This window comes from Carassius auratus, chromosome 50, assembly GCF_003368295.1.
Source record: "Carassius auratus strain Wakin chromosome 50, ASM336829v1, whole genome shotgun sequence".
Taxonomy (NCBI): domain Eukaryota; kingdom Metazoa; phylum Chordata; class Actinopteri; order Cypriniformes; family Cyprinidae; genus Carassius; species Carassius auratus.
In genome coordinates, this window is record NC_039292.1 from 17,435,365 (window position 1) to 17,723,722 (window position 288,358).

The 288,358-nt window shown below is 38.7% G+C and overlaps 9 protein-coding genes across 17 annotated transcripts in view; 6 read left to right on the forward strand and 3 right to left on the reverse strand.

Annotated features, from left to right (window-relative positions):
- Window positions 1–11,547: 11,547 nt before the first annotated feature.
- LOC113067202 (transcription factor PU.1-like) lies at window positions 11,548–19,441 on the forward strand. 3 transcript variants are annotated; one of them, XM_026239511.1, is made up of 6 exons: window positions 11,548–11,867; window positions 12,095–12,185; window positions 12,342–12,514; window positions 16,958–17,047; window positions 17,222–17,375; window positions 18,309–19,441. In XM_026239511.1, exons 1-6 carry the CDS (start codon window positions 11,829–11,831, stop codon window positions 18,623–18,625), a joined length of 864 nt encoding a protein of 287 aa, XP_026095296.1. In that variant the 5' UTR covers window positions 11,548–11,828; the 3' UTR covers window positions 18,626–19,441. The 3 variants fall into 3 exon arrangements, with proteins under 3 accessions (XP_026095296.1, XP_026095297.1, XP_026095298.1); XM_026239512.1 differs by having other exon boundaries at window positions 16,958–17,026; XM_026239513.1 differs by lacking the exon at window positions 16,958–17,047.
- Window positions 19,442–21,229: 1,788 nt separating this feature from the next.
- On the reverse strand, window positions 21,230–36,887 carry clpxb (caseinolytic mitochondrial matrix peptidase chaperone subunit Xb). Of its 3 annotated transcripts, none has more exons than XM_026239514.1 (15): window positions 36,670–36,887; window positions 36,347–36,415; window positions 35,531–35,685; window positions 35,340–35,460; window positions 34,048–34,199; window positions 33,718–33,877; window positions 31,652–31,693; window positions 30,684–30,860; window positions 29,936–30,100; window positions 26,138–26,226; window positions 24,962–25,126; window positions 24,229–24,531; window positions 23,807–23,899; window positions 22,927–23,033; window positions 21,230–21,942 (listed from the first exon to the last, which is right to left on the reverse strand). In XM_026239514.1, exons 2-15 carry the CDS (start codon window positions 36,399–36,401, stop codon window positions 21,855–21,857), a joined length of 1,872 nt encoding a protein of 623 aa, XP_026095299.1. In that variant the 5' UTR covers window positions 36,402–36,415; window positions 36,670–36,887; the 3' UTR covers window positions 21,230–21,854. The 3 variants fall into 3 exon arrangements, with proteins under 3 accessions (XP_026095299.1, XP_026095301.1, XP_026095300.1); XM_026239516.1 differs by having other exon boundaries at window positions 36,665–36,887; XM_026239515.1 differs by having other exon boundaries at window positions 36,661–36,887.
- Window positions 36,888–37,459: 572 nt separating this feature from the next.
- On the reverse strand, window positions 37,460–76,213 carry lrrk2 (leucine-rich repeat kinase 2). 2 transcript variants are annotated; one of them, XM_026239517.1, is made up of 51 exons: window positions 75,914–76,213; window positions 75,671–75,750; window positions 74,575–74,672; window positions 70,893–70,981; window positions 70,370–70,507; window positions 70,008–70,142; window positions 69,780–69,911; window positions 69,559–69,678; window positions 68,555–68,694; window positions 68,375–68,448; window positions 67,344–67,450; window positions 67,024–67,153; window positions 66,818–66,942; window positions 66,529–66,656; window positions 64,299–64,443; window positions 64,015–64,154; window positions 63,803–63,931; window positions 63,558–63,728; window positions 61,874–62,138; window positions 61,522–61,704; window positions 61,302–61,408; window positions 61,156–61,216; window positions 60,843–61,051; window positions 57,776–58,026; window positions 57,481–57,629; window positions 55,785–55,878; window positions 55,179–55,365; window positions 54,911–55,092; window positions 54,542–54,765; window positions 54,329–54,456; window positions 53,650–53,865; window positions 53,154–53,355; window positions 52,794–52,882; window positions 52,526–52,713; window positions 52,296–52,450; window positions 51,939–52,085; window positions 50,592–50,783; window positions 50,345–50,491; window positions 49,670–49,782; window positions 49,371–49,561; window positions 49,096–49,256; window positions 48,587–48,757; window positions 46,533–46,633; window positions 46,228–46,440; window positions 45,866–46,059; window positions 45,710–45,782; window positions 42,759–42,949; window positions 40,782–40,934; window positions 40,374–40,597; window positions 39,083–39,160; window positions 37,460–38,688 (listed from the first exon to the last, which is right to left on the reverse strand). In XM_026239517.1, the coding sequence occupies exons 1-51, from the start codon at window positions 76,047–76,049 to the stop codon at window positions 38,561–38,563; spliced, it is 7,584 nt and encodes a 2,527-aa protein (XP_026095302.1). In that variant the 5' UTR covers window positions 76,050–76,213; the 3' UTR covers window positions 37,460–38,560. The 2 variants fall into 2 exon arrangements, 1 of the variants encoding a protein (XP_026095302.1); XR_003279286.1 differs by lacking the exons at window positions 37,460–38,688; window positions 39,083–39,160 and having other exon boundaries at window positions 40,528–40,659; window positions 40,691–40,934.
- A 50-nt stretch (window positions 76,214–76,263) lies between these two features.
- On the forward strand, window positions 76,264–88,176 carry LOC113067205 (proton myo-inositol cotransporter-like). Of its 2 annotated transcripts, XR_003279287.1 has the most exons (12): window positions 76,264–76,431; window positions 77,366–77,854; window positions 77,933–78,092; window positions 78,517–78,722; window positions 78,973–79,081; window positions 81,397–81,560; window positions 81,652–81,772; window positions 82,355–82,480; window positions 84,251–84,369; window positions 84,459–84,611; window positions 86,122–87,464; window positions 87,670–88,176. XR_003279287.1 is itself a non-coding variant. In XM_026239518.1 (11 exons), exons 2-11 carry the CDS (start codon window positions 77,392–77,394, stop codon window positions 86,334–86,336), a joined length of 1,836 nt encoding a protein of 611 aa, XP_026095303.1. In that variant the 5' UTR covers window positions 76,264–76,431; window positions 77,366–77,391; the 3' UTR covers window positions 86,337–88,176. The 2 variants fall into 2 exon arrangements, 1 of the variants encoding a protein (XP_026095303.1); XM_026239518.1 differs by having other exon boundaries at window positions 86,122–88,176.
- Window positions 88,177–91,526: 3,350 nt separating this feature from the next.
- Window positions 91,527–156,263, forward strand: LOC113067206 (kinesin-like protein KIF21A). 2 transcript variants are annotated; one of them, XM_026239520.1, is made up of 35 exons: window positions 91,527–91,831; window positions 105,906–106,128; window positions 106,618–106,800; window positions 108,376–108,525; window positions 108,647–108,781; window positions 108,904–109,083; window positions 109,199–109,314; window positions 110,348–110,543; window positions 111,944–112,133; window positions 112,212–112,275; window positions 112,437–112,646; window positions 113,628–113,690; window positions 119,975–120,059; window positions 120,149–120,263; window positions 120,892–121,080; window positions 121,808–122,007; window positions 122,322–122,429; window positions 122,511–122,579; window positions 123,850–123,986; window positions 124,070–124,214; window positions 125,328–125,522; window positions 131,531–131,632; window positions 131,774–131,939; window positions 133,721–133,741; window positions 134,317–134,374; window positions 134,470–134,524; window positions 134,771–134,982; window positions 136,573–136,704; window positions 137,977–138,113; window positions 142,105–142,279; window positions 142,869–143,033; window positions 149,070–149,187; window positions 150,196–150,366; window positions 152,185–152,384; window positions 154,446–156,263. In XM_026239520.1, the coding sequence occupies exons 1-35, from the start codon at window positions 91,788–91,790 to the stop codon at window positions 154,534–154,536; spliced, it is 4,800 nt and encodes a 1,599-aa protein (XP_026095305.1). In that variant the 5' UTR covers window positions 91,527–91,787; the 3' UTR covers window positions 154,537–156,263. The 2 variants fall into 2 exon arrangements, with proteins under 2 accessions (XP_026095305.1, XP_026095306.1); XM_026239521.1 differs by having other exon boundaries at window positions 152,188–152,384.
- Window positions 156,264–181,239: 24,976 nt separating this feature from the next.
- On the forward strand, window positions 181,240–230,833 carry LOC113067207 (copine-8-like). The gene is made up of 20 exons (XM_026239522.1): window positions 181,240–181,438; window positions 187,158–187,198; window positions 192,077–192,123; window positions 192,219–192,322; window positions 203,658–203,697; window positions 204,531–204,607; window positions 206,588–206,651; window positions 207,445–207,548; window positions 207,850–207,954; window positions 209,153–209,194; window positions 209,281–209,356; window positions 210,382–210,435; window positions 210,806–210,867; window positions 216,088–216,134; window positions 216,776–216,957; window positions 223,048–223,175; window positions 223,685–223,787; window positions 225,656–225,713; window positions 226,711–226,784; window positions 229,402–230,833. Exons 1-20 carry the CDS (start codon window positions 181,332–181,334, stop codon window positions 229,597–229,599), a joined length of 1,713 nt encoding a protein of 570 aa, XP_026095307.1. The 5' UTR covers window positions 181,240–181,331; the 3' UTR covers window positions 229,600–230,833.
- Window positions 230,834–233,479: 2,646 nt separating this feature from the next.
- LOC113067208 (NACHT, LRR and PYD domains-containing protein 12-like) lies at window positions 233,480–256,458 on the reverse strand. The gene is made up of 20 exons (XM_026239524.1): window positions 256,282–256,458; window positions 252,982–253,073; window positions 252,754–252,861; window positions 245,632–245,739; window positions 245,421–245,537; window positions 244,274–244,351; window positions 244,118–244,189; window positions 242,680–242,787; window positions 242,469–242,585; window positions 242,003–242,101; window positions 241,848–241,919; window positions 240,124–240,161; window positions 238,242–240,033; window positions 237,951–238,124; window positions 237,170–237,343; window positions 236,680–236,853; window positions 236,340–236,513; window positions 236,064–236,237; window positions 235,757–235,930; window positions 233,480–235,249 (listed from the first exon to the last, which is right to left on the reverse strand). The coding sequence occupies exons 2-20, from the start codon at window positions 253,023–253,025 to the stop codon at window positions 235,123–235,125; spliced, it is 3,924 nt and encodes a 1,307-aa protein (XP_026095309.1). The 5' UTR covers window positions 253,026–253,073; window positions 256,282–256,458; the 3' UTR covers window positions 233,480–235,122.
- A 1,186-nt stretch (window positions 256,459–257,644) lies between these two features.
- On the forward strand, window positions 257,645–270,261 carry LOC113067209 (protein LSM14 homolog A-like). 2 transcript variants are annotated; one of them, XM_026239525.1, is made up of 10 exons: window positions 257,645–257,919; window positions 258,703–258,866; window positions 260,068–260,212; window positions 262,022–262,201; window positions 263,230–263,310; window positions 263,986–264,165; window positions 266,507–266,669; window positions 267,760–267,798; window positions 267,888–268,119; window positions 268,230–270,261. In XM_026239525.1, the coding sequence occupies exons 1-10, from the start codon at window positions 257,799–257,801 to the stop codon at window positions 268,251–268,253; spliced, it is 1,329 nt and encodes a 442-aa protein (XP_026095310.1). In that variant the 5' UTR covers window positions 257,645–257,798; the 3' UTR covers window positions 268,254–270,261. The 2 variants fall into 2 exon arrangements, with proteins under 2 accessions (XP_026095310.1, XP_026095311.1); XM_026239526.1 differs by lacking the exon at window positions 263,230–263,310.
- Window positions 270,262–274,586: 4,325 nt separating this feature from the next.
- The window catches only part of LOC113067210 (glucose-6-phosphate isomerase-like), an 18,497-nt gene continuing 4,725 nt past the window's right edge, over window positions 274,587–288,358 (forward strand). Inside the window, exons 1-6 of the mRNA XM_026239527.1 lie at window positions 274,587–274,838; window positions 276,418–276,508; window positions 286,549–286,617; window positions 286,861–286,980; window positions 287,227–287,310; window positions 287,559–287,705. Of these exons, the coding sequence (XP_026095312.1) occupies window positions 274,720–274,838; window positions 276,418–276,508; window positions 286,549–286,617; window positions 286,861–286,980; window positions 287,227–287,310; window positions 287,559–287,705 (630 nt within the window). The 5' untranslated portion in view covers window positions 274,587–274,719. The remainder of the gene's footprint in view (window positions 274,839–276,417; window positions 276,509–286,548; window positions 286,618–286,860; window positions 286,981–287,226; window positions 287,311–287,558; window positions 287,706–288,358) is intronic.

The following is a 288,358-nucleotide window of genomic DNA, read 5'->3' on the forward strand; positions in this document are numbered from 1 at the left end:
TATGTCCAGCTAAAGACAGATTCAAAAAACTGTTAGGGCAGAGCATATCCACAAACTCATTGAAAATAACCAAAACAATCCAAGGTTTTTATTTAGCACAGTGGCTAGATTAACAAATAACCAGACGCCACCACTGATCTATAATACAGAACCACCCAATCTAAATAAGCCCTCACAGTAATGACTTAAAAATAGATGACATCAGAAATACAATAACAAATTTAGATTCTACAGTGTCCAGTACTTCATTCATTGCACCCAAAGATAAACTGCAGTGCTTTACAAATATAGGACAGGAAGAGTTAAATAAACTTCCACTGAATCTAAACCAACAACATGTTTATTAGATCCTGTAGCCACTAAATTTCGGCGAGAGTTGTTAACTGAAACAGAAGAACCTCTTCTCAATATTATTAACTCATTGTTATTGTTAGATCACATCCCAAAACATTGGAGCTGGCTGTTATTAACCCTCTTATTAAGTAACCACAACTAGATCCTAATGAACTGGCAAATTACAGACCCATTTCAATTATTTTGATTATGTCTAAAATTTTTGAAAAGTTATGTCTGCTCAGTTGTGCTCCTTCTTGTGTAAAAAAGGGGAAAAAAAGATCTATATGAAGAATTATATGGAGACCCCACCATAGCACAGAATCTGCATTTCTTAAAATTACAAATGAGTCATCTTCATTTTCACCAGTATGGAGTGCCACAAGGATCTGTCCTAGGTCCTTTTCTATTTTCAATATACATGTTGCCCCTTGGTAATATTATTAGAAAATACAGGATAAGTTTCCACTGTTATGCTGATCATACCCTATATAGACTCTATATCTTAACAAGACCAGATGAATCTTTTAAATTATCTAAGCTAAAGGAGAGTAGTAAAAATGTCAAACATTGGAAGGCCAATCATTTTCTCCTATCAAATTTGGGTAAGGCAGAGATATTACCTATTGGACCAAAAAGCTGTGCACAGAATCTCTTGGATTACAATTTGCAACTAGACGGATGTACTGTTACTTCTTCTACAGTCAAAAATCTAGCTGTTATATTAGACAGCAACATGCCTTTTGAAAATCATATTTCTCATGTTACAACAGCATTCTTCTATCTTAGAAACATTGCCCAGATACGAAACATGTTATCTGTCACTGATGCAGAAAAGCTTGGCATCCCGTGGTAACTAGGAATTACACAAGCTTCAGTCTGGATCCAGCCCTTACAAAGACCTGAGATGACCAAACACCTGAGAAGAAATGATGCAAACCCCTCAAAGGACCTCAGATTATGCCAACCCTGAAACAACATAAACTACCAAATTTAACTACAAGTTTGATTGCAACATACAATAATTGCTGTTAATAGTGTTCATCGTTTATTTAATTACATCATTATTACGTTACGTCACTTAATTTTACCATACAATTATCCCATATGTACATCAATTTGACATAGTCATCACTGACAAGCTACTACTAAATAAATTGCAGATACTTATTTTTCTGTAATGACAGTTCAAAGTAGTTCATCATTGAATTCAGTGATGTCATCTCTGTTTAGTTAAAATTTTGTCTGTGCATTTATTTGCAATCAAATCAGCGATATCGCTGTAGATGAAGTGTACCCAACTAAGCAAGCCAGAGGCGACAGCGGCAAGGAACCGAAACTCCATTGATGACAGAATGGAGAAAAAAAATCTTGGGAGAGACCAGGCTTAGATGGGGGGCCAATTCTCCTCTGACCAGACGAAACCAGCAGTTCAATTCTAGGCTGCAGCAAAGTCAGATTTTGCAGAAGAATCATCTGTTTCCTGTGGTCTTGTCCTGGTGGTCCTCTGAGACAAGGTCTTTACAGGGGATCTGTATCTGGGGACTGGATATGGTGGCTACGGTGACCTCGGAATAAGAGAGAAACAGACTAATATTAGCGTAGATGCCACTCTTCTAATGATGTAGCAAGTACATCGGGTGTTATGGGAAGTGTTTCTGGTTCTGGTTTATCTAATTGATGCAGCCCAAAAATCCTTTAACAGATTTAGATATTAAAAGAATATTAGTATGTTATGTGTAAGCCAGGTTAAAGAGATGGGTCTTAATCTAAATTTAAACTGCAAGAGTGTGTCTGCCTCCCGAACAATGTTATTTAGGTTATTTCAGAGTTTAGGTGCCAAATAGGAAAATGATCTGCCGCCTGCAGTTGATTTTGATATTCTAGGTATTATGAGTTTTGAGAATGCAGAGGACATGGAGGATTATAATGTAACAGGAGCTCATTCAAATACTGAGGTGCTAAACCATCCAGGGCTTTATAAATAATAAGCAATATTTTAAAATCTATACGATGTTTGATAGGGAGCCAGTGCAGTGTTGACAGGGCCAGGCTTATATGGTCATACTTCCTGGTTCTAGTAAGAACTCTTGCTGCTGCATTTTGGACTAGCTGTAGTTTGTTTACTAAGCGTGCAGAACAACCACCCAATAAAGCATTACAATAATCTAACCTTGATGTCATAAATGCATGGATTAACATCTCTCCATTTGACAATGAGAGCATAGGCCATAATTTAGATATATTTTTTTAGATGGACAAATGCAGTTTTACAAATGGTAGAAACATGGCTTTCTAAGGAAAGATTGCGATCAAATAGCACACCTAGGATTTTAACTGATGACGAAGAATTGACAGATCAGCCATCAAGTCTTAGACAATGTTCTAGGTTATTACATGCAGAGTTTTTAAGTCCTATAACTAACACCTCTGTTTTTTTTTTTTCCAGAATTTAGCATAAGGAATTACTCGTCATCCAGTTTTTTATATCGACTATTCCTTTTAATTAGTTTTTCAAATTGGTGTGTTTCACCGGGCCGCGAAGAAATATAGAGCTGAGTATCATCAGTATACAAGTGAAAGTTAACACCATGTTTCCTGATGATATCTCCCAAGGGAAACATATAAAGCGTGAAGAGTAGCGGCCCTAGTACTGAGCCTTGAGGTACTCCATACTGAACTTGTGATCGATATGATACATCTTCATTCACTGCTACGAACTGATGGCGGTCATATAAGTACGATTTAAACCATGCTAATGCACTTCCACTGATGCCAACAAAGTGTTCAAGTCTATGCAAAAGAATGTTGTGGTCAATTGTGTCAAACGCAGCACTAAGATCCAATAGAACTAATAGAGAGATACAACCACGATCAGATGATAAGAGCAGGTCATTTGTAACTCTAAGGAGAGCAGTCTCAGTACTATGATACAGTCTAAATCCTGACTGGAAAAATGGAAATCCTCACAGATACCATTTTTCGCTAAGAAGGAATATAATTGTGAGGATACTAGCTTTTCTAGTATCTTGGACAGAAAATGTAGATTCAAGATTGGTCTATAATTGACTAGTTCTTTGGGTCAAGTTGTGTTTTTTTGATGAGAGAATTAATAACATCCAGTTTAAAGGTTTTGGGGACATATCCTAATGAAAATGAGGAATTAATAATAGTCAGAAGAGGATCTATGACTTCTGGAAGCACCTCTTTTAGAAGCCGTAGATGGTACAGGGTCTAGCATACATGTTGTTCGTTTAGATGATTTAACAATTTATACAATTCTTCCTCTCCTATAGTAGAGAATGAGTGGAACTGTTTCTTAGGGGGTCTATAATGCACTGTCTGATGTGATAACGTAGCTGACGGCTGAATGGTTAAAATTTTATCTCTAAATGTATCAATTTTAGAAGTAAAGTAGTTCATAAAGTCATTACTGCTGTGATGTTGGGAAATGTCAACACTTGTTGGGGCTTTATTTTTCGTTAATTTAGCCACTGTATTGAATAAATACATGGGGTTGTGTTTATTTTCTTCTAAAAGAGAAGAAAAGTAATCGGATCTAGCAGCATGTGCTTCAGCACACTGTGAACTGCTGCTGTTTCTAAACAGCTCCACTTTCCAGTAATACCCCTTACAGTTGACTGTGGAATATCTAATCGCAAGTGGAATCCGTTCACAGTACTACGGCTGAATACTCTGAACTCTTCAGAACAATCCATTCTTCACAAATGTTTGTAATTTCAGACTGACTGGCTATGTGGTTGATTTTATACACCTGTGGAAATGGATCCAATTGAAACACCTGAATTCATAATGTCCTTAAACAGTTTGTCCATATATTGTATGACCTGAAATAATTATTCTGACAGTCACCCATTAGTGCAGTTTTATACATTATGAATTTACCTATAAATCTAAAACTGAAGTTGTTTATTTATTTATTTGTATCATTATTATTATTTTTAGTAGCAATATTAGTAATCGTAGTGGTAGTAGTAGATTTGTGGTCACTTTCATGTAGGTTCAGCATGGTTACATTGCCCTGGTATACATGAAAGAGTAATTTAACCAGCTTGTGACATGCTCAAGATACTCTTTATTGCCAGATGATGGTGGTAGAACATTAGTACTGCTCTCCTTGGCATGTTCAACACTTGTAAACTCCATACTGGATCACTACAGTTGAGCCATGATCCTTTAGCTCTTAGCTTTGATGACTATCAGAAGTTCTTCATCCTCTGAAGGTTGTCACTAGGGAAATGAAAATAATGGGTCTTCAACAGTTATTTTTAGCATCTTTTTTCAAAAAAAAAAAAAAAAAAGACCTATTTATCTCTGTTTGGAGTTCCTACGTTTCTACGTGGTTATTTAGAGAAAGTGTATATTGGTTTGTGGGTTCTTTAAAGCAATTTAATTAAATCATTTTACATATATTTTTAGCTCATGACACAATAAAAATTATTTTAAAACTGCTTTACAAAGAATGATGCATTACAGTCCCCAGCAAGCAAGACAAAGACAACAAATACATAAAAACTCCCCAGGATAAGGTGAGATACAGTAAGGTACGATAGGAAGCCACTTTGGGAGAAACCGACATCCAGTTTGGGAATTCCACCTCACCTGACTGGCATGTTTCAACAAATTTATTCAAACATAAAGGACTGATAATGAGAAACATCCTCTTTTGGTGGCAGATACTGGTTAAGATATGACACTGATTGTGATACATGCAGATGAGGAGGTGCTGTGGAGTTTAAAAAGGGCAAGGTCAGAGCTAATGAACCTCAAAATTGGTCTTCTAAAGGTATGGTTTTTCGAGAAGCTGAAGAAGTTATATAAGTGTTCGGTAACACTTTAGAATAAGGTTCCATTAGTTAATGTTAGTTAATGTATTAATTAACATGAACAAGCAATGAATAATACATTTATTACTGTATTTATTCATCTTCGTTAATGTTACTTAATGAAAATAAAGTTATTCATTGTTAGTTCATGGTAATTCACAGTGCATTAACTAATGTTAACAAGCACAACTTTTGATTTAAATAATGCATTAGTAAATGTTGAAATTAACATGAACTAAGACTTATAAATGCTGTAGAAGGATTGTTCTTGCTTAGTTCATGTTAACGAAAGTAGTTAACTAACATTAACTAATGGAACCTTATTCCAAAGTGTTACCAAGTGTTCTCTTTTATATTGATAGACCAGACCATTAGCAGTTTTTATATGTAAGAAAATGAGAAAGCGCTATGTAACAGTACATGTAACCAATGGAAAGGAGATTGGAATGTACCTGACAGTACATTGTAATAATCAGCTCTAGTTATGAATACATGGACAACTTAAACAGCATCATAATAGGAAGACAATGTTCTGAACTAACTGTAACATCTGAGTTAGAAACTCTTAAACATTAGATGTCATTTTCACAAAAAATTATCTGGACAAAGTTTTGTTTTGATCCTGGAAATTACTTACTATTTGTGTTAAATCTCCTTAATGCAATCCACCAATTAAAAAACTTTGAAATGTGACTTTATCTGGAGAAAATCTGCAAAGTAATTACATTCTGTCTAATAATAACACCAAAGCGAAGCATACAAAGAGAACAACAAAGGGCCCAAGACTGAGCCTTGTTGCATACCATACCTGTGGTAAAGGGATCATATGATGTCATTTAAATTTTACCTTTCTCTTTGGAGTGTTACAAGCTCTTGGTGCATAAATAAGATCTGTAAATTTGCAAAGACTAAAGTCTCAAATACAAAACGATATTCTTTATAAAAGTTAAGAGTCAACCACACATACCTAAAACATCTCATTTAACACGCCCCCACATGTCTACATCACGATGTTGGAAGATTTGCATAACGCCGCCCATGCAAAGAAAGAAGGCTTAACTTTTATTCTCGCTGTTGCAGCCACCATTTTGTGGAGACGTTGTGTGTTTCCCTGTGAAAGCGAAACTACTTTGTTTGGCCCATCCAAAAGAGAACACAAGTAGAAATCAGTGGTTAAGCTGTATTTATAACACTGTTCTGGAACAGTTCAACCTGAATATTCAGATGTGTGCAGCGCATTTTATGGAGAATGACAACTGTTTCATGGGAGAGTAGCCTACAATACAGTGTCTCTTTCTATAAAGTGGGGCAATTCCAACTTTGCAAGGACAGTCTGGCGCTTCTGACTCACAGCCTGTAAGTACATTTTAATATTTAAAGAATTTGCCACTGACGATTCAAAATCTAGTTTTGAGCAATAAAGAGTATCGCTTTTTGTTTGTTATTTTTCCGATCACAAATGTAGGCATGATTTTATGTTTACACAGTGTGATATGAAACACAATGCATAAAAAAGATTATAATCAGTAATTATGTCCCCACATGATGGAACATTACCTTGTTTATTATTATTTATTATTTTTGTCTCGGCGCTCCTACCGGGTCACGCATCAAAGTATGTTAAGGGGCATAACATTTCTGTCACACACTTGAGGAATTCGACCAATCATAATGCACTGAATAGCTGGCCAGTCAGAGCACACCTTGCTTTTTTTTTTTTTTTAAATGATGAGCTTTGTAAAAATCAATGGTATAGAGGAGCAGCAATAATTTACCTTATGTGGAAAATATATAGATATTTATTTAACCTTGAACCACATAACACACATTGCTTTACACAGAATACACAAAATAATGTTCTTTTTAGCAATGTCATATGACCATTTTAATCAGACAGCTCATTTTCACAATAAAATCATGTGGTTGACCAGTACATTATTTTTTTTTTTCTGTAGAACTAGGAAATAAAAAAGATCTATGTGGAACTTAACAATGTTCTCCTATAACATCATGCTGAAAAAAAAAAAATATTCCATATGAAACTAATTTTTTTTAATGTTATTTCACAAGGCAACATTTTCATTTTTACTGTATAATTACTAAGAATCTTGCTGGATTTCCAGTATGAACAGTGTTAATGTATGTTTGTGAAAGAACTGAAGATGAGAGAAAGTGAGAAAAACCTGTTCAAATGTGTGGCTAGTCAGAGTGCAGTGTGGTTATGATGGCTGCAGTGGCTGAAACCTACAGGAAGTTTGTTCACAGAGATAATAACCAAGTCATCCAGCTGTCATCTCATTTTTGTTACGGTCATTCCGCTTGATTCTCTCATCATGCCCTGTATGTATGTGTATGTGTATTAGATGTATGGTATATTTGTTACCTTAAATGCTGTGCTTTTATATTTGAGATAGCAATTTTTAAGGTACTTAAGTTAGAAATTAGGCTTGAAAATAAAGATTTGATTTATTTTTTATCTATGAATGTTGACTGTCAACTTCAAGACATCAAATTTAACATCACAACAAAAGATGTGCAATATTATTAACATTTAGGACATGTTTGAATTCAGCATACAGTCCTAATTTGTGTAATTTTGTAATTGTCTATGGGAAAAATATAATAAAATAAATAAATAAATGCATAAATGAATAAACATCAAAATTAAATATATGAAATCAAATCAAATATAAAAACTTCTCCAGAATACAGGTTTAGAATAAAGATGATTACAAAATTACCTTAAATAATTTAATTAATGATTTTTATATAGTTTTTATTTTTACTACAACTGATTCTATATCAGATTATGTCAAAACTATGATTTTAGTTACAGTCAAAAAGCAAGACCTCTGATGTGGCACAGGTCAAAATCACAATTTTAACAGGGTTTGAACAGCACCACACAATGGGTTACCTACAAAAGGCACACAAAAGGCTGTCATTTTCTAAAAATCCTAATTTGATATATTTTTCATGTATCTATATCGATAAACATATCAGTGCTATCAGAATGACAAGTCCTTGCATCATTCACTGAAAAAACAAGTACAATATACTTAAATATATGTGTGCAAAAACTTGCAAAAGAAAAATTATGTCAAATTTAAGTAAGGAATTCAGTAAAATCTAAGTTTTGTAAAATGAATTATTTTTGAGTAATTTTGATTTCTGAAAATGCAAGAACAAGGAAACAAACAGTCAGAAAGACGAGGAGTAAAGATGCATGGTGAAAGGTTAGGAAGGCAAAACAGAGGAAGAGGCAGAAGAGTCCAAAGACATAAGGGCATTTCTGAGAAAATGAGGGCCACTATTGTGGAATAAAGAGACCACTTCACTGCCTAGAGAACACTAGAGAGATCAGTTCAAAACGTTGCTATAAAAACCTCTGTTTTATTCCGAAACAGCATTGTTAGGATTCATTTTTAATCTTTAAGCTTTAAGAAAAGTTTACTTTAATAACACTACTGCAAAGAGATCTTCAGTAGATGAGAAGTTCAAATACCAAATAACTGAATATAAACACACCATACAGTATACTGTCATTTACTGTAGAGTAGAAAATAAATAAAATAACTCATCATACTCTGCCAAACTGCATTACAGTGTTGGTAATGACCTTATTTTATATTACTTTCTCTACTTCCTAAAAAATACAGTACATGTAAAAGTACTTGGCTACAAATCAATTGAACAGTTATGACCGGGTGTGCACATCACAGAGGACCTCTCCTGGACTGAAAACACAGCAGCACTGGCCAAGAAAGCACAGCAGTGTATCTACTTCCTCCTCAAACTGAGAAGAGCCAGAGCCCCGGCCCCATCATGTACACCTTCTACAGAGGCACCATCGAGAGCATCCTGTCGAGCTGCATCACTGTGTGGTATGGGGCCTGCAACGCGTCCTGCTGAAAGACTCTGCAACGCATAGAGAGAGCAGCTGAGAAGATCATTGGTGTCTCTCTCCCCTCCCTCCAAGACATGTAACCCGTCTCACCCGTAAAGCCCTCTGCATCACAGGTGATCCCACCCACCCATCACACAGCTTCTTCAGCCTGCTGCCATCAGGGAGGAGACTGCGGAGTCTCCAGGCCAGGACCAGCAGACTGAAGGACAGCTTCACCCCCCCCCCCCCCCCCAGCTTTATCCCCATGCACCACTGAACTCTGAACTTTTTTTTTTTACATTACCTTATTTGCATATTTGTATAGTTGTATTTTATATTTTATATGTTCTACTGTTAGTGTTACTGTATGCACAAAGGGTCTGAGAGACACTTATATGGAAGAATTTACAATGAAGCAGACTTGACCTGACTTGAGTTTGTGGGTCTACAACATGTGCTACAGTTACAGTACTGTTTTCCAGTATTAACTGCTCACAAGGTGCATCTCTGAACTATTTAAGAGGACCCCTTCATTGGTCAAATTCAAGATTTACCTGTGCAATTCATCAATTCAGGACACATTTACAAAAAAAGTCTGTATGGAATGTATGCATGCATGACAGGTTATGACAACTATTTCAGCCATTTTGCATTTAATGACTTATGCAGCTAACTAATGCATAGATGTTTTGGGGGTAATTCAACAGAGAAGCAGGAAAATATATTTTGAGCAACATGTCATAAGCAATTGATAATGTAGGAAACTGCATAAGTGTACCAAAGCATTGGAAATGTGTTCAGAAGAATGAGAAATTGCTTTTATGATTTGCACAGCTGACTAGATGATGTGGAGGGTGAATTTATTTATTTATTTATTTTTTATTTTTTTGAGAATCACATTTGTGATCTGAGAAGTGTGCCAAAGGGAGTGAATAAGAAAAGTGTTTTGTGAGTGATTACTGTTAACAATATAACAAAACATCTCAATTTCTCAACTGTTCTCAAGCTTAATGATGGTGCTGCTCTAGACCAAGACAGTTAGAGAGCTCCTCAAGGACTGTTGTGCAACAGAGACAGTGACTGTGTGTGTGTGTGTGTGAGAGAGAGAGAGAGAGAGAGTGCGTGTGTGTGCAGATGTAACGGACTTCCTGTGGTGCCTGAAAATACCCTGCAATGCACTATTGGGAAAACATGAGAACACACAGACTCTAAAAACGCTCGGGTTCCCGCTCAGGAGTCACAATGCACTGGTCAGCTTGTTAAAAACAGTCCTGTCAAAACAGCATTATATATAATTCATCTTGAAATCAGAATCAACCATTCGAGAGGACAAACATTAAATCATCTGATTTCTTCTTCCAAGCTCATTTATTATAGAGTTTGAATCTCCATAAGGGTTTTTTTTTTAATCCAAAAATAAAAGACTTTCAGAGTACTCAACTCCAGAAAAGAGATGACATTACACAAGTGTCCATAAAAGTCTTTCACATTCACATTTTGGGGAAGTGAATGTGAAAACTCCAAACTTCCCCATTTACTTTGTGTGTGTGTGTGTGTGTTTGCATGTTCATGGAGTGTTTTCAATAAGCCTGACATGTATTTAAAGTATTCTATTCAAAATAGAGGACAGTTAATTTGACAAATTGTAACAAAGAAATGGCAAGTAATTCATTGTAATAAACATGAAATATTAAAGTAGCATGACTGAAATAGTATTTTCTTGCAGAATGTACTCCAAAAGCATTTGTCTTATTTAAAGTTCTAGATGTTTTTTTTTTTTGTTGTTTTTTTTTTTGGTAAGTGTAGAAAGATATTTTTCCACTTTGAAAACAATGCCGGAAACACACCTAATGTCAGTCGAGTTTTGCATATGAATATCCAAGCAAACACAGAATAATGCATTTGTCTATGCTGCAATAGTAGTTGCTTCCTCAAACCCTGCGATAACAGTGTGAAGCTTTGATTAAAACGGGAACAAAGCTCTCTCAGAACTTCACTTTGGGTGAACGCTGAAGTTTATGATTCTCAGACAATAGCGCATGTAAAAATTTCCCTTTGATTGACTGACTCAAGGCCACAACACAAAGCCTATTTACTCAACAACTCAGAAACACAGTTACAAAAATATAAGTGTTTTTCTTTAGCTTTCCTCATAGTGTTATAATTATGAATGTACTGTATTACACAAAAGAACAACGGTGCATTAACTAGAAACCATGAATAAGATCTTGAAGTGATGAAAATAGTAAAAAATTCTAGAACAGAAAGTTTTATGTACTTTTATGTACAGTAGGTAGGCCTGGAGTTTGCACACAACTTATTAAATAATCTCTCTGAAATCAGTCAAATGTATCATCTGACAAACTTTACTAAAGAATTATTAAAACATTAAAGAGATGGTGGAGATACACATCCGATAAAGCCAACCCATCTACTGGATAACGATTGGCCGAAATCCCTTAACAGTGTCATAAATGAAAAATCACGAGTCGTCGCCACATTTGACCTATCAGAGGCCAGATGCTTCAGTGAAGTCAGCATTATCACTTATGGGCAATACAGGAAATTTCGTCTTTCTCACATCAGAACGGTGAAGCTGAAGGCAGAAGAGTTTTAAAACAAGATTTGCCCATTTGAAAAGTGATACCACAGTACAGCACTCTTGTGAAGTAATTTCCACGTTATGCAATATTCTGTAAACAGGTGGGAAACTGTGAGATAGACGCCACAGAAGAAGATACAGTATATGAGTGAAGGGCTTCATGTTGCATTACAGAATGGATGGCTGTGTAATTTCACCTGTAAGTATATGAGAGATTGCATTCTGTTTCAAAAATGTTTCACTTTTCAAGTCAAAACTAGAATTATTTTTATTTGTCTTTCTTTTTTTTTTTTCTTTTTTTTTTTTTTTTGGTTAAAGTGCAATTTAGTTGACCTGTTTATATAAATAGGTAAAAAGCAAAAATGTGTGTGTGGGGGAAGTGGGGGTTTGAAATATTTTTTGATGTATTGATTTATTTATTTTCAGTTGTCAGAAGAATTAATTCCGTATGATCCAGACACTCGGCCAATATATGACTTCTACCCGTATCTCAGTACTGACCCTCAGACTCATCCTGGTAAGTTATGCATAATATATATATATATATATATAATTTCTAGAACACATATAGTCACATATATAGATATTTATTTAAGCTCTCAATTTGTCCAACAACCAGTTTTTAATTCAACTTCAAACTCAATTTGTTCTCCCTTGCTGTTTGTCATGCAAGAAAGTGGCTGGGACTACACAGGCATTCATGGCCATCACGGTGAATTTGAGCCGCCTCAAGGAAACCATTTCACAGAGCTGCATCCCAGCACATACCGCTATGGAGACGTGGAGTCCTTCCATCCATCCGTAGATTCAGGGATGGGAACACTTTTACCTGTTGTTCCTCCACAGGTTAGTTTATCTATCTACTGCATTTACTGATTAGCTATGGCCTTTCAATAGAAGCATAAAATTCAGTAAACTATTATATTCAGTAAAATAAGAAAGATATTAGGATCTAGGGTTAGATAAAAGGTCTGCAGGACTAGTCTAACAGCGTACTGTAATCAGAGAAAAGGTCTGAAAGAACGAAATGATAAAGAAAAAGAAAGAGAGATGGGCAGGATGTGAGTGGAGGAGACAGACTGATTGCTCAACACTGTCTTTTCCTGACTAAAGGCTGTTGCTGCTGCTGCACAATATATGCACACTCTTACACAAGATATGTGAGCGAGAGACCATCACAGTCATGAAGCAGCTCGTACCACAAATTAACTAACCCCAAATGTTTGAATGATAGTGTATCAGGGTTTCCCTAAATAAATCAATCAATAAATACAGCAGCGCAACTGTTTTCGACATTGCTAATTATAGATAAAATTTCTTATATACATTTTTATTGAGCAGCAAAAGACTGGAGTAATGATGCTGAAAAGTCAGCTTTGATCACAGCAATCAATTACATTTCAAAATACAGTCACACACACAAAATAAAGGCATTATAAAATTAGGCTTACTTATCCATAAAATTTAGCTTCCATTCTTCCTAAACCACTTAAGCACAAACCCCACCACCATACATTTATGAAGGTTTAATTGGTCATGTAAATGCTAACCTCTAACCGTAACCTAAAGCCTAACATTTTATCTACGCCAGGTGTGACAATTGTTGCGCTGTGCCACAATAACTAAAGGCTTCCTACACTGAAAATGTCAAATAAGTTCTAAATCCATTCTTACTGCTGTCGAAAATATCTATATATATGTCCATGCACTACTGAGATAAAATTGATCTTCAGTTTACTGTCAGTGTCAAATTGCATTAATTTTAGGCAGTATAACTAATTATAATGGGTTTGCTTTGATTTTCTCATGTTTGATTTATCTATGATTCTTTGGAATCCATGAAGTCTGAAATTTCCCACTGCTTCACTGAGTTGACCAATGAGATTGACTGTGAGCTGATGTTTGCGCTTAACTTGTTTGCAAAATACACCAAAATAGAAAAATAAAAGTTATTCAGTAAAAAGATTATCTTTTCTGCAGTACTGCTCAAATCTCCTTTGCACTCATGTTTGATTCAAATATGCCTCTTAAGATGTGTTGTGCCAGATTTGGTTTCAAAAATCATTGGTACTCTCTTGTCTGATTTCTGTATTGCCTTTCATCTAAATGGTGGTTGCTCATTCAGAACATCAATCCAGTTCCTTCCTCATGATAACTGATGACATCAGTGAAGGAATCAAAGCTGACCACAGGGTCTGTACAGAGGACTTGTCTGGTTCTTGTGCTGACGGTTGTTGAGGTGATGAAGTCTTTGAAGAGATATGTCTACAGATATGGCTACATTTACATCAGAATAAGAATGAAACAGGCTAATATTAGCGTAGATGCCATTCTTCTTACGATGTAAAAAGTATATTGGGTGTTATGCGAAGTGTTCCCAGTTCCGGTTGAAGTTAATGCAGCCTAACAATTCTTTCAAGTATTTGAATTTTAGAAATGTGTGCTGTGTACTGTATGTGCCAGGTTAAAGAGATTGGTCTTTAATCTAGACTTAAATTGACTTTGTTAAAATGAAAGTTTGGGTGCAAGACAGGAAAATGATCTGCTGCCCGCAGTTGATTTTGATATTCTAGGTATTATCAAATGGCCAGAGTTTTGAGATTGCAGAGGGAGTGAAGGACTATAATGTAAAAAGAGCTCACTCAAGTATTAAGGAGCTAAACTGTTCATGGCTTTTTAAGTAATTAGCAAGATTTAAACCTGTGTAATGTTGTCAGAACTGGGCTAATATAGAAATGTAGAGCTTAGTATCATTGACATAAAAGTGAAAACTAAAACCATGTTACCTGATTATATCTTCCAAGGGAAACATGTAGAGGGTAAAAAACAAAGGTCCTAGTACTGAGCCTTGTGGTACTCCTAACCTTGTGATCGATATGATACCTCATTATTCACTGCTATAAATTGCTGATGGTCAGATAAGCACAATATAAACCATACCAATGCAATTCCACTAATGCAAAATAATTTTCTAGTCCATTCAAAATAATGTTGTGGTCGATATTGTCAAATGCAGTGCTAAGATCCAGCAGCACTAATAGGAAGAGGAGCACCATTAAATTGGGATTTTTGCTCACTTAATTCCAGAAATATATTTTTAACCAATCACCTGAGCTGTTACACTATGTGTAATTGGCCATAGTAAAATGGTGTCCGGACTTAGGAATAGGAATACATATCACACAAGGGATTACATGCATTTATCTCTTTAAATTCGGCATGAAACAGAAGTAGTTTTTGTCTTTTTTTTCTACTTTGACATCTATCCGAATGAAACGGCATCTGAAATAAGAGGGTGGGACTTGATTTCGTCCTTTGGGAAATGATTAGATTGTTGGATGTTGGGGTGTTGCTAATAAAATGGAGGCAGAACAGAATGCCAGTTTGCAGTTAGTTGTGAGGGGATTTTTCTCCACTGGATTCACCAGTGACACCCTAGCATGAAGACATTTTTTATTTATTGAAGATGGTGATGACGAGGATGATCAATGGCAAAAAACCTACCTAACAGCGCTCACAAGAGAGATAGAGAGACTGCCTGAATGACCGAGCATGTCCTCAATTGTCCTCAAAAAAAAAAAATAGTTTTTGATATCCTAAGAGTAATGTTTTGGATATATCCAAATATCCTTTAAATTTTTAGGCGTAGTGTACACCCCCATGGCTTGCACCATCACTGCTCAATGCATTGATCACCCAGCCCCCCACCAGCAGCATTTACCCCTCATGTCACTAGCTCCGCCCTTGCACCAAAGCTCGTGACCGGAAGAGAAGATGTGTCGTTTTGAGGGGGAGGGGAGGTTAACGTTTTTGATTAAAGATTACTAGGGCACATGAATGTATATATATATATATATATATATATATATATATATATATATATATATATATATATATATATATATATATATATATATATATATATATATAATGAAGTGCACGGATAAATTATTTATAATATACACTAAACTACAGTATTCCATGCAAAAATAAGAATTTTCCATTGTGTTTCCATGGTGACTTTAAATACATTTAAAATAAGTTAATAAATAAAATAACTTAATATAAACTTTCATTTTAGATGTAATATAAATATAATTAAATAGTAAACAGGCATAATAAAAAGATTACTAATGCACTAAATGTTTTTGTGTGATGGGATTCTGCCAATAGAAATGAAACTTTGTGGTTCTCTGGTATGATTTGGAAGCAAACATGATGTGCACTTGATTGGTAAATCTGGGAGCATGGCATTGTGTGTCTCTTTCTGTTGACAGTTGAGTTTTTGTACTTCCTCTTTCAATGTAAAGTAATTTTGTGGTTTCCAAATATTTGATACTTATACAAGATCATGCAAAACCAGCATTTTTTATTATTTTTTTTGCATGAAAATAAGTGTGGGGGAATGTCCGACTGATACACTAATCACAAAACATTGCCTGATCATTTGCATTTGTTTGATATTTTTCTTTATATTTTGCATTATCCAATATCCAATGAAATTACAATGTAAACAAGACATAACATTTTTTAACCATTACACGCTTTAGCAAACAAATGCCAAATTCTCAAAAATCACGAAATCTTATTTGTACATTTTCTATGACCTGCTCATGGCCAGTGAAGATTAGGTTTAGAAAAGATCACACTTTTGATGAAAAAAAATGTCATGTTTTGGCAAACTGATTGTGAATTCTTATGAAATTGTACAATTAAATTTATTTAAATTTTTTTATGACTTGCTCACGCCCCACTGAGGATTTTGTTTCGGGGTGCAGGTTCATACTTTTTAAATTAAAAAGTTTGTTTTCATGCATATTGCCACTTGGTGGGAAATTTGTGGGAAATTCTACGACCTCATTCGTATGTTTTTGGATGATCTGCTCAGGTTAAGAGGTGCAGTTTCCCAATTTTTTTTTTATTACAAATCATATATTTTTTTGTCTGTTTTGGAAAATTGGTGACAAATTCATACAAATTTGTACAATATCATTTGCAGGCTCATTAATTACTAAAAATCACATTTTCGTATGTTTTGGGAAACTGGAGATGAATTTGTTTGAATTTGTACCATCTCATTGGTAAATTTTGAGTTTGTATGAGTTTATTTGTACATTTTTGTATGACCTGCGCACATCTCACAGAAGGTTAGGCTTAAGGGTGGTTTAGGCTGTGGATGCAGGTTGGGTGGCATGGTGCCTCAGTGGGTACCACTGCTGCCTCAAAGCAAGAAGGTCCCCAGTTTGACTCCTTTCTCTGTAGAGTTTGCATGTTCTCTCTCCTTCTCAGGTGGTTTCGTCAGGGTGCGCAAGTGGATTGGATGCAGTTAATTACCACAGATGTGTCCCAGCTCTGAGAGTTAGTGCACCCTCAGTACTGGTGAATTTATACAAAATTACGACTTCATAAGAAAAAATGTAAAAAATTAAAACTTGTACCGAGTTGGTTGATAGCATTCATTGCTTTGATTATATGTGTCCCTGTGTCAGGGTTAGCATAAGGAGCCACAGAAGCGTTAAGGCAAGTCTGATGATTGTTGGTCTATCTCTACAGTATACTTATGTACCCCATACAATGTACCAGCGGTCCCCTGTCCCCCACTGCAGTACTGATGATGAGGACCCCGGGGGACGCAGTCCACCCTTTGAGGTGTCCGAGGGTGAGGAGGACAATGACAAACACCCAGGCATCTCCAGCACTCTATCAGGTGAGCTACAAACAAAAATGTGTCTTAAAGGGTAAGTTCACCCAAAAATTTTAATTAGACTGTGTTTTATTCACCTTCGAAGCATCCTATGTGCATACGACTTTCTTCTTTCAGACAAGTCCAGTCAGAGTTATATATATATATATATATAAATACTGGCTATTCCAAGCTCTATTGTTGTAGTCAGTGACTGTTGCAGTTGAACAGTCTAAAAGGCAAAAAAAAAAAAAAAAATCCATATTTTCAAACACTCCAGCGGATGACACAGCACATCTGCACATGCCTCTGAGATATGCTATTCTCACGAGTTCGTTTATAAGAGCAAATGGAAAACCAGTCATATTGAAATCCTCTGACATTTTTCTTTCCAAATCCTCGGTTTGTACTTCTGATTCATGACTGGCGTTTTGTTTTGTTCTCTCTCTACATTCGTCACTAATCACGCAACACCGATGTCCTTACATAATCCACTGCAATGACATCCACTTATGACAGATAAGGAAGTTATTACGTTTTGAAACATGGATTTTTTCTTACAAAAACACAAAGATTCGCTACAGGAGGCTTTTATTCACCTCGGAGCCATCATGTGTGGCATGCTTTATTTCGGATGTGCGCGCTTTATTTGACGACTTTTGGACTGTTCAACTGCGACATCCGCTGACTGCAATGACAGAGCTTGGAATGGCCAGGACAATTTTTTATAAAACTCCGGCTGGATTCATCTGAAAGAAGAAAGTCATATATACACCTAGGACGCCTCGAGAGTGAGTAAAACACAAGTTCATTTTCATGTCTGTTGAGCACCATCAAAATGAAGTGTTACTCAGATCTTAAATCATACTCAAGCCACAATAAAAAGTTTGTTTTGTTATATTTGGTATCAAAAGTGGCGAGCCTTCCAGACTTTAAACTGAATGTAAACTTCTACAGGAAACAAACGGAAAGTGCGCCTCTATCAGTTCCTCCTGGACCTCCTGCAGGACGGAGACATGCGGGACTGCATCTGGTGGGTGGACCGAGAGCGAGGCATCTTTCAGTTCTCCTCCAAACACAAGGAGATACTCGCCGGCCGCTGGGGCCAGCAGAAGGGCAACCGCAAGAGAATGACCTACCAGAAGATGGCCAGGGCCCTGCGCAACTACGGCAAGACCGGCGAGGTCAAAAAGGTGAAGAAGAAGCTGACGTACCAGTTCAGCGGCGAGGTGCTGAGGAGGACGACTACGGAGAGGAGGCAGTATCATCACTGAAACCCTGGACACAAAACATCTCGTTCAGATCCAGTGTCTCTTACCTACAATATTAATAATAATAATAATAATATTCTCAGATTCTCTCCTGCCATTGTTCTCCAGCAAAACATGTAATCTCAGGGATATGTTATATGTAAAGGTAAATCAGAGATATATAATATTTGAATAGCTGACAAATGGATATGGACAATAGACATTTTTAAGGTTAAAGTTAATGTATTTTTAAAAGAGTACATGCTTCCAGGTTTCAATGCTGTCACTATTTTCCTAAATTGTGTTGATTTCATTATTGTTACATTTCAATTGGCCAGTGGTGTGACAAATGCATTTTGAAAGGTATAATATTTCATGTGGTCTCTTAGTTAATATGCTTATGAAAACTGCATCTGCAATAATAATAGCATTGTAACAATCCAATTCTAATAATAATGTTACACTTCAGGACGTTTAAATGTATTCGGCTATTTTGACACATTTTGACTTCCATATGCTTCATCCACACAAATAAGCAAAGCTTTAACTTATTTTATGCTTAAAGATCTGTCATTATATTATGCAGAGTCATCACACCGCTGAATTAATGAACCTGGAAGTCCTCCTTTAAAATAGCTTATTTACTTCCTGTTGGGTTCAACAAAGATCCTTAAGAGATCCAAGACTGTTAAAAAGTGATTTTGTGAGTCACAACATATAAATCACAAAGAGCATTTGTGAAGAAAAACAAATTTATATCTACCTTGTTCATTTGGACATTTCTGGATTTCAGTTTGTGATATAAACAGCCAAAGATTAAAACACAATTTAAACAGATAATTTCATGGCTTGTATTTTTTTTTTTTTTTTAGCATGGATGCATGAAAGTGACAGTAAAGACAGGAAACGTTTGAGCTTTAGTCCAATGACAATCATTCAAGAAGTTCTATATGAATAGAATTATAGCCATTCTTTTGGTAGTTGTTAGAAAAAAGGTGGGAAAGATTTGGGACATACTTGTCCCATGCTGTACTAGTCTAATTTATATAAAGTATGTAATTAATATATAAATTGACAAATAATGCTACCAGATTTGTTTTCTGGTAACATTATTTTTCAATTTACATATTAATTACATACAGTACAGACCAAAAGTTTGGAAACATTACTACTTTTAATGTTTTTGAAAGAAGTTTCTTCTCATCAAGCCTGCATTTATTTGATAAGAAATACAGAAAAAAACAGTAATATTGTTAAATATTTTTACAACTTAAAATAATAGTTTGGATTTGAATATACTTTTAAAAAATAATTTATTCCTGTGATGCACAGCTGAATTTTCAGCATCATTCCTCCAGCCTTCAGTGTCACATGTAACATCAGTCGATCACATGATCATTTAGAAATCATTCTAATATTCTGATTTATTATGAGTGTTGGAAACAGTTCTGCTGTCTAATATATTTGATCAATAAAAGGGTAAAAAGAACTGCATTTATTCAAAACAAAAAATTCTAATATATTTTATTTACTATCATTTTTTATCAATTTAACACATCCTTGCTGAATAAAAGTATTGATTTTATTAAAAAAAAAAAAAAGAAAAGAAAATTACTGAACCCAAATTACTGACCAGTAGTGTATATTGTTATTACAAAATATTTATATTTTAAAAACATAGCTTCTTCTTTTTTTTTCTTTTTATTCATCAAAGTATCCTAAAAAAGTATCACATGTTCTGAACAAATATTAAGCAGCAGAACGGTTTCCAGCTTTGATAATGAATCATCATATTAGAATGATTTCTAAAGGATCATGTGATAATGATCCTAAAAATTCAGCTTTGCATCACAGAAATAAATGATAAAGTATAATAAATTTAAAAACAATTATTTTAAATTGTAATAATATATCATTTTTTCTGTATTTTTGATCAAATAAATGCAGGCTTGATGAGCAGAAGAAACTTCTTTCAAAAACATTAAAAATAGTAATGTTTCCAAACTTTTGGTCTGTACTGCATGGGACAAGTATGCAAACTGGTTAATAACAACTATAATTCACATCTAGTTTTTACCACATTGCAAGTTTTTACCGTTTTTGTTTATGCAAGTCAGATTTCCTACTCAGGCTTATTGTAATAATTTGCCATTTTGATAGGTCTATGAAGTTAATGGTGATCCTAATATATTTCTCCTTTGAACTATACTTTCAATTACTTTATAAATAGAATAGTTTGTCAGACCATGATATAAACTGGCAATCCATAAAGTTACATTTCTAGAAATTACAATAATGTCTAATCTATGGATATTGCTCTATGCTGCCACCCAGAGGACCATCATACATGAACATGCCCCACATACAAAAACAAATGATTCACAGAACTTGATTTCACTGCTCTTTAGGGCTTTTCCAAAGTCATTTTCATCAGTACTCAGTTTCTGTTTTGAACAGGGAAAGAAATTGTGGGCAGGAAAATAAAAAAGAGGGCAAAAGAGAAATCTGTAAATGATAGTGCCGTCGTCTGATTTGTGTGTGTAGAGTTAAACAGAAACAGAAATGGGATTTGAGAACAAGGACACAGCTACTAAAGCAACAGGAAGTAAAAATCATAGCACTAGCAAATGTATGCAACTTTTGTCCGATTTATTATTATCATATTGTTTTTGTTCAGTTCTTAAGTTAACAGCCGTCTCAAAACAGTAAATCCTAAAAATTACATGTACATAACAGGCTTATGCTGTAGAATTGAACGTCATGATTAAAACAGAGGCATAAGAAAATATTCCACATGTGTGAAATCAGTGCGGAAACAGGACATATGTCACAGGTGTATCATGTACCAGAAATACTAAAATTCATCATTTTGAAATTTCACATAATCTGTATACTTCTCTTAAAATGTTCACACACCGACAAAAAGCAATAAATCACCCACTAACTTCTTAATGAGTATAGAACAATTATCTTTAGACAGATAGAAGTATCATCAATTGCCAGAGATTGACAATAAGATGGACCTCCACTATGTTAGTGTATGTTTTTTTAAATAACACTTTTCATATCTCTCTATTTATGGTTATTAATTGCACCATATTTAATGTAATACATAATCCAAATGTTGTTCATTGTGCTGGTATTTAAGAATCCACAAACACTGCTCTTTGTTTAGGTCCAGCTGGAAGGGCTTCATGGTGATGGCATTTTTCGGTCTCGAGCAATAATGATGTGATGTGCAACAGCTTCCCGTTCAGTTATTGGCGGCATCAGCATGTCTGGGCCAGTTGTCTTCCTCGGAGGCACAGTCAAACTCTTCCTCTGTTTCTTTGGGAGGAGCTCTGGATCACAAACACACACACAAATTAAAAGTTTATTTTGCACATTCTTATTGGGGGTCTTGGCTCAAAAAACTGACTATGGAGCCACTAAGAACTAAAAGGAAGCAAAAAGTCAAAGGAGTCGCCAAATTACAATATCACTCATTACAGGTGGATTTACTGAAATGGCTGATAAAAAAAAAAAAAAAGAGATCTGAAGATCTGAAAGGTTTGGATAATCACACTTCAAATTAGGGCTGCACGATATTGGGAAAAAATGACATTGCGATAGTTTATTTTTCTGCGATATATATTGCGATATGAAATCTAATCTAATTTTTTCTTACAAACAAAAATGGGGTGAGCACACTTACATTCTCAATTTAAATTATTTAAACATCGACACCGTCATTTCAATTGATTAATATGCGTGAAGGAGAGAGAGCAAGACAGCGCTCGTGTTGTTTGAAGATTGTGAGCATGCGGACGGGGCTCGCTCTGTCTCTCTCTCTCTCTGTCTCTCTCTCTCTGTCTCTCTCTCTCTCTCTCTCTCTCTCTCTCTCTCTCGCGCGCGCTCTCTCTCTCTCTCTCTCTCTCTCTCGCGCGCGCTCTCTCTCTCTCTCTCTCTCTCTCTCTCGCGCGCGCTCTCTCTCTCTCTTTCTCTCACTCTCTCGCGCGCGCGCTCTCTCTCTCTCTCTCACTCTTGCGCGCTCTCTCTCTCTCTCTCTCACTCTCGCGCGCGCTCTCTCTCTCTCTCTCTCTCTCTCACTCTCATTCTCGCGCGCTCTCCGCGAAACACATTCGTCAAGGGAGCAGCTGGCCCGTACAGTTAATGAATAACGAATCAACTAGGACAGCCTACATCACACATCCTGCGATGTGACTATCGTGGATTTGTACTTCGCGATATCGATGCTTAAACGACACATAGTGCAGCCCTACTTCAAATCACACTTCATGTAAAAAAAAAAAAAAAAAAAAAAAAAAAACTGTAAAAACTCGTACCTAATGTAACGTGGTCCACATTTGCCCTGTATCACCTCCTTAGTCAGTTCCACAGCAATGATGTCAGATTGAGGCACCTCAAACATGGGCTCCAGCAAGAGCTTCTCCTGAAAGACCAGAGAAGACACACACATCAGAGATGCGCTAGAAGCATTTACAGCAGAGATGTCCGGTGCTGCTCCTGGAGTGACACTATTTTGGAGTGTTTAACTCCAACCCCATTTAAACAACACCTGAAGCAGCTTCTCAAGGCCTTTAGGATGAACCTACAGACAGGGGTGTTGTGGTAAAACCGCAGCTAAACTCCATAGGACTTCCGATTTATTCCTCCCATATCGCACATATTGTATATGACCCCAAAACAGGAAAAAGTGCATGGATTTTGATATGTGGAAATAAATCTTATTTCAATCGGATACATGCATTTGCGTCTGCCGTATGAGGGCAGATCGGATATTCTCGATGGATGCTTTTCCAGGTCAGTACCAGCAGTTTTGCCAAGTCTGTGGCTTTCCTGCAGGATTGGGATTATTTTACACTGTAGCCATGGGTTGTTTTTTAGTGCACAGGTTAAAGTGATCTCTCCCCCTCACTATTTACACAGAAGGGGATTCCTCACCGCACAAGAAACCAGTGAAAAAAAAAAAAAAACATGATTTGGCTAGTTTAGATTAGCAATTGGGCTGGTTTTGTCACTGGTAGGTTACTTTTTAAAGAAGATTTATGCCGGTCGTCAGAAACAAATTGGATATAGTCAAATCAAAATTGGGCTTCAAGAACTGCAGTGTAAATGTGTCATTACAGAATTGATTTCTAAAAGAATAAGACGACAAGGGCAGAGAGGCAGATGTTGAATGAGGTTTTGATTCTTGTTATTTACCATGATGGAGCGGAGACCCCTGGCTCCTGTCTTCCGTTCCAGAGCAAAACGGGCAATTGCTCGTAATGCATCTGGGGTTACATTCAGCTCACACTGAAACAAAAAAATAAAACAAAAAACAGAAGATGATTAACTAGACTTACTACTGCCCTAGCAAGAACCACTAAGGAGCATGAAATATGGGTTACCATGATGTTGGTTGGTGTACTTCAGGGGTGTCTGATCCTGCTCATGGAAGGCTAATGTCCTCCAGAGTTTAGCTCCAATGCTTACTAAACACACCTGAACCAGGTAATAAAGGTCTTCAGACTCAAACTTTCAGAAAAGTGTGTTGGAGCAGTTTGGAGCAAACTCTGCAGGATATTGGCCATCCAGGAGCAGGACTGGACACCCCTGGTGTACATGCAGCATGATATACATACTTTATCCATACTGAAGAGGGCCTGATACTGAGGGACCACTGCATTACGAGGTTCTGTAAGGATCTGCACCAACATCTCCTCATCCAGACTGTGCAGTGGCACCACCACAGGCAGACGGCCCACAAACTCTGGGATCATGCCGAACTCGATGAGGTCCCGTGCTTCAACGTTCCGCAGGAGCCGGTCCTTTTCCTCAATCTCTGCCATTGCGTCCACTTCATTTCCTGAGCTGTTGGCCAGATCTGCAGCTGCTGCAGCTCTACGCCCTTTGCCCAGGTTAGAAGGAGAGCCAAATCCAAGATACTGCAGGGGACATCAAGAAAGTGTAGCATACTGATAGTCAGATAATTGATGAAGAACCAGTAAATAGTTACCCTGTAGAAAAAGCCTACTGTTGTGGCCTAATGGTTAGAGATTCAGACTCATAGTCCAAAGGTAGTGAGTTAGAGTCTCGGACCAGCAGGGATTGTATGTGTGGGGAGTGAATGTACAACGCTCTCTCCCCCCTTCAATACCACGACTGAGGTGCCCTTGAGCAAGGCACCGAATCCCAAACTGCTCCCTGGGCGCCCCAGCATAAATTTCTGCCCACTGCTCCGGGTGTGTTCACAGTGTGTGTGTGTTCACTGCTGTGTATACTTTGGATGGGTAAAATGCAGAGCTTGAACTCCACTGATGGGTTACCATACTTGGCTGTGTGTCATGGCACTTTTTTTTTTTTTTTTTAAATCACCTTTTCGTTTTTCCTACGGCTGACGATCCTGTCCAGCCCATTGAAAGCACCTGATGCCACAAACAAAATGTTGGTTGTATCCACTTGCACTGTCTCGCCTCTCAACTTTCTGCTGTTCTTCTCTGGAACATTAACAATTGTTCCCTCAAGCAATTTCAGCAAACCCTGCAGAGAAAAACAGAAACATCAACATTCAAAGAAACTACACAATGCAAAAAGGTTCAATTTTGCTGGAGCTTTCTGTTCTGCAGTGAATTGCCACATTATTCTGTTTATCCTACTACTCTTTGCTGATTTGTTTCCTACTTCACAGGTTGATCCTTCAAGATTATCTTAGAAGTGAGGAATACATAAAATCACAACAGCTAGCCACTGGGGTACCTCAAGGTTCAGTTCTTGGTCTGCTTCTCTTTTTGATATAAGCAATACAGCTGGCACCATTAAGAACTGTTTTTCCACCTATTAAGTTTAACCTTTCTATAACAAATCAACACAATATCATTATTCAGCTGGTCATGACAGTAACAACACCAGCTAGGTCAGCTTGATTCCCAGCTGACAGACACAGACTGATTACTAGACTACCTGGTCATGCAGATTAGTACTCTTTAGCATCAAGCTTAGACCCTTCCTGTCTTTCATTCCTGCTGCATATGTGCTTGTCATCTCAAATGCAGATTGCTGTAATGCACTGTTGGTTCACCATCTGGCATGTGAACCTCAACATGATTCAGAACGCTACGGTACATCTGGTCTTCAATGAACCCACAAACTTCTGTGTGCTATTAGTTGCCCATGATGTCTGGAACTGTCAGGTCTGGATTCCGTGTGTAGCAGCCTTTATTACAGATCCTTTTTTTTTTTTTTTGCTAATGTTCATATTAAAAAATGATGATTTACAATGTTTTCTAACCACATACAATATAACAACTTTCCAGAGACCAGTTATTTGTCTGTCCACAGGTCAGTTCATGTAGTCCAGGATTTGTTTGCTGGACAATCTCTTTCTTTCTTTCTTTCTTTCTTTCTTTCTTAAATTATTACCTACATACCTACCTATCTAATAAAGTATTATTACTGTATGTATTAGTATTTGAAAACCACCTTTCTTATATTTTTTATTTGTAATCATAGAGCTTTGGCAAAGATAAATGTGGCTGAAATATAATCACAGACCTGCTGAACTCCTTCGCCCCCGACATCTCTCAGCTGATGAATTCCAGGCACACTGCCAATTTTATCCACCTCATCGAGGAACACTATGCCTGCAAGAGAATGACAAATGAATGATAAATCACAGAGCTCCAAATAGATAGGGTTAATATTTTAAAATAGTAAGTTTACTTAGAAAGAGGAATCAAAATATTTCAGTGAAATGTTCAAAGGTCAAGCATGGAGGCGGTTCTGTTCCTCGTAAAGAAAGATTATAACATTGCTTTATTTATTATTATGTTTATTTATTTTTTTATTGAACAAAATATAAATTAACAGCAACAACTTGACTGTATATATGCTGTATACGCACATACAAGAAAAGAAAAAAGACAGAAAAAAAAATACTTTTTATAAATGTATTGATGAGGTATTTTTACATGAACAGAGGTAAGTTATATCCATAGTTTCATAAACTGTGATTAGTTAAATGTCCTTCTGTTATTGTGGGAAAGATGCTGACAAGATGTGCCAATCAGGTCCACCAACAAAACTAAAACGGCCTCCAGACCCAGAGAGCTTATACATTACAGAAATTATAGGAATTAATACATAATGATTTCGGAATTGTTTTTGTAACCGAGGGAAGAATGAAAGAGGCCAAATTGTTCTTTAATATCTTCTTATCAATACTACGACCACTACTACCTCCGCCACCAATAACAATAAAAATAGTAATAATAGCAATAATAATGGTAATAATGTACTAATGGTAATAAAGTATATAAAAAAGAAATGAAACAAATTATAGGATATAGGAAAACGTATCGGTAACATATGTAACCTTGGTTCCCTGAATAGGGAAGGAGATGCTGCGACAGCGGTCGCTATGATTGATTGCAAATAAATGCACAGACACTATTTAAACTGAACAGAGATGACATCACTGAATTCAATGATGAACTGCCTTTGTCTTTTTGCATTATTGACACACTGTTTTCCTAATGAATGTTGTTCAGTTGCTTTGATGCAATGTATTTTGTTTAAAGCGCTATATAAATAAAGGTAACTTGACTATGGGAAAACCTTCGGTATGAGTTTCTATAAATAACGCGAAGAGTAATGGAGATATGATCCCTCGCTGAAGCTGGAATGGTAACTATATTATGCTGTTTATTATAACAGATGCTAATGGAGTTTTATATAATGTTTTAATCCAATGTATAGAGGAATCTCCAAACCCAATTTTCTTTTTAAGTGTTGTGTAAAGACATTACCAACTGACTTGATCAAAAGCTTTTTCTGCGTCCAGTTATATCATATACGATTATTCATTTTTTTCTTGTTTGGTTAACATATATTCATTATATTGAATAATGATCTGGTATTGTTTGATGACTGTCGTACTTTAATGAAACCTGTTCAGTACGGTTGGATGAGGGATGAAATGACTGATTCAAGACGAGTGACCAAAGCTTTACTTATTATTTTAAAATATGTATTAATAAGAGATAATGGGCAATAACTAGTGCATAATGTTGGGTCTTTATTGGGTTTGAGTATAATTTTAATTAGTGCTATGTTCATTTGAGCTGGAATAGAAGAAGCTTTTTTCATTTCAGTTGTAATTTGCTTAAATAATGGAGATACAGTCGACTAAAAGTGTTTCTATAATTCTGGAGGGTATCCATCTAAACCTGGGGCTTTAAAGTCGAGGGTCTGTTTATACTCCATTTCTGATACAGACTCATCTAATGATCTCTTTGGGTCGATGTTAAATTGTTAATGGTGCTGTATGTAGAATTGACACCAAGTGGTTGAACTAGGTATTGCAGTCCAAATTCGAAATATTGGAGAGTGTTTTTTTTTTCTCTGTGACCCCTCCTTCTCAGACTTGATACCCACTTAGGTTGCCAGACTGACGACACCAAGAGGAACGAGCACAGGAGACGATCAATGAAATGAAATGCACTGTTTTCCTCCAACTGGCAACCCGGGGTGCTGAAATACAATTGGATAAACTGGCGGTGGGCAGGTTTCACAAACCAAAACAACTTCAGACAATCTGGTCCTGAACGCACATTTTCAAAAGAAAATAACTGATTGTAGCATTGTTTTCCAGATAAGCAAGTATGTTAACACGTTTCTTAAATATATGCGTACATATTATGGTATATTTATGCTTTAATTGAGTCAAAAACTTGTACAGGACCTTTAAGGAATGAATTAGTGTCTTTGATTTTCGGATCTTTGTCATTACTGTAGAAATACTTATGGAAATGGGGAGTAAATGGGGAATTGGGGAATTAGGGAGTTGTTTGTTAAGAAATAATCCAGAGGAATTATGAAATTATGAAATATGATTTATGACATTGCTTATTAAATGAAAATGCTACATATAACGTGGTATTGTTTTAGTGAGCAGTAGGGTGGTTGCTTCAGAGGAATGCAGAACATAAATGTACAAAGTTACAGAATCTGTTCATCAGTCTGACCATGTTCAGCTCCATCAAACCACTGGTTACTAGGGATGGGTATCGTTAGATTTTAACGGTATTACTACTCTTACCGATACTGCTTAACGGTCCGGTACTTTAACTGTATTCTTATCGGTACTTTGTGTTGTGTTAGGCAGTCGAAAACTTTGCATTTCACTGCCTGCACATAATGCACTTACATGCAAAAATGTTGTTGCACTTATGACAACCAGTGTTGTCTGCATCAACTCTAGTGAAGTATAACCACACTTTGGAACGTGTTGCTCTCTCCGCCATCGTCACTCTTTGTATTAAGCAGGAGTTTTGGTACTAAAAGGGGCCGTTCACATATCACATCTAAAAACGCGTGGAATATGCTAGGCACGCCGCTTTCTGTTTTTTTTTTTTTTTCAATTCCTTCGGGCACTTGCGCTCCTGAGGAGTCTGCCGTTGCTAAGCAACCATGACCTCCTCTCTCCATGGAGACACGGAAATTTTAGCAATAGATAAATGGATTTACAGCACTAAAAACTGCTTGCAGTAGCACTGCTACTAAATTAATTAAAAAAAATCTCCATACAGCTATCAGCTGTTCCTTCATCTGAGCTTTCAACGTTGTTACGGAAAAGCTGAGGAAGTTACATGACCTGCGCTGCGATTGCGGCATTAAGAAAAAAAGCGCGTCGCTTCCATTATGAGCGCGCATATCGTGCGCCTACATTTGAAATAACGAACTTGAGTGATATGTGAACGGCCCCTTATGCGTGTGTGTGCGCCGCTCTCGTTCTTGTTGTGTGTATGTGTGTGTGTGTGTGTGTGTGTGTGTGTGTGTGACACACAGACAGCCTCCGTGGCGCACACAAGAGATCTCTTAGATCTCACAGACAAACGTCTGAATATGATCACACATTACAAATGTTTGGTAAGACAAAATGTGCACGATAACATTATTAAGCAAATCTCTTCGCCATCGTCACTCTTTATTATTAAGCGGGAGTTTTCATACTGTTATGCGTGTGTGTGCGCCGTGCTCGTTGTGGTGTGTGTGACTGAAAGACAGCCTCCGTGGCGCACATGATAGATCTCGCAGACCTCACAGACAAACGTCTTAATATGATCGCACATTAGAAATGTTTGGTGAGATAAGATGTTTTTCCCCTCCAGTACCGAAAGCAGAACCGATAGCGTCAGATCTTACCGATACTACGGTCTTTCATAATTTAGCCCCGGGGCCAGTTTAATACGGGGTTTTGGTACCATCCCTACTGGTTACTACAGTCAAATGTGTGGGTTTTTTTTCTTTCCAAGATGAAATACATGAAATTGTGAAGACTGAGAGTCTGACCTTGCTGTGCTTTCTCGACTGAATAGTTGGCGTCCTGCAGAAGTTTGGCAATAACAGATTCAATGTCCTCGCCTACATATCCCGCCTGGGTCAGGGTGGTACAGTCGCAGATGGCGAAGGGCACATCCAAGCATTTAGCCAGAGTCTGGGCCAGCAGGGTTTTACCTAGGAATGTCAACAATATCATGTCAAAATATTTCAAAATACAATGTTTCAAAATACATCAAATATGAACATTTCCTTCAGTTGACCAAACGTCACACAGATGTTTTATATTGAACATTTAACACTAGTTTAGCGGTTTTCTCTCATAAAGATTATAGTACGATCACCTACTTGCGATTCTGTCTTTAATCCTAATGCTAAAATATCCTAAAAAGATAAATCACACAAATAAATCCCCGGATCATACTTCATAATATCTAAATCAAAACATTTATCCTCAAAAGCACAAATTGTTTGTTAAATTGACATGAAAATACTGAAGAAAACATAAGAAAACAATAAAAATAGGCTCCATTTTCATGAAAAATAATAATAATAATTTATGTTTAAAAAAAAGGGGTGTTTTTCATGACCCAAAAATATAGATTGGATACATATTTATCAAAAGCCATTCATGTTTAGGCAGCTGGGAATTTAATTTGAATGGCAGATCCTCATCTCTTTTGGGATGCCAGCAAAAATACACCAAATATTATTCAAACTGGCCACCAGTTAAAGAGTTGTGTGGAAAACCTGTACTAACCTGATCCAGTAGGTCCCAGCAACACAATGTTGCTCTTTTCCAGCTTAATATCAGTGTGGGCGGAGTCAAGCACGTCCCTGCCCCTTTTGTCTTGAGGAGCTTGCTGAGTGGTCTGCTGCTGGACCGACGCACCCAGAGCGTTGCCACTGGGACTGATGCCAGCGATCTGAAGCAGCTCTGAGGAAAAAAAGCCAATCCACTTCTCAACCAGTGCACATGACTCCACACCAATTTTGCAGTCAACGCTGATTTTACCCAGAATGCCTGTGAGCTAAATCTCTAAAAATATGAAATAACCTTCCTCTCCTTTCAGTCAAGTGTGGAGTGTGCTATTTGTTTTTAGAGGAAAAGTTCTGGAACTTTCAGTGAGTGAAAAATAAATAAATAAATAAAAACAGAATTGTGGATGTTCTACAAAATATCTAAATTCATTTTAGGAAGGAATTAAAATAATTATTAATTCTGGGTGAACTATTCCTTTAGTAAAGTTTCTAATCTCAAAGCCATTTCTCATAAATTCACAGCTAAATTACTTGCTTGCTCATATCTTTCTTTCATATCTCAGGATCTAAGTTGAGCTAGTGGTCACTATTACACAACCAGAATGATGTCATCAGAACGGCCCAGTTTCCAAGCCCTGTCCAGCGTGAGCCAGACCCGCAGGTCTCCTGCTGGCCCACGTCCACACTATTAATAAGAACCGAAAGCACAGAAGCCCCAGTGTGAAATCTGCAGGGCCACAGACCATGACAGCCGTAACTAGGTCATTGTGACACTTTATCCAACTTTGTGGAGGTCAGCGACGATCCCAGCTGTGCCCCGACACAAGCACAGAGGATTGATGTGTGTACACATAAACATGAGTCGTGTTGTGTCCGTAAATGTCACTGTTTGTACAACAAATCCAACATATGTGGCCATATAGTTCTACTGTGTGTGAAAGTGAAGTAAACAAAACAGTCACTTACTTGTAAACCTGTATTCATCTTCACGTCTTCTGATCTCTAACTCTACGGAGAAAAGGACAGTTAGTTTAGCACGACATCTAGCGCCACAAAACGAGTTGTGTAACAGTGACAGCAGGGGGAAGTTCAGATCTTTACGCTGACTCTAGCTTTAAGAGCCTAAAATACACTACCGGAAAAAAACTGAACAGTGAGCTGAAGAACAGGGAAGGTACGGACTGAATTACAGCCTTTATCAGTAATAAACTACCATTCAAACATTTAGGGTCAATACATCAGCATGTCAGCCCGATTTCTGAAGATCACTGAAGACTGGAGGAATGATGCTGAAGATTCAGCTGCGCATCACTGGAATGAACTACATTTTTATTAAAGGGGGGGTGAAATGCTATTTCATGCATACTGAGTTTTTGACACTGTTAAAGAGTTGGATTCCCATGCTAAACATGGACAAAGTTTCAAAAATTAAGTTGTACGTTTGAAGGAGTATTTCTGTTCCAAAAATACTCCTTCCGGTTTGTCACAAGTTTCGGAAAGTTTTTTTCGAGTATGGCTCTGTGTGACGTTAGATGGAGCTGAACTTCTGCCGGAAGAGCGTGCGCTCCCGTACAGCAGATCACTGAGAGCACAACAGACTTCACTGATCAGAGCGAGAGCGTCGCCAAATGTCACAAAAGAAGTGTGTTTTTGGTTGCCAGGGCAAGACAACCCTGCACAGATTACCAAAAAACACACAGCATTAAGGGACCAGTGGATGGAGTTTATTTTTACAGAGCATCAACGGAGTTGTGCAAGTGTTTGTGTTTGTTCCCTGCATTTCGAAGATGCTTGTTTTACAAACAAGGCCCAGTTTGACGCTGGATTTGCACATCGTTTATTTCTTAAGGATAATGCAGTCCCAACGAAAAAGGGTCACGATCGTGTGTTGGAACCACAGGCGGTGAGTAAAACTGCTTCAAATATCTCTGTGTTATTAACTTAGCTATCGGCGCGTAAGCACATCAAGTAAACAACATGCAATGTTGTCATCAAACTGCACTTTCCACATGTACAGCTTAAAAAAAATATATATATACACAGTTTCAGTACATACCACATAGAGACGTCGTTGCTGATGCTGCTCTTGTTAAATTTCAGCCTCTGGATCTGATTCTGGATCATAAATAAACGGCTGAATCTGACTGTAAGCCATGGTTTGTTTTGGATGATGGTTTTTCCCTCACGGTAATGTCACAGTTTCCACATGCTCTCAACACAAAAGCCTACTGGCTCTCGTGATTCTTTAGCTCTGCCCACACGTCACGCCTCTATGCGCTCGTGTTTTTCCGGGAAAAATCGGTACAGACTATCTTTCTCTTATGAATATAATAAAACTAAAGACTTTTTGGAGTTATGAAGGATGCAGTACTACTCTATAGGTACTCAAGATTAACAGGATATTGAGTGAAAACCAGCATTTCACCCCCCCCCCCCTTTTAAATATTAAACAGAAAACCAATAATAAATAATATTTCTAACCAATTTAACATTTAACAGACTCTTGAGTTGATTGATTGCAGCAGCCAGTTTGAAACAATTCGAGAAATCATCAACTTAAATAGAAAAGTTTAAATCATAAATAATGTGTCTAAAGATATAGTGTTCTTTGAAAGCTAGTGGCCAAATGAAATGTCTGTTAAAATCCTTGCAACACTGACTATGAAAAATCTGTGCGGATATATTTATTATGATTTTTGTTGCCGATCCAAAATGAATGAATTCATTATCCTGTATTTACGATATGTTGTGCTAATTCACTGAATAACAAGGTGGAAAACATTTCAACAAAACCTACAGAGCTTTAGAAGCAGTATTTATTTTTCATGCATGCATCATTTTTAGCCATTTCAGATCATATAAATATTGAGATTTACTGAATGCTGTTGAAAGACTAAAATTAGTGGTAACATTTTACTGTAAGATTCGTAAACACTAGCTACCAAAGGCATTGAACAACATTTCTTATAGCTCTTAACAGCATTCAGGTATTTCTTTAATGAATAAATGTCAGATTATGATATTTAACAAACCTCTGGGAGAGAGGGAGCTCTGTTTGTCTGTTTCCGCTTGCTGTCGGCCTGCAGCCGGGAGGTTGTTGTAGATCCGTTTGTAATGATTATAGACGGCCACGGCCAACACTTTCTTGGCGTATGACTGGCCGACAACATATTTGTCGAGGTAGGCATAAATCTAAAGAGGTTGAGACAACAGAAGCCCATGTGAGAGACGTTTACTGCATTTCTAAGAACGGACGTCACTGGGTTAGCTTTGACTAGCTTACTTTCAAAATGTGGATCTAATTACACAAAGATGAACTGAAGTTAAGGTAATAACATCTGGACGGTGTGATGGAGTCGAACCTTTTTCGGAGGTGGAGGGGGTTTCTGAGCGACTGCAGATTTACCATGCTCCGAGCTCTCTGCTTCCTTGTTCAAACTCTTCTTGGAGTCGGTCTCAGACAGAACCACGAAGAAATGATGGCACTTTTCACATTTCACAAACCGCGTGGAGGCTGTGTGGAGCAAATACAAGGCAGTGGAATAAAGTTCTTAGCATTTGTAAATCTTGGGACGTGAACATTTCTTTCTAATATTGTTTGAGGAGTTATTATAGCTCATATATCATACTGATTCTCCGTTATGCACAGACTCTATTGGAAGAGAGCTGAACTGGATGATGACATCACAGGCTTTAGCTGAAAGATGTCTCTATTTTCCTGTTTGACACTGTAAAGCTGCTTTGACACAATCAGTATTGTATAAAGCGCTATATGAATAAAGGTGACTTGACCTGAAATTAGTTTTGCTTTAGGGCCTAGAACGTACTTTTGTTTTGACGCAAAATATTGTACACATTTTTTTACAAAATGTCCAGGTCAGTGGCATGACATTCATTCTTTGTCCGACCTATTATTTATAAAAATATACATTGTATTTATTAATTGCATTTTTAATGACTTGAATACAGCTAATTTCTGAATTAAAATTAATTTTTATATTTTTAATTATGTTTTTTTTATATTTTATCTTTTTTGTGAAAAAAAAAAACTTCAGGGTTGTCATTTAAAATGACAATTTTAACAAAACTTCTGAATAATTAATGACATTTGTAAAAAAAAAAAAAAAAAAAAGAAAAAAAAGAAATAAAAAAAATCTAACTAAATAAAAAATAAATACAATTTAATTTGAAAAAATTCTTGAAAAAAATAATGTATGGGGAATGTTCTTACTTTTTACATTAAAAATTGCAAAAAAAATTGCAAAAAAAAAAAAAAAACTATTAAAAATAGCATAGACATTTTTAAAAACCATATTGAATCAACATGAATACAAACAAAACAAACACACACAAATCCAGACACACACACACACACATATATATATATATATATATATATATATATATATATATATATATATATATATATATATATATATATATATATATATATATATATGTGTGTTTTCTTTTTTTTTAAGAATTTGGCAAATGTGCTTTAAATTGGATTTTTTATTTAATTTAAAATCTTTTGCCTTTTTTTTAATGGCACGATTGACAATTCTGTAAATGTTATTAATTTATGTATGTAGTTCTTTTTAAAACCTAAGATAATGAACATTCAATACTGGTCGGTGGAAAGAGTGATACTTACACACTAAAGTCTCCACGTGTGTGCAGGGATCTCCACATTTGGGACATCTCAGTTGACTGCCACCTTTCCCTGACCCTCCACTGCCTGACGCCCGCTTCCCACCCGCCTCACCTACACCCTTCTGCAAGACACCATCAGTAACCATCAATATCTCACATTACACAAACACTGACAAAAAGACTGAAATGTACCTTTCCGCCATCGCCGTCTCGGGGTGTGCTGTCTTTAGAGGCGAAACACACCGCAGTGTGTGAGAAGGATCTCACGCGCACAAACGGAGGTAGATGAACTTCTTCACACGCTGGTCTCGTGTGGCTGAAGAGCTGAACACGTGAAGAGGAGAAACCTGCCAGCAATAAAAATACATCTGATGGACTCGCATTTCATCCGGAAGCGAGGTTTAGAGATAAAAACATCTTAATGATGGATCTGTTTCTTACAAATGATGCAGGTTTCACTTAACGAGACATTAACTGATGGACTGTGATGTTTTTATCAGTTTGGACTCTCATTCTGACGGCACCCATCCACTGCAGAGCATCCATTGATTAGACAGTGACGCAATATTACATTTCTCTAAATATTTTCAGATGAAGTAATAAACTCATCTACATCTTGGATGGCCTGAGGTTGAGTACATTTTCAGCTCATTTTCAGCTCATTTTTGGGTGAAGTATTCCTTTAAGTATAAATTATTTCTCTTTTAATAGCATGTTTAAGTGCACTTAGCTATTGTTTTAAACACCAGGGTACTGTATGCAAACTAATTATTTTTTGGAAAACAAATAATAACATTATTTGGAAATGTTAACTATGAAGAAACGTCCTCAGACCACTGAAGATTTTTATCTTTCCTGGTTGACCATGACATACATTACACAAACAGGTTTTAGAAACAAGGAGATAAACTGTTATCTGGTCTGCTGATGAGAGCAGTGTTGAATGTGACGTTACTGTAACAGTTCTTCAGGGTTTTAACGGTCTTTGAGAGTTAATGGGTCACTCACCTTTATGAACTGACTTTATAATCACCCTCACCGCAGGTCTGCACGAACAAGACATATTTAAAACCAAATCTGATGGGGAAAATAATAAAAGGCCAAAGTAAATACACACACATATAGTAGTGCATACTGCCTCTACAAATAAATAAAGTTGGAAAGTGCTGTCACATATAATTAGTAACTGTCAGACATGATCTTAACCGAAAATAAAAAGCATGAATACAAGCATTAATTTGTTTTTGTTACGGTCTATGGTATTAATGTAATGCAGTAGCGCTCAGCTACACATGCGCTCCTGTGAATGATGGCAGACATACTTAACTTACTGAAACTGTGTCCGAGTTTCCTCTGAAGCAGTTGTTTTCTTCCAGTAAGCACATCTAACAGCGGGATCCGAGCGGAATAAAAGCTTGAAGCGATTTCATACCAGTGTCAGTTGCTCTCAGAAATGATGTTATACAAAGTTTAACGTTGATCAGTGTGATATAACCTCTGCTGTCACGAAGTGTGTCAGCGTGACGTACATGGCCAGATAGAGCTGTTTGTGTCACATGACACTGAAGGGGCGGGGCCATCGAGCGGCGAACTTTATTAGCTGTTCGTGATTGGTTCTTTGCTATCAGCGCAGAGAAAAGTAACAGGTGCAACGTGTGCGCGCAGTTAACGTTACCAGTAATTCACAACACCTACAGCAAATAACAAAACTGACCAATGCATTAGAAAAACAAGTGCAGTGAGGAGTTAAAGAAAGAGAGCTTTAGACCAGGGGGTTGAGCACGTGACTCTTTTTCTGGAGCTGTTCTGTTTTGTCAGGAAAAGATCACCGCGCCGCACGTTTTCTGCTGTTTTAATGTATTCAAAGTATTTCTCGATTTCTAGACTAATCATAATTAAATATTATTACAATTATTTGCTACGGGGTTATTTTTTTATCATTTATATTAATATTTAATAGAGATATCAATATTATCATTTCATACATATTATACGTATATTTATATTATTTATTTATTTATTTATTTTTGTCAGATTCCTAATACGTTTTAAAAACTAATAATAAGCAGAAAATATTTCTTACAATAATGGAAAATTAATTATGAAAAAATAAAGTTGTAATACAAAATGACAAAACATATTTTATTAAAAACATGCTTGCCATACAACATACACATATAAATCATCAATAATCACTGCACTCCCACAACTCAGAAACACAAACAAACAACAGCAAAAGGTCACATCTGTAACAAAAAATATTATCATACTATCTTTATATATGGCTTGTTGTCCAGTTATATTTTGTTGTTCTTGGTTTTACGAGGTTATAAACTTAACTACAGTTACTGAACTAAAAAAAAAAAGAAATAAAGGTTTTTAATCAGTGACTTATTGTTGTCATTAAAGATCTCTTGATTGTAATTCATAAAACGTCAGAGAATGTGTGTAGTGTAACTTCAATATCTTATTGTTTAAAATTTAGCAATGGATTACTCATAATGTAATTTCCATACAATTAACACATATTTCATAGACTTCATTATCAATTATGGATTTTGAAATATTTGCATTTGTCAGTCTGATTACTAGCACTAATGTGGGATTCCTTCAAAAAGTGCAAGAAGATTTCATAATCTTCAGTTGTTTTTACGACAGTGATGCTAGTTACCGTTAGCAGTTTGTCCATTGAGCTCCCGTGATGCTAACAGTAGCAGTAACTATGTTATTCTAGTGAAAACTAAACATAAAACATTTGCATAAACGGTTTTAGATATATTTTTGATAAATGATGGCTTTCTCCTATATTCGCATGGCTTCATATCATGAATAAATACTATAAAATAATAAAGCTAACGCAAGTGTTTGCAATTTTGGTTGTCTACCTTACATCAGTTTCTGTATAATCCAGACACATCAATGCAGAGCTACATACTGTATGAGATGTCACAAAAATAAATGTTTCCCTTGACTACATAAGATAACTTTTCACACTAACTGCATTTTCACATGGGTCCCTTTTCAAAACAGTAAAGGTTCGCTTGCATTAACTGTTGCTCAGCAAAATCATCGTTTCAGTCAAAAACATCTGGAATTTGTGTGAATTGACCGTGTGGACCAACAGAAACATGCTTAATTTGAGAGTGAGTTCTGTGTGAGCGGAGCCTCGTTCTAAACAGTAATGTTACATGACAGGAAGTGATGCGCACACAGAGAGGCTGATCAGTTGTGGAGTGTTTCTCTCATTTTGCTGGTGATCTTGTCTCGTAGTTCACAGTGTCTGATCAGATCTCGGCTCTCCAGAGGAAGTGAGCTGCTCCACACCGTCAGCACTGAATCCTCAGCTGGGACTATCACAAACACATGCAGAAGCAAATGTTGCTTCGTTGTTTTGAGATAAAATGATCTTCATGCAATGAATGAGCTGTATGATTCTAAAGGTCAGAGGAAGAGCGTCTTTTCCACACAATTTGATACTAAAATTACAAGTGGACTTGAACAACTGAACTAAATTAATTCATCAGATAATTAGAATAATGAAAATGAAATAATGTTTCAAACTAAAACAAATAATAGTTGTTATAACTTCAATCTTCAAATTCAATCTATATTTACATTTAATCATTTAGCAGACGATTTCATCCAAAGCGACTTTCAAATGAGAGCAATAGAAGCAATCAGACCAACAAGAGAACAACAAGTGCCATGACAAGTCTCAGTTATATGTATCTGTCATGTTCTTACCTTGTGTTTTGATTTGGTCTTGTGCCATTCGTTGCCGTCTACCCAATACTAGAATAACATTCTTTCGGTTTAGTGTGTCTGCAAAAGAATATTAAGCAATTATATTTAAATATTTAATAATATTTAAATATTTAATAATAAAAAAAAAATAATCAATCAATATTTCTTTATGGAATGAGTTAAAACAACTGTAACACAACGTAGTACAAACAAAACTCACAAAACTTTTATATATCCCTTGTGAAAAAGAAGTCCACTTTTGCATACTTATATATATATATATATACACGTTAATTGCAATTTTATGAAAATGTATTATTGCGTCAATTTATGTCAAATGTATAGTGCCCGTTTCCGAAATTCAATTTAAAAAAATTGTTTCACAATTTAGACTTTTGTTCTCAGAATTGTCAGATTTTGAGACATAAGTTGCAATTCTGAGAGAGAAAAAAAAAATTACAATTTCGGATTTAAACTTGCAATTCTGGGAAAAATTCAGACTTGTGAGAATATATCTCGCAGTTCTGACTTTATTTCTCAGAATTGTGACTTTATGTCTCACGATTATAACTTGCAATTATGAGTTTATTTCTCACAATTCTGAGAAACAAGTAAGAATTGCGAAATTGTAGACTTGCAAGGAATTGTGAGGAAAAAAAGAAAAAACTGCACTTTAGAATGTTTTTAGTCAGTAGGACTTGTTTTTTTAAAATATGGCAATCTATCAAAAATATAGTATATTAAAAAAAAATGTAATATTGAACACACTGCAGTTCTAATTATAATCAATTATTTTATATGTGCATATTTGTATGTTAGTCAACACATCAAAATAAGTGTACGTCTGCAAAGCATAAACAGAGGATTATTAAAACATAATTATTTAATGTACTGGTAAAAAGTAACATTTTTCATTTGACAAGAGTGTTAAGAAACATAGCCATGAACGTGTATAGTCATGACATAGTCTTTTTTTTTTAAAAAGATGTTAAATTATTACACCAGTCTCAAGTCCCACGGAGAAGCTCCAGAAGGATAAAAGGAGGAATGTCGACAGTGTTGGATGAGAAAGGAGCACATCCGGATTTTATTTTGTGATTTGGTTCTGGTTGTGTGCAAGGGGCTGTCGGGCTCTTTTGTGTTTATTTTATTAATAAAGTTGTATTTACATGTTTGCTGGTTCCCGCCTCCTTCCTCCGGTGACTATGAACTGTGTTACAAGCTATTTACCAAGATCCGATCACATTTTTGTGTAATTAGATTAAAGAGGGACAGGAAACAGGAAGTGTACCTAACAGCACCGAGGCCATGCAGCATAAGGAGTGGCAGTGAGGGCTGATGGTCTGAAGTAGCTGACAGCTGGAGACTTCCACCAACAGGATGTGTCCTGCTTTGGTCCCGATCCACAGAGTACCACTGTGCTGGACCAACAGAGCTTTAACAATCGCCGAAGATGGCACCATTTGTCTAGACTGGTCCTCACTATGTGCTCTGGGCTTTTTGGCGGTACTTAATCTGTTGTGGACACATAAATCGAAACGGGTTAGGAAGTTAGGGTCAACATGTGGTCAACCATTTTGGACACTACTTGTATGTAGTGTTGACAACTTGTGATCAGACAATCTGAAATGGATGTTAATAACAGGTGTAAATAGAGTCAAAGTGTTTGAGTGTGTCGTTTATGTGTGTAACACTTCACCCAAGTATCTGTGCGCAGTCAATGAGGTTCACCATCCTCTCAGTCTTCTTATCCCAGACCTCCACAGTGTGGCCGCCCCTTTTACTTACATACACATGTTTGTCCACCGCTAACCGTGATATACAAAGATCACTGCTGATTCGATCCTGTTGCCTAAACAAACAAATAAACATGCATAAAGGGGTCATATGATATGATTTAAAAATGTCCTTTCTTTTTGAAGTGTTGACACAGTGTTTCTTTGTGAAAGTGAACTACTTTGTTTGGCCTTCCAAAAGAGGACACGACTAGAAATCAGTGGTTAAGTTGTATTTACAACTGTTCCAGAACAGTTAGACCCAAATATTCAGATGTGTGCAATGCATTTTATGGAGGACTGTTTCCTGATTGTGTAAAAGAAAGTATAAGTCATTATAATAAGTAATTATGTCCCCACTGGATGCAACAAATGCTTCTTCTGTAATTTTATTGGTTTTATCTCATTGTGCCAGGAGTTGGCATCGCAGTATGGTGAGGGGCGTAACATTTCCATCACACGCTTGAGGCGTTCGGCCAATCACAATGCACTGGAGAGCAGCCAATCACAGCACACCCCACTTTTCAGAACGACGAGCTTCATACGATGTACAGTATGTTGAAATAATGTTTTTTTTTTTCTTCCTTAAACCACATGAACGAATTTCATTACACCAAATACACAAAATAAAGTTCTGTCTAGCAACATTATAAGACCCCTGTAAGAACTGAACGTTACCGATAAATTATTTGTAAAAGGCTGTTTAACAGACCACATTTTTTAAGCAAACCACATTTTTTATGTAACTTCTAAGCAAATCCAAAATTATTAATCCTAATCTTCTAAATAAAGAAGTGTTCTAGTGTTCCTGTAGCTCAGCTGGTAGAGCGTTGCGTTAGCAAGCAAGCTAGCGCAAGGTTGCGGGGTTCGATTCCCCGGGAACACATGATAGGTAAAAATACATTTTTTACACTATACATTTATTTTATAATTTATGTTTAGTTATTTTAGTGCCAAGTGCACCCCTTTCTAATTGTCAATTATAGCTACAATATTTCAGATAGACACATTTCTAGCATATACATAAAATCAAGCATATCACCCATTCAATGCCAAATGGGTGCCATGGCCCTAAGGGCTCTGAGAATAGGGGCTAATTCTTACATGTTTTACCATAAAACTGTTGGGAGGGCCAACATCCTGTTAACACCCTTTGTTTTGTTGAAATGAAACAAGCCCATATTGGTCAGGTTTTTTTAGTGTCCACATACCTTTGGCAATGTAGTATTCGGTATACATCAGGGTCAGATATTAACTTTTGCATTAAGGTGCAATATTTCAATTGATTGCCACTTTTTAATAATCACTCTATTACATAAGCATTTTTTTAAATCACTCTGTTAAATATATATATGTACTGTCTTCAACAGAAATGTATGCTGGTTTAATACTGCAAAAATAATGTAAAAACAAATTGCGAGCAGATCTAAATGTAATTCTGCATTCAACACTTTTCATTCATTTTCACATTTCATTTTAAATGCAAAAGTGTAATAGTGCTAACATGTGTGTTAAGCATTCTAGCGTCAAGGCTGAGAGGACTTCTGAGAGTCAGCCTGACAAATGCACAATATAAGCTCAGGTCTGAAAGACAGGTAGAGCTGATTTTCATCTGCCCAGATAAGAAAAGCCATGTCATTTGAGATTGTGTTACTGAGAACACAGAACCCTGATGCACCCCCAGTGTATTTAATTATGCATGGGCATTTTATTTTTACCCCCATCTTGAATTTGTCAAGATAAGACCCATGTTAATTTTATGATCCTGTATAGAGTATATTTATCTTTAATAGAAAAATTAAGTTAAAAATTAAGCTGTTTTCCACAAGAATACCTTAACCTAATGGTCATTTGTTTTACACTGACAGATGCTTTTCGTTAGCAGGGTTAGCGTTACTCACGGGAACAGCTGTTTGGGTCTGGTGTCTATGCTCCTGAAGATGTCATATTCCACTGTGAGCGAGATCACCCTGCTGCAACAGGCCGCCCACAGACCTCTGCGGTCCTGAGGGTGACTGGACGGACCGAGACACATCACAGGAGTGTTCACATCACCAACCTGCAGTATTTTCACTGGACCACCATTCTTCACCTACCGTCATAAAACAGTAACTATGTCAGGCGTATGACATAGCTTTCAGCATGCTAGAACTAAGGGTGGGCAAGATTTTGTTATATTTATGAAAAATGTCTCTTATGATCACCTAGGCTGTATTTATTTGATAAAAAATACTGTTATATGGTTATATTATGAAATAACATAAAAAAAAAACTAGTTTAATATATGTTCAATATAAATGTATTTCTGTGTTGGAAAAGCTGAGCATTACTTCAGTGCCATATCATACTTTGGAAATCATTTTAATATGCTTATATGGTGCTCAAGAAACATTTCAATGTTGAAAACAGTTGTAATGCTTTTATATATATATATATATAATACATATATATAATATATAATACATAATCCGCCACCTGGCCGTGAAATACAAACAGAGTATGACCTGCCCACAATCACTTCTGCTATTAGTGTGCTTATGGTGATCATGTTGAGAAGACGCTGTGTTCAAGGTTACCATAGAAATACAATTCAAACCTTTTGTTGTGTGCATGTCATATTGCCAAGGACTGCTTCTCTAATCTTGGCTTTAAACTTAGTCAGCTTCTAATCTTAACTGGACTAACAAGCTCTCTGAACCATAACCTGTATGTATTGTACGATTGATACGTTGTGTACATTTTCAATTGAGTGCTCAAAAAAGTTTTTTTTGCTAATATGTGATGTATACCTAATACAGCTTTAGGTTTCCAGGTAAAGCATATTACTGTCTTAAGGGGACACAATAAGCTGACTAGATGAACTAGCGGCAACGAAAGCCGATGGTGTTGTCACCGACAGCAAACACGTGTGAGGAGAGGAACATGCTGTTCATTTCAGCAGCTATTAACAGTATATATTCGTCATTCAAAAGGAGAAACCAAAACAAAGGTATACGAGATAAACAAAGATATACGAAATGTAAACAAAGCATCGCTTGCTTAACATTTTGAATATCAGTAACGTTTATAACTTTAATTATTTTAAGCGGCTCATGTTGTTTTGAAAACATTTGCATAATAGATTGATTACTTGATGCTTGTTTTCATCACGTTTGCTTTAATTCTCTTCACTGACTTGTTCGCTAAACTGAACATCCAATCAGAGCTCTCACTCTCGCCGACGGCCCTGACACGATTTAACATGTTGAATCAGGAAAACTGCCGCCAATGTGAGTCTGTCAAGAGCTGACGAGTGGAACACACCAAACAAACTAGCCCGACTGTCAGCCCAATGGTGGCAAGCGGCCGATCGACCGCCCGGGCTTTACTGAAGTAGTTCTGATGATTTGCTGTGAACCTACTATTTTCTAAGAATGTGTCGATTAATTAAGACTGACTTTGTTCTAATTACTTCGTTTAATAATAAAGAATGTAGTGTATCACACATAGTAAAATTGCTGTTTATTGTGCTGCAGCGGCAGTTATAGGGTTAATGTGGGAGAGACGAGCGAGTTAGTTAAGGATGCTGCGCCTGTTATAAAGTGGTTCTCGAGAACGATTCAGTCTTTTGTTGGTTATATGGCTCGGCTCGGTGTTCATCTTCAGTTCTCTCTTCACTCAGAGGGAGTGTCAGCCACATTAAAAAAGTTAACAGCTTAAGTCATTTGTGGATTAATGTATATTGGGGACACGAGCAGTTTAAAACGATTCAGTTCGATTTGGTGAACTGGTTAAAAAAGATCCGGTTACATCGAATGATTTGTTCATGAACTGGATATCACAAACTGCTGTGTTTTGAACTATCTCACAACAGACACGGAAGAGAAGACAATGCTGAATAAAGTCATAGTTTTTGCTATTTTTGGACCAAAATACATTTTTGATGCTTCAAAATATTCTAACTGATCCTCTGATGTCACATGGACTGCTTTGACGATGTTTTTCTTACCTTTCTGGACATGGACAGTATACTGTACACACAGCTTCAGTGGAGGGACTGAGAGCTCTCGGACTAAATCTAAAATATCTTAAACTCTGTTCTGAAGATAAAAGGAGGTCTCACAGGTTTGGGACGACATGAGGGTGAGTTATTAATGACATAATTTAGATTTTTGGGTGAACTATCCCTTTAAGGTCCTATAATTAACACCTCTGTTTTTTTCAGAATTTAGCAGTAAGAAATTACTCGTCATCCAATTTTTTATATCGACTATGCATTCCATTTGTTTTTCAAATTGGTATGTTTCGCCAGGTCGCGAATAAATATATACTTGAGTATCATCAGCATAACAGTGAAAGCTAACACCATGTTTCCTGATGATATCTCCCAAGGGTAACATATAAAGCGTGAAGAGTAGCGGCCCTAGTACTGAGCCTTGAGGTACTCCATACTGCACTTGTGATCGATATGATATCTCTTCATTCACTACTACGAATTGATGGCGGTCATGTAGGTACCATGCTAATTACTTCCATTAACGCCAACAAAGTGTTCAAGTCTATGCATAGAATGTTGTGGTCAATAGTGTTGAGCAATAAAATCCAATAGCACTAATAGTGAGATTCAACCAAATCAGATGTTAAGAGCAGGTCATTTGTAATTCTAAGGAGAGCAGTCTCAGTACTATGATACAGTCTAAATCCTGACTGGAAATTCTCACATATACCATTTTACCACTTTTACATAGTAGTTAAAGCTTTGAACGGTGGTGTATACAATCAATTATAGTGCTTAACAATTATAGTTCAGAATTCATTGTCAATAAGAAAAAAAAAAACATAAACCGATAAATAATCATTAAAAAAGCTATACCTTCAAGACTGAATCTTCATAAATGACCAGTGATCCATCTGCTGTCCCGACCAAAAGGTAATTCTTTAAGTATCTGAAAGATTTAAACATCATCCTCTCATCTAAAGAGATTTTTACTTTTTAAAACTTTTTATTCAGAAATTTAGATCTAATCACCTGTGATGAAGGTCAGTGTGAAAGTAGAGTGATGTCACGGAGTCCTTCACACTCTTCAGACAGTGCAGAACCTCTGCGTTTATAGTGTCCATGATAAAGAGTGAACCTGACTGTGTCCCAGCAACTAACCAGTCACTGCATGACCCTGGAGCTCTGATGATCACCATGCAGAGGATAGGACTGCTGTCAATCTCCTAAAATAGAGCAGTGGTTTAAATTAACAGCAGTCAATTAGTTAATTCTTCAAGGATTGTGGGTGTGTTTGACATTTAACTGAAAACTATTATATTAAATGAGGATCATATAATCATGATGAAATACCATTTAACAAGAAAACGGTGTGTATACAGTAAAATTCATACCTGGCTCAAGCTTCCCCCTGTCTCCAGTTGCAGTGATGTCACACAGCCTAATTTCTGGCTGCAACTGCCACCTCCAATCCACACACGGATATTTTTACCTCCGTCTGCACCTCCATCGGCACTGGAGACAGTGAAACACTCACCCGGCAAACTCATCACAGTCAGCTCTCGCATCAGACAAAGCATCTCTACAGAATTCAGACGAACAAAGACCTAAAACATACACAAACATATTTATTTACTCAAATGTCTTCACAGAAGTTCAGAAGTGATTCTTTCTTACAATCAGTTGTAATCAGTCTAACCTGAGCAGATGTAGGCCTGTCCTGTGGGTTTTCTCTCAAACAGTCCTTCATCAAAGACTCAAACCCTGGCCATGGAGAACATCCATAATTTTTAACTGGATCTATACAATGGAGAGAGTCATAAATACTATTATACATAAAACATTTAATAAAATTAAATGGAATAAAATATCAATAATATATATTAATTATTATTTTTTAAATCTTATATTTAAATTGACATTAGTAATTAATATAATAATATAATATAATAATTAACAATATATATATTAGTGCTGGGCAACGTTTTAAAAAAACAATTTGCGATTAATCTCATTATTGTCTGCGATTAATCACAAGTAATCGTATTGTTATGCACAAAACTAAAAATGCATTCAAATGTAGTGTATTGTGCACTTTTTTCATTCAAAAAAAACAAACAATTTTTTTTCTAAAATTGCGAATCATCCTACCTAACATTAAAGTTTTAAAAAATACTTTTACATTGCTATAATTTCACATTAAATTTTCAAATTAATGTACAAAGAACAAAGACAGTATATTTTTTATTTTTGTATAATGGCATCATTTTATGACTGTATGAGCAAGTATGATACTACTACTACTGATGTCTCTATGAAATTGTGTTTTTTTCCGCATATTTAACCATTGACTATAGCCATTCAACATTACAGTATAACTGAGAGCTAGCAATCTGAACCTTTATTAGACTACTTAAAATAACTTCAAATTTATGTGGACTTAAAACAATCTTCATATAAACCCATTATAATAAATGCCATATTTAGCGACATATGCCCTTCAGCAAGTAGGAAATATACAAAAATGCAATAAAGTTATCGAACACTAAATTATAAATTAAATATAGATAAATCCTTAAAGCTATAAAAGTTTTTTTTTTTTTTATTGATTTACTTTTTTTTCTTTTGTTGTTTGATTAACAGACATCATAGCAGTTGGTTATTAGGCGTTTTGGCTCCTATTTCCTTTAATTACATTTCTTTACTAATTCTGACCCACCTCAGCTCTTAAAGTCTCTTATAATGAGCTGACAGGTTGAATTGGTTGTGTTAGATGAGGGAGACAGTGCTGCTTCTCCAGGAGTAGTTTTGAAAACCAATGCATTTCAGAGACGTCCTTAAATGTAACTCATATATAACAAATACTTACATGCACGCTCAATATTAAGCCAACTTTAATTGCCTTTTTGTTAACTTCATGACTTAAAGGGATAGCTCATCCAAAAATGCAAATTACATCATGTGACATCAGAGGGGGTCAGTTTGAATTTGTTGAAGCATTGAAAATACATTTTAGTCCAAAAAAAAAAAAAAAAAATGCTGAATAAAGTCGTTATTTTTGGACCAAAATGTATTTTCGATGCTTCAACAAAGTCTAACTGACCCTCTGATGTCACATGGACTACTTTGATGATGTTTCTCTTACCTTTCTGGACATGGACAGTATACCGCACACACAGCTTCAATGGAGGGACTGAGAGCTCTCGGACTAAATCTAAAATATCTTAAACTGTGTTCCAAAGATAAAGGAGGTCTTACGGGTTTGGAACGACATGAGGGAGAGTCATTAATGACATGATTAAAATTTTTGGATGAACTAACCCTTTAACTGATGAGATGACCACAACATTGCATGTTCATTGTTTATTTCGTGCTTTAATATGAAATGATACAGGCTACAGTGCGCGCCGCCAGATTTGTAAGTGCAACCGAATGAGCACTCAGTATGTGTGCAGTTGCTTTTTCCTTACTCGTTCGACGCACGCTTGGTGCTAAGGTGTGTGAGTAATGCGTGTCTGAAAAGTCTCATATTCTATGTGGTCATAAAAACATTCTGTGTCTGAATAAATGCAATTCTAATCATGCAATAAAAAGAGACAGAAGCAGCAGTAGTGATTTGGGTGGCCAAACCTAGCTCCGCCCTGCATTAATTGCATTTTTCAATGCGTTAAACAGAAAAAAGAATCGGCTGAATTAACAAGCTAATTTTGACAGCACTAATAAACATCAAGATAAACAAAAGAAGCATGTTACCTGGTAGTTTTCCCTGCACAGCCACCTCATCAAACTCACTAGGAAACTTCATTCCATCGGATATCCTCTCACCGTAAGTCAAAAGGTCATACAGCAGCAGACCAAACGAATATACATCTGCCTGGACGTTATAGATGACATTACCTCGGGCGACCTCCGGGGCTCTAAAACCTTTGTGAGGGAGACACAATATTAGAATATATAAAGTAAACATCCTCTGTTTCAAAGAGGATTATGGGAAAGTTAGAGGTACCCGGTAGGGGTGAACGATAAATATCGGCCAAAAAAATGTGCATCTTGTCCTTAAAGCCAGTCCTCTAGTCAGCGGTAAATTCCATCACAACCTTGTTTTCATATAGAGCAGCGGTTACTACACAGAGCCGTTGTTAACTGACAATTATCAATGTGAAATCACACACGTGATGGAATTTACCACTGATTAGAGAACCGGCTTTACTGACAAGATGCGCATTAATTATTGGCCGATATTTATCGTGCACCCCTAGTACCTGGTGTTCCTTCTGAGCTGCGGACACCCATACTGCAACAGTACTGCGCTATGCCATAGTCTGTGATTTTAGCAATGACCTCAGCATCCGTCTTCAGGTTAAACAACAGAACATTGTGCGGCTTCAGATCTCGGTAGATAATCATAGAAGAGTGCAAATATCTGTTTGAATAAAAAAAGAAGTAGAGTAAATGCTGTCCTAAAGCTTAAACTTGTATTGAACCCAGAATGTTTCTTGAAATGTGATTTCTTTAACGCTTTAACTAGCGTACCCACCTGAGACCATCTGCCACATGCAGTGCTATCCTGTGCTGTAGTTTGCGGCTGAGGCGGCTGTTTTCATACTCAAAAAGTGAGTCTAGAGAGCCACATGGGGCGAGTTCCATCACAAGAATGTGCGGGTTACATCCAGCAGCCAAAAGCCCCACCAGACTGGGGTGATGCAGTCTGCCAAGAACGACCAGTTCCTGGAAACAAAGAATTAAAAAGGCAAATACACCAATCATGTACTAATGCTGGTACTTGGACATGTCCTCATCTTTTGTCTGGGGATCTTTTTCTATAGCATAACTCACCTGTCGTAGCAGCCGATGAACATAAAGTGTAGATGCATGTTTATTGAAAATCTTCACAGCAACTTCCTCATTCTTGTACACAGCTTTATATACAGAGCCAAAGCCTCCATCTCCTTCATTAAAAAATACTGTTAGTTTATACTTGCATTACTTTGCTGACAATCACAGTTTCTATAAAAGTCCTTCTGTTAGTCAAATCAAGTAACCATTCTTTCTTAATAAAGGTTGTGTCAAAGCTACCATTTGCATTATCTTGCATTAGCAACAAGTTTCCACAAGCTTTCATGGTTGTGGTTTTCAAATGTCAATAGTTTAAAACCCCTAATAAGAGATTTTTTTCTTAAATTGATCAAAAAAATGTGTGGCCAGGGCCCAGGTAAATGGTGAAAAAAGTTAAAATGGTGATAATCATGATTATTCATTGTGATTATATATACATTTTTTAGCAAAATAATCATGATTAACCAGACCTAAGTACCAGTGTGAAGTTCATAAATTTTTATGTGGTTTCAATTCAGCTATAAGCAGTTCTACAAAAGGCAGCCATGTTGTTTGTTATTAGCCTTGAGTCAGTGTTGATTCAATGAAGTTCAATAACAGTGTAAACTTTAACACATTAGACATATGTTTTTCATTCTCTGCCTTAGAGAGGTAATCATTTATTAATGTACTAACCCAACATATAGTCCATTGAGAGCTCCATCTCCAGTTGCTCTGGATCCAATATGGTGCTGGACGCCTGATCACACAGTACCAGGTCTGGAGAGATCTGAGATATGGGCAGAGTACAGCTGGGGTCTTCTGGGTTCACCAGCAAACCATCTTACAGACAAGCAACCAGTCAGTACAGTACAGGTTTTGCACCATTTTTATACACCAGGTTATCAAGAAAGGAGTTGTGTTTCTGAATGCGAACGGAGACCTGCATTGATTTTGGAGAGAAGATCTTCCAGCAGCATCTTTTGGCAGTTTTGTCCATCATTGAAGCTGTACACAGCCCATTTCTTAAGCAGTGTCTCTCCGGTGCCATGGACATCAGTGACGAGGAGGCCTGGAAACCATTCTTCCAACAGAGAGTCAATGTGATCCACCACCTGCCCAAACAACACACGACCTACAGTACACACAGGACAGTCATCACTGACACTATCACAATCATCACCATCACAATCATCCTTACTATCACTGAATCAAATGAATATTCATTGCACAAGCTGCTCAAATCCACACTGATAATGAACGTTGTCAATTAACAATGGCTCTGTGTAGTAACTGCTGATCTATGTGAAATCACGCACGTGATGGAATTTACCACTGATTAGAGAACAGGCTTTACTGACAAGATTCACATTAATTATTGGCCGATATTTATTATGCACCCTAATCTCTTTTGAATGCAATTCAAATGTGTCAGTCGTTGCCGTGGTAACACAAGTTTTTACCATAGGTGTTTACATATGATCTGAGATGTAATAACCACAGCGTTATGGAGGATGATCAGAAATTTCTCTAGATTTGTGTTTACATTGCACAAAATAGCATGCCTAGAAAGCCACGGAGAAACTAGCAGACATTCAAAAGACAAGTGACAGATCCTGAGTGGCGATGTCACACACACATACTCTACCAGCACGGTTGTCAGAACCGTGCGGCCCGATAGTGGAAAAGCGGCTCAATTGTCCGCAGTTTATTTACTGTTGTTAATAACAACATTACCTGCGTTTACATGGACACTTTTTGCTTCCATCGGAATTAATTCATTCTGATTGACGAATCCGAGCGTAGTGTTTACATGAACACTGAATAAAGTGATCGGGTTGATATGTGCGTTTACACATCACAAGCTTCTGATCGGATTTACTCCATTTTACCATTTACCATTTTACATGCACACACTGCCTGAATATACAGAGTTTACCGTTACTGTTGCATACTGTTTTAAAAAGATATTTATCTACTTCGGGTCCTAATTAGGCGACGTCCATTATACAAATCAAAAATTTGTTTTTACGGTTTTTTTCTTTTTCAGTCACAACACTGCAACACAGAAAGGCTTTTGTCCCACCCTTAAGTTTCACATAAAACTAGACAGGGGGACTTTGATTGGTCACTTTTCACATCAGTCAAATCACCGTTTCTGAATTACGGCAGTTTGTGTGGGGAATATCATATTAAATCGCCATCATCATGACCAGTATGCCATTATCAACATCACACCATCAACATTCCCACATTACCATCACATTTTCACCCCAACAATCATCATCACCTTTCAGAGAGCAGGGGACAGTGATCTTGATCAAGCTAGCTGGGTTGTCTTCTAGAGACAATGCCTCCACCAGACAGTAAGCTTCAGCAGACCAGCTCAGATATATGCCCTTCCTCCAGTAGATCCTGTTTGGTCTCAATGCTTTTTCTGCAGAGTACGAACACAATCGAAACAATCTCAATTCTTATTCATTTGGCAGCACAAGCAACTTACAGTACATTCAAGCAATACTTTTATAATACTTAATATTAGAATGTTTGTACTTTGGGAATCAAACCAATGTTCATGCCATGGCAAGTACAATGTTTAACTAGTGACAAGATTTTTTTTTGACTTCCAGTGTTTGTGTTATGTTACCTTTGCCGTAGAGCAGGAATGCAGACACTTCCAACAGATGGCTGATCTGTCTGGACCAGTAGCCCATGGGGAAGTATGGCATCTCATAAAGCCGAACTATCACCTCTGAATTCTCACAGTGAGGGAGCTCAATCACCGGCTTTTGATCTGATAGGCTGTGGACATGGCGAACATTAAAAAATTACCACCATAAAACACTCTCTATCAATAAAAAAATGGTCCTATACTACCTGCTAGGTATAAGTAACTGGTCATCTCCAAAGGGAAGAGCTATTTGAAACTTTTCCAATAGTTTGAAGTACTGAGTCAGATGATTTTTTGGGAAACAGCGACCTTTGTTTAGAAACTTTTCTACAGTAGTTCGCTGCACCACTCCTGTGGTGCTGCCCCACTGACCAGTGCTCCTTAGAGTGAGCGTCTGTCAATCACCACAACAGATGAAACATTACTGTTATGAATTAATCATAGGGAGGAGCAAGGTGTGTATGTGTGTTTTACCTGTGATATGATGTTAGATAGCCATTGTGGGTCAATGAAGTACAAATCCTTTAGCTGAAGCACTGGATCATCAAAATGCAGCAGGACACCTAGAAACAAACACAGACAGAAGGTCTGTTTATAAGGTTAAAACAATAACTCCAATATGTAAAAAGGAAACTGAAAACTAGCAAAAATTTATAAACAGTTATGTATGGGGAAAACTTTCCTTCACAGAACAACACATTGAAATCTGACACTCATATATAAAAACAATTATCTTAAAGGATCAAGCAAGTGCCTAAAACAGAAGAAATCAAATATTGGACATAAACAGCAAGAATACATCTGAAAGAGATTCAGGAGTGAAGCAACTCTCACCAGCCTCACTGAGGAAGTTAATGGCATGTGGTAATTCTCCCTCCTCTAGCTGCAGCTGTGATTCCTGTATAATCTCCAGTAGTCTGTTGTGACTGAGCACTGGGAAATCAGTGGGTACATGTGACCTCTCCTGTAAAACTCTCCTCTCCAACTCCACATAGCAGTCTGGAATCAGCTGCCCCATTACCGGCTGACCCTGGATCTGTCAATGCCAATGCCACAGACAAGTCATTAAATAAATATAATGCGATTAAAACCAATTTGAAAGACATCATCATACTTGTGAAAAAGAATTACACTTCAAAATACTTTAATTATGTAAATAACAATCAGTATAAACACAAACAATTATTATAATAATATTTTTGCAATTTCTTTTTTATTAATTTTATAAATTTGTATTAATATTTGCAAATACCCCGCTCACTGTAGCTCTCCAATCAAATCTCAAATTAAATCATCTTGGCAAGTTTGACATCTGCACAAAAAAAATCACCTTGAACTCAATGAGCTCTCTATACAAGGCTTTGCGCAACCTGCTGATGGACTCCGACTCCTCGCAGGCACATAGTATGTGGTTCTCTTTGATCACTGGAAAGCCCGGTTGAGACAGCTCCTCTCGCAGCTTCCGAACACACTCCTGTAGGTGGTGTTCTTCACACACATCTGCATGAGTTCCAACCACAATCACAGGGGACTGTCCAGCTATGGCCTTAGAAAAACAGACATGCATGTTTCTGAAACATTTCAGTTAAAAATAGATTCATTTGCAACATTTCAAAAAGTTAGGGTTAGGGTTAGTCCAACTTTCTACTTATACAAACAGTTTACTCACATAGTTATATATATATATTATACAGCAAATCTCAACTGCATGATTCATTGTATTATCAAAATGAATTCTATATTATCGTCCAGCTCTAAAATCTTCTAAATGTGACTTTAAAGGCATGACAATATCAAGATATTGTTAACATTAACATGATGATTTACTGTAAAGCTGCTTTAAAAACATATGTTGCGAAACATGCTTTACAAAATACATTTGACTTGATGTGACTTACATTTTAGATTATGTTGCAGTTAAAAAAAATTAAAAGTTGTACTGCAACAAGTGAAAAGTGTGTTGTAAATGCATTCTGTGCTTGCTGGAAGGAGCTAAATGTTAAACTTACTTTAATGTTAAAGAGCCAGGGTTTGATGGCGTCTATCTCACTGGGTCCTTTACTCGGGTCATACAGCACTAGATAGAGTGCCCTGGAGCTCATAAAGTGAGGGTGAAATCCACTGCACTCTTCACCACCTACACAACAGAAAGAGAAAAACCTGTATTTCCTACTGACATTTTTCCATTTTTGGTATGTTGCTAGTATCGTGCAGATGCTTACCTGAGAACTCCCAAACATTCAGGAGCATTTTCTTCTTGTCTTTGTTTCTGATGGCCCAGTCTCTAACGCTGATGCCGATGGTGTGCTGATCAGATCGCCAATGAGAATGTTTGAGCTTCATCAGCTGATGAATCAAAGAACTTTTCCCGCTACATGGGCTGCCGACCACAATGAGTTTCATGCGGTAATATGGTACAGCTTTCTTCAGGCGCTGCTGCAAGAATCTGTAAGAACAACAGCATTCCCATTCAGACTTGAACTTGAAGTTTTTTGCAAATGTGATATTAAAAGGTTCCTCCCTTTTTTAATATTCAATAACTGTTCTCAAAACTTTTGATTATAGAAAAACACATGCAGACAGATTTTGACCTGATGATGTCTTTGGTTTTGTTCCCTATGTGCTTGAGGTCCATCTGGAGCTGCAGACCATCTAGAGGTAGATCCCATAAATGAACCAGCTTTCCCATCTCATCAGGGAAAGAGCGCAAACCTTCATTCTGACTGACATCAAGAGATGTCAGGCCCTCCAACATACCGATCTGAGGAGGGATCTGAAGAACAAAAGAATAAAACCCAAACTTCTTAACATTTTCTAGCAAATACACCCTTTCAGGCATGAGTGTGATATGAATCATACCTCAGTGAGTTTGTTAGAGCTCAAATGAAGTTTTTCCAGTCTGGCCCACTTGTACACCGGGCCGCTCAGGTCGAGCACAGAGATGTGATTATGACTGAACATCAGCTCTCTTAGGTTTACACTGACCCACAAAGCCGGTCCCGGCAAAACACTAATACTGTTATTTCTCATGTCCAATGAACGCAAACTAACCAGACAAAGAGACGGGTGAGGGAGAGGGTTAAAACCGGTTTGTGTATGCAAAGGAACAATCTGGGTTCAAAGCAAGTTTAGCTTTATTAACAGCATCTTTGAAATTATATTAATTATACAATTATTAAGATTTTAGGACGTACATGACAGCATGTACAGTAAAAAGTCACGGTTGCAGTTAATACAGCGTGTATTTTAATGTGTATTCCGGTGGAATGACTTGCCACACAGACTTTCACTGCAAGTGCATTACTGCAGACACAATTCTTGTACAAACTTATGGATGAATTCAAATGATTTTCAAAAGCAGATGCTGTTGATAAAGTTCTATTGAAATATGTTAATTTGAGACACACACACACACACACACACACACACACACACACACACACACACACACACACAAAAACTTACTTTGGCAAGTTGCTGATTATTTCAGGAACACTTGTGAAATTGTTTTGTGATAGTTTAACAGTGGTTATTTTTGAGGGAAGGTGTGACAATGAACCTGCATGAAAACAAGAATGTTAATAACAACAGAAATAATTGTATTTTTTAGAATTATCCATCCTAGCTTTCAAAAAACTATTTAACCTAAATCTTTAATTAGAGAGAAAATAAGTAGTGGAGAACTTGATATTATCCCGTGTAAGCTAAATGAATGGTGAAAAGAAGGCACCCAATACCATTTTGTGACAGCTTCCATTCATGTTGTAACTCTTATGTGTGTTATATCAACTGTCACTGCTTGACGCTGTCTTTTCATTGTCTTTTTTCCCTATTGCATAATTGAGTAATCATCATAAATTCTATATCATTTGAGAGCTTGAAACCTCAAAATTCATCCTTAGAAATCTATTTTGAAATCAGACATTGCGGTCGAAATGGTACTTTAAAATCTTTTAGTGATCCTCTCCCCCTAAGTAGGCGGTACCAAGTGTCATTCCAAAGATTCCATATTTGATGATAGAAGTAATATAGACAGAGAAATTTTGATATTTGTGACAGAAAATAAATAAATATATAAAATTCAGTGGAGTATGGTTGGCACCCGGTGGCTCTATGTGGTATAACGCCCTAAATAAACTCTCACAGGAACCTCAATTTTTCTTGATATCAAGTCCAAAATTGGAACGTAACTTATGCATTTAGACTTAAAGCTTTCATTTTTTATCTATTTTTATGGAAGTCTATTTCTGCTACTAAATAAAAAAATAAAACAAGGTAATTACGACTTTTTATCCCACACAATTCTGAAATTTTCTTCTCAAGATTTTCAAGTTCATATTGCAAGTGCAATTGCAAGTTTTTTGATACAAATATTGTGATATAAACTTGCAATTGCATAATATAAACTCACAACTGAGAGTTATAAAGTTAATACTGGGTGTTATAAAGTCAGAATTACAAGATATGAACTCACAATTCTGAGAAAAAAAAGTCATAATTACCTTTTTTATTTTTTATTCAGTGGCAAAAATGGGCTTCCATAAATTTGAGAGTAAAACTTGTTATGAAACAATATTAATTTTATATTTTATAATTTGATACTTTCATATTTTTAAATATGCATTAATTTGCTGATTGTCTTCTTTAAAAAGAGTCCAACCTCTGTATTCAAAAGTGTTTTAAGTTTAAATTTAAGTTTGGATAGCACACTGTCACATCTTTGTTCAGAAATGGGGGTGAGAGTTTAATGTTAACTGCCATTAATTCACTGTATTGTAAAGATTTTAGAAAGGCTGTATTATTTACAATAGTAGCTTAAAATATTGCTTTTCTAAAAACAAAAACTATAAAAAAAACATTTTACTAGTTGAAAAAAGCTAAAATAATAATAATAATAATAAGAAGAATAATACAGTATGTAGACATATCAAAAATAAAAACACCTAAACAAATGATTGAAACTACAACTAAAAAGGAAACTGAAAATATAAAAATAAAAAGTGAATTCAAAATATTAGTAAACACTGAAACAGCACATAAATAATAATAAAATAATACTTGGAGTTGTTTCAAGTCTTATAATGAAATTAAATGAATGAATATTTTGATGAAAGATCACAAACAAAGATATTTTTAAGAGCGTAAAGAGGAGGAAACTTACTGATTTGGTTAACTGAAGCGATGAAAGTTTCCAACTTGAGACATTCAGTGAGGAAGTTTTCTGAAATGATTTTTACTTGATTCTTACTGATGTCTAAAACTTTCAATTCAGCCAGGCTGAGTGGGAGAGACAGTGCTGATATCTGATTGCTGGAAAAGAATTGTCAATAGTTTACTCTCCATTTGTGAATGCAACCTTTTTTCAACTTGCGTATATCCAATAAGAAAACGTAAAAATAAATGTGAGATATTACAGTACACCAGCACTTTAGAAATACTATTATCTCATGACCTACCCCTCCAATAAGAGCTCCTCCAGTCTGTCCATGGTCTGCCCCAGCTGGAAGGGGAAGACGGTGATCTGGTTGAAGGAAAGGTTGAGCTGGCGTAAGGCTGGACTGCACACAGTTGGGTCCAGCAGCAGAAGAGGACCAATGCAGTTGCGAGAAACATTGAGCGTGCTCAGTGCAGGTAAACCCAGAAGCTCCACAGGAAGTGACTGCAGGAGGTTACCTTGAAGATCTAGACGCTTAAGACTTCTTAAATGCTACGGGAAAAAAAAACTGTATTGAGTATGGTTAATAAATAATCACCAGATTACATGATGATCAATATCAACGATCAATAACACAAAACGACAAACAAAACACAAATTAAAGATATAATTTGATAACTAGATTACTAGCTATCAGTGATGCGCGGGTTGATCCAAAATGAGCGGGTGCCTGCAGTCACCCGTGGTTACGAGTCTTCCAAAAATATTTTTAATGATATTCGGGTCGCGGTCGGTCGGGTCCTTTGAAATAAAGATGCCAATTAAACCTTTGTAATTTATATAGTACTATACACGATTTTTAAATATATAGGCCTGCATTTTATTGGCTGAATTACTGGCGCGAATAGAGTGACAACCTGTCCCACTTTACGTTGTACAGCAATTTTATCCTTTGTCCCGCCTCACACAAATTGAGCATCTGTTCTGCTTTTTCTTTCGACCCTGCCTAAAAAATACACGGATACGTCCATAGGCGTACTGTTAACTTATGTCCAATAGTTCAGAGGAGAGAAATAAAAGCGTTAGTCGATAGGCTAGAGTCGTACATCAATCAAAATGTTGACACGCGCACTGTTCGGTCAGGTTAATGGCCACGAAAAATAGAAGATGCACTTTTAAAAGTGAATGGACCGCAGCATACCCTTGATTAAGACCTGTAGATGGCGAAGCAGAGAGAGCTTTTTTTCTGTGGGACATGGTGGAGAATACGACGTGAAGCGACATGGTGCATCTGAGTACTACAGAAAAAAGGCACATCAAGAAACATGCAAATCAGTGCAATCGTTTTTCAATAAACCAAATGACCCACAGGCTGACAAAGTTTGGGCAGCAGAAGTGACGAGCATTTATCATGCCGTCCATGACTGCCGTAACAAGTTTGCCCCAGTCATTTTTCCAGAAAGCTGTAGAAACTTTGGGTGATATTTTGGGTCAGGTAGTGTCTTAATCTTTTAGTCGGTGGGTTTAAAAAGAAATATAGGCAATATTTTACAGAAAGCTTGAAATGTCTACTTTTAAACGAAAATATTCAAACCAAAATAAATAGGCTACTCTCTGATTATGTAATCCATATGAAATGTGCATTTCTCTCTGCCGTTCATGGTGAGTCCGCATCGTTTATTACTAAACAATTAAATGTCTCCTTGCTAATTTAGACACATGCATAATCATTACTTTAACCGGTTCTTGTGGCAAGCTTTATGTGTGCAGTCATAACGCTTATTATCCTGTAGGCTAAAGCCTATTTAAGTAATTATATTAATATAAAGGGGCGACGCATTTACTACTTTTCAAAAATGCGGGTCAGGAAGCGGGTCGGGTACAATATTTTATTTTATTTTTTTGCGGTCCGAGTAGCGGGCGGGTTAGTTGAAAACATCGGTCGGGTGCGGGTTGTTTATACATTGACCCGCGCATCACTGCTAGCTATATTTACTAGATACTATATAAGAGATAGATTATACAGTTAATTAAACAAAGTATTTATTTAGCACAAAAATACTAAACATTTTTTAAATGTTCATGTGTTCTGCACTTTAAAGGATTAAAAAAAACAATTTCAGATATTGTTAATGATATCAAAGGCCACCTTAATGATGTTTCTGAACACACTTAAGTTGCATTTCCTAATTAAGTTTTACTGCACATTTTAATTAATGTTTTGATCATCTTTTGTTGTGATTTAAAGAAGCACACTGGTTTTTGAACAAACTGAACTCATACTCTTTTAACAATATGTTATTTGATTACATTTGAGGTTAATACATTTTAAATGTACTTCATACTCTAAATTGCAACTTAAAATGTGGGATTACAAATATTGAAAAAATGACATACAGTCCTCAATGGACATACAAGTTTCAATGGAATTCACACTATAGCATACTGTATATTTCAGTTTACTATAAATCCTTGGTATAACATTTGGCAATACACTAACCATTTTATAAAGACAAAAGAATTGAAATAACATTAAAAGATGTACATAAGTCCCTACTTAAATGGGTCAAAAATGTATTTAATCTAAATTTAGACCAGTGTTGGGGGTAACAGATTACAGTAACTACATTACTTTTTTGGGTAACAAAGTAAAGTAACGCATTACTCTAATAATATTGGTAACTACACTTTTTGGATGCACCACTTGTTTTTTTGTTTTTTTTTATATATATATATATATATATATATATATATATATATATATATATATATATATATATATATATATATATATATACATATGCTAGCATAAGTGCCTAGTCATATACGTAGCCTTTCAAAGCATTCTCCATTTAATATTTTGTGTGAAGGCTGGCAGTCGACATACGCGCTCTAGAAAGCTTCATCTTTGTCCAGTATCTGCACCGCTTTTCTCCAGAAGTAATGACCGATATAAATGTCATTGTACTCTTTTAAATTAAAGTTGCAGCTCTCTTATAACCTCCTCACACAAGCGCTTTTCAATGTTCCGTCAATTTAGTTTAGTTCTCTCCTGTGAAACAACGACCCGGGCCATCTGTGCGCACTGTTATAAAAATTGGATGTTGCACATATAGTAGGCATGTACTATTCTGGTCACAAAATACACGTGTACACATGGACTGTATGCTGACCATCGAGTACACATAAAAACCAATGTATACTTTGGCCATAAGTGTACTTCTTTTTCACTGGGAACTAAACCTAATTTAATTTGTTCTAATTCAGTTCAAAATACAAGAACTGATAAAAACTACAATGTTTAAATAAACATTGTGACTGCACATCGAATGCGGTTTCATGTTTATAACAAAAATGTTTCCACACACCTGACAGAGAACACAGGGAAACTCTGATAGACTGTTGCTGCTCAAATCAAGCCGAAGAAGGCTTTCAATCTGGTGTTTGAGAGCGCTTGCACCAATCAGACAGGACAGATTGCCCAGCTCATTCCCTGAGAGGTCCAGCAGACGGATGGGCTCTTTGTCTACGGCCAGAGGAAAAGCACCAGTAGCGGAGTTTTCCATGAAACCCTGCCCTGTACATTTAAAATAAAAACAGACAATTTTAACAATTGAACTAGTTTCAGGACTAGTTGCCATGTTAGACATGTCATGTCAGTTGTCAGTTTTAAATGTGTACCTCTAGTGTTGTGAGAGTGCTTATTTAGAGGGACGCTTGGATCCGTCTCACCGTGGCATCCCTGCAGAAAGACATTCAAATGGTTAAAATCATTGTTAAAATCCAAGCACACAGACCACCAAAAGTGTGCATGTTTGATCTGGCACCTCTGAATTGGCACGTCCACGCCAGCTGGGATGTCTCCAAGCAGGTTTCCTGCCCACTTCTGGAGAATCGTTGAAAAGCAACAATCCTTGTGAAGGCCCGTCACTCCCTACCAATGGAGGACATTCATTTTCAACATAAAAAAAAAGTTTGAAAAAAAGCAACAAAAAATTACCCACATGCAATGAAATGACTAATTTATTTATGTGAGAACCATCTTACCGTCAATCTCCATGTCATCAAACAATGAGACCAGACTTTCATCTAAGGAAATGTGTGATTCGTCACTTTCCTCATCTGTGAAATATTCTGATGCGCTGGCATCACTCCGTAATCTACCAACTCCCACAAACCCTTTATTCCTCTGGAATGACAAGATCTGTCCGGCTAAACGCTGACCTTTACCTTAAAGATACAAGGACAAGATTCACCAACAACAGTCAGGCTAATTTAAGTTATGTAGAATTAAATTCCCTACACATTACTTAGAGAAAACAAAGCCAGACTGAAGTAAACGTGGTCCAGGCCCCAGAACATGTACATGACAGCTGTCAGATCATGTGAACAGACTCACTGTTCTTCTTGTTGACAGGAGACTGAGGTTTGCGCTCCGAGAGCAGAGCGCTAAGCCACAACGCTTTCATTTGTCCGAGGCGGAAGCTCCCGAGGCACAGGGCATTGTTGGCGTGGTCCAGCCCCAGACGGCCGAGCAAGAGGGTGACGGCAGGGTCATCACCCCTCCTGACACACACGCTCAGAGCTCCACGTAACTGCTGCTCATGAACTCCTGCAGAAACCAGCAGCTCCAGCAGTGCCAGAGGAGCCCCTCGATCACAAACCTGCTCAAACACAGCAACAGGTTCTTTACAGAGAGGAAGGACAAGCCAGTTATAAATTAGGATATGAATACAAGAAGGCATACATATCTAGAATGGCTAAGCAAATCTAATGGGCTAATTTTCATTTTGGGGTGAACTATTCCTTTAAGAGTTAAAGGGATAGTTCACCAAAAACTGAAAATTGGGCCATTAATTACTCACCCTCATGTCGTTACAATATCCTCAAAACACAACTGAAGATATTTAAAATTAAATGCGAGCGGTTTCTGTCCCTCCATTGACAGCTTAACAGTCCGAGTTACTCCAGTGGTTCAACTGTCATTTTCTAAAGCGACCAAAAAACTAAAATAATGACATTTTATTCATTGGAGTAACATGGACTACTTTCATGATGTTTTCACTACCTTTCTGTGCTTTCGAAGTGAAAGTTGCTCAAGCTGTCAATGGAGGGATAGAAACCTCTCGGATTTAATTGAAAATATGTTCAACTGTATTCAGAGGATGAACGAAAGTCTTGTAATGTAATTATTTGCATGAGTAGAGTACATACAAAGTCAATGGAAAGACGCGAATGGAGGCTAAATTCGTGCCAGGCGACGATTATGATGCGAAATGAGTGATGCGTTTGCAGTGAACACACGATACTTGATTCTCTCACGTCTTCTGCTCAAGTTACAAAATGTCAACTCGAGCGGTAAATTCGCCTGATGCATTCTCGCACAAGCCAATCAGCGAAGAGCTTATTGACATGTCCGGTTGTATCAGAAAATGGAGGAGAGTATTATTGTAGCCATCGAGTTGTGTGTGGCTCTGTATGGTGCTGTGAACCCAGACATGTCTGCATTTGGCTTTCTGGCATTTTTGGGACTTCCACAACAGGTACCATGGTTGATTACTCGCGCGATGTTATTTCACATCACTCGAAGCGAGCAATCATAGTGGAAAAAACTATGATAGTTGCTTTGAACCTGTTTTCTTGGAAGTCCCAAATGTGTTGAAAAGCTAAACGCCTCCAGCGCTGATTGCCTTAACCTATACGTGAAAATGCATCATTCAAATTTTACAAGTTTGAGGCGAATATAGGCAAGGCAAGTTTATTTATATAGCACATTTCGTACACAATGGTAATTCAAAGTGCTTTACATAAAAGAAAGTAAAATAATCATGATTTAATTATATAGTATTTGTTTGTGGCAAATGTGTTGTGCATTTCACGTTATCCACCGCAAATTCTCATATATTCGCATCTTTGAATTGACTCTGTATGTACTTTGTATCTACTTGCGCAAATAATTAAATTCGCATTTGGTGTGAACACACCATTGGAGGCTTGGAACAACATGGGGTGAGTTAATTAATGACAGAATTTTCATCTTGGCTGAACTGTCCCTTTAAGAAATTGAGGTTTATGTTTCACACCTGATATATAAGTGAATCGCTCTTTGTTTTCTTGTTGATGTCAGCACCCAGCTGGATGAGACATTCTGCCATGTCCACATCACCGTCCTCACACGCTCTGTCCAGCAGCGTGTACAGGATCTCACTGTCCGCCACCATCTTAGACAGGCACAGGCAACTCATTCCCTGCAGCTGAAGCAGAACAAAGTCTAGGGTTAATCAGGGGTTCTCGACTTGTTTAAGAACTGTTGGTTTAATTTTCTTACTGGATCTCGGCGCTGGTCTGTTGTACTTTCCCGCAGGATCTGGAAGATTTCTTTCTCGAAGGCTTCCTTCTGCAGCCACGCTGCGGCACTCGAGCAGGTATCCAACAACTTCCACACCGCCCGAAGACCCTAACGACAAGAACAAACTGTTCGAGAAAACCTCAAAAACAACAAACCTTTTGAATTTGTTACTATTAACTGTTTTGAGCTACCTTTAGAAGCATGACAGTGTCCTCTTTGTGTTGCCGTACAGAGCTGACCAAAACTGAGGCCAGTACAGGCACCACCATACGAGAGAGCTTCTTCTTAGAGATGAGGTGAAACAGAAGACTAAGGCCCCAGTAGTGAACTTCTACAAAGTGTGAGGATTTTCAGTTAATATACAGCCGGGGGATGCTTACATACTCAACAGAGTGTTGCAGGGATGACATGCTGACACAGCACATGTCGCCACTCAACAGTCTGACTGGGATTAGGAGCAGAGGCACGGACTCACCGCGCTCCTGTGGAAACATCTGCAGCGTATGAAGAACCGTATCTATCGCTCCCTGCTGGCACATGAGGTCAACGGCTCCAGAACAGTCAGTTAGCGCCGAGAGCACACCGAGTCCACACTCCTGAATCTCCTCACTACTGATAAACTAAACACACATAGCAAATTAAACACCCACTACACTTACAGTACTTCCAAAAAAAAGTAAAAAAAAAAAAAAAAATAGCAGTATTGGGAAAAGTCCACGAGTCGGGACTCAAACTGGGGAAGTCTGAGGTGCAACAGAGCTATATGTGGACACGCTCCCACGAGGCACTCGATACTTACATTTTAAAATAAAAAAAAACACCTGATTAAAGTCCAATTCTATCCTTTAAAAAAAGTTAAAGTCCCAGTTAAAGTTAAAGTCTATAGACGACATGTCAAGCAAATTGTTGACTTCCATTGAAAATTAGCAAAAACAACAAACCATTGTTTTACAGTAATGAAATTGCTTTGGAAGTCATTGAGGAGGAGAGGCATTTGAGAGGGTGCAAAAGGAGAAGTGAAGGTATATTAAAGATATATATTAAATGAACAGTTCAACTCAAATAATAAAAATCCTGTCATCAGTTGTGGGACTCGTCCTCATGTTGCTTCAAACCCATTCGAGATTTCCATTCACTTCATTCGTCAATAGAAATTAAGATGTTTAATTTTCTGTCTCTTCATTTAAAGCCTAATCCATCAAACCTTTCATGCTTCAAAAAGCGTTTAAAGACACTATAAAAGTAGTCCATAAACAGCAGTTTAGGCGTGAAAGCATAGATGAACTTCTGTTTCCCGTATCTGATGTGTTCTGTGTGTCCATCACTGTTTATGTTTATTAAAGCCTAAATTAAATCTGAAAAGGCTTCAGAAGCCTCGGATTAAATTGCTTAATTCATATGGACAACTTTCACAATGCCTTTGAAAGCACTGACGTTTTGGAAGAAATGGACAGAAATCTCTCAGGTTAAACATACCATAATTTGTGTTTTGAGGATGATTACAAAAAGGTGTTCAATAACATGACTAAATGATGACGGAATTTTCTTTTTTGACGTAATATCACTTTAATCTTTATCCTTTTTCAGTTGTAAAAATCACAATTTTGTGGCGATACGCTAGTTTTCTCTCCATATCAAGCAAAGATTCTTGAAGACACTTCAGCTTTATTACGCATTTTGGTTATGCTTTCCTTTAGCATTAAAGGGGGGGTGAAATGCTCGTTTTCACTCAATATCCTGTTAATCTTGAGTACCTATAGAGTAGTACTGCATCCTTCATAACTCCAAAAAGTCTTTAGTTTTATTATATTCATAAGAGAAAGATAGTCTGTACCGATTTTTCCCGGAAAAACACGACCGACTGGAGGCGTGACGTGTGGGCGGAGCTAAAGAATCACGAGCGCGAGTAGCGTTGAGAAGCTGTGACAGCTGTGAAGGCTGAAACTGAACGAGAGCAGCAGCAGCAAGGACTCGATCCGAGCGGGGCTCGAACCCGGGTCTCCGATGGGAGGGGACGCACTAACAAGGAGGCAGAGATATTTGAAGCAGTTTTACTCACCGCCTGTGGTTCCAACACACAATCGTGACCCTTTTTCGTTGGGATTGCATCATCCTTAAGAAATAAACGATACGCAAATCCGTCGTCAAACTGGGCCTTGTTTGTAAAACAAGCATTTTAGAAATGCAAGGAACAAACACAAACACTTGCACAACTCCGTTGATGCTCTGTAAAAATAAACTCCATCCACCGGTCCCTTAATGCTGTGTGTGTTTTTTTTTTTTGGTAATCTGTGCAGGGTTGTCTTGCCCTGGCAACCAAAAACACACTCCTTTTGTGACATTTGGCGACGCTCTCGCTCTGATCAGTGAAGTCTGTTGTGCTCTCAGTGCTCTGCTATACGGGAGCGCGCGCTCTTCCGGCAGAAGTGCCTCAGGACCCATATAAGGAAATTCCGCTCCATCTAACGTCACACAGAGCCATACTCAAAAAAAACTTTCCGAAACTTGTGACAAACCGGAAGGAGTATTTTTGGAACAGAAATACTCCTTCAAACGTACAACTTAATTTTTGAAACTTTGTCCATGTTTAGCATGGGAATCCAACTCTTTAACAGTGTAAAAAACTCAGTATGCATGAAATAGCATTTCACCCCCCCTTTAACGTCCATGCTGAATTAACCCAGCTGTTCTACCCGTACACGTACCCTATTAAGTGCCTGTAGATAGACAGTGTGAGCTCCCTCTAGTACACACTGGTTCTTCAGCACTCGCAGGGACACGTCCACCGTGTCAGGGTCCGCCACCGAGGTGCCATGCTCTCTTAAACTCCTGTCTGCACACACAAGAACACATTATAGATGGAGGCACTGTGGTTCACCAGAAAACCTGTATTGTCATCATAGTCATGAGGGCGAGTAAATATGTCATTTTTTAACTATTCCGTTAATGAAATAAAAACACAACTCTTGCAGATTCAGCAGACTGATTTCTTACCTGGACTGAGGAGAACTAAACTGGCTCTGAGACCCTCCAGCTGAACCTCAGGAATGAAGTTATGTGTCCTGAGAGCAGTCAGGATCTGACCGAGCATCAGGGTCCCGTCATCTAGACTGGCCCGCCTGGAGTAACATAAAATCAGGATTCCAGCTGTATGTTTTTGTCTGTCATACATCACATATGTGGACGTCGTGTGTGCTTACGCTCCCTGGAAGAGTGTGTGAAGCAGTTTGCAGGCTCTTTCACACACGGCGCTGGAGTCTGCGTGTTTCTGCATCAGATGCACAATGTTGACATGAATGCCATGTGACAGCAGCAGAGCCCTTATCCGACCTGAAGTACAAAAACACATCGAGCCATTTTTGATCTCTACTGAGTACAGATTTTAAAAAACATACTTTTTATGTTTACTCTACACCCACACATCTCTGTAAAAGATGCAGTCAATTTTTCTTTTTTGTGTAACTCATCTCATCTCGTTGCATGTATCTAAGACTGAAGAGAAGTGAACTGCTGAGCTTACTGTGGCGCTGTATTAGTGTGAGTAGTGTACAGGAAGCAGCTTGGAAAACCTCCACACTGGATGAATGCAAAAGCATGGCGGCCATGATGAGAGAATGAAGGGGAGGTCTGTGGGACGGAAACAAACCAAATCTACATAGTTCAGACATAACAGCCTAAGCTCATTAACATAAGACCGACTACCTTTAAACATCATCACATATTCAGTATTCAGCAACATCTATTCAGTATTCAGTTACACGAAGACAAGACAGGATTGTGGCTTAAGTTAAACAAGAACACACACAAATTTAAGCCTCTGCCCTTGTGTAAATACGAATGGTAAATAACACTCACGATGAAGTTTATTGTAGAAACCAGGGATGAAATTTCAGAAAAGCCAAGGTGTGACTAAAAACAGCCACTGCACTTCAAAATATCTATAAATCACGCTTAAAATTATAAAGCTCACAGCATGAAGTAGAAGTAGGAGTTTCTAACAGTCAGGTCAACAAATTATTGTACCCTAAAGAGATCATTCATGTGAAATACTACACATTTGTAATCATTTACTCACTCTCATGTTGTTCAAAAAACAATTTGATTCATTCCATTGAGCTTTCTCATTCATATTTACACACAATCAAATCTGCCACTCACGCAAGAATAAGATTTGTGCACTTCAGTAAAGGAGACGGTTTTCAGTAAATAATGACTTCAGTTTGGCCTAAACCAAGCTTTCATGACATCAGAAAACTTAAAATATAGGGCAAAAGCTGTACTGATCACTTTTATAATGCTCTTTTTTTTTACAGCCACTGTTCACCATCCACTTTCATTGTATGTAAAAAGAGCAGCATGAACATTCCTCAAAACGTCTCTTTTTTTTCTTTTTTCTGAATAGATCTCACTGATAATAACAGTTTTAAGGGGACAGCCAATCAAAACTAAGCACATTTATTTCAATAATATTGGTCTCCATCTCTAATTATAAGAGGACTTTCGGACAAAATATGCTACAGTAGATTGCTCAGAATATGAAGCAACGCTAACCTTCCTTCCAGTTCCACATGGTTGAAGGAGTTGTAATGAAGCAGCAAGCTGTTTAAAGCCCAACATACAGTTTCCTGATTGGACCAAGAGAGAGAAAAAGTTACATATTCACTATAGTAAAAGCAAAAGAATGAGATAAGATCATTTCTGTAGTGCAGGTTTCAACGTGTGCTGTGTCACCTGCACTGCAGGATTGTCAGCATGTCTCTCTAAAGCAGTATAACAGGCCTCTCTCCAGATAAGCATTTCCTCTCCTTGGGTGGCTTCTTTCCGTTTTGCCTCGTCCTCCTCCAGCCCTACATTCTGTACAATACACTCGGCTGAGTGACAAAAAACAACAAAACATTAACACAGAGCCCAGCCCATGACACGCAGGCAGAAAATAAATCAAATAAAAAAACATGACATACAGTGGAGGCAACCAATCAGGTTCATTTTTTTTTTTTTTGGTTTCCTTTTGATCAATCAAATGCATCCATTCCTTCCTAAATAAAATTATTATTTTTTCTTCATTTTCAGTCTTACCCCAAACCTTTGAATGATAGTGTACCACAAAAAAAATATTATTTCTTAATAATCAGAAAAAAAAAATCAGCATACTAGAATGATTTCTGAAGATCATGTGACACTGAAGACTGGAGAAATTATGCTGAATTTACGATCAAACTGAATGTTTGATCACTGGAATAAAAACTGTTGAAATAAAACACTGTTATTTTTAATTGTAATAATATTTCACAATATTACAGTTTTTTTTTATCAAATGAATGCAGCCTTTGGGAACACAAGCGACGTCTTTCAAATTATTATTTTTTTCACTCTATCTTTAATTACCTCATGTTTACTCTAAAGAATGAGCACTTTTGCCGAGCCACTTTGCCAACATCAGCAGAAGGCCTTTTTGAGTTTTGTTTGTGGCATAATAAAAATAAAACAATTATGTAAATGAGAGCGTCAAATTGGACATACACTGGTCACTTAAAACGTCCAGGTAACACTGACAGTCATGTCCAAAAAATTCAAAATGTATGTCTGGCAAATAACAATCATGAAAATGAAAATAAATCATAAAAAAGCACCCTATTGGTCCACCTTATATATGGGCTCTAAGGGATCCAGTGGAGAGCCAGGTTCTAAACATATATAGTCCTATCATGTTCATTTTCATGTTCCTATTGACTCACCGAGTGCGCTCAGGCAGGAAAGGCCAGTGGTCTGCACTGTGGCATTCTTAGGATAAGAGACACATGCTTTCACCACCACCTTATGGACACCATTCAGCACCAGTATGTTATAGTAACTCTCTGTTAAATGGCAAACAAACATAACATAACTCAAAAATAAACCACTTTCTAAAAGTTATGAGAAAAGCATAATGTCATCATGACCTTTGACCTGGGCCCACCTGAAGTAAATTTCCGTAACAGACGGCACCCAACCTCCTGTATGGGCTCCGAGTCGAGCCACATGTCCATAGCCTGACACACTAGACTGTAGCATTTAACGGGTTTGGACATCAGAATCTCAATATTGCTGGCTAGACTCAAGAAAGAGAAGCTAATTTAATGCTGTTTGTAATAATATGGTTTAATAGTATCATTTAACATATTTTGTAATTCCAAGTGTGTTATACCTGGAGCAGACAGTGGTATGAGGACCCTTAGAGCTTGCAGAACCACATTGTCACTGTCCATGAACAGCCTAAGCGCGTCCAAAACCACCTCATGGTCCTTGTTCTCAATGAACTCCACCAGGTGAGCATCAGAAACTGACAATCAACCAGGTTAATTAGACAGAAATTAACAATGTCCTTATGACATTGAGAAGTAAATTCTGCCGTCCAACAGTAATATATATTTTTTCTAATTTCTTCAGGTTAAGCCAAACTAGTGGACAAACTGTGAAGTGTGTCCATGTTTTCCTCACCGTGGAAATTATAGGGACCTTTATTACTTTTGTACATGCTCAAAATGATTTGTAACAAATCAGTGTTACCAGTTTGCAGCAGTAGTTGTAAAGCAGCACATCCCTGTAGATGAACCTCTTCTTTGTCAGGAAATGACCTCATGGCGTCCAGAACCAAGTCAAAAACGTCCACCTCTACCTCGTCCAGAATCTGCATCAGAATCGCATCTGATCCACAAACACCAAACATTATTTTCACTTCAGAAAAACTGCAAAATGCTCCTCAAGTGTAATTACAAAAGCCATATCTAACCATCATAATGATTATGTTTGTGTAAGGGGAATGTGGACTATTCATAACAAGAACTCCATGTATCAGATGTTTTCTCGATCTCCATATTTGTATAATGTACTTTCATTTCTTACTTGATTGTGTCATTTGTAGTACTTATTGCAATGAGTAGTTTATAGTTTGGTTTAAATTTTTATGAAATAAGTTTTTTTTTTTTTTTTCTAAAGAAGTTAAATGAATTAGAACAAATTTTTCGGACCCAATGCACCATAATGGTTGTTTAGTCAGTACATATAAACATTATGTAAAATCAAGTCTTACCTGATTTCAGTAGGAGAGCCAGAGCTCTCAGGCCCACCATCATCATTTTGGAATCTTTACGATACACTGAAAGCACTTTTAAGATCTGCCTATGAACAAACATGTAAAACTTGCATAAACCTTCTGAACATGGACAAACAGAAATATCTCAGACAACATAAGGTTTACCATTGCCACTGCTACTGCGGAAATGTATACAGGTGCTGGTTATATACTTAGTATATCATCAAAAAGTTAATTTATTTCACTAATTCCATTCAAAAAGTGAAACTTGTAAATTATATTCATTCATTATACACAGACTGATATATTTCAAATGTTTATTTCTTTTAATCTTGATGATTATAACTGACAACTAAGGAAAATCCCAGATTTTCTTGACTTCCCAAGGAGGGCAAGACACAAAAGGTCACTGCAAAAGAGGCTGGCTGTTCACAGAGCTCTGTGTCCAAGCACATTAATAGAGAAGTGAAGGGGAAGGAAAAGATGCAGTAGAAAAAAAAGTGTACAAGCAATAGGGATAACTGCACCCTGGAGAGGATTGTGAAACAAAACCCATTCAAAGATTTGGGGGAGATTCACAGAGAGTGGACCGCAGCTGGAGTCAGTGCTTCAAGAACCACTACACACAGACGTATGCAAGACATGGGTTTCAGCTTCGCATTCCTTGTGTCAAGCCACTCTTGAACAACAGACGGCGTCAAAAAGGACTGGACTGCTGCTGAGTGGTCCAAAGTTATGTGCACTGATGAAAGTAAATTTTGCATTTCCTTTGGAAATCAGGGTCCCAGAGTCTGGAGGAAGAGAGGAGAGGCACACAATCCACGTTGCTTGAGGTCCAGTGTAAAGTTTCCACAGTCAGTGATGGTTTGGGGTGCCATGTCATCTGCTGGTGTTGGTCCACTGTGTTTTCTGAGGTCAAAGGTCAACACAGCCGTATACCAGGAAGTTTTAGAGGACAACAGGACTTGGCACCTGCACACAGTGCCAGTACCTGGTTTAAGGACCATGGTATCCCTGTTCTTAATTGGCCACCAAACTCATCTGACCTTAACCCCACAGAAAATGTATGGGGTATTGAAAAGAGGAAGATGCGCTATGCCAGACCCAAGAATACAGACGATCTGAAGTAGGGGTGCTCCGATCACGATCGGCCGATCGTTAATGCGCATCTCGTCAGTAAAGCCAGTTCTCTAATCAGCGGTTAATTCCATCAGGTGCCTGATTTCACATAGAGCAGCTGTTACTACACAGAGCCATTGTTAACTGAGAAGATGCGCCAAAAAACGTGGGATTTGAACGAAGTGGATTTGCGCATCTTCTCTATTAACAACGGCTCTGTGTAGTAACAGCTGCTCTATGTGAAATCACGCACCTGATGGAATTATCCGATGTTTAGAGAACCGGCTTTACTGACCAATGCTCATTAACGATCGGCTGATCGTGATCGGAGCACCTCTAATCTGAAGGCCACTATCAGAGCAACCTGGGCTCTCATAACACCTGAGCAGTGCCACAGACTGATCTCCTCCATGCCACGCCGCATTGCTGCAGTAATTCAAGCAAAAAAAGCTGCAACTAAGTATTGAGTGCTGTACATGCTCATAGTTTTCATGTTCATATTTTTCAGTTGGCCAAGATTTCTAAAAATCCTTTCTTTGAATTGGTAAAACCAGAAAGAGGACCTCTTGTAATTTAATACTATGGTATGCCACAGGGTTCGGTCCTGAGCCCTTGTACTTGTACAGTTTCCTTGTAAGATCAGCTCTACATTCTTCCTTCTCATAAATATTTAAGTTACATAACATGTTTTCAAGCAGAGCATTAGGTTCACACATTCATTCAAATTTGAGACTTGATTTATTACAATATACTTTTGGCTGGATGCCCCAATGCATTCATAAATACAATGCACTGCAACTTCATCAAAATGCAGCAGCTAAAGTTCTAACCAGATCTACAAACATCGTATGACCTTGTCAGTCCCATGCTGTAATCATCACCACACTTGTTCACACTCCTGTTCAATTATTAATTATTTCTACTAAACTATTTGGGGCTCACAACACAGCTAAATCCAGTTGAAGATGAAATATATTTTCTTAAAGAGGTCATATGATGCGATTTCAAGTTTTCATTTCTCTTTGAAGTGTAACAAGCTGTTCATGAATACATAAGATCCCTAAAGTTGCAAAGACTAAAGTCTCAAACCCAAAGAGATATTATTTATGAAAGTTAAGATTCGTCCAAGCCCTCCTAAACCACTTCTTTTTAAACATGCCCCCACATCTATGTCACTGAGTGGGATTTGCATAACACCACCCAAATGGCATTGCATTGAAAGAAGGCGCAACTTTTATTCTCTCTGTAGTATGTTGCTGTCGCTGCCACCGTGTTATGAAGATGCTGTGTGTTTTGTTATGAAAGTGAAACTACTTTGTTTGGACTTCCAAAAGAGGACACAACTAGAAATCAGTAGTTAAGTTGTATTTACAACGCTGTTCCAGGACAGTTGAACCCAAATATACAGATGTGTGCAACACGTTTTACGGAGGACGAGGACTGTTTCCTGGGAGAGTAGTCCACAATGCCGGTGCTCTGACAAATAATGCTGAATCACAGTCTTTAAGTATGTTTTCATGTGTAAAGATTTTGCCACTGATAATTCAAATGTGAGTTTTGACCAGTGTAGAATAGCACTTGTTTTTTTGTAATTTCTCCGATCATAAAAGCAGACATGATTGAATCGCAGCCCGATACGCAACGCATAAAAAGGCAGTATAAGTTATTATAATCAGTAATTATGTTCCCACTGGATGCAACAACTGCGTTGTTTATAATTGGTTTTATTGTTTTTGTCTCTTCGCCTCAAGGCACAGCATCACAGTATGGTAAGAGGTGTAACATTTACGTCACAAGCTGGAGGTATTCAGCCAATCAAAATGCACTGGATAGCTGGCCAATCAGCATACTCCTCACTTTTCAGAATGATAAGCTTTGTAAAAATCTACACGTTTCAGAAAGCAGGGCATTGAGGGGAAACAATACTGTACATTATGTGGAAAATAATGTGGTTTTTTTTACCTTAAACCACATAAACACATTTAATTACAGCAAATACACAAAATAATGTTCTTTTATATGTGTTTTTATTTTTCATTCCAAAGTTTAAGAGCACCTGTTAAACTCAGATCCACATTTTCCACCTTACCTGCCATCATCTTTTACTATCGGCATTTGACGTGGATTTCTATAATATTTATAATAATAATAGTATATATTATTTATATACAATATAATGTATAATGATAAAACCTAAAAAATACAATCCAAAATACTGTGCAGCAAAATTACATGTGCTCAAGTGTGTGTGTAGGAATACTTTGTAAAAAATTGTTCACTTTTTTTGTTTTATTTGTTTAATATGTGACTGCCCAGAATTCCATACCACCCAATGTTTCTTCTTATATACTTTTACACCTAGAGAGTTTTTCTAAAGCACTCATTCTTTAGTATAATGTGAAAAGTGCTATAGAAATAAACTGATATGCATCAATCATCCAAGTCAAACACTTTTAATCTTAACCAGTAAATATACTATATAATAAACAATAGTACAATGCACTATACTATATAAACAGGAGCCCATTCAGGCTCATAAAAAGAACTCAATGAGACTTACTTGTGCACCTCAGTAAACTCATATTCATCAGGGTTGGCCAGACTGTCCAGAGTGTCGGGACAGATCTCCATCAGACGACAGAGCAGAGACCAGCCTACCTGTGATGAGAACAGGATATCACACTTCACTATAGCCTAAATCACTTTTCTGAGTCAATAAAACACTTCAATTCAATTTACAGGAGAAAAGATTTTACAAGAAACAGTACAAATTTAAACGGTTATTATTATTATTATTGAATATAAAATATAGTTTCATACCATTTTAATATACATATTCTTTTTAATATATATTTTTAATCAAAAAAATTTGTAAATAATTTTTAACAAATAATTATCATTCATTTAAAAGATGATTTTTAATATTTGAACATGCACTCTTAAAATGAAACAATGGCAACTATTAAGATCCTTTAACAGCCAAAGAAACTTTCTTCAAAGAAATAGTTTCTTCTCACTAATAATAATAATAATAATAATAATAATAATAAAAGGGTTCTTTTTAAAAAGTGTTCATTTAAAGTTGTTTAAATTAAATTAAATTAATGTATTTAGCAGACGCTTTTATCCAAAGTGACTTACAGTGCATTCAGGCTATCAATTTTTACATATCATGTGTTCCCGGGGAATCGAACCCCAAACCTTGCGCTTGTTTGCTTGCTAGCACAGTGCTCTACCAGTTGAGCTACAGGAACACTAAAAACAGAAATAAAAACTGTTTTTTTGGCACTGTAATGAGTGTGTTCAAGGACAAACGGGATTTTCATTGAATTATGACTTAAACTCAAAATGTCTGAAAACTTGGAAAAAACATGAACTCACAAACTGTGCAAATGAGGAGCAAATTAACTACCTTCTTGTTATTTCAAAGGTGCTTTTTTATCATTTTGAGATTGACAGTCTCAGTCTATGTTCACTTCAATTATATAGCAACAAGCAGCATGAAAATTATTCGAAATATCCCCCTTTTCCAAAGTCATATGGTTCGGGACAACACAAGAGGGAGGGCACTCAAATGGTGACAGGATGTTGGATTTTTGGATGAACTATTAAGCATTTGCCAGGAAATTTGTGCAGGCAATATAAAAGATGACTACCTGCTGAACTTTGTTGTTAAAATGCGATGATAATACCAGAATCAGAGGCATATGGACGTTTTGATCAGCAAACAGCTCAACTGCAGGACAAAAGAAGAACACAGGTCTAAAAATATCTGAGCAGATGTCCCACTGGATAAAGCACACAGAGGGGGGTTAACGTCTGTATAGCTGTCAATCAAAATATTAAGACATGCATCAGAAATATCAACATATTTTCAGTGGTCATGACTCATTATTTACCACAGTGCTCCGTATGGGACAGGAACAGCAGGTCTTGCATAATCTGGACCATGGTGCCCAACTGCTTCCCCTCTTGAAGGTTCAACCTCACCAGCAGCTTCTTGAGCCTGATCCCCAGCTCCTCTTTATCAGCCATGCTCTTCTATTATCTGGCATCAAACACACGTTTAAAGCAGCTTCTGATACTCACTGACCATGTGGACACAATGTTGCTGCTGTAGGTCATCATCTGTTTCACAGCGCGCGAGCTCTTCTGCCATATTTATGCAAAGCAGAACATGAGTTATGATAGAGTAAAGACTGATATGACTGGGCTGTAGTTCCCGATTTCACTCTCGGCGGTGAAAAGAAGAAATCTCGGTCATGCACGAGGCTGAAGATCGGCGCTGCGTTATGAATCATATGACTGCAACAATTCACAAACTTCCTGTTTGAGCACAACAGAGTGAAAGCAAGAAGAGAAGGGAGGACGTCTGAGTCCTAGACGAAGCAAAGGCACAGAGGAAAGCGTCTTGCTGGTAGGTTACAAGAGGAGAACGAAAATATATCTATTTGAAGCTACTCACGTGCAAATGTATGCGAGACAGGATTGTTGTTCATTTTTAAAACGCGTTAGCTATTGCTAACTGTAGATGTCTGTGGACATAGAGGAAGTTGTGCATTTTCATGTTTTATGAAACAATGTTGAAAGAATATGAATATAAAAATAAAATAAGTTTTCAGAAGCATTCATCTAAACGTACAATATTTTTCGCGACACTTTTTAATTTCGATGTATTTTGTTGTAGCTATAATGCATGCGTACGAAGTGAGATATCGCTGCGTTAACAGTCGATGAAACATTTTACACCGTACAACACACAAAATGAGGCGATTTCGCTAGCTTGAGGCATAGAGCCTCTTTTATATTTGGGATTTGTGATGTAGACCCGAAAAGTGTAATTCATTTCGGAAAATCGGTTCGTTTGAATGGCTTCTGATTCACTGATTCACTGAACTCAGTAAACAGACATCCGCCGTGTGGCACTTAAACGAGTGTCTGTATGTTACAATACACTTAAATCCACCACTATATCTTAAATGCTTTGTATAAATAATGACAAACGAGTGATACACAAACAAAATTGCCAATAGGCTCAGCTGAGTCATTAGATAGAACCGATTCAAAAGAACAATTCGCTCGCGAATCACTTCTTGTAGAATGTGTTGTTAAATTAACCTAAGTTAGTGTTTGTATGATATGTTCCACTAAATCAGATTTATTTTTCTGTACAGTGTATGTGTTATATCAAATCACTATATGTTGAAAGATTTAGCATATAACCTCCAGTATTTGATTTGCAGATGGTTTGAAGTGTGTGCAATGCCAACATAGTCAAGCTGGGTTGGGTTACGTGGCTTTTGTTAATGTTGATCATGTGATGATCACAAGGTGTTTCCTTTGTGATTTAGGAGACAATGTGCACAAGCTGTGGAGAATGGAAGAGCTGATAGGAGACCGGAGAGTTGAGGACGAGAGGAGCTTGATAAAGACGCCATCTGATGTCCAGGCCAGTGCCAGAGAACATGACTCGTCCACGTCCACGCGTCAGACCCGCTCTGTCCAGCGCGGCTCGCCATGTTTCGTCTACACCCTGGCGTTCTTCTCGGCTCTGGGTGGGTTCCTGTTTGGCTATGACACAGGAGTGGTGTCTGGAGCCATGCTGCTGCTCAAGAGGGAGATGAACCTCAGCTCTTTATGGCAGGAGCTGCTGGTGTCCATCACTGTTGGCGCCGCAGCCGTTTCCTCTCTGGCTGGTGGGTATCTCAACGGGCTTTACGGCCGGAGAATCTGTATACTGCTCGCTAGCTTTATCTTCTCTGCTGGAGGAATCATCCTGAGCGTCGCACCCAACAAAGAGGTTCTTCTGTGTGGGAGGCTCACGGTTGGGCTCGGGATAGGTAACTCATATACGGTGTGTGTAAAACTGTTTGAATTCAGTTTGTGTGCCTTATCGGTTTTTATGTCTTGTGTATAAGGGATTGCATCTATGACCGTGCCGGTCTACATCGCTGAGGTTTCACCTTCTGAACTCCGAGGTCAGCTGGTCACCATTAACACCCTGTTTATCACCGGTGGGCAGTTCATAGCTAGCGTGGTGGACGGGGTCTTTAGCTACCTCCCCCATGATGGCTGGAGGTGAGGACAGTTTTACCTGCATAAAAACTGTTTCAATCTTCTTTTTCAAAATTTTATTTTATCGACTGGTATATTTTTGCTGCAACCCAATAAGTAAAATAATTTATTACAAATAAATTAATAATTCAATAATTTATTTTTAAATAAAATATATGCAAATAATATTTAATAGTCGATACTAATACAAAATATATAAAAAAATGAATCCAGTGGCTCATGCCACTCATGGCTCATGTACTTGCATACTTATAACTTATATCTAAATATAAAGCAAAACATTTATATAAAACTACAAATCAAAAAAAAATAGACATATTCAGACATTCTGCAGGAAAGGCGGAGAATGTGAATGTGAGATAAAAATGAGGTACAGGTGTGGTTCATAAGGAGCTGGTTTTTGAATCATTTTTGTGTCGGTGTATAGGTATATGTTGGGCTTGTCAGTTGTTCCTGCTGCGCTGCAGTTCCTGGGGTTCCTCTTCCTCCCGGAGAGTCCTCGCTGGCTCCTGCAGAAAGGAGATACCCAGAATGCTCGGCTGGTGCTCAGTCGGATCCGTGGCGGTGTAAATGTGGATGAGGAGTATGAGAGCATTCGGAGCAGCATTGAGGAGGAGAAGATTGATGCTGGTGGTGAGATCATGCAGACGTCACAACACACACACACACACAGTGCTGAGTTCAGGGTTTCCACCATCACGGAAAACAAAAAAATTTACCTGAAGTTAGACTTAGGCTTTAATGTCTTTTTGTAAGGAAATTTATCAGTAGTGAACCAGAATCATATATACAAGTTATATTAAAAACACTAATGAAGTAATCGAAAATGAGTTTGTCAAAAATGTGTCCACTCTTTGTGTAATTTTGATTGATGGATGTCCAGAGGGTCCAGTGTTGTGGCGTATCCTGACGTTCGCTCCAGCACGGCGTGCTCTGATCGTGGGTTGTGGCCTACAGATGTTCCAGCAGCTCTCAGGAATCAATACAGTCATGTAGGTCTAAAGAAAACATGTGACTTTATCAGCACTTTATCCATATCACTCAAACTAACAATAATAACTGTAACGATAAGCAGGGTTGTAAGTTCTCCGATTTCCGGCGTGCAGTGTTTGGCTGCGGAAAAAAATAAATAAAATCCTAAATAAAAAAAAAAGGAAATCTTGTTCATTATCACTTTCGAGTCCATGAATTAGTCTACCGATGGTATGAGAAGAGGAGCTTTCACTCTCAACCAAACTAAAATTACTAGCCAATCAGAATGTTTTGCTTTTATAAATATGAGACGGGCATCATAGTATACTTAGAGTAATCATGTCATCTCCATAAGAACCATATGATTGCCAGAACAAATTAACTTAATAATAATAATAATTAGTAACTTAATTTGCCAGCGAAGACTGTATGTGTAAAAGGGGCAACACTCTTCCTTTGTATATGCTGTGAATTTGAATTAACGTTCGTCTAGATTTCATCTAGATTTATCTCACTAGATTTGTAACATAAATCATGTATAAAACTTTGCCAACATAGGAGAATTCATCAACCTATGTCTGAATATGGCATGTATTGTACATCACGATTTCAAAATAAAAGCCTTTTGCCTGTGGCCAAATATTAAGATTTAAAGGATTCAAACATTGTTTAATCAGGCTGTAAAGTTAAACATCACCTGGCTGTTGGCACCTTCTGCAGGTATTTGTTTTAATGCATAATAATACATAATTTTTTTTTTTTTTTAACCAATTATTATTGCCTCATTGTTAGTTTATATATAAATAGTCATACTAAAGCCTGGTTTTCACTTAGCTTACTAAAAAATGTCAGATTACTCAATTGTCCAAATAATCTGTAGATTACTTGATTACCTAAATAATCATTAGATACAGTCCTAGATTAGTTAAAATATTTTTTAATACAACTGCTTTTTACTTTTTGTAATTAAAAGACAGATATTTTGTAATTGAAAATTTCTTACAAATAGTATTCAAATATTGCCTTGTTCTACTGAACCAAGTATCTGTATTTTGTCTCATCTCATTAGCTAAGTGTATTGTTACACAGTGTCGATAAACAGTGATATAGCTCATAATTTTCCAAGTGTATGATGCAGCTTTCAGGGCAACCATCTATTTATGGAAAAGAAAATCAGTTTGAATAAAGAAAGGGATAACTTTGCCATAGTATCCTTTCAAATGTTAAAGTTGCCACAGTCACTGCATGCTTTGCATGTGCTGCCCCCGGAAAAAAGTTCAGGCTCAGGGTTTTTTTTTTGCTTTTACTCCTGGATAAGTATATTAGCGTTCACAACACCACAAAAACAACGTTCTGTTCATTATTAAGTGTGTGCTGTCATTTTGTTGTTTGCCATTTTTAATACTCAATCCCTTTAAAGTCAGGTGGACTCTAATTGGCTGTCAATATTTTTTATCATTCATCAGTTAGAAAAATAGCTCTCAAAGTGATTCCAAATCTAGCTTGCATCTGTGGCGTTATTGTTATTGCTGTGATGTGGACTTTGCTGTTCTCATAACATTAGAATGATAACTGCAACTTCTTAGTTATTGTTTAAGATGCACCAATGTATCAGCCATCAGTATTTATCAGATGTTTTTTTATTTATTTATTTAATTTAATGCCATCCGCAATAAACTAGCTAAAATACCTTACTGCATGTACTTTAGAACTTTGCTAATGTAAAGCATCATCAAAATAAAATGTTTTAATGATAAAAGTTAAATAAGTGGGCAAGTGACATATACAGTATATCGGTATCTTAAGTGTACAACTGTTGTTTGTTAAAGATGTGCATCCCCGTGCATCCCCGGTTGACGTTGTTGTTTTTGTGATCTTTATCGTACTTGCTGTGATTTTAAGACTACAGTTTATTTCAGAATTAAATTGCAACATTTTTATTTTACAATTCTGACTTTATTCTCGCAATTTAAAAAAAATAAAAAATAAAAATAAGTCCGAATTGTGAGAGAAAAGTCACAATTACCTTGACTTTTTATTCCGTGGTGGAAACAAAAACAGAATTGTGAGATGTAAACTTATTCTTACAATTCTGACTTTTTTTTTTTTTAATCAGAGTTTTCAGAAATGTAACCCTTTTCTCAAAGTATGTGAAACAACAAACAACAGTGTAATCTTTCGAAATGAGTGTGTATACTATCTACATTATAATACATAGTCCACACTGTGGAAACGGCATCATTAATGTGGTAGCATTCAGTTTTGAACATTACCTTGGACTCACAAGGGTAATGTCTATTTGAAGGGAATAAAATGATCTCTCTGAACACTGCAGGTACTACAGCGCCACCATCCTGCAGATGTCTGGAGTACAGGACGATCAGATGGCCATCTGGCTGGCTTCTGCCACAGCCTTCACCAACTTCCTGTTTACTCTATTAGGCGTGTGGCTTGTGGATAGGGTGGGCCGCAGGAAGCTGACTCTGGGCAGCATACTAGGTGATGATTCGGACACAGCCATGAACACAGGTGCTCACTAACAGACTGAAGTATGTAGTGCTGTAATGGCCGTGTGCTGTGAATCACTCAGGTACTGCTGCAAGTCTGATGGTGCTCGCTGCGGGTTTCCTGCTTACGGCTCAGGCCTCTCCACCCGTGACCTTTCACCCCAATGACCCCTCCCTCCACAACTCCACCTGCATTACATATGGGTGAGTTTTGCCTTTTAGTAGTCTAGATTGACCTATGTATTTTTACCAGAATAAGGACTATGCAGATAAGAAAAAATAAAATAAAAATACTATACAATATATTTGAAGATAACTTCAGAATATTAGAGTATATGCAAATATAAAAGTAGTTAGAGTGTGTAAGAGACTCAATATCATCTAAAATATGCTGCTGAGCTCTTCTGGCTTTTTTTGTTTCTGTGGAAACAGCAAGGGATTATGGGAAGTGTAGTTATTTAGCAGGAGTTACACTATTAATCAGTAACTCACACTTACTTGTGGTTCTTACCGAAGCTTAAAGAGATGAAAATGTTATGAAGTTATACAGTAGTTTTAGGGTATTGGTGTGAACTATCTCTTTAACAATCTCTGAGCTGTGATTTTAAAAGGTTTGTTCATAACTGTTTACTTAAATGAATCTCTCTGTGGAAAAATGAATGGGATTATGTACTTCAGGAGTCTGACAGTCGCGCTCCATAAACTCTAGATCTTGACTGAGCTACTCGATGTATATAAATCTAGTGCACAAGTGTGACTGAGTTTGTTTCTGTCTCTACGCTGAAGGTTCTGTGAATCCTGCATGTTGAATCCAGATTGTGGTTTCTGTTATGGGAAGAATGGCACAGTGGTGATTGAGTCGTCATGTTTGCCTGTGGATGTGGCCAACACTGGGGCGGCTGCAGCGGGCAGGTAATACACCTATAGATATCTCTGCTCTTGTGAAAAGAAGTGCACTTAATTGTATTGAATGTGCATTTGTAGTATACTTCAAATTTTTTACTTGCACGTAGGGCTGCACGATAATGATTAAATCCTAATTGTCGATTCTTCACTTGAAATTGTGATTATTAATTGCAATTATCAAATTTTACACTCAATGATGTTTATACCAATGGTTGAAGCAACTGCATTCCATATTTTTATAGAAAAATGAACAAGTTGAAAACTTTTATTGCTTCTCTAAAGCATTAAGCTTCAAATGTTAAAGGGGGGGTGAAATACTCGTTTCACTCAAAAATATCCTGTTAATCTTGAGTACCTATAGAGTAATACTGCATCCTTCATAACTCCAAAAAGTCTTTAGTTTTATTATATTCATAAGAGAAAGATAGTCTGTACCGATTTTTCCCGGAAAACACGACCGGCTGGAGGCGTGACGTGTGGGCGGAGCTAAAGAATCACGAGCACCAGTAGGCTTTTGTGTTGAGAGCGTTTGGAAGCTGTGACATTATCGTGAGGAAAAAAACAACCAAAACAAACCATGGCTAACAGTCAGATTCAGCGTATATTTATGATCCAGAATCAGATCCAGAGGCTGAAACTGAACGAGAGCAGCAGCAGCAACGACTCGCTCCGAGTGGGGCTCAAACCCGGGTCTCTGGCATGGGAGGGGACGCACTAACAAGGAGGCAGAGATATTTGAAGCAGTTTTACTCACCTCATGCGGTTCCAACACACGATCGTGACCCTTTTTCGTTGGGACTGCATTATCCTTAAGAATTAAACAATACGCAAATCCGGCGTCAAACTGGGCCTTGTTTGTTAAACAAGCATCTTCGAAATGCAGGGAACAAACACAAACACTTGCACAACTCCGTTGATGCTCTGTAAAAATAAACTCCATCCACTGCTCCCTTAATGCTGTTTTTTTTTGGTAATCTGTGCAGGGTTGTCTTGCCCTGGCAACCAAAAACACACTCCTTTTGTGACATTTGGCGACGCTCTCGCTCTGATCAGTGAAGTCTGTTGTGCTCTCAGTGCTCTGCTATACGGGAGCGCTCTCTTCCGGCAGAAGTGCCTCAGGACCCATATAAGGAAATTCTGCTCCATCTAACGTCACACAGAGCCATACTCGAAAAAAACTTTCCGAAACTTGTGACAAACCGGAAGGAGTATTTTTGGAACAAAAATACTCCTTCAAACGTACAACTTAATTTTTTAAACTTTGTCCATGTTTAGCATGGGAATCCAACTCTTTAACAGTGTAAAAAACTCAGTATGCATGAAATAGGATTTCACCCCCCCCCCCCCCCCACCCTTTAACTATAAAGGTGCTGGTCATACAATTAGAATATCATCAAAAGTTGATTTATTTCACATTTCTCACAGACTGATATATTTCAAATGTTTATTAAATATTCAGCCAATATTAAAATATTGAGATAATGAATTTGGGACTTTCCTTAGTTGTCAGTTATAATCATCAAAATTAAAAGAAATAAATATTTGAAATATGTCAGTCTGTGTGTAATGCATGAATCTAATATACAAGTTTCACTTTTTGAATGGAGTTAGTGAAATCAACTTTTTTTTTTTGAGGTACCAATTTCAACCACTAGCTGACAGTTAATTAGAAATGTGTTTTTTTTAATGCAAAAGTGCACTTCTTTGCTTATGATTTATAAATATAATGTTAACCTAAATGTTCCATTAAGTCTCATCATGTTCATGTTCATTGAGGTGTTCCAATGGCACACAAGAGAGTTTAGGTGTATTCTGGGCCTATAACTATTGCCCAACATCTTACTCCTGGATTGTTCTGCTGGGTCTCATTCTGTATCTGGCCTTCTTTGCCCCAGGTGAGAGTTCACTCAGTCCACCGGAGCTTAAAGTAACTGTTACTGACCTTAAAGCTTGATGTCTGATGTGAGCTTGTGTGTTGGAGCAGGTATGGGTCCAATGCCGTGGACGGTGAACTCTGAGATCTATCCGCTGTGGGCTCGGAGCACAGGGAACGCCTGCTCTGCTGGAGTCAACTGGATCTGTAATGTCCTCGTGTCCCTGACCTTCCTCCATGTGGCCCAGTTCCTGACATACTACGGTACAACACAGCACACACACACACAACCCTGATCACCATAACAGTATTTACTGTACATACTCCCAGTGGTTTGTACTCACTAGGCCAGAGACGTCAAACTCAATACCTGGATTACAGGATCTCTGCAGAGTTTTGTTCCAACCCTGCTCCAACACACACATCGTTGCCTGGTGGTTAGAGTTTGACTCCTGACCCTAGGGTTGTGGACTTGATTTCAGATCAGATGTGTTAGAGTTTGGGTTGATGCAGTTGCAAGGTGGTTCTGGGAAGCTATGCATTCAATAGGGTGTTACAGTGTGTAGTATGTCACCATGCAGTTTTCTAGATTGTTTTTGGTGGTTACTTGTATGTTTTGTGCTTAATGTATGTTGTTACTGTATGTGGTTGCTGGGTTGGTTGGGATGGTTGCTTGAATGATCTTGGTGGATGCTAGGGCATTATTTTGTCGGTGCTAGGGTGTCCTGGGTGTTTGTCGGGCAGTTTCTGAGGTTGCTAGGTGTTCTGAGTGTTTTTGAACGTGGTGTTATACAGTTGCTAGGTTGTTGAGTTGAGTAGCTGTGCATTATATAAGGTGTTGGGGTTGTTCCTATAGTGTTGCTTAACAGTTGACGGGGTTCTAGTTAGGTGGTTCTTTAAGTATGTTTGGATAAAAGCGTCTGCTAAATGATTAAATGTAAATCTAAGTGTACTGAGTGGTTGAGAGGGTGTTGCTAGAGGTTGCTCCAGCGTTTGGGTTGTTGCTTTGGGGTTGATCGAGGGATCTAGGCACTGTTGGTGGTTGATAAGGTGATCTCATAGTTTTTAGTTTTCAGATTTCTTTGGTTATTTCAAATATGAAATTTAATTGTAAGCGTAGTGAACAGTTTTGAAGAATTGGATGTTTCACCATTCAAAGAGATGGGAGTTGCACTTGCATCCCCGAGAGGTGTTTCAAAGATGGCCGCCGAGTGACATGACTTGTCTTAAATGGACTTTGGTTCTAGTTGGAAAGTGTTTTATGTGCATTGATATTCAGTTTGTAGAGTTTTGGGTCTGGGTGGTTCAGTTTCAGTTCTGCGTGGGTTGACTGCATGTTTTTATTGGTTGATAATAATAAGTTGTTGCTACAGTGTTCGAGTGGTAGCATTTTGGGTCATTGGTTCTGATACTAGGTGGGAAGCTACTAATGTGTTTTGAGCATGTTATCATTCATTTCTTAGGTTTTTCTGAGTAGTTGCTATGCACCTGATGGGATGTTTGGGTGGTTGCTAGCGTGTCGCTCTAGGGTTGCTAGGGAGTTGCTAGGCTTTTCTAGATTTGTTACCAAGGTCTTCTAAGGGTTTTTGGTGAGCTGAAAGAGCATTGTTTTGGGGTTAATATGGTACTGTATTTGGTTGTTCATGGATTTATAACCATAGCACAAATGGTGAGTACAATCTACAAGTCTACATGTATATGTAAACTATTGCCAAAATGTGTATAATGATGTATAATGATTATATATTTCAGTGTGAATGTCTCTTTTGTCCAGGTGCGTTCTTCCTGTACTCCGGCCTGGCTCTGCTGGGCTTCGTGTTTGTGGTGGGCTGTCTGCCGGAGACCAAGGGTCTGCGTCTGGAGGAGATCGAGCCTTTGTTCGGGAGACAGCTGTGCAGCTGTGGAGCCGGCGGCACTCCCAGCGTTCACTACACCCGGGTAAACGGAGGAAACTACCGCTCTGAAGAAGACCTGACTGATGATGAATAGATACTGATGAAGATGATTCATGGTGCGAGGGGTGCTGTGGTTCCCATTCCAGAGATTCAACGTTCTAGTTGACTCGTTCCAAAAACGTAAACGTGTCAATTTAATTATGTTGATGCTTGATAAGCACATGAGATATTTCTGCGGTGATTGTATTTGCACATGTACAGATGAGTAGTGTTCGAGACAAACGTGTTGTTTGCTTAAGTAAAGGCTCATGAGATCAGGAAGTGAGATTGCTATCCAAATAAGTGCTCTGGAGTGCGACCCATGTGCATACACTTTATTATACTATTGGGAGACAGAGCAAACAGAGTTTGTTCTTTTCAAGGTGTACAGAGCTGTACGTTCATCTTCTAGAGCTTCTGTTACTAACCTCCGAATGAGTGTTTTACACAAAAGTGAAAATAATCTCATGATTAAAACTCCTTAAAACCTTAACTTTCCTTTTTTCTTTAAAGCCCTTGTGCTCACATTAAGATTCCTTTTAGACACACGCTGTCTGACCCTGGAAGTACAGGAATAATTCACCCACAAATTCTGCCCCCTCATATCATTCCAAACGTGTGTGTGTGTGTGTGTTTGCTTGTTTTTATAGGGATTGTTTTTTTTAATCATCTACTCACCTCGGGTCATTCCAAACCTGTATGTGAAGATGTTTTGAAGAATGTTGGTAATCAAATGGTTTTGGTTCCCATTGACTTCCATAAAATACTGTGGAAGTCAATGGGACTCAAAACTGTTTAGTTACCTATATTCTTATAAATGGTGTGTGTGTGTGTGTGTGAGAGAGAGAGAGAGAGAGAGTGTAAATAATGACAGAAGTTTCATTTTTTGGTGAACTATGCCTTTAAGGATCTTCACGTTTTGCTTCCATGCAGTGACAAAACAAAAAACAAAAAAAGCAACAAACTGCTGATAAATAATGGCAGAGTTGTGGCTGAACTATTCCTTCAGGTGGACTTGTGATGTGGTTTGAGGATGTGGGCTCGTGGTGGTGGAGACTGATGATGATGATGATCTGGTATTGTTGAATGAAGCTGGCAGTGTTTGATGTTTTAGCCCCGTGTGGAGTTGGGAGCTCTGCACTGTGCCACTTTGGAACCAGAGAGCAGAATTTCCTACATATCAGTGAGTATCCGTGATCTCAAGAGCGTGGCTTTTACAGATTACATAACGCTTTGTGTTTTCATTTTTATAAACTGGGGAACAAGTTAAAATAATTTTCTGCTGTAACTGATAGATTTTAGTAGAGCTTCAGTCTACTTTGTGTTGTGTGGAGAAAAAACAACTAATTTTTTTAAATGATATTATTAAATCTATTTTTCTGCTGCAGTTGCAGTAATGATGACCTTGTATGTGGACTTGAAGATTCATTTTATGGAAATAATCAAACTGTAGAATCGTGATGATTTTACATTATAAAGCAGCTTCGTTTTGTGATGTGTTTTCTACTTATTTGGTAGTTTTGATATCTTTTTCTCTGGCACTACACTCTAAACATTTATGAACCTAATGATACAGATATTATAGTTAAGACGAACAATTATTAGAGAATGTTTTGCAAAATTAAAATAACCTAATTAAATATATCATGTTTAATTCAGTGCATTACTTGATGTTTCTCTGTAATTAGTGGAATCCTACACTATTTGTTTTTCCAGTGTACTGTTCTCATCACTTCTGTTCTCAGTATCAAACGGTCAATCATTGAGGCAGTTCAGTCACAATGTTTAGATGTTGTTCCTGAGAAGACTATGAAGCTGAAATTGCTGCTGATAACTGTGCAATGCTGTGTTTGTAGATTTTCAGATGAATAAAGTTCCTGAAGCCGGTTGTGTAAGTCTCTTGTAGAGTTGTCTCGGCTCCGTCTGGCTGAAACCTGTTCAGTCTTATCCCAAACTGACCCTCTTTGACCTCTTACCCCTCATTTAGACCAGAGCTGGACACTGGTCCACCACCCTCTCATTCAGTATTCTCTGTTCATTTTATTTGCCTAAATTTCATACTAGGCCTATTTTATGTCCACTTTTACATTTATATATTTAGCACGATACAGTCGTGGCCAAAAATATCGGCACCCTTGGTAAATCTGATCAAAGAAGGCTGTGAAAATTCATCTAAATTGTTAATCCTTTTGATCTTTTATTAAACAATTCACAAAAATGTATCCTTTCATTGGATAATAAGAATTTTAAATGGGGGGGGGTATCCTTATGAAATAAAGGTTTTTCTCAAATACTCGTTGGACACAATTATTGGCACCCCTACAAATTCTCATGAGTAAAATATGGGAAGTATATTCCCAGTCATATTCACAATTTTGAGCACTACAGCATGATTATAAACATGAAATTTTCCAGCCATGGCTACCTGTTTCACAGAAATATAATCCATCAAAATGGGAAAAACCAAAGAATATATTTCTGATGCGCAGCAAAAGATGAATGAGCTTCACAAATTGGTGAAGTGGCTTTAAGAAAAGAGAGCAGTGAAAATTCCCATTTCCAATCAACATAAAATGTTAGGAATCTGCCTGGAAGAGGACGTGTGTCTATATCGTATAATGCACGGTGAGGAGGAGAGTTTGAGTGGCTAAAGACTCTCCATGGATCACAGCTGGAGAACTGCAGAAAACAGTTTAATCTCAAGTTCAGAAAACCTTAAAAAGAATAGTCAAACAGAACCTACATCAACACATGTTGTTTGGGAGGGTTTCAAGAAAAAAATGCTCCTAGCTCATCCAAAAACAAACTAAAGCATATTCAGTTATCAGACATGACTGGAACTTCAAATGCGACTTTATGGTGAGATGAAACAAAAAAAAAAAGTAACTTTTTAACAGCAAACACTCAAGATGGGTTTGGTGAACACAGAGATGAAAAGTACCCAACGTGTACAAAGAAATATACAGCTTTATTTTTGATGTTGTGGGCCTATATTTCAACTGGAGGTCCTGGACATCTTGTTTAGACACGACATCATGGATTCTGTCAAATACCAACCTAAAAATTGAGAGGAGTGAACTGAAGAGGAGAAGCACCAACATGGAGCTGGGAATTTAAAGGGTCTGAGGTGATTCTGGATGAAGGAATGGTTCTCTAACCTCATCAGGCATTATAGGAGAACATTTAGACCTGTTAAACTGGCGAATGGAGGTATTGAAGTATTGAATAAAAGGGTGCTGTTAATTGTGGCCAATGTGTATTAGAGAAAAAACATTTCATAAGGAGTTCAAACATTTCATAATGATATTTCCCCCCATTTTAAATTCATATTATCCAATTAAAGGATATATTTTTATGATTTTTTAAAATAAAAGATCAAAAGGATTAACAATGCAGATGAATTTTCACAGCCGCCTTTGATCATATTTATCAAGGGTGCCAATATTTTTGGCACGACTGTATATGAGACAGTACATGCCTCACAAGAGCAAGAACAAAAACAATTCATCAAACAGCCAGTAATATGCCATGTTTACTAGATGGGGAGCAAGTGTGCAGTGTATTGATAGAAAGCGTCCTGTGTTCTGTACTTGAGTGTGTGCCTCTGGTAATGTGAGAGTGAGTAACTGGACACTGCAGTTTGGCCGGAGGTCAAGACACTGGAGCTCCAGTGCTGAACTGTTTCACCTCTGTTACCAGCACTGTTCTGCACTCACACTCAGTTCAAGTGGAAAGTGCATCGAGTTAAAGGAAATTATGGAATGAAACTGTGACAGCATGAGAACTCATATACGCTCCCCCAGACCCACGTACTGTAGAAAGATTTCCCCAGCAGCCTGTAAGATGTGTGCTAATGTTCAAATTGAAATGGAGATTACATAAACCAATGCTATTTTATTAAAATGTTTGAATGCATTCACCCTGGCTCAGAAAACAGATGAATTTACAAGAGCATTACCGGGTGAGAGCGCACAACACCACTGCATCAGATCCATAATGAGCACCACATTTAGACATATAACATATACAATGTGGTATTATTATTATTATTATTATTTTGGGTAAACCTTTTTTATAAAATGCATTATAAAAGTAGTTTTAATGCATTAATTATGACTTTGTTAATTAATGCTCCTTATAATGCATTGTATGAATTCATGAATAATTGTATTCACAGTTTTTTTGTTATAAATACAGTTTATCTATATAATGCATTAAGACACATGCAGAAACTTTAATTACAGTTATTTATGAAAATATATAATGCTTTACAACCTACATTATGATTAACTTTACCGTGCATTATGAAGGTTTTGAGTTTTATCGTTACATTTTAAACAAAACACACACATTCACAAATACACATTCTATTCAATAATATAATAATACTATATTTTACTTGATTGTATTATTATTTTTCATTTGTATTATTATATTATATTATATTATATTAAATAACAATTAATTTATGTTGGTCTGGCCCCTAATGAATGAAAATATACTCAAACTTCATTACAATTAATATTACTTAATAACGTGATTAATAATAGTTTTGTGTGTGATTGTGATAGTTTGCAATTATGTTGAGCTTCTTTTATTATTTTATTATTATTACTCAAACTCACATAATTAATAGTCAACAAATGATTAATTATGTGATTAATAATAGTTGTTTGTGTAATTGTAGTTTTTGACTTCTGCGTGCAGAACATCTTTTTAGAATTGAAATTAATTAAATTAGCCTTTTTATGCTTATGTTATTTTAGAAGAGCAATATAAAATGCCCACAAAAAGTATACTGTTACTGTGGAATATATATTTATTTACATATATTTATTCATAATAAAATGTTTAGCAAAAATGATAAAATAATGACATAATAATTATTTACAGTGCATACAATTGAAATTCTTCTTCTTCTTCTTCTTCTTCTTATTATTATTATTATTATTAGTAGTAGTAGTAGTAAAATAGGGTTGTCATATTTGCTTCTATGTGTTAAATATACCAAACAAAAGAATTAGGTTCTCAATCATTTTAACAAAGAAAGAAAGAAAGAAAGAAAGAAAGAAAGAAAGAAAGAAAGAAAGAAATACGCATATCAGTGCAGCTGATATCTGCGTCTCTGCAGATATATCCACAATGTAAATGAATATGTCTCATAACTTTGATAACAGGCAGAACACGCTGATTTGCATGCGTATGATGACGTCACCCCAAGGGTCCTCTAGGAGGCGTGGTTTGGTGACGCATTGCGGCTGGGACTTCATGAAGTGAGCATGTAGTTTAGATCAGATGAGATCGGGACACACACAGGACCTCGGTTTAATGACCACGCGTGACCGCGGCGCATCGCTTCTGTAGCGGCTGCATGCAGATCAACGCCTCGGCCATGACAGAGACGACACGCGCGTGAGCCGAGCCGAGGCCCCGCCTTAAAGGTGCTGCGCACTTACAGAATTGATCGGATTGGTGTGCGATCGATCGATCGATGCAGATCTGAATCATGTCAAGCGGACAGGATGAGAGCACGGTCCGGGTGGCGCTCAGGTAGGGCACGAGCACTAGTGCGCGTTACTGATGTGCATTCACGCACTTGTCACCTGCTGCAGCCAGTGCACGTGCGGCATGTCATAGTCATGCAACAATGGAAAGTTTACAGCAGCAAATGATTGTTTTGTCTGCGCTATGGGGTAAAATAACAACCAATCGTGATATTTCATCTGTAATGTACAGTTATGTTGTTGTGATTTTGAGCCAATGAGATTTCAGAGTGGGCGGGGCAAACAGGAGCAACGCCACATATAAACTGTCCTTGTTCCAAATCTTCCTAACAATTAGTATGCGACAATCTGAATGTCATGGGAGAGGTTTGGGATGGGATGTATTTTAAATATTATTTTGTATTTCAAATACCTTTTGAAAAAGTATTTAAATACATTTAACCTTACTAATTTTTAGTATTTTTGTTATACTTGTTGTTAAACTTGTTGATACAGGAAATCAGCAGTCCAAAAAAAATAATTTTATGTATTTTGAAACTAAATAAATACTAAGATTAAATGTATTTAAATACAAAATAGTAATAGTAAAATAGTACACGGTCCGTGTCACTAGATAAAATCGCTTATTTCTCTGGATTTAAACATTGTACGAAACATTTGGGATTTGGGTGTAAATGAGTACACAAAATATTTAACCCTGTTCTAGTGGTTTTTGGATATTTTAATAAAATAAAATTTTATATATTGTGCCTTTAATTGCCAAGGATTTCAGTTGTGTGTGTGTGTGTGTGTGTGTGTGTGTGTGTGTGTGTGTGGCAGTCTGTGCTATAAGTAGACAGCTGACTGACATGATCAATGGAAGAAGAGGTTTATTGACGGATCTGTTCGTTAGATCTGCGATCAGCCCGTTTGTGTGTGTTTCAGAAGTCTGCACAGATGCTTTTTGTTGTTTCACCGGTCACAAAATCAAATAAAATCAGCTAGCTCAAAATAATAATGATATTTCAGCCTGAGTGTCCGGACTGTTTTCTGTTACGTGAAATTGAAACACAGAATAGATGCTGTATATAAACCAAACTGGTAAATTTAGGTCTGTTTCAAAATCATACAGCCTTGATTATTAAAATATGATATCAGTAGCATCCATTGAAAACCCCATATAGGTTGACAGTAACACATATGACTAATAATATTTTTAATGTAATATATGCATGCAAATGCTAGTCTTTACATATATATTAGTCTTTGCACCATTTTACAACACAAGTAGAGATGATTGACAGGTTAACTAAACAAACACATTGCTATATTATATGTATATACAGTAAATAAAGCGCTAGGCTGTGGTTGCGGTACAGTGGATGTGACGTGGGACGCCGAGGCAGCTGTGGATGACAGTGCTGTTTTCTTCAGTGAGTCAGCAGCTCTCGCATGAGCACATGTCATCGTGTAAAGAAATAAAAGCCTCACAGATACAGATCAAATCAGACTGGCGTCCTTCCTCAAGTTAATCTAGTTAGTCTACTGAGGTCACATTCATAATCAATATTAAATCCATGTTTACAGTGTTTGCAGAAATGCTTAGCCTGTTTAACAAAACGTACTTAATATCAACATAAACGCAGCATATATTTATGAAATTCAATAAAGAACAAATAACAAGCAACAGAAAGACAAAATAATGACTTTTCAAATATACATATTTTAAGAAATTAATACTTTTATTCAGCAAGTTATTTATTTGATCAAAAGTGACAGTCAAGATATTGATAATGTTACAAAAGATTTGTATAACGAAGCTGTTGTTTTGACCTTTCCAGTACAGTATCACGGTTTCCACAAAAATATTTGAGCACCAACCTCAAAATAAATGTGTTTTTAAAATATCTTACAGGAATAAATTCGATTTTACATGTTTATTAAAACAAAAATAATAAAAAGATAATTTGTAATAACATCTATTAATGTTTTTGTTGTTTTTCTGCTCTACTATCAAATAAACCTTGGTGTGCATTTCCTTTAAAGAGCACTTAAGATGAAAATTGTAAGCTTCCTTTCACTGTTTATAAGTCCTGTACATTAGGTTTAAATCCATCCAAGGTTAAAAAACATTGTCATTTTGTCAAAATATCATTTTAAAATTACCTCAATTCTCAGAGATCCCCAAACGGTTCGTGCGAAGCTGTTCAAAAGATTCAGTTTCCTTAAACCCCACCTTTCGGTAGCATACTGTGTTCTGATTGGTCAACTAACATAGTCAGGTTTGATTGGTTGTTCCGCACACACCTCCACGGTAAACTATGCATTAGCATCTGTTTGGGGTGAATTATGTCTTATTCCTATCACAGCGAAGCAAACTGTAAAATAAAAAACTTGAACAGTCTCGCTGCTTTTTCTTCTGTGTGGGTGTATTCAAGCCGCGCGCTTCAGTTTGAATCTGAATAGCGCGTTCAGCGTGAGGGCGTGGTCACATTAGACATAACGAAGGGAGACATGAAAAACAGACATCGCGTTGTTTTCATATGGATTACTTTATCACAGAATATCTGTTTTCGGCAGCACTTGTTTAGTTTTAAAGTAGGCATGTCAAGCTTTCTATAGATATCTCTCTCATGTCTCTTCGTTGAGTATTCACGGAGTTACACTTCATTTTAATGACGTGTTTGTACATGACGATCAGAAAGGCTGCAGACAGCACACATACTGTTAAGACGCTCGGGAGAAAACAAACACATAACTCCATAATCATACTTCGCGTTGTGATTCGGGGGTGCTCGTTGGTCTAAATAAAGTTGGTAATGAACCATCTTTTATGGCCAAACGCTTTGAAAATCCCGCTGTACTCACCGAGAATAGAAAAGCAGTCATCAGAGAAATGTTGTGAACACAACAAAAGGGATTTGTTGTACTGCTCTGGTATTGTGTTATTAGTGTTCTAGTGATGTACATAGAGATGGGCAACGACTCGTTTCAGCGATTCAGAGTCGACTCCTTACTTTAGAAGCCAATAAATTTATAAATCGTGTACTTTTTGGTTTAAATTACTTTGCACATTGTTTACACAGATGGACAGCTACATCATACACTGTAATACAGGTCATTTTTGATTTCCCATCTGTGTGGCTCTTTAAAAACATTAAAAAAAAAATTTGTAACACTTTAAAATAAGGTTCTATTAGTTAACATGAACTAACAATGAACTATTCCACTAACGCATCAGTTAATCTTAGGTAAAGTTAAATATGAGTATCGTCTTAGTTTAGGTTAGATTATGACCAGTGTTTACTCTAAAATAATGCCTTAAATGAGTTTAGGAAAAGAAAAAATCTCCTGATATTTTATTCGCCCCATGTCATCCAAGCTCTTCTTCTCTTTCTTTCTTCCGTCGCAAAGAAATGAAGGTTTTTGAGGAAAATATTCCAAGATTTTTCTCCATATAATAGACTTCAATGGGGATCAATGGCTGAAGGTCCAATTTACAGTTTCAATGCAGCTTCAAATGCCTCGACACGATCCCAGATGAGGAATAACAAAATGACCAATGATTTGGCTAGATAAGACTCTCATTCCTCGGCTGGGATTATATTATTCAAGTTCAAGTTCAAGTTCAAGTCTGCTTTATTATCAATTAAAATGTCTAATTCCCAAATGAATTGACAGACATTGATAAGAAGAGAACCTCTCTCTTTTTTCAGGATGTTAAGCATTTGATCTGAAGCTGATGTGTGAACCGAATGGAGAGTCCTCCAGTTTGTCTGTGGCCCCTGTGAGGGTCACATCCTTTAGAAACAGGAACTATGTGTTCGTAGACTACAGCAGCTGCATGTGGACATGTTCCTGGTTTGCGGCGGGAACGGAATCTCTGTAATTGTAGTTTGTCTAGAAAGCAGGAATATTATGCAGAACAGACGTGTGGTAGTTTTCCCACATTCACCACACCCAGCCAACTGTGCTTCACTTCCTGTATGCTGGAGTTCTGTGGCATTACAAGTTTTACTCAAATCCCCTCAAGCTCAAACATCTATGAATAAACACTCAGGCAAATGCAAGCAGGCCATGTGCTGCACTTAAAGTCCAATCTATGTCTATATCTAGAGCACATTAAGCTAAGATGTCATCATAAACTGTTTCTAAATGTGTTTCAGTCTCTTCTCATCATGGGGGTCACTGAGGTAAGAGATAACTACAGGAACACTGTGGCATGGGGCCATGATAAAATGTGTTGTATGTATGTAGAAGGTGTTGGATCAGTGTTGGTTTTATGAGCGCTTCTGTCAACACATCACGCCTCAATGCCCACAGAACGCAAACATTACTGTAGACCTGCTGCTAGTTTTCACCTTATCACCTTCATCTCTGTATTATTCGTTCAGTAACCTTCCAATCACTGCTGAATCCATGTCACTTTATTTGATAATAGAACTTGAACAAGAACAAATAAATCACATTGCTTCTCCTGATAGAAAGTAAAGCATTTCATTGGTAATTTGAACGGCAGTAAAGGCCCCGATATACTTCAAACGAAGTGCATTTCGGTTCTTCGTTTGAAAGCAGAAATAAGTTCGAAAAGGCTAGGCGATGGTATACTGTTTTCGAACATTCGACACCCCGTTGGTGCTGGAGGCGGGGTGTAGATTAATGTCGACATGACTCGGGATTCTCGCGTGTATCCCCGAAACAAAACAACGACCAATGGAAGCTCAATGGTGTTTAGGAGCCAAAAGCAACTCCCCCAGAACGTTTGCTTTGGTCAGCTGTTTCAAAGCCGAAACGAACTCAAAACGAACTTCGTTTTGGCCTGATTTTGTTCGAAATGACGTCAGTTCATTCCTCGATTTCATTTGAAGTATATCTGGGCCTTAATGATCTGGTCTGAAGTGCTGTTGTTACTGATATTCATAGACAGTACATTATTTTGTGTTCTTGTATTCGTTGTTGATCGTTTTTGATGAATAGCAGTTTATTGAGATGGAAATGAAGTATACTTTGTGATACTTCATGGGATACATAACAAAGTCCTCAAAGAGGACAAACTGTTGGTGTGTGTCTCGCTGGTGCATCTCTACCAGGACAGCCAGTATTTGGCGTATCAAGGCTAATGTTGGCACACTAACATGAAGTATGAACCACATCCAACAAGAGTAACAGTCGACACAGGAAGCTGCTCGAAAGGGATGAATCCAAAAATAAAACCACAGCTGCCCAACACAATGCAGAATTAAATGCGTTTTTTGGGAACCTCGCAGGCTCAGTATTCATGGGCAGGCTACTTAAGCCAAACCTTTGTTCACTCATGTCACTGGCAAACACTGGTTTCAGTTGAGCCAGCAGCCCAAATCTTGGGATGTGGACGATGTGAAACAAGTGTCGCTCTCTGATGAGTCCACATTCACTGTCTTTGCCACATCCAGGAGAGTTTCTGTGTGGAAACACTTTACTGGGTAACACATTCGCATGATTCTGCCTATGTTCTTCATTGGCCAGCCGCGAACAACTTGACCCCGTCCACAAACATGTCATTTTACTGTTGACTTCTTCTCTAAATCTAGGGGTGTTCAACGCAGGATTCACAAAACAACATGTGCTCATTAACCTGTTTATTTGGACCAGCTGGCTCCACTGAATCACAATCTGTTAGCATGAGAATCAATAAATGTTTATGTTTTCTATCGAGTGTTCAAAATACAGAACTATGGGAATGGGTGTATTGTTTCTGACACGTGATGTATACGGTTAGACCAATCACAACAGACCGGGCCATCTGACCAATCAGAGCAGAATAGGCTCAGGGAAAGGGGTTTAGGGAGACTGAATCTTAGGACTGTTTCAAATGAATCATATGCAAATTGCTGGAAAATTAGTTGATATTACATATTTGGAGCTATTGTTTTTTTTTGTTTTGTTTTTTACCTTGCATGCATGTAATCCTATTGTAGGAGACACCCAAAATAGTATCAGGAACCTTAAAAATGGGATAATTGGGGCACTTTAAAATTAAATGTATTATGTGATGGCAGATGCACCTGACAGCTGTAGACACTTCTGCTTTACCGTGGGACAAAATGGCAACAAGTCCAATGCATTTGGATTGAGTCTGACATAGTGTTTTAGTTAAAGAACAAAGAACGCTCCTTCTCGCTTGAAAACCCTAGTTTTACCCTTCGTACCTGTTGCCCTCTGCCTTTTCATGCTCTTCCAAATGTCTCTGAGACTGGGATTTCACGAGAAATGTTTGATAAACTGCCAAGACAAAAAAGAACAGGCTGATTATTTGAGACAGACTGTTCTACTGTATCCCACGATGCATCTGGGTCCATCTGATATCTGTTTACTCCCATTATATCTCATGCTGCATTTAGGGCCGGTTCTCCCTCGAGTGTTTCTCGGGAGGCCGGTGGGACTGAATGAATCTCTCCATCTCTTGGCTCTCACACATGTTGCACTAACAAACTCCTGCTGTGAGAAGCTGTGCCGCCTCACTGCACTGCATCAATAGCTGTGTCACACAGAGACTGTCAGCACAGATCCCAGCTCTGGCTTATTCTTGCTATGCACATTCTCATGACTCCATCACATTTTTAACACAATATTAATCTATGCAAAACGGTCAATATTGTGCATATTTCCCATGTTTTATATTTAGATTATCATTGAAAACTAACTTCAAGTTATTCTTCAAAAGCATGAATTATTTAATATAATATTTAATAAACCTCAAAATCAATATATTTGGTTCAGTATATTTTGGGATACCATTTGGATTTTGTTTTTTATTCCATTATAGTACTAAAAATGATTGGTTTTATTTATTGTTTTATTTTTAGTTTGTGTAAGACAAAGTAGCCATTAATCGTATATCAAGCATAACGTGACAATAATCATCAGATTATTATTATAGGCCACAATTCTCGTGTCAGTAAATTCCTAGAAAAATATTCAAATTATTGATTTGCTGAAATGGATATTATATTAGTTTTCATGCATCTCAATTAATTAAAAATGGAGTGAATTTTCACTATGTTGGTTGAAGCCGATATTTTATTTCTAACATCTAACATGAAAAAAGGCCATTATTTACTTTTTATTTGTTTGTTCATTTATTACAGTAGCAAGATTTTCGGTAAAATGTGCTTTACTGTATATTGCTATAAGGAAAAGTGTTTATTTTAGGTCCTTAAGAGTTAAGTTCGCTAGATGCCACAACTACACCATCCACACACACACACACACACACACACACACACACACACACACACACACACACACACAAAAGTTATTTAGAGATAGAATTGCGGAGATCAAACCTGAGTCCTGACAACCAATACAGTGAAATAGCAAATTAGATTGTTATAGGTAATAATAGTTAAAACGTATTTTTTATGTTAATATAGCAATTTAATTTAATGCAAGAAACTCTATGCAGTGATCAGCTGCAGCATGAGCTAGTTCAACCAAGCTTGGAGTCTCTCACGTTGCATCGCTGATGCTTATGGGGAATCTTCTGTTTACTCTGATACTGAAGCCTGATTTGTACATGTTCATGTCGCTGTATAAACCAATGAAACGTCAACAAGCCAAAATGGAAGGTGGTTATTCACATATACTTATTTATCACATATACCTCACGTGTGAGAAGTGTAGAAAATCTCTTGTTCTGCCCTTGCATGTTTGCAGCCCCATCTGTTGCGATGCAAATGCATTTCTTAGGGATGTAATGATTAAACGCGAGCCAGTTGAAAATCGATTCAAAAATATGTGACGGTTCAAATCAGTTGAGGTGCTAATCATTTAGGGGTAGGAGTTTATATAGTTGTATGTCAGAGGGGAACTTACTGTCTTTAAAAAAAAGTTTACATGGTATTTTTTTCTTTTCATCTTCCCTCTGCATAATGCATATTAAAGTTCATAAGTGCAGCGCTGCTTTTTTTACAGCAAAAACCAAGGAAATGCCTGATATTTTTATGTATATTTTTACAGAACTGAAGTCTAACCATTCTTTTTTTTGCTTCAAAATTTCAAAATTATAGAATCTAATTCAGATTAGAAACTGCTCATGTTGCACGTATGCAGCATCTTTGTTTGGATCAGGATTACAATGCAGTGGTTGCGTCTCATTTTAAATGGAAAGAGCACAGACAAAGCCTTATTTTTTTATATAAAGAGATTTATTTTATTTGTGTTATTTGATTTGAGGCTTGTTTTAAAATTTAAATTTAGTTTATTTATTTACATTAACATTCTATTTAAATTCATTCATTCATTTGTCATTTAGCAGACTTACAAATGAGGACAATAGAAGCAATCAAAAGCAACAAAAGATCAATAATATGCAAGTGCTATATTAGTATATTTTTAGTTGCATTTCAGTTTAATAAGTTTAACAAATAAATGTGCAGCATTTTGTCAAAGCAATAATAAAAGGACACAATTAATTCATAATTTGTCTTAAATCTCATTTTGTAAAAAAAAAAAACAATACAACCCCCCCAAACCCCCCCCCCCCCCCGAATCGAATCGTGAAATCAAATTGTGAATCGAATCGTGAGTTGAGTAAATCATTACATCCCTAATGTCAATACCAACTTTTTTCTTCAGCAAAACAACATGATTTTCTCCTGAAGAGGACTCACAGTCAGTGACTGTAATTAGTTTCTTATTGATGACATCGGTCACATATCTTAGTACAATAGCACATTGACTCTTAGCAGTCAAATCTTGAGTTTTATCCATTTGTACTGAATACATTCCAGCTTCCTTGATAACCTGTCCAGAAATGCTTTGTTGGATTAAGAGACAGTCAAAGGGTTAGTTCACCCAATAATAAAAATTATGTCATTAATAACTCACCCTCATGTCGTTCCAAACCCGTAAGACCCATTTATCTTCTGAACACAGTTTAAGATATTTTAGATTTAGTCCGAGAGCTCTCAGTCCCTCCATTGAAGCTGTGTGTACGGTATACTGTCCATGTCCAGAAAGGTAAGAAAAACATCTTCAAAGTAGTCCATGTGACATCAGAGGGTCAGTTAGAACATTTTGAAGCATCAAAAATACGTTTTGGTCCAAAAATAGCAAAAACTACGACTTTATTCAGCATTGTGTTCTCTTCCGTGTCTGTGTGAGAGAGTTCAAAACCAAGCAGTTTGTGATATCCGGTTCACGAACAAATCATTCGATGTAACCCGATCTTTTTGAACAAGTTCACCAAATCGAACTGAATCGTTTTAAACGGTTTGCGTCTCCAATACGCATTAATCCACAAATGACTTCAGCTGTTAACTTGTTTAATGTGTCTGACACTCCCTCTGAGTTCAAACAAACCAATATCCCGGAGTAATTCATTTACTCAAACAGTACACTGACTGAACTGATGTGAAGAACACCGAGCCGAGCCAGATAACGAACAAAAGACTGAATTAAGACATTTGTATGTCATTTCTCCTGCTCTTTTTCTAGGAAAAATTCACTCATCACTAAGTGAAAACATAAAGTGAAGATCGGATTATTTCAGGAGCCTTATAACAAATCCATTGTTTTTGAATGTCGGTGCTACTTCTGCTATATTTTTACACTTAAAACAATAATTTGGTATTCATCTTGTACCATTGTCCTCTTTTCTGCTAAGAAATAAGTCACCTTTCAGTTCTCTCTCAAGTGCTTCCACTGCTGCTATCATTAAGTCTGACTATGATTCAGTGAGCTATATATCACTTTTAATTATCAGGAAATTACTTGTCTTTAAAAGTTTTGGTTTAATAAACTTAGCTGTTGATCAAAAACATGATTTTTTTTTTTAATTTAGTAACATTCAGGAGGGTGTACTCATTTTTGCAACACAACATTGTAGCACTTTGATAATAAAATCTTAGTTTGCTGAATAACTTTGTCATTCTTCTTTGGTAATTGATCAAGCAGGCTTGTTGAACACCCTAGCATGTCTTCTAGTAAAGAGTAATTGCTGAATTTGTTAAGGGGTGTACTCATTCATGGTGTTCACTGTATATAAAAGAATGTGAATATTTGTCTGCTAAAATACTCATGTAACTTTACAATAAATCTGCTAGCAGTTCAATACTTACAAAGAAAAAAAAAAACTAGCTATAGTATTCACAGATGACACTGACCTACACTTAAAGCCCTAAATAGATCGCAAGTTTTGCAACATTTCGCTGCTTCTTCTTGAAGTGCTTTCCTTTTCGGCGCCCTTTCCCTTTCTCTCCATTCTTGCATGTCTGTTTTCTGCTTTGGCGGAGGTGTGGAGTGGACGTAAATCGAACTATAGTAACGTTGCCAGGCAAGACTAACATATTTAGATTAATTAATAGATTATTTGTTAAATTAATTGAATGCTGGATTCAGGAATGATCACTTTAGTACAGTAAATGGGCAATAATATAAAATAAATAATAAATATAAACGACACAATGCTCATTCCCTTATCTCAGGGAACCGAGGTTATGTTAGTAACCGGTACATTTCTGTTTCTGCTTGTGCGATAGTCCCAAACATGAATGTGGATTACTAATAATCATTCATCTGAGCTGAAAGTCAAAGATCGCTGAGTGCGTGTAAATGAGGAATTAAGGATAAACAGCAGTATATCCAGTAGTGGCCTACATTCTGTCACAAGGGAGGAAAACCTCACAGAGAGAGAGACCGATTCCTGCATAATGCAAGACTGTCCAACCAGCCATACCTTATCCAACAAGTTCCTTCTCTCTTCCTCTTCCTCTCGGTGGTATCCACTGATGTAGTCTTAGTCTGATGCTAGAATTTGATTTGCTGCACTTTTCGTGAATCCTATCATCCGTTCTTTCATCTAAAGGTTTGGTTTGGAAGGGAAAAATGATCCAGGTTTCTCATAAAATGTAGCCAGGAGTATCGACTAGAGATCAGGCTTTAATGATTTATACACACTGTATGAAGCTGCCTCAGGGATGTGGACATGGCAGGCAGCGACTTGTCTGCAGACGTCTGAATTCAGGAAGACGTGAACGCTCGTTCTGTTCTTAGTAATTGTGGGATTATTAAGGGAGTGTTTTAACTGGCACCAAATTCATTGATGTAATGAGTTCAAGGACTTGGCTGTAAATTGCTGTAAATATGTTTTATTGATATTGGAAAGATTAACATTTTTGGGATTGGGTTAGAAAATGTTATGATTTGCTTCCTGAAAAAGAACACAATAAGTCTTATTCAATTGTTATATTCATATTTCCATTAGTTGATATGATATTGAACATTTAGTTTTATTGGATATTTGGTATGCAGTAATATTTATAAGATGCCATTTTATTTAATTTCAGAATTATACTTCAGAGTTAGCCAGATCATTTATGTTTATATTGTTTTATTATTTATGTCATTTTTAAAGCGACTTACTAGGTGCAGTCAGGCTTAGCCGAAAAAAAAATAATAACATGGACTCTTGCCTTGTGACCTCACCACCTGCAAGGGGAAGATTAGGGCAATGATGCAATATACTATATACATTTGGTTGCAGAAACTAAGTTTTGGTATATGAAATGTGACGTCTCTGGTGGGGAAGGAGTAGGAGTTGGTGCGAAAGGTTGAGAGATACAAACTTGTCATAGATGGCCTCATCTACACACACAGCTGGAACCAAACACCCGGATAGGAATTGGGCTTGCTTCTTCTTTGCAGTCGGCCATGATGATTTAGAGGGTGTGGGAACACTCACAAGCCGACTCTGTGCCATGGTTATCAAGTTTAACTCCATAGACAAGAGGGTCATCTCTCTGTGAGTTTGTGTAACAAAGGGGAAGTGGGGCCCTGGAAGGGGTACCACCTAGGTACTCCGTAGTACTATTGGGAGACTTCAAAGCTCATGTTGGTGATGACCAAGAGACCTGGGAGAGGGAGTGGTATTGTGTTGTTGGACTTCTGTGCTCAGAATGGATTGGCCATAAGGAAATTCATGTTTCAACATCAGGTGGTTGAGATGTGTACCTAGTACCACACCACTATAAGACAAGGGTCTTCTGAATTCGTTTTTGTCTGAGTTGTTCAAAGCCTATATTGTTAAAATTTAGCTGTTGCTGGAAGGTTGTTAGTGCCTTTCGCCATGGCAGACCAGATTGCTTAGGTGAGGAAGTATAGGCTGGTCCAGGCTGTTTAAGTCAGGATGGAAACTTGCCGACCTTGCCAAGTGATGCTACTCACTTTAAGTAGGAAGTGATTTGCTTCCCCAAGTAGAGGGTTTCAAGGATCTCAAGGTCTTGAGTGAGGGTAGGTTGAGGCATGAGATCAATAGCCAGATAGGAGCAGATAGGAGCAGTGGTGGCAGTAATTTGGTATTGTACAGGACTGCTGTGGTGAAGCAGGAGCTGAGTTTGACAGCGAAGCTCTCAATTCACCAGTTGATTATGTTCCAACCATGGGAGCTAACCATGAGAGACAGGGTCACACTTTATTTACACTGCACACGTCTGTGACACGTAACGGCTCTGATGCTTCCACCGGAGCTGATCATGGCCACTCTAGTGAATGATTGTGTTTACACCACATCCACAGCCATATCACCCTGTTTCCCAAGAGCCTGGTCAGTGCTTGGATGGGAGACTTCCTGGGAAAACTAGATTGCTGCTGGAAGAGATGTAGTTTGACCAGCAGGAGGTGCTCTCCCTGTGGTCTGTGTGGGTCCTAATGCCCCAGTGTAGTGATGGGGACACAATACTGAAAAAAACACAAATGCCCCAGTGTAGTGACTAAACTGAAAGAATCTTTCAGATGAGACATTAAACCGCGGTTCTGACTCTCTGTGGTCATAAATAAATATATAAAGGATTCATTCATTCATTGATACACCAGCCACACCATGTTTCAGAAGCGGCACTCCACGGTGTTTCGCTAAAGATAGGACCTAACCTATTTTTGATGGAACCCACATCTAGGCCTCAAAGTAAATACAAAATAAAAGTCCCTCGGGAGCACCTGGGAGAAGTTGCCAGTGAAAAGGATGTGTGGGCGGCTGTTACTGTAGTGACATTCAGCCAAGTGTGGTGACCCATACTCAGAATCTGTGCTCTGCATTTAACCCATCCAAAGTGCACACACACACACACACAGCAACCTTTAATACTGCAGCACCCAGGGAACAGTGCCTTGCTCAAGGGCAACTAAGTCGTGTTATTGCAAGCCAAGATTCAAACCCGCAACCCTAGGGTTACGAGTCATATTCGGCCACGACTGGGTACTAGATAATTTATTTAATCAAATAAAGATGTTAATAATAGCACATCATTTTAGTCTGTTCAATGCAGTCTTATAGTAGATTTATTTTAATTTTACATTTTTCTTTTGTTACCCAGTACAGAAATGTGATATGAATTGTGTGATGCCGTCCTGGTTTAAAACACAAACGATACAGATTTTACAGACTGGCTCCAACACGTCCTCTGCTTACGTGTCTCTCACCCACATATATCTGTCTCTCTGGTGTTCAGTACAGGACAGATCCAGCACCACACACACACACAATAGTCTCTCTGTGCTGCTGCCAGTGAACTGTGCTCTGAACAAAAGTGTCTCCCACAGTCAGAGTGAGAGCTCCGCCTGTGTCAGGTGCACCACAGGAAGTGACATCAGAGTCTCTTTTTAGAGGCGTTTACCAAGCCATGCAAGCATCACTTTCACTGCTGATTGGTGATTTGAACAAACCATACCGCTAAGTATTCGACTTACAGACAAGAATGATTCCTCAAATGATGTGGCTTGTTAAAGAGAGGTGCGATGTTACTTTTCTAATTGTTTGGACTAACACTTTTTGCCTGGTAAGATGAAAGTGAAAGGTGAGTGATGAGAGCAATATTTGAAAGAAGGACCAGATCCAGATTTAAAAGCCAGAATATCACAGAAATTATGTACCAGATCTTAGTTTTTTTGTATATTGCTGAACGTACGAAAGCATCTCTCAAACTGACAAATATTTCATACCTGAAGTGTAAAATTTCTTGCAAGACATTTTCTTCGATGCGTTGAGACCCACTAATTGCCGTCTAATTTAAGATGACTAATTTTCACTTCATCAGGAGGTTCTCGTTGTTATTCAGCGCGTGACTCTGACTCATTTATTTCGTGTTTCTCTCTCTGTGTCACAGGATTCGTCCTCAGCTGGCGAAGGAAAAGATTGAAGGATGTCACATCTGCACGTTTGTGACCCCCGGCGAACCCCAGGTGGTTCTGGGAAAGGACAAGGCCTTCACATACGACTATGTGTTTGACATGGACTCGACGCAGGACACCATCTACGCCAACTGCACTGAGAAACTCATCGAAGGATGCTTCGAGGGTTATAATGCCACTATCTTTGCCTACGGACAGGTTCGGGTTTCTCCAAATGCCATTTAATGTTGACTTTAAGACACGTCTGGTTATTGACTGTCCCACACGAGAGAGATTTAAATAAGTTCAAGATCATTTAGCATATGTGCGAGCTCTCCTCTGACATCCATACATGTTTTATTTTGCCAGTGTTGCCTGTGACCTGCATCTCACGGCCGGCTTCCTCCAAACACCATCGCAGAGATTTGATATCTGTCTGTCTCGCCCTCTGGCACTGCGTTAATCCTGATTTATCATCAGTCTCTCTCATCCCCCAGACAGATTGATCAAACTCCAGCAGAGAAATACACGTGTGCCACTCTATATAATGCACGAAAAACGGCTTATAAGATTATTAAATGTGATGTCATGAATGCGTTTATTATTTTAATGCAATCATGTAATTTTACACCACGGCTATAATCGAGTTCAAGCTGCCCAGTTTGTATCAAATGAACTACATAATGAAGTGTGGATGTTGGATCTCAGACAGGGTCGGGGAAGACGTATACGATGGGCACGGGCTTTGACATGGCCATCCCAGACGAGGAGCTGGGCATCATCCCGCGCGCGGTCAGTCACCTCTATAAAGGCATCGAGCAGAGACGGCAGGCGGCCGCAGAGCAGGGTCGACCCGTCCCAGAGTTCAAGATCAGCGCACAGTTTCTGGAGGTATCCATGCTTTACTAGATCATTTTAATGATCCTTTCCATGTGTCTGGTACTATACAGATAGTCCTGCCCAAACTCATGCCACCGGTTGAGCCAGAAGTGGACACGGTGGCGCTCAACAAACAGAAAAACAGAACTATGTGTTATTTATTTTTATTCATTTATTATTATTATTATTATTTTTACTCGAAGACACCATCAAATTAGTGTTAGAAGTAGTTTTCATTAATTGAAATAAAGCTGAACCGAAATAAAATATGTAAAAATATAAATATTAGATGAAAAGGTTTATGTAAAATATTAAAATGAAAATCGTACTGAAAAGTAAAGGCAACATTTGGCGAAAAAGCAAAAAGTTGGCAACCACCTAAAAAAATAAACAAAGTAAAATAAGTTGTACTAGAACTGAAAGAAAATTGAGCAAAACAACTAATATAATAAAAATAAATACAACTAAAATCTGACAAAATTATATAACGAAAAACTCCTAAAAATGTTAAATTAAAATGAACACTGAAAATGTTTAGATAAAAGTTAATTAACAATATTAATAATTATGTTAATGAATAGTATATAAGTAATACTGATTATGACACACACATTTATAGAGTATATATAGCTAGTAAAACAAAAACAATGACAAAAGCACATAACAAAATTTCAAAAAATGTAATTACACTTAAATAACAGCTAATTCATAATATTAAATCCTAAAATTACACCTGCCTCAAAGACTGTAATTTAATAGTTATGGTCAGGGGAGCACATAATTTCTTCAGCCTGGTTCTCATAAGAGACCCTGGAGATTTGGTTTGGTCCTCACACTGCGTATAGCGTGACCCATTAAATGCAACTATAAAAAATGTATTAATAATAGTTATAATATTATTACACTTTATTTATTTAGTTTTAAAAAAAATTATAATAGTAAATAAACTAAATAATAGTGTGTGTGATATTATTATTAAAAATAAAAAGCAGTCATACTATTAAATACAAATGCATTTATTTTATAGCAAATAAACTTAAAAATTAAAGTGCTAATATTTACTACTCCTTTGTTTATTTGCCTCTTTAAGAAGAATCGCTTTATGTATTCCCCAATTTTAAGTCGCTTTGGGAAAAAAGCATCTAAAAATAAATAAACAAAAGCGTTTTCATCATATTCAAACTTAAAATCAGCAGACTTTTATTTTGGCGGGTTGCTGGCAAGTAAGTATCCGCGCTTCCGGATTTAGCGCTGCTGATTAAAGAGCGTCAGTGGATAAATGGCACAGTTTTGTATTGTGCTTTGAAACATAGCCTAGATTTATGCTTTCAGTTTGAAAATAAAACTTATATAGTACAGTTTGTGATCTAAAATGGTAATTGTGCATTAACAGCTGTCAACCATGTCGGTACGCAAATGCTGTCAGAACATATTTATATTATGCATTTTTTATTTTGGTCACACATGCATACCTGCGGACCACTTATGTGCACCCCTGGTTATGGTATACATAAGAAATAGTTACAGAATATGTGCAGAGCTATTCCTTGTATAATTAATGTTGTATGGTCTGTCTTCAATCTTCAGCTGTATAACGAGGAGGTGTTAGATCTCTTCGACACCACGCGTGATATGGAGATGAAGAAGCAGAAATCGCACATTAAGATCCACGAGGACGCCAGTGGCAGCATCTACACTGTTGGCATGACCACACGCACGGTCTCCTCAGAGTCGGAAGTGAGAGTCAGCCATTTGTTTTCTAAGATGTGGTACCCATGTATAAAGCAGAAACAGTGTAAGTGACTGTGTGTGTGTGTGTGTGTGTGTGTGTGTGTGTGTGTGTGTGTGTGTGCTGTAGATGATGCAGTGTCTGAAGCTGGGCGCTCTCTCCCGCACCACTGCTAGCACGCAGATGAATGTACAGAGCTCTCGATCTCACGCCATCTTCACCATTCACATCTGCCAAGTGCGCGTTTGTGCACCCGCTGAAGATGTAAGAACCGTTTTAATATAACTTATTGGGGCCACATTTCTACAGCCGCCATATTTAGTAGAAACACACCAACATTTGGGCTGGAAAACAACTCATGAACAACTCATGCCTGTTTTTCTCAGCCCCCAGAGCAGGATGGGGAAACGGACAATCGACTGGCCAGCAGCTCGTCTGAGCTGGAAGAGTTTGAAACGCTCACAGCCAAGTTTCACTTCGTGGATCTGGCTGGATCAGAGAGACTCAAGAGGACGGGGGCCACGGGGGACCGAGCCAAAGAGGGCATCTCCATTAACTGTGGACTGGTCAGAACGAGTAATATTATTAAACAATGACACGTAATAAAAATGTATATTAATCTTCTACAGATATCTTTAGCCTGAAACTGAACATGGGACTTTTATTCTGGCTGTGATGCAGCTGGCATTAGGGAATGTCATCAGTGCTTTAGGAGACCGAAGCAAACAATCGACGCATGTGCCTTACCGAGACTCCAAACTCACTCGCCTCCTGCAGGACTCACTGGGCGGAAACAGGTCTGTGCCAAACGTGTTCTCCCAAAACATTGTGATCACATCAACATTTGTTCTCGAAAGTCTTTTGACTGACATATACCTGACAAATGGTGTCATATTTGATGTCAGGAAGATTATCATTGACGAACAACATCATTTTCTGTCAATTTTAGTCAAAGATCTCAAACGATTTCGGAAGACTTGAGATCTAGCACGCAAATATTTGAAATCTTCTCAATTCTTATCGAAGAAATAAGAAATACAGTGAAATTGAGTTAAAATTCTGCGAACATTAGTAGGAGGCACTTTTCACAGTATTTTTCAAGAACAGTGTAATAACATTATAACACGATGATGAAAAATTTTGATGTTATTTAAAGAGGTCATTTGATGTTGCTAAAAATAACATTATTTGGTGTAATGAAATGTGTTTATGCGGTTTAAGGTTCAAAAAACATTATTTTCCCCATAATGTACAGTATTGTTTCTCCTTTATGACCCGCCTTCTGAAACGTATATTTTTTCAAAGCTCATAGTTCTTAAAAGTGAGGTGTGCTCTGATTGGTCAGCTATCCTGTGCGTTGTGATTGGCTGAATGTTTCAAGCATCTGACGGAAATGTTACGCCCCTCAACATATACTGTCAGAACAGGACAAAAACTATATAACCCATTACAAACGAGGCAGTTGTTGCATCCAGTGCATCCAAAGCCGATCCTGTGATCCAAAGCGCAAAATTGATGTATTTCCTCAGTGTCCAGCCCGGATCAGCTTAACTTAACTTGAGTCTTAACTTTAATAAAGAATATCTCTTTGGATTTGAGACTTTATTCTTTGCAACTTTACAAGATCTTCTTTATGCACCAAGAGCTTGTAAAACTCCAAAGAGGATTGAAAAATTTTAATTTCATCATATGACCCTTTTAATAAAAATTATAATGCGATGCATCGCAGCAGACTTGAACCACATCCAGATGAAATATATATTTTTAGCACTATAGCATTAGTCAGTATGAGTAAATAAATAAAGCTAGACATTTTGTCTGGTGTCTCAGTCGAACAGTGATGATCGCCTGCACCAGCCCATCAGATCAGGACTTCATGGAAACCTTGAACACACTGAAGTATGCTAACAGAGCACGCAACATCAAGAACAGGGTGATGGTGAACCAAGACAAGGCCAGCCAGCAGATCAGTGCACTCAGGACGGAGATCGCCCGACTGCAGGTGGAGCTCATGGAGTACAGGACGGTGAGATTCTGCTAACAATTACTAGTATAGCATTGATAGCAAGATGTAAGAACCTTATATGTGAGTTGTCTTTCAGTTGTAGCATGTCTTTAGAGTATCCTCAAAATATATAGTTAAATCATGAAATTGATGCAATCTGCTATTTAACATTTACTACATGGCACAAGTTGAGTGGTCTCTACTTATTCTGCATCCAGTGAGAAGCTTACTCAACATTTAGATGTTTTGGTTCATAGTTTGCTGTTAGCTGGTCCTGCAGCTAGGGGTGTGCAAAGTTTCAGAATTGGTGATGACGTTTATGACATGAGTCAAATTTGACGGTTCATAACATAACCGTCGGGGGGGTTGGAGGAGCGGATAGAGTGTGTCATATTGTCTCGCCACCATGCTAGTGGATCTGCCGTAGAGTCAATTGGTTGTTCTTGGAGATAGCGGGTTAACTCCGTGTCAGCGCCCGCTCTGATCGGTAAAGGGGCAGAGATTTCAGACCTCCGTTTAGGAGATCTGTCACAAAACTCATCATCCGCGCCAAAGTATTTTGAGCAAATTTCAAAGCCGCACCCGCCCGCCATCCGCTGATTAGCTGACTGACTGTTTTGTGGTCTATGGATGATGCAATGCTTTGCTGATGCGAGCCGCAAAAAAATAAAAAAGCCATTGTCTGTTCTAGAAAGGATGCAGCAAAGATATTTAATGCTAATGTATGAGGCATAGGCCTACGCTGAGTTTCATTTACGATGAGATGCGCTCTAGTTCACAGTGCAGTACAAGTGAACGCGTCACGGTTATCATTGTCTGCTATATTTGCTTTTTATTTATTAAAATACATGCAATTGGTTTATGAAACATTTTATTAAAATTAAGATAAAATTTGTTCAAAACGAAATTCGTTTTTAAGAAAGGTTTTCTACAAAGCAAAATTTAATGAAGTGGTAAATATCATGTCTGACGATTTACAAAACTTCATTAAGTGGTAAAAACCATGTCTTCCGATATATTGCGCATCTTATGATCCTATCTAAAAAATGATAAAAAATATTTGTAAAAAATATTTTAATGACACGTTTTTGGCGGTTATAGAGTTCTACTGACGGTGTTCAACTATAACCGCCGGTCTCACGGTTATATACTAACCGTCACACCCCTACCTGCAGCACACTTTCCCTCCACCTCCCCAGCACCACCTGTCTAGATCTGCTGCAGGATTTATGTACTGTATCATACATGCCTTCAGCAGTGTGTCTGTGTGTCTATTGGCATCAGCAGCATACATAACAGATCTAGTAGGCCATGACCAAATACATTAAAATTGTCATTAGTATGCTAAAACTATTCAGGGATATAAACAAAGGTGACTTGAATGTTTGGTTAATGAAATAAAACGGTCTTGTGTTTCTCAGGGGAAGCGTATGGTTGGAGAGGACGGCCTGGAAAGCATCAGCGACATGTTCCATGAGAACTCAATGCTGCAGATAGAGAACAATAATCTGCGCATGCGTGTGAAGGCCATGCAGGAAGCCATCGACGCTCAGGGCGCTCGGCTCACGCAGCTGCTCAGTGCACAGGCCAATCAGGTGCTCTCCAGAGCAGGTACAGCACGGCAAATACGGCCAGTCACACACCTAAGAGTCTGATAGATGCTGACAGAATAAGGGTTATGTTTTCCAGGTGAAGGCAGTGAGGAGATTGGAAATATGATTCAGAATTACATCAAGGAGATCGAGGATCTGAGGTAGTTTTACATTTTTGCTGACATCCTACTACTAAGGCTAATATTATAAATATATACTGTTTTTGGTTGTGCTTTTATACCTAATAATGTAGAACTGCTGAATGAACTTTATTTATGTATTTAATAAAACATGCACCCTACATCTTTTGTGTGTATTTCAGAGCCAAACTTCTGGAGAGTGAAGCAGTGAATGAAAACCTGAGGAGAAACCTCACACGAGCGTCCAGCCGTCCTCCGTTTTACGGATCGTCTGGAGGTTTTTCTCCGGCCCTGCTGGGGCCCGACCCGAGCCAAGAGACCTCCGACATCATTGAGATCGCCAAGAAAGATCTGGAGAAACTGAAGAGGAAGGAGAAGAAGAAAAAGAAGAGGTAAAAATAGTACAAAAACTGAAAATATGTTAAAAAAGAATAAAATGGATGATGAAGGATGAAAAATAAAGCAGCAATCACGTATCTAATACAGAACATTTGCTCTTCAGTTTGTTGAGTCAAGGCTCAAAGCTTCCTGTCTTGTGAAATATTTGTATCAAAGTATCATCTTTTTTTTCACAATGTTTTTGTGTTGTTTATGCAAAGGAACTCTAGTAAACAAAAAAACCCTACAGAGATATTATATCAGCAATAATATATATTAAAGGGATCATGAATTGAGAAACCAGCTCTTACCTGAGCTTATGATATATCAGAGGTCACTGTACTAAAATAATATAAAGTAAACGTCCATCTTACTGAAATAAAAGCTTTTATTGACACCAGACCCAACGAATGCCAGAAGAATATCAATGCCTAATTCTGTAGCCCCGCCCACTGATTTGTGCATCACATAGTAAGGAGACATTAGTGGTGCTTAACCGGACCGAGCAACCAAGCAATAAACATGCTGTTAAAGATCGCTAAATATTGTGCAGTGCCTGGATGCGGAATAACACAGTCGCTGTATAACCTTATTAAATTAAATTAAATTAAAACTATGCATTTAGCAGATGCTTTTATCTAAAGTGATTTACAGTGCATTCAGGCTAACATTTTTTACCTAACATGTTCCCTGGGAATCGAACCCACAACCTTTTGCGCTGCTAACACAACGCCACAGGAGCAGGTGTATTAGCTACTGATTTTGATGTTTTTGAATGTAAAAATAACGCAAACATCATAAGTGGACCTCTTTCAATAGTATTAAACAATTAAGAAAAACAGTTCATGAGCCCTTTAAGATGCTGTGTCCTTTTCCACATTGAACATCTTTGTGATCAACAGTCGTCTGTACTAATGTGTGCACCGTACCCTCTCTATCTGTCTTTCTGCACTCCTCGTTTGCTCTCTTTAACCCTTCACCTCTGACCTCTGAAGACTCCAGCAGCTGCTGAGTGACAAGAGAGATGAGGATGAGGAGGAAGAGGTGGAGGAAGGCAGGTTTGTTCCTGTCTCTCTCTTTCCCTTCTCCGTCCTTTATAATTACCCATAACCCCCTGTGTTTCATCTCCGCTTGCAGTCTTTAAATTCTGATTGTCTTTCAGCAGGTAGTTTCCAGCCTTGCAGAACAGTGCAGAAAATGTTGATACTTCATTAATGTTTGTCGAGATATATATATATAAAATGTACTTTTTTTTCAAGTACAAGTTTCCATAAGGTTTAATTGTAATTGTCTCACCATAAACCCTGAACATTATTTTTTAAAAGATCCATTCTCTCTGAAGTTGCTGCTGTGCTTTGCTGATTATATGTAAATGATCTCTGTTATTATTGACTTTAACTTTATTCCAGTTAGCAAAAACTGTTTTTAATTGTAAAACTATTATTAGTAAATGGTTTTAGTAAACTAGAAAGGAAGTTTTGAATTGTCTGTTTTCAAAAGAGCAAATTCTGTTTTTAATAATATGTTACCATTTAACTTCTCTGTTGCATCATGTGTCTGTCATAACACCGTGTTCCCTTTCGAAGGGAATTTCGACAATACGTCATCAACGTTATAGGGGAACGCCTCAGGCGTGACAGGTGTCTGAAATCAAATATCAACTCACAGCAATCATGCGACAGCCATGAATCATCAGCTTGAATGATGAGCGTGCGACCTGGATATATAAAAAGGGCGCCTTGAAACCATGACAATATCCTTTTCGTCGTTTTGTCTGATTTAAACGTCTGCTTACTCATCAGCCATCCTGCCCCGTGTACTCAGAGTTGGTGGAAGTTATGGAGCGCGCCACTGACAAACTTTTGGGGAGTATGGTTATGTGTCGATGCCGCCCATTGACGAGACGTTTGCGAACTATCTCGTATCTGGGCGGGTGTCGACACTAAAAGCTCCGACTCTGCCATCCAAGCCCCTTAAAACCACGGCTCGCTTGAATGGCAGAGCGTACACGGCAGCAGGTCAGGCTGGTGCTGCCCTTCATACCATGGCAGTGCTCCAAGCCTACCAAGCTGACCTGATCTCGACCAGGGGGCATCGCTGTCCCCTGAGGCAGTCGCTGAGTTGCGCCGGACCACAGATTTGTCTCTCCGGGCCACTAAACAGACTGCTGCCGCGATCGGCCGATCGATGGCGGCGATGGTGGCCATGGAGAGGCATCTGTGGCTCAACTTGGCTGATATCGGAGAGAAAGAAAAATCCCTTCTCCTTGATTCACCAGTTTTGCCTGCTAAACTTTTTGGCACCTCCGTTGAGGCGGTGGTTGGAAAGTTTAGGGAGGCAAAGGCGTGCTCAGCCACATTTAAGCAGTATAGTGCTGAGATCCGGGCCCCAGCCCAGGCAGGCAGGAGGACCTGGTCCATCTTGGTCTGAGGACCGTAGACAGGACCAGAGTTCTAGTGTCGCCCCTTGTGTGCCCCCTCCATGGAGGAGTAGGATGCAGAGGAGGCGAGTCTCCCGCAAGAAGAGGGACTTAAGGGAGGTCATTCAGCACAAGCGCAGCAACGCTCAGCGGAAGTAGGGTTTGGTCTCCCTGGAGGGCCTTTTCTACCAGCCCTCTCCCTCTTCTCGACTCCCCAGGTGTTTACGTTACACCAGCCCTGGGATGGGCCTTATGATGAGAACATTGGGTCTCATTCACTAAATATGCGTAGGCACAGATTTTTGCGTGAAATGTGCGTTCGGACGTTTTCACGAATAAATCATGATTCATCAAAAACTTTCATACTAAAATTAATCCTAAATGTACGAAAAGATTCAAGAACAACTTATACCACACGTACGCAATAATCATGTACAACCAGGGCCTTATAAGCATGTGTTAAGAACCCTATATAATTAGATGTTATTGATAAATTATAATTACAGTTCCAATTTATATATATATATATATATATATATATATATATATATATATATATATATATATATATATATATATTAGAGGTCCAAACAACAATCACCTGATCTATCCTTATATAAACGGTGATTAATGTGTCTCATCTTGTGTTTAGAGGCATGGCACACTTGGTACAGCTTGAAGACATCGCGGCGCGTGCTCTAAGGGGAGAGCGCGTCTTTAGAGAGCGCACAGATATGTTCGCTGAGAGTGACGAATGGCTGTTCAATCGCTTTAGGTTGCCCAGAGAAGTCCTCATTGATTTATGCAACTCACTGGAACCACACCTAAGCCACATCACCAACCGCTCTCACCCTATACCATCTCCAAGCCTGTGTTATAACCCATGCTTCTTTTTTACCTGTGCCCGTTATGCCAGTGGATACACTTATAAATAACAAATAATTTTTCCTGGCTTCCACCTCCGATAGCAAAACCTTGCGTTCATTATCGTTAAAGTTATTTTTCTTTGTCTATTTTTTCGGTGCCATAATTGTCTTTCTCTGTACAAGTGCATCGTTGTGGAAAGCCCTTATATGGAGCTGGTTTGGGCGTGAATTACTGTATGCTAATTACTGACCTCGTGCACGCGGGCACTCATTTAGAAGACTCCAAATTCACTAACAGAAGAACGAGTTTAAGAACAAGCTCATGTGCGTACGCACGTGTTGTGAATTAGGCGGAAAGTTCTCGTGAGAAGTTCAAATGTGCGTATAAATAGGAAAATTGTACACAAAAATTAGTGAATGAGACCCAATTTTCTGATGACACGCCGTAGCAACTGGTTGATGTGATTGCCTCTTTTAGGCATGTAAAAGTGGTGGACCCCAGATTCATTGAGAACTCTCTGGTGAGTCTTCACTCCTCACGCCGCAGGTGAACTTTTTGTTTTTTAAAATTCTGTGTGTATAACTAACACTGATTTGCATTTCTCTACAGACCTTGTTCCCTGTATAGACCTAGGGGGTCATTCTTAGAGGAGCAATTAAAGTATTGGACTTTAGGGCCCTGAAGCCTCCCCCAGTTGGTGGCTAGAACGAATTAGGGAGAAGCTCAAAGAAGATTTGGCTTCCGTGCTGAGTATGTGATGGACTTCCTGTCATAACATTTTATATGCGTGGTGGGCCACCACTCATTTCTGTTTAGCCTCAGGGCTATTAGCCACCCAGGGGTAGAGTAGTTGGTCTTCCAAAAAAAAAAAAAAAAGACAAAAGGAGAGCTTTTTGCTTTAGGTTTAGACTGACGCTGGCGCTTCAGATAGATCTTCAGATAGATGTCCTGCCTATCGGTTTGTGACATTGGTATCCTGAGTACGCACTCTCCCTGAGCTCTGTAAGGTTTCAGTAGGTTGAGTGTTTTCACGACCTCTCAATCAAGAAGGCTGTGGCTCCTCCGAGCCCTCAGGTAGATCTATGCTTGTAGGTTGGACCTCACCCGGGCCACCTCTGTAGCTGGCCTAGGCTATGCTAGGGATATTGAAGGCGTGTAGCTAAGTATAGCTGCCGCATTCATTATGTGTTAGGCTTCCTCCCCTAGATTTCAGCCTCCTCCCTTAAATGGGAGTTGTTGGCCAAGGCCCACCCCTTTCTCTGCATTCAGGGGTGATAGAGTAATGCAGGGTGCTAGCTGAGGTAGGATCAGTCTGGCAGGGTTAGGCATCTTTCGCCCTGCGAAGTGACAGTTCGTCAGACCCTGCAGAACAGAGATGTTTGGGCCTCTAGAGCTGGCTCCACTCAGCCCGTTGAGCTAATCGCTTGATCGATGGGTTGAAGTGGGTTGGCTTGCAATTTAGCCCCCCCTCGCTCCCCTAGGCTGGGCGCAGGACAAATTACTGTCCCCCTTTGGAGCCACTTGCAGGCCCATTCCCTGTCTAACATTGCAGGGGCATATGGTTGTTACTCCCCCGCTAACTCAGGGTAGTTTTGAGTAGTCCATTCTCAGCTCTGTATTGATCTACCTCACACCACGATGGCTCAGGTTGAGCAGGGAGTTCTAAACTACATTTCATTCCGGTTTTTGAACTCCGCTCCCTTGAAGCCAGATCATTGCCATGGGCTGACGCCTATACATTTAGTAGGTAGGCCCCTAATGGGGCCTCCACTAGGCAGAATGGCGTATGTTGTACTCCCCTGCTATAAGGGTATTGCTTTTTGCTGAGTACACTGCCTTTGGCAATGTGATTAGGTACCAGGATGCTGTAGTAACAGCTTTCTGCAGCGAAGGCTGCACGGTTAGGTGGAAGGCCGCAGCAGGCCTCCTTGACCGGATAGCCCCCAAATAGGGCTTCTAGGCCAGCTCATGAGCCCTTCAAAAGGGAACGTCTCGGGTTACAATACGTCTCCCAGCCATGCCTCGGGGTATGTCTGCCAAACAGACCCTTCAGACGAAAGGATATTGTCATGGTTTCAAGGCGCCCTTTTTATATATGCAGGTGGCACGCTCATCATTCAAGCTGATGATTCATGGCTGTCGCCGGTCAGCATGATTGCTGTGAGTTGATATTTGATTTCAGACACCAGTCACGCCTGAGGCGTTCCCCATAACGTCGATGACATATTGTCTCGTTCCCTGTTCTCAGGGAACAAAGGTTACATTTGTAATCTGAGACGTTATTTTTCCTATCCTGCCTAATTGTTTCAGTTTTCTTTTATTTCAGATAATCTATGCTGCATAGTATATACAGTATTGTTCAAAATAATAGCAGTACAATGTGACTAACCAGAATAATCAAGGTTTTTCGTATATTTTTTTATTGCTACGTGGCAAACAAGTTACCAGTAGGTTCAGTAGATTCTCAGAAAACAAATGAGACCCAGCATTCATGATATGCACGCTCTTAAGGCTGTGCAATTGGGCAATTAGTTGAATTAGTTGAAAGGGGTGTGTTCAAAAAAATAGCAGTGTGGCATTCAATCACTGAGGTCATCAATTTTGTGAAGAAACAGGTGTGAATCAGGTGGCCCCTATTTAAGGATGAAGCCAACACTTGTTGAACATGCATTTGAAAGCTGAGGAAAATGGGTCGTTCAAGACATTGTTCAGAAGAACAGCGTACTTTGATTAAAAAGTTGATTAGAGAGGGGAAAACCTATAAAGAGGTGCAAAAAATGATAGGCTGTTCAGCTAAAATGATCTCCAATGCCTTAAAATGGAGAGCAAAACCAGAGAGACGTGGAAGAAAACGGAAGACAACCATCAAAATGGATAGAAGAATAACCAGAATGGCAAAGGCTCAGCCAATGATCACCTCCAGGATGATCAAAGACAGTCTGGAGTTACCTGTAAGTACTGTGACAGTTAGAAGACGTCTGTGTGAAGCTAATCTATTTTCAAGAATCCCCCGCAAAGTCCCTCTGTTAAAAAAAAGGCATGTGCAGAAGAGGTTACAATTTGCCAAAGAACACATCAACTGGCCTAAAGAGAAATGGAGGAACATTTTGTGGACTGATGAGAGTAAAATTGTTCTTTTTGGGTCCAAGGGCCACAGGCAGTTTGTGAGACGACCCCCAAACTCTGAATTCAAGCCACAGTACACAGTGAAGACAGTGAAGCATGGAGGTGCAAGCATCATGATATGGGCATGTTTCTCCTACTATGGTGTTGGGCCTATTTATCGCATACCAGGGATCATGGATCAGTTTGCATATGTTAAAATACTTGAAGAGGTCATGTTGCCCTATGCTGAAGAGGACATGCCCTTGAAATGGTTGTTTCAACAAGACAATGACCCAAAACACACTAGTAAACGGGCAAAGTCTTGGTTCCAAACCAACAAAATTAATGTTATGGAGTGGCCAGCCCAATCTCCAGACCTTAATCCAATTGAGAACTTGTGGGGTGATATCAAAAATGCTGTTTCTGAAGCAAAACCAAGAAATGTGAATGAATTGTGGAATGTTGTTAAAGAATCATGGAGTGGAATAACAGCTGAGAGGTGCCACAAGTTGGTTGACTCCATGCCACACAGATGTCAAGAAGTTTTAAAAAACTGTGGTCATACAACTAAATATTAGTTTAGTGATTCACAGGATTGCTAAATCCCAGAAAAAAAAAATGTTTGTACAAAATAGTTTTGAGTTTGTACAGTCAAAGGTAGACACTGCTATTTTTTTGAACACACCCCTTTCAACTAATTGCCCAATTGCACAGCCTTAAGAGCATGCATATCATGAATGCTGGGTCTTGTTTGTTTTCTGACAATCTACTGAACCTACTGGTAACTTGTTTGCCACGTAGCAATAAAAAATATACTAAAAACCTTGATTATTCTGGTTAGTCACATTGTACTGCTATTATTTTGAACAATACTGTACATATATATATATATATATATATATATATATACACAAAACAGATTTTAATTTGTAGTTTTGACTTTTCCTGCAGTGCCATCAAAGATGAAACACTTGACGGTGAACAGAAGATTATCGAGAGAGAGCAGTTAGAATCGACCAATCAAGAGCCAGAGATGGTATGATTGACAGGCTGCTTGCCGTATCAGAACATATTTTAAGGGTGGAGCTCTTCATTCAGTCTTTGACATGAAATGGTTTCCCTCAGGAGGCCAGTGACCGTGAGGATGGAGATGGAGAGGAAGATGAGGAGGATGTGGAGGAAGAGGAAATGGATGCAGAGGAGAGCTCAGATGAGTCTGACTCTGACCTGGATGAGAAGGGTACTGATGTTTACTGTGTAATAGCACCTTAATATGATTTAGAAAATTACTGCTTTTTAGAGAATTCAACTATTACTAAAACTATGAGAAACGATGAGAATTAAAAACATGACTTTAATGAGCCAGATCTATTTATTTTATATTTATCTTAAATAATGAATTGCTAAGACTTTAGCTGTTTAGGCCTGAAAATGGTAAAAACTGCACAAAACTCGTAGAGGAAATTCAAAATGGCTGACTTCCTGTTGTGTTTAGGATTTCGCTCCAAGAGACTTTTTTGGAGGTATTGGGACATTACATGAATGTACTGAATTTTGTACATGATTGTGAAATGTAGTGGGAGGGGCGCTTCGTTAAAGTTTTACAGGTGGCGCTATTGAGCCATTTTGCCACGCCCAATTCTGAAACCCATATCAGATGTACATTTTAGTCAGTTCTGATGCATGTGCAAAGTTTAATGATGAGTATGTTTAGGCCCTAAAAAATGCGATTCATTTTGTAGAAGAAGAAAAATAAGAAACGGAGTAATTATAATAGAGTCCTTGCCCTGCAGTGCTCGGGCCACAATGATGCCTAGTCTTTTAGTGAACATAATTTTGAAGTATTTTTATTGTTTTTGATTGATCAGAGGACTTCCAGGCAGATCTGGCCAACATCACGTGTGAGATCGCCATCAAGCAGAAGCTGATCGATGAGCTTGAGAACAGTCAGAGACGTCTGCACACGCTCAAGCAACAGTATGAGCAGAAACTGATGATGCTGCAGAGCAAGATCAGAGACACACAGCTGGAGCGAGACCGTGTGCTGCACAACATGGGTGAGGACACAGATGCCACCGCTGCGCTGTATGATGCACCATCAATGTTATGTGTTTGCTCAATATCAACATAAAATATTACAATAGCACATTTACTATATTACAATAGTTGTTATAGCACTTATATATCATTGCTCTTTTGTTGTTTTTGATTGCTTCCATTGTCCTCATCTGCTAAATGACTAAATTTAAATGTAATGTAAATAAAATGCCAGTAAAAGCTCAGTTTAGTTTCCATATCTTAGGGTTTTATTTTCGTCCATCAGAAATAGATTGAGTTGTAAAAAGTGGGCATTATGTACCCGAATGGAGCCTGGTATTTTGGGGAGAGGGGTTAAAAATAAATAAATAATATATATATAAGTATATATTATATATAGTATATATAGTATTAGAGTAACTTAAGTAAATTATTTTACTTTTAAAAACATGAAAATGTTTCTTTGGACAGTCAATGATGAATAATTCATTTAAAATGTGAAGAAAAGTGTTAAATCCGTTTTGTAAAAATGGCTTCCAACGCACATTCATTACTGCTAACATGTAGATCAGGTTTGAGTTCGGCATGCAGTATTCCCACATAAAATCATTTATTTTTTATTTATTTTTTATTTTTATGTTTTTTTGTTGTTGTTTTATGTTTTGCTTTGTGTTTTTGTTTTGTTCTTTGTTTTTTTTCCCCTATGTTTTTTTTCGTTTTATCTTTTTGTTTTGTTTTTTGTTCCAGGCTCTGTGGAGTCATGCTCTGAGGACAAGACCAAACGGATAAAAGCAGAGTACGAGAAGAAGCTGGGTGTCATGAACAAAGAGCTCCAGAAACTACAGGCGGCTCAGAAGGAGCACGCTCGCCTGCTGAAGAACCAGTCACAGTACGAGAAGCAACTGAAGAAACTACAGCTGGATCTGGTGGAAATGAAGAAAACCAAAGTGAGAGTCACCATGGAGAGACATGGCTGTGTGTGAATCACTGAAACATGCTGAATCACCATTACAACATAACTACTTGATTACAAACAGCACCTCCTAGTGGTCCACAGACGAAACACCCCGTCTCCAAAACAATACATGCAGAATTGGCTCCTCTTCACAAAATCTCCACTGTATTGTTTATAGACGGCTATAAAACACTTTTACAAGTGTGCTAAAAAATTATATATATAGTGAAATTAGGAGCAAGTAATGATCGAGTGCATTATACGTAAATTATTAAATGATTATATCTCTATGGTGACTGTTGTCAGGTGCGTCTGATGAAGCAGATGAAGGAGCAGCAGGAGAAGAGCAGGATGGCCGAATCCCGCAGGAACCGAGAGATCGCCACACTTAAAAAGGACCAACGCAAACAGGAGGTGCATGATGGGAAAATAACACTAATGCAGCAAGAAAGAGCCAACTAACAATTAAATGTGTTGTGTTTTTCTCTTGTGCAGCATCAGCTAAAACTGCTTGAAGCTCAAAAGAGACAACAGGAACTTATTCTGCGCAGGAAGACTGAGGAGGTGAAATATTCCCCTCAAATCTGACTCTACTGTACCTCCAGTGTGTGACTCATTGATGTTTGATGCACACAATAATATTTATTAATTTAAAATATATTATTAAGGTTATGCATTTAATTTCTTTAAACCTGCAAATATCCTGAAAATAAATGTCACTTACTTTTATTTTTTGATATTTTTTTTACTTGATATTTTTTGTTATGCAATGCACTTAAGCACTTCAGTGTTGTTGCTGATACATAAAATGCAAACTACTGACAATAGTTTGGTAAGTTAAATGTATATAAATTAAAATAATACATAAATATTTAATGAAAACTTTAATAAAAAGAGAAAAGAAAAAGAAAGGAAAGAAAAGAAAATTAGAAATTTTGCCCTGGCAAGTAACTGAAATAAAAAGGTTAAAGTTGAAGTATGTTAACATGACTTATGATAACACTTTAGAATAGGTAACGCCTATTAGTTGCTTATTAGCATGCATATTACTAGATTATTAGCCATGTGTTAGTGCTAATTAAGAACATATTAATGCCTAATTCTACTTGACCTTATTCTACATCCCTAATCTTACCCAATACTTAAACCTAACAACTATCTTATGAACTATTAATAAGCAGCAAATTAAGAATGCTAAGAAATGTTGTAGTTAATAGTTAACCTAGTCTTACCTATTCTAAAGTGTTACCTAACTTACTATAGAAATAATAATAATAATAATAATAAATGTATGAAAATCAAAGCTAATTAAAAATATTTATTGTTATTATAATATTACATAAATAATACTACAATAAAACTTATGCACTTGTACACTATAATATGCTTATGCCTTGGCAACTAACTGAAAAAATAAGTACTAAAAATGATAATATATAGTAAATATAAATAAATATAAATATATATAAATTCAAAACACATTAAAACATTGCTCATAATAATTTAACTAAAAGATAAATACTAAATAATTATCTAAATGCTTTCAGATAATAAATTTGAACTTTATAAATACTTTCTACTGTGCAATTGAAAAATTACCAGTTTGGTAATTTAGGTATATTTTAGGGGTGCACGATAAATATCGGCTGATAAATAATGTGCATCTTGATGAGATGTGAATTAATTATCAGCCGATATTTATTGTGCACCCCTAGTATATTTAATTTATTTTAATAGTCAATTATTATGTTAATTAACATTTTTAGCAAGTTAGAAAAAGGCCAAATTGTGTTTTTCCTAAGTGTTCTGTAGTGATTGCTGCTGTGTCTCTCAGGTGAGCTCTCTGAGGAGACAGGTGCGACCCATATCAGGAAAGGTCACACGAAAGGGGAATCTGTCTGAAACAAGTCAGGACTTCTCTCACAGAGCAGGTCGCACATACTCAGCCTCCGGAGCAGCTACTGGAGCCAGGTACATTATACAGGCTTAATGTGCGTTACTATGTGTACAGTGTGTGAGCTCATTTTGCAGTGACGGACAACTGTTTGCTTTAGATCATACCATCGCAGGACAGTCGGGGTGTACTCTACCCGAGTGGCTCGTGGGAAATGGCAGAGTTTGGAACGGCGTGTCTCTGATATCATCATGCAGCGCATGACCATTTCCAACATGGAGACCGACATGAATCGTCTTCTAAAGGCATGAATCAAGATGTTATCATGAAAAACACCTACCTAACAATGTTAAACCTGCATTAATACAAATAATGCAAATGAGATAACCAGTGTTGGGGAAAGTTACTTTTAAAAGTAATGCATTACAATTTTGCGTTACTTAATAAAAAAGTTACTATTTGCATTACTTAGTTGCTCTATGGAAAGTAATGCATTACAATTTTGCGTTACTTAATAAAAAAGTAACTATTTGCATTACTTAGTTGATTTTATGGAAAGTAATGCATTACAATATTGCGTTACTTAATAAAAAAGTAACTATTTGCATTACTTAGTTGATTTTATGGAAAGTAATGCATTACAATACTGCGTTACTTAAAAAAGTAACTATTTGCATTACTTAGTTGCTTTTATGGAAAGTAATGCATTACAATATTGCGTTAATTAATATAAAAGTAACTATTTGCATTACTTAGTTGATTTAATGGAAAGTAATGCATTACAATGTTGCGTTACATAAAAAAGTAACTATTTGCATTACTTAGTTGATTTAATGGAAAGTAATGCATTACAGTGTTGCGTTACATAAAAAAGTAACTATTTGCATTACTTAGTTGCTTTTATAGAAAGTAATGCATTACAATACTGCGTTACTTAAAAAAGTAACTATTTGCATTACTTAGTTGCTTTTATGGAAAGTAATGCATTACAATATTGCGTTACTTAATAAAAAAGTAACTATTTGCATTAGTTGATTTTATGGAAATTAATGCATTACAATATTGCATTACTTAAAAAAAAAGTTACTATTTGCATTATTTAGTTGCTCTTATGGAAAGTAATGCCTTAAAATATTGCGTTACTTAATAAAAAAGGTAACTATTTGCATTACCTAGTTAACTTTTATGGAAAGTAATGCACTGTTACTTTTGCATTACTTTTTGTCCCCTGGGCTGGACTTATTCGTTTTACTAAAAGTTTTCACTAAAAGTGAAAAGCCTCAGGCTGAAGGAAGTGTCTCTGCTAGATTACTTGTCATGTGTTACCTGCAATACTGGAGATAATATTTATATTCCCAAAGAAAAAATCACGCTATGTACAAACTTGTTTAGCCTCTCGTCTGAAATCCCATCCACAGCAACGTGAAGAGCTGACGCGCCGGCGGGATAAGATCAGCAGAAAGAGGGAGAGACTGCTGGCGGAGGAACCGGAGGTAGAAAAAGATGTTCAGTCTCTGAATGAGGAGCTGGAGTCTCTGCTGGCTAACATCGACTACATCAACGACAGCATCTCTGACTGCCAGGCCAACATCATGCAGATGGAGGAAGCCAAGGTGAGTCAACTATCGGTCCGTTTATTAAAATGACTCTTGAAAACCTGAATCAATTCACTGAAGGTGCTCTAGTTGCTTCTAATTGACGGGGTCCCTATGCAGTGTTCACCTTAAATCTGACAACGCATCTGTAATATGACTTGTTGAAAATAACAACACAGAAAACAGACAGAGTTTGGCTAATGTATGTTTCTGTTCATGAATACCAGAATGGCTTCACAATACATTACAACAATGAAATCAACAAAAATGGTGGACAAACCAGTCACTCTTTGTAAACTTGGTTCAGTGTGACTGCTGTAGGCAGGAATATGACCAGTCATTGATGCCGTCATCACTCAGGTGTTGATAGCACAGGTGAGACCTGAACAGCAACTGCTGTCTGTTTAAGCCAAATGCATTTAAGCCTTGCCAGTTTAAACATTCAGGAGCCAGCAGATGTGAATGAGAACTCGCGCACAGTGAGAAGCCTCGTGTGTGGCCCCAAACCCATAAAGAGCGGGCAAATATTGAGACTTGTGCTTGACAAACACACACAAAAAATTATAACATTTATCTTGGTGAGGATCCTAGCAGACATAGTCGATTGAACGTACAGTATCAGTGCACTAGGTCTTTGCATTATCTTAAAGTTTTGAATGTTAATCAAACTACAAAAGACAAGGAATTCACTCACTGCTATTGATTGTATTTTGACAAATAGTCTCTTTTCCCTAAACATAGCACATGTCAAACTGTATCGAGACCTTGACTCTAAAACCATGACACAAACCGGACGTACATGATACCCTGAGTAATTTGAACTGGTACACCCTATAAACTATGATGACATAATATACTTCTGCAAATAAATATATATTGCCGTACGTTTGTGTTATAAACATGTGGTTATAATACATACACATGTATTTATATGAATATACTTTTATCTTTAAGTGAGTATTAATTGTCATATTTGAAAGAACTAAAGTGTAAAAGTGATCTGTTGTGATGTTTAATGAAAATAAATGTAATTTGGTTATAATAGATGTGTGTTATGTACAAACCCGATTTCAAAAAAGTTGGGACACTGTACAAATTGTGAGAACAAAAGGAATGGAATAATTTACAAATAAACTTATATTTTATTCACAATATAATATAAATAACATCAAATGTTGAAAGTGAAACATTTTTGAAATGTCATGCCAAACATCGTCTTATTTTGGATTTCATGAGAGCTACACATTCCAAAAAAGTTGGGATGGGTAGCAATAAGAGGCTGGAAAAGTTAAATATACATATAAGGAACAGCTGGAGGACCAATTTGCAACTTATTAGGTCAATTGGGAACATGATTGGGTATAAAAAGAGCCTCTCAGAGTGGCAGTGTCTCTCAGAAGTCAAGATGGGCAGAGGATCACCAATTCCCCCAATGCTGCAGCGAAAAATAGTGGAGCAATATCAGAAAGGAGTTTCTCGGAGAAAAATTGCAAAGAGTTTGAAGTTATCATCATCTACAGAAAGATGGCGCCTGTGTGTTTGGCTTGCCGTCTGCAGCTCTCGTGTTTTCTTCTCTTTCTGTCTGAGGTGTCGTTTACCTGCTGTACGCGGCTGGTGTACGCCCGTCAAGCTCTCCTAGACATCCGCATCTCCGTTGGGGATTCATACGCGAACTTTCACACCGTGGACGTGGAATGCCCACTTCACAAACCATACGAGCCTCCCCAAACTATCTTCCTGCACGATATCTGCCGGTGGCCGCTAAACACCGTGCGGAGAAAGCGAAGGAGGAAACGAGGTTGCCGCGGAGGTTACATGACGAAACTGAAAGCTTATTTACAAGCTGACATTTCGTTTGGACGCAGATCTGTAGCATGGCACCCGCGGGACGCGGTTTACCGATGTCTTCGTCCTGTTTTCCCTCTACATCTGAGTCTTGCCACTCAGGTTGATCTCCGCAGTGTTGGCCGACGTGCCCGGCGGAACGGAGTAAATCACGAAAATCTGCGCTCATTGAGAAAAGCGCCGTCATCTCACGTGTCTATTCCTCCACCTAAGTTGGCGCTAATAAACGCCCGCTCCGTGGTGAATAAGACCTTTTTATTAAACGACTTCTACTCATCACACAACTTGGATTTTATGTTCATCACAGAATCATGGATAAAGGTCGGTGATTTAACTCCCTTATCAGAACTGGTTCCAGCAAACTGTACATTTTTTAACTCTCCTCGTCCTAATGGACGCGGGGTGGGATTTTAACTATTTTAAATAACTCTCTCTCCTCACGCTGCCGGCTGGTCCCTGCAACGGCCTTCCCCACCTTTGAAACTCAGCTTCTCCACCTAGATTGGAATGGTCCCATCTGTATTGGGGTGATATACCGCCCTCCACTCTTCACTAAGGATTTTATACTGCAATTCACTGAGTTCATTGGCAACATTGCCACAAATTATGATCGCTTCCTTTTGTTGGGCGACTTCAATATTCATGTCTGCTGTCTTTCAAACTCCCTGTCGCAGGAGTTTCTTGACTTAATAGATGCTTTTAACCTACTGCAGTGGGTCAAAAACTCTACCCACACTCAGGGCCACACACTGGACCTTGTGTTATCTTATGGGATTAATGTCACTGATATTGTTATCTCTGATTTTCCTCTCTCTGATCACAAGCCTATTTTATTCTCACTGTCTCTTCTGGAGCTTTCTCAACCCACTACTGATCCTGTTATGTCACGGTTCTATTCTCCTCAGTTCAACACAAACTTCGACTTGTGCTTTACTGAGTTATGCTCTCACTGGCACTTGGACCAACCTTTATCTGACCTGGATGCAGATCAGCATCTTAGCCTTTTAAATTCTGCCTGGCTTAAAGTAGCAAACGTGACTGCTCCTCTTAAGCCTCACAAACCCAAACCAAAATCAGATATGTGGCAAAATTCTGACACTCGTCTCCAAAGACAAACATGTAGAAAGGCCGAACGCAAATGGAAACGGGACAGGCTAAGTGTCTCCTTCCGCATGTTCAAAGACTCACTTACAGCTTACCAGAACACTGCTAAATCAGCTAAATCTGCATACTTCTCAAACTTAATTGAATCCAATCACTCTAACCCTAAGGTCTTGTTTTCTGTCATTCATTCTGTTTTAAACCCATCTGCTAAATTGTCTGTTGCCTCAGATGCTCTATGTGAAGACTTCCAGAGATTTTTTATTAACAAAATCACTACATTAAGGACCAGTATCTGCCCTAAATTAACTCTCCCCCCTATTAGGCCACGTACCTCCTGTGTTTGGGAGGCTTTTGTTCCCATTAACCTCCAGACACTGAAGGATGTGAGCGCTAAGCTCAAACCTTCATTCTGCCCAAATGATATCATTCACCCGAGATTTTTAAAATTAATCACAAACACGGTGGGTCCAGGTATGGTATCCCTTATTAACAAGTGTCTAAGCACTGGATCTGTTCCGGCCAATCTTAAAGTGGCTACGGTCACTCCTTTGCTCAAGAAGCCTTCACTGGATCCTTCTGTTTTAAAAAATTACCGGCCCATCTCTGTCCTACCTTTCATTTCCAAGTTATTAGAGAAAATCGTGTTGGATCAGTTCCAACACTTTTTGTCAAATAACTGTATATATGAGGTCTTTCAATCTGGGTTTAGGACTGCCCACAGCACTGAGTCCGCTCTCCTGCGAGTGCTAAATGACATTTATCTCTCCACTGACTGTGGAGACACTGTGGTTCTAGTTCTCCTAGATCTGTCGGCGGCTTTTGACACCGTTGACCACCCTACTCTGCTAGCTAGACTGGAGACGTGGGTGGGCATAAAAGGCTCTGTCCTGTCATGGTTCCAGTCTTACCTTACTGACAGAAAGTTTTTAGTAAAAATGGGAAACTTTTCCAGCTCCATGGCACCCCTGAGATGTGGTCTTCCACAGGGCTCTATTTTGGCTCCCTCTCTATTTTCTCTTTACATGCTACCGTTGGGCACAATTTTTAGGAAACACTGTGTATCTTTTCACTTTTATGCAGACGACACCCAAATTTACATTCCAATCAAGCGCAATAATCCTGCAGCACTAAACTCTCTTCATCTATGCTTAGAGGAGGTGAAGGCATGGCTAGCTCAAAATTTCCTATCCCTTAATGATGATAAGACCGAGGTCATTGTTTTCAGCCCGAGTGAAAGGTCCCAGTTCACATGCCCACACTTGGGAGGTCTATCTCCCTTTAAATCTACAGAAGTGCGGAACTTAGGTGTTCTTGTTGACCAGTCTTTAAAGTTTGATAAACACATCTCATCTGTAGTCAGTTCTGGTTTCTACCAACTTCGCTTACTATCTAAAATCAAAGGCTTTCTCACTCCAATAACTCTGGAAATGGCGGTTCATGCCTTCATCACGTGTCGACTGGATTATTGCAACTCACTATATTGCGGTATATCAGATTCTCAAATCTCCCGTCTTCAGTTAGTCCAAAATGCGGCAGCCAGACTCATCCATAATTGTCGCAAATATGACCATATCTCTCCCATCCTCAGATCTTTACATTGGTTACCAATCCGGCAGAGAATAGATTTCAAAATTCTTCTCTTTGTCTTCAAATCTTTACACAACCTAGCACCAGTTTATCTCTCTGAACTTATTCATCCGTACATTCCGTCCAGAAGTCTCAGATCCCACGACCAGGCGCTGCTGGTAGTCCCTCGTGTCAGACTTAAGCGTAGAGGGGAGCGTGCTTTTGCGGTGGCAGGGCCTTGTCTGTGGAACACCATGCCTCTAGAGATCAGAACTGCTCCCAACCTCCCTGTTTTTAAGTCTCTGGTCAAAACATATCTATTCTCGTTAGCATATTGATTACTTATCTTAGACTGTTCTTATTTTATTTTTTATTTTTTTCTACATTTGCTTCTTGATTTTATAATTAATCTTAGCTTAGTTGTTCTCTATGTGTGTTTTTCTGCTTTTATTCTTATATGCTTGTTCTGTAAAGCACTTTGGTCTGTCTTGTGTGGCTGTTTAAATGTGCTATATAAATAAATGAACTTGAACTTGATCTACAGTGCATAATATCATCCAAAGATTCAGAGAATCTGGAACAATCTCTTTGTGTGAGGGTCAAGACCAGAAAACTATACTGGATGCTCGTGATCTTCAGGCCCTTAGACGGCACTGCATCACATACAGGAATGATACTGTAATGGAAATCACAACATGGGCTCAGTAATACTTCCAGAAAACATTGTCAGTGAACACAATCCATTTGCCGTTGCCGGCTAAAACTCTATTGGTCAAAAAAGAAGCCATATCTAAACATTATCCAGAAGCGCAGGCGTTTTCTCTGGGCCAAGGCTCATTTAAAGTTGACTGTGGCAAAGTGGAAAACTGTTCTATGGCCAGCTGCAGTCCAGATCTTTCACCCATAGAAAACATTTGGCGCATCATAAAGAGGAAGAGGCGACAAAGAAGACCTAAGACAGTTGAGCAACTAGAAGCCTGTATTAGACAAGAATGGGACACTTTCCTATTCCTAAACTTGAGCAACTTGTCTCCTCAGTCCCCGGACGTTTGCAGACTGTTATAAAAAGAAGAGGGGATGCCACAGAGTGCTAAACATGGCCTTGTCCCAACTTTTTTGAGATGTGTTGATGCCATGAAATTTAAAATCAACATATTTTCCCCTTAAAATGATACATTTTCTCAGTTTAAACATTTGATATGTCATCTATGTTGTATTCTGAATAAAATATTGAAATTTGAAACTTCCACATCATTGCATTCTGTTTTTATTTAGAATTTGTACAGTGTCCCAACTTTTTAGGAATCTGGTTTGTAAGATGAAACTATCGCATCTCGCACAATTTTTACCCATGAACTAATGCACATACAGTAAACGTATGTGTATCCGTATGTATCCGATTCATATCAAATTAATTTCCACATATGAATGATGCCGAATGATAACCACTGAAGTTAGTCTAAATGGAGTTTGAATTAATTAATTGAGCACTTGTTCTTGCTGATATGTAGGAGGAGGGTGATGCTGTTGATGTTTCGGCTGTGATTACTTCCTGCACTCTCGCTGAAGCTCGATTCCTATTGGACCATTTTATGTCCATGTCCATCAACAAGGTATCCAATCACAAACCTGTAACCCTCCTTTGGGATCTGTGTTAGAAGCTATAATGTTAAAATATCTATTCTTAGACACGGTTTCATTCACTTATAAAAACACTAGCACACTTGGCATTCATCCTGACTGCGTGCTTACAGGGTCTACAGGCTGCTCAGAAGGAATCTCAGATAAAGGTGTTGGAGGGGCGACTCAAGCAAACGGAGATCAACAGTGCCACTCAAAACCAGCTGCTCTTTCACATGCTGAAAGAGAAGGCAGAGTTTAACCCGGAACTGGATGCGCTGTTGGGAAACGCTCTACAAGGTAGGAACACTCTTCCTGGGGCTTGACCCACAGAGACCCCACCTCTAGCATGCCAGAATGCTCAGATTCTGCTTTTCCACTGGGGCTGGTGCCAGAGCCAGGGCCAAATCTCAAAGAGGCTGTGCATTTTCTCACAAAAAGCCCTGGATTGTTGCCAAAATCATGATGATCAGTCATTGGAGAATGAGCCCTAGCCAAGCACTGGCACCGGCTCCTGCAGCAGCCCCAGTGTCGAAGCGTAATAGTGAACAATTAAACCAATCATAAGAAACCCAGGACTTTTTTGTGATTCTGCAAAAATTCACAAATGTTTCTTTAGACTCTAAGGCAGGAATAGCCAGCACTGCATCTGGAGGGCTACAATCATACAGAGTTCAGCTCTAATCCTAGTCAGTTATGCCTCAACCAGCCAATCAAGTGTCTTCAGGATTACTTTAAAATAACAAGGATATGTGCTGTAGCAGGTTTGGAACTGAAGTCTACAGGACTTCAGTTAGTCTTATTGGCTACCCCGGTCTAGGAGTTGCACCGACTAGTTGATCAGTTCTGCCACTAGTTGAGGTGTTTAGACTTTGATGACTGTTCATGGAGTTGTGTAAGACATTAATTCTTGCAGACCACCTTGAAAGGAATCAAATATTGCCCAAAAGCTGACAGAAACCATAAGCATGTGTGATCTGTTTAGCATCATTGCCTACTGGAGCTCTAACAGTGTTGTTTGACTCGTGATTGGACTCGGACACATTTTCATGGTCTTCGTCTTGTTTTTAATTTGGGTGCATTTAGAATAGTTCTTGACTCAAACTCTACCCTCCATTGGTCTCGGTCTTGGCTCGCACTCAACTTACTCAGGTCTCAGCCTGGACTTGGACTCAAAAACTCAACTCAGTCTTTACTACAACACTGAACTCTATGGTGTGTTGAGTTTGAGGTCTCAGCATAAAGTCTGGTCCACATTGCAGCTTATATTGCCCAAGAACCTCCTTTTTAGACAGGAAGAGATTGTCTGGACCACATGCACAAACCGTTTCTGGATACCTTACGGTGTCCAGTCTTGCTCCTGGAGTGCCAACGACCTGCAGAGTTTAGCTAAAGACTGCTCAAACACACAGTTTCTAGACTTAGTCCGGAAAAACTTTATTAGCTATTTCAGGTGTGCTTTATTAGAGTTGGAGCTAAACTCTGCAGGAAATCTTTACCCATGAAAGGTTGTGCAGACCAAGCAAGTGCTACAAATAATCAAAGCAATCTTTGGAAAAATAAAAAGTCCTAGCGCTTACTGTAGCAGCCAAGATACTTTGAAAACAGTTTGACTGTGGACTGATACAAATCCTTACACCCCTTTAATGCCAAATGTCACTTGGCCCCCAACCAGTCAGATTGGAGTTGCCCTCAAATTATAGGCCAAGAGCATGTTGCCTAAATAGACTAAATAGATTACAGCAAATAGTAAAGTACAATATTACTTTGGTCAACTGGACATATCAGGTCATTTTAAAATTGTGATACTTAAGTCTAGAAAATCATGAAAATGCATTGGAAATGGAATATCTTTTCCATATTCACATTGTGCTATGGTTTAGCTTATATATCAACGAATCCCATCATACCATGTGACTTTATTTCTGATCTTTTATTAAGCATTGTATTAGGCCTCCAGTTTGTTAGTTTATATCCCTTTCATATTTGTTATATTTGGTTTTGTTTGCAAGTGGGGGAATGTATTTTTGATTTCTTTGTTGCCTTTTTTTTTGTTCCCCTGTTTGGCCGATTTGAAACAGAGCTAGGTAACATGCCCTTGGGTGAGTACCAGTAGCCACACTCTCTCTGTAATGAGTGCATGGGTCTACCTCTTCCGACTAACCACAGGCCAGCAGTCCGGACCGCAGGTGCATGAGGCTTCTGTTCATCTGTCCACACCTCCTCTACCGGCTAGCAACATGATACTTATTAGCATTAGCATACATCACAGTCTGGCAGCAGAAAAACAAACAGTTCTTCCAGACCATGTACGACTATTTTTTTCCCCCTTCTTTTTGAATTTATTTACCATTTATGTTCCCCTCATTCCTCTTTTCCACAACTTTTATTGAACTAACTTTGATGATAGCCTCTTTCTGGTCACAGCTGATATCAGAAACCGGTTTGGATCAGCGTTTCACAGCAACTAAAGAAACTAGCATGGTAGCCCTATGCCTAATTTATCCTCATTTGCTTTTGTTTTTTACTACCACACTCTCAAAAGCCTCTTTTAAACATCACAGATAACAGCGTCAGCGTGATTTTGCCTCCGTTCAACTATTTTGCAAAAGTCCTTCCAAGAAATTCTTCTGGTGTAAATTACATATGCACTCTCTTATTTCTTTTTTCTCATTAGAAAATGGAGATGATAGTAGTAGTGACGAGTCAACCCCAAGTCCTGCAGTGGAAGGAAAGTAAGTTTATTTGCTAATGACAAATATGTCTTACATGTTTATTTTCATTACTGTTCCTTCAAATGAATGAGCCAATGTCTTATCCCACAATTCAGCACCCTGGCCTCAGACCTTATGAAGTTATGTGGCGAGACTAAATCTAGGACTAAGGTATGGGACAAGTTACTTTCATTTTACCTTACCCAAAGCTTGATAATCAAGAGACTCTAGGTGCAAACCCTTCAAAGGGTGTTCCACGAGCTAGGATCTATGTCACCTTAATCGAAACACCTAATCTCAGTTGAAAAGAATAAGTAACTTTGAAAGAAAGTTTTGCTAAATGACAACTGATTCCTTGCGTATCCTGTTCCTTACTTAACTAAGCATGTCTTTTTTCTTTTCGCAATTATTGCAAAGGCCCGAAGAAGGACCACTACTCAGATGGAGTTGCTCTATGTGAACAACTGTGATTCTGGCCCGGACACACCAGCAAGAGACTTCTCTGTCCCTCTACACCCAATGACTGAGACATCCGAGGTAGCTGGAGACCTGGAGTCGGCTGGAAATACAGTCAGGGACCGGGACTACATGCTACCTCCTGCAAGCTTGTCCTCTAGAATGGGTACCATGTAAGTATATAGTAATCTCAACCTTGCTAACTAAAAGCTTAACACTTATTCACTGCACCACCTCACTTCATGCATGAACTAACTACTCCTGTTTTATGTTTACTTTAAAATGTCATTTTTTTCACCAAATCTTGTGCCTTGTTAGGACTGGTCTCATCTGGTCACTTCCAGTTTACAGTAATTATATATATATATATAAATAAATATATATATAATTATATTTATATATCATATATATATATATAAATTGGACCAAACTCTATTAGTATAATAACTTATATTTATCTTGAAACTTGGATTACTAAAAACTATATAAGAAGAGCATAGTAAGCCATAGGGACTACTTATCCAACGTGAAGTCCTGTACACTTCTGGTAACCATTTTTTGCCAGTCTGATTACCACAAATTCAGATCAAATAAACAGTTACAAGGGAGTGCAGTCAATAATAACAATAAAAAAGAATAAATATTTGCTTGACAGTATTTTAAAAATATCTGTTTGTCAGTAGTTGTATTTTCTAAATATCGGTTTTTCAGTAGTTGTATTTCAAAATATCTGTCAGTAGTTGTGAGTATTTTCAAAGTATTGGTTTGTCAGTAGTTTTTTTTTTTAAATATCTGTCAGTATTTGTATTTTAAAAATATCGGTTTGTCAGTAGTTGTATTTCAAAATATCTGTCAGTAGTTGTATTTTCTAAATATTGGTTTGTCAGTAGTTGTATTTCAAAATATCTGTCAGTAGTTGTGAGTATTTTCAAAGTATTGGTTTGTCAGTAGTTGTATTTCAAAATATCTGTCAGTGGTTGTGAGTATTTTCAAAGTATTGGTTTGTCATAGTTGTATTTCAAAATATCTGTCAGTAGTTGTATTTTCTAAATATCGGTTTGTCAGTAGTTGTATTTCAAAATATCTGTCAGTAGTTGTGAGTATTTTCAAAGTATTGGTTTGTCAGTAGTTGTATTTCAAAATATCTTTCAGTGGTTGTGAGTATTTTAAAAATATCTGTTTGTCAGTAGTTGTATTTTCAAAATATTGGTTTTTACAGTATTTGTATTTCAAAATATCTGTCAGTAGTTGTGAGTATTTTAAAAATATCTTTGTAAGTAGTTGTATTTTCTAAATATCAGTTTGTCAGTAGTTGTATTTCAAAATATTTGTCAGTAGTTGTGAGTATTTTCAAAGTATTGGTTTGTCAGTAGTTGTATTTCAAAATATCTGTCAGTAGTTGTGAGTATTTTCAAAATATCGGTTTGTCAGTAGTTACAGGTGTTTGTCAAATAACTATTTGCCAGTAGTACCAGAACTTTTTCAAATACCGCTTGCTAAGTAGTCTGAATTATTTGCCAGTAGTTTTGCATGGTTGCCGAGGGTTTATTGCAAGTAAAACTGAAGTACTGCAAACATTTTTGTGGTAGTAGCTGTAGTAAACCCACTTCTTGGGTTTAATCAGCATTTTTAGTTCAACAGGAAATGTTCAGTTATTTCTATCTTTTATTATGCATGCTGCCCATCTTATTTTTGTGTCTTTTTTTCAGTACTTGTGTTTTATTTTGTGCTTCTGTCTTTCAAATTGCAAATGGATCTTAAAGTAGCAGCTCTGGCAACAGACTTCCAGCAGGTGGCCAAAAGAGAGTACCGGAACCATCCCCTCTGTTTCGCAGGAAGACTTATGACAAGGGACAAGCCCTGACTGACAAGGGCAAAGCCAAAGAAATCACACAGTAAGAGCTAGCACCCCCCAGTGGCAGATAGTTACTACTGCAATTTTTGGAGTTATTTAGTCTCTGCCTGTTTGTGCTGGTTTTTAGGATCTTAAAATGAATACTGCAAACAGGATATGTATATCGAAAGTTTGGCATATAAGATAAAAAAAAAAAAAAAAACTCTTTGAATTTTTCCTTAACATGTCAAACAACAGCCACTTTACATTGACTGCAATAATCACACTATGGCTTTATTAAGAATGAGAATCACATATTGTGTACAACTCAGAAGGGGGTCGAAATTGCAATTTAGACAAATGATTGTTTTCAGTAATCCAGAAAAGCGCATTTACGTGTCATTTTCTAATTCAGAATATTGTCAATAGTTGTGTTATTAGAAGTCCACATAAAAAGTGGCCACAAAATGTTAAATTGGCTTGGCTTTGAAAGTAGAGAAGTCATAGATTTTGAACTTTTCACATTGGAGTCAATAAACAGTAGTTTAGAACGAATAACTGTCTCAAAATGTCAAAATGAAATGTCTCTAAGGGGGTGTGACCAGGCCAATGTGTTTTCCACCACACGACGGCAAGTAAAATCCTTCTACTGACCTGGAGAGTAATACATAAATTCAGTTCTAATATTTATTTTCTCAAGCGTTTACATAACACAATGCAAACTAAGGTCAAGTGAAGTGTTTGTCTTAAAGATGCTGACTACTCTGATTATTTGCATGAGTGTTTTTGTTTCTTTAATTTGCACTGAATTTAGATATTTCTCATATGTTAATTGAATTACAGATTCCTCTGTGTGTGTGTGTTTGTGAATATGAATTTGTAATTTTTGTCTTTTGTTTTTCTATTTAGTTCTGCATCATACATGTTTATTTCACTGCATGTGGATGAATTTATTGACAAGCATGCATGCCCTATCATACTTTCATAATTGGAAAAATCTTACACAGCCAAAAAGTGGTTCACCTTCTTCATGATATTCTCTTTTATTGCTTATCTTGAGAACTAAATGTCTAACTTTGACAGGACACTTCTGGATCATCTGGAGGCTTTTTCAGAACTATGCTTTGTTTTGTCTGGTTTTCATTTGTCTAACAAAAAAATTTGGTTATATGAAATATGGAGATAAATATGCAGTTAAAGAGGGAATCAGGAAGGGGTAAAGGTGTTTTTTTATGGCATTTTTTGCTGCACTGTGTGGCTAGAAGACAATGCCTCAATACCCAAGTCTTAATGGAGGAATTTACTGATTGTTGATTTTTTTGACGTGCATCAGAGGTGTGATCAACCCTGTTCCTGTGTCGAAGAGCAGTCGTAGCAGTTCTCTGCAGTGTGTTCATATAGCCGAGGGTCACAGTAAAGCTGTACTGTGTGTCGACTCCACAGATGACCTCCTCTTCACCGGGTCAAAAGGTCAGAACACCATTTAACATTCATTATAAACAGTAGTTTATGCTTGTTTGATTTTGTTCTGCTCTTCCAACCAGGTTGCTTTACAATACTATAACAAGTGAACACAACAGCAGGCAAAGAGACAATACAGATAACATACATGATATGAAAACAGTTCATGAGGTTAGGGATCAGAGAAACATAAAGTGAAAATATATGTCTTAAGGGTGATTTCGCAGTTATGTAATGTTGAGGGCTTATGGATGTTTTGGGGATTGGAATTCCAGAGATACAGAAAGCCCTGCTACCAAACAATGCTAGATTGTTTCATGGGACCAACAACAGACCAGAATCAGAGAACCTAAAAAATACATACTGTGGTGTACATATGAATGAGATCAGAAATATATGAGCGGAAAAGACCATGGAGGGCCCTGAATGTCATGATAAGAATCTTGTATTGAATATGGAAGCGAACGGGGAGTAAATGTAGTCTGTGTGGAATAGGAGTAATGTGGTAAGATGTATTGGTGTATGAGAGAACCCAAGCTGTGGAGTTCTGAACGAATCAGAGCTTATTTATGTAATGGATTGTTCTTGTAAATCAAAAAAATTTATTAAGGTAGTTTGCTTGTACGTAGAGCGCTAGTTGGCGCAAGAATGCAATATAACAGAGAGCGTAAATGGGCAGCATGTTGCAGTAAAAAGAGGCTCCGCAGTAAAGGGTTATTTTTGTTTTTGCTTTGAACTTAAAGTGTCTCTATTATGCCATTTTTAAGGTTCCTAATATTGTTTTGGGAGTCTCCAACAATAGGATTACATGCATGCAAGGTCAAAAAGCACTTCTGTTTTCTCAAAATATGCATTTAATATCACCTCATTACAGCGATTCTCAAACAAGCATTCAAAGCAGTTCCAAGATTCAGTCTCTCTAAAACCCTCCTTTCTGTGAGCCCTGCTCTGCTCTGATTGGTCAGATGGCCTAGTCTGTTGTGATTGGTCTACCACGTACAGCGTGTGTCGGAAACGATACGCCCATTGCTATAGTTCTGTATTTTGAACACTCGATAGAAAATATAACCTATTATTTATCATACTTGTGATTCAGTGGAGCCAGCTCATACAAATAAACAGGGTACTGAGCTATCTTTCAAGAGCAAGCGTTAATTGAATCCTGCGTTGAGCTCCCCGAGATTAGAGAAGCAGTAAAGTCAGTAAAATTATGTGTTTGGATGCGGGGTCAAGTTGTTCGCTGCTTTCCAATGTAGAACATAGGCAGGAATTATGCAAATGTGTTACCTAGTGAAGTGTATCCGTCAAGTGTGATTCAAGTTACTAAAAACTTGTTTGGGCTATAGAGAGTCGGTTATTTATTTATCGGCTTTACAACTTTGGTTATCGTTTACATTCACATACAGCTAAATTACACACTGCATGAAAGGCAATATTGGAAATGGCATAATAAGGGGCACTTTAAAAACCTAATTTGGGAATCCTCAAAGTTTAAAAAGAAATTTGTGTGTAGGAGAAGAAAGAGTACTAGACGCAATAAAAAAAGAAATAGAAAAAATGCCACAATAGGATGGGTTCCTGAGTTTGACAGTACGACAGAGGACTTTGACACCTATTCAGATAGATTTGAGCAAAGGATTGAAGCAAATAAATAGTGGAAAAAATATGAGTTCCTGAATGTTTTAAGACCTGTGTATTATGGCCTCTTGAAAAGTTTAGTTGAGCCAGTTAAAGTAGTTAAGTAATTGACTTAACTGGGGGCAGTCGTGGCCTAATAGAGAGTTGGATTGTAACCTGAAGGTTGCTGGTTCGAGTCTCAGGTCTGGCAGGAATTGTTGGTGGGTGTAATGAATGAGCAGCCCTCTTTTCCATCCTCAATGCCACGACTGAGGTGAGACCCTTGAGCAAGAACCGAACGCCCAACTGCTCCCCGAGCGCTGAAGAACATGGCTGCACACTGCTTCGGGTGTGTGTTCACTACTGTGTGTGTGCACTTGGATGGGTTAAATGCTGAGCACAAATTATAAGTATAGGTCACCAACTTGGGAACACGTCACTTCACACACGGTCACAATTTAATCACAATTTTAACATACCAGGAAATGACTCAGACCCTTTCTGATCATTTTAAGCTCAAGCCAATTCTGATTGCAGAATGCTTCATATTTTACCAACACAGCCAAAGTCCTGAAAGAACTATATCTGACTACATTCTGGCTTTGGAACCTGTGAGAAGTTGATGTGAATTTGGAACATTTCTAGATGATGCTCTCAGGGACAAATTTGTCAGTTTATCATAGAAGGTAACTGTCAGAAAAGGATCTTGCTTTAAAAAAAAACAACTCACACTCACAATATAATTAGCACACAAGGACACTAAGGAGCTGGGTGTTCCGACAACCATAAAGGACACAAGTGTGCATAAAGTGCAGAATGCTGGTGGAGCCAAAGAGAAATGCAGAGGACATGGATTTTCTCAGTACAATACCAAGAATTGGGCCCAGAAGCAACCTTCTAACAAGAACACTGTGACTCCAGCAAAAGATCAGCAAAAGCCAGGCAACACATCAGAGACACTGGGTGCAGTGGATGATGAACTGTTTGAGTTATTTACTGTTTACTTGGGTCACGACAAGACGGCTAACGTTTACATTGATCTTTAGCTAAATGGCAAAATGGTTAGCATTCAACTAGACATAGAAGCCTATTTGTCTTTGATCCTAGAGTCTATTTATAATGACAAATGTAAGGATTTTAGGTTGAATCCAACCTCAATTCCTGTGGTATCGTACACAGGGAACAAAATCCCTTTGCTGGGCGAGCTCAAGGTTCCAGTCATCTACAAGGGACAATATTGGTCACGTCCATTGGTTGTGGTAAAAGGAGACAAATCTCCATTGTTGGGGCGTAACTGGCTCCAGAAAATATCCTTAAACTGGATGGAGATTTTCAGCTTAAGGCATGTGTCACCAATGAGCGTTACTTCCCTCTCTGATGTCCTTGAAAAACACAGAGAACTCTTTGGAGATAGGTACGGCAAAATTACTGACAGAGGCCGGGTCCATATGTCCTTAAAGAAGCAGTAGAAAAAGAGATTGATCACCAGGAGAGGAATGGCATTATCTGTATGGACACAAGTTCCACCCGCTAACTGATCATAAACCTCTGCTTGCTATCCAAGGTCTCAAGAGGAGATTGTGTGTCAGGTTTCACACCTAGACAAATTGCCAGTCTGTGCAATGGACATTGCCACTGAACCTAGGAGAAATCCCTTGCTATCAAAAGTGCTTGACCTAACTTTGTCGGCATGGCCCAGTCATGTCACACATTAACACATGAAAGGAAAGACCAGCTTTAAACAGACCAGTGCTGTATCCAGTGGAGTTCGAGAGTGATCATTCCTACAAACTATAGAGAAAGGCTGTTATCTGAGCTGCATGAGGGTCATCCCAGTATAGTAAGAATGAAAGCAATTGCAAGAGTATAACTCTGTTGGCCGGGGCTCAAACAAGACATCTAGAACTTAGTAAGTGCACTCAATGTGAGCTGGGGTGAAACCAACCCCCAAGAACCCCCATGCATCCATGGTCCTGGACAACAACACCCTGGGAGTGCATTTACATAGATTATGTGGAGATTGACAAACAACACTTTCTACTAACTGTGGATGCCCACTCAAAATGGGTGGAAATCTTACCCACTCACCTGACCAACACAGAAAAGACCATAAACATCTTGCCCCATCTCTGGGCATCTTATTGATTGATTGGTGTTAGACAATGACCCACCATTCACTTCCAGTTGAAAGAGTCCCTAACATATCTTCAGTAAGAGAGGTAATGAATCAGAATAGGGTAGTTCCAGAGCTACCTAGAGCAGAGAGTTATGAAATGAGAATGCTGTGAGATTATCACTTTCAGTTCTCAAATTCTTTAGTTCTTATTAGTAAAAATAATGGGTCTAACAAGTTTTTATAAGCTGGGCCCGTTTCTTCTTTCAGACCGGACTTGTAAGGTGTGGAACCTGGTCACAGGACAGGAGATCATGTCTCTAGGTGGCCACCCCAACAATGTGGTATCTGTGCGTTACAGCTCCAGTCTGGTGTTCACAGTTTCCACCTCCTACATCAAAGTCTGGGACATCCGTGACTCTGCAAAGTGCATCCGGACACTCACGTGAGTTCCTAGCCAACCTAACATAAATATAGAATACCAATACCCAATAATATTTTTGAGACACTTAATTACATGTTAATTGCAATTAAATGAAAAACATTTTGTAGTTTAAAGTTATTTTAAATGCAGTTAGCTTAATTCCTCTTTGACCCACATAAATTAGACTTAAGTAAATCTTTATATGTACTTCATACTTCATATAATCAGGTACCTTACATGTGCTTTAGTAGGTTAGGCAACAAATTTATTTCGGCCGAAATAGCAATTTCTGGTTACCGACATTTTGGCGCACTACTACAGTTAAGCATACTTCTTTTTCACTAGGGTAGTCCAGTTGTGATTTTACTATTGTATTTACTATTGAAGACATTCAGTCTTAAAGTTTTACTAGATTTTCTGACATTTGAAATTTGGAATTTGAGAACAATCTTCCCCAAATTAGTTCAGATGATCCTGGGACCATGTTCATAAAAACTTTTTGATTCCAGTCTGGACACTCTTGTCTGTATTAGTTAAATGATCTAATTAAATGATCAAAATGGCCATTTAGTGTCCTGGTTTTTAGATTTTCTCACTCTGTGACCTTCAGATCGTCAGGTCTGGTGAACACTGGTGACACATGTGCAGCCAGTACAAACCGCACCGTGACCATCCCGGCTGGTGAGAACCAAGTCAACCAGATCTTTCTGAACCCGTCTGGCACTGTTCTCTATGCTGCTGCAGGCAACTCTGTTCGTGTGTGGGACCTGAGACGGTATGCGTTCAACCCAGCATCCTTTACTTCACCCACTCTGGAGAGCTATAAATCAGGGTTTCCGCAGTCTTAAAAAAACCTTAAAAAGTCATACATTTAGTTGTATCAAATGTAAGGCCTTAAAAAGTCTTAAATTGTTAAAAAAAAATATGTTAAATTATTTAAATTAAAATTTTTATTAATTATGATTTTAAGAGGTCTTAAATTTGGGGACAGAAAGATCGGATGTACAGATATTATGAGTATATTGTGAAAAGCAACCACAAAAATACACCTTTGGAGTGCACTCATACATAAGGTCAGTGGTTCTGAATTCCAGTCCACCCCTTGCTCTGCACATTTGCTATGTCTCTCTGTTACCACACACCTGATTTAGATATAACGCAGTTGGGCGTTAGAAGTGAGCTCAATGTATGAACTGTGTTCCCATTGACAAAGTCTCAACACAGTGTTCATTGCTCTGTACTCCCTGAACAGGGGAAATCTGATGAAGTTTACTTAACTTTGGAACATTCATTCACGGATCTTCACGCATGGAAAACTACAAATAAATACCACTACAATAAATAAAAGTCTCGCACACTTCAATGCACTTTGAATGGAACATAAATGTTCATTTTGTACTGGAACCATGATGGAATATCCTGTGATGTCCACTTTGCAGGGCACTTAACGTTTGAAAAGAACAAATGTCTGAAGTGATAAGTGAGACGTACAAAATGTGCAGAGCAGGGGATCTCCAGGACTGGAATTGAGAACTGCTGCTTTAGGTGATGAAGTCTAACAGGTTAGACTAGTGTGCGTGTGAATGTAGAGTGCTTTCTTTCACTGCATGCATTAATCAGTCTATTAAAATGCACTTAGAATCATCACATAATTTACGATGGGGGCAGAAAATGTATACAGGTGTATCTCAATAAATTAGAATGACGTGGATAAGTTCATTTCAGTAATTCAACTCACATTGTGAAACTGAAATTAAATAAATTCAATGCACACAGACTGAAGTAGTTTCAGTCTTTGGTTCTTTTAATTGTGGTGATTTCACATTTAACAACCCACCAATTCACCATCTCAACTTATTAGAATACTTCATAAGACCAATATAAAAAACATTTTTTGTGAATTGTTGTGTAGGGGAATTTACAGTTAAAACCCAAGGACCAGATATGTCGCAATGAAGACCAGGACTCAGAGATGAGTTCAATTAATAATAATAATTTTACTTGAAGAAAATAGTTTGCAATTTCATCAGCAGAAGTCAGCTTCAACACTCTCGAAGGAGTTCGCAGGCCGCCCCCAGTACAATACAAAATCAACCACAGTTATACCCTGACAGAGGATACTAATTGCGTCAATACATGAGTCAACAATATTCTGATTGGTTCCAAAACCTAGATAAAACTCTCCAAAGACGTATATCTGATATGCTGGACACTGGCAGTTGATCGTTTGTCCTGGGACTGTCTGAGCTTCTCCCTGTACAGACAGATACTAACACACGTACACAGAGAACTTATCTAAAATTCAAGGCTTTCTAGCACTGGCGAGTGTCTTATCATTACGGTTGGATACACACACATAATATGTGGACATTAATCTTGAGGAAAAGAAATACAGCACACATAAGGTTACACATTTCACTCTTGCTATAACTTGATTAAGTCAAACAAGAAATCATGTAGTAAAATAATTAATATCAGTATGAAGGATATGGCAAATCGGCATCCACTCCTTCAGTTGGCCTTCTGGAAAGTATGTTCATTTATTGTACATGTATTCAATACTTGGTAGGGGCTCCTTTTGCTTTAATTACTGGCTCAATTCGGCGTGGCTTGGAGGTGATCAGTTTGTGGCACTGCTGAGGTTGTATGGAAGCCCAGGTTTCTTTGACCGTGGCCTTCAGCTCATCTGCATTTTTTGGTCTCTTGTTTCTCTTTTACCTTTTGACAATACCCCATTGATTCTCTGTGGGGTTCAGGTCTGGTGAGTTTGCTGGCCAGTCAAGCACATCAACACTTTGGTCATCTAACCAACTTTTGGTGCTCTTAGCAGTGTGGGCAGGTGCCAAATCCTGCTGGAAAATGAAATGAGCATCTTCAAGGAAGCATTAAGTGCTCTAAAATGTCTTGGTAAATGGGTGCAGTGACTTTGGTTTTCAAAAAACACAATGGACCAACACCAGCAGATGACATTGCATCCCAAATCATCAGAGACTGGAAACTTAACACTGGACTTCAAGCAACTTGGAGCTTGGACTATGAGCTTCTCCACCATTCCTCCAGACTCTAAGACCTTGCTTACCAAATGAAATATAAAACTTGCTCTCATCTGAAAAAAGGACTTTGGACCACTGGGAAACAGTCAATTTCTTCTTCTCCTTAGCCCAGGTAAGACACCTCTAACGTTTTCTGTGGTTCAGGAGTGGCTTAACAAGAGGAATACGACAACTTTAGCCAAATTCCTTGACACGTCTGTGAGTGGTGGCTCTTGATGCCTTGACCCCAGCCTCAGACCATTCCTTGTGACGTTCACTCATATGTATCGATTTTGCTTGACAATCCTCATAAGGCTACGGTTCTCTCGGTTGGTTGTGCATCTTTTTCTTCTACACTTCTGCAGGTGTTTTGAGTTTATTAGCTTATTGGTATGTCACCATATTCTATTTTTTTGAGATAGTGAATTGCCGGCTTTTTGTTAAATGTGAGCCAAAATCATCACAATTAAAAGAACCAAAGACTTAAACTACTTCAGTCTATGTGCATTGAATTTTAATGAATACACGAGATTCAGAATTTTTGTTGAATTAATGAAATAAATGATCTTTTCCAGGACAGAATAATTTACTGAGATGCACCTTTATATATATTTCTATAATTTAAATTAGTAAATATCACACGAAGAGTGTCGTTTTAATAAAAAAAAAATCAAAAGTATGATATTGATTTTATACAACAGTTCAATAAATGTTACAGAATACCATGGGAGGCTGAGGAATAACAGAAGGACAGTTTATTGAGGCACAAGCAGAGTAGCAGGTAGTGCTGGGTAGAGTGATATGGAGTATGGAAGTGATGAAGTGATCCGTAGTAGCAGGGTAGAGTAGCAGGGCGTCAAAGGAGGGAGGTGTACCACACACACACGCATGGAGAAGGCTGGAGACTTCAGGAGATCGCTGGAGAGAGGTAAGTAGAGATAGAGTTAGTCCTTAGAGTTATCATACAGGTAAGACCTTGTTGCGAACAAGACCGGACGCTGACTGAGTGTGTGTGTGTGGTATTTGTAGTGCAGAGGTGACTGGATGATGATGAGGGTCAGGTGGAAGTGCTTAGTATTCAGGTGAGGGCGTGCGTCGTGAATGAGTGGAGGTGGAACCTGGCGTGTTTAGGATGACTGGAGTGGAAGGTGTTTAGTAAGTTCGGATCCAGGATGTCGTTGTGTGGGACCCATGAACGTTCCTCTGGACCATATCCTTACTAGTCCACTAAGTATTCAAGTCGTCCACCATGACGCCGGGTGTCCAGGATGTCTCTAACTTCGTAGGCAGCTCCATCTTCAAGGAGGAGTGGAGGGGGGGCTTCAGCTTCGCCAGGTTCTGTGGAGGGAGAAACAGAAGGATGGTGAGGTTTCAGGAGAGACACAGGGAAAGTGGGAGAATCCGGTATCCAGGTGGTAATTGTAGTTTGTATGTGACTGGATTGATCTGCTCAAGGATGGTGAATGGGCCAATGAATCTGGGACTTAGCTTGTGGCAGGGCAGGCACAGGCGGATGTCCCCGGGTGGACAGCCAGACCTTCTGACCGGGTTGGTAAGTAGGGGCCTCGGATTGCCGAAGGTCGGCTGTCATTCTGCGCCTGCATAGGGCCTGCTAGAGTTGGCCCTATGCAACTCTCCCGGAACCAGTAGTCGATGGCGGGGACATCCGAGGGTTCACCTGACCAGGGGAAGAGTGGAGGTTGGTAGCCGAGCACGCACTGGAATGGAGTGAGTCCGGTGGTATGTTGTCGCAGGGAGTTCTGTGCGTACTCGGCCCACCCAAGGAACTGGTTCCAGGAGTTCTGGTGGCTGTGACAGAAGGTACGGAGGAAGCATCCAATCTCCTGAACCTTCCTCTCCGTCTGCCCATTTGGTTGTAGATGGTATACGGAGTACAGACTGATGGCCACACCTAGGAGTAAATAGAAATGCCTTCCATGAGATGAACTGAGGACCTCTGTCTGAGACGATGTCTTCTGGGATGCCCAAGTACCTGAAGACATGGTTAAATAATAACTTGGCCATTTCCATGGCCGTGGGCAGACCTTTAAGGGGGAGAAGACGACATGACTTAGAAAATCTATCCACTATGACAAGAATGCTGGTATATTCTTGAAGGAGGAAGATCAGTAATAAAATCCACCCCTAGGTGTGACCACAGGCGATTAGGGATGGGCAGAGGATTGAGCTAGCCTGATGGTAGATGGCGTGGGCTTTTGGAGACGGCGCAGTCTGTACATCCGTTCACGTACCTTCTGACATCCGAGGCCATGTTGGGCCACCATAAGCGTTCCCTTAGCAACAGGTGACCAGTGCCAAGAGATGTGTGAGCAGAGTGAATGACGGTAGTGCGCCGTGTCCTGGGGATGTACTGGTGTCCCGGTGGGCAACCCGACGGGGTGTTGGTAGCAGGGTTGATTGGAGGAAGGGTCTCGGCAGACCAGGTAATGTGGCTGATGATGACCTTTTCGGGGACAATGGTTTCGAGTTCCTCAAGATTTTCTTCGGGAGCGTGACACTGGGACAGGGCATCAGCCTTCACGTTCTTTGCCCCTGGGCAATACAAGATGGTAAAGTGGAAGCTGGTGAAGAATAGTGCCCAGTGGGCTTGTCTCGGATCTAACCTCTTGGCGACCTGAAGATACTCTAGGTTCTTGTGGTCCATGAGAACCAGAAAGGGGTGTTTGGCTCCCTCCAGCCAATGCCTCCATTCTTCCAGGGCCAACTTGATGGCCAATAACTCACGGTTGCCGATGTCATAATTTACCTCCGCTGGGTTGAGCTTCCAGGAGAAGAAGGCGCATGGGTGGAGGCAATTGGGATTCCCCTGCTGCTGAGATAAGACCACTCAGTTCTCAGAACCAGAGTATGGCGCCGGCCTCGCCATGGGACTGGCGTGCACGGCAGGTGAGGAAGTGCTGGCGTTGTTGGCGGAAGTGCTCGCTGGTGTTGGGGATTTTTATGTTTAAAATATCAAAACATTATTTTTGCATTTGTACTTGCAATTTAAAGTATTTAATTTCCCTCAGAGTTGCATTAAACACTGTGTAAATACATCTTAAATACAATTTAATTTGCTTGGTAACAACCCAAATGCAAGAATTTGACAGATTGCACACTTTTAGAAAAAATGGGTTAAAGGTAAAAATAGCCATAAAACTTGTTGGAAATTATTCATTTCTATCACTGCTGTGACCTGACCATGCAGAATATTAAGAATATTTAAAAAAATCAGGAGTCAGCTGTCCACGGTAGTCCTTTAGATATCGGCACAATAACACACTCAGCAGTATCATCTAATTATCGTTATTGATAAAACCCCAGAATATTATTGTGATATAATTTTTTTTTACAGTATCGCACACCCATAATTTATGTTATTTAATTAACTGACATAATAATTTATTGATAATAATTGTTTAAGTATAATAATTAATTATTTTGACTCATCCATTTTCTTAACAGTGGTTTAAAGGCTGAAATATAAAGTTGATCATATTATAAATCAAAGCAATGTCTATAGTACCATATTAAACTGTAAAATTACTGTAAAAAGTGTAATTTGCAGTAATTTTACAGTTTACTATGGTACTATAGACATTGCCTTGTACCCCCTGCTCACATGGTATAAACTGTATTTGTGCAGGTCTTTAAAAAGGTCTTAAAATTTCTTAGATTTGATCTTTAAAATCCTGCAGAAACCCTGATTTGCTACATCATACTGTATGTCTAATTGGTTCACTGTCTTCTATTTATTTCTGTGTCTTCTATTTTCTCAGATTTGTGTGTACAGGGAAACTGATGGGTCATCTGGGTCCAGTCATGTGCTTGACTGTTGATCAGACTGGAAATGGACAGGATCTAGTTATCACTGGTTCTAAGGATCACTACATCAAGGTTCTTGTTTCTATATCTATATATTTTATATCAGTGGCCATTTCAAAGTTGTTAGTTAGCACTTTCCAGTAGTTACAAAACATAGCCTGAAATTCAGCCTTCATAAATTTTGAGTATCATTCTTAGTAAAAAAAAAAAAAAAAAAAATATATATATTCTATGAGGTTATTAAAATTTTAAACCCTGGAATTAGAATTACTGAAATGTTTAAATATAGTTTAAAACTTTGATATGTTAGGTATTTATTAAGGTAAATAAAATATACTTAATGTACTTTTATGGTCAGTTAAGACCATAATACAGTACATCATTGGTACATTAAGTGTGTTTCATTTACCTTCTTGATTGTATGGGTGTTTACCAATGGTGGTGTTGAATGTACTTGGATGTAAGCGCAGCAGGTCATAGTCCACACTTAATTATTCACCTGGCATAAATAGTCATGGTCAAGAGGTGCCTCTTGAAGTGCAGACACCTCATTGGTCAGCGCAGCCTGCCAAGCAGCTCCACTCCGACTCTCCCCACCATCAAGCTCTCCAGGTGGCTGTTTGTCCTCCTCCTTCACAACCTCTTCCAGCACATCCCCGACACCAACACAAATGTTATGCAAAATTACACACGCCGTCACCAGCTGTGCACAAGGCAGACCAAAAAGATACAAGACTGTTGAGATATGACAAAACATGAACACAGAAGATAGTGTGACTTTAGCAGTTGTTAAGCATTAACTGTTATTTTGAGTAGGATACTATTATTTGATTAAGAAATCCACTACAGAAGTATTGCAATGATTTATTACCTTAGGGACAAACAGTGAATGTATTTCAATTAAGAAAAATTAAGAAAAACAGTAATTCCCATGATTTACTCATTTGTGGCAATGTTTTATTGAAATCATAGTAATTATTTACATGTACCTATCTACTTCCTATTAGGTAATATACTGATGCTGGTCCCATAAAGATGGCCGAATCCCATGTGATTTAGATGTGTTATTTGTTTCTGCAGATGTTTGATGTGACAGAGGGTGCTGTGGGTAGTGTCAGCCCCACTCATAACTTCGAGCCGCCCCACTATGATGGCATCGAGTCCCTGGTGGTTCAGGGAGATTGTCTGTTTAGTGGCTCCAGAGACAACGGCATTAAGAAATGGGACCTGACCCGCAAGGACCTACTGCAGGTACAACCCACATGTACTGATGACAGGATCCATGAATACATTAAATATTAACACACACACACATATACATATATATATATATATATATATATATATATATATATATATATATATATATATATATATATATATATATATATATATATGTATATGTATATGTGTGTGTGTATACTGTCTTCTAGGAATTAGAAATCATATAATTTACTACATACTACTGATTTTGCTACTGATGAGATGGCTTGCTCAACATTTGAGATGTTCAGCTGTAAACTGGTCATTCATCTGAAACCCTCCACCTCCCCCAGCACCACCTGACTAGAACTGCTACAGGATTTATGTACTATATGCCTAGTCATTAGGGTTTCTACAGTGCCTTAAAAAGTCTTCAGTTGTTTCGATTAAATTTAAGGCCATAAAAACTCTTTTTTTAACAGTATAACAAAATCTTAATGATTATTTTAAGTGTCTTTACATCATTGTTCAGGAAAGCAGTGATACAGATATGCGATATGGATGTACTGAAGCCCATTTCCATCGTGTAAGAAAAACTTTTTTTTTTTTAATCTCATAATTATGACTTTTTAAATTCAGAATTATGACTTGTTTGTCATAATTTCTATTTTTTGTCTTAGTTTTGACTTAGTACATCATAATTTGGATCATCTCAGTTTTGGCTTAGGATGCCAACATTTTTACTCTCATCTCATAACTTAACTTTTTAATCTTTTAAATGTGTTTTACAGTATGTCATATTCGACTTATCTCAACACAGTATGCTTCTTAACACACTTACGTACTTTTAAAAAGTGCACTTTGTAATAATATTAAATTAAACATTTAGAAATCATTATCTTTATAAATCTGTTTTCATGCTTAAAAGTACACTTATTTTGATGTTCACTAAAATACTAAAGTTTATTCAAAGTACTTGATTATAATCTTAACCGTTGTGTAATATTTGATTTTACATTTAAAATAAATAAAGATTGGCTAATTACATTTAATATAAATTTAATCTATAATAGATTTCGAGTTAACATGCAATAAAGTGTCCGGAAATATTACATTATGTTCATACTTAAGTATATTCGTTTAAAGTTCACACACTTTTCTCAATTTCAACCTGTGTTATAATTTCAGCGTTTTACGGTATTTCATAATTCTGACTTTTATAAAAAATAAAAAAAGGAATTTATCTCAGAAATATGACTTAATTTATATATATATATATATATAAATATATATATATATATATATATATATATATATATATATATATATATATATATGTAAGAAATTATACATAGATATGTGATGCATAGATTATTAAACTTCAAAAGGCTATGATTCAAATAAACAAAAGTGAGCACCGCAACATTTCAAAGTCAAAATGCTGTGGCATAATCAACAGGACTGTGTATGGGTTTGTTCTGTAACAGCATGTAATATATATTAATGTTATGCTATATTAATTTTATTTGTGCAGGTCTAAAATAGGTCTTGTCTTAAATTTTATTTTAAAAACTCTGCAGAAATCCAGACTCAAGCAGCTGCAGCATATGTTACATGCTGTTACATGTTACCCCAACACTGGGCTTAAGTGTCCATGTACTACTTCCTGGATCCACTCTAGCAACATTATAATGCAGATGTAGTAACTTCCACAAGGACACTTAGCCAATCAGTTGATTAATCAGTGCTAAAGAAGAGATCAGGAAGAGGCTAATTACCTCATCAGAAAGTAAATCAATCAGGGCTCAAACTGTGTTTGTGTTTGTCCAGGATTTGTTGAATTGACATGTTGGTTGTTGCTTATAGCAGGTACCCAACGCTCATCGTGACTGGGTCTGTGCTCTGGGAGTGGTGCCGGCGTTTCCCATCCTGCTGAGCGGCTGTAGAGGAGGAGTTCTCAAACTCTGGAACACGGACACCCTGAGTCCGCTGGGAGAACTCAGAGGCCATGACAGCCCCATTAACAGCATCTCTACCAACAGCAGTCATCTGTTTACTGCATCAGAGTGAGTATTACACACACGTGAAACTGCGACTGGAAATCAATCAAAACGGGATTAAATTCAGAACTCAATAGTGCATACTGGAGCAGAACTGGGTCATTTGCTGTGTAATCAGAGGGCCTAATTTTTACAGATATTGTTGCAAAGTAGACTACATGAAAAGTATAGTAAAAAATAACCTAGCTTTGCATATATTTTGCACTAAATTAACAAAAAGATATTTAATCATTTCAATTTATGTGCACCAACATTATGGTGTAATTCATGGTAATAAACAAAGCTAAACATTTGAATGCATGTAAATTGCCTGAGTAAACTTCCATGAACATTTTAAAGTAAGGAAGCACAAGAATTGTTCAATCTGAGTTTTAAATCAGTTCATTTAAATGGATCATTTGAATTGAGTAAAACAAGGAAATGAACTGAATTTACAAGCTCTAAAATTCTGTTTGTAGCCCTCTTATACTCTAGAGAAACAAAGGAAAATTAATGATATGATAGGTGGTCAAATAAATAGTGCATTAATTGTGTTGTTTTACAATATTGCTCTTTTTTATGGGCATTTACATATATACACACACATATATATATATACACATATATAAATATCACACAAGCTGTAGGCTAAGTGCAATATCACACGAGTGCAAATGTGATATTTATACAACAGTTCATTAAGAAGTTAATATTGTGTTATTTTAGACACAATGTTGTCTGTTTTGCAAAATTTTGCCAACCAGAAGATAAAGACAAATCAGAACTGTTCATCTCCGAGCAACCCACAGCAGCATTTCATTTCTTAATCCATGTTTTGAACGAATTTGGTGAACCATTTGGCGCGTTGAACCATTGGCATATGCGTTGGCTTTGAAGTGGCGCTGCACAGACCGAACGGTGTGTGACATCAAATACAGCGAGAGCGATTCAAAAGCACAAAGAGTCGTCTGCTCTCTAAAGCTCTAGTGGTTCTTTGATATCACACACCGATCGGTCTGATGGTGATGATGATGTCACACACCGATCGGTCTGATGGTGATGATGATGTCACACACCGATCGGTCTGATGGAGATGATGATGTCACACACCGATCGTTATGATGGAGATGATGATGTCACACACCGATCGGTCTGATGGTGATGATGATGTCACACACCGATCGGTCTGATGGTGATGATGATGTCACACACCGATCGTTCTGATGGTGATGATGATGTCACACACCGATCGGTCTGATGGTGATGATGATGTCACACACCGATCGGTCTGATGGTAATGATGTCACACACCGATCAGTCTGATGGTGATGATGATGTCACACACCGATCGGTCTGATGGTGATGATGATGTCACACACCGATCGGTCTGATGGTAATGATGATGTCACACACCGATCGGTCTGATGGTAATGATGTCACACACCGATCGGTCTGATGGTAATGATGTCACACACCGATCGGTCTGATGGTGATGATGATGTCACACACCGATCGGTCTGATGGTAATGATGATGTCACACACCGATCGGTCTGATGGTAATGATGTCACACACCGATCGGTCTGATGGTGATGATGATGTCACACACCGATCGGTCTGATGGTAATGATGATGTCACACACCGATCGGTCTGATGATGATGATGATGTCACACACCGATCGATCTGATGGCGATGATCCGCTTCAAGTCGAACAAGCCTAATGATTCAATGAACCATTCATAAAGAACCCTTTACTTCACTCCTGAATGAATCAGCCATTTGACGAATCAAATGAATGAATTAATGACTCGATGACTTAATCATTAAGACGTTTACCACCACCTACTGGCAGTTTTAGTTTATCATTTAGAGTAAAATTTCATTAAAGAAATGATTTTATATTTTCATACTAATAATAATAAAATTAAGAAAATAAATTATTGAAGTTATAGTTCACCCAACCAGAAATTCACATGATTTACTCACATGGTCCAAGAGAGTAGGCTATATATAATAAATTTGAATACACTTCGGAGCCCTACACTGGTTGATCTTCACTCTGACTCTTATCTGGCTCCACCCTGCAGTGACCGCACAGTGAAGATCTGGCGTGCGAGAGGAAGTCTGGATGGCGTCGCAGATGTGGCCGATGCCATCGACGAGGCCGCCAGTAACTGATGACTCAACTCAAGACATTTGCACTTTGACCCCACTAATGAAACATGGATATCCAGTTGACTCTTCGGCATTCAACACACACATCCCGACAGAATCTACTCGAATCAGAATCTTCTCACCATGGTTGCTTTGGACGTTTCCGAAGGTTCATGGCGTCTTTAGTGATGTCCCACAATTAGGCAAAGTCAACGTCACTTGCTAAATAAAGCTCTTTGTCCTTACAATAACCATGTCAGCTGGGTTAATTCTAACAATCAAGAAGATGGCTGTGAAAACAATCATGTTGCTCAGAGTTCAGTTGAGGAAGAGGAACCGGATCTTCTGTAGCAGGCTTCAATATTCCAGTTCAAGCAGAGCATTATAGAGCGCAAGAGTCTAAGGACTAACTGGGTGAAACCTCACTATAACATACCCAGGTCATAGTTCATTTCAAAAAATTGAAAAACTTATTTTGCATTGAGGCTATTTACATTTTTTTATTTTTTTTTGTCTTTTTGCATTATGACCATTATGCATATTTCCCCACAAATCTTATTACTATAATAGAAAAATCTGTCTGTCTTTTAGATTAAAATTACAACAAATACCAAAATAATCTTTTTTGGCAAGTTATTTCTGCTAAATAAATCCTTTTGGTGTTCCATGGAGGAGAGAGAGATTGTATTCTAAAGAAATCTGGAGAAAAATGGCCAAATTATGACATATTGTAATTGCTATTTTTTTTGTTTTGCTTTTGATGTTTTAGAGAAAAACAATGTTTATACTCAACAAGACTGCATTAAATGTGATTAAGAATTCAGTAAAAATATAGTTTAATTTAAGCTGATTGAATCTAAACACCTGTATGTATTGGATAATTATAGTAATACATTTATTATTAATTATAAATACTGTGTTAGTACTGTATAACAATCACCATTGAGAATTATTCCATTCTGTTGTATTCTATTCTAGGACTGCAATAAAAAAAAAAAGTCTTGACCCGATACAGTAAGCAATTAACACTTGAGGAGAAAAAGGAGGAAAGCTCAGTAAAATGTTTTCAAGAGAAAAGGTCTTTAAAAGTGACAAAATATAATATCTGATTATTTTTTTTATTTATTTTATTATTTTTTGAGGTTGAACTATGACCCTTATTTTTTCATCTTCGTTTTCACCAAACTGGAATCCCCATGACCTTAACTGAGCTCATGTTTGGTGTAAGTGTGGCCACCATTGAAAGTGTGAAATCATCCTTCTGCTTGTATCACATATATATACTCTTATCAGTGTAACAATATAGAGCTCTGTATCACACATCACTCTCCTCACACTCGTTCTGTATTGCTGTCACTCCATTAACCTCTTTCTTACAGTTGTTCATGTCTGTTGGGTCTGTGTAGAATTCAGATAAACACCCTAGACACTATATATCTATCTACTGAGGAGAATAACTCGTGCCTGTACCACTCATCTCTGTAGAGCAGTGCTTCTCCCAGACCTCCAGTAAATGTGCTCGTTTACATGTCAGACTGTCTCCCGGCATTGTGTTCGATGAAATAAACATATTAAGACCGACTTAAAAGCTTTTGTAAGCAGGTGTTTAATGCTCTTAGTTTTCCAGCCACGCTTTGGATTTCTGTATTGATGATGTTTCAGATTTACTCTGGAGGTTTAGTTACAATGGCGACCCAATAGTGATTTGAATGTCAGATGTCAATTGAATTAAATGCATTCTGACAAAAAACACTCTTGAAGTGCAACTGTGTTCATTAAATGGGACATTGTGGTTATTTTATTATTAATTAAAATGGATTGTGACGAAAGTATGATGCATATATATATATATATATATATATATATATATATATATATATATATATATATAAATGTGTGTGTGTGTGTGTGTGTGTGTGTATTTCAAACGAAAATAAAAAATTGCAAAAGCAAATAAAGAAAAATAATTTTTTTAAGAAATTACGTTTTGCAAACAAAATTAAATAATTAAAAAACATAGATGAAACGGCGTGAAAGCAATGATTTTGCAATACATATTTTCCATGGTCATATCCAGTTCTTTAAGTGGGCCGGTACGCACCGGTACTTAGTACCACCCAGTGCTTTAAGTGGCCCAAAAGAGGTGCCGGTACTCTATTATAGCTTATAGCCTATATATATATATATATATATATATATATATATATATATATATATATATCGTTTTTTTTTTTTTTTTTTTTGATGACTCCCCTCATCCCGAGGTAGCAACTATATTGAAGGGTGTCTGCAGTCTTGGGTGACGGGATGGGGGGCTTATGATATTAGACTTTATAGCATATAATAAAAGATAATGAATTTAAAACCTTAACTAAACACATTTTTATTCAAAGATCAACCGTCTGTCATTACTCTTTAGTCTGCCACAAGAAACAACAACATTAAAATCATGAACTCAAATGTCATTGTAAAAAGAAAAAAAACCCAATGACTGTTGTAACAGTGCATAAATCAGACCTTTCTGTAACGCTAACGCTAATGAGCCTAAACTTATTTTTTGTACACAGTGCCGTGAACTGTCAACCACTACTACGCAAACATCACTGCCCTCCTCGCAGCTCCAGCAACTTCCGCTCTCTTCATCAAGCTTTAAAACAAAAAGGGGACAAAAAGGTTGTATTGTCTTTGTGCATATAGATTAATTAGATAAATGAATATCTTAATTCGTGCCTGCGGTATTTTTTAGTAAAAAGATGCAGCCAATGAGCAGCCGGCGGGGGCTGGTTGCAGGGCGACTCAACCTCCACAGACAGTTTTTAATGTTTATCAGACAATAACTACTCAAGAGCTATATTTGGAAGTGGCGGTACCAGTGCTTTTAGTGGGCCTGTACACACCGGTACTCAGTACCGCCACTTCCAAATATAGCTCTTGAGCGTGGCAAATAATGCAGACACGGATGCACACACTGTCTAAATGTCTTGCTAGTGGACACCATGATAAACCGAGAAAGATCGCTCTTACCAGTTCGTTCAGATGCACGCTTCAAACAAAACAGTCAGTGAAGACGAAGAAGAGAATGACGTGTTCTCCCGGCACCTATTTATCCACAGTCGCGCCGGTAGTGACGTCGGGGCTGTCGCCGGCCAACTAGTCTGTTTTTTCAATGTATGCATCAGACATGGGTCACGACAAGGTGTTACCCATAGCGACCCATAGAGGACGCAGTTCCAAGTTCCCTTGAAAGGGAACCAGAAGTTCAATTCCAGCATGTGGCAAAGTCTCATTGTGCAGAGGACTATCTGGTTCTTGTGGTCTTGTTCCAGTGGCCGTCTAGGAGACGAGGTCTTTTCTGGGGATCTGTCACTGGGGATATTCTTGTTGCCCTGATCGCTGCTGGCATCCAGGGCTATCGAGGTCATCTCTAGGTGCTGATCCACTTTCTGGGCTAGATACGAACTGGATCCGGGTGACAGCAGTGACCATCAGATCTGGATACAGACTAAATCTGGTGGCTACGGTGACCTCGGAATAAGAATTAAACAGACTGATATTAGCGTAGATGCCATTCTTCTAATGATGTAGCAAGTACCAGTTGTCTTTAATAAAAATCCTTCATCGGATTAGAAAATTTGAAATGTGTTAGTGTGTTATGTGTAAACCAGGTTAAAGAGATGGGTCTTTCATCTAAATTTAAACTGACAAAATGTTTCTACCTCCAGAACAATGTTAGGTAGGTTATTCCAGAGTTTGGGCGCTATATAGGAAAAGAATCTGCCACCCGCAGTTAATTTTGATATTCTTTGTATTATCAGATTGCCAGAGTTTTGAGATTGCAGCGGATGTGGAGAACTATTATGCAGTAAGAGCTTGTTCAAATACTGAGGTGCTAAACCACTCAGAGCTTCATAAGTACTTAGCAAGATTTTTAAAATATGGACTATGTTTAATGGAAAGCCAGTGCAGTGTTGACAGGACCAGGCTAATATGGTCATACTTCCTGGTTCTAAAAGAACTCTTGCTGCTGCATTTTGTACCAACTGGAGTTTGTTTATTAAGCGTGCAAAACAACCACCCAATAAAGCATTACAATAATCTAACCTTGAGTTCATGAAACAAAGAATTAACATTTCTGCATTTGACATCGAGAGCATAGGTTGTAATTTAGATATATTTTTGAGATGGAAAAATGTAGTGTTACAAATGCTAGAAACATGGCTTTCAAAGGAAAGATTACTTCCAAATAGCATGCTTAGCTTCCTAACTGATGACGAAGAATTGACGGAGCAGCCATCAAGTGTTAGACAGTGTTGTATGTTATTACATGCAGAGGTTTTAGGTCAGAGTTTTTTTCTGAATTTAGAAGTAAGAAATTACTCGTCATCCAGTTTTTGTATCAATTATCCATTCATTTGGTTTTTCAGATTGGTATGTTTTGCCGAGCCCAGAAGGAATATAGATCTGAGTATCATCAGCATAACAGTGAAAGCTAACACAGTGTTTCCTGATGATATCTTCCAAGTGTAACATGTAATGCGTGAAAAGTAATGGCCCTTGTACTGAGCCTTGAGGTACTCCATACTGCACTTGTGGACGATATGATACTTCTTTATTTACTGCTGCAAATTGATGGCGGTCAGATTTGAAGTTCGATTTGAACAATGCTAATGCATTTCCACTAATATATATATATAAATGTGTGTGTGTGTGTGTGTGTATTTCAAACGAAAATAAAAAATTGCAAAAGCAAATAAAGAAAAATAATTTTTTTAAGAAATTACGTTTTGCAAACAAAATTAAATAATTAAAAAACATAGATGAAACGGCGTGAAAGCAATGATTTTGCAATACATATTTTCCATGGTCATATCCAGTTCTTTAAGTGGGCCGGTACGCACCGGTACATAGTACCACCCAGTGCTTTAAGTGGCCCAAAAGAGGTGCCGGTACTCTATTATAGCTTATAGCCTATATATATATATATATAGTTTTTTTTTTTTTTTTTTTGATGACTCCCCTCATCCCGAGGTAGCAACTATATTGAAGAGTGTCTGCAGTCTTGGGTGACGGGATGGGGGGCTTATGATATTAGACTTTGTAGCATATAATAAAAGATAATGAATTTCAAACCTTAACTAAACACATTTTTATTCAAAGATCAACCGTCTGTCATTACTCTTTAGTCTGCCACAAGAAACATGCAGAGGTTTTAGGTCAGAGTTTTTTTCTGAATTTAGAAGTAAGAAATTACTCGTCATCCAGTTTTTGTATCAATTATGCATTCATTTGGTTTTTCAGATTGGTATGTTTTGCCGAGCCCAGAAGGAATATAGATCTGAGTATCATCAGCATAACAGTGAAAGCTAACACAGTGTTTCCTGATGATATCTTCCAAGTGTAACATGTAATGCGTGAAAAGTAATGGCCCTTGTACTGAGCCTTGAGGTACTCCATACTGCACTTGTGGACGATATGATACTTCTTTATTTACTGCTGCAAATTGATGGTGGTCAGATTTGAAGTTCGATTTGAACAATGCTAATGCATTTCCACTAATGCAAACAAAGTTTATTCAAAAGAATGCTGTGGTCAGTAGTGCCGAATGCAGCGCTAAGATCCAGGAGCCCTAATAGAGAGATACAACCACGATCAGATGATAAGAGTACTACAATACGGTATAAATCCTGTCTGTAAATCCTCACAGTTACCATTTTTCTCTATGAAGGTATATAATTGTGAGGATACTACCTTTTCTAGTATTTTGGACAGAAAAGGGAGATTCGAGATTGGTCTGTAATTAACTAGTTTTTTGGGGTCAAGTTGTGTTTTTTTAAAGAAGAAATAGTCAGCGTGACGGTTTTGGGGACATATCCTAATGACAATTAAAAAATAATAATCAGAAGAGGATCTGTGACTTCTGGAAGCATCTCTTTTAGGAGCTTAGATGTAATAGGGTCTAACATGCAAGATGTTGGTTTAGATGATTTAATACATTTATAGAATTCTTCATCTTCTATAGTAGAGAATGAATGGAATGGTTTCTCGGGGGATCTAAAGCACACTATCTGATGTGATACTTTAGCTGATGTCTGCATGGTTAAAACTGTATATATAATTGTATAGATCTTGGAAGTAAAGTAGTTAATAAAGTCATTACTGCTGTGCTGTTGGGAAACATCAATGCCTGTTGATGCTTTATTTTTATTTTATTTTTTTGTTAATTTAGCCACTGTATTGAATAAATACCTGGGGGTGTTTGTTTTCTTCTAAAAGAGATGAAAACTAATCAGATCTGCACGTAGCAGTTTTTTTAATGCTTTTCTGTAGGATAGGGTACTTTCCACTAAAGTAATATGAAATACCTCTAGTTTTGTTTTCCTCTAGCTCTGCTCTATTTTCTGGATTGATCTCTTTAGGGTGCGAGTGTGCTCATTATACCACGGTGTCAGACTGTTTTCTTTAATCCGATAACAACAGAGAGTGATAGGAAGATATAGATTCAACAGAAAAGCAATGCTACATAGAGCTACAATCACAAACCACTCAGCAGCATCACTACTACAGGCCACTAGAGTGCAGCATGATAACTGAGCTCAGTCTGCATCATATATAGCACTGTAATGCTCTCATGTATGTGTTTAGCAGGGCCTGTTTAATCATCAGGTGAAGTTAACTGTGGCTCCATGGTTTGTGTGTGTCTGTGTGCTCAACCCTCTCTATTCTTTAGGTTGACAAGTTCTTTTGTCATGTGGGATGTTTTAATGTGTGGAATCCATCAGTGTGGCTGTGTGCACCTGTCCTACACATCACTGAATATCCTCTCAAAATTTCTACACCTGGCCTCTCAATGCCGGCACCACCGACCAGAATAGCAGCATCATAATTGATGAGGCTTCCTGCTCTGTGACACGGGACTCTTAATAGACGCATGAAATCATGGTGAAATATTTATCATCCCTGGCAGTCTCTGACAAACATTCTCTGTTAAGAAGAAACATTCTTTTCCCATTGTCGTTACTCTTCTGAATGCATCAATTATTGATAGATAAAAGTATAAAGCAGTGACATGAAATTGCACAGTGTGACAGTGGAGTCCTGCAGTGGGACATGCTTCCGCCAAAACCATTTTTAACACAATATATATACAGTTGCAATCAAAATTACTCAACCCCTCAGAGACTGCAGTACTTTACAAATACAAGCTTTTCTGAAGATCCAGGATAAAGTAAAATTGCATCTATAACAGTTCACTGACATATTATAAGTGATATTGTCAATATATAATTTTTTTAAGTTATAAGATTTTTTTAATAATACTTAATTAATTAGTTAATTCAACCCCTATTCAACATTGCTGTTTTTAAATCACTTATTTGCATGGTGGGGAATTAAACAGTCTCAAAACACAATTAAGCTTTTAGAAACTCTATTAAAAACAGAATTAGCTTGAGCTGTTACACATACAGTTAGCCCATGCATGTGTTGAAGTTGAGTAGGAAAAATGTCAACAGAGATCTCATAAAAGCTAAAGACAATAAATATTGTATTACTTTAGAAAGGCTAAGGCTATATGAAGATTTCCAAGACATTGAAAGTTCCTAGAGACACAGCTCTCAGCCTTATTCCCTAAGTTTAAAGTGTGTTTTACAAGAAAACCTTTGAGGGTGTTGAAGAAAAAGCACAATATCATAAATACGTTTAATCAGAGCAACTGAGAAAAACCTGCAATGTACAGCCAAAGACTTTTGAGACCCGATGAAAGGAGGAAAGCCATTTCAAAGCAGTGTTTAAGAATATCACTAGACAAGTACGACCTTAATGTTGAGACATCTTGCAGAATACCACTCTTGATCAAGAAGAACAAAAGGCTGACTTGAACTCGATAAAATTTATTTGTGTAGACCTGTGGAGGAATGTTTTATGGGGTGATGTGACCAAACTGCAACTTTTTGGATCCATGGATCAGTGTAAGGTCTGCTGCAAAACAGCCAAAGCTCATAAGCAGAAGAACACCATCTCCATCCTCAAACTTGGAGGTGGATCAGTCCTGTTATGGGGTTTCTTTACTGTAGCAGGAAGTGGAAATCACGACTGTATGAAGGACATCATGGATTCTTTGAAGTATCAGGTCATTTTGACAAGAATTGTGATGCCTTTGGTGCAAAAACTGAAGCTGATGATCGATGGACTTCCCTGCAGGACAGTCATACCAAAGTACACATCCAAATCTACTTCTGCTTGGTTCAGGGATCAGTCATAGAATGTACTTGAGTGACGTGTTCAGTCTCCAGATTAAGTTTTCAATGAAAATATCTGGTTGAATTTGAAGAAAGCAGTGGCAATGTGAAAACCAAAGATTATCAGTGATCTGAAATCTTTTTCAAGAGAGGAATGGGTCAAGACTGTAGTACAGAGGTGACAGAAGCTTCTAAACACTTACAGACAGCATTTATTGATGATTTTAAAGAATAAAAGATTCTGCACAAAGAAGGTTGAATAATTTTGAACATGAATGTTTTGAGCCAGTTTGAATTTTATCATGATTCATCAATGTTCCATTCTCAGAATCACTCAAAAGTGTATTAACAAACTTTCTCTAATACTTTACTGATGCATTTGTTGAATTGATTTCATAAAATGTTGTTCACAGCAGCAAAATGTCTTGCAGGTCAAGGGGGTTGAATAATTTTGAATTTTAAATTGCAACCGTATCAATATCCATCAGAATTAGATTATTTTAATAGAATTACATGAAGTTTTTAGAATCTCATATTATTTAAGAGACTGCTTAGCCATTGTGCCTTTGTATTTCCAACACAGGGTTATAGTGCAAAGAAATGTATTAATAATTCTATTGTTTGAAGTATACACTTCCATTCAAAGGTTTGAGGTTGGATGTTTTTGAATGAAGTCTCTTCTGCTCAGCAAGACTGCATTTATTTGATGAAAAATACAGTAAAAATAGTAATATTGTTACATATTTTTATGATTTTGAATAACTTTTCTGTTTTATCTTTTATCATTATCAATGATGAAAATATATACTGTATGCTTCAATTTTTGTAAACCGTGATAGATTCTGTAAACTGTGACGAATAGATACTGTAGATGACAGACAGAAAGACAGATGGTCAGATAGATAGATAAATAGATTACATATATTACATTCTGCTAATTGTGTTTTAGTTTAAGTTTTAGTTTATACAGTATAAACCCCCATTTTTCTTGATGCTGAATGAAAATGTATATCCATGCTATTTTCAATCTTCTCTAGGTTCTTTATGCTGCAACAAAGAAGAAGAATAAAAAAAATAATTCAAGCCTTTCTGGTCAAACACCCTTCAATTTACATCATTTTGAACAAACACAAATAATTCCGGGTGTTTCCTAACAGCAGTTCAGCATTAAATATGCATGATATTCCAGCTTCTGCTGCCAGGCACAATCTCACAGACCAGCAGTTTATGTTAAAATAACATTGTTAGAGATTTATAAACTACTATTATAATCTCTCTGGACTATTTCAGCGCCCACAATTATATTAATTAAATATTTAATGTACTTATTTAAAGTACATAATAAGTGAGATTGTACATTATCCAGCAGTAGATGTATCAATTAACTTTTCTGAAATGTTTTGCACATTTTTATTCAAAGTAAATGATATACTGTATATTGACCAATAGTAAGTGAATGTTGTTTGATGTCAGTGGGTGAACAGCTCTAGTGCAGAGCATCTGTATGACTCCTGTGCTGACTTCACAGTGAGAGCAGGAGCGTCTAAACAATAGCCCCATTTTCTGATGTTGTGTGAGAACCATGGCTGTAGCTGGGGATTAGCTGGACCCCGGTGCAGGTTGTACCAGTAGGCCCTGTTTGAAATTTTATTTAGTTTGTTTTTTTCAAGTTTATAAGTGTCCAGGTACAGAAACTAAATAATCAAAGACAGAATAGCACTGCATAGTCTTCACAGTAAAATAAAATAAACAGTCAAACCAAAATTTCTTCAGACACCATCAACATTTCTCACATTATCACAGTTTTTTGCTATAGTAGAGTAGAGTAGAGTAGAAAACTTTAATGTCCTCAAAGAGGCAATTTGTTATGCAGTACAGACATATTGACACATAATCCACAACACAAACATTATCCACATGCACAATATCATGAATAAAAAATACAAATAAAAACTACTTCACATATGTTCTCCAGTCATACCCCTCCCCATACCTTATTTGATTGGGTTATTGCCATTGGAATGAATGAGTTTTTTGCTCGGTTGGTTCTAACCTTAGGGTATCTATATCTGCGACCAGAAGGGAGAGGCTTGAACTCCACTGAAAGTGGATGGGTTGTATCCATGCAAACCTTGTCTGCCTTCTGTGCCAATCTCATCAGATATAGTTGGTACAAGTCTACCTGTTGTTTACCAATGATTCTTCCACAGGTTTTAACAATCTTACCCAATTTGTTCCTGTGGGTGATTTTTGAATGTCCATACCAGCATACTATACAGTAGGAAAGAATACTTTCAATAAAAGACTTATAAAAAAGAGACAACATTTTGTTATCAACATTAAAATAATTAAGTTTTCTAAGAAAATATAAACGTTGTTGGCCCTTTTTAAAAACGGCATCAGGACACTGATCCCAGGATAACTTATGGTCAATGATAAGACCGAGATATTTATACTCCGTCACCATCTCTATCTCCTCTCCTTTTATCAGAGTTGATAAAAGTTTATCAAACAACCGCAGTAAGAATATTTCATCAAGCATGGTGAGTAATGGCTTCTCCTACAATTGTTATTTGCACCTCTTGCCACATGTACAGTTTATCTATCTCTGTCGCTGATGAGGGATTCACATGTGATAAATGCAGGGAAACAGTTAGGCTGACAGAGAAGATTTCAGAATTAGAGACACGCATCCAAACTTTAATTGAGGACAGTAAGAATGTTAGGGCTCTAGATATGGCTTTGGATGTGCAACTGGGTGACGGTGAGGCAGCGTAGTCGTGGGTCAAAACACCGCTCTTCTGTTCCGATCAAAACATTAAACAGGTTCTCCCCACTCAGTGATGCACCCACTGAGAAACCTGATGAAAGTGCTCTAGTTATTGGCGATTCTATTGTACGGAACGTGAATATAGAGACACCAGCCACCATAGTCAAATGTTTACCGGGAGCCAGAGCGCCTGACATCTTGGCAAATTTAAAAGTGCTTTTCTAATGCTAAGCGTAAATACAGTTAGATTGTTATTCATGCCGGCGCTAATGATGTTCGACTTCGCCAGTCGGAGATCACTAAAAATAACTTTAAAGAGGTGTGTGAACTTGCAAGCACTATGTCAGACACTGTAATATGCTCTGGTCCCCTCCCTGCTTACCGTGGTGACGAGATGCATAGCAGATTGTCATCACTCAATGGCTGGATGTCTAAGTGGTGCCCACAGAATAACATAGGTTTCATAGACAATTGGACGAGCTTTTGGGGCAGACCTGACCTGTTTAAAAGAGATGGTCTTCATCCCTCCTGGGGTGGCGCCGCTCTTGTCTCTAGAAATATGGCAAATAGTCTTAGAGTTTATACTTGACTAACTGGGGCCCAGGTCAGGAAGCAGACAGACTGGCTAAACCGACCGTCTGCTAGCTGCCTCCTGTCACAGAGGTCAGTTAATTATCAGCACAAAGAGACTCTTTCACCTAGATATCACACTATAGAGACTGTGTCTGTTCCACGAACTAGAAAATACAAAAAACGTCCAAACCAAGTTAAGGTTAACAATTTAATTGAGGTTCAACAAATAAAAAACAAATGCAATATGGATAAACAAATGATAAAGATTGGCTTATTGAATATCAGATCCATTTCTACGAAAACACTTTTTGTAAATAATATGATAACTGATCATAATATAGATGTGCTCTGTTTGACAGAAACTTGGCTAAAACCTGATGATTACATTATTTTAAATGAGTCCACCCCCCAAGATTATTGTTATAAACACGAGCCACGTCTAAAAGGCAAAGGGGGAGGAGATGCTTCAATTTATAACAACGTTTTCAGGATTTCTCAGAGGGCAGGCTTCAAGTATAACTCGTTTGAAGTAATGGTGCTTCATATAACATTATCCAGAGAAACCAATGTTAATGATAAATCCCCTGTTATGTTTGTACTGGCTACTGTATACAGGCCACCAGGGCACCATACAGACTTTATTAAAGAGTTTGGTGATTTTACATCCGAGTTAGTTCTGGCTGCAGATAAAGTCTTAATAGTTGGTGATTTTAATATCCATGTCGATAATGAAAAAGATGCATTGGGATCAGCATTTATAGACATTCTGAACTCTATTGGTGTTAGACAACATGTTTCAGGACCTACTCATTGTCGAAATCATACTCTAGATTTAATACTGTCACATGGAATTGATGTTGATAGTGTTGAAATTATTCAGCCAAGTGATGATATATCAGATCATTATTTAGTTCTGTGCAAACTTCATATAGCCAAAATTGTAAATTCTACTTTTTGTTACAAGTATCGAAGAACCATCACTTCTACCACAAAAGACTGCTTTTTAAGTTATCTTCCTGATGTATCCAAATTCCTTAGCATATCCAAAACCTCAGAACAACTTGATGATGTAACAGAAACTATGGACTCTCTCTTTTCTAGCACTTTAAATACAGTTGCTCCTTTACGCTTAAGGAAGGTTAAGGAAAACAGTTTGACACCATGGTATAATGAGCATACTCGCACCCTAAAGAGAGCAGCCCGAAATATGGAGCGCAGCTGGAGGAAAACAAAACTAGAGGTATTTCGTATTGCTTGGCGGGAAAGTAGCATATCCTATAGAAAAGCATTAAAAACTGCTAGATCTGATTACTTTTCTTCTCTTTTAGTAGAAAACAAACATAACCCCAGGTATTTATTCAATACAGTGGCTAAATTAACGAAAAATAAAGCCTCAACAAGTGTTGACATTTCCCAACACCACAACAGTAATGACTTTATAAACTACTTTACTTCTAAAATCGATACTATTAGAGATAAAATTGCAACCATTCAGCCGTCAGCTACCGTATCACATCAGACAGTGCACTATAGACCCCCTGAGGAACAGTTCCACTCATTCTCTACTATAGGAGAGGAAGAATTGTATAAACTTGTTAAATCATCTAAACCAACAACATGTATGTTAGACCCTATACCATCTAAGCTCTTAAAAGAGGTGCTTCCAGAAGTCATAGGTCCTCTTCTGACTATTATTAATTCCTCATTGTCATTAGGATATGTCCCCAAAACCTTCAAACTGGCTGTTATTAAGCCTCTCATAAAAAAGCCACAACTTGACCCCAGAGAACTTGTTAATTATAGACCAATCTCGAATCTCCCTTTTCTGTCCAAGATACTAGAAAAGGTGGTATCCTCACAATTATATTCCTTCTTAGAGAATAATGGTATATGTGAGGATTTCCAGTCAGGATTTAGACCGTATCATAGTACTGAGACTGCTCTCCTTAGAGTTACAAATGATCTGCTCTTATCATCTGATCGTGGGTGTATCTCTCTATTAGTTTTATTGGATCTTAGTGCTGCGCTTGACACAATTGACCACAACATTCTTTTGCATAGACTTGAACACTTTGTTGGCATCAGTGGAAGTGCATTAGCATGGTTTAAATCGTACTTATATGACTGCCATCAGTTCGTAGCAGTGAATGAAGATGTATCATATCGATCACAAGTGCAGTATGGAGTACCTCAAGGCTCAGTACTAGGGCCGCTACTCTTCACGCTTTATATGTTACCCTTGGGAGATATCATCAGGAAACATGGTGTTAGCTTTCACTGTTATGCTGATGATACGCAGCTCTATATTTCCTCGCAGCCTGGTGAAACACACCAATTTGAAAAACTAATGGAATGCATAGTCGATATAAAAAATTGGATGACGAGTAATTTCTTACTGCTAAATTCAGAAAAAACAGAGGTGTTAATCATAGGGCCTAAAAACTCTGCTTGTAATAACCTAGAACACTGTCTAACACTTTATTGGTTGCTCTGTCAATTCTTCGTCATCAGTTAGGAACCTAGGTGTGCTACTTGATCGCAATCTTTCCTTAGAAAGCCACGTTTCTAGCATTTGTAAAACTGCATTTTTCCATCTCAAAAATATATCTAAATTACGGCCTATGCTCTCAATGTCAAATGCAGAAATGTTAATCCATGCATTTATGACTTCAAGGTTAGACTATTGTAATGCTTTATTGGGTGGTTGTTCTGCACGCTTGGTAAACAAACTACAGCTAGTCCAAAATGCAGCAGCAAGAGTTCTTACTAGAACCAGGAAGTATGACCATATTAGCCCGGTCCTGTCCACACTCCACTGGCTCCCTATCAAACATCGTATAGATTTTAAAATATTGCTTATTACTTATAAGGCCCTGAATGGTTTAGCACCTCAGTATTTGAATGAGCTCCTTTTACATTATACTCCTCTACGTCCGCTACGTTCTCAAAACTCAGGCAATTTGATAATACCTAGAATATCAAAATCAACTGCGGGCGGCAGATCCTTTTCCTATTTGGCGCCTAAACTCTGGAATAACCTACCTAACATTGTTCGGGAAGCAGACACACTCTTGCAGTTTAAATCTAGATTAAAGACCCATCTCTTTAACCTGGCATACACATAACATACTAATATGCTTTTAATATCCAAATCCGTTAAAGGATTTTTAGGCTGCATTAATTAGGTAAACCGGAACCGGAAACACTTCACATAACACCGTACTTTCTACATCATTAGAAGAATGGCATCTACGCTAATATTTGTCTGTTTCTCTCTTGTTCCGAGGTCACCGTGGCCACGAGATCCAGTCTGTGTCCAGATCAGAGGGTCACTGCAGTCACCCGGATCCAGTACGTATCCAGACCAGATGGTGGATCAGCACCTAGAAAGGACCTCTACTGCCCTGAAAGACAGCGGAGACCAGGACAACTAGAGCCCCAGATACAGATCCCCTGTAAAGACCTTGTCTCAGAGGAGCACCAGGACAAGACCACAGGAAACAGATGATTCTTCTGCACAATCTGACTTTGCTGCAGTCTGGAATTGAACTACTGGTTTTCGTCTGGTCAGAGGAGAACTGACCCCCCAACTGAGCCTGGTTTCTCCCAGGGTTTTTTTCTCCATTCTGTCACCGATGGAGTTTCGGTTCCTTGCCGCTGTCGCCTCTGGCTTGCTTAGTTGGGGTCACTTCATCTACAGCGATATCGTTTACTTGATTGCAAATAAAAACAGACACTATTTCAACTGAACAGAGATGACATAACTGAATTCAATGATGAACTGCCTTTAACTATCATTTTGCATTATTGAGACACTGTTTTCCAAATGAATGTTGTTCAGTGCTTTGACGCAATGTATATTTTGTTTAAAGCACTATATAAATAAAGGTGATTGATTGATTGATTGAGAGTTGGAGTGGGTGAGGGAGCCCGATGTCTAAAATCAAATACCAACTCTTTGGTCTTGGACGTATTCAGATGCAACTGGGAGGCTTCACACCAGTCAACAAATTCATGCAACACTGGACCGTGTTCAGTTTCATCTCGCTCCAGTAAAGTAATCACAGCAGTATCATCTGCAAATTTAATTATATAACATCCAGGATAACTACTGCGACAACAGTCAGTGTACAATATATACAATAGTGGTGACAAAACCCCAGATAATGTGTTCCCCACCCTTACTCTACAAATTGTAGAGGGTCAAGAGCATGTCTACAGGAATTCATGATGTGTGTTTTAATGATCTGCTCAAGTGATTTAACTAAAAGAGAGGTGAGGGCAATAGGCCTGTCGTACGTTTTTCGTACGTTAGTCCTCTCAAACACTCGCTGGACCATCTCCTTCTTGATAATCAAAGTGCTCTCCATCCCAGCATCGTCCATCACAATCTGTTGCCAGGCAGAAATATTATCATTATCATTTATTTCAAAACGGGTAAAATGTTCATTTAAGTTGTTGGCCAAAACAAGGGATGCTGCGTCGTCCATGAAGTCAATTTTTTTCCCTGTCTTGAAGGGGGCGTTGGCCATCAACTTTATACCAGTCCATGCAGCCCTTGAATTTCCTGCAGCCAGGGTACTCTGTATCTTGTCCTTGTACTGACACCTGACCTTATAGATCTCCTTATTTACCTTCCTTTGCATATCTTTTCTGCTCTGTAAGCTTCCTGAAGCGAAGACTCTCTTTTTCTCATTTAGTATGTCCTTTAATTTTTCGTCACCCACGGTTTATTATTTGGGTACACCTTGATGATTTTAGTTGGAATGACCGCACTCACACAGAAGTCTATGTAGCCCGAGATAGCATCTGTCTGTTCGTGCAGGTCAGTTGAAGAGTCCTCGAAAATGGTCCAGTTTGTACACTCCAGGCATCTTTTCAACGTCTCTATACTGTCCTCATCCCACACATGAATCTGCTTTTCCACAGGCTTAACCCTTTTCAAAACCTGTTTATAAGTAGGTCTTAGTAGCACAGTGTTGTGATCTGAGCCACCCAGGGGGGGACTGGCACTAGATGAGTATGCCTTGGGGATGGAGCCATAGCATAAATCGATAATTTTATCTTTTCGTGTTGGACAGGTGACATACTGTGAATAGGTAGACAGAGTTTTTTTGAGGGTACAGTTATTAAAGTCCCCCATTATAAACTTGGGCACATCTGGTGAGATTTTATCCAATTCTTGGGTGATATTAAAAATAATGTCTGCTGCATTATTTATGTCTGCTCTTGGGTGTATATAGACAACAGTCAGAAATATTTGTGGGAATTCACGGGGAAGATACGAGGGACGCATAGAAACTGATAAAAGTTCAATATCTTTAGTGCAAATCTTTTTTCTCACCACAGTTGTTTTTAACCATCTGTCGTTTATCATGACGCACACGCCCCCTCCATGTTCCTTGCCTGTAGCCATGCTGCATCGATCCAAACGTATTAAACTAAATCCTTCAGGACAAACTTCGGAGTCTGGCACAGTATCATTAAGCCAAGTTTCAGAGAAGGCTAAGATACAGGCTTCCCTATATTCATGCAGGTAACGAGTGTTTACTCGCAACTCGTCTGCTTTTCTTTTTAGCGATTGGATGTTAGAGTATATAGTTTAGAAAATGGTAATCAAATATGACAATAACTCAGTGAAACTGTCAGAACAAATTCATCTTGACAATGTCAGATAACTTTGATAGAAATGTATATAATGGATTATAATCAAACAAAACTTCAGGCAGCTGAAAGTATGACAATATTTACACAACAATCAATACTTTGTTGAACAATTACCAAGGAATGCTTAATTTAGTTTTGTTCAGTCTGTGGTGTGAAAAGGTTGTATTAGCAATTAAAGAAAACACACTTGGTGAGGTCAAAGTGTCTGAATAATTTTTGGTCCCAAATTATTATTTTTTGATCAATTTCACTGGTAGTACAGTATGAAGAATATTTAGCTATCCTCGCTTACAAAAATGAACTAGTATAGTGTCCTTGTAACGAGGAGTCAGAGGCGTTCGGATCCATGTGCAGAACTTTATTCAAAGAATGGTCAGACTGGCAGAACTCAGGAATAGCGTCAGGTATGTTAGGGGCAACCAGAATTGAAAACAGAACCAAGCAGAGATCAGGGCAGGCAGCAGAGAATCAGAGTCGAAATACACAATCCAAGATCAGACATGGGAAAAACAAACACGGGGGAAAACGCTCGGAAATGCTAGACAGGCTAAACAAGACTTTGCAGTGAGTGAGAGTGATTGTGCTGCTTTTATGTGTGTGTAAATGAGGTGCAGGTGTGGCAAGGAAATTGGTTGATGAATGAGGTTCAGTTGTGGCAAGGTGATTGTGATGCAGTGACTCATGGGGAATGTAGTTCGGGTGTGGTGCAACAGTATGAGGGGTGCTAGTGTCCGAGTGACATCTGGTGGTTGATGGGTGGAATGGTCCTGAGTGGAGTGCCCTCTACTTAAGTTCATGGGCACTCCATTGTGGAGCGGATTCGGAATAGGGGGAGGGACCGAGGGCCAGGTCCATGTGGACGTGCAGTAGCTGGGGACCGGGGCAGAGCAGGCAGAACTGGGCCTAACATGGAGATTAGGAGCCTTTCTCCATTAAACAGGGAAACAGGGGCCTGCCGTGGGCTTAACTCGGGAACAGGGGCCCGCCATGGGCCTAACTCTGGAACAGGGGTCCACCAAAGCAGAGCAGGTGGCGTGGGAGCCCACCAGAGTGGAGCAGAGGACCACCACAGCCGAGAAGACTGGACAGAAGCACACTAGGGCGGAGCAGAGGACCACCACAGCCGAGAAGACGGGACAAAAGCCCACCAGGGCGGAGCAGAGGACCACCACAGCAGAGCAGACTTGGTGACTTGACTTGGCTCATGAAGATCGTTGTTGACTTGACTGTGCTCATGAGGATCAACTGTGACTTGACTTGGTTCCTGAAGATCGACTGTGGTTTGATTTGGTACATGAAGATTGTTGGTGACTTGACTTGGCTCATGAAGATCAACTGTGACTTGACTTAGTTCACAGAGGTTAATGACTTGCTTTTACTCATGAAGTTTAACTGTTGTTTCACTTGATTCTTGGGTGTTAGTGGTGACCTGACTTGACTCATGAAGTTTAACTGTTGTTTCACTTGATTATTGGGTGTTAGTGATGACCTGACTTGACTCATGAAGTTTATTTGTTGTTTCACTTGACTCTTGGGTGTTAGTGGTGACCTGACTTGACTCTGAAAAGTCGACGGGGTCCTGACCTGACTCTGGAAAGTCGACCGCGGCTGCCATCTTGCGCAGGCGGCTCTGGGCTGGCGGCCATCTTGCGCAGTGGCGCTGGGCTGGTGGCCATCATGTGCAGCGGCACTGGGCTGGTGGCCATCTTGTGAACAGTCTCCAGGCTGGCAGCCATTTTGTGTAGAGACTTTGGGGCTTCAGTGCTGTCCTCCGCCTCTCCCACAATGAACGGAGAGTCACATAAAAGCAGTGTATAGTCTATGATGTCCCTTAAACTGCCCTTAAAATCCCCTTCAGGTAACAATGATTTAGTTGGTTCATTGAGTCCAAAACGGAACAAGTCCTTAAACAAAACTTCATCATAGTACTGTACTTGATATGATAGCTCACAGAACTGTTGAACATACTCTTCAGTAGATAGGGCTCCTTGACGAAGGTGCAATAGCGGGAGAGTTGATATGCTGACCTTGAAGTGGGAACAGACATTTCAGTAACGAGAGTATACCGGGCTGCTGGATCCTGGTATGGCGAAGTCTTCTTTAACGAGCTGTTCGGATCCATGTGCAGAACTTTATTCAAAGAATGGTCAGACAGGTAGAAATCAGGAATGGCGTCAGGTATGTTAGGGGCAACCAGAATCGAAAACAGAACCAAGCAGAGATCGGGACAGGCAGCAGAGAATCAGAGTCGAAATACACAATCCAAGATCAGACACGGGAAAAACAAACACAAGGGAAAACGCTCGGAAATGCTAGACAGGCTAAACAAGACTTCGCAGTGAGTGAGAGTGGTTGTGCTGCTTTTATGTGTGTGTAAATGAGGTGCAGGTGTGGCAAGGAAATTGGCTGATGAATGAGGTGCAGGTGTGGCAAGGTGATTCAGTGACTCATGGAGAATGTAGTTTGGGTGTGGTGCAACAGTATGAAAGGTGCTAGTGTCCAAGTGACAACTGGTGGTTGATGGGAGGAATGGTCCTGAGTGGAGTGCCCTCTACTTAAGTTCATGGGCACTCCATCTAATGATCCTGACAGTCCTGCACCCAATAGTAAAAAAAATATAAACAATTATATCTGGTCTCTGTAGTTTTAACAAAAAATAATCCACAGCCATTAAGTAAAGAGCAGTGAGTGACTTTCTGTCTTTCATCTTCTTGAATTAACATTAAATACACAGACAGCAGAACTAGAAGATTAGGCGCGGTCACTTTAAGAGACAATGCATCCAGTATAGTCAAGTCAAGTCACTTTTATTTATATAGCGCTTTAAACAAAATACATTGCATCAAAGCAACTGAACAACATTCATTAGGAAAACAGTGTGTCAATAATGCAAAATGACAGTTAAAGGCAGTGCATCACTGAATTCAGTGATGTCATCTCTGTTCAGTTTAAATAGTGCATTAATTTGCAATCAAGTCAACGATATCGCTGTAGATGAAGTGACCACAACTAAGCAAGCCAGAGCCAGCGGCAAGGAACCAAAACTCCATTTGTGACAGAATAGAGAATTTTTTTTTGGGAAAAACCAGGCTCGGTTGGGGGGCCAGTTCTCCTTTGATCAGACAAAACCAGCAGTTCAATTCCAGGCTGCAGCAAAGTCAGATTGTTCAGAAGAATTATCTGTTTCCTGTTCCCCCTTGTCCCAGAAGCTCTAGCTGTCCTGGTCTCCGCTGTCTTTCAGGGCTGTAGAGGTCCTTTCTAGATGCCTATCCACCATCTGGTCTGGATACCTACTGGATGCGGGTGACTGCCTAAAAATCCTTTAACGGATTTGGATATGAGAAGCATATTTGTGTGTTATGTGTAAACCAGGTTAAAGAAATGGGTCTTTAATCTAGATTTAAACTGCAAGAGTGTGTCTGCCTCCTGAACAATGTTAGGTAGGTTATTCCAGAGTTTAAGCGCCAAATAGGAAAAGGAACTGCCGCCCGCAGTTGAACCGCCCGCAGCTGTATAAGGATGCACATCCAATTTCTTTCATTCATAGATGGCTATTTTGGCATATTTTGAATGTATTTGTCAAAAACAAGGAGATGGCAGATTTGGTGTTTAAGCACGTTGAGAATTGTCTCTGCATGAGCCTTGAACACCAGAACACCAGGTGCTGAATTGGGCTCTTTCACATCTTTTTCTTTTTGTTTAAATTGCGATTTGTATTTGTTAGTTCAGGTGCAGGATGACACGAACTTCTTGAAGAGAGCTCGGTTCGGTGTAGCTGTCCATGATACATGGCTCTCCCCATGCGCTTCGAACATAGGACGCAAGTAACCAGTTCAGTTGAGTTTTCCCACATCTTGTGTTTGAATGCTGTAAACTCTTTTGAATGTTTAAATTGGCAAGGTTTAAAAACAGGTGAAAATGATAAGCTTTTTGTATCCACTCACCAGTCTCGCGTCCCACGGACGAGATCGGAAGGATACAAACGAGGAGCGACGACAGTGAAGGACGAGAGAGGACCAGGACCTGGATTTTATTTTGTGTTTTGGTTTTTATTTGTGCTGTTTTGTGTTTATTTTGGTATTGAAGGTTTCATTTAAATGTCCGTCGGTTCCCACCCCTTCTTCCTGCGATTGTGAAGTTTTTAAACTGTTGCATTGGTGCTGAAACCCAGGAGGAAGGAGGGACGCACTGCTGAAGATCCCTCGCCACTGGGGTGAACCTGCAGTGCCATCGAGCAGGGTGAGGGAGTGTGCGGCCATGGAGGCTCGAAGCGGTGGGCTGGAGTGAGTTGCCAGGGATGGACGAACTCGCTGCCGGCTGCCCCCGATGTGGACGAGTGGCTGCCATCCGAGTGGAAGCGGAGGAGTCGCCACCATTTGCCAGGGGGCTGGAGCCTGCTGCTATCCAAAAGAGTGAGGAGGAGCAGGGAAAAGGGGACTCCTGCCGGCTTCCCAAAACCGTAGTATCCGTCGCCATCCACCGAGTAGCGGAGGAGTGTCATGCCGTCCGCCGAGGGTACTCCAGTGCCACCGCAGAGGAGTTCACCCAGCTTGTGGAGGGCTGAGCGGCAGTGCGTCTGGGAACTGGAACAAATTTTTTTGTTTTTTCTTTTTTCTTTCTCCTCTCTCCCCTCTCTCATCTCTGTCACTCCTCATCCTTCCATCTCCTTTTCTCTCGCCTCGTCTGTCCTACCCACAGGTTCCCGCAGGTCACCGTGAGCAGTCCCCCTGGAGGGAGGGGGGGCTGAGTAGAGCGCAGTCTCGTGGGTTTCTTTGAAGATGGTACTCCTCTGGTACTGCTTGGTGACTTCAACATCCACCTAGATAAACCCCAGGCTGCTGACTACAACACTCTGCTCGCCTCATTTGATCTCACGCGAGTGTCTACTACAGCGACTCACAAATCAGGCAACCAACTGGACCAACCAACTCTTCAGTTGCTCCACTGAACACCTCAGACCACTTCCTCATTACTGCTAAACTAGCATGTACTCCTGAAGTGGCACATACTCCAACGCAGGTCACCTTTTGACAGAACTTACGCTCACTCTCTTCATCTCGCCTATCTTCTGTGGTTTCACCCTCATTTCCTTCACTGTCTCAGTTTTCAGCTCTGGACACGGACAGTGCTACGGACTCTCTCTGATCCTCTCTAACCTCTTGCTTGGACAACTTTTGCCCAATGTTGTCTAGACCAGCACGCACCACCCCATCTGCCCCCTGGCTGTCCAAGGTTCTCTGTGAACACCGCTCTAAACTCAGGGCTGCAGAGAGGAAATTACATAAATCAAGAAACTCTACTGACCTCAGTGTGTATCAGTCTCTCCTCTCTTCCTTCTCTGCAAATGTTTTCACTGCTAAAACACCCTACTACCACAACAAAATTAATAACTACTGTGACGCTCGGACACTCTTCAAAACTTTATCTTCTCTTCTTAATCCGCCTCCTCCTCCTCCATCGACTTCTACAGTTGACGACTTTGCAGTTCTCTTCACAAATAAGACAAGAACCATCAGTGACCAATTCTCCACACAGCAGACTGAGGATAACTTCACAATGACCAATGCACACTCTCTCTCCTCCTTCTCTCCACTCTTAGAGATGGACGTTTCCAAACTTAATCCTGTCCAATCATCCTACTACTTGTCCACTTGATCTGATCCCCACAAACCTCCTTCAAGCAATCTCTTCTTCAGTCATACCTTCTCTTACTCACATTATCAACTCCTCTCTTCACTCTGGAACATGTCCCTCAGCATTTAAGCAGGCTCGGATAAGCCCACTGCTTAAGAAACCATCTCTAAATCCAGTGCTTCTAGAAAACTACAGACCGGTATCCCTTTTTCCATTCATTACAAAGACACTTGAGCGAGCTGTGTTCAACCAGCTCTCTATGTTCCTTGTACAGAACAACCTCCTGGACAGCAACCAATCTAGCTTCAAAAGTGGCCACTCAACTAAGACTACCCTGCTCTCAGTTACTGAAGCCCTACGGCTGGCAAGAGCAGCTTCAAAATCCTCAGGACACATCTTATTGGACCTCTCTGCTGCTTTGGACACAGTTAATCACCAGATTCTCCTGCCCACCCTCAGAAAGATGGGCGTCTCTGGAACCACACTCCTGTGGTTTAAGTCCTACCTGTCCAATAGATCCTTCAGCGTGTCTTGGAGGGGTGATGTTTCTAAGTCACTCACACTTTTCTCTTGACCTAAAGGATGCATACTTCCACATCCAGATAGGCCCCCATCACAGGCAATTCTTGAGATTCATGCCAGGTGTGACCTCAGGAAGCTCAGCCCATCTTAGCCTTGGGTTGTTGTTAACTTCTGCTTATGGAAGTTTGATACTTTTAATCGTTCCACTACATTAGCACGACGTGATTGTACTGTGTTCCTATAGCATCTTAGCAAGACGCAGTACGAGTGTAGTATCAAAAGGCAACGTACTCGGTTACTAACGTAACCTTACTTCCCTGAGATTCAGGAATGAGTACTGCCTTGCTAGCCATGGTATGTAGCTGCATGACTCATGGCTTCAGTTGAAGTAACCTGAGAATCCTGTGGCGAACGCCCGGTTATATAGCCTTACCTGTATATTCTGGTGAGCTTTGGCAGGCTTTAACGGTAGGGTGACAGTCCCAAAATGTAAACTGTTGTCTCGAATCCCAAAACTGGCCCTTCAAAGCAAAATCTTGAGGAGTTATTGTCTGATAAACAATTAAAAACTGTCTGCGGAGGTTGAGTCGTCCTACAACCAGTCCCCGCCGGCTGCTTATTGGCTGAAGCATATTTCCGTTGACATGGGTGGTGTACCGGAACCCCAACACACTGCTAAAAAGCAAAAACGCCTCTGCGGGTACCTGGAGGAGTGGGTGGGGAAGTATCCATGGATTGCCACACCCTTAAGCAGTGAAAGTAAAGCGTTCTGCAAAGTGTGTAGGAAAGAGTTTGGTGGAAGCCTGCATGCTAGCAGCAAGCTGCACTGTACCAACACCATGATAGTACAGACCAACACGTTAGTCTCATCTTTCTTCAAGAAGCAGGATGATTCCATGTATAATAAAATAGCTGCTGCTGAGCTGACCACCATTTTCCAATCTGACTTCTCCCAGAGCCTTGAGTCAAAAGAAATATTCTTTCCATTGCAACAGATGCCTCTAATATAGGAACAAAATCAGTCTGCCTTCAAAAGTTGCCACTCAACTGAGACTGCTCTGCTCTCAGTTACTGAAGCCCTGTGACTGGCAAGAGCAGCTTCAAAATCCTCAGTACTCATCTTACTGGACCTGTCTGCTGGACACAAACTCAGCATCCATAACATCTCGATATACTCAGCTGACAATGCGACAGCAGAATTACAGCAGAAAACACTCCATTTACCAAAGTCAGAAAAAAACTGCCCAGCTCACATTATACACAATGCCGTTGAACGTGCCTGTAATGCACTGCAAACAGATGTGGAGACTATTGTGATAAAATCATTCAACCATTTCAGCTGTTCTGCCAAGAGAGTTTCCATCCTCAAAGAAAGGTTTGAATTTGCTGAAATGGAGTAACATACACTGTTGCGCCACGTCCCGACACAATGGTTGAGCCTGCTCCCTGCAATTCACAGACTTATCAACACCTGGCCAGCTGTGCGGAGCTACTTCTTGTCGCTGGGAGAGGAGGAGTGCCCCCGTGTCCTCTGGGATGCACTCCAGGGTAATGAGCATGGAGAGGAAGATGAATGCAGTGAGTTGGAGGTTACTCTCTTCTTCTTGCAAAATACTTTAAAGATGTTCACTGGTGCTGTGCTGAGTCTTGAGAATGACAGTCTCACCTTAGTTGAAGTGTATGCGCTAATGAACGGCATCAAAACCAAACTGCAGCAGCGCAAAAAATATTCTTTTTTCAGAGCAAAAGTTGACTTTGTCCTCCTCTCCTCTATTAACCTTAGGGTTGATAGGCTCAAGAGAGAATTCACAAGTTTCTATGATACTGTGGAGCAATACCTTGAGAAATGGTTCAATTTCTCAGAAACTGGGCACTGTTCAACATCCAGTGTTTCAATCTAAAGGAAAAAGCAAGAAATCAGCTACCAGAAATTAACCGCAGCTGTCTCTGCCCTTCAGATGGAGGATGAGCTTGACCTGGATGAGCTCTACAATGAGAGCTGTGTTCTGAAAGAGATATTGTGTCATCTGGAGATACACAGTCAACCTGTAGGTGAGCTTTGGGCCCAAGCACTCAGGAGCAGGTCTGCGTTCCCACAGTATGCCAAGCTACTGTCTTTCATTTTGAGCATCCCCATGAGCAATGCATACTCAGAACGGGTGTGAAACCTCCACAAAATATGCTGACATCAGACCTCCACAACCAAGGTAGGCTATAGTTTTATTAAAGTTTCATTGTTTCTATTCATTAATCTAATTAATCTATATGCATAAAGACAATACAACCTTTTTGTCTCCTTTTTGTTTTAAGCCTTGATGAAGAGAGCGCAAGTTGCTGCAGCCGAGAGGAGGACAGTGATACGCCTACAGGAGTGACTGATTGTTCGCGGCACTGTGTACAAAAAATGCTTCACTACATAATTATTTCGTTATTTTCGTTTAAGCTTAATAGCGTTAGGCTATACAGAAAGGTCTAATTTACGCACTGTTACTTACAACAGTCATTGTTTGTTTGTTTTCTTTTCACAGTCACATTTGAGTTCATTTTATTTCATGTTGAGTTCATTGATTTTAATGTTGTTGTTTTTTTGTGGCAGACTAAATACTAATGACAGACTGTTGATCTGTGAATAAAACTATGTTTGGTTCAGGTTTGAAATTCATTATCTTTTATTATAAGCTACACAGTCTAATATCATAGAATTACACTGTTATGGGAATTTTATCACAGAACTGACCTGAACCGAATCCTCATGTGATGAAGGATCAACAAACAGAACTAACAAATATTGCTACATGTGTGACTGCATCATATAATAATTATTAATTAATAGTATTAATAATATTAATCGTCTCTACGTCTTGTATTCATTTTTTCTAAAAATCCTGTCAAACGTGCACAAACTGACAGTCACCACCATAAGCTACTACTAAATATTGTAGAAACATAATTTTCTGTTAAGTTGCTCTGTAACGATTTGTATTGTAAAAAGCGCTATACAAATAAACTTGAATTGAATTGAAGTGATGCATGAATATGCAAATTGTGGACAAATTAAATGTGTATATTTAACATTCTTAAAGTAGACGGCCAACGTACTACAGGCTACTTGCACAATGTTTCATAAACTGCTATATTTATCAGAGACAGATAACAGAAAATGAGATATCTAGATTACGTACAGTAGCCTGTCTACACGCATGCTGGATGTTTTTATCTGTGAGCGGTTCACGCGTCTTGCTGTAGCGCACTTCTGAGCTCAATGACGCGCTTGACGGGCAGGAATTCTCACGCTCGCGCGCCTGTGTCGCGTGACTCCCTCACGCGCGCGCACCCGCCCGCTCCGAATCCACGGGCTGAATGATGCTCGCGGTGCGTGTCCGTGGCAGCGCTCCCCCGGCAGCAGCAGCAGCAGCATGTCCACAGTGATGAGTGGCTTATTGAATATGGCGAGTCTCGCGGATTTCGAGCCGCTCGCAGCGGTGATTCCCGCCACGAAAGTTGAGATCACCGTGTCGTGCAGGTGAGTGCCGCGCGTGGCTCTGTCACTGGTGAATCTGAATGCTTCTGTGATTCCGAACACTCACGCGTGCAGTTTCAAGTGAAATGATAATTTGAAGGCTGCATCAGCATTTTCCATAATGCATTGCATTTTGAATTACTTTTTTAATGCCCGTGCTTGCTTATGTTTTTGCAAGGCTCTGCATTTATAAAGTGCATTATTGGGTTGTATTTATAATTTGCGTGCATCATTTGATTGCAAAATAATCATCTCGTGCCTATATTAAAACAAATAATATATGCGTCAGCTATGAAGGGACATTTGAGTGATTTAAATCAATCGTTCAAAAGTGAAAGTCTATATAATACATTATAAAGATTAGAAATTATGATTTTTCATTATGATTATAATACAGTTTTATTTCAAGTGTGTGCTGCATCAAAATACATGATAACATGACATCAGTTGAAATCGTGTGTTATTCATGCGTTATTATTATTATTAATAATCTTTTTCTGCTTGACTGTATTTTAACATGGTTGTTATTTTCTACAATAACATGCAGCTGACTATAAGGTGTATTATACGGATTATGAATGCATACATAGATAATTCAATTTTATGTTATAATGCTGTGGATTTATGATGCATTCCACCAGACAGTTCTTCAGTATTTCATAATATTTGCATCCATGAGGCGTTGATGTCCTGAGAAGCAGCGAGTTTATCTCTTTAACTTCCTTCTGACTTCAGAATTTAAAACAGGTGCTTTATCCAAAGCTCAAAATGGACTTGCATTGATATGTAAAACTGCTGAATAACTGAGTAATTCAGTCATTGTTCATTATTAAAACGCATCTCTGTTCACACCTGAGGTGAGTGCTGAGAGAGCGGAGGTCTGCTGTGAATATATGAGCTGATCATGAGGGTTATTTTCAGGGAGGAAAGGTTTGTATGCTGGATAAAAATCATATTATTATTTGTTTAACAATAAACGGAAAAAGTTACGGGGACGCCAGTTTTGTACAGCACTTGTTTTATTCTTCTTCATAAATTATTACAATTATTAATTTCAGTACAGTACAGGTAAAAATTCATTCATTTTTTAAATTGGAAAATACCATGCAGTTTCAGCATCCAGATGTGTGTAAAATACTAACACCAAAGTTAGGTCTTAATAAATTACCTAAATAAGTCATTGGTCGTTGTGAAGGTGAAAACAAAAGCTATTCCTGGATTCTGCAGTGAAGCCTTTGGTCGAGTGCTTGTATCGACTGATTGACTCGTTTCGTCTGAGCACATTGAAGCGGGACCCTCCGTGCTGGAGGTCCTGTCAATACACACCACAAGAGAAAGAGGCCGAGGACAACAAACAGGAGAAGAATCCTTGCTCTGGGCTTGAAAAACAGTGACAGGAGTGATTGATTGATTTCATCTGTCAGTCAGAATCATAAATCAGTCAGCTGTAAGCCATTCAAGAGTTCTAAACATTACAAAACATTGCATAAACAAAAACATCAAGTTTATTTATTAACAATGAATTAGGCAGGATGTGAGTATGTTATATTTTCTGTCTAATTCAAACCCAATAAATAAACATGAACATTTTTAAATGCTACTGTTAAAACCTGTAAACTATAGTATTTTTCAGGTTTTATTTGTTTGTTTTTTTCTTTTTTGCCCTAACACAATATATATATATATATATAGTTGAGTGTTTACTTTATTGAACATATTTAAAAACCACAGCTTTTCACACCCCTCCTGTCTTAGAATCAATATTGATTTAATCTGCTTTCAATACTGTCATAATGTCAGTCTTGATGACACTATTTGCTCGTCGATGTGGTGATCTTTACAGAGCGAGAGTTTTGACTCGGGCTTTCCATATTTAAGCACCCCAGGGGGGACGTCCTCATTAGTGCCACTAAACTTTATCACACTTCATGCTTTAATTACATTCCTCATGAATTATTCCTCTGTGTTTTACCAGCAAATATGAATGCGGAACGAGTCCGGAAGAGGAGCAGGGATAAGCACTAATTAAATTAGTAAGAGGACAGGGAGTGTCGGTGGATGTGATTGGCAGCTGGGCTTGTTTATGATGGAGAGCGGCTGGTGTGGGCGGAGAGAGTTCCGCTTTGCTGGGATTTTAAATGGGAATGTGCTGTTTCACCGGGGAACAGCCGTGTAAATGTTTCATGAGGATGCTCGTTCTGGAGCATTTCTGCACTCTAGCTACCGTGAGGTTTCGGCCATGTGCTTTAATGGCTGGATCTGACTTTTTCAAGTGGCACATGGATCTACAGCGTATGGAGGGGAAACACATGTTCAGTCCTTGACTTTAATCTGTAAGATGCATAGAGCACTCTGGAACACATAGTACTTTTTTAAATATATGAGATGTAAATGTAATAGGTGAAAGAGGTTCGGCTAACAAAAAAAGAAAAAGAAAAGACAAGAAAAGGGAATCCCTGTATGACATTTTAATACGAAATACGTTTGGATGTGTTTGATATACGAAAGCATTCAAAAGACAGAGTGATACGTATACAAATATACAAATAACCCACTGAGGGATAGTTAAATTAATTAATGTGTTCATTAGTAGTTGATGCGATGCTGAAATGTTGAGAAAGCACTGAAAATTGATTTTGTGAATGCAGTGGTCAAATGCCGTGTGGTCGCTCAATTCTCTGTGTTATTACAGACATTTGAGGGACTGGTCATTGTGTCAACAAAACTGGAAGACTTTCTGAGTGTTTATAAGTGGTAGGCTATTATAGAAAGGAAAACTTAAAAGATAAAAAAAAAAAGAATAAATAGGGAGAACCAATACATTATTCATTATTTATTGCTATTGTGTGAATCATTTGTTATCAATAAAAAAGTAACTGTAGTATGATTACAAGTATTTAAAAATGTCAAGTACTTAATTTTTGGGATCTGATAATGTAATCTTCTCATGTTTTTGTTTGTAGTTACTGGTCATATAGGTTATTTGATTATGTATGCATTTGGGATAATATGTTATGGATTATATTTCCAGGTAGAGTTATAGATCATTGTTATATACTGATTTGCATTAATCGGCACATTAATCTAATGTGTTATGATGCATGGTTATACATTCAGTTTCAGTTTGGGTTATGTGTTATTGGTTACATGTTTGTACTTTTAATATATGTATTGTGAATTATATATTAAACTTGGCTCTTGGTTATTGGTTATACACTGTTTGCTTGTGTTCTGTTGATTTTAATATTTAGATGAGTCTGTGGCTCATTGGTTATATTAATTTTTCACTTTTGGGTTATTGGTTATATTCTGTGGCTATGTGTAGTTATGTTTATGGAGCATATATTAAGGTAGGTTTACGGTTAATTGGTCATATATTCAGTTGGGTCAATGAGTTCTTGGTTATAATATAAATGTATTTGTGCTTATATGTTGTGGGTATGGGTATCATATCAATAAACAATGGGTTTATTAATAAACATTAATTTATAGCCTTATGCAACAATTACATATATAAATTGTCAAAACTATTATGACATTGCATATTTACATTTTCATGTAACAGCCAGTATTTGTATTTCGGTCTGTAACAATCACAACATTTTTCGTATCTGCGTTCGGATACAATGTCGTACAGTACTTGTTAAGGCCGTTATGACTTTTTATCTTTTTATTCATTTTTTTTCCATAGTTATCAGTATGCCATGTTAAACTTAAATTATTATTTATTTCTAAAATAATATTTATCATGCAAGCAGAGAGATGTCATGACAAACGTTTAGTGATCATTTGAACATGACTGAATCCATTCAATGCGCACATTTTCATTACATTAATTCTTTAAGCAAGTCTTAATGTTCAGTAAACTTCACTAAACAAATGTGCGTGTGCCACGCAAACCAGCAAAAGATAAAGATGCAAACATGTAGGACAAATAGACAATGTATCCGTATCTAAGCTGATTATTAGTCTACTCTCGAGAGATAATTGATTAGTGTTTTGAGAGACTGAGATGCAGCGCTGCTGTTTGATTGGTGAGCGCGCTGTGCTAAATCCATTCATTCGTATCATATAGTAGCCTAAGGTTTAAATCATTGCCTTTTAAATAAATACAATAGAACGTTTATGATGAATTAATATAGGTATATTATTCTTGCCAAGATCTGATTTCTGAGAGATGCACAGAGAGACAACAGCAATGCTGTGTTTGATTTGCGCTCTTTTCATTCATGAAGTTTACATTCATTCACTTCACACTCGTGACTTTAGAGGTCTGTGTATAATATTGCGCTGATCCCCCTCACCTGTTATCTAGCAAACTCCGGACTGTGCCAGCTTCAGCCGAGTATTCAGGCAGAATTATTCCTTGTCTGTATTCATTTTTGAAGCCTTTATCCATGCCATTCGGAATAAGGTATTCTACTTCAGGCACACCCCTAATTACATCTTTTAATTTTACATGCAACATGGATAAGGTCATAGACAGAAACAGCTCCACCCAGTATTGTAGTCCTAAAATTCAAGTCGTACTTGCAAACTCTTTGTACGCATTATGGTAAATGCATGCTCGAGTAGTCGATTGTTTCCAACAGCGCCGACTAGTGGTTGAAGTAGTCGATCACTCGACTACTCGACTAGTCTAAGCAAGCCCTAGTGTCCATAGTTACTTCCTGTTTACAATTTATGAGGTAAATGTAAAGATTTCAATTGATGTAACGATTGACTCAACTCACGATTCCATTCGATTCACAATGCAATTCGATTCAGGATTTTTTTTTTATTTTTTTTTTACAAAATTAGATTTAAGAGAAATTATAAATGACGTTTTGTGCTCTTTCCATTTAAAATGAGAGGCAACCACTGCATTTTAATCCTGATCCAAACAAAGATGCTGCATAAATGCAACATGAGCAGTTTTTAATCTAAATCAGATTGTATTATTTTGAAGTTTAAAGCAAAAAAATAATGGTTTGACATTTTCAGTTTTGTGAAATTATGCATAAAAAATATCAGCATGAAACCGAAACAGCAGACGAGCTGAATTGAGGTTCGGTTTATTGAGGTTTTACTGTTACTGATGCAATCATCCACTTTTCTTTGCACAATCATAAGCGCTCAGTGAGATTTCCTTCAGAGATTCACTGTCTTGATACTTGACTGATAGAGCAATATTACATTTATTTTCCTCACAGTTACATTGATACTTCAGGCACTGCTATTTGTATTTATTTATTGCATTAAATCTATTCAATTTTGTTAATTCATATAATTTCCTACAGTTGATTTAATAAAGAACTCATCTAAATAAGACTAATCTCTGACAATGAAATATCTCAGTGCTATGACACACAGTACAAAGTGATCCCTGCAAGAGAGATTGAAAGTTATATCACAGATTCACTCTCTCTCCTGAGACGCTTAGTCTCTCTCATGCGCTTTTCAATCACGAATCAATTATGATACTGTGATGCTTTGCAATGCATTGAATCACAATGATGTATACTGCATCTTGGGATACTTGGCAATACCCTGCTTGAATGTTAAAAATGAATGAAATGAATGAGTTAACAGATATAGATTTAAAACCAATTAAAAAATCCACCCACATATTTGTTTTGGCTTGTAAACTGTGTTTGATTTGGGCATATTTCTCTCCTGATTCAGACAACCTTTTTGAATGGGTCTTTATTAACTCCTATTTCTTTCTTTCTTTCTACTACAGAAACCTCTTGGACAGAGACACCTTCTCAAAATCTGATCCAAGTAAGCTTTTTTGGTATACATATCACATTATAAAATCTTATTCATTTAGTCTATCATGCACTGAAATATTGGTACAAAGATCGGTTTATCTGAAAACACTAGCTCACCTAAAATCACATTACTTAAAGGGGTCATAGGATGCTACATGCACTTTTCCAAGTTGTTTAAACTGAAACATGTGTTGGCACCCTGTAATGATAAAAAAAAATGTTATCTGCTCAAATCGTTACCCCTTTCTCAAATCGAGGCGGTCTCAGATGTCTGTGTGACGTCACACAGACAGGCCCCTCCCACTATAGTTTGATTGACAGTGGCATTTCAGCACAGACTGGACTGGCATCTTACCTTAGACCCGCCCTGAGTGACTGTCATTAGTCCACCATTGTTTCACCACCAGAGCAGATGTGGTCAAAGAATGTCTTCTAGGTGATTGAGGTGTTCAGTTGCTGGATCTAATAATGAACATAGCAGTCGTCATTTACTCCTGACATCTGAGTTGCTGAAGATGCAGTGGTTTACATTTGTTTTTGAAGGGAATGTGCCCCTGAGGTACGTAAATGTGTCTATGTTCGCGCTATAAATTAGTGATTCAGCTTTGCATCCAGAAGAAGTGAGTATACGGTTTTTTAATGAATCTTTGGAAATCATCTTTCCTAATAATGTGCTAATTAACAAGTTTCAAGATGAATGCAGCTAAAGTAAACATGCCCTCAGAGAGCGGCTTGGAAAAGGGGGCGGGGTCAGCAGAGCTCATTAACATTTAAAGGGAAATGCTACAGAACAGCTCACTCTGAAAAGAGCTGTTTTCTTTTCAAATAATTTAAATTTTAACCAAACTATGTTACAGACTTTCCATTAAGACCCTAAAGAATCATATAAACTTGCAGAAAATGGGCATCCAATGACCCCTTTAAAGCAGTCTAGGCCAAAATTGTGATAAAGTTACTGCTCATCAACAGAGCACCGATCACCGTAGGGAGCATCATTAGTGTGCAATATCTTTACTGCCTGCCTTAATTATGATGTTGTTTTATAAGAAATCTTGATTGCATGAAATCCTGCTGCATGCGCATATTCTTTCATATGCAGGGGAGTATATAATTGTATTTTTGTGTTCATGTGTGTTGTGATGGCATTGTGTAATCCAGATGTTGTGGTCGGTTAACATTCACAGCTTTAATGAACACACAGATAAGTTTGACTGCAGGCCCTGCATTGTTCATTCTGCTGAATGGCTGATTACACTGACTTTTTCTGACACACAAACACACATTATGTGCTCTAAAATATTTTGTTTTGATTATTTCTCTGCTAAGTTTCTACATTATATTTTCATCTTAAAATTGGGCCAGCTATATTGTTTGGAAAGTACATAACGTTTCAGCTTTCTTTTAAAGGGGTCATATTCTACACAACAATATTACATTCCCCCACCCTGAAGTCAACTTAAAAATTGTGTTCACTATCATCAGCATAGGTAAGGTTTCTAAATACTGAGTAGGTATTGCTATTTAAAAGTAAATGTCTTGTGCTTATTTGCTTATGGTTGCGATATAACAATCATGCTGGATTCTGATCGTCCATTCTGAAGTATTTCAAAGTTATATTTAAAGATTCTACTCAGAGCTGAATTATGCATTTCTATGACAAAACTATCAACTCCGAAGCGTTCACATGCTTGTAGAACAGATGTAGTAAACATGCGCAGTACAGCACAAGTCTGTGAAACATCAGTCACAATGAAAGAGCTTAAAGGGGACAACAGATGGCCATTTTCCTAGTTGGTATGATTCTTTAGGGTCTTCAATGAAATATCTGTAACATACTTTGATTAAAATTCCTCAATGTTCATGTAAAACAACTTCCTTTTTAACTTTCACAGTGACCAGTTTCAGAGCATGTATCTTTAAATGATAATGAGCTACTGCTCACCGCGCCCCTTTTTTTCCGTGGGAGGGAGTCTCTTTCCTCTCTCCATATATGGCTCGGAGGTGCTCTTCTTCAAATAGCTAGCTATCTATGTATCTATCCTAGCTATCTGGCTACAAATGTAAATATCTTGCTGGATGACACAGTTACAGACTCAGATCAATTGACTGCGTGTGTTCTCTTCATCTTTTCTAAGCTGACAGACATGTCAGAAACCTAAACTAAATGCAAAAAAAGTGACATCCAATGTCCCCTTTAAATCTATAAATGGCATGGTTGCGCCAGCAAATTTTTTATTTTACGTTTACTTTTGTTATCACTGTTGGCTAGGTTTAGGATCGCGTTTAGTGTAAGTGGTTTTTTCAAACGCAATAGAGCATTAAGTTTGGCAAGCATTTTGAATCCTGAACCCAAGGTATGCTTTCCTTTTGACATGCACGTTTAGCAATCATGTAGATCTCATTTGAACTCTTACTGTAAATGCATATGGTACATGTAGGCTTGAAATAGTACATCAGTGCAACAAGAAATGATCCTTCCCCTAAACACGCCAAATACATAGCCTGTAATATGACATCAAGCGCTGTGGATGCCACACACACAGGCAGTGAGCGATGAGTCTATATTTAGCCGTCTGGAGTCCCTGATTCCAGCATCTTTTGGCCGGTGAATGTAGAGAGGAGTTGTATTGCTGCATGACTGGCCCCATCACGTCAGCACAGCTCAGACTCAGCACATGTGCCGCTCCATATAAGACGACAATCCTGCAGCACTAATGATGATGATGATGAGGATTGTTTGTGTTTGTCTGTAATTGTACCTCAACTAAGAAGAAATTATTCAAAAATAAATAACTAAAATCTAGAAAAACTCTGCACACATTCTACATTTTCAACAAACCTGTGAAATTAAAATGAACAATGGCATTTTCACTTTATGTACCCTACATTCGGTGGTTATCTAATGCCAACTAGGCCTATGTGTAAATGTTTTTTGAACCTGTAGTTATTTATTCTCAGATCTATGGAACTGCATTCATAATGGGGTTCAGATGATTTCTGATTACTGTCAGCCCTGTTCAAGACATCAGAGCTTAAACAGAACCAGAATGAAGCTGGTTAAAAGGTCACACCCAGTAACACACTAGGCCAAAACTGAAAGAAATTCTTGGACTCCAATGAACCATGGTGAGAGCCATTATCTCCAGATTAAAAAATAAAAACCTGCACATTAGTTAACCTTCCCAGAAGTCCTTCCAAAATTCCTCCAAGAGCACAATGCCAACTCATCCAGGAAGTCACACAAGACCCAAGGACAATATTGATGGATCCATGCAGGTCACTGTTCATGACTCGACTATTGGAAAGACACTGGGAAAAATGGCTGCCATGGAAAACCCAAAAGACTCTGAATTATGCCAAAACACTCCCTGATGATATATTTTTGTCCACTGAGTTGAAAGTGGAACAGTTTGGAAGACAGTGTTCCCATTATATCTGGTGCTAGTTCTGTTTAAAGAACATCATACCTGCTGTCAAGTATGGTGGTGTGGGGATGCTTTTCTATTTCAGGGTCTGGGCAACTTGCAATAATTGTGGGAAACATGAATCCTGCTGTCTTTTGGTCTCTACTCTTTTTTTCTACGAGTTTGGGCTAAATCACAAACTCAGAGCCCTTATCTCGAACAGCATGCCAAGTATGCATACACTTTTCTGTATCTGATAAGTGCAAACTCATGAAATATTGTTCTAAAATGTAGTATTCTAAAATAAAATAATAGAAATTTCTTTCAAAAAATGTAATGTATCCTTATAAAAGTGATTTTTTTTTTGCATAGTAAATCACCTTTAAGTTTAAAGGGGGCAATCGATCATAGGTGTTTAATATTGAAGACCATTTCCTCCACTGATTGAAAAAAGGTAATTACAAGTTTATGTGTCACAATTATGACTTTATAACTCTCATTTGTATGTTATAAAGTCGGAATTGTGAAAAAAATAATGCTGTTTTACAAGAATGCAGAGTGCTGTGAAAGCATTTTGATTATGTAATATAAAATAGTCTTAGATCTTCAGAATTGTGTGATGTAAACTCACAGCTGAAAGTTTCAAAATCAGAATTGCATTATAGAAAGCAGACTGAGGGATAAAAAGTTGGAATTAACCTTTTTCTTATTTATTCGGTGACGGAAACTACATTTCTATGACAACAAACAATAGATGTCCTATGGCAGTATATATTCTTGAATGTAAATTTCACTGCATGTTATTGTGTAGGTGTATTTTTAGAAAGTGTCCAGGTGGCCATGTACTTCTACACATCCAGCTGACAGAATGAAAGTTAAAAGAGTTTCTCAGTGCATGTAGACAGCTGAGGCAGATCTCTCTCTCTCTCTCTCTCTCTCTCTCTCTCACACACACACACACACACATTCCTCTCCCAGGACAGATATCAGTACAGGTGGTCATAAAGTCACACACTGTAAACTCTACGAGGCTATGGGGTTTAAACCGGATATAAAGGTGGAGATTATGCATGCTCTGAGGACAGTGATGGACCTTTTTTAATTAGGCATATTTTTAGACACACTCTGATGGCAGGTATTGGCTCATGTTTAGAGGAAGGCCCCAAAGCAGTTGAACAGATGTTAAGAAATGGAATTATTTCAGCCACCTGCCGTTGCTTGTGATTTGAATTGGCGAGACATCTGAGCATGTGTGTGTGTGTGTGTGTGTGTGTGTGTGTTAATGACAAACTTCTCTCACTGCATGTGAGACAAACAATTGTATGCCCAAGAGCTTCACACATCTTTCTTTGCTTTTTGTGCATACTTGATTTCTTAATTTGCTGAATTAACAAACCAGGGCTGCTGTATTTTCACTCTTCTTTTCAGCAAGTTTTAATGTCTCAAGGCAGTTTTCATGCATCTTTATATTTGTTTCTGTGTAGTTTGTGTGCTGTACACTCAGACTGTGGCTAACAGGGAGTGGAGGGAGGTATTGTATTTTCTGAATTTGTGTTTTCAGACCTGTATTTTTTAATTGACATTGCTTTTGTTCATGCTGGTAATGTGATGCCCTTTATTGTTTAGTTTGGCAGGACAGAAGTCATTGATAACACGCTGAATCCAGACTTTGTGCACAAATTCATCCTCGATTACTTCTTCGAAGAGAGACAAAATTTACGCTTTGACCTGTAAGTATAATCAGCATATGAAAATGTTTATCTGTCTTTGAGTGTTTTATGTTTGGGTTTAAAACTGTGTGTTTTATTCTTAATTTTTTTTATTTTAGAACTCATATTGGGCTCATTCATAAAAAAAGTAAATAATAATAATAATATATATATATATAAAATTAAATGTCAACTGGTGTAACCTCTAACTAATATGCAATAATATATTTTCTTCACTGAAAAAAGTGTATGATTTACTTTACAGTTTTCACCCATACATTTCTAATTAATTTCACAAATAAATATAAAGAGATGGTATTTGGAACTTTTTTTTTTTTTTTTTTTTTTTTACAGTTTTACTTAACTTATTTATACAAATAATAATAATAATAGTAATAAATAATCACTTTTTTTTATATATTTTATATAATGACAAACATTTAACAACATGGGGTGCATTTCCCAAAAGCTATGGTCGCATGTGGTTACCAATAGTTTACAATGGAACTTGCAACCATTGTTAGCTAATGATTATTTTGGGAAAAGCACCCCTAAAGTTATATATATATATATATATATAGGCCAGTCATCTCCTCTATGTTCACTGTAAACAATCTGACATACAGAGACAACATTTACAACAGTGCTGTTTTCATAAGGAACATAGGAGACCTTTTAATGCAGTTTTGTATGATTTCACACATACTCTCTTTCTCTCTCTCTCTTTCTCTCACAAACACACATACACATATATACACACACACACACACACACACACACACACACACACACACACACACTGCCTGCAGGGTTTTGGCTTGCTGCTGCTCAGTGAAGCACATTTTATACAGCTGTATCCCAGAAATTACATTTATGCATTATTCACCTCCATCACACAAACACGCACACACACACACACACACACACAAGTGGTCAAACACATACTGCAGATCATCCATTAGAGCGGCCTGCTCCATACTTAGCACTACAAATTGTCTAGAGGCACATGATGCACATTATACATGAGCTTTTATTTACATGGGCTGAATAGAACATAAGTGACGTGTGTGTATGTGTGTGTGTGTGTGCATTCGTGTGTGTATGGTTGGTCGGTCATGTCATCAGCTCCCTGTCCTGATATTATCATATTCAGGATGTGACATTTTGATGGATATGTCACATCCATCTGTGTGTGAGTGTGTGTACACCTGACAGTTTTACACCTGCTACCTTCTCACCCAGATTGCTCTTTTTCAATTATCTGAGATCTGGAGCTGTCCAGTATATATATATATATATATATATATATATATATATATATATATATATATATATATATATATATATATAGCACAGACCAAAAGTTTGGACACACCTTCTCATTCAACAAGTTTTCTTTATTTTCATGACTATGCAAATTGTAGATTCACACTGAAGGCATCAAAACTATGAATTAACTCATGTATAATTATATATAGAATTATATACATAACAAAAAAAGTGTGAAACAACTGAAAATCTGTCATATTGTAGGTTCTTCTTTAGCTTTGATTACTGCTTTGCACACTCTTGGCTTTCTCTTGATGAGCTTCAAGCGGTAGTCACCTGAAATGGTCTTCAACAGTCTTGAAGGAGTTCCCCGAGAGATGCTTAGCACTTGTTGGCCCTTTTGCCTTCTGTCTGCGGTCCAGCTTGTAACAGTCACCGCCTGTCACAGGATCTTTTAGGACTGGTGGGTGCTATTTTCTTCCTAGCCACTAGGAGGATGCTAGAGGGCACATGGTATGGGATAAAACAGGAAGCATCAGAGTAAGTGCGAAGGTCTGTTTGATGCTGCCATATGGTTGTTTGCTAACTATCTTTCGAATCCTGTTTGAGAAACTGATTGTTTCCTGCTCAGACAGGATTGGTTTGGGGATGTAGCTAATGTTCCTCAGGTGTGGATGTAGTTACGTGATAGGAGTAAAAAAAAAACTCTGCTTATAATCTTGGAGCACTTGTGTGATTCGTTTGAAGAGAGAAATAACGACTCCCCAAACAACTAAGCATTGGACATCCTCTTACTTCATCATGGTCTACCTTGGCCCCCACAGATAAGACTGACCATTTTAATTTTTTGAACTACTGAGACTTGTGGACCTCGGATGACTGTATTGGACACTTCAGTACACCAATATGTATATATAAGGGCATGATTGGAAATAATGAATTGATCGCTGTGAACAAGTGTATGTTTTGTGATATAATGAGTTTTGATGTACAAGGAATGGGTAAAACTTTGAATTATATGAAGAAAGTAACATTGCACTTGTGGGTGGAAGAGTTTATTTTTGATCTTATTTCAACTGAGTTCAATTGAGTATTGCACACAAGATTACCCTTTTTTATATATAGCTGAACTAGTGCAAAGAAGCTGGGACTGTTATAGAATGGTGCCCGAATGGGGACTTGTGTTGTATATTAATGAGATCGGTTGATGTGGAGTGGTGTATGGTTTGAGGTTTAAATTGGGTAACAGAAATGTCGATGCCATCTCATGGAACAGAGGATGGGAATGAACCCCTGCAGATTTCACAGCTGGTACATTTGTGACTAGAAGAGACCCACCTCCCTTAAAAGATCTTATAAACACTTTTAGTGAACTGTATCTGGATTCAGATAATGATGATGAATGTGGTGCTCAACCTGCTAGTCGTCTTCCTCCTCCTCCTGATGATGGACTACCTGATTTGTATCTCTCCAACCAGTGTAATTACAAACTGACCAACCGAGTTACAAGTCTAGAGGGTGATGTAAAAAAGTGCCTGCAAGAGTTAGGTCTATGATGCTTGCAAGAGAACTGTAGCAAACAGTGTAAATATTTGGGGGAAAAATTTAATTACAAAATTGAAAGGGAGTGTGGAAGAGTTAAGCAGAGCATGAAGTTAAGCATTCAGGATTTGGGACAATCAATGGTCGATTGCCTGAAGAGAAGAGATGCTCAAATTGATGCTAAACTTAAAAGTTATGCTCATGTTGTATCTACTCCAGTTTCTCACGCTTCGACTAGAGCAGATTACCATGGAAGATCTATCCAAATTCCCACTATGGGAATGGAGTGCACTATATATATATATATATATTCTAACTTTAGAATCATCTGTTTAGTAACCATGGAGATTTCAATAAGAAGTTATCAGATCAAGACAAGCCATATCATTGCACCCTGGGTGGTGTAAGCAACCAGGAACAACCCAGAACACCACGGCAACCATTCAGAATACCTTTGCAAAACCCTAGCAACCAATCAGAACATGTTAACCACCAGTATTGAGTCTATTTCCCAAAGCGTCATGTGCCAACTCTGATCAGAAGTTCTGTGATAACCAGCATAGTGCAACAAGAGTTCCAAAGAAAATTTGTGAACGGAAGACAAAAAAATAAAAATAAAATAATACAAACATGTGTGATTGGAACTACAGCTCGCTGTAACGATCTATGGAAGGAAGGACCCAAAAACAGAACAATGCTTAACTCCAGTTTATTGAAGAGCAATAATAAACACATTACGAGCCAAATGGTTCCCGACAAGTTCTGGGCCAGGATGAGACCGGAGAATGGTCGAGCAGGTAAAGTCAGTTTTCGGGGCAGTCCATCAGTAGCCAAATACAATCCATAAGATGAAAGACAGAGTCACTCAGGTGAAAAGGTCAGGCAAGGAGCAGAACAATTAAGGCAATCCAAAGCTCACAGTTCAAACAGACAGAAGATCCTGTAGACTAGAGAGTGGCAAATAAACAGAACACATTGGGAGAAAACAAAGAAAAACAGAAGAAAAATACAGGTGTGAGGTAAGAAGCGATCAGGCTGATTAGACAACACCATCAGCCATGTGCAAAAGCATGTGAAAGTACAAAACATTTATAAAGAAAAAGAAAAAAAATCAGAGTCAGATCAAACCTGAGTCCTGATAGTACCCCCTCCCCCAGGAGTGACTCCCGGATCACTTAAGGGCTGAGAGGATCGTTGGCGATGAAAAATCTCGATAAGCAAGCGATCCAGAATATCCAGAAATATTCCCCAGATCCAGAATATTATGTAAGTTTGCTCACTTGCAAAGAAATTCAGGGTATGTTATTTTATGGTACATTTATTTTAGCATAGACAGAATATCAACCAAAAAATCCAGGGGAAAAAAACACATTAAAAAAAGGTTATTAGCATTTCACTTGGAGGTTGATTTACATTTCAGTGAGTGAAATAACTATTTGATCCCCTACCAAGCAGCAAGAATTCTGGCTCCCACAGATTGGTTATGTGCCCATGTGGAACACAGATAAGTCCTGCCACTTTAAGAAGTTAGTCATAATAACAGCTCATTAGTTGTATAAGACATAAGGTGTATAAAATAAGAATGGAAAATACACAATCTGTATCTTCCATTCCAACCTCTCCTATCACCATGGGCAAGACCAAAGAGCTGTCAAAGGATGCAAGAGATAAGATTGTAGATCTGCACAAGGCTTGAATGGGCTACAAGACCATCAGCCTTGGTCTGGAGCTCTTGGCAAGATCTTACCTAATGGGGTAAATATGATCATGAGAAAGGTGAGGGATCAGCCCCAAACTACATGGGAGGAGCTTGTTGACGACCTTAAGGCAGTCACAAATAGTCACCATAGTCACAAAGCAAAACATTGGTAACACACTATGCCGCAAAGGACTGAAATCCTGCAGCAATCGCAAGATCCCCCTGCTTAAAAAGGCACATCTACAGGCCTGTTTAAAGTTTGCCAAAGAACATCTAAATTATTCATAGAGGGCTTGGGAGAAAATGATATGGTCAGATAAGACCAAAATTGAGCTCTATGGCATTAGCTTGACTCGCTGTGTTTGGAGGGAGAGAAATGCTGACTATGACCCCAAGAACACCATCCCTACAGTCAAGTATGAAGGTGGAAAGGTTATGCTTTGGGCTTTTTTTCTGCTAAGAGTACTGGACAAATACATTGCACTGAGGGGCAAATGGACGGGCCCATGTACTGTAAAATCTTGGATGAGAACCTCCTTCCCTCAGCCAGAAAACTGAAGATGGGTCATGGATAAGTCTTCAAGGATTACAATGACCTAAATCATACCACCAAGGTAACAAAGGAGTGGCTCAAGAAGAAGCACATTAAGGTCATGGAGTGGCCTAGCCAGTCTCCAGACCTTAATCCTATAAATAAATCTGTGGAGGGAGTTGAAACTTCTAATTTCTCTTGAGATGTGTGCAAACCTGGTGACCAACTACAAAAAATGTCTTACCTCTGTGCTTGCCAACAAGGATTTCTGCACCAAGTACTAATATATGTTTTGCTTGGGGATCAAATACAAATTTAACTCACTGAAATGCAAATAAATTTCTAATCCTCAATCATCAGGGGAGGAGGGGGAACAGAGGAAGATACAGAAGGAACATGAGGTGAATGCAAACTGGCTTAATTTTGGAAACATGAAAAACAGGGTACACACAAAGGAAAGGATAGGGTAACCTAAGCTAGATTGCCACCGGACTGATGACTTTAACAATGGGATAAGGCCAGATGAACCTACAGTAGGTGCCAACTTATGAGCCAGGTCTCAAAGCTGCAACTCTTTGGTGGAAAGCCAAATCCGTTGCTAAAAAACATCCTCCAAAAGTCATCCTCCATTAACAGTCTGCAGTGATTTTAGTACATCCCTGGACTGGAAAAACTCCTCCCTGGCCCTCCTCCAGGTATGACAACAGCTCTGAATAAAAGCCTGGACTGAGGGAACGGCTGCTTCAGGACCATGGGATGAAAACAAAAGAGGTTGGCAACCCAGTCAACACATGAATGGGGAAAGCCCAGCTGAAGACACTGGCAATGAGTTATGAAAATACTCAGCTCACGTTAGCTGCTGACTCCAGGTATAGTGGTTGTGGGAAGCTAAAAATCAGAAAATCAATGAAATCCTGGTTTACCCTCTCGGACTGGTCGATGGCCTGTGGATGAAACCCCAAAAACAGACTGACAGAGGCTCCAATCTGCCGACAGAACTCCCTAGAAAGATAGAAGTCCACTGAGGCGCCCTATCAGAGACCACGTCCTCTGGAAAACTATGAATCCTGAAGATGTGGTGAATAATCACCCAGGCATTCTCCTTCACAGTGGGTGGTTTGGAAAGGGCAATGAAGTTGAACACTTTAGAAAAGTGATCCAACATGATGGGGATCACAGTATTGCAACTGGATGGAGGGAGACCAGTAACAAAATACAGGGGAATATGTGACCAGGGGCAGAAAAGGATGGGAAAAGGATGTAACAAACCAGTGCATGGTAAATTAGAAGACACAATCTTAAATTCCCTAGGTGACCTCACCCATCACACAACCCTGAGGCAGATTATTCCCAGGAGGAGGTGTGTCAACCAAGGGAGTGATGCACTTTGACAACGCTGCAAGTTTACCATTTTTGGATCATGGCCTGTAAGATAACACAAAGTCGAAGTGCCTAAAAAATCATCATAGTCATAGTTTCGTTCTGTAGGAGACGGTAACACTTTATAATAACTGCACACTATTAATCATTAATTAAGCATTAGTAAACAGATAATTCATAATTTATAAAGCATTAATAGACAGTAATAATCAGTTTATAAATACAGATATAAATGCTTTATTCTTGATTTAAAAAGCATATCTATAATGTGTAATTTCATACTTTATTCATGATCAATTTATCATTTCTCAATGAAGTATAGCATTATTTACAAACCAGTTATTTAGGAGTTGCCAGTGATTCATAAGATCACAAGAAATGTAGTAAATTCAGGTAGTTATAAAGCATTTAGTAGTGGTCAGTTAACTATTTATGTGAGCTCATCTAAAGTGAGGACTAGTTATGCTTTGTAAAGCATTTATAAAGGATATTTAAAGGCTCAGTTATCTTCTAAACAAAAAACAGAAACAAAGACAACACAGTGATACAGAACATAGAAAGATTAACAGCCTTTAAATCTCATTTGTAAAAGCTTTACAAGGCATAAATATTCCTCACTTTAGATGAGCTCACAAAAATAGTTAACTAACAACTACCTGAATTAACCCTGAATTACAGTAGAAATACATGTTAATAAACCATTTATTAACACTATAAGTAACTATTACTATATGTCTGAATAAAAAGATGTATGAATGCACATTTAAATAGTTTATTAATCATTTACTTTACAATTTCTAAGTGATCTTATGAACCACTGACAACTCCTTAATAACTGGTGTGTGAATAATGCTATACTTAATTTAGAAATGATAAATTGATCATTAATAAAGTATGAAAAAACAATTATTAAATACATTATAGATATTCTTTTAAATCAGGTATAAAGCATTTATATCTGTATTTATAAACTGCTTATAAATGTCTATGAATGCTTTATAAATGATGAATTAACAGTTTCCTAATGCTTAACTAATGATTAATAGCATGCAGTTATTATAAAGTGTTACCGTAGGAGACATACGGTGAAAAAAATAAACACAAGGATGTAGCTTATTACCTTGAGGGTATATTTGAGAAAGAACTACCCCATGACCTACCTCCGATGCTTCAACCTCCACCACAAACTGCGAACGAGGTCAGGTGTAATGATAATTGGAGCAGAAGTAAATCTACGTTTAAATTCATCAAAAGCACTCTGAGCTGCTATAAGCTGTCAAAGGGGCTGCTACCTGGCTAAAGTTCCTGATGAATCTCAGATAGAAATTGGCAAAACCCAGGAACTGTTGTAAACTCTTTTTTGAGTCAGGTACCGGCCAGTTAGAGATGGCTCTCACCTTTGCAGGGTTCATGCGAATCCCCTACCCTGAAATGATTGAACCCAAAAGCGAAAACCACTTCTCCACCTTAACAAATATCTGATTCTCAAGTAGCTGCTGGACACCTGCCTGTTGTGACAGATCTTTCTCCATTGCCTGCCGCTCAGGCAAGGAAAAAAGACAACCACGAGGCGTGAAAGTGCCTGGGAGGAGATCGATGGTATAATCATACGGTAAATCTGGTGAAAGAGAGGCAGATTCGGACCTTCTGAAGACTACCTGCAAATCACGGTACATGACAGGAACCCAGGGCAAATCTATCTCTTCCTCCTGAAACAAAGAAAGAGACAGAGAAGGAGGAGCAGAAACAAAAAAATTGACAAATAGAATTGTGTGCCCAGTTAATGAGGGGACCTTGCAAAGAAAGCCAAGGATGGCCAAGCACTAAGGGAGCTACAGGGGATTTATTTAAATAGAGCTCCAGCTCCAAGTAGCTACCAGAGGTAATTTCACTCACCTGGCCAGTTATAGACAAAATAATCATGACCTGGCTGCCATCCAGTGAATGAGCAGTGATGGGAGGATTAAGAGCGTGAATGGGAAGAAGGTAAATGAGCCCAATCATTATAAAAAAAAAAAAATTCCCTTCAGCTCCCTAGTCAGTGTGCTGAACAGGAAGTACCATTCTTAATGACAGTCACCGGCAAGAGAGTACGAGATCCTTGAACTGGGGAAATAGAGGTTGAATTCCCCTAACTACTGATGCGCACTGGCTTTTGCTGGCCAAGATGCAGCTAGATAGCCATGGCCACCGCACTTCAAACTGAGGCCTTCAGACAAGCGTTGTTGTCTTTCTTTGGCAGAAAGAATCAGCTGCAAAAGGTGCTTCTTATAGCCAGTGAACAGAAGAAGAATCGGGGAGTTCTGCTCAATGTCTGATGGAAGCAGAACCCAAGTCATGGGGTCTACCAGACATCAGCATGATGATATAAAACTTTTGACTCCAATGCATATGTCCACGCTGAAGAGAAAACAACACCTCACACTAAATGATAAAGGAGCGGCAGTTAGTTGGTTCACCAGCCTAAGCAGGTGTATTATTGATGAGAGGTTTCTTTCCTTGAAGGAGATCCTTCCACTGGGTCTATGTCTGGCCTGTGTGACAATTTCTGGAAGAAAGGACCCAAAAACAGAAGAATGCCTAACTCCAATTTATTGAAACACAATAATAAACACAGTACAAACCAATGGCTCCAGACCAGTTCTGGACCAGGAGGAGACAGGAGGATGGTCAAGCAGGTAAAGTCAAAGTCTGGGGCAGTCCACCAATAGCCAAATCTAATCCATAAAACGAAAGACAGAGTCAGGCAGGTGAGAAGGTCAGGAAAGGTGCAGGCAGAAAAATTCAGCCAATCCAAAGCTCATAGTTCAAACAGTCATGAGATCGTTACAGCCGGCCAAACCAAAAAGGCGAACAGAACCCCCTGGAAAATCCAATCTCCAAAATCAGCAACAGACCAGTAGGTCAGCAGCACATAACAAAATCATTCAAATAAACATTCAAATAAAGTTATATTTTGGGTAAAAATAAAGTTAGTAAGACATTTTTTGTAACCATTAAATAATATTATAATCATAACACGAAAACTGGACAGTTTCAAAACATTTAAAATCAACGTTCACATTGTTTATATATCCTAAATTCGTTACTTAGGTAGCAACCACTTTAAACTGCCTAGCAAACTCATTGCAAAACACAAACCCCCTCAGAACACCTTATCAACCACATACAATAGCAGCACAGACACACATACGGTATCGTGGAAATGCAGAAAACGTGAGTAGTAAAAATATGGAATGGAGTTTAATTTATATGGACACTGAATAAGCCAAGTGGAATGGATTTGAGGAAGCAGCCGTGTGGAACTCAAGGCCAAAATGCAGAATGGTGTTTAATTTATTAGGGCATTCCTCAAGTGCAATGAAGTTGAATGACTGTGCTCTGAAAAGTTAATAGACATGCACTAAATTAGAGATGGTAAAAGTGAGTGGGTCCAATATCATTGTTCTTAAAAAGTGCAATGGTTCCGACGCCCATGAATAACCATAAATAATCCACCCACAAGCCTAAACCAAAGCCCTCAGACTGTGTTAGATTCTTGACATAGAGTTAGACTCGGCCACAGTGAAACATGCAGTATACTGACATGATCTTATTGCCTAAAATAAGAGGTAAAAGGTAAAAGCATGTCTTGATTTTAGCGATCGATCTTTTCTGCCGTGGCTGGAAATATGTGCACATGTGCTGATGCTGCTCATTTTGCACAGGAAGAGGAAGAAAGAGACAAGCAGAGAGAGAGAGAGAGAGAGAGTAGCTTCATGCTGAGAGGAAAATAACATGTATCCCAACATGACAGATTTTTCCTCAAACATGTAGGTTGTTGCCAGTCACTGAGGTTTCATTTAAACTGCCAGTGAACAACAGACTCGTGTTCATTCAGAATGTCACAAAAAAAAACAAGCGCTGACATATTTTAGCTCCTACAGTAAACTGCACAGAAAAAAGTGATAACATGATTTGAAGGTAAAGTGTACCTTTTTTAGGGTAGAACTGTGCAAAGCTAGCTACAACAATGGAAGACGGTGGCAGTGTCATTACTGCTTGCTAAGTCATTTGTGCTATATATTTATTTAAACATACATCAAACATGACATTTCTACATGCAATTTCTTGAATACACCTATTCTAGAATCGTCTTCAGGGTTAAAATTTAGAAACATAATTTTTAATTTTGAGGGACATAAAGTGTGCGCAAAAATTCAAGCAAAATGTGTGTTTTTTATGATTCAGTACAGTTTGATTAATACAAAAATGCATGATTTTTAGGAAAACAGAAAAAAAAACTGAAAGTCCATCCATAACAACAGGTCCAGCCCTAAAACTAATGTTTAATAATGTGTAAGTAGACTGTATGAAAATGTATGATGAGATTGTATGGAAACTAAAAAAGTTAAAATAGTTACAAACTGCCATGAGATATTTATATTATATAATGCCACCACATTATGGTGGAAACATTTGTATGGACAAGCATCAGCGACATTTTCTTCTGAAAATGTGATTAGTTATTTTTGCAATACAGTGCTGCAGTGGATGATTTAGTTTTGTTGGCTTCCAAGTTAGTATCACCCTGGCTCCCTCGACAAAAGACCAATAGGATTTTTCGATTTACTTTTGGATCTGTGACCAACAACTTTATGATTCTTACATGTTTTCTTCATCAAGTTAATCTTCATAATCTTTACAGTAGCCTGCAAACAACAAGCAGAAGTAAAAAGCGAAATTGTTTGATGTAATGGAAAAAAAAGAAAGAAAAAAAAACAACAAAAACCTTGACTTTGAGTTTTGTCTGATACCAGAAGTGTAAATATTTGTATGTTTCCAGATTTAAGGACTCCTTTCTGCAGCACTTTATTCTGAGCCACATAAATTTAATTTAATTTCTACAAGCATTTCAATGAGCGTCATTTACAGAATTTTCCTTTTATTTCTAGGTATGACCTCGACTCAAAGAGTGAAAACCTGTCCAAACATGTAAGTGTTTTCCTGTAAAAGTAAAGCTGATGGACATCATATGTATGTATGTGTGCGTGTGTGTGTGTGTGAGAGAGAGAGAGAGAGAGAAAGAGTGGATTGAACTAGAAGACTTGTTATAGTATTTTCTTGTGTTGTGTAAGTGGCCCTACAGACACCTTGTTTAACCCTCATCATGGGGGTTTTATCCTGATTTATCCAAGCATTTTGTGGGGTCAGAACCATGGGTTACTCTATATCCCATAATGCCCCTGTGGGATTGATGTTCAGAGATGCTGGACACAGTCATTCAGGAGATTGTCTGCTTTTTCCAGTCCTGCCTTTGCATCTGCAAACCTTTCTGCCTTCTCTTTATTTTATTTTTTTTATTGACCGACTCCCTCATTATATTACTCTTAAAATGTGTTCTTGTCCCAGGCTCATGATAATCTAATATGAATTTAAATTAATTATAAGAAATGAATTGACATGGAAGACTGCAGCATGAACATAAACTTTACATTGAAAAGGAAATGTTCATTTATATGTTAATTTATTATCTAGAGAGTGCTGGTTATATATTGTTCACACCAGAGAACAATTACTAGCTTAAACCATTTAACTTCTAAATGCAACCCATTTCTGAGCACAGCTTGATTTTGTCTTGAATTTATCTACTGGAAATTAATACACAGTCCTGATCGTATCGATGTGTGCATATTGTTACAAACAGTAAGTCAGTTTCATCAACAATCTGCCCTGAAACAACTTTTCTGTTCTGCTAATGTAATGTAAGGCTTTATAATATTATGAAAATGATGTTAAATATGAATGCGGTCTGTGTGTGTTTACAGGACTTCCTGGGCCAGATGTGCTGTACTCTCGGAGAGGTGGTGGGCTCTCAGGGTAGTCGTATGGAAAGATCGCTTGTGTAAGTCCTGCGATTGAACCTCACACTTCTCTGAATCACAGTGTTGAAAAAAAATTCAGTTCTTACCTAACATTTCGTCATTTTGAGTTTGTCTGTTTATATGGGCAGATAATGCAGTTCAGTTTTACTGTATGAAAGAAGGACATATTTTTTCTGCATATATACATTTTGTAATTTGGCTAAACGTAAAAAAAAATACCTTAATCTAATCGGGGTCTGTTTTTAAAATGGCTTTAAATGAATTTGCATACCCTGAAAACTGCATATCCAATTGCTTTTCAGTTGGGCAAGGAAGTGTTATTTTATTTTATTTTTTTTTTAGAACTGAAACCATTCCTGAACCAAATGTAAAATATATTCAAATTTACTACAAAATTTTCAATTTCATGTTTCATGTTTTATGGTGCAGTATAGTATAAAAATAAAAACTGCACATTTCAAATAATATGTATTATGCATTTTTCATGAACTATTTAGTGAGAGACTGAATGGAATATTTGACTTACAGTAATTTGTCACATCGCAAGACTATTTACAATGAACTAGTGAAGGCAAATGCACATTTTATCATTTTAAAATCTTGATGTTCATGGCTGTGTCTTTATGTCATAAACATAAACATGCTGCCCATATCCTGTACAAACGGTCATGTTTGCTTGTGTATAATGTGTGTATGGATGTTGTCTGTTTGTGTGTGTGGTAATATGGCATGATGAGTGTTACATAACCAGAGCTCATTCACTCAGACCTCTGTGAACATTCATTTAGTCATATACTGCAGTTACAGATAAATACATTTAGAAGCATTTACAATGGAAGCGCTACATCAAATCGTTCACGGAAATGCATAATTCATTTAATTTTTGATTAAGTGATCATTCCTGACAGAGCCGCATTTACAGTGGCACTTCTCTGTGTTGATATAAACCAATGCAGGAGTAAGCAGTTAAACTCTAATTCAGCGAAAATTGAATCATTTACTCATTTACTCAATTTCAAATTGTAAAAAATTCACATTTTTAAATAATAAAGATCTGTCTCCGTATGTAGTTTTAATGTAATTCAAATATAGAAATTCCCTCGTAAATAGTTTATGTTAGCTTGTAGCATATAGCATATTCACCCAGTAAGAATGTGTAAATATGAGTCAAATTTGGGAATGTGTCCATGCCACACATTAATTAAAATGACAAAGGAAGCTTGACTGAAGTTTGAACTGCTTTTCAATATGATTAGCTTGTAGCTTTGAACTATTCTGGTGATACTCTCGCTCTCTTTATATTTGATTGTAAGTAATTCCTGGAGGAATGCTGCACATTTCAGGTTAATTTAGGAGAGTGCCTCGGAGGACATGTGTAGATCCAGAGCAGATTAAAGACATGTCTTCGGTTAGCAGAGATCTGCTTCTCTAACCGCTATAACATAACCCACAACTACTTAGTGTAAGTAAGGCAGAAGTTTGTTCTCTCATCAAATCATCTTCAAAATCTTTCATCGTTCACTTTTGTCAGGCACTTGCGCAGGATGCTGAAGTGTTGGGTCCATACAATTTAAATTCAATTCAGGCTTGGGCTTCTTGAGTGTAGACTTATATAAGAGCACAGCAAACACTCGTGCTTCTACAAACACTCATTTATTTATGCATTCATAACAGTTGAAAGGGGACACTCACTTATTAATGTTCATTCATTCACACAGCATGGGCTGAACATAATGTTTGCATTTGCTTAACACAGTCAGCATATTTACTAATGACTCCTTTAACAAGCACAATCCTCCAAAGCAAAGTTCTGTTGTTAAGTGCACTTAAAACAGGATCAGTCCTCCTGGAGTAAGGTAAGGTTAAGTGTCCAGGACGTCCCTTTGTAGGATCTGAACCTTTTGTAGAATTGTTCTGTTGTGTGTTCCTGAAGTGGTAGATGTCAGGAACAATATTGTCTGAGCTTCTTCATTATCACACAATGTTCCTTCTGACTTTAGAGGCATTCCTGGCAAAAACTGTGGAACTATTATTGTGAAAGCTGAAGAACTTGGAAATTGCAGGGTAGGTCGTCTGACTTTGACTTATCTTTTCGTCTTTTCTCTTCTCTCCTAGTTTCTCCTTCTCTTTTCTTGTCCTATCTTCTCTCCATATGTAATGTTGTTTTGTCTCTTGTTGTATGATTTTTTTTCTTTTCTCATTGTCTTGTCTCGTCTTGTCTCATTTATTCTTATCACATTTTGTGTTCTCATTTGTAGTCTTCTACACATGTCTATTTTTTTTTGTCTCATTTGCCTCGTCTCTTCTTGTCACAGTTATTCTCTTCTCTTCATGTATTGCGTTGTCTCATGTCTTCTTTTCCTGCCTAAAATCTTATCATATCTAATCTTTTTTTGTGTATCTTCTTGTTTCATTTATTGTCTTCACATATTGTCTCATGTCTTCTTTTCTTGTCTCATTTCTTCTCATCTTATGTTTTTGTCTTGTCGTCTTGTTTTATTTGTCTCGTCTCTTCTGGCTTCATTCATTCTCTTCGCATCTACCATTGTCTCATGTCCTCTCGTCTTGTCTCATTTCTTCTCATGAAGTCTATTTTTGTCTGTGTATTCTTGTCTGTTAGTTTGTTCTTCTTGATTTGTCTCATATCTTATTTCATCTAATCGCTTCCTTTTTAATTTCTTGTCTCTCTCCCTTATATATTCTTGTCTAGTTTCTTCTCTTCTTGTCTCATCTCATCTTTTCATGTGTGACATTCACTCATTGTCTTCTTATCTCTTTTTCTCTTCTGTTCTCCTCTTTTCTCTTCGTACATTTTTACCGAACATTATCATACAGTCTGTGTGCTTTTTTAAATCAGGAGTCAGTATTGATGCAGTTTTGTGGCAACAAACTGGACAAGAAAGATTTCTTTGGAAAGTCAGACCCTTTCTTGGTCTTTTACCGTAGCAATAAAGATGGAACGTAAGTTTTTATTTTTCCTCCAATAGAATGAGAGATGTGCAATTTATTTTTCTTTATATCTGTACTTATATCAGATGTATTTGAATGCTACATTTGATGTCTAATATTGTGAACATATTTGAGATTGAAATTGGTTTTCTCATTTAATGTCTTGTCTTCGAACCTTGGTATTCTCTGACACATTTTGACTTGCAGTAAATGATGCATGCGTGACGTGACCTATTTAAGACCCTATTTCACACTGACTGATTCTCACCGCCCATGCTGTGGTTCCTCCTCTTTGACATGTCCTGTTTCTCAGGTTTACCATCTGTCATAAGACGGAGGTGGTGAAAAACACGCTGGACCCTGTATGGCAAGCCTTCAAGATCCCAGTCAGAGCTCTGTGTAACGGGGACTATGACAGGTGGGTCAAATATTAGACCTCTGAGCTTCAAAGACACTGAACAGGATATTGACTTGGTGGGAATGAGGTGTTAATTAGCATATAAAAACAAATATAAATTAATATACACAATTATTACATATATATACATATACACTAGTTTATGGCACCAAAGTACCACGAAAACTATAGAGAGCAGACCCTCCTTATGCTTTCAAATGGCTCTTGCTGATGTCATACACCGATCTGTCTGTGCAGTGCCGCTTCAAAACAAAGCCAAAACCTGGATATTTTAGGCAACATAGAAATCCTGGCAAAAGTCCTGGAAAAAGAGGACTTATGGTCACCCTATTTATGTGTCAACCCTGTTACAATACTCTTATTAAAATAATAAACTACTCCATTTAATAAAAAATTTAATAAAATGTCAGAATGACTTTATTTCAGATAAATTCTGCATGTTTTTAATTATTTTATGTTTTATAAGTTGGCCAGTTGGTAATGAACTTACAATATCAACCCTGTTACAAATATTTTTAGTAAACAATTCATAATAGAAAAGATAGATGTTCTGTTAATAATAATAATAATAATAAAACTAGTGTTGTGACCGACTGGAATACTTTAATAAACCACTCAGGAACCAGGAGACAGTGATAACACAACTAAACATGATGGAGAACGGACAAAGACTAAGGGAGAACTGAGGGCTTATAAGCAAGAACCAAAAAAAGGGAACTAATGAGATGATTAGTTAACACAGGTGGAAACTACTGAACTAATCAGGGAACAATGGAAAACTAGGTCAAGGCAGGGGAACAGAAACAGGGAAATCTAAACAGAAACAAAAACTAAACGTGACAAAGACATTATTTTTCTGATAGAATGTTTAACATCTTTAAAGAAATTTACTTAATCTTTAAAAAAAATACTTAACATCAAAATAGAGTGACCTATCTTCATCTACAGCGATATCATTGACTTGATTGCAAATAAATGCACATACACTATTTAAACTGAACAGAGATGGCATCACTGAATTCAATGATGAACTGCCTTTAACTATCATTTTGCATTATTGACACACTGTTTTCCTAATGAATGTTGTTCAGTTGCTTTGACGCAATGTATTTTGTTTAAAGCGCTATATAAATAAAGGTGACTTGACCTATATAATACATGCTTTAAATAACTTAACTTTCTTTTCTTTTTTTTGCAGAGCAATAAAAATCGAAGTGTATGACTGGGACAGAGATGGAGGGTAAAAAATAAATAATAGTTTTGTTATACTGAAGATAAGATGCATCAAGATAAGCCATGAGACTGTGTGTGTGTGTGTGTTTTCAGTCATGACTACATCGGCGAGTTCAGCACCAGCTACAGGGAGCTCTCTAAAGGCCACTCTCAGTTTACTGTATGGGAGGTGAGCCACTCTCATTTTCCTCATGTATTTTTCAAACACGTCTGCCTAAAATATCATAAATGTCTTTTAAAAATATCCTAGCTTTTAATGCAGAGATTGACATTACTTCATGAGTGTGTAATTGAGGCCTAAGGAACAGTGCTGGGGAGTAACTAAGGGCCCTTACATAGTTAACGCGAGAAACGCGAGCAAGCAACGCGAGCGACGCGCTCCCTTTCATAGTCTAAACAGTGGATGAAAGCGTCACGGGCGATGCGAGTATGCAATACACCTCTCATTATCGTATTGCGTGCATCGGCACGTTGCGTATCAAAAACTAGGATGACACATTTGGCTACGCACCGACGCATAATGGCGGCCGAAGCGTAACGATGCGTAGCCTCGGGGACGCGTATGCGTACAGATGTGTTGACTATGAAACGGCCCTAAAAGTATTGAAGCTACTTTTTATTTAATATGTAGCATTGGAAAATATTTTTCGTCAATTAGTTTTCCTATTTAAAACCTGTAGTTTAAAATTTAATTTTAAATGTTTTAGTTAGCTACAGGAACATTTACATATCTAATTTGATATGATATTAAAGTATTCATATGCATATAACTCTTTTTGGGAACTGTGTCTGTATTTACGTTATAGTGTAAAGTATATTTCTGGCCTTACTGTGACATTTTGTCCCCAATCCCTGTGAAATCTCATCTTTTGTTTGACCTCCACATCACTGAAGCATAACTCAAACCCACAAGAGACAAGAACACTTATGAAAACTGACCGCAGCACATGAACCTTAGATAATAGCGAGAGGTCTATCCCAAAGTAGTCAAACGTTCATCTCTACCAATAGCTTCTGATGATCTTGTTTATTTTGCAAAATCAGTATCCTCTTCACTTTGGTTAAATTTCTTGCCACATAATTCACACATTCTTAAAAGGAATTTATATATACATATAAACATATTACCATTTGACATTTCAACCACTAAGATTCAAGCAACATTCTTTGTCTGACATTGCTGTATTTCTGCAGGTGCTGAACCCCAAGAAAAAGAAAAAAAAGAAGAAATATCTAAATTCAGGAACCGTGAGTGAATTTTGAACTAAATCTTCCTGTTTAATTAATAAGTAAAAAAGAAGAACAAAAGAAAGCAATACATGCTTTTTTGTAACAAACAAACATCCTTATTGGTAAGACTTCTCATAGAAGGTCCTACATTATATCTTCATAAGCAATGCACAATGCCTTCATAAGCTGTGCATATAAATATTCATAAATGTTGATGTAGCTCATCACTGGTCTGCCCTGATTCCGTGACTCTAGAGGGTTACATCATCACCCTGAGCATGAATATTGATATGACATTTATGATTAAAGTATGCATTGCTTATTGAAAGTGTGATGATGCCCTTTAGGACTCTACATAGGAAGTGTTACCAAACTTTCATGTTGACAGGTCACTCTGCTGTCCTGCTTCATCGATGTCGAGGTTACATTTCTGGACTACATCAAAGGAGGGTCAGTATTTGTGTGTTTGTGCACTTATTACATAATTACATACCATAATTTTGTACCAGATGTAAGCTATAAATATTGCAGTACCTATAACTGACAGTGAAGATGTATATTTATTTCTAAGTAAAACCTATATTTTACTGGTAAATACATAGTTTTCAGTTACATTTTGTTAACATATTATTTATTTTTTTCTATTTGTAAAATGTCACTTAACTTTTATATATATATATATATATATATATATATATATATATATATATATATATATAACAGTATGCAATGATGCCTCTATTACTAACATAACCCTCATTCCCTGATTGATGGAACGCAGACATTATGTCAAAATTCTGACACTAGGGGTTGCTCTTGGGAGGATTTGCACACCTGGCAATGCTCAACCATCTGGGCATATAAGGGGTCCATGTGCTATTATGCACGTTATTCTTCTAATGAAAGAGAACAGGGGTCCGTTGTTCACTCAGGGGAAACTAAAAATGTTATCCATTATCAAACAGCACATATTATCACCTCAGAATGAAAAGGCACTGAATGCAAGCTCTACACCCTACCAGTCATTTAGATTCATCTTTTGGTACTCAGAACTTAAGATGAAACTGGTTCCATGTACAGTTTATACAATCTGGTGAAGGTATTTTGTGTAGCCCAGCCCACAGCTCTACATATGTCTGCTAATGAGGCATTTTTTACTAAGGCCGAAGAGGCAGAAACACCCCTAGTTAAGTGCGCCCTCACTTCCAAAACCTCAAGATTGATATGCCAGGGGAATTGCTTCCACAATCCAATGAGATATTCTCTGCTTGGAAGCAGCTTCCCCTTTCTGCTGTCCCTCAAAGCAGACAAAGAGCTGTTCAGATTGCCTGAAACTCTGTGTATGTGTCAAGATATATGCATAAAGCATGCACTGGGCACAACAAAGACCAGGATGGGTCTCCCTCTTTAGGAGGCAGGGCTTGAAGGGTTAACATTTGATCCCTAAACAGGGTAGTGGGAACAAGCAAGAATCCAGAAGCATTTCATTAACAGAGAGGGCTGGAAGGTTTACTCACCCTCTTGACAGAGGTCACCATCTTGACAGAGGTTAGCGCAGTCAGGAGGGACGGCTTCATAGAGAGTCAAGTCAAGTCACCTTTATTTATATACCGCTTTTGACAATACAGATTGTGACAAAGCAATAGTGTGTCAATAATGCAAAAAGGCAGTTCATCATTGAATTCATTGGCATCATCCAACTCAGTTCAGTTTAAATAGTATCTGTGCAATCAAGTCGACAGTATCGTTGGAAATTAAGTGCCCCCAACTAAGCAAGCCAGAGGCGACAGCGGCAAGGAACCAAAACTCCATGGGTGACAGAATGAAGAAAAAACATTGGGAGAAACAGGCTCAGTCGGGGGGCCAGTTCTCCTCTGGCCAGATGAAACCAGCAGTTCAATTCGAGGATTCAGCAATGGCACTAAGCTTGACTCAAATGGATCTCCCTGCAACGCCTGTAAGACCACTGAGAGATCCCAAGAAGGGGTGAGATGCAGTCTTGGAGGTTTTAATCTCCTTGCACTTTTGAGGAGTCTAAAAGATTGTGCTTTCCCACCAATCTGCCATCCGCAGTATCTTGATTTGCTACTATTGAAGCTACAGACAGTTCTAAGGTGGATGGAGACAAATGCCTTTCCAGGCCTTATTGGAGGAAAAAAAAGGACTGATTCAAAACCAAATCTCATCGGGTCTTTCCAAGAGCACAAAGCAATGAAAAAGCACTACTTCAGAGCATATAACCACCTATTAGAGGGGGCTCTAACTTGAGTCAATCTGTCTTTCATTGCCGGTGATAGATTTTGTACTGTCCTCTGAGCATACCCTGTTGTGAGAGCAAATCTGTTGCACGATTGAGGTCATTTGGAATGTGAGTGGCTTACAGAGACCTGAGTCTCTGCCGACTCCAAAGGAGTAGATGGCGGGCAAGCTGTGACATGTAACAAGAACAAATGCCCCCCATGAAGTTGATATACACTACTGTTACTGTGTTATCCATTCTGACCAACACATGCTTGTCTTGAATTAATGGTCAAAACCTCTTTAAAGCTAGAATCACAATGAACATCTCTAGAAAACTGATGTGCCAATGCAGTATGGATCCTGTCCAGGAACCTGAGGGTACATGCACTTTGTATACAGTGCCCCAGCCTATCTTGGAAGCATATGTTGTTCCCTATGATACATCTGGACACTTCTAGAGAAACACCTGTCCACAGAAATGAAAGGTCCGTCCAATGGCTGAATGTACGACAGCACACATGAGTGGTGGAAATGCAATATGTGACGTGGCACCATGCCCATCTTGTGAATCAGTCATGTAGAATTGCTGAAGCAGTCTCATATATATAAATTTAAATTACATGATGTTACAGTGACTGAGGATGCCAGATGCCTCAGAAATCTTTGGAAATATTTGAGAGGAGCCACTGTCTTGTACTTGAATTTATTCTAGCAGTTCAGCACTGACTGAGCATGGTCAGAAATGTGCCATCATGGTGACTCAGTCTAACTCCACACTGAGAACAGAGATGATCTGCATAGGGGATAGCTTACTCTTCTTCCAGTTGACCTTCTCCCAATCAGTCTAGGTGCTCCAAGAACATGTCCCTGTATGCACACAACAACTCTCATGAGTGAACTAATATCAGCCAGTCATTGATGATGTGTCCCTTGTTATGCATTGTGAAGTGTGCATTGCACTTAGCATGTTCCTTTGGTCTCCTGAGAAGCAGGCAAGTGACGCTCAAGGAAACTGAAGTTCATTGTGGCTTGTCATGTCTGCCTTCTCTTAACAGCATACCTGGCACATGAGAAGGCAGTCACATTGTCTTTGGTTTTGGTCCCAGGAGTCAACGTTTGGCCATCATGTAGACACGGGCCAAAGCCTTGTGTATGTGTGTGTATGTCACCCAGGGAAAGATGAAATTGCTGTTTGGCTGACTATCTGGTGGCCTTATGCCAAGTGGCATCTGGCTGATGGAAGCTGTTCTCCCCTGTACCTCCACCAGGAGTGAGGCTTGACCCCAAGCCTGGGGCAAGCAGGTCAGTGGGCTTTCCTCATTCTCTTTTGCAATCTTAGGACCGCTTCAAAGTCTTTCGTGGGTTCTTAGTAGCCTGTGGATGAGCTGGCAGTTTCTCCTTCCCTCAAGAAGGCTGTTGTGCACCTCAGGGCCACCTGTTGAAAAATTGAACTTGAGCGCACAAAAGACGCGATATGTGAACGCCCTTTTCGTTACATGTTGCTTTCTGACCAGTCGCGTGCCGTCACACACACACATTCACTTGAACACATACAAATGCACTCACGCTAAATCACCACTAAATCAAACTCACTCTCTCTCTCTCTCTCTCTCTCTCTCTCTCTCTCTCTCTCTCGGCATATCGTATTGATTTTTCTGTTTTAAGTATCTTTAAAATACAGTGTCCTGTAAAATGCACGTTTCTTTTTTTCGCCGAGTGTATTTCTGTAATACAGTGTTAAAGGATTAGTTCACACAAAAATGAAAATTTACTAATCATTTACTCCTCCCAATGACATCCAGGATATCCATGCCGTTTTTTCTTAAATTATGTTTTTAAGGAAAACATTTCGGGATGTTTTCTTCATATAATGGACTTCAATGCCTACCATCAGTTGGTTTCCTCAAAAAAACGTAAAGCAATTTTCCAATAAGGGACTCGAGACTCGACTCGGACTCGAACTCTGGTAATGGTGACTCAACTTGGATTCGACTCGGACTCTTCTTTGGTGACTCAGACTTGGACTCGGACTCAAACACTGGGACTCGAGACTCGACTCGGACTCGACAGTTTGTGACTAGACTACAACACTGGAGGACAGCAATTGTGGCCATCCGAGGAAGACATACCTCGACATGAATTGAATGCAATACACACAATCCTCAGTGTCTGTTCATTTAGAGAAATTTGCTCTTACAGACTCTCTCAGAGATTGCTGTCGAAACAGTCAATGGATCTCTCTACACTTATCTGTATTTCGGAGTGTGCTGATTATGTCATATAATCCCGGCGAGAGGTAAAAGGAGATTGCTGCTCTCAAAAGACACAGCATCGGCTCCGAAGAACAAAGCTAACTGAAGCGTGCAGGCACCTTATATGCCCGGATGTCCGGGGGCTTAGTCATGCATGCAAATTTTATTGGCCTTTTCAGGGGTGTTTGGCCTCCTAAGAGCGACCACTAGTTTCAGAACTTCGACACAACATCGAAATTGACTAACAGAAAGGAAACTATCGTTGAAGTTTTTTTGGGGGTTTCTTGGTAGTTTCTAAGGTGTTGGTAAGATATTTTCTGTGGTTGCTAGGGCGCTGCTATGTGGTTGCACAGCAGTCGCTAGGGTGTTTTGGATGGATGTTAGGGGATTGGTATGGTTCCTAGGCAGTTGGTGGCGTGGTGGTCAGTAATACATGTTTTAAACAGTAGTATGCTACACTGTTGCATTACTTCAAGGAGAGTTTCTATTGCTGTGAAAAGCATGATATATAGTTATCATTCTGGAAATAGATGCATCGTTTTGGAAATGGATTTCAGTTTCTCATATATTTTGGCAAGTGTGATGCCATCCGGGTTTTCCATGCACATGAACATACTTGGGCTCATCTATTGAGACTGGAAACACATTGCTATGCCTCACCATCCATGAATAATTCCATCTTCCTTCCCTCTCCTTCTCTCCACGTCACAAACACATATTCACAGACAGCGCACTGCATTATGATGCCGTAATAAACCGAGTTATAAATAGAGCACTCTATTCTGAGAGACACAGAGACCCCAGGCACATGATCTGGCCTTCAAACAGTCCAGCAAACATGGGAAATATCCGAGGAATAATTGGAAGGATGTGCTAAAAGAATACTGTGGAACATTCTTACAGACAATTAGTTAATCTCTCTATATGCATTCTGTTGAACAGACAGAAAATCCAGGAAGCTACGGAGAGAATATTAGATAAACACAGAGCTACTCTGAGGGAATAACTTCTTAATTTTACCCACCGTTTAAATTGAGCTGAGACACAGTTTCACACAGTCAGCTCACTGAGGATTTAACTGAGCAGCTTTAATACACTTTAATAAACATAATATATTTGATGTTCACAAGCTGATTCACATGTGCTCACATCATTGTTTTTCTCTGTTCACTTGCAGCACTCAAATTAACTTCACAGTGGCCATTGATTTTACTGCGTCAAACGGTGAGCTTACATTACTGAAACACTGCTATTCTAACTGAGACTTGTTATAGCACTTATATATCATTGCTCTTTTTGTTGTTTTTGATTGCTTCCACTGTCTTCATCTGTAAGTCGCTGTGGATAAAAGCGTCTGCTAAATGAATAAATGTAAAAGTAATGTAAATGTAAATGATACATCATCATTTACATGTGACGTGAACATTTACTAATAATTATTTATTGTAACTAACCGAGGTATAAAAAGTATTGAGAAAGTACAATTTTAAAATTGTACTCAATTAAAAGTTTTATATTATTGTATATTATTATAATTATATATTATATATATTTACATTATTTACAGTAATTAATACAAAATTATAGATTATTTACCCATATCAGAGTTGAACTATTCAACTGAAAAGAGCTAATTTAAGGGTGTGACTATGTGGTCAGAATAATCTTTTAAAGATAATGCACAGATCATTATTTTTAAAGGGGGAAACGACACAGCATAACAGGGTTGAAGGGTAAACAAATAGTTTATCAAAAACATGTGTAGTTATTCATGGGTACACACATTTAACAAATTGAACTAATTCATTAGAATGACCCAAAATTTGTTTTGTTGATTCATGCATTTTGTGCTTTATTTGTGGCAGGCAACCCTTCCCAGCCTACCTCTCTACACTACATGAGCCCGTATCATCTGAATGCGTATGCACTGGCCCTCAGAGCCGTGGGGGAGATTATTCAGGACTATGACAGTGATAAGCTGTTCCCTGCACTGGGCTTTGGTGCAAAACTGCCACCCGATGGCCGCATATCTCATGAATTCCCCCTGGTGAGGACACTTCTTTTTGAGTATGCTGTTATACTGTTTTATATTAAAACAATTAGTTCTCAAACAGCATGTTTTTGTTTGAGGATCTTCTGTTTTATTTGTCAGTGAGAGTGTTACATGAACAGTCTTACACTGATTATGCCTTAGTCATTTACAGTTACATTTAATAATTTAGCAGATACTTTTATGCAAAGCGACTTATAAATGAGGAGAACAATAGAAGCAATCAGACCGACAAGAGAACAACAGTATACAAGTGCTGTGACAAGTCTTACTTAGTCTAGCAGAGTACACATAGCAAGGTGTTTTATTTATATATATATATATATATATATATATATATATATTAGAGTAAATTAGAATAGAATAGAATAGAATAGAATAGAATAGAATAGGTAAATGTGTTTTTAGACATTTTTTGGAGATGGACAAAGTCTCAGCTGCTCGAACTGAGATTTCAGGTCGTTTCACCAGCTGGGAACAGTCCAGTAAAACATCCGTGAGAGTCATTTTGTGCCTCTTGGGTTGGCACCACAAGGCTTGTGGAGGGTGTATAATTCTGAGCGAGTGAATTTAGGTGTATTGGTACAGCACCGGTTGTCTTGGAGTCAAACATTGAATTAAAGGATGGAATACACCATACACATTTTGCCCAGATTTTTGCCCTGTCAGCATATCAAGTAGTGTATATGATGTGCATTAATTTATTTATTTTTAACTTCAGACTATGATCCCTTGAAGATTTTAAAGGGGTCATATGATGCACTTTTCCATGTTTCCTTTCTCTGTGGAGTGTAACAAAGCTCTTGGTTCATAAAGATCTGTAAAGTTGTCTCAAATCCAAATAGATATTCTTTATTAAAGTTAAGAGTCAACCAAGCCCCCCCAAAAACAGCTCATTCGTCACGTCACTGTGTGGGAAGATTTGCATAACGCCGCCCAAATCGTTGTTTCATTTCATTGTGAAAGCAAAGCTACTTTATTTGGCCCTTCCAAAAGAAGATACAAATACAAATCAGAGGTTAAGTTGTATTAACAACACTGTTCCAAAACAGTTCAACCCAAATATTCAGATGTGAGCAACGCATTTTACGGAGGACAAGGACTGTTTCCTGGGAGAGTAGCCTACAACGCTGGTGTCTGTTTCTATAAAGTGTGGCAATAACAACTTCTGATTCACAGCCTGAAGGTTTTTAAATTTAAAGAATTTCCACTGATGATTCAAACATGAGTTTTGAGCAGTGTAGAATAGCACTTGTTGTTTGTTGTTTCTCCGATCATAAATGCAAACATGGTTAATGTTTACTCGGAATGTTATGCAACGCAACACGTGAAGAGGCAATATAAGTACTCATAATCCATAACTATGTCCCCAATGGATGCAACAAATGTCTCGTTTATAATGGATTTTATTGTTTTTGTCTTGTCATGCTAGGATGCACGGCATCAACGTATGTTAAGGGGTGTAACATTTCCATCACACGCTTGAGGAATTCGGCTAATCACAATGAACTGGATAGCTGGCCAATCAGCGTACACCTTGCTATTTAGACCGATGAGCTTTAAAAAAATCGACATGTTTCAGAAAGGCAGGGCATAAAGGAGCAACAATAATGTACAGTATTTGGAAAATAATGTTTTTTTTTCTTTTAACCTTAAACCGCATAAACACATTGAATTACACCAAATTATGTTCTTTTTAGAAACGTCATATGACCCCCTTAAGTCATATAGTGTATTTCAGCCTTCATCTCACTATACTACATTGGACAAACTGTTATCTACATCTACACCCAGTAAGCTTTCTTGGTCAACATTCATATAATCTATATGTCTTAACTTTCTGAGAGCTGTCACAAAATACCATAAATGGTATTCGTATATTGGAAAGGAAAACGATTGAAGAAAAACCAAATCTAAGTTATCCATTACTCCAGCTATGCTTTTTACGTTAATCAGTATGTCAGCGACTTATTTAGTGTATTCCACTATTTATATCTACCAATTTTGTAAACAAAGTAAACTCTGGATTTTGCAAAAATGTCATTATAATAAGCTGGTTTTGGGTTTGACAAGAATAATATTGTTACGTTCGGAACCCAGAGGAAAACAGGAGAGATCCAAACGCAGTGTGGTATTTAATGGTTAATCCAAATCAGAATCCAACAAGCAGGGGTCAAAACCAGAAATCAATCCAAACAAACAAACAATAGGGATAGGAACAGGAACACGAATAGGAACAGGAAACTCGGAAGTGAAGTGAAAAAGGTGAAAGTGAAGTGACATTCAGCCAAGTATGGTGACCCATACTCAGAATTTGTGCTCTGCATTTAACCCATCCGAAATGCACACACACAGAGCAGTGAACACACACACACACACACACACTGTGAGCACACACCCGGAGCAGTGGGCAGCCATTTATGCTGCGGCACCCGGGGAGCAGTTGGGGGTTCGATGCCTTGCTCAAGGGCACCTAAGTCGTGGTGTTGAAGGTGGAGAGAAAGCTGTTCATGCACTACCCCCACCCACAATTCCGTCCGGCCCGAGACTAGAACTCACAACCCTTCGATTGGGAGTCCGACTCTCTAACCATTAGGCCAAGACTTCCCCCAAAGGCGAGGAAACTGGGTGATGGAATGAAAGGACTCCATGAAGACAAACAGAAAAAGACCGGTTAATATAGGCAGGGTAATGACTTTCAAGTGAAGACACCTGAATGCAATTAACAGGAGTGCAATCACTGTGATGAAGGGACAAGGCTTAGTGGGAATTGTAGTGCCTACGGTGAGGTGCCTATGGGGAAGTGAGACCACTAGTGGAGACTCAGGGAAACAGAGACCAGACAGCGTGACATTACCCCCTCCTCCACGGAGCAGCTACCAGATGCTCCACCTGAACACAAGAAGAGACCAAGGAACACAGAGACCAGGAGGGAGGTGGAGCGGCAGAGGACCATGGGGAGGGACGGAGGACCAGGTATGGGGGAACAGAGACAATAAGTGCAAAAAACACAAACAAGGAGCCCAGGAGGGAGGTGGACCGGTGGAGGATCAGGGGGAGGGACGGATGGCCAGGTCCATAGAGGGAAACAGAGAGAAGGGCAAAAAACAACAACAAAACACAAGTCCAGGAAGGAACATAACGTTCAGTGGCCCAGGGCAAACAGACAGGGCAGGAATCCAGAGAGGAGCAAGGTGGAATTGGAGCCATGCGGTCGAGACAGAATCCCACCAGGGCGGCCGAGACGTGGAGAGGCTCTGGTAGTTCAGCAGAGACGTGGAGAGACTCTAGTAATTGCAACTCTGCTCATGAAGATCATTGATGACTTGCCTTTGCCCATAAAGATCATCTGTGACTTGACTCTGGAGTGTCAACTGTGACTTTCCCTGACTCTGGAGTGTCAGCGTTGACTTGCATTGACTCTGGAGTGTCAGCGGTGACTTGACCTGACTCTGGAGCGTCAACGGTGACTTGACCTGACTCTGGAGCGTCAGCGGTGACTTGGCCTGACTCTGGAGCGTCAGCGGTGACTTGACCTGACTCTGGAGCGTCAACGGTGACTTGACCTGACTCTGGAGGGTCAACGGTGACTTGACCTGACTCTGGAGCGTCAGCGGTGACTTGACCTGACTCTGGAGGGTCAACGGTGACTTGCCCTGACTCTGGAGCGTCAGCGGTGACTTGACCTGACTCTGGAGCGTCAGCGGTGACTTTCCCTGACTCTGGAGCGTCAACGGTGACTTGCCCTGACTCTGGAGCGTCAACGGTGACTTTCACCGACTCTGGAGCGTCAACGGTGACTTGCCCTGACTCTGGAGCGTCAACGGTGACTTTCCCTGACTCTGGAGGGTCATCGGTGACTTGCCCTGACTCTGGAGCGTCAACGGTGACTTTCCCTGACTCTGGAGGGTCAGCGGTGACTTGCCCTGACTCTGGAGTGTCAACGGTGACTTGACCTGACTCTGGAGCGTCAACGGTGACTTGACCTGACTCTGGAGCGTCAGCGGTGACTTTCCCTGACTCTGGAGCGTCAACGGTGACTTTCCCTGACTCTGGAGCGTCAACGGTGACTTGCCCTGACTCTGGAGCGTCAACGGTGACTTGCCCTGACTCTGGAGCGTCAACGGTGACTTTCCCTGACTCTGGAGCGTCAACGATGATTTGCCCTGACTCTGGAGGGTCAACGGTAACTTGCCCTGACTCTGGATTAACGGTGACTTGACCTGACTCTGGAGGGTCAGCGGTGACTTGCCCTGACTCTGGAGTGTCAACGGTGACTTGACCTGACTCTGGAGGGTCAACGGTGACTTGACCTGACTCTGGAGGGTCAATGGGAACCTGACTCGACACCTGAGTGCAATTAACAGGAGTGCAATTACTGTAATGAAGGAACAAGGCTTAGTGGGAATTGGGAAACAGAGACCAGACAGCGTGACAAATATAAATACTTTTAATTCCAGCCTCTTCCTTTGTAATTTAAGACGGAGTTTTTAAATGTTAAATGTGAACATGTATTCAAAAAATCATATTATTAACCTTTAGAAGTACTTTAGCCTATAAATGACCTAAAAACCAACAAACATGGACTAAATGGCAACAAGCTGTAGTTTTGATTTCATACAACTACAACTACCCCACTGGTAACCAAATAAGGGCTCTGCGGGGTGACTAACTGATAAATATGGATGAAACCATTCATAAAGAAAACTGAAAAAGATTGATAGACATTAGCAAATGGAGATTACCCACAGCTGTCTCACATTTCTAAAGAGGACATCATTTATTTGCTTTATTTATTTACTTTTTTTTTTTTTTCCTCTTTCACACCCACGAAACGGTCACAGAGAATCTATCACATAATCCCATATACAGTGAGACACAGATCCTTATTAAACCAAACAGATGCACTGCCTGCGGCTGCAGCTGCCCACACACTGCTGAAACACACACACACACACACACACACATGCTTCTCCTCAGGGCTGAACGCGGGAGACTTCATATGCACTCAGCAGAGCATTAAAGCTTTACTTGAGTGAATAGCTCTCTTTAAACACAACTCTTACTACAGAAAGCTTCTGGGATGTGAGCTCAGATGGCCAGATCAAACTTTTAATGGCTGATTCGTGTTCTTGTTGTTTTGCTATGACAGTGATTGCTCACGGTAAACATGTCCGATTATACTATCCGTAATATCTACTATCAGTATAGACAATTGCTATTTAGTAGTAGTATAGATTACTACTTACTATATTACTAAAATCCTGTTGGATATTATTTAATATTTTAACATAAAAAAATATGTTCTGCTTTTGTGCAAACATGAAAAAGATAACCTCGCACAGAATTAATATTCTTTCAAGGAAACTCCAAACTGAATTTTATGTTTTCAGAAACTTCATTCCATGTTAATTGCATTTACATTAAAATGTATCACAGTTTAGATTTATATTAAGTGGAATTAGCTGAAGTGATTTTTTTTTTTTTTTTATCCAGTTAAGTAGGACTATCTTTATGTGTAATTTCATAATTATTTCCATTGTCTTTGAATTATGGTTACACTGTACTGGATAATATGCTTGCTTTTATGGTGAACTACAATGTACTTTAATGTGGTATATTTAAATATATTTGTAATGGCAATTTTTAATGATGAAGATGCAGTGTAGTACAATATTTACAATAACGGAATAATACTAGAGCTCAAATTATATTACTTTACATATGCTTTGGAATGTTAGTAAGCTTATCAAAATAAATGTACTCACAGTGAAACTTTTACATTTTTACCAAGTGTACTTAGGTAAATAGACAGCCATTACAGTGTACTCGCTACACTTAAGTTGCATTTTTTTTTTGTTAATATGATATTATCAGCAAGTACAGATTTTAAGATTCTATTTAAAGAAAGCTAAAGTATATAAAATATTATATTACATTTTTACGTACACTGCAAGTGCACGTTCAGTCCAAATACACTTTTCCACAATAGTACGTAGCCTAAACACCCATTCACAGTACAGTACTCTGTGATGCTTGTATTGCGAATGTGTGTATTACATGTACATATGTTCATTTACATTACAGAACGGGAACCCAGAAAACCCATACTGCAGTGGGATAGAGGGCGTTCTAGAGGCGTATTATCAGAGTCTGAAGTCTGTTCGTCTCTATGGACCAACATATTTCTCACCTGTTATTAATCATGTAGCAAGGTAAGGCTAATTACATACATACTTATATACTTACTTTTTTTCAGATTTGTTATATTAAGTACTAGTCACCTTTATTTATATAGTGCTTTATACAATACAGATTGTGCACTACAATGTAATGTTTCCGTTTAGTCATTTTTCATACGCTTTAATCCACAGCGAATCATAATTGGGGGATGCATAAATCAATTCTTAAAGAGGCAAATAGATACAGCATGTGCTTGTAATCCCAAATTTTGGGCATTGTTCAAATAAGTACAAGCTAGAAAGAGAAGGAATAAATATTTTATTTTTGGTAATGTTTGCATCCTGGTACTTCGTTAGAAAACTGAATTTAGGCAATAGCCCAAAAAGCATGCGTTGGGGCATAATTGGAAAATCCACCAAAAATAGTACATCATCAAGGAACTTTTGACTACTGACACTAGGATGGATTGGTTTTTTGAATTGGGATTCAGTCCCTGTGTCCATAACAAGCACATGAACTGATCAGCTGATTTCTTTCGCAGATATGCTTCATTAGTAAAGGATGGCTCCGAATACTTCATCCTCCTCATCATCTCTGATGGGGTCATCTCAGACATGGCTCAGACGAAAGAATCCATCGTAAACGTAAGCAAACAACACAGTTCACTGCAATCTTTACACCATCTGGAAAAACAGAAAAGACAAGTGTCCCTTATAGACATTTATAAAATGTGACAATGAATAGCTGACACCAATTTTACTATGTGGTAGGCCTGTTACTTTATGTTTATAAACAGCAAGTCATCATTTTGTCCCAAAGCTGTCAACCCTGTTATCATCATAATTTCCTCCCTTTTTAAGTTGACGAACTATTCCATAAGTGTATAAAACAAAGACATCATTCCTCTTTCCACAACTATTTGTCTGAAGGTGTGACCTTAAAATGTCAGCCCTGTTACCATGATTTTGTAGTAGAAAATTGGTTTACAGATTAATTTGACATTACAAGTCTTCTCCTCAGGGCGATCAAACTACTGTACATTCTTCTTGGTAAAACAATTACCAGTTGTCTACAACAAAATTACGGTAATGGTGCTGACATTTTACAGCAAATATACAGAATATACTAAAATGTACTTAAAAATAACTTTATCAAACTGGAAAACGCACAAAATGAACCTTAATCTAATGGCTCCAAGTGTGTTTGCTTTGTAAACAATAGCCATTTATCATTCTAATGCCTAGAAGACATGATTATTGGATGAACAATTAGACTGTGAATGAATGTGCTGAATAAAAGAAAAGAACTTACACCCAATTATAAATTGGCTGAAGAATACAGAAATAGACAAAAAAAAAAAAAAGGTCAAACTGAATGCATTTGTCTTTGCTTTAAAGCATGTGAACTGAGATGCTGAAATGTGATATATTGTGCAGGCTGTGACAGGAGTTGTTCATAAAGTGTCAGTGTGCAGATAGCTGAGCCGTTTACACTCAAACAGGACAAGTTACCTTAGCTTAATGAATGGGACTCATATTTCACATTTAAGAGTTATGGCAGCCACCCTGTGGTGCTTAAATACTTTGTGAAGTAAGGTTCAGACTTTAAATAAACATGAAAGCTGAATAAAAAGTTTGCATACTCCAGAATGCATGACAGGACTGCAAGAAACATTTACGTACAGTATTTGTATATTTAGCCAAAATTAAGTCATCATTCAGTAGGAGACCCAAGCTTTTTAGTTTTTAAAAAATAAAATATGATTGGAAATAATATTGGCAAGAGTATTGTTTATTTATATGACTCAGTAACAGTTTTGACTGATTTAGCTTGAGAAATCCACTCACAATTTCTTCAAAACTTTATAAAATGGAATTGAATGCAAATTTTTTAATAGGCAGAAATCATGCGGTAACAGAGTTGAACATAAAATGCGGGACACTGCTAAATACTGCATTTTTGCCCATTATTTTTTTTTTAATCATCATTTTACAGGGATCACAGACATTTAAATGTTTAAAAGGAAATCAGTTCGCACCCTATTTGGGGAAGTCATGGCCTAATGATTAGAGAGTCAGACTTGTTACCCAAAGGTTTCAGGTTCGATTCTCTCTCAAGGGATTGTGGGTGATGGGGGTGAATGTACAGCACTCTCTCCACCTTCAATAACAAAGCACCGAACCCCCAACTGCTCCATGGGTGCCGCAGCATAAATGATGCCCACTCCTCCGGGTGTGTGTGTGTATGTGTGTGTTCACTGCTGTGTGTGTGCAAGATGGTATAAATGCAGATCACTAATTCAGAGTATGGGTCACCATACCTGGCTACGTGTCATGTCACTTTCACTTTTGAGGAAAGTGCCTCCTGTGTCTCCAAGATTGATTGGAACGCAAGATGTTGTATTGTATTACTGCGATCTGTTTTGTGCATGTTTGATTACACACATACTGAATTATATGAGGAGGGTATTCTTGGGGGTCTTGTTTTAATGAACTGTTCCCTTCTGTTGAAGGCCTCGAGTCTTCCCATGTCAATTATCATCGTTGGGGTCGGGCCAGCTGAGTTTGATGGTAAGATTAGAGAAATGCATATGTCTTTGATGATGTGTGATATGATATCAATCCAGTCCAGCAGAGCATATCAGATCAAAAGAGAAACCTGGTTCACATATGTTCCTGTGAGACCAATCAGTCTCCAGAACGTCATTAGTAGAGTATGTGCTATAGGAGCTTTCATGTTTCCATTGGCTTATCAGTTGATTTCCTAAATAACCCTGTACCTCTCCTTTCATCTGAAAAGTGTGATCCAGTTCCTTCGTGTCAGCTGTCATCACTGCCTCATCTGCTGTAGATTGCATATTTTGTTTGTTGGTAATATCAAACTTAATGAGAATGATTTACACTCACTGATAGTGTTGGTATTATTCATGAAAAATTGGAGATTTTTCACAAGATGATGTAATTGGAAAGTAAACAAAAATGTGATTCATTTAGCAAATTGCTTTATGACTACATGATTATATGGTTTATTTGCATTAATGCTTTTTTTTGTGCTCAAAGGTTTTCTTTTTTAATGTAAAGTTCATTTAGTGAATATTTTTTAAAGACTTCATGCTAAAGTTAATTTCCCCTTAATTCATTGCCATCTTTTTTGTTTTAAAGACCCATATTGAAAATATAATATTTTAACATTTTAATTTATTTTACATAAACCCACCTATAATTTTAGTCAAAGTTTTCAAACAAAGTTTCCATCCTCTTTTCCCGCCCTTTTTTTTTTAAAATAAATTTGTGACTGTACCTTTAAGTTTCTTCTGGGCTAACAGTTTGTATATAGGTTAATACTTTCTTCCTTTAATGAAGATAAAGCTCATTTACATGCAGCTCCCTGTGTTCTCATTATCTCACAGCAGTCATGATCTGCTCTTTGAACTCATTTCAGCTGCTGCATTAAAGGCTGTATCTGAACTCATGAAATCCAGTGATAGCACACTTGACTATAACAGTCTGAGCCAAATGGAAGCAACATAGGATCATTTTTTCTGTGCCATTTTCTTCCATTTGACAGAGATGATTGAACTAGATGGCGATGAGGTCAGGATATCATCCAGGGGTCGCTTTGCGGAGAGAGACATCGTGCAGGTGAGTTTCCAGCCCTGTGTATCAAGTATCCCTGAACAGAAATAGTAAAGCAATATTCTAGGCGATTTTCAACCTAATGTCTACAGCGTCTGTATCATTGATGATCACCGACAATAATTTTGACTCCTCTCTCAGTGACTATGTGGTAATAAAAAGCAATCGGGAAAAAGGTATACAGTAAATAAATGGAGGCCGAGCAGGCATGTGTGCAGAACTGAAAATAAATGTTTAGCTTATGATCATCATATTTTTCAAGGTTTAACCATCAACATAGCAATACAGGAATAGTTCACAAATAAATGAACATTTGCTGAAAATGTCAGGCCATCCAAGGTGTAGATGAGTTTGTTTCTCCATCAGATTTTGAGAAATTTACATCACTTTCTCACCAATGGATCCTCTGCAGTGAATGGGTGCCGTCAGAACAGCTGGTAAACAATCACAATAATCCACAAGTATTGACTCCAGTTCATCAATTAACCTGAAGCTGAACCTGCATGTTCGTTTTACAAGCCAAAACAGTTGATAATGATGGACTTTTCCTGGAGGAAGCATCATTATGGATTATGGACTCATATTTTGGCAATAAACAATGGTTTGAAGTTAAAACGCCTTAATTATGGATTTGTTTCAGCTTTTTATTTCTCCAGATGTTAACTGATGGACAGGAGTGGTGTGGATTACTTGTGGATTACTTGTGATGTTTTATCAGCTGTCTGGACTCTATTTTGATGGCACCCATTCACTGCAGAGCATCCATTGATGAGACAGTGACGCAATGACACTATTCTCCAAATCTGATGAAGACACAAACTCATCTACACCTTGGATGAGGGTGGGTAAATTTTCAACAAATTTTCATTTTTGGCTGAACTATTTCTTTAAACATTACATGTGTTAAGAATTCATTCATTTGGATGAAAGATTAATATATATATATATATATATATATATATATATATATATATATATATATATATATATATATATATATATATATATATATAATTTGACACTTAATTGCATGTTAATTGCAATCAAAAATGTTAAATGTACAGTGCACTGAACATTTTCTGAAACTTGAATGCTATGTATAGAAGTCAATTTATAATTACACATTCGTAATGAAGATTGTGAATATGAACTTTAAATGTAATATCACATAACACCTGTCACAAAACTGCATGGGCACAATGTAAAAGGTAATCAGTAAAATATACAGTAAAAAAAACGGCAGCTGTGGTTGCCAGAATTATACTGTAAAAAATACGGTAACACCCTATTAGGTTTAACGGTTTTATACTGTAAAAGAATACGGTAACAATGGTTTTATACCATAAAAAATATGGTAACACCATTTTATGTTTACATTAATATAGCAACTTAGTGAAGTACTGAAATCTGTTTTGTACCTTTGTAATACACTGCTAACCACCAAAAACAAGTGGTGATGAGAAAGTCATGTGATGAAACAAAGCCCAACTCAAGCAGCTTTTAAATAATGAGATACATAGAAAGTGCAGAGTGTCATTCAAATAAGCAGTAAACACCATCATGGTGAGACTCATTAAACTGAAATGTGCAATAAACACTAATATAACAACATTATATGTAACATACAACCCTAATAAACATAACAGCTAAGAAGAAACAGTTATTTCAAAGAAAAAAACATCAAATTCAAACAAAATGCAACTCAGAGAGTTCTGGGAATGTCAGTTTACGGTTATTCCCTGTAAATTTTACAGGAAATTACGGTTAACCATTTAACAGGTTTCTACTGAAGCATTTTCACAGTTTTGTACCGTTAAAATCACAGTCATTTTTTACAGTTCACACGAAGGCTGAGGTTCAAAGTTCAGCGGTTGCTTAGGGCCGTTTCATAATCAACGCATCTGTACGCATATGCCTCCCCGAGGTCACGCATCGTTACGCTTCGGCCGCCATTATGCGCCGGTGCGTAGCCAAATGTGTCGTCCTAGTTTTTGATACGCGACGCACCGATTCACGCAATATTATGCGTTGTCGGTGGGGGCGACATTGCAAGTATTGTACATTAATTCAAGTATATTGTGTTTACAGAAGAAGAAGGTTTGAATACAATGGCGGGCGAAGAGGAAAAATTCTGCGAACTTATACGTATTCATCCACATTTATACGATAGTTCATCAGCAACAGAATACACTCCTCTTCAGTTGCCATTGTGATCTGAATATCACGCGACCCGACTCTACTAATATCACCCGACTCTACTACCCCCTGTTGCGTGAGCGGTGTATGGCATACACGCATCACCCGTGACGTTCACTGTTTAGACTATGAAAGGGAGCGCGTCGCTCGCGTTGCTTGCTCGTGTTTCTCGCATTTCTCGCGTTGACTATGAAACGGTCCTTAGAGGTATAATCCATAATCATAGTCAAAACATCTTTAAAACATGACAGAATAGGATTTAAATGTGCACATTGTGTTAAATATGATATTATCTGCAAGTAAAGTTTTGAAGTAGACTATACATGTACAACATAATTCAAGTCTGGTTTCAATTAAATTTGAGTTCTACTCATTTTTACCAACTAGAGGAATTTTTCTCCTTAATCTCTCTCCGATTCCTCCTCAGTTCGTTCCTTTCCGAGACTACATCGATCGCCGCGGGAATCACATCCTCAGCATGGCCCGTCTGGCCAAAGACGTTCTTGCGGAAATCCCCGATCAGTTCCTCCAGTACATGAGGAGCAGAGGCATCAAAGCTCAGCACCCGTCCAAACCCCCAGCGACACTCGTCCACCCCGTCCAGCCGCTGCAGACGCAGATCTGAGCCATCCGTCGTCCTCTCGTCGGTTCACTGTCACTCTCAGGATCACACATGGCCTGTCTGAGCGAAACGCTGCCCTTCTGCATGCTGTGCTTCAGTGTGTAGGGTGACGTCGGGCGCGCTAAGGTTTCAGAAGGTGTTTCAGACACTTTTAAAGTATCGAGTGGCCTCTTCAGTCAGTCAAGCATCAGAAATATGACTTCACAGTCTCTCGTACTATCATCTCCTGTTCTCATGTCTGACGAACTTCTGCATACGTTTACAATTGTACCGTTTTCTACTAATTGATCTGAGCTGCTTAACAATGAAATTGACTCATTTTATTACATGGCGTTGTAAATAGAGCGAGTGTGATTTTAGAAGAAGCATGAATCCACCCTTGGTAGCAACGTTAGAGAAACTTTCATGCTGTTGTGCGAGGTTTTCAAATTATTTTACTATTTCAGTATTTCATATACAGAACTTGGTCATTTGACTGCCTCAAACTGTAATGAATTTGTGCTTAGCTTTAGCGGCATTAGCACAGCACTGAAGTTTAAAAGCCTTACTCTCAGTTAAAGGAACAGTTCACCCGAAATGAAATCTCTGTCATTATTTACTCATCCTCAAAACACGTATGATTCAGATTTATAAACTATCATTATTACCTGTTTTGACAGTGATCTTCAATTCTAAATTTAATTAAATGATGTATTACACAAATATAAAACTGACGACTTGGCAACACTGTTACCATTTATGTTCCTTGAATGGAAAAGAGCAGCATTAACTTTGTGCTAAAGATTCTTTTTCCTGCGTGATATTCATTTTTGGGTGAACCGTTCCTTTTAAGACCGAACTGTAGCTGCTCTCAATATCTATATCCAAGCACAGAAATGGATACACAAGTAGCCTCATACACAAGTAGCATATGCTTTCAAGCATGCACCACCCACACAAACAGCGTGTTTTGTTTGCTTTGTAATCAATAGTCTGCATGCAGAAAAAAAGGTGTTTTATTTGGAAAAGGTGTGCAAAATGTACAGATCGGTATGTTTAAGAACATAAAAACATGGTTAATAATAAAAACTGTCTAAAACGAGAACTGCTAGGTCCTCACCCTCCACGCCATCCAAGATGAAGATGAGTTAGTTTCTTCATCAGATTTGAATAATTGTACACTTGCTCAACAGTGGATGCTCTGCAGTGAATGGGTGCCGTCAGAATGAGAGTCCAAACATCTGATAAAAACATGACAATAATCCACAAGTAATTCACACCACTCCAGCCCACCAGTTATCAGCTGTTTGGACTCTCATTCTGACGGCACCCATTCACTTGCAGAGGATGTAATGTTCAGATAAAGAAACATTCAACAAACTCATCTGGCCTAAGAGTGAGTACACTTTCATCAAATAGTTTAATCTGACAGAAGAGCAAGTCAGCCAGTGGTAAAAAAATCATTTTTCATTTTTAAAAGAAATTAGATATTTAAAATCAACTTGTAAAAGAACACAAGTTAAGATTGTAGGGTATGTTTCATTTAGAATCGGTAAGATGGAACTGACATCACATGTGGAAAGATTCTCCTCAAAATATCACATGGATCATCAAGAACAAAATTATATAAAATAGCCAAACAATGCTCAGCGACATCTGGTTAAACCGTCTTTAACAAAAATAAAAAGCTATCGGCAGCACTTCACGTATCTCCTGAGATCGCTCCAGCCAGTGTCAGATGTGCTCTTTCTGCCCCAAACCCTTCATATTTCAGCAAGAAAATACACGAGCAAGCCATGACCCCAGCAACCCTGGGAAAAAATAACTTAAACACAGGCACAGAGCTAAGACTTCATTTATTTAACATGACAGTGTGTCAACGTCAAACTCACACCCACTCATGCTGCATGCTGTATTATCTCTATAAATCATGCAGAAAACATGCGTCAAAATGTAACCGTGTGTGGGATGGAAGCGCTGTTTCCCTAGTTTTTCCATATGGGTTCAGGCATTATCACTGTAGTTTTCCTCATTTGTGGTCTAATTGAACTGCACTTTATCACAAACTGAATCTCTTCTGTAGACTATTTGAACATTGACTATGATCATTCATGACAAGAAATGTGCAGCTAAATACATTGAGATGAACAATAGAACTTCTTGTTGGTTTAAAAACCAAGTACTTTGACTGCATGGCTTATGAATTGTTTACAAGTAGCAGATATTGTGCATTTAATCTCAGGTGTGATGACCCTTATTTGTGAAAGTGGTGATAGGTGCCAGTTAGCTTAGTTAGGATAGTTCACCTGCTCATTACACCTCAGAAGGTTCGAGGTGGTGTTAGTTGGGTGTAGCTTGTTTAATGGTATTTTTTGCTTAAGCACAGCACTGGCTGAACAGCATGAATTTTAGGAACCTGGATCATTTTGGTGAGAATTTAAGATAAACTTAGGTGTGCTTATAGAAGTCCTGTATCATATAAACGCAGCTATTGTTTATCTTTGTTACATATGAATTCACAGTTTAATATTGCCTGCATCATGTCTGCATGAGCAGAATTTTTAATGAAATGCACTTCTTTCATAGATTGTTTGTTTTAGAAATGAAGTTTGCCTTAATAGAGTATTTATTTGTGGTATGCCAAATTGACCATATTCTTTTGTTGCATTTTTTATTTCTTTTTGAAACACTTTCCTTGTGCAGTTACTCAAAAATAATGAATTTTATGAATGAGATGCATGCAGGTGCTGTTAAATCAGTGTGGTCTGGCGTTAAATGCGCTCATAAATAAATCAAGTGTAGCACTTATCAGTGCAAGAACGTAATTATTTAAAATGTTTATTTTTACCAAGATGGACCCAATTATCAATATAGACCCAATCGCAATGCAATATCTTAAACAAAAAGGCACAACTTTTGACCAAAGTTACATTTTATAATTGTTTCCATATGGAGAATGGTTTGTTATGACAAACCAAAGAAAGAACTGGTGAACACTGAATATCAATACAACAAATACAATAAAAAAAAAACATATGCTGTAATAATTATAATGACTATTAATGAAATGATGCCCTCTTTCTGGTTTTATAAATAAACATTCAAATGAAACACTTGATGATGCTTGGTCATTTTTCTGTGTATCTGTCAATATTAGTCTAGTTGAACAAAAAAGAAACAAAAAATAATAAGAAAAAAAAACAGGAAACTTGTGAGAGAAAGAAATCAGGAATGGCGTATCTTGACATAAGGAATATGTTAATAATATTTCCACTGAAATGTCTTAATTTAATTAAGATGCTATCCTGCCCTCTTCTGTTCATGCACAGACTTACATCATTGTTGTGCGTTTCATTGTTTTGTAAACTCAAAACAAATGATGCTTCACTCTACATTGACTATTATTTTCTTACATGTTTTATGTAGCTTTATGTAACTTTTGTTGATTGATGAGTGACTGAATTCGATATTTCAAAAAATGTTATACTTAGTTTGAACAGATGTAGATGTTGCTTGCTGGTTATTATGGTGTTTTGAGTCATTCCTAGGCATTTAGGCTAAGATGCTAGGCTGTTACTAGGCGGTTGCTAGGGTATTGTGACTGGTTTCCAAGTGGAAAGATAAAGTCAGATGCTTAGGATCTCAGAAGAGGTTGTAGTTTACAGAAAATACTGTATAAATATTTGCCAAGTCAACATATTTAGCAGCTGTCGATATCAAAATGTTTTAACTATAATAATCAACTAAATCTTATATTTGTATATATACAATGTACATACATATTTGTCATTAATTTGTATATAGACGTACACTAAAGTAAAGGTTTCACAATGCAGCAGATTTACATTACATTTATCAGACACTTTTATACAAAGCAACTTACAGGCTATACATTTTTTTTAACCAGTATGTGTGTTCGCTAGGAATTGAACCCCTGACCTTTTGCACTGCTAACGCAATGCTTTTACCAATGAGCCATTCGTTGGATCTATATTTACATAACACATCTTCAAACACCTGTATCTGTGGCTGACTGACAAACCTGCTATTCCTCAGAGTTTCCCTTGTACCTCTACTCCGAAATGTTTCTGTCATTCCGTTCGTGCTAAAGAATGAAGCTATGCATGATTCATTCTGTACCCATAAGGCCATGTCACGCACATGCTGCGTAATCTGTACAGCTGTTCCAGGCCATTTTCCAAGAAGTAGTTTCCATGATGACCTTTCCTTGTCAGTTTGAATAATTCAGATGATAAGCAGCACTGAGACCTGATGTCTACGGTGACCAGGAGGGACATGTTCGGTTTACTCACCCACAACATATTAACTCATGGGAATGTGATAATATGTCATGGCCACAAGATCATTGTCGAGGTAACAACACCTTAGATCCTGTGTTGAGAGAACAACATTTCTCGTGGCCACGAGTTTAATGCGTGAACAAAACTGTGTGAGCAGAGCAAACTGCATTTAGCAGAGATGGAGAAACATTTTTATAAATCCCACAATCTTGTAAATTTGTTAATTGATTGTATATTTTTATTTCATATTCCCATATTATTATTATTAATATTAATACATTATGATATAATAATATTAAATTAACTGGTTAGGGCTATATTGTTATAGCTTGCATATCGCTTTACCAAATAATGATCTGTTATTAATATGCTACCAGTTATTTTGCAAATACTGTAAACGCCTGACAATTGTATTTACACCCGTGTGTGCCGATAAATGAGCGTGTTGTGTTTTCATTTACAAATGATACACAAATAATATATTTTTCAATGAAACACTATAGTATTTTTTGTTATAGCCTATAAATAAAATTAAATATATGTTAAATTTAACCTTTAAACTGCACTTCCAGTAAAAATTTCAGTCAAGCAGCATAATCAAAGCTTTACTGGCATGTCAGGCTTTCACAGTAGGCTATTATTTACAAAGCTGTTCAGAACATTAAGTAAAAAGATTGAAATAAAGGGGAAATAAATCAAATACATAAAAGCGAATATAAAAAAATATATACAAATATTACAGAAAAAGACAATCAGTTAAAGGACTTAAGCTAATGGATAAAATGTTTATGTAGGTCTATTTTATTTGATGTGCTTTATGTTACATTTATTCATGATAGACTTCATTTGAATGCTGTCTACATCGCGCGCAATACAGTCTGGGCACCTTGGCCTATGGCTGATAATTTCTATAATAATTAATATAATAATTTCTTCATTCAAAATAAAATATTGTTTTAAGATGTTTACATTTATTAAACTCGTGCCCACGAGAAATGGATGCTGTTCCCTCAATAGGATCTTGTGGCCACAACATTTTATTAAACATTTTAGTTAATATGTCATGGCCACGATGAAATGAGGTGAACTGAACATGTCCCCACACAGTCACTGCAGATGTCACACTTTAACTAGTGATCTAATATAAAACTTTATTTTAGGTCTGCTTTTTCTGGACTGGTGTAACACAGCAGTGAGCAAAATTGTCCGACTCACACTAAATGTAGTAATAACAGTCACGTTTTTTTTAAAAGCATACGCACATGTCTTTTGTTGTTTGTTCTTTTGATTTTGTTGAATGTTCAGGTAGAGCTTTCTGTTTGTGGGAATCATCAATAGCTGCCTGATTTTTGGATATTATTCCATCCATGAATCTGTGAGGTGGACATTTAAATTAGTCATTTGTACTGGGATATTGTAAAATAAATATTAAAGAGAAACTAAATCTCAAGAATGTGTCTGGGTCATATTTCACAACCAAACAGAAAAAATAACAAAGAAATGGTAGCCACCTTGCATAAGGAAATAAAATATATTTTAGGCATTTTTGTTGCAATATCTGCATTGTGAAATAATTTGCGTGACAATTACACACTACCCATTTCTCATTACCGTAATGCAATAGTACCAATAGTACTTCATTCTTATTACTACAATTAGTATCTTTAAATTTCCACGTCTGTCTATTTGTTTCGTTGCAAAATATGGCCCAAACATTTCCTTAAGATTCACCTGAATATTGTTGCAAACAACAAAAAAAAATATAATAATCCAATCCTTGCTTATTATTTAAATAACACCTAATTTTTAAATAGGTGTAGGATATATTATGTAATAACACAAGGAGTATACTGTCTGCATACTAAGTTTCAAATACTCACTCAAGTTCTTCTAATTTACTTTGTGGATCCTCCAGTAGATCTGAGAGTGACTTCACTCCTGAATCCGTCAGATTATTTCCTCTGAGATCCAGTGTTTTTAACTGTGACTGGTTAGAGCTGAGAGCTGATGCCAGAACAGCACACCCATCTGCTGTAATCCCACAGTATGTTACACTGCAAAGTTTAATGCAATTATAACACAATAACTTTATTAAATTACATATTTTGTTCAAGGAAAAACAGTCACATTTTCTGTATTGTACAGATTCACCATTCATGGGTGAACAGAAATCAAAATCTGTATTACCTCAATGACTGCAGTCCTGACAGAAGTTGGCAAAGTGCCACTGAAAGCTGCTTCAAGCCTGAGTCCAGTATTGCATTAGCACTGATGTTCAGCTCTCTCAGACCTGAGTGTTCTGGTTTATTTACATAACCCATCATCCGACAGCTTTCATGTGTGAGATTGCAGTTATTCAGCCTGAGAAAAGCACAAAAACAACATGCTCCAAATTTCCATCCAGTCTCCTATGTTAATTGTGAGATGTACATTACATGATAAAAGAAACTGAAGGCCTATTACCATAATCTCTCAAGATGCAAACGTGTGTCTTCAAACACAGGGAGCAGATGCTTTAATCCTGAGTCTGAGAGGTTGTTAATGCTGAGGTCCAACTCTCTCATGTGTGATGGGTTTGACTTTAAAGCAGGTGACAATGCAGAACATCCATAGGCTGTAATTTTACAGTCTGATAGACTGCAAATAGTAAAGGGAGATAATCATGAACAATTGTCATGTGATACAAAGCATGTGATATTATTTCCTCAGAATCAGATCAGTCATCTATCGACATCATGTTAATATCCTGTGGGTCGTGTGCTACTCAGCACATGAACACTGTCAACTTGTCTGATTGTAATACCTTAATGTCTCAAGCCTGCAGGAAGGACTCTTTAGACCAACACAGAGCAGTTCCACTCCTGAATCCTGAAGGTCATTTAAACTTAAATCTAAATGTTTCAGGCTAGTAGAGGTGGACTGAAGTGCTTGGGCCAGTGCCGCACAACTTTTCCTAGTAAGTTCACAGGCCATCAACCTAAAAAACAATGGCCTCAATTTAACATTGTAGACTGGACAAAACATGCATTTGATGTGGTTACAAGTACTTATTTTTATTGCAAAAGAAAAATAAAGTAGTGTTTGATACTAAATGGACATGGTCTATTCAAATCAATCTGTAATTCTGCAATTGCTTTGTTCAAAAATGAAACTCAATACCACAGAAATTTATGAGGGATTACCATTTGATTATAAAAAACAAGAAAGATTTTAAAATGAATAGCAACACTGTAGAGTAAACCCAAGTGAAAGTTATATATTTAAGTGTCCACTTATAACATATTAGAACCCACCTTAGTGTTTCCAGTTTACAGCTTCTATCTGTTAGCACATCAGAAAGCATTTTCACACCTGTATCATGAGGGTTGTTGTGCGTCAAATCAAGTTCAATTAAGTGAGCTGGGTTTGACTTCAAAGCCGAAGCCAAAGAAGCACAGCCATTTTCACTGATGCTGCAATTGAAAAGTCTACAACCACAAGAAAGAAAAGAAAAATCACAAATAAAATATGTTTGTTGTTTCTTCAACATACCAATGTGAATCAATGGACAGCAAATGGAGTTTTACTAAAGTTTTCCATTTCACAATTTTCACAACTGAAGAAAAAGAGAAGGATAATCTCAAAGTTTTCTAGTTTTAACAGATATCGCAACATTGTCTCAAGAAAAGTCTATTAAAGTGTGTTGGGTCGAAGGTTGGAAAATATGGACAGGAAGTCATTCCAAAGCCAATTTAGCCGAGCTATCTACATTTATTGTATAGCTCTGAACTGTGTGTCACAGCTGTCTTTGTGTCTATTTTTATTATCAGGTATTTTAGGAGAACATTTTGAAAAATAATTTAGGACTTAAGAGCTATTTTTTAATGTATGATGTGAAATTGTCTAAACCAAATGTTCCTCTGGCCAGGCAAGTGTGGAAGCAGGGACATTTTATTTTCGTGCATACAATAACTCTACACGACATTTAACAAATTTTATTTTTTATAATCAAAAGCCATAGATACTGCTAATTTGGCAATTTTTACCACTTCATTGTTTTTTTAATACATGTCATGGGCACAGTCTACATCCTACCTCAAAATTTCTAGTTTACACTGAGGATTCCCCAGTCCGGCAGCAAGTTGTTTTATTCCTGAATCTTGAAGATTGTTGGAAGTCAGATCCAGTTCTCTCAGATATGAGAGACTTGAACTAAGTACAGAGGACAGGCCTAAACAGCCTTTATCTGTCACATTACAGGACATCAATCTGAAGGAAATAAAGAAAGCAGGTTAAGGTACTGTGTTCTTGGAATATGCTGACTAAGCATCCACACCTGTGTTTAAAATACTTGGGAAGAGTAAGTTTCTGGCATGACAAACTTACATAACTGATCGGGATGCTTTGATAACTGGCAGCAATCTTAACAGTCCCTCATTTGAAGACATGCTCGGATGAACAAACTTTGACAAGTCAAACACATCCAGTTCTTCTGCAGATGTGAGCAATATGTAGGCCAAAGCAGAAAAGCTTGAAGGAGATAGCTTTCCACCAATAAAACCATGTGAATTAATGAAGTCCTGCATTTCCTCAACCAAAGAATCATCTTTCATTTCACTTAGGCAATGGAAAAGACTTATTGCCTGCTCTGCTGAAGGGTGGTCCCTTATTTTTTCCTTGACGTATTGAATCATTTTTATGCTGCTATCAGTATCACTCACCTCATTCAGGAGTCCCTTAAAAAGAGTCTGGTTGGACTCAAGGGACAGTCCCAACAAGAAGCGAAGGAAAAGGTCCAAATGTCCATTTTCACTTGCTAAAGCATTATCTACAGCACACTTTAAAAATTCCTGCACTGACATTTTTTTGAAAGTATTAATGATTTTAGCATTTGTCGTCTGACTGAGGACATTCCGTTTATGGTTGACAAACACAAGAAACGCATACAATGCAGCTAGAAACTCCTGTATACTTGAGTGTATGAAGCTGAAGACCCTTTCCTGAAGTAGCCCCGCTACTTCTCTGAAGATTTGGGTACAAACTCCTGAATACACTGATGCAATGTGAAGGTCAATGCCACATTCCCTCAAATCTTCTTCATAGAACAACAAATTACCCTTTTCAAGGTGCTGAAATGCAAGCTTTCCAAGCAACAATGTGGTCTGGTTATCCCACTTTAAACCGGCTTTGGAATTCTCATTGTATTTGTGACTCCCTTGCTTGATCTGGAACATCAAGAAATGTGAATACATTTGCGTGAGGGTCTTGGGAATCTCACCCCCCTCAGAATCAAGAAACATTCTTTCGAGAACTGAAGCTGATATCCAACAGAACACTGGGATGTGGCACATGATGTGAAGGACCTTTGAGGACTTCAAGTGGAAGATTATCCTGGAGGACAAGTCTGGATCACTTATTTTTTTCTTGAAGTATTCTTCCTTGTAGGAGTCATTGAAACCTCGCACTTCTGTCACACGGTCCAAGACGTCAGGTGGTATTTGACCTGCTGCAGCTGGCCGTGAGGTTATCCAGACAAAAGCAGAAGGAAGTAAGTTCTTGCAGATGAGGTTTGTCAGTAGGACACCGACTGAGACTGATTCAGTCACACTAGAGCAACTCCTGTTGTTTTGGAAATCCAGGGGAAACCGACATTCATCAAGTCCATCAAAGATAAAGACTATCTTGTATTTGTCTGAGTGTAACACTTCTGGATCTATCTTGAGATTGAAGAAGCACTCGAGAATGTTTATCAGACTAACTTTCTTTTCTTTAATTACATTCATTTCTCGAAAAGGTAGTGGAAATATCATGTGGACGTCCTGGTTGGCTCTGTCCTCAACCCAGTCCAGTGTGAACTTTTGCACAGACACTGTTTTCCCAATGCCAGCGATTCCTTTGGTTAGCACAGTTTGGATTTGTTTAGTAGATCCTGAAGAAGTTTTAAAGATATTATTAGCCTTGATAGGTTCATCCCATGTGGCTGGATGTTTTGATGCTGTCTCGATCTGTCTGATTTCATGTTCATTGGTGTGCTCACTGCTTTGACCATCAGTGATGTAGAGCTCTGTATAGATATTGTTAAGCAGAGAGGGGCCGCTGTGCTCTTCATTCCCCTCAAATATACACTGGCACCTGTTCCTTAACATCCTCTTATACTGATATGTCCCAATCAGATCCTCTGTGATGTTTGACACAAGACATAGTTAGAATTAAAAATATTGAATCATTCTATATAAAACATTTGATATGACATTGTTGAAAGGAATACCATTTAGAACATTTGATCTTGATTCCATCTGCTGAATTCTGAAAGACAAAATATGTGACGACAACATCTGTGAATGAAAAGTATGTATTTAATGTTGCAATATTAGGTTTTGTAGATAGTTGAAAAAAGATTGTCAAATGGGAAGTGTGTATTTTTTCCAATATATACAGGTAGATCTCAATAAATTAGAATGTCATGGAAAAGTTCATTTATTTCAACTTGTGTAATAAATAATTTCAATGCACACAGACTGAAGTAGTTTAAGTCTTTGGTTCTTTTAATTGTGATGATTTTAGCTCGCATTTAACAAAAACACACCAATCTCAACAAATTAGATTCATTCATAAGACCAAAAAAAAAATTTATGGTGAACTGTTGGCCTTCTGGAAAGTATGTTCATTTACTCTACATGTACTCAATATTTAATAGAGGCACCTTTTGCTTTAATTTCTGCCTCAATTCGGCATGGCATGGAGGTGATCAGTTTGTGGCACTGCTGAGGTGGTCTGGAGGCCCAGGTCTGGTGAGTTTGCTGGCCAGTGAAGCACACCAATACCATGGCCATTTAACCAACTTTTGGTGCTTTTGGCAGTGTGGGCAGGTGTCAAATCCTGCTGGGAAATGAAATCATCATCTTCAAAAAGCTGGTCAGCAGAAGGAAGCATGAAGTGCTCCTAAATTTCTTGGTAAACGGGTGGAGTGCCTTTGGTTTTCAAAAAACACAATGGAACAACACCAGCAGATGACATTGCACCCCAAATCATTACAGACTGTGGAAACTTAACACTGGACTTCAAGCAACTTGGGCTTTGAGCTTCTCCACCCTTCCTCCAGACTCTAGGACTTTGGTTTCCCAATGAAATACAAAACTTGCTCTCATCTGAAAAGAGGACTTTGGACCACTGGGAAACAGTCCAGTTCTTCTTCTCTTTAGCCCAGGTAAGACGCCTCTGATGTTGTCGGTGGTTCAGGAGTGGCTTAACAAGAGGAATACGACAATTCTAAAGAATGCCAATTCAATCCCAGCCTCAGTCCATTCTTTGTGAATTTCTCTCATATTCTTGAAGCGATTTTGCTTGACAATCCTCATAAGGCTACAGTTCTTTCAGTTGGTTGTGCATCTTTTTCTTTCACAGTTTTTCCTTCCACTCAACTTTCTGTTAACATGCATGTTAACATTTATTTAATACATGAGTTTCACAATTAGAGTTGAATTACTGAAATAAATGAACTTTTCCATGACATTCTAAGGTGCACACAGCAATAAAAAAAAAACATCTATTCCTATTTGAGTCACAGTTCAGTGCACATTATTGTTTTTAGATTTTCATGCACACAATGAACAAATAGCTCGTCGGCTTACATTTTGACATTACAACCTGACAGTTTGAAAATGTTGTAAATACTGTTTTCTTTCTCTTTTCTTGACAATTTTTATAGAATGAGATGATGACAGTTATCTCAATCAGCCTAACTCAGCAATGCCAAAAAAGACCAGTTGATGATAGGGGGCACAAATTAAACACAAAAGAAAGAAAGAGAGAGAGATAAAGAGATAAAGAAAGAAAGAAAGAAAGAAAGAAACCTGTTTATTAGATTTTTCTGATTTTCTTCTTTCTGAAGGCATATTTAAATATGAATGCATTAAAAGCATTTGTATGTATCTCATGATAACAAACATTGATGTATATTGTTTATAATTGTTTAACACGTGGCTAACATACTTCAGTTCTATAAGGACAGATTCTCTGCTGAATTTATGGGGATAATCCATTGACTGCTCCCGCTCAACCAACCTAAAATGAAGAAATATTCCAAAATAAGTGAGTTTTTATAACATTCTTGTTTGAGGCAGTATAAGTGTGGTGTATGAGCTCACTTGTGTTCAGGCATAAAAGATGATGGTGAGGTTATAGACATAGTCCCCAGAGACACATGACTTGGTCCTGGTGAAGAAGGTTTATTTGGCCTGTTCAAGCTATAAATAAATAAATACATTCATACATTTATGTCCAAGCAATTCATGTTGTGGGTTGAATAATGTGCATGTGAGATCATGATTAAAAAAGAAAAAAGAAAAAGTTTTTTGGAAATGCAAGAGTACCATAAGCCTTAGTACACAGTAGAAACCATTGAAACAAATCATTGGTTTCTATAATCAGCTCAGGCTCTAGATGGTACTGTTCAAGAGCAAGGCCTCTGTTTATGCTAATTGTAGGGTCTGTTCACACCAGACCATTTTGGTACACATGTCTAAAGACTAATTAATACATATATGCACCAAAAACTCTTACATTGTTTATTTTAGCAGAAACAGACTGGTGCTTAACACTGTGCTAACATACTTCAGTTCTGTAGTGACTGGTCCTTCTCTGATTCTGATAGGTTGATCCATTGACTGCTCACTTTTCACTGACAAACCGCTGGGCAGAGAGAAGTCAGAGTCCTCACGATTAATCAACCTAAAATGAAGAAATGTTTTAATGGAGATAGGATTTCATGACATACTACTTGTTGAAGGCAGTATTCACATGTTTAGCAGCACTAGGATCTCACCTGTGTTGAGCATTTCTGTCCCTCAATGTTAACTGAGGAGGCATCGGCTCAGTCCCCAAAGACACATCATTTAATCCTGGTAAAGCAGATTTATCTGGCTTGTTCAAACTAAAAAAAAAAAAAAAAAAACACAGAACTGGTACTTCATTATATGTTTTCTATTTTTTTCTATGATGTTAGTTTGGAGTGAGGTTTACACACTTATAACGTCATGAAGCGACGATAATACTTTTTGTATATGGAGAAAACAAAAATAACGACTTTATTCAACAATTCATCTGCCCTGTTTCTCTACACATCACCATAGCACCATTTTGAAGAATATGAGTGTGTATATTAATGTGAGCATAAGCTGCCTGCGTTCAGCTGATGGCAGACTATTGATCTCTCATACTTTTCTGGACTTTGACCGTTTATTTTACTTGGCAGTGAATGGGACAGTCACAAACCTCCTGCTTATCATTCAAATGATCTTAAATTGTGTTCTGAAGACAAACTAAGCTTTTATGGGTTTGAAACGACATGGGGTAAAGTGATTAATGACAAAAATGTTATTTTGGGGTGAAGTATCCCTTTAAGTTTTTAGAAATATAAATACATATAGATTTGTGATTGAGAAGATTTTTCATTGAAAAACATCTAAATTTATGTGTATCCTGGTTCACTCAAAACTTAATAAGACACTGTATTACTGTGGTAATACGGCGCTATAGAAATGCTGAATCACCTGATTCTAAATGCAACACAACATCTCGTTCCCTTCTCAGGGAGCCAGGACCTCAGTGTGCATTGTTATGTTATCATCAGGGGCATCCTAAGCTGGCGTGGGGCCTAGAGAGAGGTAAGGAGCAGGGCCCTCCTCGGTACGTTTGTAACACCAGATGCACTGCCCGAAGGACAGCCCTGGGAATCATCAATAACAATGCTGCCACACAGAGGGAAGATGCCTCCACACCAAAGTTTTATAACACTGGCAGAAAGACCGAATTTGTGCAGATAGCATCAGACTGCTGCACAAACATCCTTTTCGGATGCATCTTTGGATAGTGCCTTGGAAGATGCTACACTTTGAGTGGAGTGTGTTCTGACACCTAGAGATGGAGCCCTTCCACATTAGCAAGAGGAGAATACTGAAGAAATGCCACTTTATAGAGAGAGAGAGAGAGAGAGAGAGAGAGAAAGAAAGAAAGAAAGAAAGAAAGAAAGAAAGAAAGAAAGAAAGAAAGAAAGAAAAAGAAAGAAAGAAACTTGTATATTAGATTTTTCAGATTTTCAAATATGGATGTGTTTGCCTTCTGAAGCATTTCTGAATGAGACAGACACACCTTTCTGAAGCCATATTTAAATATGTGAATGCATTAAAAGCATTTGTATGTATCTCATGGTAACAAACATTGATGTATATTGTTTATAATTGTTTAACACGTGGCTAACATACTTCAGTTCTATAAGGACAGATTCTCTGCTGAATTTATGAGGATAATCCATTGACTGCTCCCGCTCAACCAACCTAAAATGAAGAAATATTCCAAAATAAGTGAGTTTTTTTTAACTTTCTTGTTTGAGGCAGTATAAGTGTGGTGTATGAGCTCACTTGTGTTCAGGCATAAAAGATGATGGTGAGGTTATAGACATAGTCCCCAGAGACACATGACTTGGTCCTGGTGAAGAGCTATAAATAAATAAATACATTCATACATTTCTGTCCAAGCACTTCATGTTGTGGGTTGAATAATGTGCATGTGAGATCATGATTAAAAAAGAAAAAGAAAAAAAACTTTTGTGAAAAGCAAAAGTACCATAAGCCTAAGTACACAGTGGAAACCATTGAAACAAATCATTGGTTTCTATAATCAGCTCAGGCTCTAGATCAGTGGTTCCCAACCTTTTTCAACTCGCGGCCCACACAACCAAACACATATGTTTGCAAGGCCCACTTCAAAAAAATTAACTGACCCCGCTATTGTTGGGTTAATAACTTAGTACTCAGAAGCTAGATTTTAAACTATATTTATTGAATAAACTAGGGCTGTGCGATATGGACAAAAAAAAAAAAAAACAGTATGTGTATGCGGTCAGCAGTGAGAGCGCATAAATATAACGCGAAATCACATTAAAATAATGCACGAGTGCGAATCTCTCTGTTCGCAGCAGATTTCCTTTGCTCTGTCACAAAACCGGTCGTGCTTGCTCAGATACACGCTGCTTTGCGAGGAGAGAGTGTGCACACTTAAAACGTGTCTCCTCTCACTTAAACTGCATCCTGTTCACTAACAAATTCACTCTATGCTCATGTGTTAGACATGAATTATTTTCGCACGTTTTTATTTCTAGCCTTTTACCGCAGTGAGAACGCTCTGATCCGTCAACATTGGCTCAGAAAAAAGGCGCATCACAGACAGTGTGTGAACCTGGAGTTAGGCATATGCGCACGCTCAAATCGTGATTTTAGGACGTTTTCTTTTAATCGCACAGCCCTAGAATGGACTGGAAATGAACAGAAAATAATTGGCGGCCCACCTGCAATACCACCGCGGCCGCGGACCACAGGTTGAAAACCACTGCTCTAGATGGTACTGTTCAAGAGCAAGGCCTCTGTTTATGCTAATTGTAGGGTCTGTTCACACCAGACCATTTTGGTACACAGTTCTAAAGACTAATTAATACATATATGCACCAAAAACTCTTACATTGTTTATTTTAGCAGAAACAGACTGGTGCTTAACACTGTGCTAACATACTTCAGTTCTGTAGTGACTGGTCCTTCTCTGATTCTGATAGGTTGATCCATTGACTGCTCACTTTTCACTGACAAACCGCTGGGCAGAGAGAAGTCAGAGTCCTCACGATTAATCAACCTAAAATGAAGAAATGTTTTAATGGAGATAGGATTTCATGACATACTACTTGTTGAAGGCAGTATTCACATGTTTAGCAGCACTAGGATCTCACCTGTGTTGAGCATTTCTGTCCCTCAATGTTAACAGAGGAGGCATCGGCTCAGTCCCCAAAGACACATCATTTAATCCTGGTAAAGCAGATTTATCTGGCTTGTTCAAACTAAAAAACAAACAAAAACAAAAACAGAACTGGTATTTCATTATATGTTTTCTATTTTTTTCTATGATGTTAGTTTGGAGTGAGGTTTACACACTTATAACATTATGAAGCGACGATAATACTTTTTGTATATGAAAAAAAAACAAAAATAATGACTTAATTTGACAATTCATCTGCTCCGTTTCTCTCCACATCAACACAGCCATTTTGAAGAATATGAGTGTGTATGTGAATGTGAGGGTAAGCTGCCTGCGTTCAGCTCATATTCAACAACAGGGATGCTTGATCCTCGCAAAACGTATTCTTTACCCAGACTTCAGGCTCTGCAGGATGTCTTCTCACAGATGTGCATGCCCTGGAATATAAACTGGGTTCAGGGAATCAGAGTGGAATTTGCTGTACCTGCCCGAAACAGACGTGAGAACACATCACGCCCTGGTGGTTGATGTAAGAGGCTACCGTAGCGACGAGAATATTTTTTGTACATGCCAGCTGCACAAACATCCTTTTCGGATGCATCTTTGGATAGTGCCTTGGAAAATGCTACACTTCGAGTGGAGTGTGTTCTGACACCTAGAGATGAAGCCCTTCCACATTAGCAAGAGGAGAATACTGAAAAGGCCTGCATATCTCTTGCTCTTTGCAGTGATGTTAGTGATAAGAGTGGTGCCACTTTAGGAGTCAGAAAGTTTTCTGAGGCTGACTATATAAGTGTTTGAATCGAACATCTGATAAACCTTCAAGGATCACAATCACAGCCTGTAGTAGCCTCTTAAAACTATGCAAAAATCAAGAGATGGGCAATCATTTGAGAAAGCTGCTCTGATGAAAGCCCTACATCATGTATGTCTACATTCAACTCAGAGCCAGATGCAGACATTGCAGATTTGAAGAGACTGCTGAGCAAGCTTCCTGATCCAGAATTAAAGTTTTTGAAGCAGGAGAGAAAGCAGCTCTGCCAACTTGATCTGTGGTTCCCATGAACCGAGCCATGAGGCGAAGATGCCTGGCTCCCATGCTTAAAAGAGACCCAGGATCATGAATTGGCAATGTGCCTTCTGACCATAAAGGGGGCTGACTGTGAATGCTCTGGTCACATGCAAATCACACACTTTTTGTGAGTTGTCCCAATAATGAAGCGAGGTTTTACACACACTCATTAGACAAGCAGCTTACAAGTATGTTGTAGGTGCACTTTTATGGGACTCAGGGCAGAATTAACCATTTAATTTTTGGATGGACTATTCCTTTAAATTGACAGGGTCATAAATTGACACAAAACTCTTCCCTAATTTGGCCCTGTGGGAGCCTGACATGGGAACTGTGGCCATCCCTGGGCTTGACTTGGAGTCTGTACCCCCCTTGGGCTGGACGTGGGAACTGGAGCCCTCTCTGGGATAGATTCGGGGACACAAGCCCTCTCTGTGGTAAACTTGGGGACTGGAGCTCTCTCTGGGATAAATTCGGGGAATATTGCCCTATCTGGGCTAAACTCAGGGACTGGAGCTCTCTCTGGGCTATACTCGGGTACTGGAGCTTTTCTAGGCTAGACTCAGAGGCTGGAGCCAACACTGGAGCAGACTCGGGGATTAAAGCAGACACTGGATGTAACAAGGCTGCCTTAAGCAAAGATTGAACCCGGGTCTCTGGTGCTCTAAGAGTGTGAATTTGCTCACTGAGCTACTCCCAGACTTTTAAACCCAAGAGCGGAAGCACAAAAGAGCAAAAAAGGCCAAGGGGCTTGAATCTTCAAAAAGTAACAATAATTTTTACTAGAGAAAACAAATTACAAAATAAACGTAGCAAACTTAGCTACCATTAAACAAAAAAGACACGAGGGTCCAAAAATACAATCACAATAAAACCTAACTTAGCAACTGGATTCACAGGAAGCAAGACTCAAGACTGAACACAATAGCAGGGCACAAACAGACTTATAAAGGGTCAAACACAGGTGTGAGGAATCAAAGCTGATGAGCAGAGCACTGAACATGGTACGGGGCGATGACACCCTCTGGAGGAGCAGAGAGACCATAGGGCTAGAGTTCATAGGGCAAGAGCCATCGGCAGTTCTGGAGGGAACATGACACAGTGATCATTGAGAGTGACCCCTGCAGGCCAGGATGAAAACAGCAATGCAGATATGAGCCCATTACAGGATCCCCTCTCCTAGGAAATGGCTCCTGGCGTTCCCTAGATTGACTCCTTTGGCTTGGTGAAAGTCTGAGATGAGAGCCTTATCCAAGATATCCCGAGCTGGAACCCAGGTCCGCTCCTCTTGGCCATAACTCTCCCAGTCTACCATGTACTGAGACCCTTCCCACTGCAGGACCTCAGAGCGCATACAATTTGGGACAAAGAGGGCCATTATACAGGGCCATTACCTGGACCAGACTGTTGCTGTTGGGCTCTCCTGACGGTGGTCTCAATATGCCACTGGATGGGGGTTATCACCCTGGATGTTGGGAGGATGGGTTCTGGGCATAACTTCCTCTCAGGTCGTTCAAACTGCCTCGATAGTGCATCTGGCTTAAAATTCTTGGAACCTGGCCAATAAGAGAGAATGAAGTTGAACCGGTTAAAAAAAGGGCCCAACGGGCTTGTCGTGAGTTTAACCTCTTGGCATCTCGAATGTAGGTGAGATTTTGATGGTCCATCCAGATGAAGAATGGGTGTTTGGAACCCTCAAGCCAGTGCCAGAGAAAAAGGCACATGGGTGAAGCATATAATCACTCTTACACTTCTGTGACAAGACCGCTCCTACCCCCACATCTGAGGCATCCACCTCCAGGACAAAGGGCAGCTCTGGGTCTGGGAGAGTTAGAATGGGGGCAGATGTGAAGCGTTATTTAAAGTGTATTGAAGGCATGGTCAGCATCGCTGGTCTACATGAATGGCCTGTTAGACTTCTTTGTGAGTGAGGAGAGAGGTTCTGCAACAGAACTAAAATTTCTTATGAATCTCCTGTAGAAATTAGAGAACCCCAGAAAGCGCTGCACCTGCTTGAATGAAGTGGGTCGGGGCCAGTCCAAGACTGCTCGGATCTTGCCAGGATCCATCTGGAGGCTGCCCTTGGACACCTGGAAGCCGAGAAATGAGACAACTGGGACATGAAACTTGCTCTTCTCCAGCTTAACAAAGTGCTTGTGCTTCAACAGCTGGGTCAGGACCTGTCTGACATGCTGAATGTGTTCTTGGAGGTTGTGAGAGAATATCAAAATATCATCCATGTAAACAAACACAAATATATTCAGCATCTCTCTAAGAACATCATTAATAAAGGCCTGAAAGACAGCAGGAGCATTAACCAGCCCGAATGGCATTACCTGGTACTCGTAGTGGCCTGTCTGGGTATTAAATGCAATCTTCCATTCGTCCCCATCTCGGATCCTGACAAGATGGTATGCATTTCGGAGGTCCAGTTTGGTAAAGATGGTGGCCCCCTGCAGGATCTCAAAGGCTGTGGTCATAAGTAGAAGGAGGTAATGATTCTTGATTGTGATGTTATTTAAGCCTCGATAATCAATACAAGGTCTGAGACTACCATCCTTTTTTTCAACAAAGAAGAAACCGGCTTCTGCCGGTGATGTGGAAGGATGGATGAATCCATTATCTAGAGCTTCCTTCAGATACTTGTCCATAGCTAATCTCTCAGGGCCAGAGAGGGAAAAGAGCCTTCCACAGGGTGGGCAAGTTCCTGGAATAAGCTCAATAGCACAGATGTATGATCTGTGGGGGGGGGGTAGTGTGGCAGCTTGGACTTTACTGAATACTTCAAGGAGATCCATGTATTCCGGGGGAACTCGGAATGGCCCGGGAGGGTAAAGAGGGGGCTTGATTGTGACTGGTTCAATCCTGGGAATAACCATTACCTCCACGTACGGGGCTTTGAGCCTAAAGATGGAATTGCTCTTGGGATTGCCGTACGCTGATTCTTGGACAGACTTCAGCTCAGGTGGACAGCAGAAAGCAGTATTTGAGAGTTGGCGGTGTGTTCCCCACTCTGTGACGATTCCTCTGGACCAGTCAATATTGGGGTTATGAGCAGTCAACCATGGGAAGCCGAGGATTATAGGGAGTTTAGGAGTATGAATAAATAGAAACTGAATCAATTCCTTGTGGTTCCCTACTTTTAACTGAAGAGGTGGAGTGCACTTACTGACCCGACCCGATCCCAGCGGGCTGCCATCAACTGAAGTAATGTTAAGGGGTTCTTGGAGAGTCACAGGATGAATTGCAAGACTTTGTGCCATCTTAAAGTCCATAAAACTCCCGGCACATACTTGATGGTGTTGCTGGCCCATGGTGATTGTGGCCTGGATCTTCAAACCTAAGGTCGCTGAGCAGGGGATGGTTCCTATTCTTGCCCAGGCCCCCCTACTCCAGGACAAGACTTGGCTTTTCCCAAAAGCTCAGGACAGTTGGCACGAAAGTGACCTGGCTTGCCACAGTAGAGGCAGCATCTATCTCTCATCCTCCTATTACGTTTGGACTGGGATATCCGAGTTCCCCCAAACTGCATGGGTTCATCCATGTCCACAAGAGGAGGAGATAATTTAACAGGACTGGTGGCCCTAAAAAGGACTGGTGGTCTCCCGCTGCTGCTCTAGCTGGCGTTCTCTGAGGCGATGGTAAACCCGGATAGCTACATCAATGAGGGACTCAAGGTCAGGGGCAGGGTCTCGGAATGCCAACTCGTCTTTGAGCTCTGATGACAAAGCATGGTGGAAAGTTGCTCTTAGGGCTCTTTGATCCCATCTACTCTCAGCCGCCAGAGTGCGGAACTCTATGGCGAACCTAGCTGCACTCCGGGTACCTTGAGAGAGATTCAGCAGGCGACGATCAACATCACCTCCACTGTCTGGATGTTGGAAAACTCTCTTCATCTCCATGATGAACTGTTGGTTGTTTGTGGTTAGTGGAGATTTCTGGTCCCACAAAGCTGAGGCCCATTCCAGCACCTTACCGGTGAGGAGAGTAATGATGTAGGCCACCTTACTGCTCTCAGTGGGAAAACTACTTGGTTGTAGTTGAAAGGCCAGAGTACACTGGGTAATAAATCCTCTGCATCTCTCAGGGCTTTCACAAACCTTTCTGGGGCTGGTAATCTGGGCTCAGAAGGAAGTGTCACGATGGACCTAGGTTGATGTTCAGGGGACTGTTGGAGTTCTTGGGGTAAAGAGGCCTGGGGCTGAAGGCTCAAAATTTGGACAATCTGAGACAGAGTTTGATCATGTCATTGAATGGTAGTGGCTTGCTCAGAGAGTGCCGCTAGGATCCGTTCCACATTGGAGGGTGGTGAAGACTCTTCCGCTTTTGCTTCCATGGTTCAGTCTTGCTGTAATGAGGCTGCCTTAAGCAGGGATTGAACCCAGGTCTCTGGTACTCTTAGAGTGTTAATTTGCTCACTGAGCTACTCCCAGACTGTTAAACCCAAGAGCGGAAGAGCAAAAGAGCTAAAAAGGCCAAGGGGCTTGAATCTTCACAAAGTAACAATAATATTTACTAGAGAAAACAAAAAATAAAAATAAAAATAAACTTAGCAAACTTAGCTACCATTAAACAAAAAAGATACGAGGGTCCAAAAATACAAGCACAATAAAACTTAACTTAGCAACTGGATACACAGGAAGCAATGCTCAAGGCTGAACACAATAGCACGGAACAAACAGACTTATAAAGGGTCAAACACAGGTGTGAGGAATCAAAGCTGATGAGCAGAGCACTGAACATGGTATGAGGCGATGACGCCCTCTGAAGGAGCGGAGAGACCATAGGGCTAGAGTTCATAGGGCAAGAGCCATCTGCAGTTCTGGAGGGAACATGACACAGTACTCATTGAGAGTGACCCCTGCAGGCCGGGATGGAAACAATGCAGCAATGCAGATACGAGCCCATTACACTGAAGCTGACACTGGAACTGATGCAGGGGCTAGGACGAGGGCTGAGAATATTCTTTTCCTCCTCATCCGCCTCCTTTACTTAAGGGTGAACGGCAAGGCCATCAGGTTTGACAACGGTGCAGCTGGTGGGCTTGACATTGGCACGGCACGTGGGCTTGACAATGGAGCGGTCGGCGGGCTTGACAGTGTGCTGGTTTTGGCTCGGGGCCGGACACTCTCCAAACTTTGCAGGATCCCTTCCCTTCAGCTTAGTCCCTTGGTGTCTTTTAGGTCCACTGGACAATGGTTGTTCTCCCCGTGCTAGAACATAGAGTTCTGGTGGCATCACCTAATGCCGTTGTTGCAACGATCCTGCTGAACTCCCAGGCATACTCAATGAAGGGGAGATCCCTATGGGCTATGGCAATGAAGCATGCGACAGTTTCCATCCCACAGGGAGAAATAAACAGGAAAACAAAAACACTTTCAAAACCGAAAACAAAAACACGGAGAGTAGGGGTGCTGCTTACTGTTTATGGTCCAGTATTCTGTCATGCTACCGCTACTATGAGAAGCACAGAGTGAGGAACGAGGAGATGTGGAGTAGACTTCAAACAAAAATACTTTTTTCCTATTTGGTGCCTAAACTCTGGAATAATCTACCTAACATTGTTCGGGAGGCAGACACACTATTGCAGTTTAAATCTAGATTAAAGACCCATCTCTTTAACCTGGCATACACATTACATACTAATATGCTTCTAATATCCAAATCCGTTAATGGATTTTTAGGCTGCATTAATTAGATAAACCGGAACCGGGAACACTTCCCATAACACCCAATGTACTTGCTAGAAGAATGGCATCTACGCTAATATTAGTCTGTTTCTCTCTTATTCCGAGGTCAATGTAGCCACCAGATCCAGTCTGTATCCAGATCAGAGGGTCACTGTAGTCGCCCGGATCCAGTACGTATCCAGACCAGATGGTGCATCAGCACCTAGAAAGGACCTCTACATCCCTGAAAGACAGCGGAGACCAGGACAACTAGAGCCCCAGATACAGATCCCCTGTAAAGACCTTGTCTCAGACGACCACCGGAACAATCAGTTTATCAGCCCTAAGATCTTACCTGTGTTGAGAGGTTTTCTCTTTCAGGGTTAACTGAGGACACATGGACTCATTCCCTAAAGACACATAACTCTGTCCCGGTGAAGCAGATTCATTGGGCTTGTTTATGCTTTAAAATAATAATAAATGTACAAATCTGATCAAAAGCTGTCATAATGTATTTTATTTTTATGTTGAGTTAAACTGAGTGCTAAAACACTCAAATAAATAAACAGGAAACCATACTAACCTTAAAACATCCAGTTCAATTGCAGGGCCTCTGTCCCCACTCATTTTAGTGTTTGACTAGTCTAAATTATTATTCTTCAACCATTCTTCAACCTGCAACAACAGATTTACACTGATGTAAACCACTCAAAGTAAAATGATGAGAGACAGAATTCTCACGCAAAGAGGCTTTTTGCATGACAACAAATGACATCAAGACTTTAAGCATGGATTGTTTTTACACGACAGATTCTAATCATTTTCATATTCATTTCATATTCACTCTCAATATTAATCTACAAAAGTTTCAACCCCCATTTTGTAGAGCATTGTTTTTTGTTTTGTTTTCAATCTTTATGACTCCTAGTGCTAACAATCCTCTGTAACCTTTCTACTGGAATCTTGCAACATACCTCATGTGCAAACAGTTTCCAGATCACTGATAATCTTTGGTTATCAAATTGCTACACTGTTTCTTTAAATTTCGCCTAATTGTTTTTTTGTTTTGTTTTTTAAAGATATTTAAGTATGAAGACAGAACAGGCCACTCAAGAACATTTTGTGACTGATCCCTGAACCAAGCCTCATCATATTTGAATATATATACTGTATTTTGTATGGTTGTCCTGCTGGAAAGTCCACTGATCATCAGCTTCAGTCTCGGCACAGAAGGCATAACAATTCTTGCCAAAACAGCCTGATCCTTTAAAGAGTCCATTATGTTTATACAGTCAAGTTGTCCACTTCCTGCAACAGCAAAGAGCCTGAACAAGACTGGTGCACCTCCATGTTTGATAATAGGGATGCTGTTCTTCTGCTCATAAGCCTTGCCTTTCTTTACCTCAGACCTATGGCTGTTCCATGGGTACAAAAAGGTCTCTCATAAAACATTCTTCCAACTCCACAGGTCTATCCAAATTACTTTGAACATATTTGCTGGCCTTTTATGTTCTTCATGGTTGATAAAAGGGTTCAGCAAGATACTATTCCTCTTGTAGTCTGCACTGAAATGTTTTCTCCTCCTTTCATCAAGTGATCTTACAAGTCTTTGTCAGTATATTGATGGTTTTTCTCCGTCGCTCTGGATCAAACATTCTATTCCCAAATTGTTATTGTTCTAGACTTTTCAAAGGCTTAACTGTGTGCCCTACCATAGAAATCAGTGATTAAAAAAACAGCAATGTTGAATAATTATGACGTAGCAGTATTTAAAAAAAAACCTGTAACTCCAAAATATAAAATTTTGACATGATCACTTTTAATATGCCACTTGATTGCTTAAGATAATAATAATAAATAAAAAAAATATGGATCTTCAAAAAAGCTTGAATTATTTTGATTGCAAATATATATCATACTGATAACCGTTTTACATATATATATATATATATATATATATATATATATATATATATATTGTGACGAGTCAGCTGCCTCCTCCCTGATTATCACCGGCACCCCGTCCTAAATCGCCGCCCTTCACCAGGCTCCCGACTGGAGTGGGTGTGTGAGAGGAGGGGCGCTGGACGAGTCAGGGCTGGCGGCGTGTGATGGGGCACACCTGAAGGAAGTGGAGCCTCATTACCGCCGCTGTTTAAAAGCCCAACGCGCCTCTCCTCAGGAGACCGGTCTCTTCCCCGTGCATGCACGCTGGTGTCCTCATGGGTCCAGGAAGGGTGCGTTGAGGGACTCCCGCGCCACAAGAGACGTGAGCAGCCGGACCCGCGATCCGGAGGAGAACCGCACCCGTATACACGGCCGACGGGCCAGGATGCCGGGCCGTCCATCCCCTACCAGCGCCGCGGCCAACGAGAGAGATGCGGCCGCTAGAGGAAGCCGCCGCCCCTCGCGCCCCGGACCAAGGAGGGGAGCGCGTGCGGCCGCCGGACTCCGCCCCTTGCCTGGACCCTTCCTCAATGAACACTGCCCGACCCACACGAACCCCGCAGCACAACGAGGACACCAGATTCCCTGTTATTTTGGACACTTTCCCCCTTTGGCCACTTTTATTCCCTTTGTTTTATGATTTCTGTTAATAAAAGCCTCTCCGAGGCCTGACGCCACGCCCACTGTGTCTGTCTTGTGCTCCTCCCGTGACACTGGTGGAGAATGCGGGCAAGGCGGAGCCTAGACAGCGCAGTTGGGAAACATCTGGTGACGTCACTCCCTCTCGCTTGCAAACGTTCGTGAGAACCCAGACTGGGACGGAGGAAAACTGGGGACAGCCTCCCAGCCACACAAGGGGTAAGTGACTTTTCCATGGTCATTTTACCCTGTGGTTGGTTGAGGCTGTCACTAAAACCCGGTTTCTCTGTCCCTGTTCTGGTGCGCTGCGAGAGGGAGGACCGCCCGGAGAGGAAGCCCCGCCCACTCCGACCGTTTGGAGCCTGGTTGAGGATGGTAGCACTCCCGTGTGGGCGGCGCCCTGATGACGGGGATGTCGCTTGGGAGGGGGAATGTGACGAGTCAGCTGCCTCCTCCCTGATTATCACCGGCACCCCGTCCTAAATCGCCGCCCTTCACCAGGCTCCCGACTGGAGTGGGTGTGTGAGAGGAGGGGCGCTGGACGAGTCAGGGCTGGCGGCGTGTGATGGGGCACACCTGAAGGAAGTGGAGCCTCATTACCGCCGCTGTTTAAAAGCCCAACGCGCCTCTCCTCAGGAGACCGGTCTCTTCCCCGTGCATGCACGCTGGTGTCCTCATGGGTCCAGGAAGGGTGCGTTGAGGGACTCCCGCGCCACAAGAGACGTGAGCAGCCGGACCCGCGATCCGGAGGAGAACCGCACCCGTATACACGGCCGACGGGCCAGGATGCCGGGCCGTCCATCCCCTACCAGCGCCGCGGCCAACGAGAGAGATGCGGCCGCTAGAGGAAGCCGCCGCCCCTCGCGCCCCGGACCAAGGAGGGGAGCGCGTGCGGCCGCCGGACTCCGCCCCTTGCCTGGACCCTTCCTCAATGAACACTGCCCGACCCACACGAACCCCGCAGCACAACGAGGACACCAGATTCCCTGTTATTTTGGACACTTTCCCCCTTTGGCCACTTTTATTCCCTTTGTTTTATGATTTCTGTTAATAAAAGCCTCTCCGAGGCCTGACGCCACGCCCACTGTGTCTGTCTTGTGCTCCTCCCGTGACAATATATATATATATATATATATATATATATATATATATATAACATAATAATGAAATCATTGAATTAAATATGTGTAGGTCAGTAATTACATGTTGCCAGGACGTTACCTAACTACCGTATGTTACACACATTTAATAAATGAAACATTTCATATAAACATGTCGAGCATATTTTATTACCTACCTTACTATACAGATTTCTGCTTACTTAAGGAAATAAAAACATTTTAGCTCCAGGTAGGTTAGCATTTATCTGCTTTCCAACTGTTTGTGAGCATTATTTTTCATTTCCTTCTCTTATATAAAATGGAATGCAGCCCTGCCACATTCTGTAACATGAACCTTAATGAACACAGGTTCTGTTAAAGGAGCAGCACACAGTGAAAGCATCACGTTCTCACTGACACTGACACTTTTTAATGACCTCACTTTTTAACTCGACCCCTTTAGGATTTTTTCTTTCTTTTTTGACGTGCAGGGTCCATTGCTTTCAATACGCCGAGGCAAGTGTCATGAATTGTTTGAATTGTTCCCATCAGTTCGATGATATTGTTACTCCCAGATGTTTTAAAAATAGGTTAAATTTACTATTCGTTCGTTAAGCAATTTTTACATGCTTCTTTCTCTGATGGTCAGTTAGACCGGATATATTAATTTGATGTATTAGTATTACATTATTGTCTACATCTATTTATATATATGCCTACGTGAATCGTCAAATGTCTGTGCAAGTATATGTTGTAAACATAATTTCCCTACAGGGAATTATAAATACTGAACTGAACTGAGTGTGTGTGTGTGTGTGTGTGCGTGTGCGTGCGTGTGCGTGTGTGTGTGTGTGTGTGTGTGTGTGTGTGTGTGAATAAGAAAAAAATACAATCAGCTTAATGACAATTAAAAGGGACTTAGATAAAATATTATTGAGACATATAGGGGAGAAAAACATAACTCAAATAAATAAATGAATACATAAGTTAAGTCGTAAGATGATCAAATATTTGAGATTGCTCTTCAAAAAAAAGCAAAACAACAAAACAAAATTGGTAAATAATAATATTACTACTAATAAAAACTTGATTAATATAACTGTAAGAATATTTTTTCCTACTCACTTATAAACTATATAATAATGATGACAGAGAACTGAAATAATTTGTCCATTTAATAATATTAATAATAACTCTTATATTATTATACATTATTGCCTTTTTTATTTGCTCATTTGTACGTCGTGTTGGATAAAAGCTTCTGCTAAATGAATGAATATGTAATATTTTAATACAGAAGTGGTGGCTGATCTTACATATATATATATATATATATATATATATATATATATATATATATATATAAATAAACAAATAAATAAATAAATATACACAATTAAATAAATTAAATCATAATACATTCAAAATCGTCATGCAGTTTTTACACTTGTTTATGCTTTTTTTTTATATATATATATATATATAATACAATTCTTTAATAAAGTGGAGAAAACAAACAAAGTTGGGAAACCCTGATGCTGACGAAATGAAGGCGGTCAAACGTCACTTCCGCCTGGTGGCCTGAAAGTGCAGGCGGCCATATTACATTAGCAAACATATTCACGCGCTAGCAGCGGTTTGTTTATGCTGCGAAGTACGGCTGTATTTTAACCAGACTCTCTCAGTTTAGCTCAAGCGGTAAGTTAGCGGGACGATGAGCGGCGGCACGCCGTATATCGGCAGTAAGATCAGTCTGATCAGTAAAGCGGAGATCCGTTATGAAGGCATTCTCTACACCATCGACACAGAGAACTCCACCGTCGCGCTCGCCAAAGGTCAACAACACTCCTCAAACACAACACACGCTGTTCTACAGGCTTAAGATCGTGTTTCGCCTTAGTATTTCGCGTTAGTATTTCGCGTTATACGAGTTTAGCACCGAGGCTGTGTCTCAAACTGTAGTGAGCTTCCCTACACAGATAACTTAGCAGTGCGGCAGCTTTGGGCTTCATAAACGGGTTCAGTTGTGCACAGTATTCACCTGAACAACATCAATGTATTCCCGCTGGCTGCTCAGGGTTTCCCACAGCTTGTTAATGTGTTAAATCTGGGATTTCCTCCCTTTGTCCAGCTGTTAGTTGTTGGCTAAAAGTGATGCATACTGTTACAAACTTACCATGTTAATCGGAGTTTCAGTTTACCACAGTTGTGTTGTCTTATTACTCAATATGATATTTAGGCCAAACCTCTGGTCACCTTGGCAAGACTCTGGAGTGATCGATTTTATCATAAGCTTTAAACTGAATTGTTTGTTTTGCATGAAATAATGTTAGTTTTTTATGTAATATAAAATAATTTAATGTAAAAAATAGTGATAACACTGTTTTTCAGTTTAACACTCATTAGTTTACCTAAGTGCCTGTCCACATGAGATTTCTTTATGTATGTTATGAAGGGTAGGAGTGTGATTTTCGGGGTGTGTTACACTGCTGTAACAACTGGATTACTTGCCATGCAAAAGCTGTCTGATTTTAAGATTAGAGTCATTTACCGTTACTGAAGTCAAATCTCAGAGCAAGATGAATGGTAATGATTTGCTCTTTTGATGCTTGTTTCAGTGCGCTCCTTTGGCACCGAGGACCGCCCCACGGACCGTCCCATCGCACCCAGGGATGAGATATTTGAGTATATTATATTCAGAGGAAGTGACATCAAAGACCTGACGGTGTGCGAACCTCCCAAACCAACATGCTCTCTGCCTCAGGACCCCGCCATTGTTCAGGTACAGACGAAAACACACTCAGTGGCTAAGAGGTACCCCGTGCAAATTACAAAATGAAGGTTTATAATAGGCTTAACTTGTTTTTTTACGGCGAGTGATCTATTGTAGGCACATGTAGGCCGAAGTCTGGTACGCTGCCTATTGTGAGATCCTTTTAGCTTGTCAGGAAAGTCCACTCGTTTATCCTGTCAGAAGTTTTGTTTTAAACCAGTTAGCACTGCATTTTGTCTGGTATCCAAAACTGTCAATTGTCTTCTGTTAGTCGAAGAAGCAGACGGAGGCAGAAGGAAAGAGCAGGAAGCAGGAGACTTTTTACAGGAAATGAGCAGTGTTTATTAAATAATCGTACGCAATCTTAGTTGTGATGTTTTGCTTAGTCTGGCTTTGCTGCGCCAAAGCAATGGAAAATGAATGCTTCACGGCATCAACAAGAGACGTTAAAAACCTTGAAATAGAGACGTTATCGTGAAGAGAAATATCTATGAAACCACATAGTCATAAGATCAAACAAAAACAAACAGTCAAGGAGAGAGGGAAATAGGTCTAAATGATTGAAATATAATTTTATTGCTAAATACTATTTGTTACAGTTATATGTCATGTACTGATTCAGGCAAGATTGGGCTTTCTGTAATATCGACTTAATCTGTTCTCTTCCGCTGTATTAACATCGAAATATTTCAACTGAATCCATTAATTTTTTTTCAATAATTAAATCTTCTTTTAATATATGCTGCTGTTTTTGCGAAAAAAAAGAAAAAAGTTTTTGAATTCGTAACAAAGGTGAACCGTGCAACACAACAAACGTCTAAAACGCATGAGAACACGTTATCTACAATTAAAGGCTTGGGTTTTTTTTTTAGCTGATAAAGTAAAACAAATTATTTAACACTTGTGTTTTTTCTTAACACAACCTCAGACATGATTAAAGTCACAAAGACACATGCAACACAATTTAAGCATCTATGAAACAAATAAATTTAACCCGCTTCCAAACTAGTTCCTTTCGAAAAGGACTTGTACTGAAAACACTGTCTAGGCAGGCAGCTCTTTGCTTTCATATACTGAAACCGGTGAAAACCTGTATTTGAGAGATTCAATCTTTGAGCTTTGTTTCAGAGTTTGTCGACTGAACGGTGTTGGTCTGAAGTCTGTCATTGTTATAGCACCGTGACCACATCATGCTTTATTCATCTGTTAGTCCTCTATGGGATCTTCCCCTGCCCTGCCATCATCCTTCCAGTCTGGGAAGTCATACGGACTCTTCAACCGTCCACAGGTCACGCCATACACCCAGTTCAACCCCAACCCGCTGGTCTCACCGCAGTTCGGCACTGTTGGAGTCGGTAAGTCCCCTTCACAGCTTTACATCTAAACCGAGGAACATCTTTATAATAGCATACAGCTGTAACATACTGCGACACATCCATTAATTTATGACAAGGTGCTGAGCAGAAGTGACAGAACAGGATATTTGATGATCCTATGGCACCTCTGAAGTGTGTGCCTGCTCTTCCTCTCCTCACAGGAAGTACAGTGGGATTGTCTAGTGACTGTGGCACGTCTACAGCTCTGTCTCAGAGCAGTACTGTTGCCTCGGCTCTCTACCGTGACACTTTGTGTGCTTTCATAGCAGAAGGTAAACCTCTCCCTGGAGGCCAAGATCAAACTGCCAAATCAGTTTAGAACCAAGCCTTGTGTTTGGTTTGGTGGACTCGTGTCTCCGTTGTCTCTTTGTCTTCTGAAAGTTTCATGTGTAACCGTTTCACTTCTCACTCTCGGAGGCAGTTTAAGGCACCTGCATGTAGAAGAAAAATGAAGGGTTTAATAGTTTTCTGATAACCTTAATAACTAAATAAGGCCACGCACACACTGCAGATCTTTGGGTATAATCGTGTGTGTGCAGAATACATGAGTTGACAATGGAAACTCAAACTGTTGAATCCATTTGTTTGCCAAGACTAACTTTAGTGACTGGGGCATTATTATGCTAGTCTCCATTGTGCTGTTGCGGTTTCTAATTGGGAGTTCCCTCATCCAGTCAGCCATACAGGGGTGCGTTTCACAAAGTTGTGTTCAAGATAAGATCAGTGTATTAAAACTTTCCACTTAGGTGGAGCATTGCAGCAAATTTGGTGCTCGTGCAAAATGGGGACAAGGACTTGATAACTGAAATTGCAGCCCTGGCTGGTTGCTTCATCCTGTCCTGCTTCCGGTTGGCTGTGAGCACTGGTAGTTTATCATGGCACCACCTGTACTTTCCCTGGGTCACTGCTGCTTTGCAGTTCTCGATGTTGAGGCTCCTAAACTCTGCAGAGTTTGGAAACTGAGAGTTCTCGTGATCACCACCTGTGCATGTTCTCCAGGGATCTGAGGCCATCTTAGACCACCCTCAGCAAGCCGTGATTTAAGATGAATAATAATTCATTTGGTAATAAATCCAAGTGTTGAACATTTTATTGGTGCAAAGATGATTTTTTTTTTTGCATTTGCAACTACTTTATTACTTCATTTGAAGCCACAATTATTGTCGTCTGTAAGAGTCTACTCTAAACAGATATTTAGTTATTTCAAAATGCAAAGTATTGAATATCAAAATACATCATTTTTACACTATAAGTGCGTCGCATCAGGTAATGGAAAGTTCTACATACACTTGAACTTGAACACTTGGTCTAAATACAGGAAATGCATTATGGAAGTAGACAAGTGCTCAAGTACAAAGACCACAAGTGTGAGTATTTGGAAAAGCCTGTTGTCTTTGGAGTCCCTGAAGGTCAGATGCCAAATATCAAATTTTGTGAGTGACTCGACTGCATTAGCATCTAATGCTACAGTGCGATTCTGTGCACTCTATTCACATTTAAAGGGTCAGTTCACACAGAAATAAAAATTAGGCTGAATTTTACCCTTTAATGTACGTTTGGTTGTCATGACCTGTTTTGTCTTTATTTAGCTGCTGTGTGTACATGGCCACAATGTGTTTTTGGAAACTTCTGTTTATAGAGAGTGTGTGACTGGATTGTGGGGACTTCATTAACACAGTTCACCACATTTCGTCTTCTAACCTGCACTGATTTCCTCACATCAGGGTGGCTGAGGTTAACTGTTTTTTGCTGTAAACCGTTTTAACTTTCACTATTCTTCTTATACAGGTCACACCAGTCCGGCTGTGGACCCCCTGCGAAAGAGCCCCCCAGTGGAGCCTGCGTCCCCATCAGCGCCTGCAGTCACCGCCGCTGCTCCCACAGCTGTGGGCCGCAAGAGCCCCGTCTCAACCCGCACAGCCTTCACCAACACACAGAAGCCTGTGGACCTCACCGAACACACCAGGGGTGAGAATGAGTCCAGATGACACAAACCTGCTGCTCACGATTGAATTGTTATATTTCAGCAGTACCACTTTTCCAAATGATGCTGAAAGCCCAAAGCATACTTTATTTGTGTACACGTATGTTAGTGTATGCTTACAGTCGTATGCATATCCTTTCAAAGTATGCTCCATTCGATTGCATCCGCGAACACAGGCAGTCGACTAGAAAGCTCATCTTTGTTCATTTTTCTACAGAAGTTATGTAAAAACATAATTGTACATTTTTTAACTAAAGTTGCAGCACAAGTAGAGGTGGGCGATATAGCCTGAAAATGATATCACTATATTTCTATATATTTATGACGATATATAAAATAAAATAAAACTTGGAACAACGTTGGGAACGTATGTCTGACATGCGTCATCACTATATCAATGATATCGCGATATGATACTTGTAAAATAACGGTATTATCGCAGATTGTATGGTATGGCACACCCTTAAGCACAAGCGCTTGTCAATGCGAGCGTCTTTTGTTTTTGCAGTCTTCGGTATTTCGTTTTCTACTGAGACAATGTCCTGAGCCAGTGCTGCCACCTTGTGAAAGAACTGATTAGTGCAAATCCAATCCAATGTGTGTGTGCGACATGCATGTAAAAAAATACATGCGTGATTACAAAAATCGAATGGTGCGTGAACAGTATATACTGTTTTGCTGATGAAATTTGCCTCATGTATACGGTACATAGACACGGTACATGTATGCGTAAAAAACGCGTTCTTTTGACTAAATCAGTGCTTCCCAAACCTGTCCTGGAGGACCTTTTACTGGAATGGGAAATGCAATCCGTGTGAACGGCCCCTAACAGGAGATTTGAACTTGTTGGCTCGTTTTATTAAGAATTACAGGCCTTTATTAGGGCTTCTTGGAAAACGAACATTAAGAATAGAGAAACGTGACACCGTATGAACAACACGAGTGTTGAAACAGGTTCTGCTACAAGGATTTGGTACAGCTTAATGTGTCCTAAAGAGTTATACTCTCCCAGGCGCCGATGTCCCGAAACCAAGCGTTCCCGAGTCCAGTCAGTCCAGAGGAGGAAACAGGGACGCTGCTAAACGGCTCGCAGGTTATAACTGCAGTTATGTTGTGCTGTTGGATGCTCAAACTGCATGATTCCTACAAGAGCTTCGTCTTTGTGTTTCACACGCATCCACACAGCATCTTTCTTCTAGAGGAACTTCAGAACGGTGAATCTCATGCAACCCCATGAGTGTTTCTCCCCAATCTCAGAAGGGGAAAGAATGCACAAAGAAAATTAGACCACATGTTTGGACCAGTATTCTTCACGTGTTTAATTTTCATTAAGCATATTTTTGCCTGAACTCTGTTTATTGTAATATAATAAAAATTGTAAACCTTATCCTCAGGTCACTATAAAATAGAGTATGTTTTCATGAGATTCACGCAGTGTGCTGTATTTACTCATGTCTTTATATTTTTAAATGCTTTAGCGCTCCTCTGTGGAATGGCCTTGTGTTCTAATGATGCTTGCATAACTCTGTATGTTTACACTAGTCGTGCTGGTTTAAGCAATGCCTTTTTTGTTTAATCTAACTTGATTAAAACAGGCTTTTTCTGCACACCGACAGCTAAAGTAGCTAATGTCTGTCAGAATAGACTTTCCTTTACATCACTAGCAACATCACAGCATGCTGCTGCTTTTCTTTCTACTTTGTATGTGTATTTTATGTATTTATGACACATTTTCTGGATCAGTAACTGTGTTTTGTGCTGTGCTCAGCTGGTGGAGCTCCTCCTGTCCGACAGGGTCGTGGCGGAGGTCATCGGGGTAGAGGACGCTTCCCTGTGCGCAGAGAAGGACCCATGAAGTTTGAGAAAGACTTTGACTTTGAGAGCGCCAATGCTCAGTTCAACAAAGACGAGATTGACAAAGAGTTCCAGAGCAAACTCAAGCTCAAAGGTACAAACTGATTACACAATATGCAATGCAAAAAAGTTTCTATTTTTTATTTTATTTTATTTTTCCTTTTAGTCTTTTAGTAGTAGCTATTTGTTATTATTACACTCAGCAAATTATAAAAAATCATATTACTGCAATTTACAATATAATTACAATTATTTATTATAATTATATATATATTTTTTTTATACAGGGGTTCCCCAAAAGAGTTATTTTTATACATTAAAAATTTAGCAATTACATCACATTTGTATAAACCTGTAGTTTCTTTGCAAAAAAAAAAATGCTGTCGTGTCAATATAGACCTAGTTGAATCTATGCCATGAAGAATTAATGCAGTTCTGAATATACTTAATAAAGTGTCCAGTGAGTGTGTGTGTGTGTGTGTGTACACTGCCGTACAAAAGCTTGGGATGAGTAAGAATTTCATGTTTTTTAAAGGTGTTTCTTCTGCTCATCAAGGCTGGATTTATTTGATCAGAAATACAGAAAATAAAATTGTGAGATTGCAATTTAAAAACTTTTTTTCTATTTTAATACACTTTAGAATCTATTTTTTCCCTCTGATCAATGCTGTATTTTCAGCACCATTACTCTTCAGTGTCACATGATCCTTCAGAAATCATTCTGATATGCTGATTTATTATTGATCATATTATTTTATTCAGCAAGGATGTGTAAAACTGATTTAAAAAAAGTGTCCGTCACCGTATATTATACTTATATTGTTACAAAATGTTACTATTTTGAATAAATGCTTTCTATTAATCTCAAAATTCTGAAAAAGTCTTAAAGGTTCCAAAACTAATATCAAGCAGCATATTTAGCAGTAGTATGCCTTCATCTGATTACCAGAAAAATTAAGAACATTTTATGTGGCCAAATTGTTTTAAAAAGGACACTTTACACAAAAGAAAATTAAAATACAGTCCCGTGGCTCTTAATGTTGTAATAAATTTACAATTTTTAAACTGATGTTTACGGTTCATTTGTTTAGAAATTTCAAGAGCATTTGTATAAAAAGTATACTCACTGAATGTAATAAAATATATATAAAATACATCGATAATTGAATCGAGAGCTTGTGAATCGACATCTGAATCGATACCAAGTCCTAGTACATATATTGTGTGATAAGTCGATATATTAATTATTGTGACCGTTCTAGTAATTACACATTTATCATGATAAAGTTGCAATTAAAGTCGCTATTAACTTTAAATGTAGTATCAAATAACTAGGGGTGCAACTAACAATTATGTTGATGATCGATTATTTGGCCGATTATTTTTTTTCTGATTAAAACCCCTATTTTATTTTAATTTTACTGACAAATACACACTATTCCACATTCTGCCCAATGTCCTGAAAACAAATGTGCAAACTGAATGCTATGAAAGCATACAGGGCTTAACAATTTATTAGACTTCCTCTCATAAGACAAAACACAAATTTTAGCACTCTGTCAAAATAAAATGTATTATAAAAATTTTATTGTAAATAACAAACTGAAACAACTAAATATTTATTCACATAATAACAAAAATGGCCTCCTTTGCCTCTGATAACAGCTCACATGCTTGCTGGCATTATGTACTTTTTGACTAATTGGGTATCTGAATAAAAAAACACTATAAAGCAATAAAGATAATGACGACTAATAAAATCACAGTAATGCTCTGCAGGAACATGCGTCGCTTGCACTTTAATAACAGTCAGTCTCTTTCAGTAAGATTTCGACTGTCAGGACAGGCCTTTATGCAAAAATGGAAAGGCTTGCGTGAATTTGTGACATTTAAAGCTGATAATATGACTTACGTTTTTTGTGCCCAGGACGCAAACACGTATCTGTAAAAGCACCTGACAGGCAAGCCATTAAGAAAATGCATCAGCTTGAAGCTTAAAATAAAGATTTGTCATGTTTTGGGCAGCTTGGATCACATACTTTTCCAGAAGGAGCTCATTCTGTTTCGTCCAATATTTGTAGATGCATTTTGTCCAGAGAAATGTGTTGTTCAGTGCTTTAATTTGATGCTTTAAACAATTTGATCAATTACTTGTTGCAGCCCTACAAACAAGACAAGTTAAAATGTTAAACTGCTTTACATGTACTTTAGTATGTTAGTCAATGCATCAGAAGTGTTGACATTACAAAGTCTACTTAAGACCGTTATAAAAAGTGAACTCCATTTCAGTAATACTCTTTTATCTGCAAGTACATTAAAGTACACTTGTGATTTTAAGTGCATCTTGAATTCAATTAAGCACAATTTCAGAGAGTGTAAAACCGATGGCGAAAGATGCTGGTATATATCTGTGTTAAGTGCATTTGTTTGTTCAGATGAGAAGTCTGATAAGGCTTTGAATGGCGAGGATAAAGGTGATTCGGGAGTCGACACTCAGAACAGCGAAGGAAACGCTGACGAGGAAGATCCTCTCGGACCAAACTGCTACTACGACAAATCCAAGTCCTTCTTTGACAACATCTCCTGTGACGACACAAGGTCAGATCACATCCAGCACACCTTTAATACAGAGATGAAATGGTCTGAAAATTTCTGTGCATGGTTATAGTGACCATAATTATCACGGTTATCTGTATTATCACGCTATTGTTAAAATAAGCTGGAAATGTTCAAAAAAAAGGACCGACATATGAATTGTTTCAACCAAGTTCTAAATTTAAAACCAACAAACAACAAATAAAATTACTTTTTGTTTGCATTAACACAAAAAAAATCACGAAATGTTCAAATAAAGCTTTGAAAACGTTTCATAAAATGGAAAACCTCACATTTAAAGTTTTTCATCAACTGGTCAAAATTTACAGTACAGCGTGCAAATTTGGTCCGTTTTTTTTTGCCAGACGAAAACTGCGCACAGGCTAAATGTAAACGTATAGGTACAGGGTTCGTACGGTCAGGAAAAACCTGGAAAAGTGAGGGAATTTTATAAAAATGAATAAATTCTAAAAGTTTTGAAAAAAATTATGGACATTTATTTCTCAAATCATCTTCTTACAAAAACACATTGAGTCACTACAGAAGGCCTTTGTTCACCCCCCCCCCCCACCCCGAGCCGTGGGAGACCCTTTTTTATGAATGGGCGCTTTTTATTTCATGTCTTTTGGACTGATGTAGACAACACCCGCTGAGTGCCATTAAACAGCTTGAAAGATCAAATACTATTTTTAACATAACTCCTGGATTAGTCACATCTAGGATGACTTGAGGGTGAGTAATCTATGGGCTAATTTTCATTTTTGGGTGGACTAAACTTTTAAAAGCTCCCAGCTGTCCACTATGTTTTCACACAAAACAAAACTACTCTCCATGCTGTGAACACATGACACTGTGTCTTCAGACTGTGCTTTATGCTGGACAGGATTTCTTTATCCTGACTTGTTCAAATCGCGGTAATCAAAATACGGTTCTAATAATTACATTAAGAAACGGTAATACTAACCGTGAGGAATTTTATCACCGGTTATAGTTTCATCCCTACTTTAATATGAGCCTCCCTGTGTAAAATATCACTTTTGTCACATGATGCAACAATTTTGTAAATCTTGTCATTGTACCTGATTTTAAACAGGAAGGCCGCCGAGAGGTCTGGAGGATCCGGTTTTCCCCGGTGAGTACAGCAGAAGCCAAAGCTACTGAATCGCACTAGCCTTGCTACAAGCGCTTCATTAAATGTTTGGTTTTCATCATCTCTTAAAGAGAGAGGAGGCAGACCTGGGCGGAGGAGCGGAGGATGAACGCAGAGACGTTTGGTCTGCCGCTGCGGCGGGGTCGCGGAGGGTTCAGAGGTCGCGGGGGCATGGGCTTCAGAGGGGGCCGGGGCCGTGGAGCCGGACGGGGCTGGTTCGGATCTCACCCTGGTGGAAGTGGCTTCAGAGGGTTATTCAGAGGAAGTCAAGGAGGAAGAGAGTTCGCTGACTTTGAATACAGGGTAATGAACGAGTCAGAAATAAGCGTTTTACAATGTGAGTAAATCACTCGCTTGTGCGACTAAATGTCCATGCACTTTATTTTTTCTCTCTCTTCATTTGTTTTTTCCAGAAGGATAATAAAGTTGCTGTATAGTGATGAGAGAAAGCGGATCCAGGAGACCTGATTTGTGTGGGAACTGCGTTTCGGGTCACATGTTTCGCTGAGAACAAGGAGATAATGTACGTGTTGTAAAAAAACTGCCACCAGCACTGCTTGAAACCTGGCTATTAATGAAACACCTACTCCATTTCTTCCCGAGGAGTGGAACAAATACTATTTTTTTTAATCGTTAATTTGAGAATAATATTTCCAGACGGTTTCAAATATATTGATTTCTGAAGGACTCTGCTGTTTTGTTGACCTTCAGTGCTTATCCTAAATTTGATACCCTGCTGCTTACAGCTAACAGATTATCTAGAACAACATATTGTGTTCTTGATCACTGAATGAGCTTTATTTTGGACTTGTTTTGCTTTAAAGTATCTTACAGTGCATTAAGAAATAGACTGCCTGGAACACAATTATGCATTGTAATATTTTTCTAATGTAATTTCATTCTTCAGCCCCCAACATCACTATTCCTGATCCTGTAGCAAGTATGTTATATATAATCAATCCCTTGTAGTTTCTAGGGAGATTCCTCATCAGGGCGAGCACTTCAAGATGTGCCAGTATTGATAGAATTAAAGGTAGTTTTAAATATAATGGAGAAAAACACAGAAATGCTGTTTTTGAGGGAACCATTGAAATGGCACAATTTAATATGAGACTATAAGGTCGACCAAGGCAAAGCAACTTTTTTTCTTTCTGTGTGTTTGATTTATATTCGATGAGGTCCACTTTGCAGTGTGTAGCAGATGTTTACTGATGAGTGAACGTCCATCCTTACTAAGAACTAATGCTACTCTGTGAATCTACAGAACTCTATGCTTCAGTTAGTTTGACGATGAGCTTTTACCACTAATTATAATCCAATCATTCAACATTCAGCTTATATGACTGTCCTTCGCCTCATAAAACATCGAGTGTAACTGACGAGTCACACGGAGTGCTTCTGATTATTTAAGAGATATTATTCGATAGCAGTGCTTTCCACTGGATGCTTTGTCTTAAATCTGTTAAAAAGGCAGAATGTTGTGATGCTGTTTGGCTTTTCCTGCCTCTCCTCGTTTAGTTGCTGTGTTTTACGGTCACTGACTGCACTAGCATGATGTCATAGTGTCATGTGACCTGGCGTGCACATTGTGATGTCATATCCACACCTACGCATCGCTCATGTCACTTCATTCGCATTTTGTAACCGAATCTGTTTTTGACCTCTGACAGCTATGCGTTATTCTCGCAAGGTTATTTTGCTGTCTTTTTTTTTTTTTTTTTTAATGGGTTTATCACTGAAGTTGAAGGTTTGATATTTTTACTGGCCAGTTTTTGACTCAGAACTGATTGTGTAGCGTATGGCTTTTAAATATATATAGGTTTCTCTATGTTTGCTAAAACTGTTGGGATATTTGGGTTAAGGTAATGTTAAAATAAACTCTTTTCAGATTATAGCATTCAAGTCTGTAAAATGCGAAACATTCAGAGTTTTGGATCTTGAGTTAAATATCCTCTTGCACTTTTCAAGCTCTTAAATTCGGTGAATAGATGCTTTATTTCAATGATACATGACTGGAGTGAATCTATCTAAAGCATATGGAAATGATTTACTTAGGCCTTCATAACGGGGCTTTTAATTATTAACTGCTCAACATTAACAAATAAAGTTATTACCTTTAGGAACAACAAACATCCATGCTGTCCTAAATTATCTTTTTTTTTTCCATATATTATTAGGAATGTTACTGTAAAATATATTCCAATAGAATCTATTCACTTAATTGCGGAGTATAAACGAGAAACTGCTGCATGCAGGTCTGGTCACGAACCACCGATCTTAGGCGATGCTTGTGAGGCAAATGCTGTTCTGGAAATGTATTGTGATGAACACCAAATCCTTTCATCAGGGTCGACACGCTTTCCTTGTGAACCCCGGCATGTATCTGTTCACAACTACATGTAAAGAGGTTTTTACTAGATGCAAGAATAAACTGTTTACTATCTATTGTGTGATTTGTTATTTGATTTATTTTTTTTGTGGGGGGGGTTGAGTGTTTATGCTCCATATATGAATGTGCACACACACACATATATATATATATATATATATATATATATATATATATATATATATATATATATATATATATATATATATATATATATATATATATATATATATATATATATATATATATATATATATATATACACAGTAACTTCTAAAAAGTGACTTCTAAAAGAAATGCATCAGAATATTGTGTTAATCCCTAATGAAGTAACTAATTATGTTACGTTACTATGAGCAGGGCTTGACTGTTTTAAATATAAGTTCTGTTTATAGTGTGTGTACATATATACATATATATATATGAAAGCCCTTTCACACCAAAAAGTGTAATGAAATAAATCTCAGGCTGAAGGAAAAGTAAATTCACGTCTGTACAATAAAACACAGGAGAAGAACACTCTTCAGCAATAAAAAACAATAAAGCACAATTTTTAGTTTATCTAAAGTAATTTTTGCTTATTATTATGGTTGAACTGGATCAACAAAGGTCATCAGAAAATACATTGATTAATAAAATGGGATTTTAAATTCTACCACAAAAGATTGCTTTGTAAGTTTTCTTCCTGATGTATTCAAATTCCTTAGCCTATCCAAAACCTCAGAACAACTTGATGATGTAACAGAAACTATGGACTCTCTCTTTTCTAGCACTTTAAATACAGTTGCTCTTTTACGCTTCATGAAGGTTAAGGAAAACAGTTTGACACCATGTTATAATGAGCATACTTGCACCCTAAAGAGAGCAGCCCGAAAAATGGAGCGCAGCTGGAGGAAAACAAAACTAGATGTATTTCGTATTGCTTGGCGGGAAAGTGACCTATACTACAGAAAAGCATTAAAAACTGCTAGATCTGATTACTTTTAGTCTCTTTTAGAAGAAAACGAACATAACCCCAGGTATTTATTCAATACAGTGGCTAAATTAACAAAAAATAAAGCATCAGTGGCTAAATTAATGAAAAATAAAGCATCAACAAGTGTTGACATTTCCCAACACCACAGCAGTAATGACTTTTAAAATCGATACTATTACAGATAAAATTGTAACCTGTGAAATTGTAAATTGTAAGCCTCTCATCAAAAACAAAAAACAACTTGACCCCAAAGAACTTGTTAATTATAGACCAATCTCAAATCTCTCTTTTCTGTCCAAGATACTAGAAAAGGTGGTATCCTCACAATTATATTCCTTCTTAGAGAAAAGTGGTATCTGTGAGGATTTCCAGTCAGGATTTAGACCGTATCATAGTACTGAGACTGCTCTCCTTAGAGTTACAAATGATCTGCTCTTATCATCTGATCATGGTTGTATCTCTCTATCAGTGCTATTCTTAGTGCTGCGTTCGACACTATTGACCACAACATTCTCTGCATAGACTTGAACACTTTGTTGGCATCAGTGGAAGTGCATTAGCATGGTTTAAATCGTACTTATATGACCGCCATCAGTTCGTAGCAGTGAATGAAGAAGTATCATATCGATCACAAGTGCAGTATGGAGTACCTCAAGGCTCAGTACTAGGGCCGCTACTCTTCACACTTTACGTTACCCTTGGGAGATATCATCAGTAAACACGGTGTTAGCTTTCACTGTTATGCTGATGATACTCAGCTCTATCTTATTCCGAGGTCAATGCAGTCGCCCGGATCCAGTACGTATCCAGACCAGATGGTGGATCAGCACCTAGAAAGGACCTCTACATCCCTGAAAGACAGCGGAGACCAGGACAACTAGAGCCCCAGATACAGATCCCCTGTAAAGACCTTGTCTCAGAGGACCACCAGGACAAGACCACAGGAAACAGAGGATTCTTCTGCACAATCTGACTTTGCTGCAGCCTGGAATTGAACTACTGGTTTCCTCTGGTCAGAGGAGAACTGGCCCCCCAACTGAGCCTGGTTTCTCCCAAGGTTTTTTTCTCCATTCTGTCATCAATGGAGTTTTGGTTCCTTGCCGCTGTCGCCTCTGGCTTGCTTAGTTGGGGTCACTTCATCTACAGCGATATCATTGACTTGATTGCAAATAAATGCACTGACACTATTTAACTGAACAGAGATGACATCACTGAATTCAATGATGAACTGCCTTTAACTATCATTTTGCATTATTGAGACACTGTTTTCCTAATGAATGTTGTTCAGTTGCTTTGACGCAATGTATTTTGTTTAAAGCACTATATAAATAAAGGTGACTTGACTTGATTAGATACTTTTGTGTTATTTAAGATTTCATTATTTCAGGTTTGCTTCATATGCTGAGTTTGCATTTCACTGTTTTAATTAATTTTGATGAATACTAAATATTTTTTTTTTGTGTGACTGGGATGAATTAATTCACATTCACTCTAAAACTACATCATTCACGTTCACAGTGCACACAACACCTCTGTACTTCTGATTTCTCCCAAAATGGAGACAGGAGACTCATCAGTCAATAAATGGCAAAACAAAGTAACTGCCGTTATATATACGTATATGTGTGTGTATATGTGTGCGTGTGTGATTGTGTATTTTTTCCCAGACACTTAATAACATATTTTCTAAATGAAAGTGAAAATGTTTACATTTATATTAATTGCAATTAGTTAACTATAAGACTTGAAGGTAAAGTGCACCCAAATCTGAAAATGAATTTACTCCCCTTTAAGTTGTTCCAAACCTGTAGGAGTTTCTTCCTTTCATTTAACACAGAAGGTGATATTTTAAAGAATACTGGTAATCAAACAGTTGACGGTAGCCATTGTTATCCATGAATAAAATAAATAAATAAAATACTATGGCATTATTGCATTATTATCACCTGTGTACCCTCAGCTCCCCGTTATCGGGACTGCTCTGCTCATTGTTCATTTGTGAAGTCTTGATTTACCCAAACTCTGTCTCTAGCTCATTTCTGGTGTTTGCTCTTGTGATTTTGACTTGGACTCTGAACTCGTTTGTGAACCTAAGCTGCCAGCCCTTTACCCATGCCTGTTTGAGTTACAATTCTTGGATTGCCCTTACCTGTGTGCTGTTTTGAGTTATTTATACTGGCCTTGCCTAGTGTTCTTGAGTTCTATGACTGTCTATCTCTGCTGGCTTACCTGTGTAATAAAATACTGCAGATGGATCCGACCGCCTCAGCCTCTTCGTCACATAATCCCTTTTTTAATGCATATTTAAATGCAATATATTTGCTTCAGTTTTTGATTTTATTATTATTTATTTATATGGTAAATGTGAACTGCTGAATGCACTAACAAGTACTTTTGGTAAAGCTTATAACTCATGTATTATTATTATTATTATTATATTTTCTAATTACACATTTGATCTGATAAAATTTACATTTAGTATTTAAAAATAATACCATACTGAATGACTACAGTAATTTATAAGTTAATTATAAAGTATTTTACATGTGCTTTAGTATGTTATTTAACATAACAATAGGTGTACTTTAAAGCACAATAAAAGATTATTAAAATTAAAATATACTAGTTTAACATTTTTAAGTGCATATAAAGTGTGTTAAATAAGGTTCATTGGTTAACATTAGTTTATTACTTTAGTTAAAATGAACTAAGCATTAACAATACTTCTACAGCATTTATTAATTTTAATTTTAATTTCACTACTAATGCTTTATCAAAATCAAAAGTTGTGCTTGTTAACATTAATGTACTGTAATTAACATTAACAATCAACGACTAACTAACATTAACAAAGATGAATAAATACAGTAATGTTTTCTTTATTGTTAGTTCATGTTAGTTAATACATTAAATATAACTAATGAAACCTTATGTTAAAGTGTTGAAATTCAAAGTGGCTTCATATCAGCAATATTACATTTTCTACAAGTACAGTTTTTTTTTAACAAGTAATCATTTTTATTTCACAATGACTAGTCTTACAAAATTAGTGTATTGTATTTGTTCCTAAATGGTAAATATTATCACCTTTTTAATTAAAGATATTTTAATGTTATGATATTTTAATTAAAATATTTTTGTGATTGTTTGGTTCCATCTAGTGGTGATCAAATCCCTAAACAAACAAACAAAATAAAGCACGTTAAAAAAACGTATAAAATAAGTCAGCTGATTAATATCAGCCTTCACACACAGTATCAAAAAAGGCAACTTTTGTATTATTTCAAGTTATTTCAAATACTCAAAAGTGTCTAATTAAAAATACATGGACTACATTACATAACAGCCATCTGACCACCTTAGTGCAGTGTCACGGTGGGCGGGGCTACGTAGGATTCAGTGTCATAATGGGCGTGTCCTAGTCGGGATTTGTCATTGCACTTCCTCCTCACGCGTCTGTACACTGCATGAGTTCTGAACGGTTGTAATTCACTTTAGCAGCTTTGGACCTAACAACAGCGGAGTTTATTGTTTCATCATGGGCCTCACCAGCGATCCGAACTACCGCAAACTGGAGCAATGGTACAAATCCAGCGCCGGGAACCTCAACATGAGGCAGATGTTCGACGCAGATCCAGACAGATTCAACAAGTTCAGGTGAAACACACATCAAACGCGCTTCCGCTGAGCGCGTGAGCTCTGTCACACATTTCGATGCACATTTCATCCCATCGAGCCTGCCAGCATCACATATATCCCGCATCAGCTGTTACTAGGACTTGCATCTTGGTCATGAGGCCTATATGAACAAATTTATTTTATATAACATTTGATGCATTGGTTTTTCCTAAGTCATCTTAATGTTCTTGCAATTTAATATAAGGACACGTGTTAGTGTATATATGCGCATATCGTTACATTTACAGCGTTACATGGAGCTTTGATCTTCACGTTGCCGTTGCAAGGTTATTGCCCCATCAGGCCAGAATCCGCCCTCTGCACTGTGGCACCTGCTTTATATCCTTCATTTACACTCATATAAACACTCTGAGAGTATGTTTCACTATTCATCTTTGCTTTAAATCAGAATGGACATCGCCAGATTAGCAGCTAGACGCATAACAAGGTCATAGGTCATCGGTCAAGTGTGCTACAGCACTGCATGCACTTTCACACTCCTGTTATTTTGCAGCATACATGTGAGTTTCTGTGACTGTATTTCATTAAATGCACATGATCTGTATTTCTCAAGTGCACTCACTGCGTATGCAGTCTCATAAGAGTGTGTCTCATCCTCTAGTGCGATGCCTCTGTGTTTATATGTGGCATATGTACCAAGCATAGCCTACTCACATTAGAGTTCATTAGCAGTGGTGGGTTCAAGCCTGATGATGTATGTTTGGGGTGTTATTGAAGTCTGTAGTATGACGTTCTGCTCAGAGCGGTGTTGGCCAACAGAGGGCGCTGTAACAGCATGATGCACACACTCCCAGCGGGCTGAACTCATTTTATATTCATTCATAACATATAAAATTTATCTGACTTACGTTTTTTTAATATGTATATTATATGTATTTAAAGAAAAACGCAGTTGTTATGTTCGAGACGAATTGTATTTAAATTGTTGTAATGATGGGGAGTAAGCACGTGTTTACACTTCTGACGTAATAACGTGAAATTGTCTGTTTAGGTGCGTAAAGTTTTACTATATAATTAATAACAATATTATTAATAATAATAATAATAATCATTGATATATATATAAATATATATTTATAGTTTTAAATAAACACACTTATGTATATGATGCATATGAATGTAATGTTTATTTATACATATAAAATATTGGATATACAAAATTGGCCCATGAGTACTGGTGTGTGTGTGGGGGGGGGGGGTGATCATTTAAAATATCTTAAAAATATCTTAAAAATATTTATTTGAGTACAGTTCAGTTCTGAGAGTAATGTGGCATGCTGCAGTTTGAGAGTCGCTGCTAAATATAAGCGTGCTGAGATGGGCAAGATATATTTTCTCAAATGGCTCATTTAGCTTTCCTCATGTTTAATTAATTCTCCCAGTCTAAACATCACTAAGGTCCTCTCACTTGGATGTATACCAGGCTTGAATGATGTTCCTGCGTTATACATGTACAACATGAAGCAAAATTAAACAAATAATAATAGAGCTTTTTTTTTATCCTAACTGTGTGTGTGTGATCCTGTCTTCTGAGCAGTTTACAGATGACGACGGATGATGGAGACATTCTGCTGGATTACTCGAAGAATCTCATCAATGAAGAAATCCTGCACATGCTCTTCGACATGGTATGGTCCACAAGCTAAACATTTCTTCATAAAGTCAGAGTAGAGTGTGTTACTGCTGAAAATAGGATAGTTGTATCAGGTTAACCGTATCTGTGGGTGTGGTGTAATGTTTATGTAGTTTATGCAGTAGAGTATGTGCAAGCTTAAGACCAAAGTATACTTCAGTTTTGAGGCAAAAGCTTTCGTATGTTTGCAGGAAAAAGTAAAATGTAAAAGTGTAAACACTGGAGCATAGAATTAAACAAAAATAATTGTAACTTTATCTCATAATTCAGACTTTGTTATCCTTAAGTCAAAATTGAAAGAGATAAACTCAGAAATCTGACTTTTCTTACAGTGCTGACTTTACATCTTTCAGTTCCATCCTTACATTGTGCACTTCCGACTTCACATCTCGCACACTTCCGACTTCACATCTCGCGCACTTCCGACTTCACATATCGTGCACTTCCGACTTCACATCTCGCGCACTTCCGACTTCACATCTCGCGCACTTCCGACTTCACATCTCGTGCACTTCCGACTTCACATCTCGCGCACTTCCGACTTCACATCTTGCGCACTTCCGACTTCACATCTCGCACACTTCAAATCTTCCGACTTCACATCTCGCTCACTTCTCATCTTCCGACTTCACATCTCGCACACTTCCGACTTCACATCTCGCACACTTCTCATCTTCCGACTTCACATCTCGCGCACTTCCGACTTCACATCTCGCGCACTTCCGACTTCACATCTCGCGCACTTCCGACTTCACATCTCGCGCACTTCCGACTTCACATATCGTGCACTTCCGACTTCACATATCGTGCACTTCCGACTTCACATCTCGCGCACTTCCGACTTCACATCTCGCGCACTTCCGACTTCACATCTCGCACACTTCAAATCTTCCGACTTCACATCTCGCTCACTTCTCATCTTCCGACTTCACATCTCGCACACTTCCGACTTCACATCTCGCACACTTCTCATCTTCCGACTTCACATCTCGCGCACTTCCGACTTCACATATCGTGCACTTCCGACTTCACATATCGTGCACTTCCGACTTCACATATCGTGCACTTCCGACTTCACATCTCGCGCACTTCCGACTTCACATCTCGCGCACTTCCGACTTCACATCTCGCGCACTTCCGACTTCACATCTCGCGCACTTCCGACTTCACATCTCGCGCACTTCCGACTTCACATCTCGCGCACTTCAAATCTTCCGACTTCACATCTCGCACACTTTTCATCTTCCGACTTCACATCTCACTCACTTCTCATCTTCCGACTTCACATCTCGCACACTTCCGACTTCACATCTCGCACACTTCTCATCTTCCGACTTCACATCTCGCACACTTCTGACTTCACATCTCGCACACTTCTCATCTTCCGACTTCACATCTCACACACTTCCGACTTCACATCTCGCACACTTCTCATCTTCCGACTTCACATCTCGCACACTTCCGACTTCACATCTCGCACACTTCTCAGGTTCCGACTTCACATCTCACACACTTCCGACTTCACATCTCGCACACTTCTCATCTTCCGACTTCACATCTCGCACACTTCCCACTTCACATCTCGCACACTTCCCACTTCACATCTCGCACACTGCCCACTTCATATCTCACGCACTTCCCACTTCATATCTCGCACACTTCCCACTTCACATCTCACACACTTCTCAGGTTCCGACTTCACATCTCACACACTTCCGACTTCACATCTCGCACACTTCTCATCTTCCGACTTCACATCTCGCACACTTCCCACTTCACATCTCGCACACTGCCCACTTCATATCTCACGCACTTCCCACTTCACATCTCGCACACTGCCCACTTCATATCTCACGCACTTCCCACTTCATATCTCGCACACTTCCCACTTCACATCTCACACACTTCCCACTTCACATCTCACACACTTCCCACTTCACATCTCGCACACTTCCCACTTCCCATTTCGCACACTTCCCACTTCACATCTCGCACACTTCTCATCTTCCGACTTCACATCTCGCACACTTCCCACTTCACATCTCGCACACTTCTGACTTCACATCTCGCACACTTCTCATCTTGCGACTTCACATCTCGCACACTTCCGACTTCACATCTCGCACACTTCTCATCTTCCGACTTCACATCTCGCACACTTCCGACTTCACATCTCGCACACTTCTCATCTTCCGACTTCACATCTCGCACACTTCCGACTTCACATCTCGGAAACGTCTCCTCTTCCGTCTTCACATCTCGCGCATTTCTCATCTTCCGACTTCACATCTCGTAGTTCTGTCATTATATTGCCCAATTCCAACATCACATCTCGCACACTTCCCACTTCACATCTCGCACACTTCCCACTTCACATGTCGCACACTTCCGACATCACATCTCGCGCACTTCCGACATCACATCTCGCGCACTTCCGACTTCACATCTCGCGCACTTCCGACTTCACATCTCGTAGTTCCCACTTCTCATCTTGCGCACTTCTGACTTCACATTTACAATTCTGTCATTATATTGCCCACTTCCCACTTCACATCTCGCGCACTTCCGACTTCACATCTCGCACACTTCAAATCTTCCGACTTCACATCTCGCACACTTTTCATCTTCCGACTTCACATCTCGCACACTTCAAATCTTCCGACTTCACATCTCGCACACTTTTCATCTTCCGACTTCACATCTCGCTCACTTCTCATCTTCCGACTTCACATCTCGCACACTTCCGACTTCACATCTCGCACACTTCTCATCTTCCGACTTCACATCTCGCGCACTTCCGACTTCACATCTCGCACACTTCTCATCTTCCGACTTCACATCTCGCACACTTCCGACTTCACATCTCGCACACTTCTGACTTCACATCTCGCACACTTTTCATCTTCCGACTTCACATCTCGCTCACTTCTCATCTTCCGACTTCACATCTCGCACACTTCCGACTTCACATCTCGCACACTTCTCATCTTCCGACTTCACAACTCGCACACTTCAGACTTCACATCTCGGAAACGTCTCCTCTTCCGTCTTCACATCTCGCGCATTTCTCATCTTCCGACTTCACATCTCGCACACTTCAAATCTTCCGACTTCACATCTCGCACACTTTTCATCTTCCGACTTCACATCTCGCACACTTCAAATCTTCCGACTTCACATCTCGCACACTTTTCATCTTCCGACTTCACATCTCGCTCACTTCTCATCTTCCGACTTCACATCTCGCACACTTCCGACTTCACATCTCGCACACTTCTCATCTTCCGACTTCACATCTCGCGCACTTCCGACTTCACATCTCGCACACTTCTCATCTTCCGACTTCACATCTCGCACACTTCCGACTTCACATCTCGCACACTTCTGACTTCACATCTCGCACACTTTTCATCTTCCGACTTCACATCTCGCTCACTTCTCATCTTCCGACTTCACATCTCGCACACTTCCGACTTCACATCTCGCACACTTCTCATCTTCCGACTTCACAACTCGCACACTTCAGACTTCACATCTCGGAAACGTCTCCTCTTCCGTCTTCACATCTCGCGCATTTCTCATCTTCCGACTTCACATCTCGCACACTTCCCACTTTACATCTCGCACACTTCCCACTTTACATCTCGCACACTTCCCACTTCACATCTCGCACACTTCTCATCTTCCGACTTCACATCTCGCACACTTCTCATCTTCCGACTTCACATCTCGCACACTTCTGACTTCACATCTCGCACACTTCTCATCTTGCGACTTCACATCTCGCACACTTCTCATCTTCCGACTTCACATCTCGCACACTTCCGACTTCACATCTCGCACACTTCTCATCTTCCGACTTCACATCTCGCACACTTCCGACTTCACATCTCGGAAACGTCTCCTCTTCCGTCTTCACATCTCGTGCATTTCTCATCTTCCGACTTCACATCTCGTAGTTCTGCCATTATATTGCCCAATTCCAACATCACATCTCGCACACTTCACATCTCGCACACTTCCCACTTCACATGTTGCACACTTCCGACATCACATCTCGTAGTTCCCACTTCTCATCTTGCGCACTTCTGACTTCACATTTACAATTCTGTCATTATATTGCCCACTTCCCACTTCACATCTCGCGCACTTCCGACTTCACATATCGTTGTTCTGTCATTATATTGCCCAATTCCAACATCCCATCTCGCACACTTTCCACTTCACATCTCGCACACTTCCGACTTCACATCTCGCACACTTCTCATCTTCCGACTTCACATCTCGCACACTTCCGACTTCACATCTCGCGCACTTCCGACTTCACATCTCGTAGTTCCCACTTCTCATCTTGCGCACTTCTGACTTCACATTTACAATTCTGTCATTATATTGCCCACTTCCCACTTCACATCTCGCGCACTTCCGACTTCACCTCTCGCACACTTCAAATCTTCCGACTTCACATCTCGCACACTTTTCATCTTCCGACTTCACATCTCGCACACTTCAAATCTTCCGACTTCACATCTCGCACACTTTTCATCTTCCGACTTCACATCTCGCTCACTTCTCATCTTCCGACTTCACATCTCGCACACTTCCGACTTCACATCTCGCACACTTCTCATCTTCCGACTTCACATCTCGCACACTTCCGACTTCACATCTCGCACACTTCTCATCTTCCGACTTCACATCTCGCACACTTCCGACTTCACATCTCGGAAACGTCTCCTCTTCCGTCTTCACATCTCGCGCATTTCTCATCTTCCGACTTCACATCTCGTAGTTCTGTCATTATATTGCCCAATTCCAACATCACATCTCGCACACTTCCCACTTCACATCTCGCACACTTCCCACTTCACATGTCGCACACTTCCGACATCACATCTCGCGCACTTCCGACATCACATCTCGCGCACTTCCGACTTCACATCTCGCGCACTTCCGACTTCACATCTCGTAGTTCCCACTTCTCATCTTGCGCACTTCTGACTTCACATTTACAATTCTGTCATTATATTGCCCACTTCCCACTTCACATCTCGCGCACTTCCGACTTCACATCTCGCACACTTCAAATCTTCCGACTTCACATCTCGCACACTTTTCATCTTCCGACTTCACATCTCGCACACTTCAAATCTTCCGACTTCACATCTCGCACACTTTTCATCTTCCGACTTCACATCTCGCTCACTTCTCATCTTCCGACTTCACATCTCGCACACTTCCGACTTCACATCTCGCACACTTCTCATCTTCCGACTTCACATCTCGCGCACTTCCGACTTCACATCTCGCACACTTCTCATCTTCCGACTTCACATCTCGCACACTTCTCATCTTCCGACTTCACATCTCGCACACTTCCGACTTCACATCTCGCACACTTCTGACTTCACATCTCGCACACTTTTCATCTTCCGACTTCACATCTCGCTCACTTCTCATCTTCCGACTTCACATCTCGCACACTTCCGACTTCACATCTCGCACACTTCTCATCTTCCGACTTCACAACTCGCACACTTCAGACTTCACATCTCGGAAACGTCTCCTCTTCCGTCTTCACATCTCGCGCATTTCTCATCTTCCGACTTCACATCTCGCACACTTCCCACTTTACATCTCGCACACTTCCCACTTTACATCTCGCACACTTCCCACTTCACATCTCGCACACTTCTCATCTTCCGACTTCACATCTCGCACACTTCTCATCTTCCGACTTCACATCTCGCACACTTCTGACTTCACATCTCGCACACTTCTCATCTTGCGACTTCACATCTCGCACACTTCTCATCTTCCGACTTCACATCTCGCACACTTCCGACTTCACATCTCGCACACTTCTCATCTTCCGACTTCACATCTCGCACACTTCCGACTTCACATCTCGGAAACGTCTCCTCTTCCGTCTTCACATCTCGTGCATTTCTCATCTTCCGACTTCACATCTCGTAGTTCTGCCATTATATTGCCCAATTCCAACATCACATCTCGCACACTTCACATCTCGCACACTTCCCACTTCACATGTTGCACACTTCCGACATCACATCTCGTAGTTCCCACTTCTCATCTTGCGCACTTCTGACTTCACATTTACAATTCTGTCATTATATTGCCCACTTCCCACTTCACATCTCGCGCACTTCCGACTTCACATATCGTTGTTCTGTCATTATATTGCCCAATTCCAACATCCCATCTCGCACACTTTCCACTTCACATCTCGCACACTTCCGACTTCACATCTCGCACACTTCTCATCTTCCGACTTCACATCTCGCACACTTCCGACTTCACATCTCGCGCACTTCCGACTTCACATCTCGTAGTTCCCACTTCTCATCTTGCGCACTTCTGACTTCACATTTACAATTCTGTCATTATATTGCCCACTTCCCACTTCACATCTCGCGCACTTCCGACTTCACCTCTCGCACACTTCAAATCTTCCGACTTCACATCTCGCACACTTTTCATCTTCCGACTTCACATCTCGCACACTTCAAATCTTCCGACTTCACATCTCGCACACTTTTCATCTTCCGACTTCACATCTCGCTCACTTCTCATCTTCCGACTTCACATCTCGCACACTTCCGACTTCACATCTCGCACACTTCTCATCTTCCGACTTCACATCTCGCACACTTCCGACTTCACATCTCGCGCATTTCTCATCTTCCGACTTCACATCTCGCACACTTCCCACTCTACATCTCGCACACTTCCCACTCTACATCTCGCACACTTCCCACTCTACATCTCGCACACTTCCCACTTTACATCTCGCACACTTCCCACTTCACATCTCGCACACTTCTCATCTTCCGACTTCACATCTCGCACACTTCTCATCTTCCGACTTCACATCTCGCACACTTCCGACTTCACATCTCGCACACTTCTGACTTCACATCTCGCACACTTCTCATCTTGCGACTTCACATCTCGCACACTTCCGACTTCACATCTCGCACACTTCTCATCTTCCGTCTTCACATCTCGCGCATTTCTCATCTTCCGACTTCACATCTCGCACACTTCCCACTTTACATCTCGCACACTTCCCACTTCACATCTCGCACACTTCTCATCTTCCGACTTCACATCTCGCACACTTCCGACTTCACATCTCGCACACTTCTGACTTCACATCTCGCACACTTCTCATCTTCCGACTTCACATCTCGCACACTTCCGACTTCACATCTCGCACACTTCTCATCTTCCGTCTTCACATCTCGCGCATTTCTCATCTTCCGACTTCACATCTCGCACACTTCCCACTTTACATCTCGCACACTTCCCACTTTACATCTCGCACACTTCCCACTTTACATCTCGCACACTTCCCACTTCACATCTCGCACACTTCTCATCTTCCGACTTCACATCTCGCACACTTCTCATCTTCCGACTTCACATCTCGCACACTTCTGACTTCACATCTCGCACACTTCTCATCTTGCGACTTCACATCTCGCACACTTCTCATCTTCCGACTTCACATCTCGCACACTTCCGACTTCACATCTCGCACACTTCCGACTTCACATCTCGGAAACGTCTCCTCTTCCGTCTTCACATCTCGTGCATTTCTCATCTTCCGACTTCACATCTCGTAGTTCTGCCATTATATTGCCCAATTCCAACATCACATCTCGCACACTTCACATCTCGCACACTTCCCACTTCACATGTTGCACACTTCCGACATCACATCTCGTAGTTCCCACTTCTCATCTTGCGCACTTCTGACTTCACATTTACAATTCTGTCATTATATTGCCCACTTCCCACTTCACATCTCGCGCACTTCCGACTTCACATATCGTTGTTCTGCCATTATATTGCCCAATTCCAACATCACATCTCGCACACTTCACATCTCGCACACTTTCCACTTCACATCTCGCACACTTCTCATCTTCCGACTTCACATCTCGCACACTTCCGACTTCACATCTCGCACACTTCTCATCTTCCGACTTCACATCTCGCACACTTCTCATCTTCCGACTTCACATCTCACGCATTTCTCATCTTCCGACTTCACATCCCGCACACTTCTCATCTTCTGACTTCACATCTCGTAGTTCTGTCATTATATTGCCCAATTCCAACATCCCATCTCGCACACTTTCCACTTCACATCTCGCACACTTCCGACTTTACATCTCGCACACTTCTCATCTTCCGACTTCACATCTCGCACACTTCTCATCTTCCGACTTCACATCTCGCACTCTTCCGACTTCACATCTCGCACACTTCCGACTTCACATCTCGCACACTTCCGACTTCACATCTCGCACACTTCCGACTTCACATCTCGCACACTTCCGACTTCACATCTCGCACACTTCTCATCTTCCGACTTCACATCTCGCACACTTCCGACTTCACATCTCGCACACTTCTCATCTTCCGACTTCACATCTCGCACACTTCCGACTTCACATCTCGCACACTTCTCATCTTCCGACTTCACATCTCGCACACTTCCAACTTCACATCTCGCACACTTCTCATCTTCCGACTTCACATCTCACGCATTTCTCATCTTCCGACTTCACATCCCGCACACTTCTCATCTTCTGACTTCACATCTCGTAGTTCTGTCATTATATTGCCCAATTCCAACATCCCATCTCGCACACTTTCCACTTCACATCTCGCACACTTTCCACTTCACATCTCGCACACTTCCGACTTCACATCTCGCACACTTCTCATCTTCCGACTTCACATCTCGCACACTTCCGACTTCACATCTCGCACACTTCTCATCTTCCGACTTCACATCTCGCACACTTCCGACTTCACATCTCGCACACTTCTCATCTTCCGACTTCACATCTCGCACACTTCTCATCTTCTGACTTCACATCTCGTAGTTCTGTCATTATATTGCCCAATTCCGACATCACATCTCGCACACTTCCGACATCACATCTCGCGCACTTCCGACTTCAAAACTCGCGCACTTCCGACTTCACATCTCGCAGTTCCCACTTCTGACTTCACATTTACAATTCTGTCATTATATTGCCCACTTCACATCTCGCGCACTTCCGACTTCACATATCGTTGTTCTGTCATTATATTGCCCAATTCCAACATCACATCTCGCACTTCCGACTTCACATCTCGCACACTTCCGACTTCACATCTCGCACACTTCTCATCTTCCGACTTCACATCTCGCACACTTACGACTTCACATCTCGCACACTTCTCCTCTTCCGACTTCACATCTCACGCATTTCTCATCTTCCGACTTCACATCCCGCACACTTCTCATCTTCTGACTTCACATCTCGTAGTTCTGTCATTATATTGCCCAATTCCGACATCACATCTCGCACACTTCCGACATCACATCTCGCGCACTTTCGACTTCACATCTCGTGCACTTCCGACTTCACATCTCGCGCACTTCCGACTTCACATCTCGCAGTTCCCACTTCTGACTTCACATTTACAATTCTGTCATTATATTGCCCACTTCACATCTCGCGCACTTCCGACTTCACATATCGTTGTTCTGTCATTATATTGCCCAATTCCAACATCACATCTCGCACACTTCCCACTTCACATCTCGTACAATTCCAACACCACATCTCGCACTTCCGACTTCACATCTAATCGGGTCATATTTCACAGTTCTGGCTTTTCATTGGTTTCATTAGCTTTTCGTTAGTTTATATATTGTAAATCTGAATTTTGTTTTCTTCTCAGAATTGCAAGTCTATATTTTACGTATAATGGAAGTATACTTTTGAGCTTTAGTTATCATAACAGCCACATATTTAACCTGACCCAGTACTTCCACTCTTCAACCAATCACAGTAGAGAATGCAAAACTGTATCACTATGATGCAGCAGATTTCTTACAGTAATCACAGCAGGACACAAAACACAATTGGTGTTTGTATAGTTCTTTGTATGCATGCATGCACAAGTTCTTATCCCATTAACCGTTTTGTCCTGTCTCATCATGATTAGGCACGATCGGTGGGCGTTGAAGCTGCCAGAGAGAAGATGTTTGCAGGAGAAAAGATCAACTTCACTGAGGTAATATCCCAGTAAAACATTTCACTGAGAATTAACTTGAGCGAAGCAGTTAAGATTGAAATTGCAAGACCTGTTGTAATGCACTTCTAGAATTTGCTTCAGTGTAAATTCTAATGAACACCTCAGAAAGACATAACTCACATGAGATGGTTACAAATGAAACTAATGTCAGTTAAAATGGGGAGAACAGTTGCTAATATGGCTCTTTAGGGTCGGGCTGAGTTTGTGTGTGTTGGTTTGTAGGGTCGTGCTGTTCTCCACACCGCCCTGAGGAACCGCTCTAACACTCCTGTCATGGTGGACGGTAAAGACGTGATGCCGGATGTGAACGGAGTCCTGGAGCAGATGAAGGGCTTTTGCCATGTGAGTGAACCTGGTTTAATTTGTCATATTTTCAAATTAAATAAATAATATTAACATAATAAAATAAAAATATATTAAAATACAGTGTAATTGAACATTTTAATAAGGGGGAAATACCAATACTCATGGGCTAAGTGGTACTTCTCTACTTGCATTTTAAAGTAATATAATTTAGGATATAATTTGATTACTATGATAACTCCTGAAGATTGCCTCCGTGTATGACGAGTGTGTGTTATTTAACAGAAAGTGCGCAGTGGCGAGTGGAAGGGCTTCAGTGGGAAAGCCATCACTGATGTGGTGAACGTTGGCATTGGTGGCTCTGACTTGGTGAGTTTACTACGACTTTCCAGAGATTTTACACTTCATAATTTACCAATAAAGGAGATTTGGCTATCGCTTACAGTAAATGAAGTCGAATAAAACTGTCAGTTGTTATTTATGCTTATCATAGCAAGTGTTTCTCGATTCTGGACTCTCTTTTATCCTGACGGCCAGGACTCATTGAGTCAGGTCTGGTAATCATTCACAATACTTGGAACAGCATTTATTGAGTTTTGTTTGGTTTTGTTCCTCAGGGTCCTCTGATGGTGACTGAAGCTCTGAAGCCGTACTCTAAAGGAGGACCAAACGTCTGGTTTGTCTCTAATATTGATGGCACACACATGGCCAAGACCCTCGCCAAGCTCAACGCCGAGACCACCCTCTTCATCATCGCATCCAAGGTACAGTACTGGAGTGTTCATCTACATTTATCAGGGATGTGGTTCTTCTGGATCAATCCGGAATGATGACTGAAATAACGAAATGGCCTAAAGCAATTAACTACATAAACTGCGAATAGTCACTTTAATTTGCATTTGGGAACGCAACATTCATCACTGGAATCGTTAATAAATCAGTTGTTTACAAAGAGAAGTTTCAGTGTCGCATGATCCTTCAGAAATCATTCTCTGCTGATTTGTTGCTCAAGAAACACTTACTATTTATTAAAATGGTTTTTGCTGATTTAAGATTTTTTTTGGAAACAATTCTAGAACTCGGAAAGCTTGGAAAGCTTTAGAAATGAAAGAGAGAATTTGATTTTGTTCATCATATATGAAAGCGATAAAGTGAGTGAAGACATTTAAAAAGTTGCAAAAGATTTCTGTTTAATAAGTGTTTTACTAAGTTTATTAAATGTATTTGATAAATATAATGATTTCTAAAAGATCATGTGACACTGAAAACTGATGCAGAAAATTCAGCTTTGATCACAGGTGTAAATTACATTTTATAATATATTATGCAAAATGAAACAATATTTCTGTTTTTACTTCATTTTGATCAAAACTTTTATTTCATTATTATTAAATGCTGACTTTTACAGGACAATAGC

What these genes read in the sequence shown, in the direction of transcription:
- LOC113067202 (XM_026239511.1), top strand. Translation starts at nt 11,829, where the DNA reads ATGTTGCATTACAGAATGGATGGCTGTGTAATTTCACCT. An exon ending in TTAGTGCACCCTCAGTACTG is followed by an intron (nt 17,048 to 17,221) that starts GTGAATTTATAC and finishes CTATCTCTACAG; the next exon opens with TATACTTATGTACCCCATAC. An exon ending in CATCTCCAGCACTCTATCAG is followed by an intron (nt 17,376 to 18,308) that starts GTGAGCTACAAA and finishes AAACTTCTACAG; the next exon opens with GAAACAAACGGAAAGTGCGC.
- clpxb (XM_026239514.1), bottom strand. Translation starts at nt 36,401, where the DNA reads ATGTCTTGTTCGTGCAGACCTGCGGTGAGGGTGATTATAAAGTCAGTT. An exon ending in ACACGTGGAGACTTTAGTGT is followed by an intron (nt 34,200 to 35,339) that starts GTAAGTATCACT and finishes TGCTCCACACAG; the next exon opens with CCTCCACGCGGTTTGTGAAA. An exon ending in CCCCTCCACCTCCGAAAAAG is followed by an intron (nt 33,878 to 34,047) that starts GTTCGACTCCAT and finishes CAACCTCTTTAG; the next exon opens with ATTTATGCCTACCTCGACAA.
- lrrk2 (XM_026239517.1), bottom strand. Translation starts at nt 76,049, where the DNA reads ATGGCTGATAAAGAGGAGCTGGGGATCAGGCTCAAGAAGCTGCTGGTG. An exon ending in GCACTCTCACAACACTAGAG is followed by an intron (nt 61,052 to 61,155) that starts GTACACATTTAA and finishes TTAAATGTACAG; the next exon opens with GGCAGGGTTTCATGGAAAAC. An exon ending in GAGGAGCTCTTATTGGAGGG is followed by an intron (nt 57,630 to 57,775) that starts GTAGGTCATGAG and finishes ATTCTTTTCCAG; the next exon opens with CAATCAGATATCAGCACTGT.
- LOC113067205 (XM_026239518.1), top strand. Translation starts at nt 77,392, where the DNA reads ATGGAAGAGCTGATAGGAGACCGGAGAGTTGAGGACGAGAGGAGCTTG. An exon ending in CTCCCCCATGATGGCTGGAG is followed by an intron (nt 78,093 to 78,516) that starts GTGAGGACAGTT and finishes GTCGGTGTATAG; the next exon opens with GTATATGTTGGGCTTGTCAG. An exon ending in TCAGGAATCAATACAGTCAT is followed by an intron (nt 79,082 to 81,396) that starts GTAGGTCTAAAG and finishes TGAACACTGCAG; the next exon opens with GTACTACAGCGCCACCATCC.
- LOC113067206 (XM_026239520.1), top strand. Translation starts at nt 91,788, where the DNA reads ATGTCAAGCGGACAGGATGAGAGCACGGTCCGGGTGGCGCTCAG. An exon ending in GGAGCAGCTACTGGAGCCAG is followed by an intron (nt 123,987 to 124,069) that starts GTACATTATACA and finishes TGTTTGCTTTAG; the next exon opens with ATCATACCATCGCAGGACAG. An exon ending in TCCTCTAGAATGGGTACCAT is followed by an intron (nt 134,983 to 136,572) that starts GTAAGTATATAG and finishes TGGATCTTAAAG; the next exon opens with TAGCAGCTCTGGCAACAGAC.
- LOC113067207 (XM_026239522.1), top strand. Translation starts at nt 181,332, where the DNA reads ATGTCCACAGTGATGAGTGGCTTATTGAATATGGCGAGTCTCGCGGAT. An exon ending in GTGAAAACCTGTCCAAACAT is followed by an intron (nt 203,698 to 204,530) that starts GTAAGTGTTTTC and finishes GTGTGTTTACAG; the next exon opens with GACTTCCTGGGCCAGATGTG. An exon ending in CGGAGAGAGACATCGTGCAG is followed by an intron (nt 226,785 to 229,401) that starts GTGAGTTTCCAG and finishes ATTCCTCCTCAG; the next exon opens with TTCGTTCCTTTCCGAGACTA.
- LOC113067208 (XM_026239524.1), bottom strand. Translation starts at nt 253,025, where the DNA reads ATGAGTGGGGACAGAGGCCCTGCAATTGAACTGGATGTTTTAAG. An exon ending in AAAGCATCCCGATCAGTTAT is followed by an intron (nt 238,125 to 238,241) that starts GTAAGTTTGTCA and finishes TATTTCCTTCAG; the next exon opens with ATTGATGTCCTGTAATGTGA. An exon ending in TGTAAACTGGAAACACTAAG is followed by an intron (nt 236,854 to 237,169) that starts GTGGGTTCTAAT and finishes ATTGTTTTTTAG; the next exon opens with GTTGATGGCCTGTGAACTTA.
- LOC113067209 (XM_026239525.1), top strand. Translation starts at nt 257,799, where the DNA reads ATGAGCGGCGGCACGCCGTATATCGGCAGTAAGATCAGTCTGATCAGT. An exon ending in CCTCACCGAACACACCAGGG is followed by an intron (nt 262,202 to 263,229) that starts GTGAGAATGAGT and finishes ATACTCTCCCAG; the next exon opens with GCGCCGATGTCCCGAAACCA. An exon ending in GAGCAAACTCAAGCTCAAAG is followed by an intron (nt 264,166 to 266,506) that starts GTACAAACTGAT and finishes TTGTTTGTTCAG; the next exon opens with ATGAGAAGTCTGATAAGGCT.